Genomic DNA, 288358 nt, shown 5'->3' with positions numbered 1-288358 from the left:
CTCACGGACTGGTGGCACTCATTTTTTTTTTAATCAAAAAAACACATAAAAGCTTTCTCTCCACATATTTTCCCCACACACGCTGCATCTTGCAATGGTAAATTAAAGCCATGTAGACAAAAAAAAAGAGAGAGAGAGATCCTTACTTACTATGTAGAAGCAGGGATGACGAGAACAGATCTTTTTCCAGATAAGTATCCATTATCATTATTATTTTGGATATTTCTCTAAAGACAATTTTATAAACCAAACATATGAAAAATAATTGTATTAGGTGCAAGGTTTATTTAATGTTTACAGCCAGAGCTCATAGCAAAAACAATTTTCTCACTCCATATTCTTTGTATAAGAAGGCCAGCCAGTAAATCTGATTTTCATAATAGCTTGGATTCACATACATTGTTGGTGAAAGTCTATGAAAATATGCTTCGTATTAGCTCTGTTAACTTTATATTCAGTTTTTCTTTAAAAAAGTTAATTGCATTTCCCATTGTTTCTATCGCACTCTTATACAATTTGTGTTCCCTTTGGTAGCTAAAATTACACCTGTAACTGTCCAAAACTATTAGTAGAGTCAGCTTAGCCTGTGGGATAAAATATCTGTCTTGTATTTCAGACAGATTGTGTTCCAATACCATTGTGGTCAGATTTTTATTAAAAATTCTTCATATTTCTTTTCTCTCTGTGCCAAACAGATCGCTACATTTTCAACACTTAATCATCTTCCTCATCTAAAAATATTTCCACATTAAATGAAAATATTTAAACTTCTTTTTGATGCAGCAAAACTTAGAACAGTGTACAAAGTCTGGTTTTCATAAAGTTTTATAAAAGGGTAGTGTGCGTATAGAAGCGAGTCCACTGCAAATAACTGTCCAGGTCAGCTCTGGGAGAAATGCAATGGTGAGCAGTGGAATGGTTCTTTTACTAAGATTTCGGAAAGCTAGCCCTGCCGATGTAAACTTGTGGCTTCCCTCAATGGAACTTCCTTCAGTGTCACAGAACCTTTCAAGCTTATTCATTAGATGGAGGAGGTACACCAAGATTTGACCCTTTTCCCAATGGCCCCAGGCAAAATCCTAATGACTTGCTGTTATAACAGCTAGATTCCAGTCAGTAAAAGAGAAACCTCTCTGAGCATTTAGAACAAAGATTTTAATACAGAGTGTTGGTTACACTGGAGCTACAAGGGGGCTTTAAGCCAACAAGAGACAGCTAGGAAATCCAGAGATTAACAAAAAGCAGGAGCCAGGGCTCTCCTGGGTCGGAGGGGCAGGAGAGGAGGTGACACCAGCTAGAGCCAGGCAGGAGACAGTCACCGGCTGAGGCAGAAAGGGAGGGGACAGGGCGTCCCCTAGACCAGAGCTAGAAGGGACCGCAGCTGGGTCTGCACTTGAGAGCTTTAGAGCCCACGGTGGCCTCCTCCAGTTGTGAGCTCTCCACCCTGGCCCTGGAGGCAGGAGTGCTTAGGGCTACAGGGAGGTACCTATGGCCTCAAAACCTGCGCACCTGCTTCTAGGCTACACTGGGACCCTTTGTCCCAATGACCTGAGCCTAAACCCAGGGACCGTGCAGGCCTCTGGCCCCCACCTGCAGTGGGCCACACCTCCAGTGTGCTCTATTTGGGATAAAGAGGATGGAGCTTGGACGTTTGGACAGTGATATAATAATAAAATATAAATAATCAATGACGATATCAGCTCTGGGGAGCAAATGGTACAGTAGTTAAGATTAAAACCAAGCTGGACTTCAGTCTGGGTTCTGACATGCCTGTGTGACTGAGCAAATGTATTTAACATCTCTGTGCCTCAGCGTCCTCATCTGTAAAATAGGGATGTTAATAAAACAACCTTGTAGGGTTGGAGGGAAGTTAAGTGAAGTAAGTATGTGTGCTTGAAACGTCACAAGAAGCAACTGGCAGGCCAGAGGCCAGGCCAAAGTGGCACGAGGGTGAGGGTGGGGATAGGGATAAGGGCCACTTTTCCTGCATCACCACGTCCAGGCGTGGAATCCCTAGAGTCCAGCTAGCCTTCAGAGTTGATGCGTAGGCAGAGCTGATGAGGTAGGAGGACAGAGTGTGCTTTATTTAGCAATCGGTCGGCTTGCTTTGTAACTCTTAAATGTTTATGCATATAGACGTGTGGTATGGGCGCCTCCCCTTGACCTTTTACCTTGGACTCTGTAAGTGTTTGGGGTGGACCCGGGGAGGGGAGAGGTACCTTTGGCTTCTCCTTTCCTCTCACCTTGCAGCCTCCCACCAGTACCTGTCACTGCCGAACCTGAGGATACGGGTTCCCTGTGACCCGGAGCAGAGCAGGGGAGGGTGAGAAGGGAACCCTTCTCAGCAACAGGATACTCATGCAGGTGATTATCCAAGGTAGTCTGGACATAGATGCATAAAGGACTTAGAAATGTGCCTGAGAAAAGGGGAAACTCAGTTTATTTTATTTTAAACCTCTAAATCCGGGAACAAACAAAGGCTGGCTGAGAGAGAGAAACATATGCAGTATACGACCTAATTTCACAGGGAATTTCCCTGTATTCAGGTGTTCAAGAAAAACTTGGATATTCTCTGATAACAAAACTCAATTGCAAGCATTTTAGGATAAAGTCCAGCTTTCTTTTCTCAGTGGATACTTTTCGGCACGAATGTCTCCTACCTCCCCGTGGGTCCTCTCTATGGAAGGACAAAGGCGCAGTGGGGAGCAGAAGCCTGGCAGCCTGGGGGACAGAGACCTCAGAGGGCTGCTCCCCCAGGCTGGCTGACATAATGTTTCACATATTTTGTGGTAGGAGGTCAACAAGTTTTTATAGATTAGCTATTTCCCCTTATTTTATTCTTGTTTGTAATTTAAAGCTTCTTACGTTTAATTTAATATCTATCCAGCAATCTCTTATCAAACACCCACTCTGAGCCCTGTGCTGGGCAAAGTACATGGAGACAGAGGTGAATGACAAAGGAAACAGTGTGAGGAGAAAGCTTGTGGTCCAGGGGAAGAGCAGATGAATAATAGGTAATCACGATAAAATGTGACATAAACTGGAATCTACAAATGAACAGAGGGCTCACCTAGCTAATTCAATAAGTCAAGCAATAATTCTAAGTGGGAGTGCTTTATCCAGGGTTTGAAGGGAGAATGGAAATTTACTAAGTAGAAAATGCTGGGGAGAAATCATGTGCAAAGTAACAAAGTCTCAAAGGGCATGATGGGTTCAGGGACCATTTAGAATTAGAGGTAAGTTGGGGAGAAAGGGAAGATAAAAAGGGAAAGCTAGTAAGAGTCAGATTATGAAAGGTCTTATATGCCGTACCATGGAGGGTAGATAGTGAAGTGGAAATAGAAGAGGTTGAAGAGTGGATGGATTTATGTTTGACTCTTGAATCTGCTTTTACCACTTATTTGCTGTGTAATATTGGGCAAAGTATTTAACTTCAGTTTCCTCATTAATAAAAGATAGATGGCCAATAAACATATGGAGAGATGTTCCTTCATGAAAACGCAATTTAAACAATGAGATTTCTCTTCCCTGCCCCCTCACCGACCCATTGGGTTGGGAAAAATTGAAATGATTGAAAACATTATATGCTGGCATAAATGACAGAAAACGGTTACTCTTCGACATTATTGGGAGGACTGTAAATCATTGTAACTTATTGGGGAAATATTTGGAAATATCTAGATTTTTAAAACATTCCCCTAGGTTTCCCACCCTCTCCCCCAGTTACTGCACTATCTCTTGTGGTTTCCTTTCCTATACCCACACCTCTGAAGTAGCTCCTTTGTAGATAAGCTCTCCTTCCTTTACCTAATTTGAGCATGCCATCTCTTTCCTGTTAGTACGCAGAATCAGCCCATAAAGCACGTGGCCACATGATGGGTTCTCAGTACACATAGATCCCTTCCCTCCTTCCCTACTGACCCTGAGGTTCTCGGGCTACATTTTGAATGTTATTGAGAACTCTTGAGCTTCTTCACACAAGAGAGTGGCTTGATCTGCTTTGCTCTCTAGAAAGATGAGCCTGGTGTCATGTAAAAAGGACTTTCAGATGGGAGAAGGAGAGGAGAGAATGACTGAACCATGGGGCCCTGCTCTGAAGATCTTCCTGCGGGAGACTCCTAGGACACGATGGGTGGTTGGTTATAGTGTGGAACAGTCAGGGGTTTCTCCTGGTTCTGTGGCCTGAAAGAATGATAGATAACTTACTCTTAGCTGAAAATGGGAACCAGGAAGAGGAAGCAGAATGAAGAAGTATGGGGCAGGAAATCTGAAGAAGCGGATAAGGGTTCACTTCCCTTCTCTCACCTTCTATTACTTTGTGAGAGAGGAAAATGAGGGCGAGGATGCGGGAACACAACAAGTAGACAACAGCAGACTCAGAGAATTGCTGTGCAGGAATGTAGACAGAAAGACAGACGAGCGGTCCAGCCTCCTCTCACTGCGTGTGAATGACTCCTCCTATTTCTATGTGCTGAAGATGATTTAACTCCCTGCCAGTCCAGTCTTTCTCTCCTGAGATTCAGCTACATACCAAACATTTCCACTCAGATGTCTCAAAGGAGCCTCAAACTCGAAATGTCCCATCCTGGGACTTCCCTGGTGGTCCAGTGGGTAAGACTCCGCGTTCCCAATGCAGGGGGCCCGGGTTCGATCCCTGGTCAGGGAACCAGATCTCGCATGCGTGCTAAAACTAAGAAGTCCGCACGCTGCAACTAAAAAGACCCCACATGTCGCAACTAAAAAAAAAAAAATGATCACGCATGCCGCAATGAAGATCCTGAGTGCCGTGACGAAGACCCAGCCCAACCTAAATAAATAAATAAATATTTTTTTTAAAGTCCCATATCCTGAGCTCATCACGTACCCCAAATCTGGTCCCCACCATCTCTATTCCCAGCCTGAGCGACAGCACCAGCATCTATCCAGGTCAGAAACACAGGAGCTCTTTTTTTTGTTTGTTTGTTTTTGTTTTTGTTTTGCGGTACGCGGGCCCTCACTGTTGTGGCCTTTCCCGTTGCGGAGTACGGGCTCCGGATGCGCAGGCTCAGCGGCCATGGCTCATGGGCCCAGCCGCTCTGCGGCACGTGGGATCTTCCCGGACCGGGGCACGAACTCGTGTCCCCTGCATCGGCAGGCAGACTCTCAACCACTGCGCCACCAGGGAAGCCCCAGGAGCTCTTTTTGACACCTTACCCATCCTGTGCCCCCTAGTCAGTTAATAAATCATCTTGGTTCTATCCCCTAAACATCTTTTAAAACTCTCATTTCTCTCCATTCCTCCTTTCATATCCTAGTCTGGCCTCTAGAATCTCTCTGTTGGACCACTGCAATAGCCTCAAACCAATATCTTCACTTTGTTCCTTTTGAGTCCGTTCTCCACATTGCTGTCAGAATGATCCATGTACAAGGCAAATGGGAGCATCTCATTCCCTAGTTGAGTGCTTCAGTGGTTTCCCTTCATCCTAGTCTAAAGACAAAACTTCTTGGTGCCGATAATTGTCCCTCTCTGACCTTCTCAAGCAATTAAAAGTGGAGACTCTACTGCCAGAGCGCTGGTTTCAAGTCCTGGCTCTGTACTTCCTAGATGTGCGATCTTGCGGCCTCGATTTCCTTATCTCTAAAGTGGGGATAATAATTGCAGCTACCTCACAGCGTTGTACTGAGATGCTGGCCCAGACTGTAAATTCAGCGTTAGCTGTTAGGTCTCCAGCTTCATTGCTCACCGCGCTGTTTCTGTCTGTGCGAGTCACACCGAACTCTTGTCTGCTTTCTCAGCTGAAAGCATAGTTTCCTCTACCTACATATGCACTGCTTCCTCCTAAGCTTTCATTCTTCCTTAAGGGCTTGTGTGGCTTTCACTAAGACCTCTACCAGAAGGTCCCCCCTTTCCTTCCAAGTACACTCTAGGCACTTATTAATTAATTCATGGTGGAATAAATGAATACTATTTCCCACATTTTACGGAAATTGCTTTTTTCATACTTTCCCCCACTGTAGGACACAATGTGTATGAAAGTTATCTTGTTCACCGCTGAATCCCAGTATTCAGTAGGGAGAATGGCACATAGTAGGTGTTAAATAAATGTGTTGAAGAAACGAATACATTTGCCATCCTAGATGAGTACTGACTTTTGAAATCTACTTATACACTCAAATGCATCTATCATGAATCATAAAATTCTGCAAATTTTGCCAATTTACATTACAGTTCTTTTTTTTTTTTTAATTTCATGTTCTCTCCAAGTTTCTTACTCTTCCAATACTCATCCTTTAATTATCATATGTGTCGGATGATTTTGAACTTCATGTGGCAAAATGTTTTTTGATGAACTTTAAACCTTCTCTCTGATCTTGCTAATGCAGTAGACTGTATCAGGTTTTTATAGGTAGGCAAAAAGTTACAAGCTAAAAGCAAGCCATTAGTCCAACCTCTAATATATAATTTCGAGGAAACAAAAATATTTCAATTATTCCCCTTTGTCTTTCAATAACTTACTTTTATTAATATTAGTGAAACTGCTTTCCAAGTAAAGACCATCTTCACCTTACAGATAGCGTGATATCTTTTATTGCAGTATATTAGAACACTGATTAACCATAATCTAAACTCTCCATCATCGAGCGTTTATCTTTTGCTCTATACTTGAGGAAAAGAGTCCAAAGACAATGAAACAGGTCAGTTTTAGCTAAAACAACAAAAAACGATTTGCAGCGTACATTCTATGGCAAGTGTCTATTAATGCATTAAAACGAACATTTTTTTCTTAAGAATGATGATTTATTAGTATGCCAAGTCACCAAAGATTCAGTTTTTTCCTCCATTCTATCGAAAAGGGAGAAAAATGGAACCATCTATTTAGATTTTTCAATAAACACTGAAGCAAAAAAGGGTTGCAGGTTTCATCCTCAGTTAAACAGAAAACTTGATTTTACCTTAACTCCATGTACCTTGGCAAACTGTGCTCTTATAATATTTTTTCTATTGCTCTGAATGACCTCTTCATGAAGAAATGCCTCTGATTTGCTCTAAGATACCTCTCACCGAAGAAGCACTCATTATGCACTGAATAAATAAATGAATGAACAAATAATATACATGAAGTCGGATCTGGCCCCTTTAGGAAGACATCTGTTTGACTCAAACCAGTTCTGTAAATATCATAAATGATAGTCAAATAGGTGACACTACATCAAGATGTTCGGAAGACTGAAGGAGGGGGAAACAACTCAAAACCTTGAAACCGAAGCTGTTAAATGTTACAAGCACAGGCATGCTTTGCTAAACTCATTTTTCAGGACAGAAAAGCAGATTGTGGAATTATTCACGCCAAAGTAATCCTTGCTTAATTTAATCATCGAACTAGGTTTCCTAATATGGATATTTTCTTAGACTTCAGTTTGTTACGTAGCTAACTTATCTTCTAATAGACTATGTTGGTAATAAGAAAGTGAAGTACATGCTCTTGGCAGAGAGGTGACAGTTAGATCTGAAATATCCCACACAAACTTGGTACCCCCTTTAAATTCAGGAAGCTTGGGATACCTCTATAATGGATCAGAACTGAATGCCAATTATAAACAGATGGTGAGCCTCCGAACCCAGCACGCTGCAGTGAGCACAGGCCGCACCGTGCGTTATGGGGAACTGTCCACGGGCGTCATCCGGAACGAAACATGGGCCAGCGAGTTTTGAACAAAGACCACTTAGCTTCCTATTTTAGGACCTTCTAAATGCATAAATCCAGTTGGCTTAGCACAAGCAGAACTTAACACCCCAGGAGACTGAACACTCCATCCAGGAGAGGACAGCGCCCTTCACAAGGAGTCCACATGCTACCCTGATGCTCTGAAAGATGAAAGAGGAAAACAATGAAATGAGGTGTCTGATACTTGAAAGATCATTGGCCTTTCATTAGCCACTGTCTCCAAACATGAACCGGGGGAAATTTCAAGGCAAGGAGAGCAACAGTTACTAGTTCATCAACTCTCCCTTCACAGCAGCGAGTTATTCAAAAATAACAATGCCTTTCTAGGATAGGAAACCAAATTATTAAGAGCATTAAACACTAAAAGATTGCCACCCTTCACACTTTGCAGATCGTTTGTCTCACTTGTCAAACATAAGTTCATTTTTGACACTGATTTCTTAAATTTCCGCTGACTTGGCAATCCACAGCCACTTCTCACAAGCTCTGTAACATCTTAAAGATTTCACAGCTAAGCAGTTAGAAAGGATTTGGGGTTTAATTCAGCTCACCAACCTGTTTAAGAGAATAACGGAAATAAAACAATTTTCAGCTAAGGCCTGAGAAGGCCTCTCTCCTTCTGAAAGACTCTTTGTATCAATGCCATGAATCAAATGGTTTGTCTAAGTGGTTATTCTGTACCACCAGTGAAGGCCCAGCAATGTGGCAGTGAATCACATTTAATAACTTGTGGTTAGCTGTCATGAACACTTAATTTGATGTTGAACACAAACCCTGCAGGGGCAGAAAGGGGCTGGGGAGGGGAGAGGTGGGTTAGGAGTTGGGGTGGCGGAGGGGAGAGAAAGCTAATATCCACTGAGATACCCGGGCTCCTTTCTCCCCTGAATCAGTGAAGGACGGAGGCGGGTCCTGTCTGCCACGGGTGTCCGCCACTACTGTGCAGGGAGGCAGGAGAGAGGATTTGCTGTCCTGGCGTTTACTGTCCCCTTCAAGTTTTCCTGGGGTCCTATTCACCCCCCATAAGGAAGGCTCTCCCGGCCCTACAGGAACATTGCAGTCCTTTCCAGAATGCTATTGGAGGGCTGTCAGGCTGGCCAGAAGAATTCAAAGCGTTCCGGGAACCCACAAAAGATTTCTTGCAGTTTTTGAGCTATCTGGCAGGCAGTAGAAACCCCTCTTGTGTCAACTGCTAAACAGTGCTGTCCCTGTGTCCTAGATGGAATGCATCAAAACCCGGGAATATCACAGCTTCACATGTTGGCCATGTGTGCTGGCGGCAGCGGGCTCCAGCCGCTTCGGACGTTCTTATTTGTCACCCAAGGAAAGCAGCTGTGTCAGGGAGTTGGAGGACTTGGGAGGTGACCACAGGACCAGGACCTGTGATGAGCCTCTCGCTTCCGGCCGAGAGAGCAGGGGGTGCAGCGCGGGGACAGCAGGAGGACGCCTCTCACCGCGGTCACCGCAAGGTCTGCGACAGGCTGCCTATGGTGCCCACCGCGACAGCACCCTGCTCGTGCGCTCTGTGTCGCAATCTGTATCTCAAAAGCACTTTACGCACATTATCTCATTAATCCTCCGTCCAATCACAATAGTTCTTTGAGCTACACAACGATTTCCTGTAGATTTCCCTATGTTGGGGTGAGAATCTTTTTAATGTACTTCAACTGCTACTTTGCAGTGACATGAGCCCAACAGTACATCCTGATAACTCCAAATGGGTCTCTGCTCAGGACATCTGCTTCTGAGGAAAACGGAATTTGACATTAAAAAATCAGTAGTCCCTGGTGGTGCAGTGGTTGAGAATCTGCCTGCCAATGCGGGGGACACGGGTTCGAGCCCTGGTCTGGGAGGATCCCACATGCCGCGGAGCAACTAAGCCCGTGCACCACAACTACTGAGTCTGCGCGTCTGGAGCCTGTGCTCCGCAACAAGACAGGCCGTGATAGTGAGAGGCCCGTGCACCGCGATGAAGGGTGGCCCCCCGCTTGGCGCAGCTAGAGAAAGCCCTCGCACAGAAATGAAGACCCAACACAGCCCAAAATAAATAAGTTAGTTAATTAAAAAAAAATCAGTAGTCCTATTTTCGAAGTGCAAAGCAATAAGTGTGTTTTCAGGGAGTGTCGGTTTATTTTAAAGCAAAGCAAACTTTAATACATTTAAACAGACACTAAGTAAGTTGTAACACCTCTGAAAGCATTAAGCCCACTCTTGGGGTGCCGAGATGGTCGTGTAATTAGAGACTTTATCGTTTTCCCACAGCGCCTCACCACCATCCACCCAGGGCGGATACCACTTGCGTTGCCTGGCCTGGTGTAACTGCTGGATAATGTGCCGCACCAAATCGAGAAGCATGTGAAAAATATAGATCGTTATTTTACGTATTTTTAATTTATTTGTAGCTGTAACAGGAAAAATTTTTCCTGTCACAAAATAGCCCAAACCCATGGAATAATAGTAGCAAGCCTATCACTACCCCATGGAACACAACCAAAAAAGGAGACATTATCCATGACATAAACACACAGGAAACTTCCGTATTCCAATCACTACCCCATGGAACACAACCGAAAAAGGAGACATTATCCGTGAAATAAACACACAGGAAACTTCCGTATTCCAATCACTACCCCATGGAACACAACCGAAAAAGGAGACATTATCCATGACATAAACACACAGGAAACTTCCGTATTCCAATCACTACCCCATGGAACACAACCGAAAAAGGAGACATTATCCCTGAAATAAACACACAGGAAACTTCCGTATTCCAATCACTACCCCATGGAACACAACTGAAAAAGGAGACATTATCCATGACATAAACACACAGGAAACTTCCGTATTCCGATCACTACCCCACGGAACACAACCGAAAAAGGAGACATTATCCGTGACATAAACACACAGGAAACTTCCATATTCCAAAATTGCAGCAGGTACATTCAGACCAAGAATTATGGCACCAAGTTCCTTGTAGCAAACTAGTCCCCACAGTAAAATTAGGAAGAAAAAAAAAAGAAAAGAAAAGCCACCACCACCACCACATCAACAAGAAAAATCATTAGAAGGTGTAGTTGTATGTGTTCACTTAGAAAAGACACTGAAGTCATAAAAAAAATTAAAAGATTTTAAAACTGGAAAAGTCCTTAACGGGCACTTCTGGCATCTAAAAAAAAAGAATGGTTCTGATGAACTGAGGGGCAGGATAGGAGGACACATATACACTACCAAACGTAAGGCAGATACCTAGTGGGAAGCAGTCGCATAGCACAGGGAGATCAGCTCGGTGCTTTGTGACCACCTGGAGGGGTGGGATAGGGAGGGTGGGAGGGAGGGAGATGCAAGAGGGAGGGATATGGGGATATATGCATACGTATAGCTGATTCACTTTGTTATACATCAGAAACTAACACCATTGTAAAGCAATTATACTCCAATAAAGATGTTTAAAAAAATGTGGCTATTAGAAAATTAAAAAAAATATATTTAGATGTTTCCTTTAAATGAAAGTGCATTTCATTTCATTTCGATCACTCGATAATTATTAAATTATGGAGAAACAGGCTGGAGGAGTTTAGCAACTGCACGAAGGCCTCTAGCTGGCGAGTTAATGACAGGCCAACGATCAGACGCTAACTGAACATCTGTGAATTCTGCCTTTGCTGCCTTTCTCCAGCAACATCGATGAGAACGGTAATCAGTTATGACAATTTTACAGGGCAGAAATTGAGGCAAGTACAGGTGAAAATCACCGAGCAAATTGATAACAGAAAGAGTCACAGGAGTCTGAATGGCTAACTGTTCCACCAAAAAACAGTATTCCTTATTTTAAGAAGTGATTTTCTTAAACCATTTAAATTCTCAGAACATTATGCGTAGACCGAAAATATGCAGATAAACACATTAAAATATTTTAAAACTATTTCCTTCTTTACTTACTTTCCAAGACCTGAACTCGGATTTATGCTTCTCTTGAAAGAATTCCCAAGCTTTCTTTTCCAAGCTGCAGAACTAGGCCTCGCTCAGGGCTCTGGGCTTGCCAGCTGAGGACAAGAGGCAGAACAAGGACCCAGGCTCTGAAGGAACTCAGAGGATCTTCTCAACACTCGACTCCAAGTCTTCACCATTTGGCTTCAGCAAGAAAGGAGCAAGCCCTGATTCCTTCAGGACCGTAATTTCTCCATGAACACACCAAGTTTTTTAGTTTTGGAGCTGTTAATTTGACACTTGCCTTCTTAGAGTTTGCCTAAAAATAGAGTGTGGGGGAAGGGCAGGAAGGCAAAACCGAAAACGAAAATGTCAAGGATTCTGACTAGGATGGCAAAAATCATGTCATTTATAACATTTCAGTCAACAGGCTTACTGCATGCCACATCTTCATAGAAATCCTATTATCAAAGCCACCAGACACTATATTTGCTTCCTAATTATAGACCCTGAGCTAACAGTTACTTTTCCTTCCCTATAATAACAACAACACTTTGTATTTATCTAGCGCCTTTCTTCCAACAAGCTCAAAATGCTTTGCAGACATTAACTCCTGAATCCCAGGCCTCCGGCAAGTGGCACCCGGGTGTTTCTTGGGATTGTGTACGTCTGGTGGATTGGTCATGGGGTAGTCGAACAGCTGGATTTCCATGAGCGCATTTTTCTTGACTTTATCAACTGTAAGAATACAGCCAATGTGCAGAAATGAACCTTTACTGGGCTGGTATGTGCTAGTCTCTACAATTTGTTTTTGGGGAAAACAAGGCACAGAGCATCCAAGGACTTAGAGAGTGACCCTGAAGGAGCTGAACTCTTGCGCCTACAAGCCAACAACAAAAATGCTGTCTCCATTGTTTGCTTTTACTTGGTCAAGTCCTACTCTGGACTTGCAACAAACCCGGAGAATTCTTGGGTCTGATGAAGCTTCCATTTTGGACATTCTTCTTTCTACCTTTGCTTCCTTATTATCACTTGTAAACATCTTTAGACAGTTGTTTATTAATTCCAATCTTGAGTTTAGCTGTAAGCATCTTGATCACATCGATGATCTTATCCTATCACAAGCAACCCCAGGGGTGCTTAGGGCCCCCAGAACCAAGAAACAAAACATAGGTTAGGGGTTGCCTTTTAAACAATTTAGTTGTAGACTGCAGATTTTTACCTTACACTGTTACTGAAAGTTTCCAAATGGATTTCCTCAGTGGGTTCCTTTAAAACTTAACTGAAAACATAGTATAGGATTGCAGAATCTTGGAGTTAGTTAGAAAAAACTTGGAGGCCTTCTAGAATTCCGTCTCCAATATTGCTGACATACCATCATTCAACTGTTCCTTGAACATTTCCAGTTTTCAAGAAACTCAGACAACAGCCCATTTATTTTTTTAATAATTCCCATTGATAGAAATGTCTTCATTATACAGGGCTGAAGTCATCTACCCTATAACTTCATCCCATTCAAGCTAGCTTTGCCCTTGAAAGAACCCAGCTTACATCAATCAGTCTTCCACACAACTCTGCAAAACTTTAAGAAAACAATAATGTTCCCTTTAAGCTTTTTCTCTGCTAGGTTAAACACTCCGTGTTTTTAGTAGTTCCTCACGTGAAATGTTTTCCAGATCCTTCGCCTCCCTAGGTGCCATCCTCTGAGCTTCACCCATCAGTAGTATCCTTGAAACCCAGTTGTGTTCTGACCAGTACAGATCACTACGGAACTCTGTCTTCTGTTATATGGTCCTCTGTGCCTCTAGTAATGCAGCTTAGGGTTTCATCATATTTGCTAGTCATAACATTCCCCTGGCCACTATTCATTTGGAATTCAACTAAACTCCTAGGTCTTTTTCATCTTAACTAAAAGTAATGCAGGCCTCTCTCATTCTGTTCTTGCAAAGTTGGATTTTGAACCATTGGTCCCCACTAAAACTAATTTGGTTAGTTTCATGTCTAGCATATTGAAATCTTTCTGGTTTTTATGTTGTCATGCTGGAACTGCTCTCTCCATGTTTGAATCCTGACTCATATGATAAATCTTTTTTTGGTGCTTTCAGTTGTTCACTAATACACAAAGATCCACTATGTAGCTGGTATTATTCTAGATGAGAGGAATACAAAAATAAATAAGATTGCTTGTCCTCAAAGCATTCACTGTCTAGAGAGATAAGAGATGGGGAGAATGAGATGTCAAGTTGAGAGGTAGGTTGGAGTCAGCGAGATGGCCATCACTTACCTCACTAAGGAGATTGAACTTGGCCCTCTGGGCCCTAGGAAATTTTCAAGCAGGGGAATAACCTGATCAGATGTATGTGTTGGGAGAACACAGCAGCTAGGATGATGGGTTGAAGGAAAAACTACTGGAGCCAGAGAGGCCAGTTAGGATGTTATTGCAAATTTTCAGGTAAGAGTTAATAAGAGTTGAAATACTGCAGGGGCAATGGGAGAGAACAGGAGGGGACAGAAATGAGACTTTTCAGGAGGTGGAATCAGTAAGATTATGAGACTGGTAAATAAAAAGAATAAGGAAGAGGAAGAGGTCAAGGGTACTCTCAGGAGTTCAGTTTCAGTACATGGTGTTATTTGCAGAGGTTAGAAAGCTTAAGACAAGCAGAAACTACTCGAAGGAGAAATGGCTGTAATTGGAAGCTATAGGTTTGCAATTTTCTCCAATATTTTTCCGTACCCTGGGATCATAAGGGAAGAAAAGAGAGGGCTGAATTATTCCAAAGGTGGGATATTGGTAGGTTGGAAGTAACAGGAGAGCAAAGGACTGAGCTGCAGTGCATGTAAATGCCACCCAATCACTGGGTCCAGTGGAGGAAGAAGCTGATATATTGTAGTGACAGGGAAGGGCTGGGCCACTGGAAGTGGGAAAGCAGTTGTGGTGGAAATTCAGGAATGGGAAAGGCCAGGGTTAGGAGATTGTGCTAGCCGTCTAGGTCACTGAAGAAAATGAAGTTCTCAGTAGTAAATTCCCCAAAACCTCCTCTTGGGGTTGACCTCAGTCCATTAATCGATGCCAGCTCTAACTGTACTTTACAATCAACAAAGGGACATTTCCTTGTCTTCTCCACAAGGCAATCATGTGTGGCTTTATCAGACACCTTACTGATGATGTTCACTACATTGAGAACATTTCACCCAATAACCCAATAAAAAAATGAAAAGTTCTGGGCTTCCCTGGTGGCGCAGTGGTTGAGAGTCCGCCTGCCGATGCAGGGGACGCGGGTTCGTTCCCCGGTCCGGGAAGATCCCACATGCCACGGAGCGGTTGGGCCCGAGAGCCATGGCCGCTGAGCCTGCGCGTCCGGAGCCTGTGCTCCGCAACGGGAGAGGCCACAACAGTGAGAGGCCCGCACACCGCAAAAAAAAAAAAAAAAAAAAAAAAGTTCTTTATCATGAAGGTTCTTAGTTATACTATGTTAGCACCGAGCAATCACTCCATTCTTTTCTAAGTATTTGTCTCTTTGATTACCCACTCTTAAAACTTGGAAGCAATTAACAATCAAATTTACCATTCTACATTTTTCCCATTTCTGAAAATCAAGGACACGTTTTGCCAGCTACATTCTTTAAGCAATCTCTGCCCCTCTTTCTTCGTGATTTCTTAAAAATCCACAGGTGTTTATGAGATCACACCACAAAATGTTACTTAAAGTTCTGGGCTGTGCCTTGCCTGGGCCTTGTGTTGAAGACACACCAAAAATGATAAATTCTGTGCCAGGACACACCACCTCCTCTATTTTCTTAAGCAAGCTTGCTCTACTCTTTCTAGTTTGAGGAGATTATTTTCCTTAATAGACCAGATGATGTCAATACAGGAGTTGAGGAGTTCTGCTTCTTATACATCACTTTTTTACATTATAAACTTTCCTAGATTTTCCTTGTTTCTTTTCCTTTTGCAAACATAGCTTGAATGGCTTTTGTTTGGTTTTTTTTGTTGTTGTTATTGTTGTTGTTTTTGCAAGTCTCAGTTCCAGAAGGATTTTAGCTTTCCTGGATCTATTATTCTAATTCCTGCTACTCTATTGTGTATATATGTCATTGGGAAGTGTCTTAAGACAGGCTTTCTCAGAATCAGACCCTGAGACAAGAATGTATATGCAAGGGATTTCTTAATGAAGTAAACCCAGGCAAATCCAGTGAGGGAGGGAAGGAAGAAAGACAACAAAGGGAAAGAAACCAAGCAAGGATATAATTCAAGCAGAGGCCCAGCTTCAGCCTGACCTTGCAGTGTTTGTCCCCAGCTGAAGCAAGGGAACTGGGCTTTCATAATCCTGTGCCAGTCAGACACTTGTTAGGGGGCTACAGGGCAGGGAGAGGGGTAGAAGGTGAGTGTGTGGGGGGTATAAACTGCTAGGTCCCTCTGGCTCTCTGCTTGGGAATATGTGTGTGTGTGTGTGTGTGTGTGTGTGTGTGTGTGTGTGTGTGTGTGTGTGTGTATGCATGCCCAGTAGTTCAAGGGCAATCTTCTGAAGATAGTTGCAGGTACCACCTGGTAGAAGCAAAGGCACACAGAAACTGAACAGGGAATCTGAGGGAATTTGTGTTCAATATTGACAGTGTTCGTATATTGTCAATGTATGCCAAGACTCATATTACCATGTTCAAGAGGTCAAATATTCTATTTTTATCTTTTTGATCCTTCTCTTTGAAATCTGAGGCCATCAAAGGCTTCTTTGTTCAATCAAATTGGTTTCCAAGGTGTCTCCCTTTCCTGTGACAGGATCATCTGTGTCTGTATTGTCACAATTCCACTTTTGGAACCCACTGGTTTCCTGAGTTGTCTTCTCCTGTACAGCCTGGAGTACCCCGCCCCCCTGAGCTGCTCACACCAGGTGTCATTCCTGAGTCCTCTCCTCTCTATCAGGACCCTAACCTTACACATTCACAGTTACTCAAAAGTTACCCACCCCTGTCCTGCCTCTCTCCAAACTATGTCTCATATCCATCTACCTCCTTCCATTCTTACTGCCTGTGTGAGTTATGATCACCTTCTGCTTATATTCTCCCCCAATCTTTCTAATTGTTCTCTAGACTTTCACATCTGTGCCCTGTAATCTATTTTCTGCATGGTACCTGGAATGATCTTCTTAAAACACCAGGCAGCCTATGTCACCCTATGCTTAAAGATTCCAAGGCACTTACCATGAAAGTCCACTCCCCCCTGTGGTTTCCACGCTGCTGCCTGAACCTCCAGCCTCATCCTGAGCCTCTTGGCCCCTTGCTCACGGCACTTCTGCCACAGATTACCATACTTCTGTCCCTCCTCCTGACCTCAGTGATTTTCTCCATGGCGTTTCTCAGTCTGCAGTGTTCTCCCTTCCACTCATCACTTGGCTACTTCCTGTGGATCCTTCAGATCTCAGTGCCTTTTCCTGACCTAGGTAAAGTCGGTCCCCCATGCTGTTACTCTCTCTCACAATACGCCCAGCACAACGGGAAGAGAAGCTATGGCAAGGCTGCTATTTTCCTAGATGGTATTTATCACAGTTTATAATTATTCATTTATGTCTTACTTCCTTAGTATCTGTCTCTCCTGTTAGACTATAAGATTCATTCCTGTGATAAGCCATAATGTCCTGTGATAAACCATAATGGAAAAGAGTATTAAAAGAAAGAATGTCTGTATGTATAGAACTGAGTCACTTTGCTGCACAGCAGAGATTGGCACAGCATTGTAAATCAACTATACTTCAATAAAAGAATAAAATATAAAACAATTTCATAAGGGAAGGAATGCATCTATTTTATTCCTTGATGTATAGTCAATAACAGTTGTTGAATAATGAGTAAACTCTTATTTGTAAAAATAGTTTTGAAATCTATCATCCTATACCGAGGATACAGACTTGAGTTGCAAAAAGCAGCTTCTGTTTACAAAACAGCCATCAGAATGTGAAGAAAAGCTATGATAAGGTGACAATTAGACCCTCATGGTGAGCTGGACCCAGATCTTTTCATTTGTGAACTTCTCAAAGAAGTTCTTGGGACTTGAAAGCCCCCCAAAAGAGCAATAGCATAGAATAGGTGCATTATGGGCTGAACTGTTGAATTTATGTGTTGAAGTCCTAACCTCCAGCACCTCAGAATATGACTGCATTTGGAGACAGGGTCTTCACAGAGGTAATTAAGTAAAAATGAGAGCATTAGGGTGGGTCCTAATCCAATATGATGTCCTTATAAGAAAAGGAGATTAGGACACAGACACATGTGAAGGGAAGACCATGTGAACACACAGGGAGAAGACGGCCATCTGCAAGCCAAGGAGAGAGACCTCAAAAGACATCAAGCCTGCTGATACATTGATCTCAAACTTCTAGCCTCCAAAACTGTGAGAAAATATGTTTCTGTTGTTTAAGTCACCCAATCTCTGGTACTTTGTTAGAGCATCCCTAACTAACTAAGGCACTTGAGGAAGTCATATCTAAGATGAAAAAAGCATTTTTCCTGACGTAGCTGAGGGCCCAATAAGTATGGGTTCATGCTACACCAGAGCTAACTGTAAGTTCCAGGATTTGCTCCATTCTTGGAGGGTGAGGTGGAGCCATAGCCCAAAGGACTCCCTCCTACCTACACCACAGGAAACGAGCAGGTGGATCTGAGGCCTCACTGCAGGTCCACTGAAGAGCAGCTCTTACCACCCCACAGGGTCACTTCAATAATTAAGACAATGTGACAATCATAGAGTTCTAATTTGGGAGGTAAAAAGTGTGTTTCGCCTCCCCACTCACACTTCAGCCTCTTCTCACTATGCCCACTAAAATAAGTTAATTTCCAAGCACTAATCACTATAGGGAATCACTACTTACAGTGAATTGGAGATTCACTATAGGAATCTCCAATTATTCCACTTATAGGTAATCTCCAGTTTTCACTCATCTGAGTATGTCTGCAACCAACAAGAGAGTGGATATGTCCACCACACTGACCCCAAAGACTTTCCAGATCTGGGATCCTCAGAGACTTTTAGTTTAAAATCTGACTTGTTTGTCTTATTACTTTGCAGTATTGCCCTTAAAGATGCATTGCATTAACACATTTTCTGCCTTTTAAGTGCTAGAACTCCTAGGAGGTGGTGTGTGTTTGTGTGTGTGTGTGTGTGTATCTATATCTGGTCAAACTCTTAGTTTGTCATTTTAAATAAAAATTCTCTTCTAATCTTTTCAACATACTTATATGATTAAGTGAGCTTAATATTTCATAGATTTTTGACTCAAGTTCAAGAAAATCTTTGTAAGTATTTCTTTAGCTCAGACCTTTACACGAGCATATTCTAATCATTCACTAAAATGGTAGCAAAGTTTTGTGGGAAAGCCAATTGGGTATGAAAAAGAGAAGTGGGATGAAATTGAGCAAAGAAAAATATAGAATGTATAGTGGGTGAAAATCGCCTTAAAAAGAGAAAGCTGGATCATAGTGAACATTGATCTTGGTAGAATATTAGAGAACCCCTTTTATTCAAGAACTTGGGGGGAGGAGCTTCAAGATGGCAGAAGAGTAAGACACGGAGATCACCTTCCTCCCCACAAATACATCAGAAATACATCTACATGTGGAACAACTCCTACAGAACACCTACTGAACGCTGGCAGAAGACCTCAGACTTCCCAAAAGGCAAGAATCACCCCACGTACCTGGGTAGGGAAAAGAAAAAACAGAGACAAAAGAATAGGGACAGGACCTGCACCAGTGGGAGGGAGCTGTGAAGGAGGAAAGGTTTCCACACACTAGTAAGTCCCTTAGCGGGAGGAGACTGCGGGTGGTGGAGTGGGGGAGCTTCAGAGCCACAGAGAAGAGCGCAGCAACAGGGGTGCGGAGGGCAAAGCGGAGAGATTCCCAGAGGATCAGGTCGAACAGCACTCACCAGCTAGAGAGGCTTGTCTGCTCACCCGCCGGGGCGGGCGGGGCTGGGAGCTGAGGCTCGGGCTTCGGTCGGATCCCAGGGAGAGGACTGGGGTTGGCGGTGTGAACACAGCCTGAAGAGGGCTAGTGCGCCACGGCTAGCCGGGAAGGAGTCCGGGGAAAAGTCTGGAGCTGCCGAAGAGGCAAGAGACTTTTTCTTCCCTCTTTGTTTCCTGGTGCGCGAGGAGAGGGGATTAAGAGCTCTGCTTAAAGGAGCTCCAGAGATGGGCGCAAGCCGCGGCTAAAAGCACAGACCCCGCCGCCACCAAGAAGCCTGTGTGCGAGCACAGGTCACTATCCACAACCCCCCTTCCGGGGAGCCTGTGCAGCCCGCCACTGCCAGGGTCCCAGGATCCAAGGACAACTTCCCCGCGAGAACGCACGGCGCGCCTCAGGCTGGTGCAACGTCATGCCGGCCTCTGCCACCGCAGGCTCGCCCTGCACTCCGTGCCCCTCCCTCCCCCCCGGCCTGAGTGAGCCAGAGCCCACGAATCAGCTGCTCCTTTAACCCTGTCCTGTCTGAGCGAAGAACAGACGCTCTCAGGCGACCTACACGCAAAGGCGGGGCCAAATCCAAAGCTGAGCCCCGGGAGCTGTGAAAGAAGAGAAAGGGAAATCTCTCACAGCAGCCTCAGGAGCAGCGGATTAAATCTCCACAACCAACTTGATGTACCCTGCATCTCTGGAATACCTGAAGAGACAACGAATCATCCCAAATTGAGGAGGTGGACATTGGGAGCAATGATATTTTTTTTTTTTCCCTTTTTCTCTTTTTGTGAGTGTGTATGTGTATGCTTCTGTGTGTGATTTTGATTTTGTCTGTATAGCTTTGCTTTTACCATTTGTCCTAAGATTCTGTCTGTCCATGTTTTTCTCTTTTTTAGTATAGTTTTTAGCACTTGTTATCATCGGTGGATTTGTTTTTTGGTTTGGTTGCTCTCTTCTTTCTTTCTTTTTTTTAATTACTTAAAATATTTTTAATAATTATTTTTTATTTTAATAACTTTTTATTTGATTTGATTTTATCTTCTTCTTTCTTTTTTTTCTCCCTTTTATTCTGAGCCATGTGGATGACAGGCTCTTGGTGCTCCAGCCAGGCATCAGGGATGTGCCTCTAAGGTGGGAGAGCCAAGTTCAGGACATTGGTCCACAAGCGATCTCCCAGCTCCAATGTAATATCAAACAGCAAAAATCTCCCAGAGATCTCCATCTCAACATCAAGACCCAGCTCCACTCAATGACCAGTAAGCTACAGTGCTGGACACCCTATGCCAAACAACTAGCAAGACAGGAACACAACCCCATCCATTAGCACAGAGACTGCCTAAAGTCATAAGGCCACAGACACTCCAAAACACATCACCACACGTGGACCTGCCCACCAGAAAGACAAGATCCAGCCTCATCCACCAGAACACAGGCACTAGTCCCCTCCACCAGGAAGCCTACACAATCCACCAAACCAACCTTAGCCACTGGGGGCAGACACCAAAACAACAGGAACTACGAAACTACAGCCTGCGAAAGGAGACCCCAAACACAGTAAATTAAGCAAAATGAGAAGACAGAGAAACACACAGCACATGAAGGAGCAAGGTAAAAACCCACCAGACCAGCGTTTCCCTGGTGGCGCAGTGATTGAGAGTCCGCCTGCCGATGCAGGGGACACGGGTTCGTGCTCCGGTCTGGGAAGATCCCACATGCCGCAGACCGGCTAGGCCTGTGAGCCATGGCCGCTGAGCCTGCACGTCTGGAGCCTCTGCTCTGCAATGGGAGAGGCCGCAACAGTGAGAGACCCGTATACTGCAAAAAAAAAAAAAAAACCACACAAAAACAAAAAACCACCAGACCTAACAAATGAAGAGGAAATAGGCAGTCTACCTGAAAAAGAATTCAGAATAATGATAGTAAAGATGATCCAAAATCTTGGAAATAGAATGGATAAAATACAAAAAACATTTACCAAGGACCTAGAAGAACTAAAGAGAAAACAAACAGTGATGAACAACACAATAAGTGAAATTTAAAATTCTCTAGATGGGATCAATAGCAAAATAAATGAGGCAGAAGAACAGATAAGTGACCTGGAAGATAAAGTACTGGAAATAAGTACTGCAGAGCAGAATAAAGAAAAAAAAATGAAAAGAACTGAGGAAATCTCAGAGACACCTGGGACAACATTAAACACACCAACATTCAAATTATAGGGGTCCCAGAAGAAGAAAAGAAAAAGAAAGGGACTGAGAAAATATTTGAAGAGATAAGAGTTGAAAACTTCCCTAATATGGGTAAGGAAATAGTCAATTAAGTCCAGGAAGTGCAGAGAGTCCCATACAGGATAAATCCAATGAGAAACATGCCAAGACATATATTAATCAAACTATCAAAAAATTAATACAAGGAAAAAAAATTAAAAGCAGCAAGGGAAAAACAACAAATAATATACAAGGGAATAACAATAAGGTTAACAGCTGATCTTTCAGCAGAAACTCTGCAAGCCAGAAGGGAGTGGTAGGACATATTTAAAGTGATGAAGGGGAAAAACCTACAACCAAGATTACTCTGCCCAGCAAGGATCTCATTCAGATTCGAAGGAGAAATTAAAACCTTTACAGACAAGCAAAAGCTATGAGAGTTCAGGGCAAAACGGAGAGATTCCCAGAGGATCAGGCTGAACAGCACTCACCAGCTCAAGAGGCTTGTCTGCTCACCCGCCGGGGAGGGCGGGGCAGCTCTACCACCAAACCAGCTCTACAACAAATGCTAAAGGAATTTATCTAGGCAGGAAACACAAGAGAAGGAAAAGACCTACAATAACAAACCCAAAACAATTAAGAAAACGGTAATGGGAACATACATATCGATAATTACCTTAAATGTAAATGGATTAAATGCTCCAACCAAAAGACATAGACTGGCTGAATGGATACAAAAACAAGACCCGTATATATGCTGTCTACAAGAGACCCACTTCAGACCTAGGGACACATACAGACTGAAAGTGAGGGGATAGAAAAAGATATTCCATACAAATGGACATCAAAAGAAATCTGGACTAGCAGTTCTCCTATCAGACAAAACAGACTTTAAAACAAAGACTATACGAGAGACAAAGAAGGTCACTACATAATGATCAAGGGATCAAACCAAGAAGAAGATATAACAATTGTAAATGTTTATGCACCCAACATAGGAGCACCTCAATACATAAGGCAAATATTAACAGCCATAAAAGGTGAAATCGACAGTAACACAACCATAGGAGGGGACTTTAACACCCCACTTTCACCAATGGATAGATCATACAAAATGAAAATAAATAAGGAAACAGAAGCTTTAAATGATACATTAAACAAGATGGACTTAATTGATATTTATAGGACATTCCATCCAAAAACAACAGAATACACTTTCTTCTCAAGTGCTCATGGAACATTCTCCAGGATACATCATGTCTTGGGTCACAAACCATGCCTTCGTAAATTTAAGAAAATTGAAATCATATGAAGTATCTTTTCTGACCACAACGTTATGAGACTAGATATCAATTACAGGAAAAAATCTGTAAAAAACACAAACACATGGAGGCTAAACAATACACTACTTAATAACCAAAATCACTGAAGAAATCAAAGAGGAAATAAAAAAGTACCTAGAAACAAATGAAAATGAAAACATGATGACCCAAAACCTATGAGATGCAGCAAAAGCAGTTCTAAGAGGGAAGTTTATAGCAATACAATCCTACCTCAAGAAACAAGAAACATCTCAAATAAACAACCGAACCTTACACCTAAAGCAATTAGAGAAAGAAGAACAAAAAAAACCCCAAAGTTAAAAGAAAGAAAGAAATCAGAAAATTCAGATCAGAAATAAATGAAGGAAACAAGAGCAAATATCAATAAAACTAAAAGCTGGTTCTTTGAGAAGATAAACAAAATTGATAAACCATTAGTCAGACTCATCAAGAAAAAAAGGGAGAAGACTCAAATCAACAGAATTAGAAATGAAAAAGGAGAAGTAACAACTGGCACTGCAGAAATACAAAGGATCATGAGAGATTACTACAAGCAACAATATGCCAATAAAATGGACAACCTGGAAGAAATGGACAAATACTTAGAAATGCACAGCCTACCGTGTTAGAACCAGGAAGAAATAGAAAATATGAACAGACCAATCACAAGCACTGAAATTGAAACTGTGATGAAAAATCTTCCAACAAACAAAAGCCCAGGAACAGATGGCTTCACAGGCGAATTCTATCAAACATTTAGAGAAGAGCTAACATGTATCCTTCCCAAAGTCTTCCAAAATATAGCAGAGGGAGGAACACTCCCAAACTCATTCTATGAGGCCACCATCACTCTGATACCAAAACCAGACAAAGATGTCACAAAGAAAGAAAACTAAAGGCCAATATCACTGATGAACATAGATGCAAAAATCCTCAACAAAATACTAGCAAACAGAATCCAACAGCACATTAAAAGGATCATACACCATGATCAAGTGGGGTTTATTCCAGGAATGCAAGGATTCTTCAATATACGCAAATCAATCAACGTGATACACCATATTAACAAATTGAAGGACAAAAACAATATGATCATCTCAATAGATGCAGAGAAAGCTTTTGACAAAATTCAACACCCATTTATGATAACCCTGCAGAAAGTAGGCATAGAGGGAACTTTCCTCAACATTATAAAGGCCATATATGACAAACGCACAGCCAACACCGTCCTCAATGGTGAAAAATTGAAACCATTTCCACTAAGATCAGGAAGAAGACAAGGTTGCCCACTCTCACCACTCTTATTCAACATAGTTTTGGAAGTTTTAGCTACAGCAATCAGAGAAGAAAAAGATATAAAAGGAATCCAAATCAGAAAAGAAGTAAAGCTGTCACTGTTTGCAGATGACATGATACTATACATAGAGGATCCAAAAGATGCTACCAGAAAACTACTAGAGCTAATCAGTGAATTTTGTAAAGTAGCGGGATACAAAATTAATGCACAGAAATCTCTGGCATTCTTATACACTAATGATGAAAAATCTGAAAGTGAAATTAAGAAAACACTCCCATTTACCATTGCAACAAAAAGAATAAAATATCTAAGAATAAACCAGTCTAAGGAGACAAAAGACCTGTATGCAGAAAACTATAAGACACTGATGAAAGAAATTAAAGATGATATAAACAGATGGAGAGATATACCATGTTCTTGGATTAGAAGAATCAACATTGTGAAAATGACTATACTACCCAAAGCAATCTACAGATTCAATGCAATCCCTATCAAACTACCACTGACATTTTTCACAGAACTAGAACAAAATATTTCACAATTTGTATGGAAACACAAAAGACCCCGAATAGCCAAAGCAATCTTGAGAAAGAAAAATGGAGCTGGAGGAATCAGGCTCCTTGACTTCAGACTATACTACAAAGCTACAGTAATCAAGACAATATAGTACTGGCATGAAAACAGAAATATAGATCAATAGAACAGGATAGAAAGCCCAGAGATAAACCCATGCACATATGGTCACCTTATCTTTGATAAAGGAGGCAAGAATATACAGTGGAGAAAAGACAGCCTCTTCAATAAGTAGTGCTGGGAAAACTGGACAGATACATGTAAAAGTATGAAATTAGAACACTCCCTAACACCAGACACAAAAATAAACTCAAAATTGATTAAAGACCTAAATGTAAGGCCAGAAACTATCAAACTCTTAGAGGAAAACATAGGCAGAACACTCTATGACATAAATCACAGCAAGATCCTTTTTGACCCACCTCCTAGAGAAATGGAAATAAAAACAAAAATAAACAAATGGGACCTAAGGAAACTTAACAGCTTTTGCACAGCAAAGGAAACCATAAATAAGACCAAAAGACAACCCTCAGAATGCGAGAAAATATTTGCAAATGAAGCAATTGACAGAGGATTCATCTCCAAAATTTACAAGCAGCTCATGCAGCTCAATAACAAAAAAACAAACAACCCAATCCAAAAATGGGCAGAAGACCTAAATAGACATTTCTCCAAAGAATATATACAGATTGTCAACAAACACATGAAGGAATGCTCAAAATCAGTAGCCATTAGAGAAATGCAAATCAAATCTACAATGAGATATCATCTCACACTGGTCAGAATGGCCATCATCATCACAAAATCTAGAAACAATAAATGCTGGAGAGGGTGTGGAGAAAAGAGAACCCTCTTGCACTGTTGGTGGGAATGTAAACTGATACAGCCACTATGGAGAACAGTATGGAGGTTCCTTAAAAAACTAAAAATAGAACTACCATACGACCCAGCAATCCCACTACTGGGCATATACCCTGAGAAAACCATAATTCAAAAAGAGTCATGTACCAAAATGTTCACTGCAGTTCTATTTACAATAGCCAGGACATGGAAGCAACCTAAGTGTCCATCAACAGATGAATGGATAAAGAAGATGTGGCACATATATACAATGGAATATTACTCAGCCATGTAAAGAAACAAAATTGAGTTATTTGTAGTGAGGTGGATGGACCTAGAGTCTGTCATACAGAGTGAAGTAAGTCAGAAAGAGAAAAACAAATACCGTATGCTAACACATATATATGGAATCTAAAAAAAAAAAATTATCATGAAGAACCTAGGGGCAAGACACGAATAAAGACACAGACCTACTAGAGAGTGGACTTTAGGACACGGGGAGGGGGAAGGGTAAGTTGGGACAAAGTGAGAGAGTGGCATGGACATAGAAACACTACCAAATGTAAAATAGATACCTAGTGGGAAGCAGTCGCATAGCACAGGGAGATCAGCTTGGTGCTTTGTGACCAGCTAGAAGGATGGGATAGGGAGGGTGGGAGGGAGGGAGATGCAAGACGGAAGAGATATGGGGATATATATACATATGTATAATTCATTCACTTTGTTGTAAAGCAGTAAGTAACACACCATTGTAAAGCAATTATACTCCAATAAAAATGTAAAAAGAAATGTTAAAAAAAAACGGGTATTAAAATGAGTTGTTACACTCACTACCCTTTTTGCGTGTTTTAGAAACATGTATATTCTCAAATGCTTAGAGAATTTGGAACAACAGTGAAAACACATTTTTATACCTCATCCTATTATTTAAAATCTAGGTTTCTGTAATAAAACCTGTTTTGCACTTATAACATATTAGAAGTTGTGTCTTGAACCCTGGTCCCTGTGCACGCACAGCAGCCGTTATGAGTGACGTGGTGCAGCCAGCTGCATTGGTAGATAGAATAGAAAGACTCCTATTTTGCCTGCTTCCAAGCTTTCCAGGTCTTCACAAACGTCAATTTTCCCGTGTCCTGTGCTGAAACCAAAAATGCTGCTGGTAGAGATGAATCCCCAAGGAGACGGACTCTGAGATTTATGTTCCGTGGGGACAGCCCTCAGGAACAAGAGCAGGAAGGAGGCAGGACCGGGCAGTGGGAGAAGGTAAAGTGTGATGAAGTTTCAACAGCAGACTCAGGTGACCCTGCAGGGATCTCCTGATGAGCAGAGCTCTTCAAAACTGTCCTGCACTGAGACTAAGGGGCAGATGTCTATACCCTGACACTAACCAGTCACTGGATACAGACCGGTCCCCTCCCATGGAGGGGCACAGCCCTGGAAGAGGCCGCAGCTCCCTTCATGTGAGAGCAAGCCTGGGAGGACTCAGCTGAAGCCATCCCCAGCACTAATGTAAGCAGCTGGGAGAATAAGAGGCCTCCTGAAGGGGAGGGGTTCGGCAGTGCACAGCACCCACTACATGCACCCCCAAGCCACTCGGATGCACTTACTTCACACTTACTTCGTATGTAAGTACACACCACCTGGAAACAGCTCCTCCGTGATTCTGGTTTGTCTCTCTTCCTGGGAAAATTGACAGTGGGAGGGTTACTGGATGAAATACAACCACCTCGCCACTGCAACTGGTCCTGAGGCTGCAACTGACAATTGTCTCATCTCCCTATCCTACTACGTGTTCTAGATTCTCTTCACCCCTAGCATCTCTGCCGGTCTAAGTGGCTTACATGATAAAGTGACCCAGACACTCCTTCCTGAGTGGATCTGAGCTCCTGGACCCGATGCCCTTCTCTGGCTATGGCTGTTGCATGTGACCATTTATAGTCAAAATTGGGGAACTGAGTATCAAGAGATGAGATGACTCAATGGATCACCTGGGTCCCATATGAATTCTTCCCTATTGTGTAGCAGCTTCTCCATTTCTACTGATGATTAAATTATACCTGTCAGACAGTGACTTCCTTCTTTGCCTTTGACATATGTAGCCTAAAGTGGCCAGGTAGCAGCTGTAACTTAGAGGTTAAAGGAACTCTTGCTGTAAATCCCATTGGAGGAATTTCCCTTCTGGGAACCAGGGTCTCTGGATCCCCAAAGCCTGGAATTACAGAGATGAGAATGACCAATGTTGGTCCATGTTGCCTGTGTCCTACAGCCCCTTCAGTGCCTAGTCTCTTTCCACCCTTAGCAGGTCCAGCATGGCCTTGGTCAGGTTATGTTATGGTGTGCTCCTAATTATTGGTTAGCAGACAAGAGTGGAGTTGGGAGTAAAACCTAAGGGTTTTCTTACAAGGCAGAGGACTCTGCACCATGTTCAAACAAGAGGGAGTGCTTTAGTAGGAAAGAGTGGGCTTTTTTTTTTTTTTTTTTTTTTTTTGCATTGTGCCAAGGTTCCAGGGGATAAAGGTTCTTTAGTGCACACACCCAGCTATTCCCATCCCAGGTCACAGGGTCCATCCCTTCCCAGCCAGGGCTCTGACCGTGGCATAGCTGACTTGCTGTAGGGCTGACAATTCAAAGTTCTCTGGTGCTCAGCTACCCTTGTAATTAAAGTCTGGGGACTGATCCTCAGCATTTTCTGCTCTCTGGCTGCAGGAGATGATTGTTCTTCCATATGCTTCTGAGAAAGCCCTCTGAACTTACAGTTTGCCTTAAATTGGTGATTAATCACCCTAACCTTTTCATTATCTTTCTCCATTGTATTGAGTACACTCCGCAAGAGCAACCTAATTCCACTGTCTTTATAATTACTTCTTCTCCTGAATCTCTGAGATGTTGCACCTGCCAGTTGGCAGATGACCTAGTTGATAAATCCCATTTTAGAGATGACTTTCTGGGACTGGCACCAAGGTCTTAAGTTGAGTTCCCAAGGAAGCAGACTCTGTGATGGAGATTCGCATGCAGGGATTCCACTGGATGTATTTTTGGGAACAATATGTACGGGGGAGAGAGAGAATAGGATCGAGCAGAGGGAAAAATTGAACTGCAATGAAGTTGCAACAGAGGCCCCAGCTGATACCCTGGGCGATCTCTGGTCTGGAATGGCCTTTCAGAGTTCTTTGAACTGAGGTGAGGGAGAGGGGCCTTTGTTGCTCCTTTATTGACCATGTTGTTTTTGGATATGGGCAGTCCTTGGAGTGGAAACGTAGACTTGTGTGAGGCAGCTCCCTTCAACAAAGGGCAATTCCTGGGGCATGACTTACTGTGAGCCACTGGCAGGCAATAGTCCTAATAGCTGGCAGAATAAAAACCTCAGTCCTGCAGGTGAGGGTGGGGAGAGAAACCTGGGACGTAACTTGCCACTATATGTACCAGTGCAGTTCTGAAATTTTAATAAGATCATGAATGTAGAAGGGCTTTAAATTTGTCAACACTTTATAAATCCAGGTTATTTTCACTACTTCACAATTTTGACACGGGTTGGCCCAAGCACAGGATCAACTGCCATGGTCAGTAGGACAAGATCTCTTTAAGTCAGACTGTTCCATGTTTCAGTCAAGTCATTGGCCTTCCAACGGTCTGTCATCTTATTCCAAGACTACAAATTCTTGGTAGATTTTAGACAAATCTCTCCAGTATCCTGTAAAAATGAGGGGTTCACATTTGACTTCATTTTTTCCATTCAAGATTTTTTCTTTGGTGAGCAGTTTAGAATATGTGAAGGGTTAAATACTAGTATCATGGCAAAGTTGAAACAGAACCATAAGTTTAATATTATTTTAAAGTTAAAATGATTTAACATGACACCAAGCTTGAGTTAACATTCTACATGGTTGTGGAGATATTAGGGTTTAAACAGATGTCAGCAATTTTTTTACAAAACGGAAATTGAGTTCTACAGATGGTGGAGACTGAGGAGTTCAAAGTGTTGTATAAAAAATGTACACTCAAGTAAAAAGTAATCATCTTTATATTTCAAGTTTCAAGACGCCCTTTTGGTGATGAGGATAATTTTCAAGCCGATCAGACAGAAATCTATTTACCTTTCTCTTCCATATCATACTTTTTTTTTCTCTGCTACAATTTCTGATTATGGAAGGTATTTGTGCAGTAATATAGGACTTCTCTTTTTCCAATTCCCACCCCTATTCTACCTCATTTTTCTATTAGCATAATATTGTTCAGCTTGCCTTATCATATTTTCCATAGCAACAGGCCACGGTGTCATAAAAATCATCTTCCTCCAGATTTTTATTATTTTCCATATGTGGTTGGACTTCTTTTAGAAAGTTGTAATTTTCATGCATTTATTTGATGAAGATGCTCTTACCAGTTGAGGAAAGGTTTTAAGGTTATAAGAAAATATTCAGGTATGTGAGTTTTGTCCATCATCACCAGTTCTTTTAGTTGTATAATTTGCGCTCAAAAGTGCAAAGTTTTCCGTAAATGATGAAACAAAATTCATATTTTTAAATGAGAGAATGTAAAAATACATTATCTACAAAATTATCACTTCCTGTTTTCACCCAAACAGCCAGATTTTTTTCAAATGTACAATCAATTTTTTGTACTTGAAACCCTGACTGCCAGAGTAGTTAGAGAAAATGCATTGCAAAATTTCATTCAAACAGGGAGGAGAATCGTGGACTGGAAAGAGGATGAGGGATCTTCTGCAATGCATTTTGGACAATAGGTGGGATACAGGAGCCCTCCATTCAGATGTAGGTTGGTTTCTAGCCTTGATGCCTAAGACCTCAGGGAAAAGGGTGTTCCAATGACAAACTGCAGACCCTGGAGAATATCTGCCCTAGTTCCAACAAGACGAATACTGAAGAATATCTACTCTACTTCTAAGAAGAGGAATTTGGGATCTGAAAGATCCATACATAAAGACTGCCACTGACTTCCGAATCTTCTTACCCTCAGATACTACAGTTCTCATTTACAGTTGCCCACTGCTATGCCCAGTATCCTCTTTTGAGTAGATTCCAGAAGGACTTTCAGAGTCTTGGAGGAGTTGAGGTCATCTTTGGTGAATCCCAGGGGGAACCCATCTCACTCTACCAGTGTCTATCTGGAGAGTTCTATCACCTTGAGTCTTCTCTCTCCGGCTTGGTGCTGTCTCACTGCCTCTAGAGAATACTGTTGGCTGCTTCCTATCAGTGATCTTCCCTCAACCATGGAAAACAAGTAGCCTTGCTTCCCTCCTCCCATCTTCTTTTGAAAATCACCAGACGTGAATCCTATTCTTCAAAAAGTGAGGACTAGACTCTTTATCGCTAACTGTTCTCCTTTACCGTTGTCATCCCAACAATGACACCAGCCACCTTTTATTTACCTCACTCTAGTATCTCTATACCTTATGGTGACCCTACAAAGTTGAGTTTCATCTCAACTTTCTGATGAGAAAAATGAGACTCAGAAAGATTAAATAACTTGCTCAATGCCACAGAGCTAATAAATGGCAGCACTTAGACTAGATTTTACACGTCTCCCAGCACTACACTGTTCCCCTCATAGCATACTGTCTTCCGAAATAAAGAGGTGATTCTTATCCGTTACAGAGATGGCTGTCATGAAAGGCTGTGAACAAGGTGGCAGGCATTCATCCCAACCACGTTTCTAACATAACCGTAATGTGGCCACATCAGGCCAGGTAGAAAAAGAGGACAGAGTGACTGCAGACCAGTGAAATCAGAGATTTCCAAGGAGCTGTGGGGAGAGTAGAATTTCTCAAATAATATCACTGCTACTAATGTCCCCCAAACCTAGGGCTGTGATTTACCAGACCAATAAGTAAGTTTACCCAAGAACAGACCAGAGTTCTCCTGTCTGTCCTGGATGAGTCTCTGGATGGTGGTCAGTCACTTTGGCCTGAAAGATGAAGTGAGATTCCAGAACCTATCAATGTTGCAGCACTATTAATCCTCTTAACAATAGGATTAAAAGATAATAGATCACTAAAATGTCTGGACTTCCCATTTAGATGCCGTTAGGACAGAATTAGCTATTAGGATCTATTATTTTTTTCAATCCTATTGTTACTAGGATCAGCAGTGCCTGAACATTGAGAGGTTCTGAAACCTTATTCCACTCAGGTCACTAAGTGGCAGATATCTGTTCTATATATGAATATCTTACTGCTGCTTTAGCCTTTATATTAAACCTATTTTGAAAGCATAGCCCAAAGCCATTCGTGCCATTGGCTTCTTTCTCTTTGCTCTTTCTTTGAGTTATGAACTGAGCACATCAATAGCTGCTCTGAAAGCTTTGATGCTTCTTTGGCAATGACTTCAGTCCTGCTGCATTTACCACAGAACTGCAGTGACTGTCTTATGTGGAGAAGCATATTTGTGGTTGATAAAATGCTAGTTCAATGGGGGAAAAAGTGAATTGATTATATTGAGCATTTTTATAACTGTCACTTTTCTACAAGACAAAGAGAATAATTTTGGTTTCTTCATCTATTCCACATATACACTGATTTTTAATTACAATCAAACATTATTAAAGGAAATCCAAGTGAAACCAGGGGGAAAATTATAACTATGGTTTAGTACATAGGATTCCATTTGGTCTGGGGTGGAGGGAGTCGGCGGGCACTTCCAAGCTTTTCGATTTGTACAATATTTGATTATATATACAATTAGTAAAAAGGTATTCTAGGGCTTCCCTGGTGGCGCAGTGGTTGAGAGTTTGCCTGCTGATGCAGGGAACACGGGTTCGTGCCCCGGTCTGGGAAGATCCCACATGCCGCGGAGCGGCTGGGCACGTGAGCCATGGCCGCTGGGCCTGCGCGTCCGGAGCCTGTGCTCCGCAACGGGAGAGGCCACAACAGTGAGAGGCCCGCGCAACGCAAAAAAAAAAAAAAAGTATTCTACTCAGTATAATTACCTGGAGAATAATACATGGTATGTAAGGTACTGCAACCCCCTTCTATAGTTGGAATTCTGAGAAGTGAGAATCCCACTGCCCTCTATCTGAAAGCATGGTTTAAGTCTATCATAGCCTATTTTCTTACCCCAAAGATTTTTCTAGGGGAATAAGTTTGCATTTGTAACTCACCATCCTTCTTCCAAGAGAGGCAGCACGATAGTGGTTATGTTCAGGGACTCAGAGACAAACAAAACTTGTTTCAAATCGAGGCTTAATCACTTAGGAGCCTTATTAGCCTATGTGGCTAGTTGTTTAATCTAGCTCAATTTCCACACCTGTGAAATGGGCACCATGTAAAACGAGGATCCTCATTACGTAAAATGAAGATCAAATGCCATACTGAGTACCAAGTTATTGGCACACAGTAAACAGCAAAAGTTAGTTGACATTATTACCAGGGTCATGAAAGTCCTTAGTGGAACTGTGGGGACAGGTCACACATGTTTGAGGAGGCTCATCTGCCACGTGAGAAGCAGTGTAATGGATGTTAGAAAAATCCTTAAAGATGTGGAGTCTGCTTCTGGAAACGGTTTCTGCTTCTTCTGAATGACCAAGATGGTTCCAGACCCTCCAAGTCCTGGCAGGACAAATTGAGGCCATGTTCCTTTGACTGACTGTATAAATGATCACTTTCACTTTTACATTATCATTCTTTCTTTCGGGATGATATATCCTTCTGGGGACTCCTCTAGTGATAATAGCAGCTGCTTTCAAGAAATACCTTTGAAAAATGGAATAATCTTATGAGGTCGGAGGTGGTTGGGGAAGAAGGGGAGACCTGCTTGAGAATGGGATTTGCAGTTGGTCCAGAGCTCTGATATTGCTTCTCTATTAATGAGCTTGTAATTTGATTACTTCATCTAGACCACTGTTTCTAGATGGTTGGTCCTCTGAATCACCTGTGGCAGGGTGCTTGTCAAACATGCTGTTGCCTGAGCCCCACCCCAGACTTTCAGGGTCGAAATCTCTGGGGCTGGAGATAGGCAGTCTGCACACGCAAGTGTGAGGACTTCCAATACAGGCGACAGCAGAAAATATTAATGTCACTACTGACATTATTTCAGCTCCAAGCACTTCTCACTTGGTTTTTAGCAGGGAGAAAGAGATGATTAATACTTACGATTATGTATTCATTCCTGGGCTCCAAGACTTCCACTTTCACTTTTCTGTAAAATGGGAGTTAACAAGAGCTACCAAACTCTTTTTAATGTAAGAATGAATAAATGTTTAGTAAGTGTTTGGGGCTGTCTGCGAAAAGGTAGTATAAATATGCCAAGCATTATTATAGGAGAAATATGTAGATGGGTTTGACTTATATATGCCCCAAATTCCCATTTGCCATAATTTAAGAAAATAGGTACCGAAATGGTGCCAGTGGATCTTATAGCTAAGTTACTGTTTTGGCTCTGTAAAGGGAGGGCATGCTTAACCCAAGGGAGCTATAAAGCATCAGCTGAGTATTGATGGAGTTTGGAGTCAAATAGAAGCCTGTTCTGCTGTGAAAACATGCACATGTGTGGAATTGCATTGCTATAATCAGGACACAACCAAATTCACAGATGTGCCCAATTTTCTGTTTCCTCTATATTTTACCAGTTTCACGGCACAGTGACAAATGAGGAAAGCACTAAACTGATTTTGTATAGCATCTCATGGAAGCCGCTCACAAATCTCACTGCGGGGAATGAACCTCACAAATGTTAATAGTTAAGCACTACATCTGTCTAATCCATCTCGGGGATACACTAAGATCTCTGTTACTTTGCATATAGCAAATTGAAGAAACCCCATTTATTCTAAGTCAAGTTTCAAAAAAAAAAAAAAAAATTTCCTTAAAAAGAAATCCCTTCTCTCCCCAAAGATTTTTCTTCTATTTTTCCCATTTTCAAGTGCACACGGTGGATAGTTAGAAAATGGAATCAGAAAAGAATATCTGACTGAGGCAATCTGAAATGAGGAAAGAGCAGCCCGTTACACTTATCTTTCCCACTATATATGTTTCTCACCATTTTTAGCTCCTAAAATACCAGGAGGCTCTTAAAACTTTAAAACTCCTCTACCAACATCCAAAAAAAGGAAGGTAGGATTTTCATAGTTTGGAAAAGAGAGAAAACACATTGTAGTGGACAATCGTCTTCTCCGATCATTAGCATTCACCCCTCTTTTTTTCCTTTGCGGGAAGTCACCTGGCTGCATTAAGTGCCATCTTAATGTTTTGGCAATTAAGACGTCCCCTCTCCCCAAGCCAACGAGTAAGTGCCTGACTCAAAGTGGACCAATCAGACACGCTCTCCCGAGTTTTGACTCCTCAGCCCAGCATAGCAAGGACAGGGGAGTGCTCACTGCTAGTGGCAGTGCCTTGCCAAGACTGTCCGTTAGTTCCTGCTGCCCAGAACCCCAGGGCTGCCCTGAGTCCTGAACTGTTCTCCATATGAATGTTCAGTCTTACCTTTGCTTCTTTAGCTCCTCCATATCTTTCCCACAAATTCCTCTTTTTCTTAACCTAGGCAAGGTTCTTTACTGTTGCTTACAATCAGAGCTGTCAATTAAAATCTTTATCAGCTGGCTTACCTGTGGGAGAAGGCAAAAAAGGAATGCATGCTGGTCAAGGTGCCCACCAGCGGGCTCCTAACAAAAAGCTTTTACTGAAGATATTAGATCTCACTGTTCTGCTCATTTTAGGAATAGTGGCATTTTCACCTGAGCTAAGCTTTACCTATAGTCATGCGATAGATATAAAAGATGACAATGTTAGTAAGAGAGGGGGAAAGAGAGCCTAGTCAAGCAAGGATGGACTGAGGGACTGGGACAGAGATAATACTGACCAGCGTGAGTGGAAAAAGCTGTATGGTGACGAGATTTGCATTAAGAATGGCTGTCAGATCTGTAGGATCCTGGAGATTCTTTTGGGGATTCCCACCAGACACAAGATCCGTGGCTTGAGAAAGATTGTCCTAAGGTGGGAAAAAGCACTAAGGATACATAACTGGAAAAAGGTTTCCTTTACTGAGTTAAATGGTATTGATAAATCTCTCACTGACTTCTACATATGCCTCAAGAAATTAGAATAAAGTCATAACCTCCCTGCTTAAAATAATAGGTAAGTTAAACTGTGAAGGACCAGTATATGGTTTACATGCAGGAGAAGGCAAAGCTGTGTTACATTAAAGTATGATGCTGAAAGTTAGCAACAGGCCTAGGTAGAAGGATAGGTGTAGAGAATGTGATCAAGCTGGTGCTTACTTCTTCAGGCTCCTTCCCACCACTTCAGCCAGGCTCCCTCCCATTCAATCTTACAGAACTAGCGACAATCCCTCCAGTGAGCCATGCTGGTCCCTGCCTTACATGATCGGTCCTTCTGCCTGGAATGCCCTTCACCACCTTGGCTTCTCGGGAATGTCTACTGCTTCACAGCCCCTACTTCCTATGGCATCTCTGTGCAGACTAGAAGCATCCTTGCTCAAGATACTTCATTTCCCTCTGTCAGAAAATTGTTGAACTATACGGATTTTGCTCAACATTTTATTAATATTTTTAGAAAATTTTTATTTCAAATATACTCACCTGCAATATCTGTGATATGAATTATGCCCCTTATGGTTGAACAGCACACAACCTGCATATTCATCTTGGTGGTTCTGGATGACAAAATGTCCAGAGATGCTCACAAAGAAAGTCTGTCATACAGAGTGAAGTCAGTCAGAAAGAGAGAGACAAATACCGTATGCTAACACATATATATGGAATCTAAAAAAAAAAAAAAAAAGGGTCATGAAGAACCTAGGGGCAAGATGGGAATAAAGATGCAGATCTACTAGAGAATGGACTTGAGGACACGCGGAGGGGGAAGGGTAAACTGTGGCAAAGTGAGAGAGTGGCATGGACACATATACACTACCAAATGTAAAATAGATAGCTAGTGGGAAGCAGCCGCATAGCACAGGGAGATCAGATTGGTGCTTTGTGACCGCCTGGATGGGTGGGATAGGGAGGGTGGGAGGGAGGGAGATGCAAGAGGGAAGAGATATGGGGACATACGTATATATATAACTGATTCGTTTTGTTGTAAAGCAGAAACTAACACACCATTGTAAAGCAATTATACTCCAATAAAGATGTAAAAAAAAAAAAAAGAAAGGAAAAGAAAAGGCTCAACGGTTACAAAGCACATCTGAGAAGATTTCTCCGTGTGTGTTCCCCCTCTGTCTTGAATGCCGGCTCCATCGGGGCACCTGACACACAGTTCTGTATGTGTGTCACCCCCGCAATAAACGGGAAACACTTTGAGAGGAGAAACTGCTTCTTATTCACTCCTGTAACTTCAGTGACCGGCAAAGTATTGGTAAATGGTAGAGGCCCAGGACATTTCTGTTGAAGAAACGAAAGAAGAAATGTTCATACATGGTACCCAATGTAAGGTTTTGCACATAAATAGCATTTATTGAATTTAAACTCCTGGAAACAAACATTGGTGGTACTGGCAGTTTTACACCACCCACTTTGGATATTGTCTGTTTGTATGTGTTTTGAGATATTAATGATAAAATATTAATTCTAAGTGAGGATATTTTCCTCCTTTAATACTGGCTCTTGCTAGTACGTAACACAGTATAGATGTTCAATAAACATTTGCTAAATGAATAAATGAGTGATCATGAATGAGTCAGTGAGTGAATCATGACAAAGAAAGTGTCACCATCATTCTTCTTTATAGGACAGAAATACTGAGACTTGTTTTCTTAATGAAGTGTGGCACTCAGAGTCGTTGAAAAGTCTCTCGGCACCATGATAAATGTTTGAGAAAATCTTTTCCCCTAATAGAAAAGAAAACTATCTCTGCTATTAAGATGTTAGAAGTAGTGATACAGAGAAGGGTAAAAGCCCATAATATTAGGTGCAGAATAAAATGTTGCCCATGAAGTTAAAGAATTTTCCCCTGATTTTTTGAGTGAGATAATGTTCCTGAAAAGAGCACTTGTAAACTAGTACATTGATTAAATGTTTCATTTGGCTTCTATATTGAGACATCAGCAAAAACACTGATTGGCAGACGTAACTTTCACCAGAAGACATCCAAGCCTGTAAAAATAGTTGAAAGCAGAAATTTTTGTTTTTAAAAAAGAAAATCAATATCCAGAAACTATTGCTGGATCATCACACCTTCAGAGCCCATTCAATTAAAATAGATGTGAGCCGTGGAGAATCCTCACCATGAACAATCTCATTTTGTTCCATATATGCTACTCACTAGGGCTGCAGATGAAGCTCAGACAAGAAGGACTGAAAGAAACGTGCTTTCTGGTTACCCTGAGATACCTCAAAATGTCTTTAATCATGAGACTCAAACGTTCCAGGTTTTACTGGCTTTGAATTGGTGTAGCATCAGCAGACCCTACGATAGCATATTTGTGAGTATGATCAGGGAGGATTTTTAGTGACAAGGACTTTTTAAAACATTGGCTTTAGGTTTGATGGGGAAGAGCATATCTTCCTCCACTTAGGGTGCACACGAAATGGGTAATGAATGGACATCCGCTCTCTCTGGGGCCAGCGGTTATTGCCAGGCTGTTTCATACATTGAATATTAAAGGCATAATACCTGGCTTATGAGATTTCCAAGGACTTAAAAAACAGTTTAAAAGCTGAAATTTCAAAAAAGGAAAAAAAAACATTCAAAAACGCAAAAGGGGCAAACTGAAGTCAATAAACACTAAATTAAATGACTCCAAAATGTAATACTGTGTCAAATTCATTTAGTGTTAAATTGAAAATTCGTGAAATTTCTATTACACTTGAAAGCAATCTGTGGGCTAGATTTTGTCATTTTGCAAGTGATCAAGAAATCATAGTCAACTGTGGGACTTCCCTGGCAGTCCAGTGGTTAAGACTCTGAGCTTCCCCAACTGCAGGGGGTGCAGGTTTGATCCTGGTCTGGGAACTAAGATCCTTCATGCAGCGAAGTGCGGACAAAAAAAAAAAGAAAGAAAAGAAATCGTAGTCAATTATAAATTAAGTATGTTATCCACAGTCAAATAGATTTAAACACAAGAATATGAGCATCAATTTTGTAAAATGTATAAAAATTATGTAATATGGGATGTGGGTGCATTTCCATATATTTGATATCATGTAGAAGACAGATTTCCAGGACCTATGGAGGTTGCTCAAACCCACAGTTTATCACTAGTGGTGAAAAAGAACCCGAACCTGCAGCACCTTCTTTCCTTCTCGCACTTCTCTTCCAAGGTCAGCCCACGGAGCAGGAGGCAGGGTGTAAGAGCGCTGGATTTGCAGTCAGACAGCCAGGTTCAAGTTCTAGGTGGGGACACCTCCTTTGTTATGTGACCTCGGGGCTGAGGCTCATCACAACACATGGGCTCCGTCCCCAGAAAAGCAATAAAATGGGACAATATATTAGGTTGTATTGGATGAAACACCCATTTGTAGGGCAAAACAGTTTCCTGTGTTTAGGCCTAATATATGAAAGCATTTTGCAAAGTGTAAATGATCACGAGGGAAGTAGAAAGTACAGAAAACGGAGGGAGAGAGATCTTGGCGAACGCCTGAATCTACCTGGAATAGCAGGGCAAGGGTTAAAGAACCACAGCACTGTGGCTTCTAAGTTTCTTACACCCAGAGGCAATTCTCTGATCCTTGGTCGGCACCCTCTGTGTCAACAGTGTGTCCCCTGCCCCTGCCCCTCCCCCCAGTTATTACTCAGAGGTCTGTGTAGGACCTTCACGTATCCCCAAAGAAAAGAGATAATGCTTTAACCTCTTGTTCCCCCTGCCCCCAACCTCCCCACCACCCTCCCTCCTTCAAAGCAAAGGGAAAGAACGGGGTGTGTTTGGCGGGGTCAGCAATATATTCTCCCAGGAATTTCCAGTCCTATAAGCTTGCATTTACTTTGTGGGGCTAACAGATTCAGATTTTCCAATAACCTATAAAATTATTTTCACATCCATCTCTGGTAAAACTCCATAACCACCGGCTAGATGATGACTATATGTATGCAGTATACATACTGCCTTGAACAGACTTTCTTCTTTTAGGGCTGCAGCTTGTAGAAACACTGTCTTCTCAGCTTGATTTTATTTGTGAAAGAGAAGAGACATAGCTGGGAGCTACCAGGCAGAATCCTGAATGAGGAAGAGGCTCCTTCATTCATGGTGAGGACGGTGAGTCCCTTATCTTGTTAGATGCACTTCGTAATTAATTTAAAATAACGATGAAAAGTAAAGAATTGGTAATTTTTAGATAAAAGGCCAGAAGAAGTTTTTCAGTCAGCTGTTTTGCCAGAAGAGGAAGTCTTGAGGGTAAAGCTCCCCCTGCTACACTTTCCTTCCCCACTCCCAAGCCTCTTTCCACTTACAGCTTTTTTTGGGGGGGGGTTAGAGAACTTTCTGGAAGGTTCTAGACATTCTTAGAATCGCCTGACTCCACACTTGGGTTATGGGAGAGGGAAAAGAGAACTGAAAAGGAAAAAAGGGGGGTGGGGAGGAGAAAGGGGAACGAGCTCTCCAGTCTCCTAACACCCACTTGGTTGTGGCTCCTGGCGGCTAAGGGTCCCCGGTGAGTAGTTCCTGAGGCAAGACTGTGACCACCCTGCTACAGATTAATTCTTTCCTTTTAGAAAGTTGGGCTTCGGTACACTTAATGAGGGAGAAATAGGATGTGATTTTTTTTTTTTTTTTTCCTGCAGAATCACTCCAGTGTGATCTGCAGAGTGATTAGCGTAGCTCAGCCTCAGTTGGGATATTATGGCTTAAATTATTCCTATTAGTTTCCAGCTGACCTTGGAACACAAACATTACATCTGATTTCAATGAAATTTTAGACTTTGTTGTTCTCAGTCAACTAATGAAACAGTTGAACCTTCCCATGACTTGTGGTAATTAGAATAAAGGGTAAGTATTATTACGAATAATGCAAACCGATTTACAAGATGGCAAAGTGATATTCTGGAAGTTGTAGACGAAGACACTAAAAATGTGGACTGAACTCAGACTAAAAATGCAGTGCCATGCAGAAGGTTGATGCGTTCCTGCCAAAATACAACCCCACCTGGCAGCATTACTTTTGTACAGTGAGTTTTGGCCCAGCTGACTGGTTACAAGAAACATTATGTTAACAGGAAAAGCCACTTTAAAAGTCTGTTTGATGCTTAAAGCTCTCCAGTACACTCTAAACGTTTAAACCGATACTCCAAACTGATTAAAGCATTTATGGAAAATAAAAGTGTTTTGCCACCGGGGGAAAAGATGAGGGATCTTGGTTGTTGTTGCTTGTTTGGTTGGTTTTACTGAGGTGTAGAACAGAAACCCCAAATTTGACAGATTTCCCAGTTCTAATTTACTTTTAAAAGTTTAAGAGTTTATGCCATCCCAAACAATTTACCCAAAACTCAATGGATTTTCAAATCAAGTATAATGACCCTCCTGTGCTAGGAGAGGGATGGTGTCCTCTTCCTGGTTATATTCTTGGTGTTGAATATAGTGCTTGGCACACAGCAGATGCTTAATAAAGGAATAAAGAAAAGTAATCACCTAAAGTGTGGGGACTCAGCCTCATCACTCACTTAGGAGCACGCCGGCGTCATGTAAGTAGACTTTTCACAGATGTTTCAGACATGCTGTTTCTGATGAGAGTGTCACGTTTCAACTTCCTGCCCCCTACACCCCATATGCCCAGTGAAGTCCTCTTCACCCTTCAAATCCCTTTCTCTGAAGAATCCCAGACCGGTGATGCCCAAGACTTGAAGCCAGCCAGTCTGGGTTTGATTTCTGGCTCTGCCACTCACAAAAGACCTTGAAAGTGACTTGACTATTTTTTGCCTCAGTTTCTCCATATGTAAAGTGGGGTTTTGTGAGGATTAACGTGCATCATATCATGATTATTCAGCAAATGTCAGCTCTTAGTGCCTTGGGTTACTTGCCACACTGTATTGCAATTATCTGTTTACTTATGTATTGCCTTCACTCGATTACAGCTCATCCAGTGTAGGATTTCTGTCTTTCTATCTTTGTGCTCACCGAGTTTACAAAGCACAGGCTCTAAACTTGGTAAGTAAGCAATAAATGTTTGCAGATTTGAATAAACTAAACTCAACCCATTCCCTGGGAGGGCCAAATTCTCTCTTATTCTTTAGGGAAATCCTTTCAGATGGAGAAGATCATTTGGATTAGAAACCTGTAAATTCCACTTCCTGTGACTCACCTTGCTGGGAATGAAGTAGAGACACCTAATCGTCACCAAGAATCTTGAATAACAACAACATTTCACTTTGGCCAAGTTTCCCTTCAGGGACATACAAATTAACTTCTGTGATTTTGCCTTTAAGAAATGTGTTCCTTTCCTTGTTATTATTTTGAGCAAATTCACATCATTCTTACTGCATTTCAATTTCTGAATGAAAGTCACCTCCTTCCCAGCTTGCACAGCTAGGGTTGGGGGAGAGGAGAGGTTTCGGGTATACCACTTTCTTCCAAAACTATCATTGATTAGAAGAATCTGTTTTTTCCCCAACTTTTAACCACATTAAAAAATTTTGTACAAAGCTTTTCCCCAGTTTCTGTTCAGAGTGATGTCATTCCCCAAGAACCTAAGTATTCAAAGGAATATCATAATAAAAAAATGCACTTTCAGGCCACAAAATACAGCACAAAACTGAAGCTATTTTGTTGTTTCCAGAAAAATAATTGCTTATATACTGAACACTTGGTGTTAAGCTCTAGTATTAGGTTAAAAAATGCAGATGTATTTATAGAAAAATATCAAAGAAATACAAATAAAGCTGTTACTTGCACAGGACAAAAATTGTGACAGTGTAAGTAAATGACTAAGGGTTCAACAAACCCTGGGTTGGAGAATGTTCCTGACATTTCTCAACTCTTCTGTGAGAAACAGAGGCATGTCACACCCTGGAGCAAGGATTTCCACACCAGTCTCTCCTCTGTACTCCTTCCAGCATCATCCTAGGGAAACACAGTGGTCACACCACAAATTGTCCATCACCATGGCTGTCTTTATGCAATAAGAAATCGAGAGATGGGTCCCTAGCACAGGATTAGATTAGCCTTTCTCTCTCTGCTGTAGCAGGGGACCTTCAGTCTCTTAACAGCCTCATGCAATAGTGTCTTCTCTCGGCTGAGAGGATCCAAGGTCCTAGTTGATGGTTGGTTGCTGTTGTTGTTGTTGTTTTTCCTATTATGGAAATGAACCATTGAGTTGCCCTCATTAAAAGCAGTTTGTCATTTAACCATCAGGGAATTACAGACGAAAGGTGTCTCTTAGGTCCTTGGGTCCAGTGCCTGGTAACGCGGGATCCTCCCACTTCCTGCACTGTTGTTTCCAGCTCTCTGTCCCCTCCAGTTTCCGTATCCTGAAGACTTCCCTCTAAAGCACTGCTATACCAATGGACAGCATCACTTGTAAAAAAGGTGCTCTTGACCATCTAAATAATCATTCTCATAGGTAGTTACGAATCTTGATGCCCTGTGGTGAAATATGCCTTTTGCGGCCCCCCACGCTAACTCAGCACAAACAATCATGAGTGTGTACTTCACACCAGCCCCTGAGGCCAGGCTAGGGGATAGGACACTGACGAGGACCCAGCTCCTGAGTGGCTAGGCCTCTACACAATGAGCTTTTTTTTTTTTTTTTAATTTATTTATTTTATTTATTTTTGGCTGCGTTGGGTCTTTTTTGCTGCGCGGGCTTTCTCTAGTTGCGGCGAGCAGGGGCTACTCTTCATTGCGGTGCGCGGGCTTCTCATTGTCGTGGCTTCTCTTTTTTTTTTTTTTTTTTTTTTGCGGTACGCGGGCCTCTCGCTGCTGTGGCCTCTCCCATTGTGGAGCACAGGCTCCGGAAGCCCAGGCTCAGCGGCCATGGCTCACGGGTCCAGCCGCTCAGCGGCATGTGGGATCCTCCCGGACCAGGGCACGAACCCGTGTCCCCTGCATCGGCAGGCGGACTCTCAACCACTGTGCCACCAGGGAAGCCCTGTCGTGGCTTCTCTTGTTGCAGAGCACGGGCTTTAGGCGTGCAGGCTTCAGTAGCTGTGGCACGTGGGCTCAGTAGTTGTGGCTCGTGGGCTCTAGAGCACAGGCTCAGCAGTTGTGGCACACGGGCTTAGTTGCTCTGAGGCATGTGGGATCTTCCCGAACCAGGGATCGAACCCGTGTCCCCTGCGTTGGCAGGCGGATTCTTAACCACTGTGCCACCAGGGAAGCCCCAATGAGCTATTTTTACGTGGTCTTCTCTTGCCAACTTCCTACTGTTCTTGAATTCTTCTCAGGTCCAGCCCTAGACCTCGTTGGGAAATAGGGGCCAACTGTGTGCAGGGAATCTGTTTCCTCTCCCAGCTCCTCCTCGGGCATCCAGTGCCCCACACAAGCTCCCTGCAGACCACCACACAGGGTAGTCTCCAGCCTACCCCCAGCCCTGCCCTTGAGTGACTGAGAGCAATTATTTCCAGGTGACAATACATTTAATTTGCATTTGAGCTTTCCCTCTGCTTGTGAATAGAAACATTTTATGTTCTATTAGAGAAAAGAGGCTTTTCCAAAAGTGCAAAATCATAGTCCACATTTTATCCACACAAAAGTCTAACCTGAGGGGGCAGAATGGAAAAATTATGTGATTAGGGTCAGACCCAATTCTGACGCTAACTCCTTGGATGACCCTGGGCAAGAAACTTAATCTTTGCAAGGCTTCCCTGGCTCATCTTATGAAGCAGGGCTGCTATTCCTTGGCCATCCCACTTGGGTTGACATAACATTTAAACTCCCATTGAGGGGTTCCAATGAGATGACATTCCTGAAAGTGCTTCGTGACTGCCACGTGCTATGCAAAGTCAGCAACTCCATTGCATAGTGGCGTCTGGATCAGAGGGCACCTTATCCTTGCAGAACCCCACTCTGCTATGTACCTATCAGGTGGCCCTTTGTCCTTTGCATTCCCTCCTTCACTCACATGGCGAGGCCCTGGAGAACCCCTATAAACTTTAGGAGCAAAAGCAGAGTCCACATGGACTGAAGCATGGACTGCCATCCACGTGCCCATTCTGGTGCTCAGGCTGCAAGTGTCAGCTTCACCAGGTCCTAAAACAGTGGAAGTAAGACCACTCTTCTGCTGGGGTTCTGACACTGGGTCTGTGGTTCCAGAGCTCCAGGACAGGTTTTAGGGGCTTGATAAACCTCTTGAAGTGGCTCGCAAAATTATATACATGTTTTTTGGAGAAAATATCCATAACTCTCATCAGATTTTCAGAAGGGTCCTTGGCCCAAAAATGTCCCAAAATTCACTGCCCTAAGATAGCGTTTTAAAATTATTGCAGTGACATGGATCAGGTTGCCTCATAGCTAGGTAGGAGAAGCATGGATAGAATTAAAGTCTTATGTATTATTTTTAGTTGATAGGTTGCCACTTTATGAAAAAGATTCTCGGATCCTTCATTTGGGGGGAACCCCATGAAGGGGTTCCAATGAGACGTTAATGAAAATGCTCCGCGAATTGCCAAGCACTACACAAAGTTTTATCATACTTACCCTGCCTTCGACTTTTCTCACCCTTATCTCTACATCCTCCATTGTTCCACCATTCATATTCTTTTCTATAATCAGAATAACATATTTTGTGCTTGTGCATAGAATGACTAGAAAAATTGAAAATCAATATATAACATATGTTATGGTGATGCACATAATCATATATAATTTTTAATATATACATACACATATAAGCATAATATATACATAAACATATAAATAGAATATATGCATAACATAAATATATATATGTACATATATAAACATATATACCCTTTTATAATTTTTGTAGCTTTCTTAACTTTTTTCTCTGTTTCTTGATTTCCATTTTTTTCTACTGTCCATATTAATATTAATGTTTTGTACTACTAGAATGTATTCTCTAGTGTCATCTGATCCTGAATAAGGCAAGGCTTTTATTTGTGCGATACTGTGATTTATAAGAAATATATATATTTGGTCATTCAGATGACCAAAACACTTCTCATATATATTTGGTCTTCACCCACAGTTCCTGACTCACAGCTCCCAAAACCCTTGGAATTTTATCCCACCCCAGGGTGGGGGCTGGTTGCCAGGAGAACCAACCAAGTGATTAGAAGGTTGGAACTTTCCGTTCCACCCCCTGATTTCCTGGGAGGGGAGAGGACTTGAGGTTGAATCAATTGCCATTGGTCATGATTTAGTCAATCATGACTATGTACTAAAGCCTTCATAAAAACCCAAAGGACAGCTCTTTGGCACTTTGTCACAGAGCTTCCATGTGCTACCATCCAGGCCCTGCACCCCACAAAGACAGAAGCTCCTTTCTTTAGGACCTTACCCTATGCATCTCTTCATCTGGCTGTTGATTCATATCCTTTAATATCCTTTTATAATAAGTTGGTAATCTACTGAGTAAACGGGTTTCCCTGAGTTCTGTGAGCCATTCTAGCAAATTAATCAGACCTGAGGAGGGGGTCATGGGAACTCTGATTTACAGTCAGTCAGCCAGACGTACCGGTAACCTGGACTTGCGGTTGGTATCCTGAGTTGGAGGGGGTCATTGGCACCTCCAGTCTGTAGTTCGTTGGTGAACCTGAGCTTGTGACTGGCACCTGAAGCAGAGGGAAGTCTTGTGGGACTGAACCCTTTACCTGTGGAATCTGATTCTGTCTCCAGGTAGATAGTATTAGAATTGAGCTGAATTCTTGGACACCCGCTGCTGGCCTCAGAGAATTGTTTGCTGCTGTGGGGAAGCCTCCACACACACAGGTTAGAATTGGGTCCAAGAACCCTTCGCAATTTATTTGTTTTTGTCCAAAACAATGCCTCAGGAGAGAGGGAGAGAGTTGTCCAATATTTGAGCCCTGACAGTTCTTCCATATCACAGAACGCTTTCTCAAATATTTTGCTGAACGCTATAGTTTAAGCAACTGATCTACTTTTATGTACATGGTACACGTAGTTTCAAGAGTACAAAGAAGGTTTTCAGCAAGAGTGAATGAGTAATATATTTTCTAAGTTCCTACATGTCCTCACATTGCATTAAGAGTTTGGTTGTGGGAATAGAATGCTAGACAATTATTCCTTTTTTTCTTATAATTTAGAAGGCATTGCTTCATTGTCATCTAGCACACAGTGCTGATGGTGGAAATCCGGTTGTTTGTCTCTCACTCCTTTGTAGGTCACAGAGTAGTCACGGGTCCCACCCACCGAGTATTTCCGGTGTTTGTCCTGTGGTAAGGTTGCCCTTCTTGGCCTCCTTGAATTTGAATGGGATCATGTGACTAATTCTGGCCACTGAGTTGTGAGTGGAGAGATGTGTGTCAGTCCCAAGCCAGAGCATTTATTTTGAGAAGCTCTGGAACTCGCCCTCCCCCTGACCCCTGGCCATGGCAAATGACAGTGTTCACGTAGAGGAACCATCAGCCTAGGTCCCAGAGTGAAGATGGTGATGACCCAGGAGCACAGCCTCTTCATATCTGTTGTATATTCCGGAGATGCTCAACGTCTCTTGTGCTTCTTTCCCAGCTCCCCAAACCCTCACTACAAAGCTCTGGGCACAAATCACATGCTTATTCGGGAGTACAATATTCTGGCTTTAGCTTAAGGACAAAGGTTTTCATTGCCAGCCACTTGACGGTGGGAGTGGGATAGGGATGCTCTTTAAAGGAATAACCTGGCAACTGGCCCACGCTGCCCTTTGAATTTAGTGATTTTGAACTTGGTGATTTCTGGGATTCCTGAGGATGTCCCTTGCTTACTTCTGGTATCCCGGGCTGTGGTTTCCTCTGCTCTTTCTCTGTCTATTCTGATCACATATGTTTTCAGTATTCTAGGAATTCTTCAACATTTTTGACTGACAGATGGTTCCCAGCATTGTTCTGCTTTTATTAAAAAACAAAACAAAACAAAACAAAAACCTTGTACTGTCATTTCAAAGGGATCTTTGGAGGAAAGGGGAAGTAGATGTCTGTGCTCAGTCTGCCATTTATAATTGGAAGGTAAATGTCCACTTTTTTAAACAAGGCTTTTTCTTAAGAAAAAAGTCACACTGACTCTGAGTTGCATAAGTAAAAGGGCAATATATGAGAGTCTTAAGAATATAAGCCATCTCCTTCTGGGACCTTAATAAACAATTGTACTTAAATTTTAGAAGCACAACTTAGAAGGACATGGAAAGGTTAAAGAGGCCTGAAAGGATGTAATAAAGATAATTCAAGGCTTGGGTAATAGGGTATTAGAGGAGAAGTAAATGGAATTAGGACGACTTATTTTACCCAAATAAAATTTCAGTGTCCTAATATAGCAATGCATAAAGTGCTAATGCACAGATCAAATTTTCTGTACCTCTACTAAGGCCAAAGTATGTAGAAACTGACTTTAACAACACAAAAAGAGCTTTAGGTGAAAAATACAAAAAGAGCTTTCTCCATGTAGCAGGAGCAGTGGAAGACCTAAGGAAGGTACAAGAACCAGTTCTCCAATCCTTAGAAAACATTTGTGAGCTTTGGTTCATTTTGCAGATCTGTCTGAAGATAGGAGCCTGCGTTAGACTCTGTCCCTATGGCACCATGGTTGTCTGTGAGACAAAATTGTGGTGAGTCTTTGGCATATGGAAATAGATCATGGGACTGTCGATAAAAGCTGTAAGCAAGCATGTCTTTCATCATCCTTGTGACATGACGTAATTCATGAGAAGCTCGAAATAGTATTGTGTTGTGTTGGAGTATTTTTGCCAACTGTTAAAAAGCTCATATTTAACTTTTCCATTATGAACTTGAGCCTTCTTTGGAAGTTGTCTTTTTCCCATAAAGTCTTCCCAGATAATATTTTCCCAGCAACATTTGACCGGACAGCCTGACACATACCCTTGCTAGTTATAAACCCAAAGCTGCTTATTGTCCTTTATTTAATTATCTCTAGTGGTACAGTTTTTTTTCCCCTTATTCATTATTTTGATAGACTTGCCAACACAGAAAAGCAGAAGAAAAAAATGGTTTTTAGTAAGGACTATTTACTTTGGCCAGATAAGATTTCAGATTGTCCTAATATAGTAAGGTTTCAAGTGCATGAAGTGCTAATGTGCAGATTAGATTGTCTGTATCTCCACTATGGCCAAAATAAGTAGAAACTGACTTTGCAGGAAAAGAAAAAAAGATGGAGGTAAAAAAATCAAAAAGACTTTCTGAATGTTAGGGTTTTTAACTTTGGCAATGAAATATCCAAGAAAGAGACAGAAACTAGTTCTTCAATTCTTAAAAAAGTTGTGAGGGATGGTCTAGTCATAAAACCTGTCAGTATTTCAATGATAGAGATTGTTTTCAAATTTCTATGTGTTAGGGAGTCCTGGTTCTGTCTTTGTAACCCTGGGAATGTCATGAGGGTCTTGCAAATTAGAAGTAAGTCCCAGAGTTAACTCGCTGATTTAGAGGGGTTCAAAGTTTGCTTGGGAGGTTGCAGATTTGCCTTCTTTGGCTAGGTATAGGAGAGCACTTCAGATTTATCTAAGTGCCCACAACTTGGGTTTATCCAGAGGCATAGAAACCAAAAGGTCACAAGACTTCATTCATTCACTCATTCGTTTATTCTCCTATTCAGTTAAGCATTAATCAAATGGATAACACTGAGTTGGAGTTGAGAGCAAAAGAATGCAAGATATAGATATTCACAGTTGTCACAAGGGCACAGTAGTGACACCAAGATACCAGAAGACAAAAAGAACAAAGGTCATTTAATGCCAGGAAAAGACATGAGAGTTTCACTATCTTAAGACAGCCACTGACTGACAGTGAAACCAGTTGATGAAGTAAGGATCCTTTGGGGTCCTTCAAAAAGCTCTCTTTGCCATTTTCAAGAAGATTTAACTGCTAGCCCCATGCCACTGTTCTGGAGTCTGGCTCTAGGACTGTCAGACCACTAGGTGCAAGTAACTGAGAAGCAATTTAGCACCTTGCCAAACAGGGTCTGCTGTGTGGGTCACCAGTATCAACCTGCTTTAGGGGCTTGTTGGAAATGCAGAATCTTGGGCCTTTTCCCAAACCTACTGAGTCAGGTAGTTTAATAAGATCCTCAGGAGATTCACTTGCACAAGGCAGTTTGAGAGGCATTGCACCAATACATTTCTAAATACCTACAGGGAAAATGAGTGAACTTAAGATAAATTACCTGGGGTCAGTTCCCTAGCTGACCTCCACTCCCTCCCCAGCAGGACTAGCCTCTCAAGTCTGCTGGATGTTCCTTGTACTTGAGGAGTGTACGATCTTTTTTTTTTTCTTTTTTTCTTAAATAGCCCTTTCTTCTCCAGGATGAACTGTTCTCATCCCTTGATCATTCAGAAAATATTCACCAAGTTCCTACTAAGTGTCAGGCCCTGTGATGGGTCCTGGGTGAACAAGAGTGGGCACGAAAAGCACAGTCTTTGCTCTCAGAGATGAGCTTCTATTTTAGTCGCAAAGACAGACATTAAAGAAGTAGATGGCTAGGCAGTGAGATTTAGCAATTACTATAATCTCTATTTTTCAGATGAAGAAACTGAGACTTGGCCTAAGTAAATTGTTCCAGGTCATACATATCTCTGTGGGGTAGATGGACAGATATTTTATTGTACAATCTTGTGAAGGAGAAAAGACCTGCCAAAAATAACCCAGTGACGAGGTTACTGATTAAGAAACAAACATATGATTAAGTGTTAACATGAGAAACATAGAAAATAGCACACTGGAAGTTCAAAGGAAAGTATAAGCTTATAGGTATAAGCTGACACAGGTGAGAAAGTTCTTTCTGAATAATTGGAATCAGTTCAGGCTCTAAAGCAGTGGTTCTAACTTGAGCATGCGCCAGAATCATCTGGAGGGATGGTTGATCCCTCCTCTGGAGTTTTTATTCAGTAAATCTAGGGTGGGTCCTGATAATTTGCATTTATGACAAGTTCTTCCTCCCATTTCTACCTGCTGTACTGCTGCTGCCAGTCCCGGGACCATTCTGAGAACCTCTGTTTTAAAGCGGTAGTTTTCAAATAGGGGTAGGGGAAGTTAACACTGTCCCCCAGGGGGACATTTGGCAGTGTCTGCAAACAGTTTTAGTTGTTAAACTGGGTGCTGCCTCTGGTATCCAGTCAGCAGAGGCCAGGGATGTTGCTAAACATCCCCCAATGCAAAGGACTGCCTCCACAACAAAGAATTATCTGGCCCCAAATGTCAGTGGTGCTGAGATTGAGAAATCTTGCTCTACAGCTCCCCCCTGGCTGTCCATTAGAAACACCTGGGAAGACTTTAAATACCCTGATGCCCAGGCTGTACCCCAGATCCATGAAATCAAAATCTCTGGGATGGGGACGTAGGTGACAGGATTTTTAAAGCTCTTCGGCTGATGTTAATGTACAGCCAAGGAGGAAGAGAACTCTTCCAAAGGATGGGAAATATGTCAACAGTCGAAAAGTGTGTTGGTTAATATGTTTGCTCCCAGATTTATTTTCCATTTTTCTTTATCTTATGCAGGTTCCCAGGAAGCTGTCCAGGAACGATGTTACCCAGGCCCCCTCGCCCTCTGGCTCCTGGGTGTTCAGCCAACAAGGGGTACCACCTGGACATTGGAGGTGGGAAGAGAGAGCTAGTGGGTTGTTTTCCCCCTTCCCTCCGTGTGTTGTCACAGTTCTGACAGTAGTTCTGTTCTGCTATGGTCTCACTCTTTTGGGGTGGCTGCCTTTCCATGGTGTTAGCTCTCAACCTGGTTCTGGCCACCCCTCATCCTCCCTTGTCCCTTCAGGCCTGGGGTAGCCAAGCTTGCTGACATTGCCAGTTAATGCCGGGGTGCTTCAATATTCATCATCGGTTCCCTCAACTCTGCACACATCTCTGTAGATAATCCCTTCATTAAAAATTCCCTTCAAAATTCCAGGTGAGTATGCTGTTTCCTGCCAGACAGGGCCGGCTTCACAAGCATACAGCCCAGGCAGTCACGTCTGACCCCGCGCTCAGGAAGCCCCCATACATGGCTTCATGCACTGCTGCATTCTGTCTTGGAATTCCTAATACTTTTTTTTTTTTTTTTTGGCGGTACGCAGGCCTCTCACTGTTGTGGCCTCTCCCGTTGCGGAGCACAGGCTCCGGACGCGCAGGCTCAGCGGCCATGGCTCACGGGCCCAGCCGCTCCGCGGCAATGTGGGACCTTCCCGGACCGGGGCACGAACCCGTGTCCCTTGCATCGGCAGGCGTACTCTCAACCACTGCGCCACCGGGGAAGCCCCCTAATACTTTTGAAGAAGAGGCTCTGCATTTTCTTTTTTCTACGGGCCTGATGAATTATATATTGATCCTGCTGCCAAGACTCTGGCTGATGTACAGTTATTCTTGAGAGGAAGGAAATGACATGAGCAAGATCTGGAGTTAAAAGGGCACTTGCTGTATTTGGGGAACAATAAGATGTGGCCATTTCCAACTTGGCAGGAAAGGATAATCCGTCATCACATCTAGAGCAGTCTCCTGGTGATCTGGAAAAAGTTGATGGACTGAGTCTACCGCAAGATAGCATCTCCTGCTGTAGTGTGTGCCCAGTGGGTCTGAGCTTAGGTTGTGGTGAGACCCGTTTAAGAGTAACTGATCTGATGGTGGACACTTAGGTTGCTTCCATGTCCTGGTTATTGTAAATAGAGCTGCAATGAACATTCTGGTACATGACTCCTTTTGAATTATGGTTTTCTCAGGGTATATGCCCAGTAGTGGGATTGCTGGGTCGTATGGTAGTTCTATTTTTAGTTTTTTAAGGAACCTCCGTACTGTTCTCCATAGTGGCTGTATCAATTTACATTCCCACAAACAGTGCAAGAGGGTTCCCTTTTCTCCACACACACCCTCTCCAGCATTTATTGTTTGCAGATTTTCTGATGATGGCCATTCTGACCGGTGTGAGATGTCCATCATCGGCTGAATGGATAAAGAAGATGTGGCACATATATACAATGGAATATTACTCAGCCATAAAAAGAAACGAAATTGAGTTATTTGTGGTGAGGTGGATGGACCTAGAGTCTGTCATACAGAGTGAAGTAAGTCAGAAAGAGAAAAACAAATACCGTATGCTAACACATATATATGGAATCTAAGAAAAAAAAAGGTCATGAAGAACCTAGGCGTAAGACGGGAATAAAGACACAGACCTACTAGAGAATGGACTTGAGGATACAGGGAGGGGGAAGGGTAAGCTGTGACAAAGTGAGAGAGTGGCATGGACATATATACACTACCAAACGTAAGGTAGATAGCTAGTGGGAAGCAGCCGCATAGCACAGGGAGATCAGCTCGGTGCTTTGTGACCACCTAGAGGGGTGGGAGAGGGAGGGTGGGAGGGAGGGAGACGCAAGAGGGAAGAGATATGGGAACATATGTATATGTATAACTGATTCACTTTGTTATAAAGCAGAAACTAACCCACCATTGTAAAGCAATTATACTCCAATAAAGATGTTTTAAAAAAAAAAAGAGTAACTGATCTTCCACACTCCAGTTCTTGATATGCCTAGAACCTCTTCTCACAGTCACACTCTAGATATGAATGTGTGCACTTTCCAAGAAAAAATATGTCACATGCATTTAGCTCATTTTATTTTCACAATATGCCATTTAGCACAGTAGTTCTGGAGTAACATAAATTTTAACAGACATTTTTAATTGAAATATACATAGAGAAAAGTACTTAAATCATAAAGCTGTGGCTCAATTAATTTTCACAAAGTGAACACATCTGGTTCTCTGATAAAGAAAGAGCATTATCAGCTGTCTTGAAAGCCCCCTGTGTCAATCTCCTCTCCAAAGGTAACAACTGACACTACAGGGAAGGAACTGTTGCCTACTTTATGGAAAAAGAATCATACAGTATGAGTTACTTTGGGTTTTGCTTCTGTTATTCAATATTGTTATGTTGACTTACATTGTATGCATCAGTGGTTTCTTCATTCTCTTTGCTGCACAGTAATCCACCGTAAAAATATTTCAGTGTATTCACCCATTCTAGTATTTATGGACATTTGGGTTCTCAGGTTTTTGTATTATGAATAATGTTGCCATGAACCTTCTTGTCATGTCTTTTGGTGCACATGCATGCATTTCTTCGGAGTATGTATTTAGGAGTGCAATTGCTATATTGATATGAGACCTTTCAGCTTTGGTAGACATTGCCAAACAACTTTCCAAAGTGGTTGTATTAGTTTATGTTGCTACCACCACCAGATGAAACTTCTAGTTGTTTCACATCTTCAGCAAAACTCAATGTCATCTTTTTTCATTTTAATCATTCTGATGGGTTCATAGTGATTTCTCATTGTGACTTTAATCTTATCGTGAATTTGCATTCATTCCCCTGATAACTAATGTGGTCAAGCACCTTTTCATATATTAATTGTCCATTTGAGTATCTTCTTTTGTGCAATGCCTGTTGAAGTTCACACCTATTTTATTAGGTTGATAACTTTTTCCACTTGATTCGTTTTTATATTCTGCATGCAAGTTTTTTGTTGTTTTTATGTATGCAAAAAATATCTTGCCCCCATCTGTGGCCTTTCTCACTCTTTTCATGGTATCTCTTGACAAAAGGAATTCTTAATTTTAGTGTAGTTCAATTTAGGATCTTTTCCTTTATGGTTAGTGCTTTTTTGTGTCCTATTTCAGAAACCTTTGTCCCAAATCCATGAAGATGTCTTCTAGTCTCCTACATTGCCTTCTAGAAGATTTATTGTTTTACCTTTCACATTTAGATGAATAACCAAAACATTTAATTTTGTGAATGGTGAAAGGTCGATATCTAGGTTTATTTCTTTCCACATGAATAAACAAATGAGCTATGATCTTTTATTTAAAAAACCATCCTTTTCCTATTGTTCTCTAGTGCCACTTTTATAAATCCAGTGTCCAAACATGACTGGTTTTAGTATTATGGTAATTTGGGGCTCATAGATTAGTTGTATAGAATTACTATTAGTTATTTCTTAAATGTTTGGTAGAATTCACTAATATTCTGGACCTGAAGTTTGGAGATACCCCCCGCCTGCCTTTAGGAAGTTTTCTAACTACACTTTTGATTTATTTAATAGATATAGTATTCTTCAGGTATCTCTGTCTTCTTGAGTGAGCTCTGATAATTTGTGCCTTTCAGGAATTTGTCTATTTCATGTAATTTGTACTTATTGGCAACTCTTAGTTTTGTTAATCTTTTCTATTGTTTTCCTATTGTCTATTTTATTTATTTGTATTCTAATCTTTATTATTTCCTTCCTTCTACTAAGTTTGGGCTTAGTTCTTTTTTTCTAGTTCCTTGAGGTGTGATGTTAGGTTGTCTGTTTGAGATCTCTCTTTTTTCTTGAGGTATGCATTTATTGCTAAAAACTTCCCCCCTAGAGGGAAGTTTGTTGCATCCTATAATTTTGGAATGTTGTTTCCATTTTCGTTTGTCTCAAGATATTTTTTTAATTTCCTTTATGATCTCTTCTTTGATCCATTGGTTGTTAAGGAGAGCGTTGTTTAATTTCCATGTTTTTGTGAATTTTCCAGCTTTCCTCTTGTTATAGTTTCTAGTTTCATATCATTGTGGTTGGAAAAAAATACTCAATATAATTTCTATCTTTTGAGTTTGTTGAGACTTGTTTTGTGATCTAACATACAATCTATCCTACAAAATATTTCATGTGCCCTTGAGAAGAACATGTACTCAGCTGTTGTTGGATGGTCAACAGTGTTGTTCAAATGTGCTATTTCCTTATTGAGTCTCTGTCTGGATGGTCTCTCCATTGTTGAGAGTGGAGAATTAAAGTCCTCAATGATTATTATATTGCCATTTATTTCCCCTTTTAGTTCTGTTAGTATTTGCTTTACGTATTTAGGTGCTCCAATGTCAGATGCATAAATGTTTGCAATTGTTGTATCTTCTTAATGAATATACCTCTTTAACATTGTTTAATAACCATCTTTTTCTCTTTGATCATTTTTAACTTAAAGACTATTTTGTCTGATACAAGTACTATAGTTACCCTGCTCTCTTTTGGCTAATATTTGCTTAAAATAGTTTTTTTCATCCCTTCACTCTCAGTCTACCTGTGTCCTTAAAGCTAAAGTGAGTCTCTTGTAAGCAGCATAGAGATGGGTTTTGTTTTTTTCTCCATTCAGCCATTTTATGTCTTTTGATTGGAGAATTTAATCCATTTAATCCAAGTAATTATTGACAAGTAAGGACTTACTATTGCCATTTTGTTAATTGTTTTCTGATTGTTTTGTAGACTCTCTGTTTCTTGCTTCCTCTCTTATTCCCTTCCTTTGTGATTTGATGACTTTTTGTGGTGGCATGCTTTGACTCCTTTACTTTGTGTTTTTTTTTTTTTTTTTTTTTTTTTTTTTTTTGCGGTACGCGGGCCTCTCACTGTTGTGGCCTCTCCCGCCGCGGAGCACAGGCTCCGGACGCGCAGGGCCAGCGGCCATGGCCCACAGGCCCAGCTGCTCCGCGGCATGCAGGATCCTCCCGGACTGGGGCACGAACCTGCGTCCCCTGCATCGGCAGGCAGACTCCCAACCACTGCACTACCAGGGAAGCCCTACTTTTGTGTATTTACTACAGTTATTTCCTTTGTGGTTACAATAAGGTTTACATAAAATATCGTATATTTATAACATCTTATTTTAAGCTGATAACAACTGGCCCTGGTAACTACTATTCTACTTTCTGTCTCAATAAATTTGACTACTCTGGGTATCTCAAATAAGTGGAATCATATAGTATTTGTCCTTTTGTGTCTGGTTTATCTCACCAGCATGTCTTCAAGGTTTATCTATGTTGTTGCATGTGTCAGAATTTAATTCCTTTTAAAGGCTGAATAATATTCTAGTGCACGTGTATATCGTATTTTGTTTATCCTTTCATCTGTCCATGAAAGACATTTGGGTTGTTTCTACCTTTTAGCTATTGTGAATGATGCTACTACACACATTGGTGTAAAAATATCTGTTCACGTCCCCGCTTTCGATTATTTTGTGTATATACCTAGAAGTGGAATTGCTGGATCATATGGTAATTCTATATTTTTTTCTGAAAAATCAAACATACTATTTTCCACAGAAGATGCACCATTTTACATTCCCACAAGCAATGCACAAAGTTTCCAATTTCTCCACATTCTAGCTAACACTTGTTGGTTTGGGGTTGTTCGTTTGTTTGTTTATTATAATAGCCATCCTAATCGGTGTGAAGTGGTGTCTCACTTTGGTTTTGATTTGCATTTCCCTAATGATTAGTGATGTTGAGCATGTTTTCACATGCTAATTGGTCATTTATATTTCTTCTTTGGAGAAATGTCTATTCAAGTCCTTTGCCTATTTTTGAATTGAGTTGTTTACTTTTTTTGTTGTCGAGAGGAAATTTATTTTTTACAAGATATACAGATAAATATTGATGGGATATAATATTTCCTGATACAATATTGCCCCAAAAGTTTTTGAAATAATTAGCAGTATATATGTATCACAAAGAACTTTTATCTAGAATATATAAAGAACTCCTACGACTCAAAAAGAAGACAAACAGCCCAATTTGAAAAGGGTAACACATTTAAACAGAGACTTCACAAAAGACTATATACAAATGGTCTATATGCACATGAAAAGATGCTCAACATCACTAGTCATCAGGGAAATGCAAATTAAAATCACAAGATATGATTACACACCACTAGAATGGCTAATATTAAAAAATCATAATAATACTAAAAGTTAGTGAGGATGTGAAGCAACTAGAACTCATATACACTTTTAACGGGAGTATAAAATGGTGCAACTAATTTGGAAAAACATTTTGGCAGTTCCTTAAAAAGTAGAACATATATTTATCATACATCCCATCAATTTCACACCTAGGTGGTTACCCAAGAGAAATGAAACATATGTCCATACACAGATCTGTGCATAAATGTTCATAGCAGCTTTAATCATAACAGCCAAAAGGTAGAAACAACCGAAATGCACATGGACAAATTATGGTATAGTCACAAAGTGGAACATATTCAGCAGTAAAGGCAGCAAACTACATGTTGCTAATACAGGCAACATGAATGAATCTCAAAGATATGATGCTGTGTGAAAGAAGTCAGACACAGAAGAGTACATATTATATAATTGAATTTATATCAAATTCTAGAACAGGCAAAACTAATCTATTATGGTATAAAGTCAATCTGCGGTTGCCAAGGACCTTTAAGGGAGGGAATGGACTGCAAAGAGAAACAAAGGAAATTTGGGGGGGTGATATGAATATTCTACATCTTGACTAGAGATGGTGGTTCCACAGATGTATATATTTGTCAAAACTCATCTAAATGTATATTTAAATTGGTACATTTCATGATACGTAAATGATACCTCAGTAAAGTTTTTTACAATGTAATTTCTCTTAGTAACTGAGAAACTCTGACAATAATCTAAGCTTTCAAACCACCATGATATACTGAGGTCTGACCTAAGTATGACAAATTAACACCTTACAGTGAGGAAGGCGTTTTAATACCTAGCTTCCTTTATTCATAAACTGAAATAATTTCCCACAATACCATTAGCAAAATAATTACATTTGCTCTTTCTCTTTCAGATTTTCTGAATATGCCACTACATTTCAAACAAAAAGACTGAAGAATAGAATAATATAAATTTTACATGTTTGGGTTACCAGACATCAAAATTTATCTTATAACATTACTTATAATATTCCCTAAGTAAATGGAATAAAGAATTTCAAAATTACTTCCTTTATATTTCAAATATACTCTGTTATGTTGAATGGGCCTTTAAACATAAAACCAAGCAAATGGGAAGTTCCAAGGATGTCATTCTGTATCTGCTACTGAGTTGATATACAAAATTGCCTACAACATTTTTCATTTCAAAGCTAATGAAATTGTATACATTCTATTTGCAGTTTTGCATGGGTAAAATATATAAGCCCAATGAGGACTTTTTCTAATTATAAAGAATTCATGGAAAAATAATTATTAAAAATAACATTCAGTACTATAGAAGAAAAAGGACAACCCAACAATAAAAATGTATTCCTGTTTTCTAAAGATTAGCCTCAAAAGATAAGGAAGATATTGTTACCGTCTTATGAAAATAAATCTTATCATTGCCTTGGACATATCCTGAGTAGAATGCTGTATCTGATGGTATCAACTTCTAGGGTCTGAGATTTTAACACCAAGAAAATGTTCTTGTTTCCTTGTATTTTCATGACAAAATAATATTCTTGCTAAATGGATTAGATTAAAAGAAGGGGGTGGGGAGAAGTAAGGAGAGGGGAGAAAAACCTTACCCAGAATGTCAGGTTTCAGGAGCGTCCAAGTGACCTGAATCTGTACATGTATCTGCCAAGGTGTGACTTCCACAGTGTCTGCAGAGAGCTGTAAAGTAATTACACAAATTGCACTTAGTCATTTTACTGAGATAAATTCAACCCCTAAATCTAAGAAGGACTGCCAATTTGATCAGAAATCTGTGATTTTTAAGATTTTTTTATTTTTCTCTTCTTCAAGTTATACTATGTGATCTGTTGACAAACCAACTCTTCTATCCATCCGGAGGAATGTTATCTCTAAGTCTTTTGAATTATCTGGTTTTGAATTATATATAATCAGGAAACTCTGGGCTTGTCTTCCCTCAAAGCTCTTCCACTGCAATAGCATGATTTACTGGAAAGTTATTTACCATATTCCACATCTTCAAAGACCAGATCCCCTTTATTTCTCTACCACAAAGTGCTCCTTAGAAATTTTCATTACAGCAATATGAATTAATGCCAGTTGTTACCCCAGGAGAGATCAAACTGAAACCTCTACAGAAGTCCAATTAACAGGAATCTCACAGGAAGCAATAGATACTGTGATGTGCTCTTCAGTGACTAATGGACTATGCTCTCTGTTAAAAAAGGGAAAAAAAGGTAGCAAAGTTGAGCAAGCCCCCAGGGCATAAAACAAACTGCAAAAATAAATACAAGGAGAGTAAATAACAAACTTTAAAATATATAATCAATAAGGGTAGGTGAATATGGCAGCATTTTGAGATAAAACTGCATTTTCAACTATTTTTAAAATGTTTCCCATTTGGTAGAACCCCAAATGGGCTTTGCCAAGCACTTTTTCTTCTTCATTTTTAAGTACGTATGTATTTCAAGGAAAATTTAATCCATATGTTCCTCTCTCATTTACACAATTTATCAGAATGTTGCTTTGAATGAGCCATTTAATGTCTAAGAAAACTGAAGAACACTGCTTTTTTTCCCCTAACAAGTTTCTAGGGTTTTTTTCTTCCTGAATTAGATATGTGTTTGGGGCTACATAGAAAGCTAATTGAAAAATATTCAATTCTGTTTTAAAATTCAGAATCAAACAAAGTCTGATAAAATTCAAAATAGAAAAGCAACATTCCCCTACAGTACTAGATTTTCAAGTTTCTAAAGCCTTTTATTCACATGATTCCTATCAATCAAAGAATGTCAGAATTAAAAGATACCTTAGAAATGTTGTTTTTTCTCTCACTTTAAAAACTAGGAAACTGAGTCCCAGAGAAGTTGAAGAATCTGCCAAAATCACAAAACTAATTAGTGGCAGAGCCAAGACATGTGTCTTCCCATTAGTGACTTCTTTGGTTTTTCTGGTTTTAATTAGGATTTTATTTATAACATATAGAAGTGTCGGCATAATACTAGATTATAAAAAACAGTGAAGTTTATTTCTGCATGAAATGTGCCTGCCTGCTTCCAACAGACCAACCCCTGGGCAACAGCTAGGCGAGGAATCAAAAGTTCAATTGCCAGTATTGCCATAGTAAATTGTATCTATCCTTTACCATCCCCACAAGGGTAAGTGATAGACCTGTTTAAAATAAAGTCCAGGTACACGCTCAACTCTTACCAGTAAGATGCTACAGGAACACAAGCTGATTATGCTTTAACTCATAAGGATATTGCTTTGTCTCCTTATTCTCCTATTCCTTCCTCCTCCTCCCCCAAGGGGATCAATCATTCTGGACTACACAGAAATCTGGTGATGGGCATACCATGAAGTCTGGAGGGTCTCAGTGGAGACATCAGTCCATGAGATAGGATTAGGGTACTTTTTTTTTTTTTTTTTTACTCATAGAAGTCTCTTTATTGATAGCTCTCTTGGATGTAAACCCACTTCCCATATCATATTACATCCAGGTCAGTTCTACAAGCTTTTTTTTTTTTTTTTTTTTTTTTTTAACCCCAGTTTCTTTAGACAAGGAAAAAGCACAGATGAATAAAAAACTGCGATCCCCAGGGAAATGAGAGAAGAGAACAGAAGATCATTGGGTCTTCCAGCTGTCATATCAGGAGGCAGTCATAAGCTACAGATCACAAATCACAATCAAAGAACTTTGTAAGATTCTGTAACCTTGTAACTTACCAGTGTTCATGTTGTGTTACTCTCTGTTTGTTTTGTAGCAGTCATTCCCAGCAAAACTCTATTTGTTTTAATGTGATGAGAGGGGGCATATAATATCTGTGTGTATTTTGGGAGTAACAAAGAAAAACTGGGAGACCTTTTTTTTTAATTAATTTAATTAATTAGGTTTTGGCTGCGTTGGTTCTTTGTTGACGCGCGCGGGCTTTCTCTAGTTGCAGCGAACGGGGACTACTCTTCATTGAGGTGCTCGGGCTTCTCATTGTGGTGGCTTCTCTTGTTGCGGAGCACAGGCTCTAGGCGCACGGGCTTCAGTAGTTGTGGCTCACAGGCTCTAGAGCGCAGGCTCAGTGGTTGTGGCACACGGGCTTAGTTGCTCTGTGGCATGTGGGATCTTCCCAGACCAGGGCTCAAACCCGTGTCCCCTGCATTGGCAGGCAGATTCTTAACCACTGTGCCACCAGGTTAGTCCCTGAGAGAGCTTTTATGGAGGGAGAAAGTAAAATAATATAGTACAGAACAGCTCAACCACTTACTAATTGTTTAACCTTGGGAACATTACTTAACCTCTCTCTTTTTTTTTTTTTTTTTTTGGCAGTACGCGGGCCTCTCACTGTTGTGGCCTCTCCCGTAGCGGAGCACAGGCTCCGGACGCGCAGGCTCAGCGGCCATGGCTCACGGGCCCAGCCGCTCCGCGGCATGTGGGATCTTCCCGGACTGGGGCACGAACCCATGTCCCCTGCATCAGCAGGCGGACTCTCAACCACTGCGCCACCAGGGAAGCCCTACTTAACCTCTCTTTGTCTCAGTTTCCTGATCTATAAAATGGAAATAATAACAGGACCTACTTCATAAGGATTAGTGAAATAATACATGTAAAGCACTTAGGACAGTGTCTGCATATAACAGGACCTCAATAAAAATAATTGTGGTTGCACTATCATTTTTTTACACTGAAGTAGGAAAACAGGCTGAATTCCTAGGACTTGGGACAAACAGAAAAAGAAAACACAGGAAGATTATTTAGGGCTGATAAGGAGCTCAGAGTCTAAGCAATCCAAAAGCTGTTCTAGATGACTGAACGGGGATGCTAAACCCAACTATATACTGAAAATGCAAAACAAGGACTCAACTGGTATCACTATAACAAGCGCTCATATCATTGGTACAGGGGACATTTGAAAGATTGTAACCCTACCTTCTTATATATTGACCTTCCAGCTGTCAAAAACAACAGTGTATTCAAAGATTGGACAGCCATTGGAACCCAATGCAAAATATTTACTAGTCTCCCAGATCTATTGGTTTGAGAAATGGTTACTTTGGCAATGACCTTAGGCATAATAGCTTTGGGGCTTAATTGAGTTAGATTTCTGAGTTGCTTTTTCTTGGTGAAGTTTTTCTTTTTGATTGAATGTAATTTGATTGGTTATATCAGATGGCAAACAGATTGGAAAGCACACTGGCTTGAGAAGTGGGGTGATGTGATTGTAGTCTTGGTTTTGCCTTAAGTGTCATTCTGAAGACAACATTCTTTTAATAGGGGGTTGTTGTCTAGGTAAAAACGGGGTTGGATTTGGTGATCATAAATGTCCCTACCACCCTAATATTTTGTGAACCCATAGTGGTATAATTATAAAATAGTGAGATTGATTTTCCTGGCCAAGATTACCCTATCATCAGAACTGATTTATATAGCACCTTTCTTTGAAAGTTCTAGGAATTCTATTCAGAACAACTGAGAAAATAGAGAGGGATGTGGTGAATACAATATGCTTTTGAGTCAGATCTGGGTTCAAATTTGGACTCTTTCACTCTATCAGTGGCTCAATATTGAGCAAATTAATTTCTGAGTCTCACTTTGCTCAGTCATGAAATATGGCTCACGTTACCTATTTCATAGGGTTGTCAAAAGATTAAATGAGAAAACATAAGTCACATGACTGCCTCCTAATAGGTGTTCAATAGAAGGGAAATATTATTATAGTAGCAGGAAAGGAAATAATGGATACAAGCATCTGAAAGAAGGTCTTGCAGCTAAGGGAGTGTCAGATGGTGTAATAATGCTCCCCAAACCCAAAAGATTGTTGTCATGTTTTATCATGTGCTACAATATTATCAGTGGAGACCCCAGAGGAAGCAATGTGAGAAGGTTTGTTGAATGAATTAATGAAGTCGTTCCCCTCAGCCAGGATTCTTGGCCTTTGCTGAATACTTTCACAGTTTGTAAGAGAATTATATCACCACTTGCCCATTGAATTCATAGTACCAGACATTTTGGGCCTAACTGACATAAATATATACTATATAGACGAGTAAGTGAAATGTTTCATATTTAAATGACAACAAATATTATTTGATAAAAAAATATTATTATTTAAGTTAGCTCCTGATTGATAGGTCTGAAATGGCTAAAAAAAATTAATTTTTCATAAATGGGAGGGGGTACATGAGAATACGACCGAAGAGGCTAATTCTAGGCTATGCAGAACAATAGTGAACAAATGTCCTCTAATCAAAAGGGCTTTAGAGGGCTTCCCTGGTGGTGCAGTGGTTAAGAATCCACCTGGCAATGCAGGGGACACGAGTTTGAGCCCTGGTCCGGGAAGATCCCACATGCCGTGGAGCAACTAAGCCCATGCGCCACAACTACTGAGCCTGCGCTCTAGAGCCCGTGAGCCACAACTGAAGCACTCGCGCCTAGAGCCGGTGCTCGGCAACAAGAGAAGCCACCACCATGAGAAGCCTGCATACCGTAACGAAGAGTAGCCCCCGCTCTCCACAACTAGAGAAAGCCCACGCGCGGCAACGAAGATCCAATGCAGCCAAAAATAAGTAAATTAATTTAAAAAAACACGAAAACTATTTTTTTAAAAGGGGGGGCTTTAGAGATGGAACTTCCCCCCTTTGATAGAAGGAAATATTAACGATGCAACCTGGGTAGTATCTTCAGGCTTGGCCAAGGGCTATGGTGAAAGCAAGGATACACTTGGCCTGAAGAAATGGCGTTTGGCTGCTGAGATCTACCTTCAGAGTTAAGAGGCAAGGCAGGACCACTGCAGTCAAACTTTCGGTTGACAAAGTCAGGAACCAAGAGACCAGGTATTACTCTGTCAGCTCTGAGACTTCCCCATGGTTAATACTTTTGTTGCCCTAGTCAGTTTGTCATGATGATTACCAATAAAATCTCTAAAATAATCTTTAAAAATAATGTGCATTCTGGAGTAGTGATGGGAAATCGCTTTGCATTCTGCAGCCAGACTTGAATGTAGGGAAAAAATATCACAAAGGATGGAGGGAAGCAACTGCGGAAGAGTATGGGAAGCTGGCTGAGTCCCAGAGGCCTCTGCAAGGAAGAAAGGAGAAGATCTGGGCCAGAGCAGGGATTCTGGGAATCCCAGATACAGTGTAGGATCAAGCAAAGAGACCGCTGTCTCTCAGTTTCGAACAATTCAATTTTTTTGGTTTTTTTCTCCAAGCTTATGATCTACTTCAAAATTTGTATTATAGTAGGTAATAATTATTTCTTATAACTTTTTTACAGTGCTTTCTGAAAGAATTTATTTTCTGGGTTTGGGAAATGCTGAAAAGTCCAGCTCCCTTAGAAATAAATTCAACCTGATTATGTAACCAAACTTCCTGAATGGCCAATATAGAAATTTATCTCCAAGTCAAGAATGAACAGAGCATTGTCTTACCAAATGTCATCATTTCCTGCCCTTGAGAAGGAACTAGAAAGACTTGTGTCGAACCAATTCAGAGTGTTTTAGGTAGGTCTTCAGCTGAAACCTGGGAATCAAAGCAGAAGAGAAGAAAAAGTGGTGTGAGGGGGAAGCTAATTTTCAAAGGTCTCCCTGTGCCCCATGGCCACTCCCTTCTCTTCTAGGACCTTTCCGCCTCTCTTCATTCAGTTTTGAGTTAGGAATACTGGAACTGATCACTTTTCAGCCTCAATAAGTCCTTGCTAATTATTTTAACATTTCAGGTTCAGGAAACCCAAACCCAGTGTTTGTTAAGTGCTCCTTGCCTTGATTTGTATGCCCTCTTAGATTTCAAGGGAAGTTGGGTCCATGTGTTTCTGATTCGTTTTTACTTAACTCATCAAGACATTGTTTCATGAAGGCCATTTGATGTCCAAAGATTCTGCTGAACCTTTTGTTCGTTAAACCATAAAGCCAGTGAAGTCATATGTGGCATATGACAAAAGAACAGAATTAGGAGACCCAGGAACTAAAGAGTCTACCTTTGTCCCTGCTGTGGTTTCATACAATGATGAATCGCTTTTCTAGATATCTGTGTAATCTGGGTAGAGATAACAGTGTTTTATGCAAGGTTTAGAGAATTTTATAATAAAATAGAATTCTGGAGAGACTTTGTTAAGAGAAAGATATGTTACAAACCAATATCAAAATAGCTCTAGAGTTGAAAGAATAAGGTTTTGCCTGGTTCTGAGGCTGTTATACTAGTTTTTCTGGCCAAGTACCACAACTCAGAATTAAAATTTCAAATGGTGACTAGAAAACACATAATATTTCCACCGGAAAGCATAACCCTTACATGGATTTATACACTGGGAGAGTACTATATTTCCTACTGGTTTCCTTTTGAGCTAACAATCACACTCCAAATCTGATTAACAGTTTGCATAAAGATAAGGGGTAGATGTTTGTCGTGGAGAGAACTTTCTGTTTTTGACCCCAAGGCAGAGATTCTCCTAATATTTTATTTTGGAGCACAGAATACTGAAGTCCAAATTCCTCTAAATGAAGTGGCAACAAATTTAGCAGGTACCAACAATGTAAAACAATGTTTTTATTTATTAGTTCTAGCTTTCCACTAAGTTCATTATCCTGCAGTCACTTGCTGTTCTCTGGGTTATCACCCTGATAGATTGTCACACCTCCAGAGGGCATAATAGGATACAAAAATCAGTTCTGACTGGGGTCAACAGCAGAAATCAAGGGAGTTCTAATCAAAATGACGAGGAAGGTGAGAAAACATGTTCAGGCAAGCTAACAGCATCTGCCTCTCTGGCTTTTTGCATCAGTAAGGCATCTAGAAGAGAAGAGAATGGCCATGGGCTGATGGAGACCTTTGAAAATTAGCTTTTTTACACAAACCATTTGTTTCCCAAGCTCACACACTTTGTATTTATTTATTTATTTACTTATTTATTTTTACTTGATCACTTGATCTCCAAGGTATGACCTGGTATCAGGCAAAGGGCCCAGTCAAATACGCATAATCACCACCCAGAACAGACTGAGACACACAGGCAGAGAGTCAGTAGACATGTAGCCCCTTTTCTCAGCATCCCATGAAGAGGGGTGGTTGGACTGCGTACAGCCAGATACACCATGGATGTGCTGCAGGAGTGAGACCCAGCCCCTTTTCTGTTCTTTTCCTGCGGTTCTCGTGAAAGCAGCTTGTGATAAAGAGGGGTGGGGCAGGAGGGCAAAACAACCTACATTTTGTTACCAGGGGCTCAGGGGAAGTACATACCAGTCCTGGGTATACCAGCTTCCTGGCACCAATATCCCTTGGAAACTTTATAGCAAGTTGAGACCAGTCACTGACTCTCCTGCTGGGGCGATAGATGGTAACCGATCCCAGCTGACTCCTGCCAGCCAATCTAGAGAGATTCAAAGGACAAGCCTTTTGTCTCTCCACAATTGGCAAGTTGTTGAGATCCATTTAGGAAAGTACCTACTACTTGCCCAGGGAGTGTGATAAGGAAATCAGGAAAGACACAGCGTCTGTATTTAATCCACGGCAAAAACAAAAACAAACAAAAAACAAACTTAAGGGCCAGCCTTCTAAGAGTTCACGGCCTAGCGAATGATGTCTGAAAACAAATAATGACCACACAGTATAGAAAATGATCTTGTAGAGGTATAAGCACCAGTAGCAATGTCACAAATGAGGTAGTGATCAACTCTGGTGGCAGGAGGAAGGGTTCTTGGGAAACTTCCCAGGAATATATGCTCATGAAGGCAGCAGTCTATGGGTACAGGTTGAGGGAAGGGCATTCCAGGCAGAGGGAAACACAAGGTAATTATGCAGGAACCCTAATTATAACCAAGCCAAAGAAAGTTTGAAAGAAATAAATAGACACCCCCTTGCTGCCCCATTTTACGTATTCTGGAAGAGTCAAATCATAAGAAGCTAAAGTCTAACAAGTGTATAGCAGTTTCCCCAAATTCCACAAACAACTAAGCAATGCCAGGTCCATTTCAAAAGTGAAAATTCCGTTAGAACCCTCTGAAGTCAGAAGCTGCCCTTTAGATGTCTGCTGTCCCCATCTCCCAGCTGGTCAATGTCCTTTTCCAGTTGGTCACTGAGTTGGGGCAATATTAGCTAAACTGCCCTGGCTAGTTGGCTTTTCTGTCTCTTTCGGCCAGGAGTTATTTCTGTCCCACAAAGAGTACCCAGCAAACCAAGCACCTTACATATATTAAAAGGAATGTAGAACTCACTTCTGGTCAGGCCAAAGAACACAGCTCCTGTAACAAAATTAAAAGCTCTGAAAATAAGAGATTCCTTCTTTTTAAGATTTATTGTATTTGTTTATAATTGTTCCTGCTTCAGAATCTCAGGGGCTTAATACTGGTGGGTCACAGTGTCCTCTCCCAGATCCATACCCTCCAATATTCCAGTTCACAGAAAAGGGGACATACTATCTCCTTTAAAGGCTTACATGGCTTTGCCCTAAAAAATATACATTGTCTGTATCAGGGATGCCAGGGCATGTTAATCACCTGCTAATCGACTTCCATTGTCACTTGGTAGCCCCTTTCCCTCTCTCTCTTTCTCCCCAGGCAGGAAGTGAACAAAGTGACATTCTTGGTAGCTCTGAAGGGCTTCGAGTTCTTTTTTCTTGTCTGCGTTGGGTCTTCATTGCTGTGCGTGGGCTTTCTCTAGTTGCGGCGAGCAGGGGCTACTCTTCGTTGCGGTGCGCATGCTTCTCGTGGTGGCTTCTCTTGTTGTGGAGCACGGGCTCGAGGCACACGGGCTTCAGTAGTTGTGGCACACGGGCTTAGTTGCTCCATGGCATGTGGGTACTCCCCGGACCAGGAATCGAACCCATGTCCCCTGCATTGGCAGGCAGATTCTTAATCACTGCACCACCAGGGAAGTCCCGGCTTCAAGTTCTGAACTTCTATATTTGTAACTCTCAAGCTGGCGTGACAGGGCCCTTGCTTTAGCTATTCAGGGATAAATATGAGAAATGGGAATAAAATTTAGAAGCACATAAATTTATTACATGCAAATCTTAGCATGTTTTGAAAAGCATGAGGCACTTAAATGGGTGAATCTGGCTGAGATGATAATTTAGCTAGAGGGTATATTTGTTACCCACTGTGTAGAGCAAATCCCCCCAAAACTTACTGGTGTAAAATAATAATAACCACTTATTATCTTTCGTGCTTCTGTGACTCAGGAATTTGGGAGTGGCTCAGTTGGGCAGCTTTGGGTCTCATAAGGTTACAGGTAAATGGTGTCGGGGACTGGGGTGATTTTGAAGGCTTTTTCATTCATATGCCTGGTACCCCAGCTGGGAAAACTCAAACAGCTGGCGGCTACAGCAAATGGGGCTCCTCCAAGTGGTCTTTCTTCCTGTTCTCTGCATCATGGCAGCTTTAGGGTATCTGGACTTCTAACATGGCTGCTCAGGCCCCCAAAGGCGCATCTTCCAAGATACAGAGTCAGGCAGAAACTGTATCATTTCTCCCAACCTAGCCACAGAAGTATCATAGGATTGCTTCCTCCTCATCCTATTTGGTAGACTAGAGTCATTAATTAATGACTTGGCTGGCCCAAGTTTAAGAAAAAGGCAATTTAGTCTCCACCTTATTTATTTATTTATTTTTTGCAGTACGCGGGCCTCTCACCATTGTGGCCTCTCCCGTTGCGGAGCACAGGCTCCGGACGCGCAGGCTCAGCGGCCATGGCTCATGGGCCCAGCCGCTCCGCGGCATGTGGGATCTTCCCGGACCGGGACACGAACCCGTGTCCCCTGCATCGGCAGGCGGACTCTCAACCACTGGGTCATCAGGGAAGCCCAGTCTCCACCTTTTTACTGCAGAAGTGTCCAAGAATTTGCAAATCTGTTTTAAAACAATCACAAAGGAAGTCAGGGAGAGAGGAGTGTCAACTGAAAATAAAAGATAAATAGCAAGGTATAAAAGCAAATCATCATAATTTCCATGGACGTTTCTTTAAAATTTGTCATGAATCAAATTCAGACCTCTAAAAACTTCTCCATATTATTTTTACCTTTTATCTAGTTTCTAATTTTTTGTTCCATAATTCTGGTTTTCCTTAACGACATCATTTTTCTTTTTAATTTATTTGATCAAATTTTGTTTTGCATCTACTATATGCTAAGCATGTGTTAAACAATACAGAAGGAAATTGATATAGTCTATGCTTTCAAGGAGTTCACAGTCAAAATTACAGTTCCCTGCGATGACTGCACCATTAGAAGCATAAACAAGGCATAGAGATGAAATAGATACGGGAAAGAAAAATAACTTGATAAAATCATACTATGTATTTTCATTCTACTTCACAGACTTGCAAAATGAGACTTTCAATTGCACCTGTTTTTAATGTGCCATAAGCTATATTGTTAATACTAATTTGGAAAGTCTTCCCTAAAGTAGTTCTTTAGTGTTAAAGTCAGACAAAGATTTCCTGGGGTTAAAACACAAAGACCTAAGCATAGGATCCTCATCTAGGGATAAATTATTGAGATGTCATTTGGTCCACCCCCCATGCATCCAAGTAAATCTCAGCCCAACCCAAATCTATGGCAACCTATCCTACTGTTGTCAAGATAGTGCTAATAGGAAGAGCTCTTACGTTGCATATGGTGAAAGATATTACTACACTGCAGGAGGTCCTGATGCACCACCAGGTATGAAAACTCTAAGAGGAAGCATGTGCAGAAAGAGGAAAGGCAGAGGACAGCACTTTCGGAAGGCTGCATCCAGAGGCTGGAAGAAGGAAGAAAGTCCCTGAAGAGACAAAGAACTGGTGATGAAAGAGTCACAAAAGTAGAGAGGAAAACAGAATCAGCACAGTACAATGTCCTGACAGCCCCAAAGGGGAGAGTTTTCATATGCAGAGGGGAGACACCCCTATGAATGAACTACAAAGGTCAAAGGGCATGAAGGCTGGGATTGGTGCTGCCCAAGTCACAGGGCAGTACCAGGAGGTCACTGGTGATCTTCACATCCCAGATTCAGTCAAGTGGTGGACAAGCAGCTCACATCTCCCGGATTACCCAGCACACGGTCACTGGCCAAGCGGCCTTATGGCACTACCGGGATTGCATGCAAATCCTCAGCGCAGTTCAACAACTATGCATTTGAACAGCTACTGTGTCTCTGGCAACTTTAAATGGCTCCACACTCCCCACCAAAGAGATTTAACTCCTTAGCCCAGTATTCATTGCTTCAGATATTATTTAACCTGGTTCATCAACTACTAGGTTCTCATATGCACACTTTGATTATGCTAGAAAAATCTCATGCCTAAATTTTTATTTCTTTCTTGCCACCAGGCAAGAAGTCCAAAGAGGCTAATTCAAAGATTCACTCTTGGTAAGGATGTGTTTTACGAACAGAGACTGTTTAGATAAAAATTTTATGCAGAATTCAGGAAAAAAATCATCTGGTTAAAGAACATCAGATGAGAGGGCGAGGAGCTGATTGCCCAGAAGAGGTCTTAATTGCCTTAAAGTTTATCAGAAAATTGCTTAAGCACTTGTCAGGAATGCTCATTTCTTTCCAGAAGAAAGCTGGTTGTGAACTGTCTCACATACAAAAACCATTTTATTTCAGACCGAGTTTGGGACAATTTCCCCCCCCATCTATTTACCCTTCCTTATGAACATTTCACGCTTTCTCAGCATGTGCCTGTGTGATCACGTCTTGTTGCTTCAGGCCAAGATCAAATGTTCTCTCCTCCTAATAATGTTTTCCTTCCATCCTAAACTCCAGTTCTTTTATTGTACCTCTCTTACTTTTTATTGTTGCTTGTATTCATATCTCCTACTTTAATTATAAGAAATTGTATCTTTTCCTTTGCATATAGTCATTAATATTCAATGAAGGTGGAATAATAAGTGTATATAACTAAATTCATAGTGTATGCAATCTTCAATATACTGTACTTCAAGGAAATATTTCACGGTCTCAATTAACTGTTGCACTAGATTAGATTCAGTGGTGGATAATTGAAAACCCCAAACAACAGTGCTTTAAACAAGATACAAGTTAATTTCTCCCTCTATAATGGCAATCTGGAGGTCAGCAGTCCAGAGCTGGCATAGTGAGTCCATGATCCTTCTATCTTTTGCTCTATCCTCATCTGTGTGTGGCTTCTTCCTCATGGTTCAAGATGGATGCTTGACTTTAGCCACCACATCCTTATTGCTGCCAGCAGGAAGGGGAGAATGGCATGCCTCTTCTCTGTAAGGACACATCTCAGAAGTTGCACACAAAATTGTCAGAATGGTTAATGCACTGATAAGCCAAAGCACATCTGATTACATCCCATGAGTTATAACTTAGTTACATGTGGCACTGGTAGTAAGGGAAACAGGAACGTACACAATTTAAAAGCCATAGGTTCCACTACTAAGAAAGAAGAAAGAACAAATATTGAGGGAGATCTAGAAGTCTCTCCTTCCATAGCCTATTCTAATGTTTACCAAACCTCACTGGTCCGATTTTAATTTAAGTTATTTTTCCATACTCTAGCATATTTATTTCTCTTGTGTTCTCAGTAAATACTAAGGGACTCCATTTTTTAATAATAATAACCTTAAATTTGCCTTTGATTTATTTTATTTATTTATTTTTTTGGCTGCACCACGTAGTGTGCGTGATCTTAGTTCCCCCACCAGGCATCAAACCCGTGGCCCCTGCAGTGGAAGCACAAAGTCTTAACCACTGGAATGCCAGGGAATTCCTGAGACTCCATTTTTTAATGTAGAAAAATACAAGTTCCAAGCTCTGGGAGAACAGGTATTACATTATATAAATGTGTATTATATGTATGTATGTATATATATACATATAATAAAAAGTTGGGGACCACTTTTATGTAAAACACCATGTTTCCCAACTTTTTTGATCATGCACTGCAATCAAAAAATTTTAGGGACTTCCCTGGTGGTGCAGTGGTTAAGAATCCGCCTGCTAATGCAGCGGACACGGGTTCAAGCCCTGGTCCGGGAAGATCCCACATGCCGTGGAGCAACTAAGCCCGTGAGCCACAACTGCTGAGCCCACATGCCACAACTACTAAAGCCCTCGTGCCTAGAGCCCGTGCCCTGCAACAAGAGAAGCCACTGCAATGAGAAGCCTGCACACCACAGGAAGAGTAGCCCCTGCTCGCCACAACTAGAGAAAGCCTGTGCAAAGCAACAAAGACCCAACACAGCCAAAAATAAATAAACAAATAAATAAAAATTTAAGAAAAAAAATTTTTAACCCCTGTGATATATTTACATGTACCTATTAATATATTTTTATAAATGTATTACTATATTGTATATATTATAAAAATCCATAAAAATAAAAATTGAAGAGATTAAAACATGAATATAAATTAAAGTTCTAATATTTTCTTCCTTCACTGCAATGGACTTTCTGAGGCAAACACTCATCTAACAGATGTTAAATATCTTAACTTACGCTCTTTAGCTATCACACACATCATCATTTCAATTGAGAATTCAACCAAAACCTAACAGAGAAGGCTAGGACAAAATGCTAACAACATAAGTTGTTATATTGTTATGTCCCACATGGAAAAGAAATAACAATTGTTGAAACTCCCACATTTTGGGTCTGACAAACAAATTAAGCGTCTCGACAAAATGTCTGCATTGAAAAACCCATTCGGGCTTTTTCACAACATAGTTGAATTTGTTAAAGAGTTCAATGTCTTCTTGTTTATAAAGTTTTAATTTTACTACTATTGGGTTACTCAGATGGAATAAACAAGGAACACTGCTGTTCTGCTCATTGTGGTCATGAATTACAGGGCCCTGGAGAAGCATGGTGAGGTACTTTGGAGTCTTGATTTCAATGCGCTTTGTGTGTACTATGTATGCTCTTATACAGTCTGTATGTAGACCTTAAAGCTTTTCAAATGAAGCTATAGCTGAAGTTGCCGGACCAGTCATGTTGCATTACCCTAAGGGCAAAACCCAAAATTGACAGCTCTCACTTTGTGCTACAGAACAAAACTGAGCAATCAGGACCTAGCAAACCCCTGCTACAAAGCTACGCACCGATGTCAATTACTGAGCCTAATTATCTTGACAAAGTATACTATTCATTTAAATCTTTCATTTTCTGGAACCATAAAAGCAGTAGGGACTGCAGGAGAAAGTGATCATGCCATCTTGGAATTGCTAATATCTAAGATGTAGATTTTTGATCAGTTAGGCATGTACCCAATGCTTTAGGAATTTAAAAAAGTTTGTAAAGCAGCTTAGAGAAAGTTCAAATATGGTTTCATAAAGAGAGACTCAGAAGAGAACATGGCATAAGAGAGATGGGGGTTCTAAAATGAAATCCTGACCACATTATGATGAATAAATGTGGAGATAAAGACGTCAGTAAGGCTGCCCAGAAACCCTCTGATGAGTTTAGATTTTGAAAGAATACATATATAAATGCAAGGAAGGTCATATAACCAAGGACACAAATTGTGAAATGTATAAGAAAATTGTCAGAATCGTTAATGTGCTGATAAGCCAAAGCTTACAAAAGTGACAAAGGCAATAAAACCTATCATTTCAACTCTGTTCAGATCACAGATGTGAACAAGAAAGTAAAATGTACAATACTGGAAATGACGGTATAATGTTAGTAGATGAGAGAAGTATTTCAATGAAGGAAAATTATCTTCAAAACTTAGGAAGTCCAGCATGGATTAAAAGGGTACACAGATTTCCAAAAAGAATGGTCTGCTTAAATGAATCCTACATTCCATCTCCAGAGGACTTGCACCCCAGGATTCTAAGGGAATTGTAGGCATGATTGTGGGGTGACTTGGGGTCATCATTGAATCAAGGAGACCCTGAAGTATGTCAGGAGACTGAAACAACTAAGCCTTTGGGTTTTCAGAAGGTGGACAATATGGGGTTTGGGAGCAGATTCTAGAAACAGTAAATAAGTAGACATACTGTTGTTATCTTGCAAAATTCCAGAAAGGACTGTTAAATGGGTAGTCTGTTGTCCTTACAAAACAAAACGCTGATCTGATCAGTAGGATCTAGTGTTTACTCATAATGAGAATCCACTCCAAGTGGGTTTCATTCTCTTTTTAGTAAGGTAAATAGACAAGCAGGTAATAGGCACATACCATCAACATGGCAGAGAGGAACTCCTATAAGAGGGTCTCTTTAAATACCAACATGAGAAACAATCTTTAAAGGTATGCCACAGTGGACTTTTTTCTATTAAAAAAATTTCTTTTCTAAATATATAAGCAATTTTTTAAAGCATGTGGACACACAGTATATCTTCGACTTCAAGATGCAATTCATTGTGAGATAATGCATCAATTTAAAAACAACTTTGGGGCTGAGAAAGGGATTGTATTAAATGTATAATTCACCCTAATAAGAAGCACTAAAATATGAAAAATGTGCTTTAGAACCGAGGAAATACACACACACACAATTTACAGGATTGAAATCATACATTTTACTTACTTGGCATTTGATTATAATCTTTCACTCCGTGACATGAAAAACTCTACAAACATAGTGAAGTGGTCACACATTATAACTTATTTAATTATTACTCTATTATACTGAAATTTTAAATTATTTTTTAATAAAAAATTTTGCGATTTACTGTGAAGAAGTTTATCTGCGTTTTTATTTCCCTAGAGTACATTTCTAGAAGTGGAATTATTGAGTAAAAAGATGTTTTAAAGATTCTTGATACATAGCACTGAAGAAGGCACTCAGAAGGCTTGCACCAATCTGCATTACCACCAGCAGTGGTTTGAGAAAAAGCCCATCTTACCCTCATTCAAGATGATCTTTCCTTTTCAAATTCTTTGTTGATTTGGTAGGCAAAAACAAGCAAGAAAATAAACAAATCTCAAATTTTCTTTTTGTTTGGTTTGAATTTCACTGACTACAGTGACATTAAATGTTCTTCCATATAAATATTACTATTTGTGTTTCTTCGGTGAATTCTGTTCTTGCCTTTTATACATTTTTCTAATGGAAATTTATTACTTTCCTTGACAATTATTATGTGGTCTTTATATGTCAAAGATATAACCATTTTCTGCTCTGTTGTCATGTTTTATGATTTTTATTAAACTTTTGTGTCATTTTGTTTTAAATCTACCTATTCTTTTATTCATCTTTTTTTTAAAGTTCTTTTCTTTTTCTAAAGCTTATCCTAAGGAATGCATGCTTTTTCACTGGAACATTTAAAAAATTTATTTCAATTGTTGTATCTGATATTTGACCTTTCCTCTAGTGATTTGTTTATTCCTTTTGTTTTGGGGTAATGTTTTGCTGTTTATTTTGTGTGTGCCTGGTTTTGCTCTATAATTGTTGTTTTGATTCCTTTTATCTTCCATAGTGATTCAGAACATGGACATCCTATTTTTTTAATTTTATTTGTGGTTGCTGCTAAGTTTTTCAAACCATATGTGAACCTATATTTCACAAAATTTCAAATTCACGAATGAAACAAAACCTTTGATTCTCATTATGTGATATTAGGAATTTGGCATGTTTTTACTCTCCCTAGCCTTTCCCCCATACACTGCTGACCTTTACTGATAACAATCTTGGATTTATATCTCGAGCATTACTACTAAACTATTAGCATTTTGTTTTATAACTTTAAAATAATTTTTAATATTTCCTTTCAAAAGAATTATTTTATTTTTGCATTCAATTTTGTATGAATGTAACAGTAGTTATCTTTATTTAAATGTATGTTTATTTGGTTTCATTGCTTTCACTCACCAGCAGTTATTTTGTATTAGAACTTTAATATTTCTGGGTACTTGATATTTTATGTGATTCTCAGACAGCTAGATTTTGAAAGGCCAGAACTATAGGTGGGCCAGATGAAAGTTAACAATAAAGATGGAAAAGTAAGGATGGAGAAGTCCTTGTTTGGCAATAATTGTAAAGAAAAAGACCATGAGATTTGAGTTGCTATGATCTCAATATGGGCAAATCATGCAACGTGATGGTTTAAAAAGCTAATGAAAATATGACTGTCAGGCTGATAATGTGAGTCATAGGACAAAATGGGAGTAATTCCACTTTACTAGGTACTAGGCAGACAGTCTGGCAGGAATACTCAGTTCAGTTCTGAGCCATCTGAACATTGAAAATCTAGGAAGTCACCAGAGGGGCAGCTAAGAGAGAGAAGAGTCTGAAAAATCATGTCATGTAAAGATTGATTGAGGGAACTGGAGCTTTAACCAGGAAAAATGAGGTTTAGGAGCTATGTGGTATTCATGTACTTCTATGAGGGATAATAAAGACCCAGTGCTCCTGGAGGCAGATGCAGGTGAAGTTTCCAAGGAGAAGATGTTGACCCAATAGGAAGAAAATCCTAAAAGTCAGAGCTGTCCAAAACTGCCATGTGCTGCCTCAGACATGACCGTGCTTCCCATCCCCTCAGAGAGTGGATGACATCTGTTGAAGATGGTACAGGACCTAAATGATATTGGCAAAGAAATGGTTAATTAGAAACGTACTTGGGTTGAATACATTCCCGTGTGATTTCCCAGTTTTCTCCTCCTTGCTACACAACTGCCCCCTCTACTCCCAATACCTCTGCCAAAGAGAACTTTGCTTTCACCTACTCATTCTCTCCCCTCCTTCATCTTTAAGGAGAGTTCTGCTTTTGTGTGGCAAGTCCCTGGGCTTATACAGAGATATGAGGTCTGGAGAAGTGGAAGGAAAGTGAGAAACACTCTTGCTTGCTAGCTCAGTTTCTAGAATCACTTGGTTGATGAGAATATAGGAAAAGTGTGATTAATATTTTTAAAAGGATTGTTTCATACTCTAGAAAATTAGAGACGTGGAATGCTGTGGGAAAAGAGAAAAAAGTCAAGCTTTCTCTCTGAATGTTTGCAGGCTCTGGAGTATGAGAAGCTCTGAATATCTGCATGCTGTGGGGAAGCAGGAGAGAAGAGAAACGGGGATATGAACAAGTTTAGAAGTTGACACAGCTACTGTCCTGAAATAAAGAAGTCTGTTCTCTAGCTTGGACAAGAGTCTCATGGAACAAACAGAAGTTGAGGAGAAGCTAGAAGTTTCTGGATCCCATTTACATGGGAAAAGTCACAAGACTCCTAGTGATGAAGAACCGGAATTTTAAGTCAGATCCCTTTTCCCACTTTAAAAATTATACAAATGTTTATATATACTGGCACTAGATTTACTCATGTGGTAAAATGTGTAGGGTTGTCAGTCCACAGTGTAGATTCACTCATTCTCTAGTAATCTTTCTTTGCGTTAAGTCTAACCATGAACTCCTCGTGTGCGTGTGTGTGTGTGTGTGTGTGTGTAATTCTTCCCTATTACAAGCAAAATTTTGTTGCTCAAAGAGGGCAAAAAGGGGAAAGCAACAACCCTCTCAAATGCTGTTGTTGGGCATTGTGATGGTTAATTTTATATGTCAACTTGGCTGGGACATTGTGCCCAGATATATGGTCAAACATTATTCTGAACGTTTCTGTGAGGGCGTTTTTGATGATATTAAAATTTAAATTGGTGGACTCTTGAGTAAAGCAGATTGCCGTCCATAATGTGGGCAGACTTCTTCCAATCAGTTGAAGGCCTGACTAGAACAATAGACAGCTCTCCCAAGAAAGAGGGAATTCTGTCAGTTGACAGCCTTCAGACTTCCTTGGTCTCCAGCTGGGCCACGCTGCCAATTTTAGATTTGTCAGCCTCCATAATCACATGAGCCAATTTAAAATAAATCTCTTTTCATATAGATACACATTCTATTGGTTCTGTTTGTCTGGAGAACCTTTACTAGTGCAGGTGCGCTACACAGTGTGAGTATAAAAAGACACTCTGAATTTGAAAGGAGATCAGAGTACATGAACCTAAGACTCTGGTCCCATTCTAAGACTTTACATGCTTCTACCAGGCTTTAGAGTCCATATAGAAGTATACTGTATTTTCAACATACACAGTGTTCGTATGGACAGGGTCATAACTCACCAAAACCTTCAAAATATTTTAATCAATTTACAAATTTTTCAATTAGACAAAAATATGCACGAAGGGGTTATTCAATTGAGCAATGATAATCAGGACATATATATTATGAGTATTAGCAAAAAATGTGAATAAGTTCTTCAGTGAAAAGAAAAAACCTGGTGCATATAATAGATTTCTCATAGTTCTGTGCAGAACTTTCACTAAGAGGACACCCACCTAAAATGGATTATTCCTCATGAAATGTTACAGTGAGAATTCTTCTGTAGGAAGCATTTTGTGGATTCTTTCCAGAACATAGAGAAGATAATCTGTCTTCCAGGAATTCATTTTCAAGATGGATTATTCAATGAATGGCATCATTTGGGTACCCCATTCTGCAGTTGTCAGGAGGGGACACAATCTTTCAAAGACTGAAGTCCCTTTCATCTCTCCTCACACTGTACAACTCCACTTAAGTCTGAAGTTTTGCATCCAAAACTAAATGAGATTTTAAGACTGAGATCTGATTCATCATAATCTTTACCATGAAGAAAGATCTTTCAATTTCCTCCAAGTTAAAACAGCAATAGAGTGCCATTCCATGCAAAGCACAATGACATCATATAGATTAGGAATAATACATTTAAATAGAATTTGTATTTGGATGATATTGCCAAAATAAAGAGCAGAGGAGAACAAATGACTGTGATGAGCCATAATACACCATAAATGGGCTTTGGCTTACTGCTTACACATGAAAGACAGTCTATAAACATTAGAGTCCTTTCTAGCTATTCAAATAGCGAGAAAGTTATTCCAATCCAGTATATCACTCAGAGGTATATTAAAATTTAAATTTCTTACAGCCTTAATAGGCTTGTTTTTCGACACTGCCAGTGATCATCTCAGCTGATGAAGACTTCCATATAACTGGCAAGTTGGTTAAGTGGCCTGAAAGATCCTAGCCAAATCTAGTCTTGAGCTTTCTTCCAGGAGTCTGTGATTGGCGGGTGGGAGCCTGGGGCAACCCATTCACATTCTTGACAGTATTTCCTTTTGATCCTAAATCTATTTTTGCATTCACAGACACATAGGATAATACCTGGCTGAGGCATTAAGACCTTTAGCCCCTGTGGAAATCATAATCCTCCATCTTTTGTGCTAGAGGTCAAATTGTCTACAACAGTTTGCTCAACCAGCCAAGTCATGATGTTTGAAAACCAGGAGGACTGAGAAATGTTCAGTTTGTGCATCTGACGATCTGCTATCTGTTCTCTCGCGTAAGTGCCCAAAGGGCAAGGTCTCTGCCCACTTCAATTGATGGTACAATCCATAATATAGAGCTAGTGGCCTATGGGTGCTTAATAAACCCTATCAGGTAATTAGAGTGATGATGGGTAATTGTCTCTGATGTCGTTACCACTTGCTGAAGAATTAAACTACATTTATACTTTCAGTAATTATCTCCCATGACAAATTGTTCCCATATGGACCCAAAATTGCAATTTTAGGCTGGATTCACACGATAGCAGTGATTACTTAATTATTCTACTGTGAGCAGGGCCCAGTTCTCAAAAGAAACAACTTTCATAACTCATTAGACAAATCTTCTTTCTGCTGTAGGTATTATTACCCAATGCTTGAGGATGGAGGTGGGAGTGGGATGCAGATATTTTTACTGAAGACAGACAGCAGCGTTATAACTACCCCCACTTTCCGTAGCTATGGCACTTAAAGGTCCACATCCTTTTAATAAAGCAGTTATGGGCTTCCATGGTGGTGCAGTGGTTAAGAATCCGCCTGCCAATGCAGGGGATACGGGTTCGAACCCTGGTCTGGGAAGATCCCACATGCCGCAGAGCAACTAAGCCCATGCACCACAACGACTGAGCCTGCGCTCTAGAGCCCGCGAGCCACAACTACTGAAGCCCGCGTGCCACAACTACTGAAGCCCACGTGCCTAGAGCCCATGCTCTGCAACAAGAGAAACCACCGCAATGAGAAGCCCGCGCACCGCAACAAAAATTAGCCCCCGCTAGCTGCAACTAGAGAAAGCACGCGCGCAGCGACGAAGACCCAACGCAGCCAAAATTAAATTAATTAAATAAATAAATTAAAAAAAAAATAAAGCAGTTATATCGCTACCTCACCTCAAGTATGTAACCTCAAATAAGGGATACACACACCCATGCATTACATCAATAGCAGTTTTGAATGAACTCTGTGCAACTTTTCCCGTTGCGGAGCACAGGCTCTGGACGCGCAGGCTCAGAGGCCATGGCTCACGGGCCCAGCCGCTCCGCGGCACGTGGGATCTTCCCGGACCGGGACACGAACCCGTGCCCCCTGCATCGGCAGGCGGACTCTCAACCACTGCGCCACCAGGGAAGCCCTGTGCAACTTTAAAGAAAGAATCTGAAGGTATTGATTGGGATAAGGCACATATTGCCACCAACTCAGGCATGCTCAGCAGACCACAGCCCTACTTTCCTCTCTTCAGTTAATACCAGCAATTTCCAAATCCTCTGGATCAACTACTTACAATGTTAAGTAGGAACATTTCTATTGAGTTTCAGATTGGATGTCAATTTAGTTGGCAGGGGGAGGGAGGAGTTGCAGGGAGGGCAGTTTTTATACATACTATGGTATAAGTCGCTTAGAATCTTTAAGGAATGTTTCACTTTTAAGCATGAGGATGCATAACAATTTTTTGGTAAAAATTATTAATTCAGTAAAGAACAACTTTTGAGAAAAGGTATATACTTTTTGAAAGTGTCAAGAAGACAGGTGGCATACCTAGGAATAGATTTAAGCTGCAAACAACGGCTATACTTAAGCTTCTTTGCGTACAAAGTTTCCTGTGGTTTTCTTTTTTTCCATTGAGTCTGTAATCTTTTATGATGATCATTTTGTTAAAATGTACTGCATGCTGATTTGTATTTCTTCTGTGGAGTTGGTGCTTCCTCCATGCTAATGTTACTTTCCCTTTCTCTAGACTGATCTTGATTTGATTGAAATGATGTGCAGTCAAATGGTAGCCTAAAGATGTAAAACCTTTTCTTCCAGAATATGATGTAATCAGCTTCAGTAAGCTCCAGTGGAAATGCTAACACAAGGAGAAACACCAACCTAGAGGTCTGTAAGCAGAGGAAATATTCACCCAACATTGACCACCATTTTTGTGTCTTTGGCAAGAATATGACTCAGGTGACAGGAGTTTGGAAATGGAGCCTCAGATGGGGAAAATGCCTTTATCCAGATACTGTACTCCCTCAAGAGTCCTATATGACCCCCCCCACACACACACACATGCATGATCTTTTCATCTTTACTTCAGATAAAAGTATTCTATCCATTCTACTCTAGTTCATTTAACTGTACATGTTTTTCTGAGCCAGGAGTCTCCCAGAATTTACAGGTAGCTCCATTCTTACTGTGTGGTTGACTGGGGTTAGAGGCTTGGTATAAATACAATGTGCTTATGCATACATACGTAAGGGGGGAAATTAAAGCAGATCTCTAAGTAATCCAGACAGGTTGCAATCAATTCACATGATTCACTTAATAAATGTTTTTAAAATACTATGTTTCTAATCCAATGTTGCAGGAATACAGGACCCAATTTCTGTACCCAAGAGCTTTCAATAAACTGGGTGCAGAATAAAACCACACAAACGCAAACGTGACAACAAAACAACTTATATTAAAATACAGTGTAGAAGAAGTTCAGAGAAAGGAAAGCTAGCACATGAACAGTCAAACCAATCGAAGTAATCACAGGCTCTCTTTGACCTGATGTGTTCATGGAAAGCTCTAGGCTCCTATTCTCTTTATATATGAGAGAGATCTGACTGAAGTCTTAGTTTTGGAGCATGAATAGTTATGGAGAATAAATTCCACATTTTACTTAGTGGACCACTGGGAAAATTTCAGTTAATAACTGAAACCTAGTGTGGAGTAGGCCAGAATAGCTGGGGAGGTATCCCAAACTTCCTGCAAATCCCAAAGGCAGGCGGTGGGCTATCTCCACTGCTCATCAGGAGTGTGAACAGATATATGATCATGCTGGTAAAAACCAATTGGTTTTCTAAAAGGAAACTCCTGGTAGTCAAATTTATTTTTCTTTGTCATGTGCCATGAATAAAATGATACTCACACCACTGCATAGTTTAAATTATTTCCTGGAGTGCAGTGGGCTTTGGAACTCAGTGATCCCAATTTTAAACTAACTCTTGGGGGGCAAAAGGAGTTGGCACTGCACAGTGAAGTATTTCATCACCTACACTCCCTTACCCCCTGCCCCCCCCCCAAATTCTTTATATTTTAGGTACAAAAATTCCATTACTTTAGCTTGAGATCGAGTTTCCTCATGCCATAGGTTCAGTCAACACACTCCAAATGAAAGAATCCAAACAGACACTTGATAAGCTATCTATCATGTATCAAGTTCATGCCAGTTGATTAGAAGAATATATTCTGAAATGATTGACATTTCTTTGACAATACCAATTTATTACCAGTCAAGCTGCAAGGTATGCTTTTGATATACAGAAGTGAAATAATATGGAAATAAAGCTAACTCTAAGTTAAAACAGGAGTTATGCTACTCCAAATGGATCCCAGATGACTATGAAAACCATATTTGTCTGGATAATAACAATTATATAAGTGATACATGGTTATTACATTGATGACAAACTTCAATGCAGTATACTATGTAAGTGCTCCTACACTATTAAAATAACAATACTGAACGCAATAACTTGAATGGAACTGGAATTTGGAATTATCAATTTAGACAGCAATATATGGCAAAAGTTTGGTCATTAGTATTAAGGACATGACTTATTTCCTATAAGTCAGTGGGCTTACCTCTGGGCTTCAGACCCATACATTAGAGGAAATGTGTTATAATTGGTTCACTTTGGGTTAAATGATTGATATTTTTAACATATGAAACCTGTTATTTTGTAGCTGAAGTTTACCCTGTTTTCCCATAGCTTCACAAACTTTCCATTTTAAATTATAGAACTTCCATGCTAATTATAAACTTTTATCTTTAAAAGTGGTTCTGCCTTTTAATCATTTTCTGTAGTTGAATTTTTTTTTTTCTAAAACCTTATAGAAGATGGCACTGTTCTTAATTTTGACCAAGGAAGATTTTACTTATCTAGCAGAAGCTCAAGGTTTTATTAGTACTCCAAGAAGTTTTGGTCAAAGGCACAACTTAACGCAAGGCCAAATGTTTAAACAAGAATTTATACTTAAAACATACAAATGTTTATCTACGTTAGCAAAGGAAATAAAAGTTCTTATTTTTTCCTTACCTGTGGAATATATTGAGTGCTATTTCTCCCTTTTCAAAATTAGCCACAGCCAGGTTGGCTCAGGTGGTAAAGCTAGAGTCCGCTCCTGGGCAAGCTGGTTAGCACGATTCTCTTCTCTATCGTCATTGTCTGTGCTGTAACCTTGGAACTCTGTGCCCTGGAGGTGGAAGGTGGAGCGGTAAGTGCAAATGCATCTCAAGAGGTCCCTAAACTGCTAAATATATGTGGCCCAGGGATGGTCATTCAGTAGCCTTAACCTCAAGTGATAAAGAAACCCAGGAATGGGAGGGGCCGTGGGAGGTGCCTTAACTCTGGTCATTAAAGTACCAGTAAGTGTAAATAATAATAACAATAAGAACTATGATTTATTTAGTGTTCCTTCAGACCAGGCATGGTGCTATGTACTTCTTTCTCTGCATGATGTAAGTGTTTTCATCTACATTTTACAGAGGCTCAAAGAGTTTATATAGCTTACGCAATAATTAGTGATGGAGCTATGATTCGAAACAGGCATAGCTCATCCCAAAGCCCACGCTTATAATCCAGATGTTTTCAAACCTTGATCTCTACAACATGAGAGTCACCTGAGAAGTTTCTTAAGAGCCTATTTCCTGGCTCCAGGAGTCAAAGAATTTGATTCTGTGAACCCGGGAGCAGCCTGAGAATCTGGTGCCTTTTTTTTTTTTAACATTTCCCCCAAGTGATGCTGACCCTGACCCAGATTTAGAAACCATCGCTCCAACCAGTGCTTCCTAGTCCTGTTCACATCGAGTTGCATAGATAACGATACTATGTGCATGGTTCACAGGGAAGTAGACAAAGCTGCTCCCGGGCAGAAGTGATGGGTCTGGAGCCTCCAGCCAGCCCTGGTCTTACTCAAGCCTGAGGGGTCAACACCCCAGCATACAGGTAAGCCAGTCCCAGAACATTAGTGGGATTGGTATTGCCTCAGTTAGAACTCCCCGATCTGATATCCTAAGCTGGACTGTGAGAGCCCTACATGCTCAGTGTTTTGATACTGTTACATAGAGAAACACTCGTATGAGACACTGAAAGGACCGAACTTCTGAAATGGCTTCACACAGTTTCTGAATCCCCAGCGGGCTCCTGTACTAAGAGGTATCTTACTCATTGGTCACAATACTGGCCAAAAAGCAAATTACCTTTTGGGCAGAACATAAGGCGCTCAGGCTTAGAAGTGGAAGGTTGGAGAGGAGAAGAAGGGAGAGAACTTTTCTTCCTTTGGTCCATGAAGGTGATTTTTCTAATCTTGATAATAGAATTAGCCCATAAGCTAGCAAATACTCAACAGATGTTTGGGTTTCTTTGTTGTGGGGATGACAGAAAAATCAACTTATAACTATAGTGGGAGGGGCATGCAGCATGGAGCCACTTGAAGGCAGCCAAAAGGGCATCACCTCAGAGGACTGGGGCAGGGGAGGCAGGGAAAGCTCCTCCTCCCAGAAGGTGAACTCTGAAGGGTCAGTTGGAGTTTGCCAGTCACCGAAAGGCAGGGGGGATCCCAGCGAGAGGGCCCAGCATGAGCAAAGACACAATACGGTGTCTGCAAAAGCAGGGACCAGATCTTGGTCTCCCCTGAATCAAGCACTGAAGCAGGAACATTATAGAGAGTCCAAAAATATGTGTCGGAATGAAACAAATGACAGAAATTGAAAAGAGGAATTTCAGCTTCCCATGCATTTTAGGTAGTTATGCTTCAAGCTCTCAGCCTACTTTATCTACTTTACTCTAGGTTCTGAAATCTTGGACCCAATGAAACTTGCATGCCCAAACTGTACAAGCTTAAGCACCTTTCAAAGTAGCTAATTTCCATCAGATGAACTTCTTAAAACAGTAAAATGATCCACATATACAATGTCAAGAAATAAAAAAGAATAGTTTCATTGCTATGAATAAAATGGTTTTGAGGTTTATATAAAGAAAAAAGTGTGGTATTTGTTATGGTGCATTGGTTTTGGTTAAATGTTTTGGTAAAAAATAAATATGGCCAATTTTATCAATGCTAAATAATTACAGTTGACATAATAGCCACACTTTTTAGGATGATATTTTTCTATGTAAATACTTTCCTCCTAAACTAAAAATTACTTTAGTCATGCCAATATTACAGATGGTAAAGTAAGTCCAAGAATATCGTGAAACTGTAAATTTGGTTTTAGTTTGATCCCTTTATGAGAATTTCTCAAATTTGGGTTTGAAATATCATTTGCATTTACAAAACTGTTTTATGCTGTTCTTTTGTCACATTATTATAATGTAGATGGTTCTGCCTTGAATGCAAATTATATTTAGGGTCACTCATTATCATTTTAACATATAGCTCTGTGTTTTCAAGTTTCTCTCTCTTTTTATAAAAAAAAATTTATTTATTTATTTTGGCTGTGCCAGCTCTTAGCTGTGGCACACGGGATCTTCGATGCAGCATGAGGGATCTTTTAGTTGCAGCATGCAGGCTTCTTAGTTGTGGCATGCAAACTCCTAGTTGCAGCACACATACGGGATATAGTTCCCAGACCAGAGATCGAACCCGGGCCCCCTACATTGGGAGCGTGGAGTCTTACCCACTGGACAACCAGGGAAGTCCCAAGTCTCTCTTCTTCTATACCACATGCGTACATAACTTTATGAGATTGGTATTTAATGGATAACTATCTCATAATTTTATAAGAGCAAATTATTAACCAATCAACAGCAGAGCAAGAGACAAAAAATGTTTTTATTAATGACATACTGGGCTGACTCAAAAATTTCTCCAGTCATGCATCTGTATTCTTGAAACAGCTTCTATTAAAATATAACAACACTCAAAAGGTACATTCTATGCTATTGCCTTAAAATTTAGGGCAAGCTAGTGAAGGCAACAGAAGAAAATGTGTGAGACCAAGAATGGCAAAAGATGACATTATCTAGATTTTTTTTGATGTAACAAAAATCAGACTAACTTCATTCTTCTAAGGCCTCAATGATACTCTACCAGGCATTAATTTGAAAGCCTCAAGCCACCTTGAGTCACTCAATAGAAACAAAAATCTAAGCAGGGGGCAGAGAAGACTAGTAATTTTTTATAAAAGAAATGCAACTGGAGAAAATAAGATGTGTTTTGTTCCACTAGAAATATGACTCTTCACTTTCCCAATCTAACCAGGGCTTGTTCTTATACTATGAATAATATAGCTGTAACTCATCAGAATTGTCTACATTTTAATTTGAAAAATTGTTCCTATGTTAATCTTTAATAGCCTGTCTTCTGGACCAACAGAAAGAGTTACAAAAGAACTCATTTACGGTGGCGTAATTAAGGCCTATGCGAAGCATATTTAGTAATGTGGTGCCGTTCCCCTTTTCATCCAATGGCCTCGCTGGTATATAGATCCACCATTTGATCAGTGTATCTGGCCCCAGGGGCTTCATGGTCTGCAAGCCACAACCTACTAATAAGCACCCTCCAGCTTGTTTGCTAAACAGATCAGTCCTGGCAGGCACCCAAAAACTCCAGCCCTTGAAACTTGGAGCTTTTTAACTCGCACGGCCTATTGTGTGGCAAGCGAGAGAATAAACTATGTACCTCATAAATGCAGAGCAATTATGGATCAGTTAGTAATACAGCTGGCTCAAAAGATTGCTTACCTAAACCAAATCGAGGCCTAATTTATTTTTGTATTGTCTTTGTTAAAAACCAAACAAACAGCTCTGCAGAACTTGTATACACAGTAAAGAAAATGGCTGTATTTTCACTGTAAACAAGATGGCAACCATTGGCTAAATGAAATCATCCTCAGTAGCTGAAGGTTTTCCTTTAGAACCAAGCCATGGCTTGTTGTAGATTCCTTACGTTGTTAAAGGAAACATGGTAGGTAGAATGCTTTCACTGATAGAAGTTCAATGTGCTCGGGGTAAAGGGGGTTGCACAGTGCCGTTCCTCGTTGTAGATACCAGATAAGATACCATCAACTTCAAGCATAGAGAAGTAAAAATGAAGTAGCCTTCATTTACAAAGAAATGGTAAAGTAGCATGAGTTCGTGTGCATTAATGAGTCAACAATTATGATGTATGCAGATAAACCTCTTTGGAAAAGCCCTGCTATAATCAAATTAATACTTGCCAACTTATAAATCCATATGATACAAAAAAACAAAACAAACAAACTAAAACACATTAGGTTCGTAGAGCTATTAATATTAAAGTACCTGGAAATGGCTAGTGGAGCATCAGCACAGACTTTTTATTCCATAACTAATGTTTTTCCTACTGTTTGAGCATCTACAGTATGCTAAGTACATCAACTAACAAACCTTAGACCCTTGGGAAGGTGTTGTGAGAAGACAGTGATCTTCATTTTAGGAAATCTATAATTTTTAAAATGTCTACACAGATAATAATAGATAATAAAAACACAGTAAGGCTGGTTTGAAAGAGATAGGATCTAGACTTGGTTTCACTATTTATTAACCATGTGACCTTAAGCAAGCAACATACCTTACTGAACCTCAGTCTTCTCATCTGTAAAATGGGGCATAACCTATTCTGCCTATCTTGGAGGGATGTTGAACAGAAGTAAGTTAATGGAGTGGAAGTACTTAATAATGTGCAGACATCTAAAAATGTAAACTCGTTATTGTTGCTAAATAGAAACAAACTTAGAGAACTATCAGGTACATATTTGTGAACCACTGGACAGATTTCTTTGGGACCAACTTTTAATGACACTAATTACCTTGATTTAGAATATTGGAATATTGGTTTGGGATGTGTAGAGAATGTTATATGATCTCATCTTACCTTTTGATTTGCTATTTTTAAAAAAATTCCTGATTTTTGCTACAAGTGTGGATATTTGAGATAAATTGATGACTAGATGCTCCAGTTATTAGCCCCAACTCTTGGGATACCCAATCTGATATGCATAAGTTGGCATTTAGTGGACATTTTAGGACTTTTCCCTGACAGATGGTCAGTATTTGCTCTCCTGCTTCTATTTTAGGTAATGTATTAGTCAGCTACTGCTTCAATAATGCTATGTAACAAACCACTGCAAAAATCCAATGGCTTGAAACAGCAAGCAGTTATTTCCCACTCACAGATCTGTAGGTTGACTGCAACTTGGCCTGGCTAGGGTGGACTTCAGGCTCTGGGATCTGGTCCTTGGATTCCAGGATCTAGGCTGCAGGCTGGGTGTAGGTCTGTTCCACATGACTTTTATCTTCCTTGGATCAGTGACTACCCAGGAAATGTTCTTTTCATATCAAGGGAAGAGGCTTAAAGTATATTTCATTTCAATGGGATGAACTTCAAAATTACAGGGCAAGGGACTTCCCTGGTGGTGCAGTGGTTAAGGAGCCACCTGCCAATGCAGGGGACAACAGTTTGAGCCCTGGTCTGGGAAGATCCCACATGCCATGGAGCAACTAAGCCCGTGCACCACAACTACTGAGCCCATGAGCCACAGCTACTGAGCCCTTGTGCCACAGCTACTGAAGCCCTTGGGCCTAGAGTTCATGCTCCAAAACAAGAGAAGCGACCACAATGAGAAGCCCGTGCACTGCAACAAAGAGCAGCCACCACTCGCCACAACTAGAGAAGGCCTGCGCACAGCAACGAAGACCCAATGCAGCCAAAAATAAATTTATTTAGAAAAAAAATGACAGGGCAAGAGCCCTTGGTGAGTAGTTCTAATACAAGGGAAGCATGACAAATTGGAACAGTCCAATCTACTACACGTGTTTCTATAAGTGAGCTTATATTTTAGTTTTATATATTTTAAACATTACTAACTTTTGATTACACTCTTAAATCACCCATAACTTAACCCATGCGGCTATTAAGCACTTGGAATATGCCTATAGCCCAAACTAAGAGGTGCTAAAGTTGTAAAATACACATCAGATGTTGATGATTTTGCAAAAAAAAGTGTAAAATATCTCATAATAATCTTTGTACACAAAGGTATTTCCAGTGAACTCTTAAACCAGAATCAGAGCCATGACACGGCAACATAAATAAGCAAGAGGAAACACTGGCAAACCCTCTCCTCCCTGAAGAGCTCTTGCTGCCTTTATTGGGACATGGGAATTCTATTCTAAACCAGCCCCCCAAAATAAAAAATATCAGAATGGAAATCCTCAACATACTCAATAGATACTTTCCCAAATGTTTATCTCAATTTTTGGTAAATGGATATTAGCAGATCACCAATAGTATGGATTCTGAAATGATCCTGAATCAGTCCTGATTTCATAGGACTCTTTTTCTCGTGGCCCCTCAGAGGTCAATTGAATCCTACCTCTAGCAGAATACAATTCTTCCTGGAAAGAACTTTTTATTCACAATGTTGCCCAAATTTTGAAAGGTGAGGAACTAAGAAATTCTATAACCGAGGTAATTGTTGCTATGTCAGTTCATATCTCCCAACACGTGCCTCCAAAAAATAATAGTAATAACAGAGAAAACTACATAAAAGCATGCCCTTGGCATGAATAAAAGACAGTGTCTAAACTTCAAATTATCGGAGGTAAAAAGGTAAACCCACATCCCAGCAAGCTACCCTCACGCTCCTGCTGCCCAAGTCTCCATGGGGAGAAGGGCAGTCTGGGGAAGACTGCAGGGAAGAGAGAAGCAGGAAAAGGCCATAGACTGATCTAAAATCACAGGAAGGGAAAGTCCACTCTACATGGAAAATGCCAGGAAAGAGTCTTTGTGGATCAGAGCAAGATGATGGAAGAGACTTAAAGTGTGTACAGGGGCTTCCCTGGTGGCGCAGTGGTTGAGAGTCCGCCTGCCGATGCAGGGGACACAGGTTCGTGCCCCGGTCCGGGAAGATCCCACATGCCGCGGAGCGGCTAGGCCCGTGAGCCATGGCCGCTGAGCCTGCGCGTCCAGAGCCTGTGCTGCACAACGGGAAGGGCCACAACAGTGAGAGGCCTGCGAACCCAAAGGAAAAAAAAAAAAAGTGTGTACAGGACTCTTGGTGGTGTCTTGAGAAGACAACTTTCCAGGCAAAGGAGAGGTGGCTTTAATGAGAATGGAAAAGTGCCTTTAGAAAACTGCACAGTGAGATTATGGATAAACACCCAGGCTGCTGGCTAAGGGCATCCAACTCTCTGCTTGGGATCTCAGCATCTCTCCCAACTCCAGGACATTGCTCCAGCACCTCTCCTCTCTCCTTCCTTTAGCATCAACTTCTTGGTCTCCCAGATCTTTCCTGCCTGCATGCAGACATACAGGTGATTCTCCCATGTAAAAACAACTTACTCCCTCATACCCATTAGAATGGCAAATATAAAAAGAAAGAAAGAAAGAAAGAGAGAGGGAAGGAGGGAGGGAGGGAAGAAAGGAAGGAGGGAGGGAAAGAAAGAAAGAAAGGAAGGAAGGAAGGAAGGAAGGAAGGAAGAAACAAAGAAAGAAAGAAAGAAAGGAAGGAAGGAAAAAGAGAAAAACAGGAAAAAGAGAAAGAAAGAAAAAAAAAGGAAGGAAGGAAGCGTTGGTGAAGACATAGAGAAACTGGAACCCTTTTGCATTGCTAGTGGGAAAGTAAAATGGTGCAGATGCTATGGAATACAGTATGGTGGTTTCTCAGAGAAATTAAATATGGAATTGCCATATTAAAAAAAAGAAAACTGCACAGTGAAACGTAAAGAATGGACTTGAGGACACGGGGAGGGGGAAGGGTAGGCTGGGACAAAGTGAGAGAGTGGCATGGACTTAAATGTACTATCAAATGTAAAATAGATAGCTAGTGGGAAGCAGCCACATAGCACAGGGAGATCAGCTCGGTGCTTTGTGACCACCTAGCGGGGTGGGATAGGGAGGGTGGGAGAAAGACGCAAGATGGAGGGGATATGGGGATATATGTACACGTATAGCTGATTCACTTTGTTATACAGCAGAAACTAACACACCATTGTAAAGCAATTATACTCCCATAAAGATGTTAAGAAAAAAACAAGAAAGAAAACTGCACAGTGAAGGGGGAAAAAGCAAGAGAGGAAAGTTAGGATTCTTTAACATAATATTAAAAAAAAAAATTAAAGAACAACTTCCTCCCCTCAATGCCCTGAACACACACGCAGACACACACACAAATACACAGTTAAAAAAAAAAAAAAAAAAACCCACACTATGCTACACTGACAACAGAGGGAGCTCTTGAACCAGGAATCTTGTAAACCACCCCAATCACCCCCTATCCACAGAAATGCAGAGACGCAGCAATCTTTATTTAAGCAAAAAATACCAAGACAAAGATTAAAACAATTCTGCTGATGAAAATTACTACCTCCTCTCCCACTATTCCCTACCATGTCCTGGCAAGTCAGAGAACTGAGGTTCCATGGAGGCCTTTACTCAGGAGTCAGGACTGTTCTGCTAGGACACCCTGCTCAGATAAATGTTTGCCTGTGAGGTCACAGCCACAGAAACAACAACAAATGCACAGAGGCCAATTAGAAGATCATGAAAGGGAGATAGTGATGGATTGCTCTAAGAAAGGTGGTTAAAGTAATAGGATTCTAGAAATATTTTAAGAGTATACCAGAATTGTTGATGGACTGAATATGTGGTGAGGAGGAGAAAAGTAAAGAATAGATCCTAGAGGGCTTCCCTGATGGTGCAGTGGTTGAGAGTCTGCCTGCCGATGCAGGGGACACAGGTTCATGCCCCGGTCCGGGAAGATCCCACATGCCACGGAGCGGCTGGGCCCGTGAGCCATGGCCGCTGAGCCTGCACGCCCGGAGCCTGTGCTCCACAACGGGAGAGGCCACAGCAGTGGGAGGGCCGCGTACCACAAAAAAAAAAAAAAAAAAGAATAGATCCTAGGACTTTGGTCTAGACAGCTAACAGAATGTAGGTACTATGGACTGAGATAGTACTGGGGGAAGTGAGTGAGAATTAAGAATTTGGTCATGTTAAGTTTCAAGTGACTTCTAAATACACATTTTTGAATTTCATGGGTTTTGATGCTATTATAAACTATACTGTTTTTTAATTGCAATTTCCCATTGTTTAGTTCTGTAATTTAGAATTCTACGTTAGCTTCATACATTGGCCTTGTATCCTACTACCTTGCTAAACTCACTAAATAGTTCTAGTAAGTTTTTTATAGATCCCTTAGGATTTTCTACATAGATAATCATGTATCTGTGAGTAAAAGCAGTTTTATTTTGTTCAGTCTAATAGGTATGCTTTCTATTTCTTTTTTCTTGCCTTATTGCTCTGCCTAGGACCTCCAAAATGATGTTGAATTGGAGTACTATGAGTGTACTTGCCTTGTTCCCTACCTTAAAGGGAGAGCATGCAGTGTAATATTGTAGCTACTGTGTAGATGCCTTCTGTCAGGTTTATCAAGTTCCCTTCTGTGTCAGTTTGGCTCCTCAAAGAAGTAGATGCCAAAGTGGGATTAGATGTGCAAGGGATTTACTGGAGGAAATTCCTGCAAAGGATAAAGGGGGAGGAAGTGAAGTATTCAGGAGAGACTTCATATCTGCTGCAGATCTGACACCTGTGAAAGGAGAGCAGAAAGTCTTGGTGGATAACCAGGTGGTATAAGCCTAACCTTTATACTTGAGGGGTCTGAGCTCATGGTAGTAAAACTCTCTTCAGGCTGGGATTGCTGCACATGTGCATTCACAGTTACAGCCGCGCAAATGAGTACTGGGGGATGGGGGTGCCCAAATGGATCACCTGGGTTCCACATGTTTTCTACCTGTCCCCATTGTATAACAGCTGCCCTAACTCCTCCTGTCGATTAGAGTCAATAGTCCCTGCTGAGAGAGTGATTCCTCTTCTTGTTTGTCATTCCCTGGACACAAAAGTGCCCTGAGGGTAACTGTAAGTCATAGTTCAATGTAATTTTGCTGTGTCCCCTGGTAAGAGTGCACCCTGTTTGAGTATCAGAACACTGCAGAACAAAGAGATGCAGGAATGGGAAACACAAAGTCCCAGTGGGTAAGTGAGGTTGGATGTTCAGAGGTGGGGGTAATTAGATTTGCCTTGGAAGTAGAAGTTCATGCTGGTGAGGTCATGGATAGCCTTCATCTCTGCCACTCTGGTACCCTGTTAATATTCCAAGCATGCCAGTTCAGTGGACACCAATATTGAAAACTGTTAATGTCAACTGGCCAACCCATTTTATCTGCTGATTGAGACTTTTTGTTAATGTATGATATAAAAACCTTCATACTTACTGTCAACTCTCATATGTTCATTCAGATGCCTTCATCCTAGATCTCTTATTTTCCAATTTTTCCCTTCCAGGTCCCTGACAAGATGGCAAGGCCATTGACTACTGTCCTAGGATATTGATATATTCTCACCTTGGGCCATGTCTCTTTCCACAAAATGGATGACCAGGGGCACCACTCACAGATCTGTCCATTGAGAAGGTTTTGTCTTTTTGTCGACCTTCAAGGCGACTCCTGAATGTGTCTAATGCAGTTTCTATCCATTTTTAACTTGTTCCCACATACTAAGCTGATCCATCTGAAAACCAAACTCAGGCTTTTCCCTCCTTCTTCACTTGATGTTATGGGACACCTCCATATGGCTACCGTTGCAAGCTTAAGGAAGGAGAGCTCTGAGCTAGGTGACATGGGGGTCTGGGCTACCTGCTCATGCCCAGCTTATTCATGCCCTCTGGTAATATTTGGGCTTTATCCTACATGAAACATTTCCATCTTAGTACAGGCTACCACTTCAAATAGTCAGAATTGATCACTTGGCACGTTCAATAAAACCCAGATGATAATGAACACATGGTCATCTGATGCCATGATCAAGTGTTTCTAGCACGTTACTAGATCCTAGTAGAGACAAAACACTCGACCATGGAGCAACAGGTTGGAATGTCCTCCTGCCTCCTCGATCTTCTGAAAGAATTTTTATGGTACTGGCAATTCCTTTTGAATGTTTGATAAAATTCGACAGTGAAGCCAACTGGGCCTGGCAATTTCATTCTTGTAAAGTTTTAAATTGTGAATTCAATTTCTTTCATAGAAATAGGACTATTTATATTTTCTACTTTTTCTTAAGTTTTTATAAATTTGTGTCTTTCAAAAAATTTGTCCATTTCATCTAAGTCATTGGATTTATTTGCACAAAGTTGGGCTTAATAGTCCCTTATCATTTTCCTAATGTTTGTCAGGTCTTTAGTGATGCTCGTTCTTTCATTCCCAACGTCAATAATTTGACTTTTTTATTTATGTTTTTTGCTCACTTTGTAAAGTTTTCCTCCCATTTTAAAATATCTTGTAGAGCAGTTCTTCTGGCAACAAATCATCTCAGCTTTTGTTTGACTGAAAGTTTTTATTTCTCCTTCATTTAAAAAAAATTTCCTAATTAAGGATAGAATTAGGTTGACAGTTTCTTTCAACACTTTACCGATACCCTCCCATTGTCTTTTGGCTTAGAGAGCATAAGAAAATAACTCTTAATACAGTAATTTTGATCTTTGTTTCTCTATATACGATGCATCTTTTTCCTCAATGCTTTAAAACTTTTATTTTTAGTTTTTAGAATTTTTGTTATGATGTATCTTGATGTGTTTTTCATTGTGTTTGTCCTGCTTGGGGTTTGTTGAGTATCTTGGATCTGTGGTTTTATAGTTTTTGTCAAATTTTGACAATGTTTGGACATTATTTCTTCAAATATTTTTTCTGTTTCTCTAGTTTCATGTATATTAGACTGTTTAATATTGTCCATAAATCACAGAGATTCTGGGGGATTTTTCAGTCTTTTTTTTGTCTGTTTCATTTTGGATAAGTCTATTGTTTTATCTTCAGGTTCACTACTCTTTTCTTTTCCAATGTCTAATCTGATGTTAATTGCATCCAGAGAATTTTTCATTTGGATATTGTGATTTTCAACACCAGAAGTTCCACATGGTTCTTTTTCAGATCAATTGATTTCTTTCCTCACTATGTGCATTTTTCGATTAGTCATTTTAATATGCATGTCTGCTAATACCATCACTGCTATCATTTCTGGGCCTATTTCTATTGACAGCTATTTATCCTAGTATGGGTCACATTTTCTTGCTTCTTGGAATGTGTAATAATCTTTTATTGGGTGCTGGACATTGTGGATTTTATAATGTTGAGTGTCTGGATTTTATTGTCTTTAAAGAAAAATTAGGTTTTGTTTTAGTAGGCAGTTATGTTACTTATGGGTGAGGTCAATCCTCTCAAGGCTGGTTTTCAGTCTTTGTTGGGTGGGTCTATGTAGCCTTTATTCTAGGACAAAGTTAGCCTCACTATGAAGGCATAATTTTCTGCTGTCTTAATTTCTGACTTCTTGATGTATTCAACCAGGATTCTCCACTCTGGCTGGCAAAAGCTTCAACAGTTCTCAGAAGACTTCTGTGAGTTTGGAAACCGTTCAGTTGCCTGGTTTCCTCTTTGCTCAACCTCATGAAGTTTACTATTATGCAGGAGTGCCTTAGTATTTAGTAAGAACTCAATGGGATCCCTAAGTATATTTCTGGAGCTCTATTTTTGTGTGTGTAGTCCCTCCTCTCTGGAGCTCTGCTTTATGACTTCTAGGTGCCTCCATACCGTGAGCAGTAATCTGTCTCCAAGACTCAGAGAAACCAAAGCTGCCACCCTCTCCTTGGGATCTCCTCCTTGTTCCTCCCACTGAAAGGTGTGGTAATTGTAGTTTGTTTTTTTTCAAACACAGAGACTTTTATTTATTTATTTTTTATACAGCAGGTTCTTATTAGTTGCCTATTTTATACATATTAGTGTATACATGTCAATCCCAATCTCCCAATTCATCCCACCACCACCACCACCCCCGCCACTTTCTCCCCTTGGTGTCCATACGTTTGTTCTCTACATCTGTATCTCTATTTCTGCCCTGCAAACCGGTTCATCTGTACGTAATTGTAGTTTTGACTACAATGGTTTCCCTTCTCTTGAGGATCACAGAATTGTACTTCCTATTGTTCCAAGTCTTAAAACATCTGCATCAAATCTTTTCTCCAGTATTCGTGTTGTTTAAAGTGGAAGGTAAATTCATGTTACTCCATTATGACTGGATACAGCATTTCCTAGGCAGTTGAACATCTGAATCTGACTCTGACACTCACAGAAGTCTAGTCTGAAGCTATAAATCTGGGAGTCATGTAGTACAAGTGTTTCTCCAGACTTGATTACGCTGTGTGGAGATAGTGCTCCTTTCAGCCCCTAAGGCAGCTGGGTGGTAATTGCAGGCTGGGCTCAGCCCCTGGCTGCCACCCCAGTATGAAAAAACATTTAAATATATATTATTTCTACTTGCTCTACTTGAAATTAATATGGAGAATAGAGCAAAGGGTTAAGCTCTGGGCATTCTGAAACTTAGAGATGGGGGTAGGGGTTGGGAGAGGAATATCCATCAAGGAGATTGAGAAGTAGTGCTCATGGAGTAGGAGAAAACCACGAGAACATGCTGCATTGGAAGCGAAGTGAGAAGACCTTTCAAGAGGGCTGGAGTGATCAGATGGTGTTAGAGGTGAAGTAAGATGAAGAATGAGATTTGAACACTGGATTAGGCAAGATTATGAGTGTTGGTAATCTAGCAGGAGCATTTTCAGTGCAATGGAGAGGGAAGCAGACAGCTGTCATGACAAGGAGCAGAGAAGGTACCTTGAGCAAAATAAGGAAAGTAGGACAGAACTTTTTTTTAAAGACAAGTATCCTTTACAGAGAAATTCTATTTATTTCTATAATAAAATGTTCCAGTGTTGTCACAATATCTCTTTTGTATTCTAATTTGTCCCATTCATAGATTTGTTGGGGGTTGTTTTCTTTTTCTTCTTTTTTTTTTTTTTCCGACTGTGCCACGTGGCTTGCAGGATCTACAAGAGACCCCGGGCCCCCTGCAGTGGCAGCGCAGAGTCCTAAGCACTGGGCAGCCAGGGAACTCCCCCATCCATAGATTTGTTAATCACCTTTTCCATATACAGTTGATCCTCATTATTGTGGATTTCATATTTTCAAATTCATCTAATCACTAAAATTTATTTGAAACCCCCAAATCAGTACTCGTGACCCTTTCGAGATCATTTGCAGACATCTGCGGGGTGATTTGACTTTGATTTGCTCCACATGCACATTCCTAGCTGAGGTGAAAAAGGCAGCACTCTGCCTCTGGTTTCAGCTCCGAAATTGTAAACAAGTATCTTTTTGTCATGGTCTATGTAGTGCCAATTTTTTCACATTTTTGTGCTTTTCTTTGGTGATTTCACTGTTTAAGATGTCCCTCAAGTGTAGTGCTGAAGTGCTGTCTAGTGTTCCCAAGAGAAAGAAGGTTGTGATGTACCTTATGGAGAAAGTATGTGTGGTAGATAAGCTTCATTCAGGCATGAGTTATAGTGCTGTTGGCCATGAGTTCAATGTTAATGAACCAACAATGTATATCACATAAAACTTCTTTAAACAGGAATACACATACAACAAGGTTGTGCATTGACCAGTGACAAAAATGTTGTGACCACAGGCTCACAGGACCCTAACCCTGTTTCACCCTAGGAGCAGTGGTTCAGTAGCTGCTATTCAGTCTTTGCAGTGACTTGATGGAACATAACTGTTGCAAATGAATGAGAATTGACTGTATAATGTTTTTCTTTAAAAAAAAAACAAAAACGTAAGGCGTGGTACAAAAAGCACTAGACCAAGAATTCTGGGAACTCGTTTCTAGTTCTCATTCTTCCAATAACCAGTTGTGCATCCTTCAGTGAGCACTCCGGCCTCATTTGGTTTCTTCATCTATAAATGGAGCTGTTTCAATTAGATTATTGCTAAGGCCCCCAGAGCTCTAGCATTCTCTGACCTTGTATCATCACTAAGGGAAATTCCCAGCGATAGTCTCTTCCCAAGAAAGTCTCTTCTGCTTTATTTCACACCACCTCATTTCATAAGGGGGGTGAGGGAGGAAAGGATGATCTTACAATAAGACAAGTAAGCACCATGTTCTAGAGAGTGCCATAGAGATGAAACAAAATGCACTGATTTTTTTAAATCTGGGAAGTTTTCCCAGGAAAAGAGTTGCTTATGACTTTGGAAGTCATATCAAAATAACCCCCACATGTTAACAGTACATGTCACATTAAGAAATAGATATTAATGAGGGATTGTAAAAGAAAACAGCTACAGTAGGTTTAAATAGGGTATAGCCTTCTGATGACAACTTTGAATATAGAGTGCTAAAATGCAGGCATACTGAGTAAGGTGTGGGCACGTTATCAAAAATACAAGCAATACAGAGAGTACGGTCAGGTGGCAACCTGAATTCACACTCAGGGTTTTTAATATCAGAAGGAAGAAAGCCATTTGCAACTCTTTGCTAAAGGATGAAGCTCTGCCGAGTGTTAAGAATACAGGCCCACATGTGTAATGACAGAAGGTGAATATCTTATGGGGGGTGTGAGGGGGCAAGGAGGGGATTGAAAAATGAAATAAATTCTCCATGTAATTTGGCTTTTTTTCCTTATTAGAAAAATATTAATAGTAACTTAAAAATGAGTCGAATTTTTTTTAATCCTTTTAATGTGTTGTTGGATTCTGTCTGCTACTATTTTGTTGAGGATTTTTGCATCTATATTCAACAGTGATATTGGTCTGTAATTTTCTTTTTTTGTAGTATCTTTGTCTGGTTTTGGTATTAGGGTGATGGTGGCCACATAGAATGAGTTTGGGAGTGTTCCTTCCTCTGCAATTTTTTGGAAGAGTTTGAGAAGGGTGGGTGTTAGCTCTTCTCTAAATGTTTGATAGAATTCACCTGTGAAGCCATCTGGTCCTGGACTTTTGTTTGCTGGAAGATTTTTAATCACAGTTTCAATTTCATTACTTGTGATTGGTCTGTTCACATTTTCTATTTCTTCCTGGTTCAGTCATGGAAGGTTATACCTTTCTAAGAATTTGTCCATTTCTTCCAGGTTGTCCACTTTATTGGCATAGAGTTGCTTGTAGTAGCCTCTTAGGATGCTTTGTATTTCTGCAGTGTCTGTTTTAACTTCTCCTTTTTCATTTCTAATTTTATTGATTTGAGTCCTCTCCCTCTTTTTTCTTGATGAGTCTGGTTAATGGTTTATCAATTTTGTTTATCTTCTCAAAGAACCAGCCATTAGTTTTATTCATCTTTGCTATTGTTTTCTTTGTTTCTATTTCATTTATTTCTGCTCTGATCTTTATGATTTCTTTCCTTCTACTAACTTGGGTTTTGTTTGTTCTTCTTTCTCTAGTTCCCTTAGGTGTAAGGTTAGATTGTTTACTTGAGATTTTTCTTGTTTCTTGAGGTAGGCTTGTATTGCTATAAACTTCCCTCTTAGAACTGCTTTTGCTGCATCTCATAGGTTTTGGATTGTTGTGTTTTCATTGTCATTTGTCTCTAGGTATTTTTTGATTTCTTCAGGGATCTCTTGGTTATTTAGTAACGTATGGTTTAGCCTCCATGTGTTTGTGTTTTTTATGTTTTTTTCCCTGTAATTGTTTCTAATCTCATAGCATTGTGGTCAGAAAAATGCTTGATATGATTTCAATTTTCTTAAATTTACTGAGGCTTGATTTGTGACCCAAGATGTGATCTATCCTGGAGAATGTTCCATGTGCGCTTGAGAAGAAAGTGTAATCTGCTGGTTTTGGATGGAATGTCCTATAAATATCAATTAAATCTATCTGGTCTATTGTGTCATTTAAAGCTTGTGTTTCCTTATTAATTTTCTGTTTGGATGATCTGTCCCTCGGTGAAAGTGGGGTGTTAAAGTCCCCCACTATTATTGTGTTACTGTTGATTTCCTCTTTTATAGCTGTTAGCAGTTGCCTTATGTATTGAGGAGCTCTTATGTTGGGTGCACATATATTTATAATTGTTATATCTTCTTCTTGGATTGATCCCTTGATCATTATGTAGTGTCCTTCCTTGTCTCTTGTAACATTCTTTATTTTAAAGTCTATTTTATCTGATATGAGTATTGTTACTCCAGCTTTCTTTTGATTTCCATTTGCATGGAATATCTTTTTCCATCCCCTCACTTTCAGTCTGTATGTGTCCCTAGGTCTGAAGTGGGTCTCTTGTAGACAGTATATATATGGGTCTTGTTTTTGTATCCATTCAGCGAGCCTGTGTCTTTTGGTTAGAGCATTTAATTCATTCACATTTAAGGTAATTATCGATATGTATGTTCCTACTAAAATTTTCTTTTCTTTTTTTTTTTTTTTTGCGGAATGCAGGCCTCTCACTGTTGTGGCCTCTCCCGTTGCGGAGCACAGGCTCCGGGCACACAGACTCAGCAGCCATGGCTCACGGGCCCAGCCACTCTGCAGCACGTGGGATCTTCCTGGACCGGGGCACGAACCCGTGTCCCCTGCATCAGCAGGTGGACTCAACCACTATGCCACCAGGGAAGCCCTACTATTTTCTTAATTGTTGTGGGTTTGTTTTTGTAGGACCTTTTCTTTTCCTGTGTTTCCCACTTAGAGAAGTTCCATTAGCGTTTGTTGTAGAGCTGGCTTGGTGGTGCTGAATTCTCTTAGCTTTTGCTTGTCTGTAAAACTTTTGATTTCTCCATTGAATCTGAATGAGATCCTTGCCGGGTAGAGTAATCTTGGTCATAGGTTCTTCCCTTTCATCACTTTAAATATATCATGTCACTCCCTTCTGCCTTGTAGAGTTTCTGCTGAGAAATCAGCTGTTAACCTTATGGGAGTTCCCTTGTATGTTATTTGTCGTTTTTCCCTTGTTGCTTTCAATAATTTTTCTTTGTCTTTAATTTTTGCCAATTTGATTACTATGTGTCTCAGTGTGTTTCTCCTTGGGTTTATCCTGCCTGGGACTCCCTGTGCTTCCTGGACCTGGGTGGCTATTTCCGTTCCTATGTTAGGGAAGTTTTCGACTATAATCTCTTCAAATCTTTTCTCAGTTCCTTTCTCTCTCTCTTCTCCTTCTGGGACCACTATAATGCGAACGTTGTTGTGTTTAATGTTGTCCCAGAGGTCTCTTAGGCTGTCTTCATTTCTTTTCATTCTTTTCTCTTTATTCTCTTCTGTGGCAGTGAATTCCACCATTCTGTCTTCCAGGTTACTTTACCGTTCTTCTGCCTCAGTTATTCTGCTATTGATTCCTTCTAGTGTATTTTTCATTTCAGTTATTGTTCATCTCTGTTTGTTTGTTCTTTAATTCTTCTAGGTGTTTGTTCTTTAATTCTTCTAGATCTTTGTTAAACACTTCTTGCATCTTCTTGATCTTTGCCTCCATTCTTTTTCCGAGGTCCTGGATCATCTTCACTATCATTCTGAATTCTTTTTCTGGAAGGTTTCCTATCTGCACTTCATTTATTATTTTTTTCTGGGGTTTTATCTTGTTCCTTCATCTGGTACATAGCCCTCTGCCTTTTCATCTTGTCTATCTTTCTGTGAATGTTGTTTTTGCTCCACAGGCTGCAGGATTGTAGTTCTTCTTGCTCTGCTGTCTGCCCTCTGGTCAGAAGCCGAATTTTTAAAATAGTTTTTCCCTGAGTAGTCTTTGGTGCTTCACATGGACTTTGATGCTGGGTGGTTGGAGAGCTACATCCCATCACAGGTCTTTGGTTGTACAGGATTATGTCATTTTGCAGCACTGGAAGGGAGGTTTACCAACTGGTCTGTGTCAATCAGAATCCTAGCAGGAAATCGGTGGCAAAAATCAAATTGGGACAATCCCAGGAGGGTTTTTAAAGGAACCTTTTAAACAATGGCATAGGGAAACCAAAAGGAACAGGGCAGTCCCCTAGGACTAGTAACGGTGGAGCTGTTACCATCCCTGTCTGGAAGGGATGAGAGAAGGGATAGGTTTCCAGATCCTAGGTTTCCAACCTTGGAATTAGAGAGTCGTGATGAGGAGTTCACCTGGAGAGGAGCGGTGACATTTTCAATCATCAGTCAGCCCAAGTCTACAGGAAGGGAACTAAACAAATAACGACCTCAGTCTTACCCACCTCCCATCTCCTGATGGCTTGTCTCTGTTCCTCACTGCACAACCAGAAGCCAATGAGTAAGAGGCCCTGATGGTGTTGCCCAGACAGGAGGATCCAAAAAGATTCCAAACAGAATTAGTAGATTACTTTCAAGGTAGAAGTACTCTGCATACACAATTGGTCCAAAATTTTTTAAATGACCAAGAATGAAAATCTGTATCCAACCAAAGCTAAAAATCATCACCATCGAGTGAAACTTAGGGATGCAAAAATAAAACTGAAATTTTATTCAAAATTACTTAATGTTCAAATTTTGTATTGATCAAATTTTAATAGGACAAGATAAACAATTTTTCAGAACTCTTAGCTACTAACTTGCTCCTGCTGTCACCACACCATTTGGGGTATTAAATCAATTCACTTCAACTGGCACTTTTACTAATATCACTAATCTTTTATATGCAAAAAAGATATAGTTTGGAAGAATATTTTGAGAAGCACGTTTTCTAGAAGAAACTTATGCCTAGAATGTACTGTTATCCTTCATCTTCAAAAACTTAACAAATGGTTAGCAAACTATAGCAATTATTTCAATAACTTTAAAAAAAATTCATAGTTCCTATATTAGATTTCCAGGGTTGCCATAGCAAAGTACCACAGACTAGGTGGCTTAAAACAGCACAAATTTATTCAAGACACTGAATACCAGGCAACAAAGAACAATGACCATTAAGAGATGGAAAACAAAACGGGTGAGCCCTACAATTTATCCAGCTTAGAGCCTAGAGAGAGTTTCCAAGACCTCACATTTCCTAGATCTAAATATACATGTTACCATGTAGATTGTGGAAAAGATTTTAAAAGCCCCCTGGATCTCATTTTCAGTGTCCCTTATTTTAACCTCAAAATTTCCAAATATTTGCTAAATCTCTAAAACAGATCATTTGTAAAAATGCACAGGTAAACATTACTAAGCAGTTTGACCATCATTGTAAGCAACCTTTATGTCAGGAAGATCATCTCTTTGCCAAACACACTCACTATCAATTCCCAAATCTCACTTTTAAAGCAACATTCTTGTGAACTGAGCAGTAAAAATACAAATCCAATAAGCCTATCAACCTTCCCTATCTAAGGGTAAATTGAATTCTCCTTCTTTCCAAATGGACAATTCAAAGTTGATAATGGGAAGAAAGTCCCCAGGTGAAAGAAAGTTTGGCTGAGGAGCACTGGGCCACCCAAGTGGCACAGAAATGCTGGAGGGCCAAGGAGGATGTGACCATCAGAGGACAGGAAGGGCCACAGATACAGAAAGAGCCAGGCTCTGCTTGTACAGGGACAGTAGAACAGAAACACAGATGCCATTGAAGCTATCGTGCCTGCTCTGGGTACCTTCCTTCAACATTTTTTTTTTTTTTTTACCTAAATGAGAAATATATTTTACCTTGTTTGAGTCACCATTATTTTGCGTTGTATCACATGGGAAGCCAAACCTGATCCTATATTATACATGAAAAATTATCTCATTTAATCATCCCAGCAACCCTTCGAGGTGTGTCGTATCATTACCTTTACTTTATAGAGGAGCAAACGGAGACACAAAGAGGTTAAGTTACTTGCCCAGGGTAACATAATTGGTAAGAGGGTTTGCCAACAGGGCAAGGATAAAGGAAAAGAGTAGAAGAGGGCTGGCAACATGGCAATCAGAGTAAGGTCACAGTAAAGGGTCCTTAAACCAGTGGATTAATCCTTGCCCAAAAAGTGTTGTCTCTATATTTCATCCATGGGAATATTAGTCTTTAGAATTACCTGAAGTCTTTAGAAATTTATACCACACATAAAATGGGATTCTTAACTGTAGAGACTCTACTAAAAAAAAAAAAGTAAGAAACACACATAAGAGAATTTAGAGCAGAGATGTAGCAGCCTTGAGACGTTCTGGATAATTGACAGCTCTCTTTTGATTCAAGATTGAGCAGAAAATGCTCTGTTTTCATTCTCCTTTCAAAAATTGATCAATTAATTCTTCTTCTTTACTAAATGTAATGAAGATAGTGGAACTTTCATTTGACAAGTGATGATCTAGAAACTGCTGTAAGCCGTTGTACCAAATCAAACAACCATTTTGGGTATTGAGGCTTGCGTTCTAGTCCATCTCGGCCCCTGATGAGCTCCTGGTTTGAAACATTGCGACTGACATCCTGGCTCCCTGTTTCCTCATTTATTCAAAAAAGATGGCCTTAGAAGAAGATCACATTTTCTAAGGCCTTTTGTAGTCATAATTCTCAATGATTCTGAATATGACTATATCACATACAAATGAAGAAAATACAGAAGGTGTGTTCTATATTTATTTCTATAAAATATAGAAAATATAGAAGGTGTGTCCTAGAAGGTTTTTTTCTCTTTGTAACTCCCTGTGATGAAGTTATTTAATTGACTCTGTTACCCGACCCCAGCTCCTCCAAAACAACAGAGTGCAGTAAGAACACTTCAGATTGACAGAGGCCCCTGATTATCTAGGAGCTGCTTTAGTAGGACTTGACTGTAATACTATTTACCATGAGGCCTGAGAAAATTGGTGGGATTCGAGTTACAGCCCTAATAATTTGCCTTTATAGATTTAACCTGAAATAACAGGCTGAAGGGACAAATAAAATTAGCAGTTTCCTAGATAATTCCTGGATAAATGTAAGTATAAAATCCTGTTTGAAGGAAAGCAACAAGTAGGTAGCTATGGTTCAAAAGAGGCAGAAAAGAGAAATGGCTAAGGTCACTCTGACCCTAATTAAGGGCTCTGCAAAGTTCTGGCTCCTGTAGTTTGCTGTGCCTTGGAACAGCTCTGCTCTTTCTCTGGCGTGAGGTGTCAGAGGGACGAGTGTCTTTTCTTGTGGGCAATCTTCCTTGTGTGGAAACTTGCCAGGAATCCAGAAATAAGCGAAAAGGAAAGGAAGGAAGGAAGGGAGGGAGGGAGGGAAGGAAGGAAGGAAGGATGGAAGGGAGGGAGGAAGGAAGGGAGGGAGGGAGGGAGGAAAGGAAGGGAGGGAGGGAAGGAAGGAAGGGAGGGAGGAAGGGAGGGAAAGACGGGAGGGAGGGAAAGAAAGAAGGGAGGGAGGGAGGGAGGGAAAGAAGGAAGGAAGAACAAACCTCTTAGCACAAAGAGCAACAGAGAATATAAATTTAGTTTGTGTCCTTAATATCAATACATTCTCATTCATTCATTCATCCACTCATTCGTTCAAGTGCCTCATTAGTCTAGGGGCTGTGGAACACAAAATGATTTAGAAGCTATAGAAGAAACTATCTCAGTTATCAAAGAAATGACAATCTGTATCACAAATATTTCAACTTCCCATTGACAGGAAGGTGTTTTTATAAAGTTGTTTTTGTATATCCTGTACCTTTGCTTCCCAAACTTCTATCCTTATGGGTTTGTTTTTTTTTTCTCATCTTTATCCAATATTTCTTTAGAATTGTTCAAAAGCCATAGACTCTCCGAAGAGCAAATGGTCACATTACAAGGAGAGATGTTTTTGCTTCCTTGGACATGCCAAAGCCTTTGCTGTTTTCATCGAAAAATATTACAACCAACAAAGACTACTTCCAAGTCTTCATAAAAGCACATTTCTACTAAGAGAAAATTTAAATTTCAGGGGGAATGCAGGCACAACTGATTAGCAGAGCTCCTTCCTATGAGATAATGAGGGCAAGGAGGACAAGACTTGATTTAGAGCTATTCAAAGAGGAACCTGTACTTCCACGGCCTGACGAATTACACCGTCTTTATTCCTTCCAGCACTTGTCATCATCAGCGCATAAATACCTCTGTCCAATCATTTTCAAAGAACAAGATCCCAGTTACAAATGCAGCCCAGAAGATCCACGACTTGCTTCTCCTATGTTCCTCTGCCAACTCTGCCATGGGAAATAGGCGGGCGACAAAGGCTGCGACAACACCATCATCCCTGCATTCATTGCTCAAAACATTCTCTTAGGGGCTTCCCTGGCTTTAGTGGTTAAGAATTCGCCTACCAATGCAGGGGACATGGGTTTGAGCCCTGATCCGGGAAGATCCCACATGCCGCAGAGCAACTAAGCCCGTGAGCCACAACTACTGAGCCTGCGCTCTAGAGCCCGCGAGCCACAACTACGGGGCCCGCATGCCACAACTACTGAAGCCCACGCGCCTAGAGCCCATGCTCACAACAAGAGAAGCCACCGCAATGAGAAGCCCGCGCACCGCAACAAAGAGTAGCCCCCGCTCGCCGCAACTAGAGAAAGCCTGCGTGCAGCAACGAAGACCCAGTGCAGTCAAAAATAAATAAATTAATTTAAAAAAATTTCTCTTAATTCTCCTGCAAAAATGGCCTAACGTTTCCAAGGAATTGTTGAGTTATGTGATGCCAGTGAAGCTGTCCTTGAGTACTTGATTCCTTTGCAGGAAAAATTAGGCAAGATTGATGAGGAGGAGAACTTTATAGGACAATACAAAATTGAATCTAGTTGGTGACTTACTATGGGTATTAGTTTCCTAGGGCTGCCATAACAAATTACCACAAACTGTGTGGCTTAATACAGCAGAAATTTATTCTCTTATTATCCTGGAGGGGAGCAATCCAAAAGAAAGGTGTTGGCAGAGCTGCAATCCCTCCAAAGACTCTAGGGGAGAATCCTCCTTTGCCTCTTCTACTTCTGGTGGCTCCAGGTGCTTCACAGCTTGTGGTGGCATCCCTCCAATCTCTGCTTCTGTCTTCACATGGCTTCTCCTCTGTATCTTTCCCCATCTCTCCTCATATGTCATTGGATTTAGGATCCAATGTAATTTAGGTTGATCTCATCTTGAGATTGCTAACTTAGTTACATCTGCAAAGACCCTTTTTCTAAACAAGGTTATATTTATGGCTTCAGGTAGATATATCTTTTGGGGGGTGGTGGTCACGACTCAACGGCATACACTATGTTATTCCTTTAATTGGATCTTATCTATTTCAGAAAGCTTTGTACTACGTAGTATAAACAATTGTAACCTGGATTGAAGTCTTCCTGTTCTTTAAGATAAAGATATAATTTGCTAGAATCCCAATTCCATGTCCTGGGGAATCCAATCCCTCCTCAGGGCTTCTGCAAATTCTTAGAATGGGGTGAGAGAGCTGGGTAAGCTGCACTGAATTAATTCAGTTCATGAATTCTCACTGCTTGTTCTTTCCCTTATACCTTGTGGATCCAGAAACAAAATTTGGCCTAGTTCTTCAATCAAAAACAATCACTCTCACAAAGTTCTAACATAAGTAACAGATTTTATTGGATTATCAATAATGGTGGGGGTGGCGTTGAACATAGGAGGGAAATTCCTTTAAATTGAATATGAGAAATTCTTTTTCTCTCTTTTTTTTTTTAAATTGGGATATAGCTGTTTTTCAGTGTTGTGTTAGTCTCTACTGCACAGCGAAGTGGAGTTCCCTGTGCTATACAGCAGGTTCTTATTAGTTATCTATTTTGTACATATTGGTGTATATATGTCAATCCCAATCTCCCAATTCATCCCACCAGCCCCCTTTTCCCCCCTTGGTGTCCATATGTTTGTTCTCTACATCTGTGTCTCCAGAGAAATTCCTTTTCTTAAATTCTTCAGCCACATTCTCATGTGGCTTGGCCATCATATCTCTCTTTTCCCTTTAATACCTTCTCATTCCTATTTTTTCTTAGTAGGACAGTTTCATTATCTACTTTCCTCCTTCAGCAAGCCCTGCCCTTAGGGGCTTACCTTTTACCCTGGAATCTTATTTAAACTAGTTTCCTTTTGGGGATAGTCTCAACCTGAGAAGAATTCTCACGTCAACTATCAAGATTCTAATCCCCTCTTCCCTGCTTACTATAAACCGTTTACAATCTATTAGAAAAGATCTTTAAGATAATTTTTTTTTAAGTTGCATAACAACCAAGAATCAAAACCTTTGTGGTAACATTGCTTCTAAGGGAAAAGTCATAAAGAACTTTACTACTTTTATCTATAAAATGTGTTCCAGGCTGCTATTTAAACAATAAAAACGGGAGAGGGAAAGCACACAAGAAGAGTAGGTATTAGAGACACGAGGAATTACTGCCATGATCATGATTGAATCTGATCTATAATTTGATCACGTTGAAGGTGTACTGAACCCCTCATTTAATAATATGGAGCCACAAGTCGCTTTCTACCTCAAAAGAAAATTTAAGCCTGAATCATAACTTATCAGTTTTAATACTCAGGGTGACAATAAATGAACAGCAGGACATGACTGATTAATGTGTTCTGATTTCCCAGTTTCTAACAGCCCTACACTAACAATTGCTAAAAGTACAAACCCTAGCATTCAGTTTGTCTCTTCAGATGATCAGGGAAGGACTAAAAAGAGAAAGGCGTTAAGAAGCAGCTATTGTTAAAAAGGAGGGTAGATTTTACAACACTGACGGCTAAGGCGACCAGTCAAGGCCACTGAGGAAACAAGCTTCACTTCTGCCTAGTCAGCTACTCTGGGTTGAAATGATGCAATACGTGGTGTTTGGAAAATGAAAATTTGAATATACAGGGAATAACTTAAATGATCCTATTAAAGGACACAGGTCTGACACATGAATATGTATTTCCAGAATTAGGTCTACATTCAAAGTCCATCCATGACTCAGTTCATGATCTACTGACGCTGATGGAATTGTAGCCTAAATGAAGATGAAAGACTTAAAAGGCAAACTTCAACCACCAACCTACCTGAAAGAATTTATTTCCAGAGAAAGACAATTAGAAGGTGAAGGAAAAAATGTTAGGAACAATGCAATTAAATAGATGACTTGGACCCTCATATTTTCCCCAGTCATTAACCCAAAAATAGTGCCCCCTAGGAATTTTGAATTTGCTAAACCAATTATAATAGCATAAGCTAAGGGCTTAAAGATAATTATTAACTTAGTTCTCCATCAGGAAATATCCTGACAAGTCATCTATTCCAGCCCCTTGCTATTAGACAAGACCACTGCCATACTCTTCCTAGAGAGGAGAAACAGATTTTTGCTCTCACAAGTCTCCAGGAGGGGGAATCTACTTATCCTGATCTAAGAATTCTCATGCTAAATCAGCTTAACGTGTTCACAGTCCTCTCCTGCTTCTGTCTTTGTAGCGAGAGAACAATGATCTTCACGTAGGAAGACTATTCTCAAGTTCACTGTCAGCCTCATTTTAGCCTTTCTTCCTCGCCCTTATTTTCTACTTCTCTAATCTTCATTAGCTTTATTGAAACCCTCCTTTATGTTTTTCACATTTCACCCTAATTGTGAAGTCCAAATATGAGTTGTCCTCAAGGAAATTCCTTTAGCCTGCCTCAAGTGGTTATTATTCCTAATCTCTTAAATGAAATGTTAACAGGTCAAAGGAATTTAGGAACTCCTCGGTTTGGTCAATTCCACAAATATTTATCAAGTACTCACATGTGCAAGGCACTGTGCTAGGTTCTAGAAAAGAGAGTCACAGGTATTTGTAATAACAGAAAAGTAAACATCCATTCCTATTATGCTGTGGGGCAGTTACCAAGTGAGATAGATCTCTGGGTACTGACATGACTGGGCCTCCAAGACAGATTACTGAATGAAAAGGACAAACCACAGAGCAAAAGTAATAACAGCTAACACTTAACATAGGTCTTGGCATGTACACAAAAAATAAAGCTACTGCAACTGTCATATAATATCTAAATACATAAAAAATTGAAAGGTCTTAAAAAAGGCACTCCAAATGACCAAACACATGATCATGGTTACCCAAGAAACTGAGTAGGTATTAAGGGAAAATTAACCGTCTTCATGATGGTTGACCTTTTATTTTTGTGGCAAAGGGAATTTATGTGTTACTCAGTAATTGATAACTTTTTAATTTAGAAGATTAAGAAGGCCTGGCCGTCACTTCAAATTGTCCATAATTGTGTTAGGGTTGGGGAGAGCAGAGGGAAGTTGTTCAATCTAATCCACAAAACTGTGCTGGGCAAAACAGTATCTGTGTCAGGTGAGGGGTATAGGCTGTCCACAGGGAAGGACAGAGCACACCCACCAGCAATGGCATCTCGGGGAAGATGGTGTTTGGTGTAAGCTTGGAAAGATGCGCAGGATGCAAGTGTCAGGATTTTGGAGCTGGGGGCTATTTTAAGCTAAGAGGGCAGCTTGAGAAGAGGCTAAAAGGCAGGAAAGAGTAAGACAGGCAGTGTTTAATTTGACAAACAACAGGGAGCCTTAGAAGGTTTGTGAGCAAGGGATTGATCTTATTAAGGATGTAGCTGAGGAATGAGTGTGAAGGGGACCTTAGACTGGACAGAGGCTGGTAATGGTCTGAGAAGGAGACCTGCCCAGGAGGGTAGCCATAGGAAGAGAGAAGAGAAAAGAGATGTCTCAGAAGTAAAAGTCATGGGAACTAGATAAGGGAAATGGCAGAATCAAAGAGGTTGCCAAAGCATGAAGCCAAAAGATCATCACTGAAAATTTTAATGTGAAATACTGCTCAGAAATATGTCTGGTAAATGGAGCAACTTTACCTAGGAAAGCAGGAAGAGAGGTTGTAATTCAAAACCACAACATGACATGAAGTTAGGAACCATCACTGTTGGGTGCTGAAAGAAGCACGCCCCTAGAACAATAATGACAGGCAGATTCTCCCTGCTCTGTTTGCCAAAGCACAGATACTCTAAGTGTGGTCCATGGACCAATGCTAGGCTATGAGCTGTTTGTTACCCCATGTGATGAGATAGGAATTGAAATCAAGAGAAAGAATTTAGAAAGTTTTATACCAATTTAACAAGAGTAATTTTCTGTTTATGGGGCAAATATTTCTTACGATTGTGCTTATATTTTTCTATGTCTTTTTTATTTCATTTACTTTTATACCAGTTTAATAGAGTAATTATATGTTTATTGGATCTAGTAGTTCTTACAATTGCACTTATATTTTTGCATGGTTTTTTTTTTTTTTTTTTTTTTTGCGGTACGCGGGCCTCTTACTCTTGTGACCTCTCCCGTTGCGGAGCACAGGCTCTGGAAGCGCAGGCTCAGCGGCCATGGCTCACGGGCCCAGCTGCTCTGCGGCATGTGGGATCTTCTCAGACCGGGGCACGAACCCATGCCCCCTGCCTCAGCAGGCGGACTCTCAACCACTGCGCCACCAGGGAAGCCCTTGCATGGTTTTTATTTCACTTTTCTAGCAATTCATTTTTATTGTATTTTATAAAAGTTTCAACCCACAATGGACTGAAGGAAAAAAACTGTCTTTCACCAAGAATAGTTTAAGTACCATTGTAGAGTATGCTTCATATTTAAAGATTTTAAAGTACTTCTTATTTATTATTTCATTTTATCCTGAAAAATATCTTCAAATAAGTAGTGCAAGCCTGGTTCCCAGGCTTGTGTAAATGTGCAATTTTACACAGGGAAACCCAATTCTAGAGGAGTTTTATATATTTAAAAAAAACTTTATGGAGGCATATTTGACATATAACATTATATTGGTTTCAGGAGTACAAAGTAATGATTCAATATTTGTATATATTGTGAAATGATCAGCACAATAAGTCTAGGTAACATCCATCACCCTACACCGTTTCCCTTCTAGAGGGGTTTTACAAATTATCCCCAAATCACACAAAGATGTTGGGGGTCGGGGGTGGAGAAGCATGTGTGGAAAGCCAGGTTTCTTATTCAAAGCCAAAGAGTCTCCAGTAGCTCTTACTGATGCATGCTGAAATTGCTTTTTAGGACTCAGATTAGCAATTTTGCTTCCTTAAAACATGCAACATTTACTGCAGAGGTTCTCAGAAGCAAATTTAAGGTACCCTTAGATAGAGGCAAAAAGCTTCCAAATTTTTAATTCCTTTAACTCTAGGATTCAAATGAATCACAAATGATTCCAGCTAGACTGGCATCAACCAATATTTTTAATCAATTACTAATGATTATATATTAGGTGGGATATTGGAGAGTATCACACTTCCACAAATATCCCTTTTCAGAAAATCTCCTTTTAGAGTTGATACTTGTCTTAAAAGTTACCTTATCCTAAAATCAAATTATTTTTCTTATTTTTACTCTGAGTCCAACAAAGTTAGATGATACACCATCATCAAAGGCTGTGAATACATTGGTATTTGAAACAGCACCCAGAATGATTGGTTCCTGAGAATACAGAATTGTAAAGTTCAAATTTTGCTTATTCTCAGAAATTGTGACAGAAAAAGAGATAGAGTTTGCTGGAGGATTCACCAACCTCCTAGATAATGAAAGATCTCCAGTAAAATAACATTCTGATGACCTAAGTGTAAATGAACCAGCGATATGTAGATTAAATTTCTTTTGAAATACACATGGTTTTTAAAAATTATGGGGAAAGTACTTGGCAAAATGTACTAAAAGAATTTGCCAAACCCCAAATGTTTGATAGACAGCTGGAGAAATGAGGCCAATACAAAATCTCTGCCTGGTCATTCATCCTCTCCAGGTACTAAGTACAAAGGTGTCTTAGACTTCCATCAAGGCTAACAAGCAACTGGAATGTTCTTAAACTTAGTTAAATAGTCAATTACACAAAACCACTAACTTTTGAAAAACGGATTACTTCTCAGGGAAATCAGTCCTACATATGAGATTATCCTAGTGGTTAGCAACACAGAAACTCTAAGAAAAGCTTGACTTTTAAAGGACAATTGGCTCAAGGGATGAAAAACGTAATCCCAACTTTGACCTGTCAATCCATCGAACGTTGGGAAAGGTGTGGAGGAAACCCACGTGCCGCATCAATTACGCTGTGCTTTGGTGCAAGCCCGCCAACATTCACGAAATAGACTAAGTGTTCAGCTTTATGAGATCCTTTGTACACAAACGTATTTTACAGAGTAAACGGTTGGTTTGACTTATCCAACAGTGAATGTGACTCTGCTTTTTTTTTTTAAACGTGTGTACAACAAATTAATGATTACAGCTTAATTATAGGAGCCTATTCCATGCTTCCTTGGTTTTTCCCTAAAAAACACATCTTCCCTAAAAGACACATCTTTAGTGATGCGCAGGAAGCATTTGCATCTGCCCCTCAGGTAAAAGCTTCTTTCATAGAAATGGGCTAAGAACATTGAAAATTTACAAGTGAAAGGGTTCTTGTTTGTTAGTGAAAATGTATGTATCCAGATACCATATTTGTGTGTTCTTCTCTTACCAAAATTGAAGCTTTGTGTAGGCACCATTCTTGTCTGCCACATTCACAGCTTCATTGTGGTTCCTAGCATAGCTCTAGACAGAAAGAAGGCACTCAATAAATATCTGTTTCATATTTATGAATGAATAAAGCAACCTCGGAATAACTGGCATCTATTTTTCTCTCAAACAGAGACTCACCTGTGACAGTGGACAAATCTATTATTTGACTATGCACACTACCTTCTAACAGCCTTTCCTTTCACAGCTTTGAATTCATTCAGAATGAATGGTCTAAGATTTCCTGCCCAGCAAAGTCATTGGAATAGCCAGCGCCAACCCGGAAGAGCTTTGAGACTATTGGGAAGCAAATGGGACAGATGGCATTTTCATCCTTCCACCAGCTCCAGTGTTAACTGCCTTTTAAAAAGTGATTTTTGATAAGTAAAGCTCTCCAAGCCCGCAGGCACTCAAACATTGATCTGTAAATATTTAACAGTGATAAAGAGATACATGCATGTAAGTGAAATCATCCTGCAGATCTTTACAGAGCAAGGAGACTATCCACCCGACACTTAAAAACATTCCTCAGGTTTTCAGTGTTCTGCTATGCTTCCATGAGCCTCCTTGGGTCATTTACCTGCCTTAGTCAACCTTAAACAAATACCAGCTTGCCCTCTGGCCTCCAACTTGTTCTTCCAGAACCGTGCGGGATACCTGATTTGCTCACTGGCTTTAGAATTTACAAATGTGGATACTAAGCTTGACTTTCTAAATAGAAGAAAATCTTTCCAGTATTATCAGCAGCATTCTTCCATAAAGGTATAAACAGCAGTATGCCTTTTGTTCTTTATTTTGTCTTTACCTCTGTTTTACTAATTCAGTCCATTATTTAATCCATCTAGCTGCCTTCACAGAGGAATAACAACATTTTTACTTGCTTAGATTTGATTAGGAAAGAAGCAAATGCCCTTTCCACAGAGTCAAGCCCGGTAATGTTGATTTTTACAGGAAGAACTTGACTAGTGTCACTCAGCATCACAGCAGTGGCATCGCTTCAATCAAAGGCTGTGTCTACACTGCCCCAAAAGACTCAGCTGCCCATTCACCCAATTCAGACAACCAATCAACCAAGTCAAATAAACAGTCAGTGAAATTGGTTATTTGACTAAGTTGAATCATTGTTTGATTAAATTGATTATTTCAGTTCAGTCGTCCTAGGGGCCCTGTGTTGTCTGCCTGTACAGCCCTACAGTGGAACGAATGCTCACCACCGTGGACACAGAGAAATAGGACTGCCTGGCAGAAGGTAATTGGCTGCAGGATTGCGGAAGCACAGTGCCTGAATTGTCATGGAACAAACTTCCAAAACAGTAACTTCACTCTCCATGTCCTCCACTCCACTCCACTCCAAGAGCTGTGATATAGTGGTTAAGGGTATGGACTTTGGAAACATGAAATCGCAGCTCTGTCACTTACCATCTTTGTGACCTAGAGTGAGCTACTTAACTGCTCTCTGTCACCAATCCAAAATTTGGACATAATACTACCCATCTTAAGGGGTGGCTTGTTTGGTGGAGTAATGGATGAATATATGTAAAGCACCTAGTAATCACTCAAAGAATATTTGTCATCATTATTTTGTTACTACGACTTAACAGAAAGACACTTCAGATAGGAGCCTTCATGGTACGACCAGAAGTTCCCAGTGCCCCAGATGCTTTTAAATTTGAAATAATATATCTCCCAGCAAAGACATTTTCATTTGTCAATGAATATTTTATTTTTCCAGAGCTCTCCAAATACTCACAGTTTATACTAGATATAACATCAAAAGGAAGGTTATCTGGAATTATCCTATCGAAAATTCCATATTGGTTCTACAATGACCAGACTTCTTGTACTGACTAAAACATATTACCTCCTAGGGAGATGGACAATGTAAGAGAAATAAATTCTGTGTGGAGGACAAGGGACTGTTGTCTGCCCGGTGCAGAGGCAGCTTCATGAAGGTCAACCTGGGCAGTTTCACGGGCCTCACACTTACATGGTTTTATGCTCTGTTGTCATCTTCTTGAAATTCTTAATAACTTTTGAACAAAGGGCCCCGAGTTTTCATTTTTCCATGGGCCCTGTAAAGCAAAGCCTGGGTGTGACCTATTACCAGTAGCTAAGATCCTAGGGTAAGGCACGTTCCACAGACTGGAGCCTTTCTGTTAGAAGATTTTAATAAAATGTTGATTAGCTCAGCTGGCATGATACTTGTAACTGAAACAGAAGTTTTCCTGTGCTTATGGTCCATGAAGGAGTTGCCTCAGAAGGCAGCAGCTGCCTCAGAATACAGACTCACAGGACGGGCCACAGGCCGGTTCCACTTAGCACCTCCCTCGATCTCATAGGTCAGGGGGATATGATGAGCAAGGGAGATTCGGAGCTGTTTCCCTCATCCGTGATTCCACTGATGTCGGCTCATTAGTCAAAAACATATTTTGAATAATCTTAAGAGCCTAAAAGTATCTTGATTCCAAACACTGAAATAAGGATTTGGAGTCTTCTGTTCTCCGTCCCAGCCTTCTTTAGTTCACGTCTCATTCTTAAGCCCTTGACATGGTCTCTATTGTTTTTCTACAGCAGGAGATAAAAACCACTGTTTTACTTGTTTGATTTTTACTGTGTGATTAGTCTAGGCATGATGGAGAGAAAAGCACGTGAAGCATTATTTTATTTGAAAGCCAGAAGCACATAATGTTTATTAATAAAGAGCCTGGTTTACATAGATTTTATTATTATTGAGCATAAAATGGTTTATATTATAGGCAAGGGTGAAATTACTAACTAATTAGCCTGTGAAGATCGTGTTTAATGGAATATATAAATCTAGGGTGTTGCTTTTTTTGTAAACCTTAAGGGTCTTATTCATTAAACATGTACATATGCAGCCTTTATGCTGAAACAGGGGATTGTCATATATAATTCAAGGTCAAATGATTCAATCTGTGTTTCTCAAAGTCCAAAAATCTCAGAGCTTTAAATTCCTTAACTCTTATGGAAATTGGTTTCAACACACAGCTGCCTTAGTGTACACATTGAGTTCAACTATAAATGATGGCAACTGAGAAAAGCAAAAGTGAAGAATTGAAGGGCTAAATTCTCTGTCTGTCTGTCTGTCTGTCTCTCTCTCTCTGGATACTGTAGCTTAAAACCCACTTAACTCTTCCAAAGGAACTTTGTTTCTATTAATTTAGAGGATTGCACAGTCTTTGTAAACACACCCTTCTCAACGGGTTTGCATGGCAGAAATAGAGACACAGATGTAGAGAACAAACGTATGGACACCAAGTGGGGAAAGCCGTGGGGGCGTGGTGGTGGTGGGATGAATTGGGAGACAGGGATTGACATGTATACACTGATGTGTATAGAATGGATAACTAATATAAAAAAATAAAATTCAAAATTTTATAAAAAATTTTGCTGTATAAAAAATAAAATTCAAGCAACAACAACAAAAACACACCATTCTCATATATTTCAGTTAAATTTTGTAATAGCACCATAAAATGTGTCAGGCATTGCAATAAACTATCAGTCACAGGAAGCACAAATTGTATGAGAAAATTACTAGAAGCCATGTCTTAGAAGGTAGAAAAAAGCAAAATTCTTCAAGACCTTGGAAAAATAATCCTTAATGTTTCCTTAAAATGTGTGTTTCTTCTTTAAATAAAAATAGAGACTATGTGTTTTAAGTAACGTATCAGTGTGGCTACTTTAACCCTTTGACTTCACCCACCTTCTTCAACGCTAGTTCCTCAAGGCCACTAGAGAGCAGATGAGCTTCCCTCTTTACCTACCCCCTACCACTTCGGAGTCGCAGAGTTATCAGGGGCTAAAGCAGGGAGAGGCAGACATATGCATGCTGCCAGTTTTTACTTTCAGAGGAGGTTTTATGGGCAAGACTTTTATTGGGTTTGTCATATATTATATAATTGGTTGAAAGTTGACTTGCAACTATCCTGATTCTAGTCCTTTCATTCAAAATCCAAGTTACCGCAGGTGATCGATTCACTTCTGCTCTGAGACACTAGAATATGCTTCTTTGCAAGAATAAAGAGGCCTCAGCTGAGGGCTTGGACTGGCTGAACGGTAGCAAGTTGTTTCGTTTGTCTCTTGCTTATTTGAACAGCCTCGGGGTGACTACAATAAACAAAATCAAGCCCAAACAGAAAACCCAGTTTAGCTACCACGGTAATACTAGAATGATTTTCAGTTACTCTGGGACCATCTCAACAACTCCAAATGATGAAAATATTATTCACAATGGATAAGGCTGCATGTTGTCATAAAGGCTCTGACGTTCCGTTTTATGGAAGTGCTTTTGTTTTAATCTCAGAACTCAGAATGAATCTAGACCTACCAAACCATAAGATTTGTATTTAGGAAATTTGTGTTTGGGAAGAACCTCGAATGTTTGCTCTGGAGGGCGTGGAATTCTTGGACACGGGGGTTTGAGGGCTCTGAGGGCTGGGCTGGCCATGAACACATCATTTAAAGATGAACACTGCCCCCTGCTGGGGAGAGACCACATTACCTCCCGAAGGTACGTCTGAGGGTGGAAAAACCACTGCTATATAAGAGGGAAATGCATTTTGATTCTTTCACTTTTTTTTTTCACTTCTTAGCTTGACAGCTAAGTTCAGAAATATTATAACTGCCAAGCATCACTATTGCATTTCAAGACAACTTGGTTTATTTTATTATTCTCAGCCCATTATTATGACCTACCGCCCCTGGCAGAAATCCATCTAAATGAAAAGATAAGAGAAACAAAGGCAGCCACTGTGGTGACTGGGGGGCTTTTGAGATGGAACAGGGCATGGAAAAGAGAAAACTCTGTAAAAGGTTTTGATAGTTTATAATTCGACCATAGCCAAACACAACATCAAACGTTAGAGAGAGAACTCGAGCTTACAGTGCTCGGGGAGCTTGTAAAAGCATCTGAATCATCTGATTTTCTGTCCATACCTTTTCCCCCTAAACTGATCACCACGACAGAGCTGCCCAGAGAAGGTCATGGAGACCAGGGCTGGGGACCCAGACCCCTTCTTCTAGCCTCAAGAAGGGGTTAGAGCACTACAAAGACACTCCAAGGTGTGCCCTCACCCCAACTTCCTTCCTGCCTCCTAGGGTGAACTGCAGTTAAGGTGAACTCCAAGAGCAAGGGCTCTTTTCATGAGGAGAATTTGTGGGCAGGTTGCTGAGGGAACCCCTGGAAGCACAGGTCAGATTGCGTTACTAGTGCCCACTGTGCACCATCTTCCTACAGTGTTTACTAATTATTCACATAGATTGTCCTTTTAACACTGTCCTATCAACACAACAACTTCCTGAGGAAGGAATTACCCCAGTCCTCTACAAGTTAGGAAATTTGGAATTAAAAAAGATAAAATAGCTCGTTCATGGCCATGCAGTTAGTAGGTGGAACAGACCCTGTGCTCATCCTGCCTTATACATCTTTAGAGTTGACATGAAGCTCTGCTTTCCAAAGTTGCTCTATCAACCTGTATAAATATGTATAGCAATGGGCTGCATGGGGTAATCAAAGAATTCTATTAAATATTCATCCACTTCATTGATGAATTTCCTACAGGAAGTAATTCTGGCCTCCAAAGCACCACCATGCTTTGTAAATAAGAATTAATTCAGTATTAAGTGACATATTGTTGTGCCCAACATCAGAATAATTATATACTTAAAGAACAAATTATATATTCCCTCAAAACACCTTCCCCCCTCATAGATACTAACCCTAGATGAAATATGATCACATGTCACTCCCCTCCTCAAAATTCTTCATTGTTCTCTGAAACTGGATATTAATAGTTGCTCAGTATGAAAAGTATTCTAAAATCAAATCAGTTTAGAGAAAGCTTCATTTTATGTCCTCCTATGGGTATACCAATAGCTCTAGAAAATCCTACTGTAAGAAAAACTGTTTAATGTTTTTGGACCAAACATTTCTCCAACTTATTGGGCCAAAGAATTGTATTAATGGAATATCTATTAACAGATCGAGGAATCTGGGGAATGGAGTTTAGGGAATATTGGCTTACATGGTAAAATCTAGACTCTTCAGCTTGGCAATAAGCCTTTCATAAACCAATTCTTGCCCAACACCTCCAGCTTCATTTCTAACAGTTCTCCTCCATGCAGCCTAAAATTGAACCAAATATTTGCTGTTTCCTGATTTTATCTTGTTATTTCATGCCTGCATGTCTTTAAACACACTGGTCCTTCTGCTGGAGCATCCTTGGACCTCCTTATCCACCTGGCCACCTCCTAACCATTCTTTCAAACCTCAAGTCAGCTCTTTCCCTGTGAAAACGCTTCCTTCCCTAACTTCCTCCAGGAAGGTTTAGCCACTGCTCCATCTATATCTGGGTATATCTTTCCACTTAACACATCATTGTGTATTTTCTTCCCTTCTCTTTCTGCATTAGCTCTTCCAGAAACCCAAAGTATCCCTATTCCCCAGGATTTATTGATGCCTGGAGTGTTCATGGATCAATGACTGGGGAATTTGTCCTGAGATTTCTTTCCTTAACTTCCTTCTTTATTCAAAGCAGTCCTATACAAAGTAATTTCATCTCCTCCTAAAAATCTTGATAATACTAATAATGATGATAATGGCTAATATTTGAGTGCATCCTATGTGCCAGGCTCCGCACTATTTTTCACAGACTAGCTTGTTCACTTATCATAACCAAATGATACAAATATATGATTGTTTCCATTTTACAGATAGGGAAATAAAGGCACATGGAAGTCAAGTAATTTGTTCAAGTTCACAGAACAGGTGAATGCAGACCTAGGATTTGTATCCAAGGATCCTCTATGTATTCTCTATATTGTCCCATAACATTGTAATATAGGAGCTCTATTATAATATTCAAACATGAAAAAAGTTCATTACAATAGAAATAGAAAAACAAGGTATAAGCTTTCTCCCAATACACCAAGGAAGGGGAAGAATTAGATATTTATGGTGCAGTGTAGGAGGATCACAGAAGAACCACAAACAGGTCTTGAAAAAAATCCACCTGTCAAGTTCTCGGGGAAAATAAGAGCATTATAAAGAAGGCTGGAAATGTTCGTTACTCCTCAGTAATGAACCGGCCTTCTGAGGTTACCTGGAGGGCCCGATGGAGGCTAACCTCTGAGTAAAGCTTCGGCTGTGCTGTCACTGGGGGCAGTGGGCTATCAGTGGCAGATGTGGTTCCAGCTGCAGTCACGTGGTCACCACAGCCACAGCGACTCCCACAGCTGAAATGCATCTGTCCCTCGCCCTGCAGCTTCCTCTTTACAGATGGGAAACTGAGGCTCTGTAAGACCAGTGACTGCTCCAGCTTACCCAGTTAGTAACAAAGTTGAGCTCAACTCCAGATCTCACCCCGGAGGCCCTCCAAAGACTCCCCGGAAAGGAAGCCGTCTTTAAACTACCATATGACCCAGCAATCCCACTACTGGGTATATACCCTGAGAAAACCATAATTCAAAAAGAGTCATGTACCGAAATGTTCACTGCAGCTCTATTTACAATAGCCAGGACATGGAAGCAACCTAAGTGTCCATCTTCAGATGAATGGATAAAGAAGATGTGGCACATATATACAATGGAATATTACTCAGCCATAAAAAGAAATGAAATTGAGTTATTTGTAGTGAGGTGGATGGACCTAGAGTCTGTAATACAGAGTGAAGTAAGTCAGAAAGAGAAAGACAAATACCATATGCTAACACATATATATGGAATCTAAGAAAAAAAAAATCATGAAGAACCTAGGGGTAAGATGGGAATAAAGACACGACCTACTAGAGAATGGACTTGAGGATATGGGGAGGGGGAAGGGTAAGCTGGGACAAAGTGAGAGAGTGGCATGGACATATATACACTACCAAACGTAAAATAGATAGCTAGTGGGAAGCAGCCGCACAGCACAGGGAGATCAGCTCGGTGCTTTGTGACCACCTAGAGGGGTGCGATAGGGAGGGTGGGAGAGAGGGAGATGCAAAAGGGAAGAGATATGGGAACATATGTATATGTATAACTGATTTACTTTGTTATAAAGCAGAAACTAACACACCATTATAAAGCAATTATACTCCAATAAAGATGTAAAGAAAAAGCCCATTAGCATTTTAGTTGCTTCTGTGAAATTTGTATTTGCTCTTGTATTTTCTTCTTGAATCTTAGTCTGGTCATCCAAAACCAGATTGGATATCTCTTGAGACAGACTGTTATGCTTTTGTCTGTTGCAGTGGAGTGCAAAGTACATCTTCATTGAACACTTGTCCACCGATTAATTAAATGAGGCCCAAGACCAAATGTGCAGGTCAAATGGGTGGACATTTTCCATGACTCTCAGGCAGCTGCCAAAGTCAGCCCATCAGAAGGCTGCAGACGTTTTTACATCACTACATGCGGAACCCAGCCGCTCTGCCTCTCACTAGCTGCAAACCATTCATTAAGTCTCTTGATTTCTCTGTGTCTGCAGTGCCTCATTAATAAAAATGAGGATATAGATTTCTCTGAGGGTCCTTCTAGCTCTAAATTTCTAGGGTGAGATTTTCAACATTGAAGAGAGTGGAAATTCCCCCAAGAATGCTGACATTACTGGTAAATAATTTGCATTTGCGTGGTTTGCAGAAAAATTTGAAAGCCTAAGTACTATGTTTCCAGTATATAGCTTGCCTTTAAAAATAAATGAATAGGGCTTCCCTGGTGGCACGGTGGTTGAGAGTCCACCTGTCAATGCAGGGGACACGGGTTCGTGCCCTGGTCCGGGAAGATCCCACATGCCGCGGAGCGGCTGGGCCCGTGAGCCATGGCCGCTGAGCCTGCGTGTCCGGAGCCTGTGCTCTGCAACGGAGAGGCCACAACTGTGAGAGGCCCGCGTACCGCAAAAATAAAAAATAAAAAAATAAATGAATAAAGAAATAGACGGGCTCTTTTCCTAGTTCACATCCTCTTGCCTAGGCTTTCCAACCATAAAGCAAGACGTAGGCTTTACATATATTTTGTGGTATGGCCGATGCCACAATTCAGTAGTAGTAACGGTGCTTCAAATAGGAGCCAGAGATCATAGCACATGCCTTGCATTGCCACCGCATTAACGCATGGGAAAATCCTTACTTTTCATGACTCTGGCTGCTTTACGAAAATGGTTGGGAGGACCTCAGAGGTGCCCCTGGCTGCTGGCACCTCCACTTTAACCTGAGAATGGACTCTGTTATGGAGTGAATTTTGTCCCCCCAAATTTAGACATTGAAACCCTAATTTCCAATGTGACTGTACTTGAGGCAGAGCCTTTGGCAGGGGGCGGGGGTTAATTAAGGTTAAATGAGGTCATAAGGGTGAGGCTCTCATTCAATAGAACTGATGTCCTCATGAGAAGAGGAAGAGACGCACCAGAGATCTCTCTCTCTCTCTCCACCAATACAGAGGAAAGGTCATGTGAGGACACAGTGAGAAGGTGACCATCTGAAAGCCAGGAAGAAAGGCCACAGAAGAAACCAAACTTGCCAACACCTTGATCTTGGACCTCCAGCCTCCAGAACTGTAAGAAAATAAATTTCTGTTGTTTAAGCCACATGGTCTGTGGTACTTTGTTATGACAGCCCTAGCAAAATAATACACCCCCTAAAACCAACGTTATGATAGCCCCTAAATTAACTTTTTTATTTAGTGACTAAATCGCAGCCTCTGAGACTTAGCCAAAGGCCACAGGCCAAGAGATGGGAAAATGCCACACAAGGGCCTCTCCATTTTGTCCTTAGAGAACTGGTGACTTCATGCCTGCCTCTCAGCTCGCAGCATGGAAGCATGACCACCCAGGGTAGCAAGTTCCAGGATTTTGTACTATTCTATCTGCCATGTTCGCCACCTGTCAGTCTACTGCCTTGCCTGAGGACAAAAAAAGAATGCAGGCCATCACTCCCCTGCTGTGCTAGTTTTACTAATATTCATCCATCCATTCTGTCATTCAACAAATATTTATTGAATGCCTACAATATGCCAGGCACTGTTTCAGGGACTTGGGATATTGCAGTGAGAAAAATAAGTAAAAATTCCCATCTTCATGGAACTTACATTCTAATGAAATAACTTCTAATGGAGCATGAATTCTTGTTTTTTTTTTTTTCTCTGATTTTAACACTGCTCTTTATTTTCCACAAGTTACCTTATCCTACACTACAACAGGTTTCCATCTTTAACCATTTTCTTGATCTGCTTTCCCATGTCCTTAAGAAAGTGAATAACATTACCTTTAGTCCATTTTACCAATAGGGACGTTGAAGGGCAAAAGGTAATTGAGACTACTTTTTCCTAAAGCACTGACACACCTCATATCAGTGCAAGGGTTGGAAACTGGCATTTCTCAAGTCTGGAGTACAGATTAACCATCAGAAAGCAAAGCACAAGTGCTTCATATTCTTAGTTTCCACTAAAGCCCTGTACTGGCAGTAAAAATACAAACAAAATTCCCCATAACTTCTCCATGGGGACCCTTCTTGGCTGATTTCTTGTAACTCCATTGCACTGGTTCAGACAAAATCAACCAAGGTCGTGACAGTGAAATTCATATTGCACGCTGATCCGAGAATTTGGATAGGAGTTACAAGCATGAACTCAAAGCCAGAATACAGAATTTACCCTGTAATTATTTTATTTTTGACTATAGCAAGTCTCAATCAAATGGCTATCCTGGGTTCAAAGCACTGTTTTTTGAAAACATCTAAAAGCCAACTTATACTTATGTGTAAAATGTACACATTAAATATAAATGATTCAGCAACGTGGGTCAGATTTTACACAGTATAAAAATCTCTTCTTTAAAGCCAGCCACTCCAGAAATTAGCTTTATCGTATTTATAAATCTGTTTGAAGATTAAATCTTTTTTCCCCTTTACCAAAATCAGTAAACAATTACCAGCGTCCCAAGGTTTTATGTTAAAGCACGAGAATTTCTCTAGGTTGTGGTTAACCACCCTTTGTATCTTGTGTTTTTTTTTTTCTTAATTCCTTTGACAGTTTTGTCACACTGGAAGCTCATCCTCTCCAAAATTAAGACAGTGACCACAGTACTACTGGCGAGTAGGGTATGGGGGAGGATGTGTTTGGGTCAAAAAAATAGAATGGGGTTTCATTCCAGGAAACTTATCTTAGGGAAGCTGCCTAGACTTGACCTTCTGCCATAGGGGAACAAGTTAGAAATCAGCTCTTGGAATGGTTGTATAGAGTCAAGGCAATCTGATCATCAAGGCAAAGCTTAATAACCATGCCACAGATCACCAGGGAAATCCAAGTCCTTGCCCTCGGACCGCTATGAGGAAGTCAGCATCTAATGTACAGATGAAGCCCAGCCTGCGAGACATTAAAAAAAATAGGCGTTGCTTAAAATCACTGGTATTTGGCCACCATACATCAAGCTGGTTTTGAAAATAAATTATAATCTTTCTACTCAGGGCACGGATCTTCTTAAGACCAGCAGAAGCCCTGAACCCTCATGACAGAGAAGGGAAAACAACCTCCATCGAGAATCACAAACAGATGATTACGACCTCCCCTGGACAAGGTGTTCTCTGCATTTATTTTTCTTTGGGAAATTAAATAAAAAGACCCCACTGCCTGGGCCTGGGTTCAATCCCTGGTCAGGGAACTGAGATCCCACAAGCCGCGGGCTTCTCGTTACGGTGGCTTCTCTTGTTGCGGAGCACGGGCTCTGGGTGTGCGGGCTTCAGTAGTTGTGGCTCATGGGCTCTAGAGCGCAGGCTCAGTAGTTGTGGCGCACGGGCTTAGTTGTTCCGCGGCATGTGGGATCTTCCCGGACCAGGGCTCAAACCCGTGTCCCCTGCATTGGCAGGCGGATTCTTAACCACTGCGCCACCAGGGAAGTCCCGAGAGTGTGTTCCTTGTGTTCTGCCAAACCGAGGTCTTTCTTAACTCCTCTTCCCTCCCTCACCTCCACTAACCTCCAACCTGTCAGGTCACGAGGTCAGCTTCAGACTGACGTTCTTCTGCATTTTGTCGTCAGTGTTGGCATAAGCAACATCCTGTTTCAAATAAGAAGGTTTAAAAAAAACCCTCATAAAGCTCCTTGGACATCAAATGACTCTTACACAACAACAATTTGATAAATTAAGTGTAAATGAATCAGAAACATGTGGATCAAGTTTCCCTCAGAATACGCATGGGCTTAAGTATTCAGAGGGAAAGCGCTCGGGAAAATGCATTCTGAACGCAGAATGTTTGAACAATAAGCTCAGACTTACTTGACAGTTTCCCCACCCCGGGTCAACCCGAGTGATAAATATGCGTGTGTAGGTACGGCGCAGGGTCACGGGGTGCTTGCAGCCCTGCCGCCCCACTAATAACTATGGTATATGGAGTGAGCCGTGAAGAGGGGCTGCGAGGCTGAGGCCTCAGGCTCATCTGTGCTCCCACTTACCCAGGGTTTGTTTTTGTTTGGTTTTTCATATGAGAGCAGAACGTTGTAATGATTTCCACTGCCACTCACCCACCCCCTCCCCATCATTTTATTCCCATCGCAGAAACCCTCGGGGAGAATCTACTGTGTGTGACAAAGAAATATGTCTTTTCTCTGTGTTACAGACCTTGGATCGCATCCAGGGCCCCCCTTTTCCCCGGAGGCCAGCTCTGCTCGTTTATGATTTGCATTTCATTGCTGTACACTGAACCCAGCGAGAAGTTGTCTGAACCAGCAGAATGGTGAGAGCTAAAAGTAGCAAGCAAGAAGCCTCCATTCTCCCGCTCATTCTGCACAGAGTCTGCGCTGCCAGAAATCCAAAGCCAAATTTGATCTAAAATTTATACAAGCAAAGAACGTCAACATGAGTACACTCAGTCTCTCTTCTCTTCCCCTTTCCCAAGACCCTTCTTGGCCTGGGAACCTCTATTTTATGTTTAATTTAATTTTGGATTGCTAATTATTATCTTTGTCTCTTCCCCCACTTTTTCTGATCTTGTCATTCACTTTCACAAGGTCCTTATTTTATTTTCTTAAACTATTTTACCCATGAATCTTTAATTTGCAGAACTGAACAAAGTCAACTTTTGGAATACGAACAATATGAACTTGAAAGAGGAAGGAGTAGCCTCAAGAAGAGGAGTCTAATATTTGGAGGGGAAAATTCAATTAAGAAGGCATTAAAATATACAGAATATACTCTATATAGGGAAAGAAGATCCATTCATCCTGTCCTGTACATTAGCATTTTATAAATGCTAATGAAAGAGTTATAGGAAAGTTTTTTTTTTTTTAATGAAGTCATCTCTGATATTCAGATTAGTTTGCTGGGACTACAAAACAAAAGTACTGATTTTAAGACAGAGCTCTGTCCTAAACTACACACCCAATTTTTGGAAGTGATATTGAAATGTATTCATGAGGAAGTCTTACCAGCACCTCAAAATAACAAGTAAACTGCTTCCCCTTCTGTATCCCTACTTTTGTTAAGGATAAAGGATGAAGCTACCTCTTCTCACACTCCATGTCCAAGAGGCCATAAAGAGTGATTATTTTCTAAATGCTTCCAATTTCATTCACACCTGAGCCCCTGTGTCAGTCCATCACCCACACTGCAATCCTAGTGATTTTCTAGTATGCACCCCTGAGTGTGACCCTTCCCTGCTGAAATCCTTCTATGTCTTCCATTCCTGGGGAAGGTGGTTCTCAAGGGTCAAGGGATGGAGGGAAGAGAACTGACTCAAATCTCCCCAAGGAGCTTTTATACTCTGCACCATTTCTACAATAACTGCCCTTCCTCGCTCTTGACTGGGACATGTGCAAGGGTTTGAAGGGGAACTGGAAAGGAGTCTGGTTCATTGTGAGATAGTCTCTCTTCCCCTCCCTGCTCACCTCCCCTTCTCCTCCACCCCTCAAAACCTTCTGGTCTTGAAGATGAAGTCTAAACTCCCCAGGGCATAGGAGGCCTTGCAGAAGCAGGGACCAGGAACCCTTCCCTGCCCCCTGCCCTGCATATATGCTACTTGACCATCCAGACTCTCCCTTTCCATATTGGTAGTGCCTGTTTTTTTCTCAGTCTGAAATGCCCTTTCTTTCCTGGCTAACTCCACTTCTCCATCAAGCCTCAACTCAAACATTTCTTCCTAATCACCTGGGGCACACTGGGCCCTTCACACAAGGACCTGGTATGTGTTACCTGTCTGTCTCTTTCCCAGCGCAGGACTTCCTGAGGGATGAAGCCAGATTTTATGAGTCTTTGTTCCCCCTAGAAGATGCTTAATGGTTTTTGAATGACTAGATGCAGTCATGTGTAAATAAATAAATGGGTGAAAGAAATCACAGTGGTCAGGTCTATATGAGCTGACTCGTATATGTTTTGCAAACAGTTTGTAGTAATATCTTATTATTACACAATTTATCCAATCTGGCCACTAAGCTACGAGCAATAACCAGACTATGGTACAGGTGAACTAGTTATTTTGGTCATCTTAACATGCAAATGAGACTTAGCCATTTGCTGATCGACTCACATATGAAATAAACTTTCCCCCTAAAAAAGAGTATATAGCAACTCTTACGAATTTTAAAATGCTAACATTTATTTCTTGAGTACTTACTATGTACCAGGCAGTGACTTACATGTTTTATGTGCATCGATTCATTTAGTCCTCACAGAAACTCTAGAAAGAACATGCCTTTATGGTGCCCACTTTACAGATGAGAAAGATACCCACAGGCACCAGCAGAACACGCACAGCCCATGTTCTCACCCAGTAGGTTATCCTGTCTCTCAGGAAACAAATGGGCAATGTATGGTTTCTACTAGAAACAGCAAACAATATTTTCCAAAGGAGAACCATAATTAAACTATATACAGCTTCCAACTTATATTCAGATCAAAAAGGCACCACAAATCCCAGTTGTTCTTGTAGTTAGATCCTGTCACTTCTGTTGGTCAATTCATTCATGATACGTAACACACCAAAAGTCGGGAGGTAAAGTTTTTTCTGACTTTACTGAACTGATTTTTGCCCCCTTCCCCATAAAACTGGTTCTGAGATGACTTTAACTTAACCATTCCCTGGAGAGCAAAAAATATGGGTGCCCTGCAGTTTCTAGGACACTGGATTCCAGAAAGGGCCAAAGAAGTGTAAACCAGGGGAGGGGACACAGAAGCCAGAGTGACCATGAGAGGCAGGGAGGGGCTCAAGGTCTCTGAAGTGGATGCCGTTCCACATGGCTGACTGTCCACATGGCCTGCTCTCCTCTCAAGATTCTGAACTTTTAAATAAAAGCAACCACAGTACTTGCCTGTCAATACTCTGTTTATCCAAGACAGGAAACGAGGCTTAATTAAAGAAGGTGAAAAACATACTTGTAGCCATGTCATCTTTCACTATATCCTTTTGTAATCCTGTGCTATAATTACTATAAAATAACAATAAAAATTAAATCAATAATGGTTCCTCTTTCATAAAAGGTAGGCAGGAGGCTCTGACTCCCCATCCTCACCTCCACAGCCCCTTCCCACTTCCCAGAGAACCACAGCTGAGACTTCTGGTCTACCAGGAGTCCCCGTAACCTTGTGTACCTGACACTGAATTCTGTGCCCAGCTCCTCAGTGGAAAGCAGACCATTTAACCTCCCTTCGCCTCTATCTCTCCATCTGTAAAAGGTCTGAAAAAATGCAGGCCACCTGCTTTCTTCACAGGAGAGTGACGAGAATTAATGATATTAGGTTAATGCTGTCAGCTTCCTGAAGGGCTCAGGGAATTTGGAATGAGAGACCCTGTATGGATATCAGATATGATTCCCTAATCAAAGGACTTTGGGCTGTCCATATATCTTTAGAACCAGGGGCACTGGAACGCCAGCTTTTCTATTTGTTATTTGAAATGGTACCCAAAAGAGAAGAGGACAAGACATGACTGAAGGATATGACTGAGACAACTCTTCTGGTGACCGTCCATTCAACATCTGTCCGAGGGGAGGTGATTACGGGCCTCAGATTGCCAAGTCCATTATCATTAGCACATTATTTGGTGCTGAACGCATTGAAAGGACAGGTCGGGCCACAAATGTCTTTGTTAAATGCAGAGCAACCACCCTCCTCCTGCCCACTCCAGGCCTGTGTAAAGTGAGCCGTGGGGTGCCTTTCTCCCCTCCCCACTACCCTGCCTGCACTACCACCCCACCCCTGGACCCCACCCCTCATTTAAGAGTTCACAAACTGCTCCTGCCAGTTTAAGCAAAAAATGTTCCAAGAGGTAACAGGGCCACGGTAATTAATTTTGCTCCTTGACTGGAAGGTGAAAAGCTTTTTATTATGTAAATTATAAATGTCCTGAAGGGAAATTTTATCTCCCTCTCACCAATGAGCCCATCAGGCTGCCTGAATCAGGATTTTTTTTTATGTTTATTAGTCTAGGGGGGCCAGTTAGGACGTTTCATATCTTCTAAGTGCTGACATTTATCTATTGCTTCCAAATAAGCTTAGTGGCAGGGAGCCACAGGCAGACCACTAAGTAGGGAGGGGTGGGGGGAGTCTGTCTACAAACAGGCAGAGCACAAAGGGAGCAACCCCTGGGCGTGAAAGATGGGTGGAAGCCCACTGTTCCCCATGTTGATGGCTTTTGTCTCTCCCTCGTGTTCCCCCTTCAGCCCATCTTCCTCCCCTGTGATTCCTTCTCACCTGTCTCATCTCTGCCTTGGCTAATGATACCTTGGGGCTCTGGGCACAGCAAACCCTCCCTGGGGCTGAGGATGCTCTGCTCCTCCCTCCACAGCCATCAGCATTCCCAGCCATACTCTTTGGGCTCTTCGTCGGGGGAACTCCTTGCTCTCAAAAGAACATTAGTGTTTTTTCTTCCCTCAGAGGAGCAAGCTTATACGCTATGATGTTTGCATTTTATATATCACCTTGACTGGGCCCCAGTGCCCAGATATGTGGGCAAATGTTTTTCTGAATGTTTCTGTGTTTTTGGATGAGATTAAAATTTAAATTGGTGGACTTTGAGTAAAGCAGATTGTTCTTCATAATGTCGGTGGGCCTCATCTAATCAGTAGAAGGCCGGAATAGAGCAAAAGACTGACCTCCCCTAAGCAAGAGGGGATTCTGCAGCAGACAACTTTGGACTTGAATTGCAACATCCACGCTTCCCTGGGTCTCCAGCCTGATGACTCACCCTACAGGTTCAGGGCTTGCAGCCTACATAATTGCAGAAGCCAATTCCTTAAAATCTTTCTCTATAGATATAGATATTGATATATCCTATTGGTTCTGTTTCTCTGGAGAACGTTAATACATACGCCACTGAGAATATAGACTACAAACACCACTCTACTCCAAAAGGTTAGGATATATGATAGTGACTGGGACCTAACAAACCTTGAGAAAGGGTAAGCTTTGGCGTTCTTATTTTACACAATAACATCTCTTTTTCTTTTTTTTTTCAACATCTTTATTGGAGTATAATTGCTTTACAATGGTGTGTTAGTTTCTGCTTTATAAGAAAGTGAATCAGCTATACATATACATATGTTCCCATATCTCTTCCCTTTTGCGTCTCCCTCCCTCCCACCCTCCCTATCCCACCCCTCTAGGTGGTCACAAAGCACCGAGCTGATCTCCCTGTGCTATGCGGCTGCTTCCCACTAGCTATCTATTTTACGTTTGGTAGTGTATATATGTCCATGCCACTCTCTCACTTCGTCCCAGCTTACCCTTCCCCCTCCCCGTGTCCTCAAATAGGGGAGGGGGAAGGGTAATCCTACCAGAGGATTCTCTAGCAGGTCTGTGTCTTTATTCCCATCCTGCCCCTAGGTTCTTCATAACCATTTTTTTTTTAGATTCCATACATATGTGTTAGCATATGGTATTTGTTTTTCTCTTTCTGACTTACTTCACTCTGTATGACAGACTCTAGGTCCATCCACCTCACTACAAATAACTCAATTTCATTTCTTTTTATGGCTGAGTAATATTCCATTGTATATATGTGCCACATCTTCTTTATCCATTCATCTGTTAATGGACACTTAGGTTGCTTCCATGTCCTGGCTATTGTAAATAGAGCTGCAAGGAACACTGTGGTAGATGACTCTTTTTGAATTATGGTTTTCTCAGGGTATATGCCCAGTAGTGGGATTGCTGGGTCGTATGGTAGTTCTATTTTTAGTTTTTTAAGGAACCTCCATACTGTTCTCCATAGTGGCTGTATCAATTTACATTCCCACCAACGGTGCAAGAGGGTTCCCTTTTCTCCACACCCTCTCCAGCATTTATTGTTTGTAGATTTTTTGATGATAGCCATTCTGACTGGTGTGAGATGGTATCTCATTGTAGTTTTGATCTGCATTTCTCTAATGATTAATGATGTTGAGCATTCTTTCGTGTTACACAATAACATCTCTTGATCTGTAGCTGGGCTGTTGGGTAACACGTCCTAGGCTTCAGAATAGAGCAGAAAGCTGATGGAAAAGAAGCAGGGAGAGGTGAGATGAGTGTTCCTAACCAGCCCAGATTTGAGGGCAGCCTCTGCATCCTCTGTTTAAAAAGTAATAAATCATAGCCAGGACATGGAAGCAACCTAAATGTCCATCAACAGAGGAAAGGATAAAGAAGATGTGGTACATATATATACAATGGAATATTACTCAGCCATAGAAAGGAACAAAATTGTGCCATTTGCAGAGACATGGATGGGCCTAGAGACTGTCATACAGAGTGAAGTAAGCCAGAAAGAGAAAAATAGATATTGTATAATATCGTTTATATGTGGAATCTAGAAAATTGATACAAATGAACTTATTTGCAAAGCAGAAATAGAGACTCTGACGCAGAGAACAAACATATGGATACCAAGGGGCGAAGGAGGATGGGATGAATTGGGAGATTGGGATTGACTTGTATACACTACTATGTATAAGATAGACAACTAATGAGAACCTACTGTATAGCACAGGGACCTCTACTCAGTGCTCTGTGGTGACCTAAATGGGAAGGAAATCCAAAAAAGAGGGGATATATGTATATGTATAGCTGATTCACTTTGCTGTACAGCAGAAACTAACACAACATTGTAAAGCAACTATACTCCAATAAAAATTAGTTTAAAAAAAAGTAATAGGGCTTCCTTGGTGGCACAGTGGTTGAGAGTCCGCCTGCCGATGCAGGGGACACGGGTTCGTGGCCCGGTCCGGGAAGATCCCACATGCCGCGGAGCAGCTAGGCCCATGCGCCATGGCCGCTGAGCCTGCGCGTCCGGAGCCTGTGTCCCGCAACGGGAGAGGCCACAACAGTGAGAGGCCCGCATACAGCAAAAAAAAAAAAAAAAAAAAAAGTAATAAATCTATCTCATTGATGGATAGATGGCACAATTTCATAAGAAGCTTATAGGGAGAATTTCATCCTCCAATACTACAAAGCCCTGGGTACATGGTGGGGGTGAAACAGTGCCTTGTTTTCCTGGAACTTATAATCTAGTGAAGGATTCAGGTATTAAACAGATAAAGTCACATATAAATGCATGTCATGATACCTGCTGAATCCCATTAGAGGAAATAAACCTGTTCTGTTATAGACTGAAAGGTTAGGAAAGGCATCTCTGAAGAGACAACAGTTTAGAGAAACTGAAAAACAAATAGGAGTTGCCCAAGTTGGGGGAGAGCATTTCAAGTGAGGCAGTAGCAGGTGTGGAGCTTTTAGGCAGCAAAGATCTCGATGAAAAGCAAAGGGGAGGGGGCCTGGAGTGAGGAAGGGTAGGCACAGCCATGCACACAGGAGCCTGTCTGCCCTGCAGAGGAAGCTGTGTCTTTTCCAAGTATAGTGAGAAGCTAGTGAAGTATTTTAAGCAGAGGAGTGACATTATCCTAATTTATATTTGTAAAAATTATTTTGGCTACCTCTGTGTGGAAAATGGATTGGAGAATACATATTGCAAGACCAACATGATGGGCATTCTCTTTTTACTCTCCTCTCCAACTGGACAAGGAAAAACCTGTATTGACTATTCCTCCCTTGGCTTGTTACCTTTCAAGTGGAGAGATTCTTGTTTACATGGGGATTGAAATATATAATTGAAAAATGGAGCAATGAGAGAGAGAGAAAGAGAAAACCCATCTGGGGTTAAATATCCAGAGGGGTTTTTATTTTTGACGTGGGTGAGGGAGGGGTTGGAGGGAAGGAGTTGTAGTAAATAAGAAGCTTATTTGAGGTGTCCTTCTTTTTCTGGCAGAAACTTTCAAGTATAGAAAACCAGGGGGAAGGGAAAGGGAAATTTAATCTGTTACTGTGGATTATGATGAGATCTTTCTATATCTATCAAGAAAAGTAAGTTAAGGATAGGAGTCCTTTATTAATTGCTATTGGTTGTTAGATGGTGCTTCCTTGGATCTTCCACTGCTCCACGACTGGAGTATGTAGGTATTGTTTGTTTGTTTTTCTGGTACGCGGGCCTCTCACTGTTGTGGCCTCTCCCGTTGCGGAGCACAGGCTCCGGACGTGCAGGCCCAGCGGCCATGGCTCACGGGCCCAGCCGCTCCGTGGCATGTGGGATCTTCCCGGACCGGGGCACGAACCCGTATCCCCTGCATCAGCAGGCGGACTCTCAACCACTGCGCCACCAGGGAAGCCCAATATGTAGGTTTTTACAAAAGGGTTTCACTTTACAGAAGGGATGCTCAAGCACCCAAAAGACAAGAGCAATGGACTTGGCTGTGATAGAGCAGGGCCTCGGGACCTTCCTGAGGTGGTGGAGGCATAAACAGAAGAGCAAGCAGAGCTGATACTGTCCCCCAATATCTCTCTCCTCTTCTTCCCTTCTTCCACAGTAAAAACATTTAATCTCAGCATTTAGACACCCAGAGTACAGACTCTAATTCCCAGCCTCTTTTGGAGTTGAATATGAATGACCTTGTGGTCACATTATGGCTAATGGGATGAGTGCAATTTCCAGAACATGCCCCCAGAAGAAAGTGTTGTCCCCTCTCCCAGCCCTTTTTCTCCATTTCCAGGGGCTGGACTGTGGTGTGTGGTAAGGCATCTTGGATGACAGGGCAGAGGCAGCATACCGGGGGCGGTGGAGCTCAAGATGGAAGGCTCCTGGGGCTTTGACACCTTACAGTCCCCACACCCCACCAGGTCAGGATGGCTAACGCCTGGACTCATATGTAAGGAAGAAATAACCTCTAGCTTATTTAAGCCATTATTTTAACCATATCCTAACTAATACAAGTTATTTCCTAGAGGGCCTCCAGTGCTCTCCAAAATTTCCCTCTCTTTCCCACTAGAGATATGGAGGTAAAAAACAAGGGTAGAATCTTCCCACTACCCTGTTCATAGACTCGGGGACTCAGGAATCTCATGACTGTACCCTGAAGTTTAGATAAGCAGAGATTTACAAACTGAATCAATGCTGTTCTGTAACCACTTCCTTAGCTGTGGTTAATTAAAAATTTAAACACACAACTGAAAAAAATTTTTTCCCAGTATTTCTTTTAAAAAAAACAGTTTCAACACTTAGAGTGGTAGAAAGTTCCAGTCAGGCTTTGGAAATCTCTGCAAAAGACATTCCCACATAGTCGAAACTGTGAAATCCATCATATAGAACATGAAATCTGAGTAAAAGACTCTAGTTTTACTATCAGCCCCACAAGTGACATCACAGGCAGGCTGCCTGAGCACTTTAATGCTCTGTACCTCTATTTTACATTTCAGAAAGAGCAGCTCTCCTGAAGAAATATTGTGAGGATTAGCATCATAGAGACTCAGGGTGAAAGAGGACATCCCTGGGCACCTGGTTGAAATACCCATCCAATGCCTGTTTCCCTGTCATTACTTCCTTGATAAGAAGACTGCCATCCATTCTGCTCACGGTCTATGTTTCCAGGTGATAAAGACCTCACTAGTATTCAACTTTGTATAGTTGAATCATAAAGCAGTGAACATTTGCTAAAAACACCACTTACAGGAGTTCCCTGGTGGTCCAGTGGTTAGGACTTGGTGCTTTCACTGCCAGGGCCTAGGTTCAATCCCTGGTCAGGGAACTAAGATCTCGCAAGCCGCGCAGCATGGCCAAAAATAAAAATAAAAAATAAAACACCACTTTTACTTTGTTATACTGCTTTTTTGTAGAGACGACAGAAAAAGGAAAGAGCAGGGAGGACAGGCTCTGAAGTCAGACGGATCTGGCCTTAAACTCAGTTCACCATTTATGTGACCTGGGGCAAATCACTTAATGTCTTTAAGCTTCAGCTTCCTAAGTTATTGTAATACATATTTTAGGGACCACAAATGGTGAAATATAAAGTGATACATAATTCCTGTACATAGCAATTACTTAATAATTACGTGGTTGTTGTTTTGCTGTTATTATTTTTATAATTATCAGTCTTATAGTCATTCTAGGAATGGTCCCAGCTTTGCCACTCACCAACTGTGTGACCTTGGGTAAGGTTCTTAATTTTTCTGTGCCTCCATTTCCCCATCTGTAAATGAGGAGTGATAGTAATACATCACAAGTTTGCTGTGAGGGTTAAGTGTGTAAAAGAATACAAAGCGCTTTGAACAGAGCTATAGTAATTGTAAGCATTATAGAATATAAATGTCAGCTTCTGTAATTATTAAGGAGTAAAACTCTTAACTGTATGGTAAAATGAAAAGATCATGAATGGGATATTTTGGAACAGTGCCTAAAAGAAAAACCTCTTAGGGGACTTCCCTGGTGGCGCAGTGGATAAGACTCCGAGCTCCCAATGCAGGGGGCCCGGGTTCGATCCCTGATCAGGGAACTAGATCCCACGTGCATGCCGCAACTGAGGAGCCCACCTGCCGCAACTAAGGAGCCCACATGCTGCAACTAAGGAGCCAGTGAGCCACAACTAAGATGTGGTGCAACCAAATAAATAAATAAATAAATATTTTTTTTAAAAGAAGAAAAACCTCTTATATTTGTCCTTTATAGTAAATTTGCTTCTCTAAATATGCTTTTCATTTTGATAATATTAAGTGTTCTCAACGTGAAGCAGTAAGTAGTACAGGGAATAGGAAACAATCTGGGGTTTAAAGCAGGCAGATGGAAGTCTAATACGTTTAAAGTTTTCAGAAATATTTTAAAAATGACAGAAAATTTGCATTTGAGACCCTTCTCTTATCTTATTCCCAGCACTAGCTGAGCTGAAAAACTCAGGAGAAAGCACGGTTGACAGAGCATGGGAGTAGCCTGGCTTCTTCCGGGCTGGGCCAGGTCTTTCCACCAACCAGCTGGCTGACATACAGTGTTGTCACTTAACATCTCTGAGCCTCAATTTCCTTATGCAAAATGAGAGGCCTAATTAGAAGAGCTCTAAGATGCTTGCAATTTCTCACAGTCTAAGATCCCATGTGAACCTGGTCAGATACACATTAGCAGGCAAGCAACCCTGCCTGGTTTTAGGGATAACTTTCCTAGATGTCTTATTCCGTGTTCTACTAAGTAATCTCAACATGTTAGAGTGGTTTTTTTTGCTTTGTTTTTTTGTTTTTTGTAGAGACCTACAAATGAAATGGTATTGTTATCAGTCACAGTAGGTTAGGTTAGGTTATGCTGCATGGCTTTCAATAACTCAGTTTTGTTTTTACTAATGCTACATGTCCGCCAAGGGTCAGCTGTTGCACTGCTCTACGTCTTCATTCCAGGACCTAGGCTGAAGGAGCAGTCTCTATCTGGGTGTTGCTGTTCTTCTGGCAAAGGGGAAAGAGACATTTCAAACAACGAGTTGGCTCTTAAAACTGCTGCATGTAAGTTATACACATCACTTTTGCCTATATTTTATTGGCCAAAGCAAATCACATGGTTTCTCCTGACCTCAGCAAAGAGGGGATGAAAAATCAATCCACTCATGGGAAAAAACACAATGGGGGAAGAAAATAGAATATTTGGTGAACACTAGTACAATCTACTACAGATGTCAATGGAGAAGGAAGAAGGAAGGAAGGAAGGAAGAAGAACTCTCTCTTTGTTGAGGGGAAACATCCGTACAGGAGTGTTTGCAACCCAAGATCATAAATGTAAGAACACTTCTAGGAAAACTACTAGCAGAGGAAACAGTTTCTTTTTGCTACTTTGTGAGAAAATAAATGCCAAACAAATAAGGGGGGGAAACAAGGAAAGGGGTGCTGTTAGGGATGGGGAGAGAGAAGAGGAGCTGGGGAAACCCAGCCTTGGAGAGATGACACCATTTTCTGCAGCTCCAGGCAGCTCCAGCTAATGACTGTGTGCAAGCAGAATGTGAATGCTAAGGGTGCCAGCAAGTACATAAAAGGCAGAGGAAGAAGGATCAACATGTTTTGCTGCCATTTCCAGGAAAGGGATGGTGTCCCCAGCAGCCTCCCACAGTAGATGACCAGAAAAAAAAGCAAACACAAATAACAACTCATTGAAAATCCGAGTCGTGACTACTGTGTTTCACAGCACATCCTCCCTCAAATCCTGGCTGCAAACCAGCCCAGCCACTTAAAGCAGCGCTGGCAGCTTGCTCTCTCTTGGCACCGGGTATGCATGGCAGCTGGATGGCTTGTAGTCAGTGCAGTTTTGCAGCTGGTGGTGGTAGCAGTTGGCAAAAACTAACTGTCCAGATGGGCATTAAATTTTCTTTAATGTTTATAATATGTCAAAAGAGAATAATCCTATGTCAAAGTGGCTTAGAAGAACTTTTACTCAGGAGCTTACAGAAATTCCTTTTTGACAAGATGGAGGTTGCTTTATTTCAACTACATATGTGAGTCTTACTCCCTTAAATTAGGTCGAGGCGCTCCTCCGCAATGGAATCTCCTTTAGTTAAAAGGGCTTGGAGAGTCTCCAACCTATTCTCTTTCTCAGGTTCTCCACAATTTGTTGATCATTAGCCAGCATTTAGCAGTATGGTCACAGGATTTGAACTGAGGACCCAAAAGGAAAATAATGTTTGATTCTGGAATTGTTATGTTCCTCAGAGGGACCAGTACCATTCAGGTAATGTTATAAAATTAGGAGTAAAGTAATAACCATGTTGTATAGAAAAAAGAGCACTGCGCAAAACATCTTCAGACACATAAAACAGGCAAGGAATTAATATCTGAAATATATATTTTAAAATCACTATAAATCTATGAGAAAAACAAACCAACAACAACCTATTTTAAAAATGTGCTTACGGTACAGTATGCAACTCGTAGAAGAGGAGATTATGATGGCTTGTATTGAACGCATTATGAAATGGTGATCAGCCTCATTAGTTTAGTGATCAGGGACAAGCAAGACGCCATTCTCACCAAACGTACTGAGGACGAACTAAAGATTGTTTACAGGAAACGTCGTGAGTTTGTGAGGAAACAAGTGCCCTCGTACTTCATGCACTGCTGGGGGGTACAGCCAAGTAGACAAAGCAGCGTGACCACTTTGGAGGATAACTTCTCAGTATCTATAGAATGTAAATGCAAATGTCCTATGTCCCAGCAAACCCTTCCTCACATCTATCTCCTTCTCCCACCCTCATGCAACAACATTCACAAGTGTGCACAGGAAGTCTATGCATTGATATTCATTACAGCAGTGTAACTCAAAGGATGGTCCTTGGACCACCAGCATCAGAATTCCCTGAGAATGTTTACGTTAGCATTTCTAATCGTTTTTAGAAATGGGACCATTATTCCATCCCAGAACTACTGAATCAGAGTATGTGTGGGTAAGGCCAGGAGTGTATTTTAACAAGCCCCTCTGGTGATTCTGACGCTAACTAAACTTTCAGCAGCACTGTGTCGTAACATTGTTTGTAATGGAGGAAAAATGGAAACAATCTAAGTGCCCATCATACACTTATTAATATTTTAGAAAAGTAGCCAGCAGTTTAAAAGAAGAGGTAGATATGTGCTGATCTAGGAAAATATCCGAGACAGACAATATTGTAGAACCGAATGTAAAGTATAATAGTAGCTATGGTTTTTAAAAGTTACAGAACAATATCATATATCTCTATACACACATTTGTACATATATGTGTACGTTGTATGTATACGTGTAAACATTCAGCAAAACGTCTGGAGGATACATATCAATTGATAACAGTGGTTATTCCGGAAAGGGTTTGGGATTACAACAGCAGTCAAGAGAGACTGTAGCTTTTGGGGAACTACACTCAATATCTTGTAATAACCTAAAATGGAAAATAATCTAAAAAAGAATATATATATATACACATACATGTATGTATGTATCACTGAATCACTCTGCTGTATACCTGAAACTAACACATTACAACACTGTAAATCAACTATATTTCAATAAAAATCTTTTTAAAAAAAGAAAGACTGTAGCTCTTTGTTTGTCATTTCATATTTTGGCAAGAGCTTATATGTGTACTATTTGTAAAACTGTATTTTTACCTGGAGATCTGGGTTCTAGACCCAACCTGGGCTCCATCCAGCTGCGTCACCTTGAGCACAGGCCAGCTTCCCTAGACTTCAGCTTCCTAACCTGCAAACCAGGAATTAGACCAGTCAAGCCCAGAGTCATTTTACCCAGCTTTATCTTGCTACAATTTTTGCCAGAATTGTTTATGAAAATTAGGTTGTGTAATAAATCTGACCAAAGAAATAAAGAGAAACATGCATATCTATCTATGCCCCTTGAGGAACTCGTTAATAATTACTTCCACATGTCATCTTAAGACAAATGACTTACATGAGACTTCCTGTGTTTAAATATCACTGTGGCTATATGAAGCTTTTTATATTTAAAGTTTAGAGACCTGATAAAACAAATTGCTCCTCAAACTTTTTCCAAGGGCTTGAATATAAGTGAATCTTTAGGACCCTGGTTCCAATAGCATCACGTGTGAAAATAAATAATGACTGGCCTGTCCTAGCAGAACACATTTGCTCAGAGAATAATCACTCATGTGGTGAGCATATAATTACTTTAGAACACATAGATGGTGTTAGATTGAAGAGCTGCAGTGATAGTACCATGTTTTCATTCTAACAGAAAAACTAGAGATTTGTTTTCTATTTCTTCAATTTTATATAGCATCTTTTAAAAATTAAGAAAGAGAAGCAGCTTGTATCATGTATGAATCTAGATCGGTTTTGACTAAGTTATAAAGAAATCTGAATAAACCAGAATTCCCTTGGGGACAGATATAAGAACCTTGATTAAATAAGAATTAAAAGGAAAATAATATTTATACTAGAAAGCAAAGAGTAAGGCAAAAAAGCTAAGTACAAAGTTCAACTCTGCCCCATAAGAGGAAGTCCTGCTTTCCTGATCAAATGCAGTATTTAAACACAGCAGTGAGCCAGAAGGAGCCTTACAGACCATTAACCACCACCCCATTATTTTATAACCAATTAATGATAAATTTGAGACTAGAATCCAGCCTTCCTGTCTTTTAGACCAGGGCTTCTTTCTGAGTGTTAATAGGACAAACGCAAATGCCTTTAGCACCTTGAATACGAGTGGATGAGTCAGCCCAATTTTATAAAGAAATTATTTTTGAAAATAGAGTTAAACGCTTTTCATCATATATATATATATATATTTTTTTTTTGGCGGTACGCGGGCCTCTCACTGCTGTGGCCTCTCCCGTTGCGGAGCACAGGCTCTGGACGCGCAGGCTCAGTGGCCATGGCTCACAGGCCCAGTCGCTTCGCGGCATGTGGGATCTTCCCGGACCAGGTCACGAACCCGCGTCCCCTGCATCGGCAGGCGGACTCTCAACCACTGCGCCACCAGAGAAGCCCCATCATATATCTTTAAAGTGAATTTAAAGAATATTTATGGGGGAAGCCTTTTATAAATGTAAATACAGTATACCTTTTATTAGAGTTTAGTAATTCTGGATATGGAGTCATTTCTACTAATCTTTTTAAAAAAAGAATGAAATTTTAACAGTGAGTCGGTTATTTTCTATGTGCCACCCCAGATCCATTCTCCAACTTTCCCAGCCCTGCTCTGGCTCCTGGAAGCTGACTTCCACGTTGGGCTCCTTGCCTCCAGCCTTCTGCTGAGTTTGTCCAGTGGGAAATAAGGCAGAGATTAGTATTTGGAGGAGAAAGTGAGGTTAGGGCATTATCCCTCTGCACCCCAGTGCCCATTCCTGTGCTGTCTCCTCACTGCCTTGCTGGCAGTGGCTAGCTGGCAATCCCCCTCCCAAGCCTCTGAGCTCTCTCTGGTCACAGTGGTCCCTGAGTCCCTCATCACCTTTTACTGGTGTCCTTGACCTAGCTCCACACCTCTGAAACTAGTCCCTTCACGAAACCCTTTTCTGGTTAGTCCCATAAGTGTACCATCAATTTCCTGCCAGGACCCTAACTGCTTACTACACAGAGTAATCAAAAGCCTATAGGTATCTGTGAATACTGGTGTAAAGCCAGCAACCGGTAAATGAAGTCTCAAGCCATCCCTGAATAAATCCCGGCCAGGACCAGATCCAGTCCTGTACAACTGGAGTCTGCACGCTCCACCCTCCTGTTAGGAGAGGCCACCTGCCGTAGACCTGAGCATCGTGTGAGTTCTCACTCAGTGTGCTGAGAGTGCAAGGCCCAGGCTGCTCTCCACCCAGGTAGTTGGATGAGATGATGTCTCTTTCCAGGACAAAGAGCAGTCTTGCTTACCACTTGCTGTAAATAAAGCAGTAGGTTCCCAAGCTCAGTGCTCCTTGGCTGGACACAAACCCACTGAGCATGCAGCAGCCACCCGGCCCATCTATAACGCCCTCGTGGGTCTCCAGGAACAAAGGGAACTGACACAAACATGATGTTCCTACTGCTGGTTGTGCTGAGTCTGACCTGGAACCCACATGTCTTCTTCATCCATGACATAGGAACAGGCTAATTTATGAGCTTGTAAGTGGGGTAAAATCTCAGACTCCAGCATCTTCAGCCTCTGACTCTAGCCACTCTGGCCTCTTCCTTCGCCAGGCACACAGCTGAGTCCAGTCTTTAGGATCCTGCACTTTCTCTTCCCTTCAGGTGGAATGCTCAGTCCCAAGGTCTTCACACAGCCAATTGCAACCGTTCTCAAGCCTCAGATCCCTGTGTGTCATCTCCTCAGAGAGGCCTTCTGTCACCATCCCAATCAACAGTCACTCTCTCCCATCACGCATTTTATTTTCTTCTTAACATTTTTTACTCTCATATTATCTCAGTTGTTTGTTTAATGCTTCTTTCCCCCACTAAAATGTAAGCTCCAGGAGAAGTGGAGTCTTTGGGGTCTTGGTCTCTGTCTCCCCAGAACTTAGAATAGTTCCTGCCCAGTGAAGTAGCACAATGGATATTTGATGAATAAATGAATAACCAAATGAATGAATGAGTTTTTACAACGCTACCCTTTACTGTGTGATATTATATACTCATTGAATTTCAGGTACCTCGTCTGTATAATAAAAGTAAGAAAATAATCTGCCTTGTGGCAGATATGTATTATATTGTATTATATTATATTATAATTGTATTTGCATATAGTTATAAATGTCATCTTATATGTTATATATAACAATAAAATAACACGATATTCTGAAAACTGTAAAGTACAATATCATTCCTGTAAAATGCAAGGCTCAGTTTTAATATAAAAGTACAAACTTGAGGTCAATCTTAATATTTTCTGCTTTGTCATAATATCATTTAGAGAGGTCACATAATAGTCACTAGATGCATGTTCAATGCATGCTTAATTCATTCCACTCAAAAAGGGGCTGTTAGAAAGTGCAGGAGTGAGAGGCATTTTTCAACACATCTAGTCCTAAGTAATAACACGTCAGCGTCTTCCAACCAAAAAGCACTGCTAAGAGCCTATCCAGTTCTATGTCAGCACAGTTATGGAGACCTCATGCAGAGATGACAACACTCCAGTGATTTCCAGGGCTTCACCCTCACTCATTAGGTGGATTCTACCAACCCTACAGGAAAACCAGGCTCATTGCTGGGTGCTCCAGCTGGGGTTTGGAATGTTCACACTCTCCTCTCCCCCAGCATGACTTACAGTTTGTAGTGAGTTTAGCAGTGCCTCCTGCAAGGTCGTTGATTTGCAACCTTATGCTACAAAATAAGTCTGATACAATATTACAAGGCAGTGGGGGGACAGGAGGCTCCTTGCTTTACCTATTTTTAGGTAGCATCCTCCAACTGAAGATTCACTGGAGATCTTTATAGAAGAAATAATGATGCCTTCCTCAGCCTCATTCCAGCTCCCTCCTTGCCTTTCCCCAGCCCTCCACTTGTCCACTTCTGTTCCCTGTCTGCTGTCATTGATCTTATTCAGGGATGGGGCAACCTGTGGATTTGAACAGAGAGACCACTCCATAGGAAAGAACCTCATGCAATGCTGAGAAGTAATTAGAAAAATCTCAAAATTTCTGACACCAGTGACTTCATGAATACAAGGTATTATGGTCAGACTGGAGAAATCTCTTCGAAAATTTGAAGTAAATTATGTCTAAGAGAATTTCCTCATGTGTGAAATGACAAGGTTGGAGTATTTATTTAACATACACTGCCAGAGTACACACTATATACCACGCAATGTCCAATAGGATCGTCACTACTAAAACACTGCTAAATTACTAAAACATTACTTTGTTTAACCCTCACAAAAACCCTTTGAGGCAAGCACTCTTATTATCCCCATTCTACAGATGAAAAAGTTGAGGCACGCAGAAGTTAAGTAAACTGCCCAAAGTCACGCAGACGACAAAGCAGCAGAGCCGGGTTCTGATCCCGGGCAGCCTGGCCTTAGAGGCCATCTCTCAGCCATGGTTGCCACGATGGCACTTAGATTCTCACCAAAGTCTTGTACTGTGCTAATGCTCGTGATTCTATTCTCTCAGGGCCTAGTTTCCAACACATTCTAACATGTCTAATATTCATATGATAGATGGATTATTTGGCCAGAATTTCTATCTTATAAGCCATCTTATAAGATGGTGAGGGATTTCTACTGCCATTCGGTATTCAGAGGTATTGAAAGCTACTTCTTTCTAGGGCCCAGAGAAGCCAGCCTGCCCTTTATTTTACTGGAGTAGAACTTATACTATGGATGCCGTAAAGAAAGTGTCCTCAGTGGACCCAGGCATGTGAAACCTGGAATCTAGATGTGCCTTCTGTCGTAACAGCTCTGACCTGGATACACTGACCCTGTGACGCTCTCTCATGTCATCTAAGTATCTTGAGTCATCTCAGACCATCTAAGTGGGTGGTCTGAGGCCCAACAATATGCCTCTGTGTTCTTCATGGTTAAACAGCCCACACCGAGAACCTGAATACGTCTAGGTCTTCTTTCTCCTGTCTCGACACCCAGATCAGCAAGATTCAGTCCCGCAATACTCAACAGCAAAAGCAGTGAGTAGTAACATGAGTGATGAATAGGCAGAGCACAGAGGATGTTTAGGGCCGTGAAATGACTCTGAATAATATGTATAATACCATAAGGCTGGATACCTGACATCACATACTTGTCCAAACCCATAGGATATATAGGACCAAGAGTAAACCCTAATGTAGAGTATGGACGCTGGGGGACAGGGTCGTGTCCGTGGGGGTTAACTGACTGTCACAAAGGTACCCCTCTGGTGGGGGATGTTCAGAGTCAGGGAGGCTGTGGGTCTGCTGGGGCAGGGGGTATATGGGAACTCTGTGCTTTCCACTCAATTTGGCCGTGAACCTAAAACTTTTCTTAAAAAATAAAATCTATAATAACATGAGTTTTTACCTCAGTCTCTTGAAACGGAGACAAAAAGGAAATCCCACCCTGGAACCGCACCCATATGGCATCTCTCTTCTGTCTTCCCTGAGACTTCAGCTGCTGCGGTTATCCCGCCTCGCCCTTGGGTCTCTTCCTCATTCTCTATCCCTCCCCATTTACTTCTCTTTCTACTTACAGGTCCACACAACGTAAGCACACATACACCACTCACATGCACACACACACACGCACACACACACAGCAGCCGAACTTTTCTCATGTAAGTTAAGTTAGCTTCCCTCGGCTGCCATTCTCCTCCTGCCCTTAGCCCCATCACTCACCTGCCAGGGCCTACATGGAAACCCCCATACATTGTCCAGTACGTGGAAATGCTGTTAACGCAATAAGGTAGTATTGTAAGTACAAACTTAAAACTGCATGCAATACAAAATTATGTGATTTTGAAACAGCACAATTTTAACAATATTAAGAGCTTTATGCACGAATTTTGAAATGTGTATCTCCCACAAATAAACATTTGTACAGATGACGCAACTTAAAGCTGACAAGCTGAATAAACTGTAAACGGAATTTAGCCGTTACCACGGCCTTACCACATTAGCCTGTGAACAGAAACCCTCACCATAGTTCGCTTGTCACAAACTATGGCCTTGAACTCAGGCAGATTAGAACTCCATAAGGACTTCAGGGTGTATCTTTTGATTAAATGAGAAGGAGTGTCATTATACTTTAATAATTTTGTTTCTGCTATATAATTTAGGTAAATATGTAGATAATGACAACGTACTAAACTGTAGGTTTAATAGGAATTTTCTGCATAAAGCGTTAAGCATTTTCCAAAGAAAGATAATGTATTCATATATAAAACAGTGCTTTTTCAGCATATGTGGCCCTGAACTGGAGCACTGACTTGATGGTTAATGATGCATCTGCTAAGTGTGCAGATTGTAAAGAAAGTACTTTCTATTGTTCAATAATATGCCCTATTTAATTGCTCTATTATTGAATAAAAATCCCTAAAGAATTTTCACTTCCAGCAATGGTTTCTGACTTTCTTTTGGTGTCTAGACAATAATGATTTACTGAAATGTGTGGGGAGCAACATAAGAAAAGGCCTTAAAATATTTAATATTTGTAGTTATTGGAGTAGGGGGAGGGGAGAAAAGACAAAGCAATATTACAGGTTACTACTAAGTTTCCAGATCAAAACAGTTTTGATATAACTATTGAAAAATTTTAATGATCCAAAACTTCAATGTAAAATAGAAGGGGTGAGTGATGTAAGAGCTTGTCCCTCCAAAAAGAGAAGGTCGGAATGGCTGGGCATGGTGAGCACTCTCACGGCGGCCAGGAGATGCTCAGAAGTGTTCTCCCAGCTCTTTCACACCCCCCCAAACTCTTCGAGCAAGTCTACAGTGGTCCTGCACTCAAGGGACGGACACTGCTCAGTGGCCATATGTGTGCAATTCCCTTCCTGCCTTCCAAGACTTTTGATGGATGGAGAGTTCTCCACCATGCCTTTTGCTTTCTACTTGTGCATCTGGGAGTGTTCATGGTCTCCTGCTCTGCTGATATCTTCTATTTGCTTCTATAGATCGACTTTTCATCCTTTCCCACCTGTGCCCCAGGAGGCTGAACTTCATCAATCTTCCAGTTGAATTTAGCCAGGCACAGCCTCCAGAAGGAAACTGAAGGCAGGAGGAGAATGAGATTTGGGTATCTTCCCCCACCCCCAGCTCCTGCTGGCAGAGTTGCAATGGGTTGGCTTCCATCAGCCCCTCTACTGAAGGCTTTCCTTCCTCTCAGACACGCATGTCCTGTTATGACGACCACTCCAAACTCTTGCTCCTTCAGGTCTAGAGTGGTAACGGCTCCTTTCTTTTGCCAGCCCGGGACATTGCATCATCTCCAGTCGTTTACCTAAGCCTTGGCTACACCTGTGTAAATGTCCTCTTTATTAAACTCTTCTCAATTACCCAATTTGATTGAGTCATCTATTTCCTGCCAGGAGCATGACTTCACCCTCAAACCAGGAATGACCTATTAGCCCTTCTCCACCTACCCCAATCCTTCCCATCCTTTAGAGCCCAGCTCCCATTTTAGTTCAAATCTCACCTCCTTACTTGTGCATTCTACATTGATATCTTTCATCTGAGGTGCCTTAGACTTATCATACACAGCACGCAATGTGTCCCCTGTTTCAGTCTCTTTTTTATCTCCTCAGCATCGCCAGTACAGCTGATAACGTTCTTGGCTTATATCCTTACAACTCAGTACTGTGTTGGCTGAGTATTAAGTACTCAGTAAAAGCTTTCTTGGGCTGTAGAGGTCATTCCCTCCTTTAAAGGACTGCATGTTCATCCAAAATCTTCAGAGCATGTCACAGGATCATAGATGGAGTAAGAAGGAACTAGGGAGATAATTTGGCCCAATCTCCCCATTGTGGTGATGAGAAAACTGAGTCTCGGAGAGGTGACCTAACAGTCCAACATCTCAGAATCGGGAGGTGGCAAGCTGGAGGGGAGCCCAAAGCAGAATTTTTCTATCATTCTTTGCCACTCAGATACTAGTTTTAGTGTCTCTGTCTTATTACCAAAAAAGTCACCTCTTCATACCTGGATCCTTAGTATATTCCTTCCCTTTCAAAGACAGCATACATTTGTTTCTCCTAGTGAAATACCATTTCCTGAGTCCCCCAGAGCTGTTATCTATTCATGCATTATCCCTGCACCTACCACTTTAAAAATTCACCACCCAGACAAAGGCTGGATTCTATTCTTCCCTGCATATCTGGGAAGGGGAGAATAGAGAGCCCTTTGGCAGTTTACTTCAATATTCTCAGATAAATTCAGGCTAGCACAAAGAGGATTCTGGCCATTGTCTGCAGCTTCACTCACAGCTACATGCTGAATAGGAAAGGGATCAACTACCCACATTTAAAATATTCATAATTACACACTCTGTCCTCCAAGGGGCATCTGCCTGCCGGCGGACGCACACACACGGAGACCTGCACAGGGCTGGGAGCTCTCACTCTGCCGCGGAATCCAGCCCCTTTAGAGGCGGAACGCTGCAGTTCTGAATATTCAGACCAAGTGCAAGCTGGCAGCGCTTCCTCTCAATCCTCTCATTGCCATGTGCTGGGGATCCTGGACATGCGGGGGGCGACTTTACTCCCCGCTCTGATGGAGAATGGGAGGCATGTGCATCAGCCACCTGACATTTAACTGGACTCGAATGCCAAGACTAGCACTTTATTACACCATTCCGTTTAGTCACCCAAGTCAACTTCAGCAGAGAAGATGAGAACAATGGGCGGTGGCCCACGGCGTGACCCGGAACATCCCAGCGTGGGTCTCAGACAATGGGTGTCCCACTTTTCCCGTGTTAGACGTATCATTTAGTGCAACACTTTTATCATGTTAAAGGAGGTTCCACATAAAAATGTCAGCAGCGTCCAGTTGACTCATGGAATTGAGAACTGTGCGTTAGCTGCCGATTTAAATTGATTTTGCTTCTTGAACCACGGAAAATCATTCTTTGAACAAGAATTCATGATAAATACACATGTGTAAAAGGCCTTTAATCATAATTATTTTAAATACATAAAACATGATTTAAGCTTCTCAGCCTCATTAATTTCTTATGGTATAAAAGAACAAAAACAACCGGTAAATGAGAAAAGTATAAGTCATAATTTAAATGTGTTATGCATGGTCATTTAGCTCATTAAATGAAAAGATTCTTTGTAAACTCTGGGCCATAGAACATTTCTGTGTTACCCAATGATGGAAGCAATGTTACAAATTTTTTTTGCAGAGAACAAATTTTTTTTATCATTTAGGTCTTAAAAGAATATCACCAACAATTAAAACAGCAGAATTAGGATAATGAAATCATCTTGTAACACCGTGGAAACCCTCTTTTAGAGCACTTAACTCTGTTTTCCCTGCAGAGGACTAAAGAGCAGGTGTCACATTCTTAAGGTGTGGCACATAGTAAGGGCTTAGTAAACATCAACTGGACTGACTCTGTGCTGGGCAGTATGCTCTATATTTATACAAGTGTACCCAAATCTTCCCCACGACCCCATGATCCGAATCATGGTAGGGTTTAATCTTCCATTCTCTGCAGCACATGTGTCTTCCCAAGGCTTCCAATACACCTGCCACTTCTGGTCATCCAATCTGATTAGCGTGTCTTCATTAATATGGTGGGCCAAAAAGATGTTCTTCAGGACATCCAGATGACCCAGGTCCCTTCAGACTATATTGTGACAGAGGGTGGGACTGTGACAGAGGGTGGGACAGTTAACATAGCCCTGAGGTAAGACCTTAAATGTACACTGTTGTCTGTTCCACCTGAGTGTAAACTGCTTCTGCTCCCGCTTCCTGACAAAGATGGGACAGAACACATGTGCCAGATCTGTGGCTGCACACCACGTAGTAATAATCGCCGTGTCAATCTGCTAGGTAAAAGACTAACCTGGCTCAGTAACTGCAATCGGGGCTACGACCTGGCTGAGTTTGGAGAAGTCCACTGTCATCCTCTAAGATCTGTTTGGTTTTTGAAGGGGACAGAAACAGATTCATTTAATGGGGATGTGATTCACTACCCCTGAGTCCTTTAGGTCTTAAGGATGGCACTAATTCCCGCCATTTTCCTTAGATACAATGTTGTTTTTTATTTATTATTTGGTTGTGATGGGGGTGGGGGGAGTTTCAAACGCTTCCACTTGAAAGCGTTTGAAACTTCCCCACTACGATAGCTCTTAACACTCAAGCCCACTACTCAACGTAGGGGTTTCGCTAACTACCAAGTATGAATATTCCAATTATGAATTTGAGCACCAGAAAATGACCATTGGGTGGTGAGTTCACGGACCCAGTAGAACCATCATGAACTGGGCCTAAGCCAAGATACCATTTTATTACCAGTCCTCAAGGGCCCCCAGTCTAACCAGGGGCCCGGATAACAATTTCACTCCCCAAGAATCAGTGCTCCTGTGGGCCCTGCATCCAGCAGCACTCACAAATGTCTGAGTACTACCCAGTCCCCAGTGTATAGTTACCTGAGTAAATGGTCATAGGTCCCTTTGGGAAAAATACGGATAAGCCATTGTATTGTATATACTGCCATGTATACCTGTCACAGTGATGTGGGCCGTTCCCCCTAGAGACCTGGCCTTTCCTTCTAGATCTGAGAACTGGCTAAAGTCCAGACACCGGTTTGGGATTGTGACTTTTTTTTTTTTGCAGGGGAGGAGAGGCCTGCTTTTAGCCTACTTGATCTCTTTCCCATTGTACAGACTGAGAGATTCCCTTGCTGAGATTTCCTTGCTGTGTTTTATTAACCATCTCCGTGGCCCTATGTGTGTCACATCACTCTGACTATTACCATGACCTTGCTGCTATGATAAATGCATCACACCTTGCTTCTGATGTTTAAAACCACCACCTGGCCTCTACTATTTTGGGATCCCATCATCCTCGTGGCAGTGAGGGAGCCCAGTTCTCTAATAGCATGTCCCTGGCTTACAGAGGACACCATTGCTCTTCTTAGTGTTGCTGGTCCCTCTCTGACCAGTGAATTCCTTATCACTTTTGTTGGTGGAATGGCCTCTGGGTTGTCCTTGGAATGTAGTCAGCTGGTGGCTTTTCTAGTCTTATACAATATATCCATTCTTGCATGTCCTCATGTCTGAGCCTTTTGGTCCTTCCACCATCTGTCCCACCAGTTCGGGCTTTTCTACATCACTTAGTGTGGGTCATAACCTTTTCCAGTCATCCAGGAGCCAGCTTATCATTGTGTTATCTTGTGTAAATATAACCAGTGCCCATTTCAGAGTGTTACATTCTATAGACTAGGACAGTGCTTCATTATCAATATACTCTCCCTTACCCAACTTCACGTTCTGCCCTTATAAATCCAGCATCTTCAGGATCCAGTCCCATATATTTTCTCCCAGATTGTGTAGCCAACTCTTCCAGCTTTTTTGTTGTTTTGTCCCTTTCCTCCCTCTGCAGGCCCAGCGATTCCCTGGATAGGTTACTTGGACTCGACTCTCTGTTTGCCTAGAGGCCAGAGGACTGGTGGGGGTAGATCCTGAAGGGTACATATTGTCTTGCAAAGCACAGGCCTCTGCAGTTTTCCATCCAGGAAGGGGCAATGCTAGCCTTTAATAGGGAGAAGTAGACCACATTTGCCAACTAAGAGATTTCAAGGGAATGGGGGCAGGGTGTTAAGGTTTTTTTAGGGCATCAATTCATATATCCCCTTTTTTAGACTCAGGGCTCAATTCTTTCCCAACCAGGGCCCTAGTCTTGATATAACACACTTTCTGGAGTTGAAAATCCAACCTTCTCTGGGGCTCTGCTGGCCTTAGAATTATGGCTTAGAAATGACCCTCAGGTTCTTCTGTCCTTGATCATAGGAGATAAGAGTTTCTTTATATGTTCCCAAAGAGTTCCTCTGACATGCACAATACCTCTTACATTGGTGATTAATCACTCAAACCCTTCCACTGTCTTTATCCAATGCATGCGATAGCTCTCAACAACAGCCGTTCCATTCCATCATCCTTACTACCTCCCTCAGAATCTCACAAACTCTTGAGATATTTGAGTGCCTTCCCTCCTACCATTATTCTATCCCTGTTCACAATGGATAAAACTGAAACAATTGCAATTGCTCAACTTTGCACCAGCACTAGTTTCTCACTGCCAGCTGGCCAGAGAGTAAGGCAGCTCCAAAATCACATTTCATCGTCTGCTTTCTTAAACCACTCCTGACACCAACTGCCTTAGGTCCAATTCTCCAAGAAATAGATTCTAAGGTTACGTTTCCTGTTGTGGACAAAGTGTTTTGGAGCATGCTCTCAGGAATGACACACAGAAGAGAGTAAAGAAAGTAAAATTAAGCAGAAGGAAGGGTTGAAGGCAATGGTGCTGCAACAAAGAACTGAGCTGATCCCCCAGGGAGTTCTTGAGACGAAATGCCCCTTCAGAGTTGGCCCAGAACTGGTCTTTGTTTCCTTGCATTGACCAGTCATTTCCCTGGTAATGGATGTAAACTTGAGTGAGGTAATTCCATTAAGGCCAAGAGCAATTCCAGTAGGGACTTCATTGCAAGCTCTCAGTAACCAACACTTCTTGGCACCATGGGAACTGAATGACTTGATTTTGAACCAACCACAGAGTCCTTTATTTCCCCATTTTGAAGATCAGAAAACGGAGACAGAGAGTAAAATTAATTTTCCCATAGACACACAGCCCTAGGGCAAGTTTAAGTCCAAATATTTGAATGCAGGTGTATATAGGTCTAAATCCTAAACCATAACTAAACCATAACTTCCACTAAACCAAAAACAGTACAGCTATGTCTCTGATTGTTCTCCCACCAATTCTGGGGTAACTTCAGCTTTGCTCACATTCTTCCCAAAGAGTTATCAAAGTTCCTGGTTGGGGGAAAGAGTGGAGGTGGTATCCAAACAGCAGACGCTAGTGGACACGTCTTGCTTTTCTGCTCCAGACAGCTGCACTCATGTGTCTGGTTGCTGCCAATAATGATAGCACTGAGTAAAATCTCTCCATCCTCCATTTCTCCCCCTCTTCCCACAATCTACTTTAGAAAATAAAGAAAGGAACTGAAGAAGGAAAGGTGGGCAGGAAAGAAGGAAGAGAAAGCAAATGAAACTAATATGCCTTGAGAACCTAATATGTACCAGGCTCGGTACTAATTTCTTTAGTTTGTTTCCCGATTTGCCCCTCACAACAATCCAATGAAACAAGGATAGCTTCCAGTTTATAACGAAACCAAGGCTCAGAGTAGATTATTACAGTAGCAGTGTCCCTTTTTAAGTGGCCATGACTCCTTGGAATCATGATATAATGTAGGAAATCCAGAAACTGATCTTGCCCAAAGAATCTTAGATTTTTAGGGCTATATCTGTCATGTAATGAGAGCGGTCTGTCACCCAGCTCTAATGAGCATCTACTAACCAAAGCTTACATTTGTCACAAAACATCTCACAACATCCTTCTCAGTTTTAACCATGCTCCTCTACCTTACTCGCATTGCCAGCCCCATCATCCTAACAGCCTAAGTCCTGTGACAGATGGCAGGGACACTACCTGTTAGCCAATGACATATAATCCTGAGCACTGGAAGTTTCCCATGCAAGTATGGGATTTAATTAAACATCTTGGCCTCATGAGCGTCACTTTGGTCTCTCTCTGTGTCCCTCTCTGTGTCTCACGTTACCAAAACTGCACACAACCCAAGAGTCAACTGGGCAAGGTGAGGTTGGGAAATAAAAACAAAATATTCTACCATTAAAGATGTTGTGGACACTGTTGTAGATACAGGGTGAACCCCACCCACTATTTGGTTCAGATATTAAGATATTATAATGCCACACACACACCAAAAGTAAATGAAAAAGATTATTCACTGTATTAGGGTTCTCCAGAGAAATAGAACCAATAGGATGTGTGTGTGTGTGTGGGGGGAGGGTGTTTAGAGAGAGAGACAGACAGAGAGAGAGAGATTTATTTTAAGGATCAGACAATTATGGAGACTGGAAAGTCCAAAATCTGCAAGGTAGGCTGGCAGCTTGGAAACCCAGGGAAGAGCTGATGCTACAGTTCAAGTCTGAAGGTGGGTCCTGGCAGAATTCCCTCTTCTTCAAGAGAAGTCAGTCTTTTTCTGTTAAGACCTTCACCTGATTGGATGAGGCCCACCCACATTACAGAGGGTAATCTGATGAGGCCCACCCACATTACAGAGGGTAATCTGCTTTATTCAAAGTCTACTGATTTAAATATTAATCTCATTTTTAAAATACCTTCACAGAAACATCTGTAATAATGTTTGCCAAAATATCTGGATACTGTGGCCTAGCTATGTTGATGCAAAAAACAAAATAAAATGGCCATCGTACTCACAGTCTGTCTGGGGAGAGCAGGGCAACTCCAAAGCAGATCTGAAAATGGCTCAAGAGAATTTGGAAATGGGACTGGCTTGGGGTTTTTATGGTGGTGAGAGGCCAGGGTGAGGGTTCCCACAAAGGCAGGGGTTTGCATGTTTTGAACCTCCCTCCAGCAGCGAAGCATCTGGATGTGTAGATGTGGGGTGCAAGTGGGTGAAGGAGGATTGAGGCTTAAAAGTTGTCAGCAACCAAAGATCAAAAATTGGAGTCAGACTCTGTTGCAAAAGGGTATGCAGACTTTAGTCAGTTTAGTGGATATAAAAAAATATAATGATAGAACCAGTGAAGCAAGAAGAAGAAATATTAACCGAAGTAGGTATAAATCCTATTGGATTAAAATTGCTGACACCTGCACTTAAACAGGAAGTCCATTTGAAGTCATCACCATTCACAGTGGACACTGACCCAGGACAGCACAGCCAGCAACTGGAATGTGGCCAGCGGGTGCATTTCTAGGTCTAGAGAGGAGCTAGGCCTTATCTCCTAACACATGAATAATTCTTTTTCTCTCCATATTGAGAGCACATTTGAAGAAATTACCACCTGGAAGCCAGTATGTTTCTAGGTGGGGAGGAATAGAAAATTGGGAACACAGTAGAAATGCATAAAAATAGAGACACTCTCCATCAAGTGGGATGACCCAGAAAGTTCCCATAGAGTCTAACTTTGCAGAGAACCTTTCTGCACTGCACATTACTAACAGGAAAATACCAGTGTCAAAATTCAGTGCCCTCCATTCTGAGTGTCTAAGGGCATCTGAGAGCACTTTAGGCCCCTTTAAGCCATCATGAGACTTTAATTCCTCCTTCCAGGGAGCCAGGAGGGTGGTGAACTCAACAAGCTTATAAATTAAGTCCTGAGTCTTATTTTCCCAGCAAAGCAAGTTCAGAATGTACCATATAATTCTACAGGCTTGACATATCTCCATTAAAGGGGATGCCCACTGAGTGTGGGAGTACAAAAAAGAAATTACAGATTTTCTAATAAATGCCTCAAACTGCCAAGAAAATCTGGTTCTCAGGATATTTTTTTTCCTTTGTGGCTGAAAGTAAACATGTTCATTGCTTTATAGTTTCCTGAAATGATGACATTCTAGTGTAATTGCAAATTCCTGTGAGAGGCAAACAATTTCTACCAACTCCAGTGATCTATGAGTGCATTTCTAATGGCTAAGGAAGCCTCTATCACTGGACACACGTATCAAGTGATCAGCACGAGGCCTTTTTTTTTTTACCAAGAAGGAGCACTTGCTCAAGTACTTTTCCATCAGATTACAACTGAAACCTTCACTCATTCTTAAAAGGCACCTCTCCAAGTTCATGAGTACAAAGATTGACTGCAAAACAAAGATTTCACACAGCACTGCTTTCCTTAATTTAAGTAAAGAGAAAGCCAACTGAAATATCTCCTGCTATTTTCAAATCATAGTTACACAGAGAGTCAATTTTTTTGTAAGTTGGCTACATCATCTGAGCAAAAGACTTTATTAATGTCCGTTCAAGTAAAATTTCAAGACTAGAACTAGAAAGCTGAAGTGAAACATATTCTAGAAGGGTTATTTGGTATGCCAAGGAATCTAAACTTCTCAAATTTACTGGAAAATATTAGTGTTCTTGCCAATTATCTAGGCCTGGTGTAATCATTTCATAGAGAAAATCCATCCATTGCCCACATGCACACTCATAATTCCAATCTGTGTGTCTCTGTTGGACCAAACAGAGGCTGGAGCCCTCGGGCTCTGCTACATATTAGTGGAACAACTGCCCAAACACATGAACTGGGTCCTGCAGCACCTTCTGGATACAATTCCTCTCCTTCCTTAGCAGGTCTAGCCATTCTCTAGCCAAGTTATACTGTAAATCACCGAGTTATTGGTCTGGTAGCCTGCAGGCAGGTTGGGTATATTCTGATTGAGGTGCATATTGTGCTGAAAAAAAGAAGACTTTGCAAACAAGGAAGGGAATGCCAGCCTTTGACAGGGAGGAGTGGGCCACTTCTGCAGACCTAAAGAGTTCAGATAAATCTGCAGATTCAAGATTTTCAAGGGTATCATCCCACGTGTCCCCATTGCAAGTCTCAGGGTCCCACTCCATCCCAACTGCGGCCTTAAATTCAATGTAGCCAAACTCTCAGGGTTGAGAATTAAATCGGTGTTGATGCTCCATTGCCCTTGTTTAGCCTTTTCTGCCTTCCAATGACTGGAAATGAGAATGTCATTATATGCTACCAAGTAGGCCCACTCGGTGAGTAACTACCCTCCAACTTGCCTTGCCCTGATCTATCAATGGTTGTCAGCAACAGCAGTCTGATTCCAAAATTCTTATAATTCCTACCCTCAAATGCCTGCAGTATTCCTCCATCAGGGCATTCCAGTCTACACATATCAATTCCCTGCTCACCACTAGGTAAAGTTTATGATTTGCACCCAAACTGTATGCCAGGGGCTACTGGCACTCCATCTAACACCAGGGATGGGAGTCCTCGCTGCCAGTCACTGGCATGTGATTCAGCTCCAAAATCCCCATTGTAGATTGTGTTGCTTGGGAAACAGACTCAGACCTGGGATTTGCATGCTAGAAGTTGATTGAGGGTACCTGTCAGGGGTAAAGGGAGCAGCATTAGGCCAAGGAAGTTTAAAGGCAATGCAGTTGCAATAGAGGCCTCAGCCAATCCACTGGGGGCCACTGGACCTGGGAAACTCCCTCAGAGTTGCTGAGATTGAGGCAAGGAGGCTGGGGCTCTGTACCACACATCAACCAGTTATGATGTAGGCTCTTTCCAGGGAGGAAGCGTGACTTGGGCAAGCCATCTCCCTTTGTCTGGGGGCAATTCCTGGGAGAAACTCATCTGTGAGCTGTCAGCAACCAACTGTCTCAGAAGCTGGGAACTGAGGGTTTTTGGAAAGAGGGATCTGAGTTGTTCAAAACAGCAACTACACCACCACTGAAGAGTGATTTGTAGCCAAAGAATAGTTAGAACACATGCCCAGCTAATTAGAAATGCTGGGCAAGTTTGATATTCATGTGAACAAAAATAAGAAGAGGGAGAATACTTGATGCTACTCATCTGAAGCTAAAAATTAGGATTTCCCAACCATATGATGAAGTGGAAATATTTGCTCTCACCACTATTTGTTCTTTCATCTTCCCTAACTTGACTTATCTATCCTGCTTCACTCACTGTTTGGTTAGAGCATATTCTTAAGTATTTTCACAGATCTCAAATGTGAGTGACCTGAATTATTATATAACATCAGATACTTTTCTTTCTATAAGGGTCTCTGAAACCTTACAGATTCTTAAACTGTAGTGCTTTTTACTCATAACCTGTAGATATTATTTCAAATTACATCTTTATAAAGTTTTAGCTATGACTGGCAGTAATTCACGATTGGATTTCACGCTGCTTAGTCACCAACAGAACAATAATGTTGTCCTAAACAATTTTGTGTCACACCCTTGATTGTGAGGTTGTTGCAATGACCACAGGCGTGAACATTGTCCCAATTCTTGTCTGGGACAATAGGTTGCCTCCAGAATTGTTTACAGTGTATAATGGGGGGGGGGGCTCCAGAACTTTAATTTAGAGGGTTACACTCAGCCCGTATCCCAGTTACCACATCACTTGATTAATTTACTCTTATTTTCTTGGCTCTTATAGTATCTACATATAACCCCACCTAGCCCTAAAGACCTTTAACTTGATGGAGTGCCACTTCTTTCCATATTTTTCTGATTTGGCAGCGACACAATTACCTCAGATATTAAAATGATGTCTAACTGGATTCTGAGTATCACAAGACCATCTTAAGTCCACAGTCACAATTGCTAAGATGACCCTTCCTATGACACCTGTTTAATATACATTTACCATATTTCATCAATTTCAAGGTACATATTTTTCACATTTTAATGTCTCAGGGTATATTTTCAAATTGCCGTCAGCCAGGGGTCAGTGCTGAAATATTTTCATTGCTTGCACACTGTTTTAGTCTTCTATTGCTGCTCAACAAATCCACAAAAATAGTGCCTTAGAACAATACAAATTTATTATCTTACCATTCTGGGGTCCAGAAGTTTGAAATGGGTCTCACTGGGCTACAATCAAGGTGTCGGCAGGGCTGCGTTCCTTTAGGGAAGCTCTGGGGGAGTTCCGTGCCGTTCCCAGTCCTGAGACGCCGCCCTCTTTCCTTGGCTCACACACGGCCTTCTTCCTCCACCTTCAAGGCCAGTGATGGTGGGCCAAGTTCTTCTCACACTGCACCACTCTCACCTCCTATTCTGCCTCCCTCTTCCGCATTTAAGGATCTTTGTGATTAGGTCGGACGCACACAGATAATCAAGGATAATCTCAATATTTTTAAGGTTGGCAGATTGGCAACCTAATTCCAACTGCAACCTTAATTCCCTTTTGCCATGTAATCTAGTCGCAGCTTCCAGGGATTAGGATACAGATATCTTTGGGGGCCATTATTCTGCCTACCACATGCATTTTTTAAAAATTGATATATAGTTGATATAACAAATTGGCTTCAGGTGTACAACATGATGATTCATTATTTACCACATGCATGTTTACCAAAACTTGTAGAACTGGTGTCAGAGGTTTGGGAGGAAATCTCAGAGATAATAGTGAAGCATTCTTTTAAAATATTTTGCATCTTAATGTCATAGAGGATATTTTGTGATAAAAACATATATGACTATCAATGACTATGATTTCAAAGTGACTCAGAAAAGCCAGACTCTGAATGTGAAAGAAGTTTGGGGAATACTTCACCTAATTTATTCCACTTATACATTCAATTTTATCTATGCAAGAGTAATACATGATTAAAAATCAGTCTGTCATACTAAGTGAAATAAGTCAGAGAAAGACAAATATCATATGATATCACTTATATGTGGAATCTAAAAAATGATACAAATGAACTTATTTACAAAACAGAAACAGATTCACAGACAGACAAGAAACTAGTGGTTACCAAAGGGGATAGTAGGGGGGTGAGGGGGAGAGATAAATCAGGAGTTTTGGATTAACAGATACACACCACTATATATAACACAGATAAACAACAAGGACCTAGTGTATATACAGAACAGGGAACTATATTCAATATCTTGTAATAACCTATAATGGAAAAGAATCTGGAAAAGAATATATATATATGTGTAACTGAATCACTTTGCTGTACACCTGAAACTAACACAACATTGTAGACCAACTATACTTCAATTAAAGAATTCTATGTCTAAAGAAGTCTAAAAGCAATCTTTAAGTACAAGATTTTAAGTGCTAAGAAGCATGAGTCATTGAGTTATCCAAGCAGCAGAAATTCTTCTTTCTCAATGGTAAAAAAAAAAAAAAAATGATATGACCTAGAGTCAATGGATCTTAGATTTAATAAAACACAGTACATATTCACAGATAGCCAATTTTAATATTTTCATATTTAAATAAAAGTATAAATTATACAAATATGTATGAATACATATGTTTTCCAAGGACATAACTTTGTTCTGTATTCCTGTGGTGACGGTGCCATTACCACTAAATGCAAAATTGGAGTTGTAAGCATTGCATGTTTTTATTCCATGCAAGGAATGTGACTTCTGCATTAGAGAATAACAGCCAAAACGTTATGAATAGGTAATGAGAACAGGAGTGCTGAAGGGAAGGGAAAGAAAGGAATTCTATGGAAAAGGACTGTTTTTAAGTAGAAATTTTAACAGGGCATACTCTATGATCACAATCTAATAATATTAAAAATAAATAATAAAAGGATGACCAAACTCATCACAGCAACTTGGAAATCTAAAAACACTCTTTTAAATAAACCCTGAAGACGAAGTAAAAAGAGAAATTATTAGATTACAGAAATGTTTAGATTTTAAAACTTAAAAAAGAAACAGCAAGATCTTTGCAGAGGAAAATTTATGGCCTTAAATTATTTGTTTTTATAGAAAAAAGGCTAAAAATTAAAGAATTAAGTGCTGTCTCTCAAAAAACTGGGGAAATAACCACAAAATAAACCTAAAGAAACTAGGAAGCAAGAATTAATAATAACAAGAGATAAAAGTAATAAAATAGAACACACAAAAAATGGAAAGGATAAATATATCATAAACAGTTAATCCTTTGAAAAGACCTATAAAGTTATTTTTAAAAAATACTCAAAAGCCTGATAGTGATAAAAGTGAAACAGGACGCATTTTAACCACAGATATAAAAGAGATTTAAAATTATGAAAATACTATATGTAACTTCATAGCAAACAATTTGAAAATCTAGAGGAAATGGATGATTTCCTAAGTGAATACAAATCACCAAAATCGACCTAAAAAGTAAAAAGTTAAATATGATAATTACCACAGAGAGAGCTATCTTTTTGAAAAAGTCAACAGGGCAATATGGTTTTATCCCATCTTTCAACAATTAGAGTTGCAAACACACTTAAATTATTCCAGACTATAGCAAAAGATGGAAAGCTCTTGAATTTATTTCAAGCATAACTTTAATGTCAAAATCTACTAAAGATGGTAACACAAAAAAGAAAAAAAAATAGATCAATTTCACTATAAATATAGGTAAAATTCTAAACATAATATTAGCAAAAATAGAACCAATGTGCCAAAGGAGTAGTTAATACAACTAAGGGCAGTTTATTTAAGGAATGTAAAGTGGTTTAATGTCAGAAAATCTATCACATAATTACTTACAACCACACATGTAAGAAAAAAAATCACTGAAAATATTAATAAATGCCAAAATGATATTTGATATGATTCAGCAGGCATCTCCAATTATAAAAACTCTAAGAATAATAGCAACAGAAGAAAACAACCTACAATAGAATATTTACTAAAAATCAAGAGTATATATTATCCTAAATGGAAAAACATGGCAAGTATCTTAATTATAATTAGGAACTTAGCAGATATGCTCAGTATCTTCATTATTATTTAATCCTGTCTTGAGGATTTTTGAAGAAAATAAAACATCTAGTATAAAAATTAGAAAAGAAGATATAAAACTACGTATTTTCTGTCGGTAATATGAATGCATGACCAGGAAGCCTATGAGAAATGCAAGTTTAAAAAAAAACAAAACCGGGCTTCCCTGGTGGCACAGTGGTTGAGAGTCCGCCTGCCAATGCAGGGGACACAGGTCCGTGCTCCGGTCCGGGAAGATCCCACATGCCGCGGAGCGGCTGGGCCCGTGAGCCATGGCCGCTGAGCCTGCGCATCCGGAGCCTGTGCTCCGCAACGGGAGAGGCCACAACAGTGAGAGGCCTGCGTACCACAAAAAAAAAAAAAAAAAAAAAAAAAAAAAAAAACTTTAGAATTAAAAATTGTTAAGATAGCTGGATATAAGATAAACATCTAAATATCAACATCTTTTCTCCATTTAGGTACCTATAAATGATAAATATATTTATAGTAGCAACAATAAAATACTTAGAATAAATTTTCCAAGAAAGATACAGGACCTTTTTGAAAAGGACCATAACACTATTGAAAAATGTCAAATAACATCTGGCTAGTGGAAGGACATACCAGGTTCTTGACTGAGAAGATGTAATTTCATAAAAATGTCAATTATTAAATGTAATGCCATTCCAATTAGAATTTCAACAGGATTTTGTTTTGGGGAGGTAGGAAAAGAATTAGATAATTTTATCTTAAAATACTTTTTGAAGGGCTATGTAAAAAACAAATTTTAGGGACTTCCCTGGCAGTCCAGTGGTTAAGACTGTGCTTCTACTGCAGGAGGCATGGGTTCGATCCGTGGTTGGGGAACTAAAATCCTGCATGCAGCGTGGTATGGGCAAAAGAAAAAAAAATTTTTTTAACTTATGTATTGCATAAAACATCTGCAAGGCAAGAAAGAAACAATAGATATAGAAAAAACATATTTGTATCAGAGATGATATACAAAGGGGTATGTTTGTAATATACAAAGAGATCTCACAATTTGATTTTTTTTAAAAGGTAGAATCTAATAAATGGGTGAGGATATGAATAGGCAATTCTTATATAGATACAATTTCTCAATAAACATATTCTTTAAACTCATCCAAATTGTCTGCCAACAAATTCACTAACACTCAGGAAGAGGCAAATTAAAGCAACAATAAAATTTTACTTTACACCTATCAGAGTAGCAAAAACTAAAGAGAATTATAACACTTATTGCGGTAGGGACAAAGAGAAAACATGCTCCCAGGTATTGCTAGGTATGAATATAACGTATTACTGTCCTTTGGGAAAGTAACATGGTAACATCTATGAAAATTTAAAATACATAATAAATTCCTTGACCCTGCAATCCCAACTTCTTGGACTCTAGCCCATAGAAATAAAAACACCACCAGTGAGGACAAATTACAATGATGTTTATTGAAGCATTATTTATAGTAGAAAAAATAGAAATGAAGTGGTTAAATAAATTATGGCCTATTTACCACATGGAATATTAAGTAGCCATTAAAAGGAATAAATAGGAACTATTGTATATCAATTAATTTGGAAGGATTTCCATGAAATACTGCTTTATTTTTGTAAATGCATATATAGGTCTGTATACAGTTGTATGGAAACAGACGGGAAAAATGAAAGGATACTTATCATTTGTTAACACTGCCTACTGGGGGAAGGAAGAAGAGAAGTGAGATGTGGGGACCCAGCAAAAAGAGGAAGAGAAAAAGGAGATTTTACTTTAAGTGTGTGAACATGATCAAATTATACATTTATGTAAAGTTATAAACCTATATGTGAGTATACAAAAAATATTTTTTTTGAATAGGAAAATCTAAATGTCACCTATTGGATTGTGATTGAAAAAACATGAAACTAAAGTAAGACCCAGGGGAAGGACAACACCATAAAGCACTACAATTTAGTCACTATGGTAACCTGCAAAGTATTTTTGCAGAGCTGCTCTCATAGTTCCCACACGTACAATCAAAACAAATATGCTAAACATTAAAATTTAAAGAGAATTGGTCATTTTATGTGTTGTATTAACACATTTAATAGTGTCATTGTACATAATGTGAAATTTATGTTAAATCCGTATAATATTATACAGTAAAGGCCATCTACTTTGTTTACTCTGATGACTGTGGTTTCCAAAGGACTAAGAGTATAAAGAAAAAATTTTGATGCTACAGTACAGGTGATGAGAGAGGCTACATGCAAATATAAGGTGTCCTTTTCAAACATATATATGCACGCAGGTATACCTATAAACCTATTCATATATACTATATGCTACACTGTATTTGTATATGCTATCAGATTTGAAAATTCACATCACTTATGTGAGTTCATTTTCATAGTGGTACTAGAAGAATTAACTATATTACCCCCTTTAGAAGATAAAAACACATAGATAAATAATGTGGAGGGTTTTCCATTATGAATTTTGTCTTTTCTCTCCTTACAAGTTTATATATAAAAAACAATTCACTGTGAATTTTGTTAAAAAGAAAAAAACCTAAAAACCTAAAAAATGATGGAAGATGCAATTTGGGGAAAATTATAATTTTTCCATTATACCTGATGAATTAACAATTTTCACAAATATGAAGTCCCAAAGCAATTGTGCAAGAAGGTCTCACAAAGTAGTAGGTCTTTCGTTAAATTTAGAAATAATTGATACTAGATTTTAAAGTGCATGGAAGATTGTTTCTCACTAGAGATCTCACTTCTATCCAACCAAATCTGGTATTCCTTTGTTGAAAGTGCCTGTCCCGTTCTTCAAACTTTACTTCCTTCTTCAAGAAGCCTGCCCAGACTCCCTCCAGCAGCACAGGATTTTTTACTCTTACCATCTATTCTCACTTACTGTTGCTATATTAGGTGGCTTGCATACTCTTCTCCCTGCTGACTATGAGCTAGCTCCTTGAGGGCAAAAACCAAGGCCTGGGACTTTCTCGACCTTCAATGTTGACCGCATACATGCCTACCACCAGCCCATTTAGGTACCGTTTATTTCCTATTTCTGTGCTCTTGCTTATGTTATCTCATTCTTCAATATTCTCACCCTTCTCAATAATTTGTGTTTCCTGAAAAACTGATTGAATTTCCTCTGATGATTTCTTATTTCTACAGGCCATTTATGCCCAGCATAGAGATTTATCTCCTTCTTGTGTCCATGCACTGCTTCAAATTGCTCTCTAATTACTCCATATGTGCATACTTTGTATCCAAAGCTAGATCCTAGACAAAAACCATGGGGACTGTTTTTTAAATTTTCAAATATCCTAGTACCAAGCACAAGTAATTTAATCATCAATTCTGGTTCAATTAAGGAAGACATCTTTTTTTCTCTCTCTAGATTCTCATTGTACTCTCAAATATGTTATTAAATTTAGAATTCTTTGATTTGTATTTAATGGATGGATTCAGGGGCACACACACAAACAGAGTGACCTCAAAATGCTTCTGGAATCACACAATGGCCAGAGGAGACCCTGGGAAAACGATGAAATGAGGCTTTCTTCATGTCCCTGAAAGAGGACTCAAGTTCCTTTCTCTTATTGGAGACAGGCCTTGATCCTAATCGCCACACTTGTACATGTGAAATTAACATCTCAAACTGCCTGCAAGTATCTCTCTGTCCAAAGTTCCCTCAGAAACATAATAAGACTGTTGGAAATGTAAATAACACATGAGGTTGAAAAATAATAATAAATTAGGTGAGATAGGAATAAAGGACATATAACCCAAGGCATCGTTCTTGTCTGGTTTTCCATATAAACCCTCTGGAGGTTAATGCAAGTTGCCTGGGAATAGATTGAGGAGGGGGATATTTACTTGAGAAGCAACTGACAGAAACATAAAACATATATGAACTTTCATCGTCCATTTAAAAAGTAATAAAATTACCAAAAACAAACTAGAGAACAAAGGAAGGGATAAAAGTATTTTTGAAGTTTGGTGAAGTACATTTATACAGTCATTTTGCCCTTGTGAATCTTTACCACAAAATCTTATCCATTCTTCAAAGCTAACCATGATTTGATTACAAAGACAGTTAAAACTCTAAGCCAATTTTTGATCTAGACCTTTTCGTTTAAAAAAAGCAGAATCCAGTATTAAAATAAATGCATAGCATACATGAATGAAGAGAGGGTCTAAATGGCTATTGGAGTGATATTTCCCCCTAAACATATGGCATTGACATCAAGAACACACAACCACTTGGGCCAAGACCTAAAACCAGCTGTAATGTGAATCTGCTAAAGAAGAAGAGAAAATTCCTGTGTTGCATTAAACTTCAGTTGCTTTCCAGAGCTATTATTTTAACAGATACTCATTATATGTGCAGTTCACTTTGCTATCATTGTTTTTTCTCTGCAAGGTTAGTTCAAAGAGTAGGACCAAAACCTTACAGAAAGGAGAGGCATGAAGAGGAAAATCTGCATCGCTAATCATCCCAGTTGAAGATCACTTTTCCATACACTGATGTTCAAATGAATCAGTACCCCACCTGACATGTCTTAGATGGACAGAAATCCCTAAACTTCATCACTGAAAATACAGATGCCCTAAAAAGTGTATAATTCCAGATGAATAGTAATGGATATTAATCTCATTAATATTATCTGTTTGAGTACAGACTGGTAGAAAAGGTGGGAGCTGGCAAATTTTTATTTTCTCATAGATTTTTTATATTTTCAAGTGTGCCTAAAGAAAAATTTCGACTTGGACTGTTGCAAAATGCCCAACCCAACACCTGCCACACAGGCATTCAATAAACAGTAGAGGGCAAAATTATTTTTCTAGAATGGTATTTACTGGAGAATCAGGGACCCTTTGACCTGAATACTCTTGTAAGTTGTCTCTTTCCCACTTGTGATGCCGTGTCAAACATGATCATTCAATACAAGGTAACTAGAGAGGAGGGTTTTGTCTGGTTTATTCCAGCTGTCCTACTGCCTTGCCTTTCCTCCATACAAGTACACTGTGTTCTTTCTGTCCTATCTCAGCGCAAAAGGCACCTATCAAATAGGCCTTCTCTGACCATCTTACAAAAATGCAAACGCACCCTAGACTCTCACATCCTCCTTATTCTGCTTTTTACTTCTATGTAGTAATTAGCATCATATGACAGCTTTTCTATTTACTTGCTTATTTGTAGACTATCACTAGAAAGCAAGTTCCCTGAGGGCAGGGGCCTTGTCTCATTCACAGCTCCATGTCCTAGAACAAACACTGCCTGATGCACAGAAGATCCTCAATAAGTAGTTATTGAATAAATTCTTTTCTGAGAAGAATAAGCTGCCACCTGCCAGGTAATGGCCTGAAAGCACCAATAGACTGGCACCTCTTCCAAACCCACTGCAGGATTTCCTTCAAGGAGGGGATCTCTGTGCTCACTTTCAGGTTGAAAACGACAATGCAGAGTTTGGGGAATGCTTGCCCCTCTGATTTGTCTATAGCATACGCGGGCCTCTCACTGTTGTGGCCTCTCGCGTTGCGAAGCACAGGCTCCGGATGCGCAGGCTCAGCGGCCATGGCTCACGGGCCCAGCCGCTCCGCGGTGTGTGGGATCTTCCCGGACGGGGGCACGAACCCCTGTCCCCTGCATCGGCAGGCGGACTCTCAACCACTGCGCCACCAGGGAAGCCCTCTGTCTCTCTTAATTTCAAGCTTTTAGGAAAAAGCACCGTGTCTATATTATTTTCTACCACCAATAACTTTTAGGTGCTTAGTAAATGCTGAGAGGTGATTTTTGCTTTGTGGAAAACACGCAGCCCTCTGAATTGTAGCTTATTAAAGACAATCTTTACATTCTAGAAATGGTACACTACATGTTGGGTGATATCGTCTATGTCTTCCAGAGATTTATGCTATAAAAAAGACACAATAGAACACATGACGTGACTGTGATTTTTAACATTTTAAACAGGATTAAAAATAATTTTTTACCTTTTTGTTACTGTCATTTAAAATTTGGTTTAAGTTCATCATGGTGACAATAAAAACAATGAATATACCAAATAATTCAGAAAAAGCATAATTTTACCTGAATTATTTAGAATGGCTGCTCCAAAGTGCTTCTTTCCTAGGTATCATATTAAATAATGACTAAAAAAAATCAATAGTAAACAAAATATTCTCATTCAGTGGACTTATCCCTAACTGAAGTATCTTTCCCCAGCAAATAATATCATCATCAGAGTAAAAATATGTGAACTGTATTTATAAAAGTCACAAATTGTATGCTACCTAAAACTGACTTCATTGGATTACAATTAAGAGACTACTGACCTTCTGGATGTTGAGTGCACTTGGTTTTAACTTTAAACAAATCAACTCTAGGTCAGTCACTTCTTCAAGTCGATGTCCAGATTTTAATGGGTAACTGAAGATTTCAGATCACATACTCATAAGCTGATTAACTGTGATTGACACAGTCCCTGCTGCTAAAGTCTGGATCGATGGCAAATTTACTCATATTACAAAATTTGTTCATGTAGCGCTTTTCTTTTTTTAAGTGCTATTCTTTAAAAAAACAAAAGAAAACCAAACCGTTTACCCCAAAATGCCCCTTCTGGCTCAGAAAACAAGCAGTAAATATTTAATAGCCTTTTAAATGTCTAATCTTTTAAGAAGTAAACTGTATTAAATTGTAGGACTCAATGCTTTAAGCCACCTGGATCAACTCTACACTGGTGAGATCTAAATGTGAGCAGTAACACTCTCTCCTTTGCAGCTTCTCATGAAACTGACACTAAATATTCCAGAAAAAAAAGTAAAATATAAACGAATCCTACATTTTACTTTATTAAATATTAGAATCACAACTACAATTATAGCAATAGAGCATTATTGATAGGTAGTATGTTTGCTCATAAGCTATAGTAATCATTTCTAATGAGAAATATGATATTGAATAGTTATAAAAGATATACTTTCAATTTCATTTTCAATCTATGTTCATTAGCAACAGTGGAGGCTAAATCTTATTTAAGTAGAAATGAATTTCAATATGCAGGATGAATGAATCAATTTATACTGCAGTTGAAATTCCACAAGATAAACATATATTTAGTCTAAGTAAGTAAAAAGCTACATCTTCCACTGTCTGGGTAGGAATACCTGAAATTTCATGCTTTTGAGGGCTTTACTTCTTTTTTATTTACAAAAAAGTCACAAACTCAAAATGCTATTTTAAAATCAAAGAAATCTGTTCTGTATCTCATTTTACTATTTAATAGAACAGCTGAAAAATGACTTAAAGATGTGGCCATATGGTGTGAAAATCCAGAATCAAGGAAAGAATGAGATACTGCAAACATGTAAAAAGCAATAAGAGAAGGCAGCTCTGAGCTCAGTTGAGAATGAAGCGCTGATGACGGAGACTGTCTTTTATTGATGACATTTGAGGACACTGACTCCCTGGTGTTTTCCAAAACATGAATTCTGCACTTCAAGTGTTTGAGAGATTTAGCTAAGTCTCCTTCCCTCAGCCTGCGGTTGTTTGCACAGAAAGACTCCATCGAATAAATTACTGAACCTTCCAGCACAGCTCAATTAACTGAATGAAGCAGGGAGAGAAAAGCTCCAATCTGGTAATCACAGAACAGAACCTGGCATCATTTTTGCTTAAAGAGTGTACAAGTGGATCACAGGGCATTTGAGAGACGGTCTGAATCTAAGAATAATGACAATACGAAGAGATGAGAGGCACTCAGACTAACACTTTGCCCTCTGCTGATCTTTCCGTGGGAAGTTAGAGTCAGGTGTTTGCATTCTGGAGTCACTTTATTGCCTGTCTTCATGAAGAATTCTGGTGTCTCCAACCCTGTTTCCCCAGCCTCACACATAAGCTGAGCCAAACTTTGTTCCCCGGAAGTTCCAAACGGTTCCTTCCCTTAAATGCAACGTCTCAATGTAACTCAACTTCATGCAACAAAATCTCGAGTCTGATGATGAACAATTAAGCCATCTATGCCTAAAGAGTTGACTAGTTCTGACCCACCCCAGTGTTCTGAATTCAGTTATTTGTCCATTAATTCATTCAACAAAGTTTTTCTCACGCCAGGCACGGTATTACCAACGTGAATAAAACAGTCTCAAAGAGCTCACAGTCTAGGGAGGAAAACACCCTTGCAAACAAAATTTATAACAGATGAGTTAAATATGCCAGCCAAGGTACACACAGTTTCCAGAGGGGACTTCTGAATTGGGGAAATGCTACAGGTTCTGCTGAGTTATGGTTTACCCAAATCCACAGAGCAATTTTAGATTTAATTTCTTAGGAACATGTGGATGCTTTGAAGTCATCTGAGACATTTCCCTTGCCGCCTTGAGAGTAAAGTGTGGTCCTTCCTACCCAGCCCTTCCCCTTAATTCCAGCATGTGGGCAGGTGGCAGAGGAAGTTCCAAAGGGGACTACTCTGGGGTTGACTTGCAGACAAAGAACTTAGACTCTGCTCCTTGGCTCTCCCAAACCACTTGGTAACAAGACAACAATAAAGAAGGAATAATGCTAACAATCGCAGGGTTTGCTTACACATTAAAAACTGACTACTGCCCTCAACCATACATGACCCCACAGTCAAATAAGTCAGTAGCTGTGGAAGTTGCGAAAACCACAGCTTAAAGGCTGAAAGACCCACATTGTACCAGTGGTGTTTCCTTAAAAACAGACAATATCCTCGTCAGTAGAAAGCGCTGAAAACACAAAGAATGACTGAAAGATAGGAGGGGTGGGCACGTGAGAAAGCAAAGAGATGTTTGCGAGAGCTGAGAGGAAATCCTGACACACCAACCTTACCCCCTCCCCACAAAATAACTAGGTCTCCTTTCAGCCCAAGGCTCCCTACTGCCTGGGGAATCTGGCCTCATTCCAACAGCAGTGCCCTCATGTGCTGAACTGAAAATAAAACAAAGGATGCCATTCATCATATTTTTCAACAACTGGTTTCTTTTCTTAGTTTGGAAGAAAAACTTGGCAATCATAAAGCTCAGTTTTTTATTTTTATATATTTTTTTCTTAGTGACAAAATAAACTGAAAAAGAAAAAAAAATGCCCAATGGTAAGAAAAGAAAAATATACAAGACCCTTCAGAGCTCAGTTGGCCACACACTGCCATTCGGCTGACACCAAAGCGTGGAATGCAACACTCTTAAGTTCTCCTAACCCAAAGGGCCAGCTGCCTTCTGCTTCTGTAAGATGTGGCTACTTAGGGAAATTCACATAGGCTCCCAGTGTTAACTATGCTGCATATTTACTTTAATCAAAGTGACATTTCCCAGATGGTGTCATCAGAAAACCTCATCTGAAATGAGGAGTATAAGAGAACTCAGTTGTATATTCTGGGGAAAATTGGATACAGGTGTTCCCCCATTTTAAGATGCCTCAGTTTACGAAAATATAAAACGATGAAACAGATACATTTATGACATGTGACCAGAACCCCCGCCCCCTTAGAAATGGGTACCTGGTACCTAGAATGGGCATCAGGCAGTCACATGAAGGTGAGAATGAATAAATGATAACACCTCTCCATTACCAACTGCACCATCTCAACACTCTCCAGTGTTAACTCTGAGTCTAATGTTTTGTGGTTCCCAGGACCCCCTCAAACACCTCCACCCGGGGTGGGGAGAGGAGGAAAGGCGAGAAAGAAAGCGTTTGAAGCAAGAAGCCACTCAAAGGTACCTCTGAAAATTAGTAGACCTAAAGAATCTAATTCACTGACTATACATGCTGAGACCCTAAGCTGTAAACGAAACAGATGGCTTCCTCCATGGAGGGTGAAGCATAATGATGACATTTACTTTAGTAATTAAATTGTTGTGATGTGGGCTTTGAAAGAAAGGACAGGCATTATGAAGTCTATAACCTAACCTAGTGGTCTTAGAAGATGTTTCTGAGGAAATGACTCATTGCTCCAGAAATTAGACAGCAATGGGTAAAAAGCACAAACTTTAGAAAGGACAGACTAAATGGAAACCTGGTCTTGCAACTTAGCAGCTGTATGACCTTAAGGAAGTTACTTAACCTCTCTGAGCCTCAGTTTTTTGTTTTTCCTCCACAACTTACGCATTTCTGGTGCTGGGTACCAGAAGACATATTCATTTGTGACAACCTTTTGGTCCTGCTTTGTGTGTCACAACACTGGGTAAGCCATCGCAGTGGGAGAGAGGAGTATTCCTGGAAGCCATTCCCCCACTGGGAGAGTTGGCAGTAACTTAACTACGCGTGGAAGTGACTATGAACCACATAAATATATCACACTAAATCCTAATTATCCCCAACTCAACCTCCCTTTATCTGGGTCCAAAAATGCCCATGGCCACTCCCAGAACCAGCTACATAATTTGTGGGGCTCAGTGCAAATGGAAAATTATTCAGAATTTCAGTGACAGCAGAGCACTGAACAAGCACAGGACCCCGGGCTACTGCACAGGCTGTAAGTCCACGAGGCCGACCCTGGCCACTCCAATACCACCTGTCATGAGGAGAAGTTTAATAAAGTATAATTGGGAATATACATCAGTTTCAACAAGTTGTGGCTAAAATATCTTATGTTTGCAAGTTTTACAAAATCGTACAACACTACGAGCTTCTTACCAGGGCCTGTCCCGGGCTTCACACAAGTGAGGGCACTCGCAGCTTAAGCTTCCTCAGCATTGTGGTAAATCTGCCCTGCTAAAATACAGTAGGTGCTCAATAAACACTAGTGAATGAAGCCTTATCCTCAGAGGCTTTACAGTCTAGCCAGCAAGCCAAACAAGAGATCAATTAAAGCCCTGCCACAACTCAACAAATCAAGTCCAAAAAATATAACTGCATGAAATGTGGGGATGTGAATTCAGAGTAGAACAAATAACCCAAGTGACTCTAGGCGGTCTGCCAGCCAGGAGTTTCTGGGGTATTGACTGCACAATCCAGATGTGCCCTGGTGCTAGCTGCAGTTTTGGCACCATCTGGTGGCAACATCCTTCCCTTACTTAAACAGTGACGGGGACCATTCTGGGTCCTACAGACATTGTGGCTCTTTCAGGACTGTGAGAGTGATTCCAGGAATCTCCCAATTAATTGTAGCAAGTTTTGTGACTCAATCTGCAGAAATTCATCTGGGAGAAATCTGGGGATGTGGGGGTTCATCCTCCACTTCCTCACTTGGTGAGGCATGGCTGTGCTTAGCAGCACTGAATCAGTCCTGCAGAGGAGACACTGACAGTCCAGGGGAGGAAGCTATGAAACTGGACGCTGATGGATCTTCCAGGTACAGGAAGGAATAAATGGGCAAGAACTCAGTATATGATAATTGTGTAAAAGACAGATCTCGAAGAGATTTTAAATGAGAAAAGAGTACAGAAGTACGGTCTGGAAGAAGTTTCAGGATTCTGAGGTGGGCCATCCTATGGAACTGCCATGGAAGGGGATGTTCAACCAACTGGATGTACAATTTCTCACTAGATCACAAGAAACTAGAGGCAAATGCTGACCAGGCCTAGGAGGAGAGGCCTGAAGTCCTGAGGATGTGGGTTCAAGGGCACTGTTTAGGGTTAGAGCAGTATAAATCTACAGAAGATGGGATATGGTGGGAGGGAACTCCTGACTGACCCAGTGGGCTAAAAAGAACTTGGGGAATTTTATTTCTTTACAGTCATCTACTCCAAAGGGTTGTTGTGAAAATCACATAACAGTACTTGACACTTAGTTGGAATTCAATGAAAGGTAGCCACGATTAATGATGCTAAAAGGGTTCACTGAAGACATCCTTCTGTATCTCGCTCTTTCATCTTGCTTTTATCCTTGTGAAATAGTGGAGTGGATATCATAAAGGAAGGTGAACTACTAAACACAATTGTAGGGTAGACAGAATAATACTTATCAATTACCAAAAATTCTTTATACTTACTAGAAACAATATAATTTTATAACACTTGGTCATTGCTAGACTACATCAATCATAATGATTACTTTTCCCAAAGCAGTTGGTCTTCATGAAGACAGAGGTACCTAAGAAGTTAGGAAACAGTAACTGGTTGCAGATGGGGTTTCCTAAGAAAAAGTTAATAGGATGGTACATAAAAGGCTTGGGAAAGATGTTTAGCTAGGAGCCTACCACCAGCTAAAAAGCATCATCTACCTGGCAGGTGAAGATGGCATGAAAGGAAAGACATACAACTATTAAAAGATTGAAAAGACTGGGCTTCCCTGATGGTGCAGTGGTTGAGAGTCCGCCTGCCGATGCAGGGGACACAGGTTCGTGCCCTGGTTCGGGAAGATCCCACATGCCGCGGAGCGACTGGGCCTGTGAGCCATGGCCACTGAGCCTGCGCGTCCAGAGCCTGTGCTCCGCAACGGGAGAGGCCACAACAGTGAGAAGCCCGCGTACTGCAAAAAAAAAAAAAAAAAAAGATTGAAAAGACTTTAATTTTCTTTTCTTTGTTTTTAAATGAATTAATTTATTTGTTTATCTTTGGCTGCGCTGGGTCTCTGTCGCTGCGTGCAGGCTTTTTCTAGCTGCAGCAAGTGGGGGCTACTCTTCATTGCTGTGTGCAGGCTTCTCATTGTGGTGGCTTCTCTGTTGCAGAGCACCAGCTCTAGGCGCGTGGGCTTCAGTAGTTGTGGCACTCAGGCTCAGTAGTTGTGGCTCATGGGCTCTAGAGTGCAGGCTCAGAAGTTGTGGTGCACAGGCTTAGTTGCTCCGTGGCATGTTGGATCTCCCCAGACCAGGGCTCGAACCCATGTCCCCTTCATTGGCAGGTGGATTCTTAACCACTGACCATGAGGGAAATCCCAACTTTAATTTTTAAAATTATATTAGTCTATATTTTTAATGGTGGACTAAGCTACTACATGAAAGACATTCACTCTAGAGTCTTTTGGAAAACTCTATCCAATGATTTACCATGATATTTCCAATCCTTACCCCAATTCAACACTCAGACTCCCTATTAGATGAAAGAATAGCAAGACTGTCAAAGGGAACACAGAACGTGATGATAAGAAAACAATGAAGTTCAGAGAATACAATGCGAATGAGAAGAAAAGGCAAGTAATCATCAACAAGCTGTTTTCATTAGGTTCTATAGATCCACACTGAATATTTTCTGCCTTTTTCTCCTTTCCTTCCATTTGGTCTGTTGATAGGTTTATTTCTGACAGGATCTAGTCAGAATTTATTTCTGACAGGATCTAAGTATTTCAAAAGAAATAACGTTGAAAATTTGGTCAACAGTTGTTGGAGAACCAAAAGACCTAGGAGAGAACGTGGTGCCCAGAGATAAAAATAACTGCAGGAAGCACTATGCCCCAAGGCTGGAGGATCAAAGGGAGGGGGCAAGGTTCTCAGAGTCTAGAAGCCTAGAGAGGCCTCACAGAGCTGGGGTTCAGCCACTGCCGGTGCTTCTGAGCGCACATTGAGGCAGGTTCTCAAAGTGACAGGAGAAAAAAGCTGGAACCTGGAACCAAGAGCCACTGTCAGGTCAAGAGCCACTGCTGTGGTGGGGCTGCCCGAAACGGGAAGGAACTTGAAACAGCAAGCCCCTCTCCTCCTTCAGCCCTGCAGCCTCCCTGTCCAGCTCCCCAGAGAGGCAGAGCCTAACGGCAGAGTCCTGGTGGCATAAAACAGCATAGGTGAGGGTTGGTGTGGGGCTGAGAGACAAAAGCTGGACCATGCACACATTACACATTTAGAAAGAGCAATGCATCCCATGTTTAGGTCTCTGTCGCTCATCTTAACTCACAACAAACTAATTAGCCGCAAAATACTGCAAATTGGGCAAAAGAAGTGACAGAGTAATCCAACGTCAGGCTGAGTTCAACCAGAGCCATGCTTCACCAGCACCTTTCCTTGTACCTTAGAGGAGCACTCTAAGGGATTGCCGTTAGCGGCCTAACTGTTCTTACCTATGAAAAATGGGCTCCTTCGAAGCCATGTGCGGGCCTGCTTAAAACAATAAGCTTTTCGAACCCCCAAGTGCGACATACTCCGGGAGCGTGGTCTGGATGCTTATCAAACAAGTTCCTGGGCCATTCTCTGAAGTTTCTGGGCAAGTACAAACAAAAGAGTCAAATAAAATGCCTTTTAAAAACAAGGCAGTGGAGCACGTACCCTGTCAGTGAGATCCTCATATCCCCACAGAGTAAACAGTAACATGAGAATATTTATACTAAACAAAACTGTATATCAAGCCTGCTTTGGCTCAGCCAGAGGGAATGATAAATTCCTTGCAGATCTCTCATAGAGTGGTCCTTTGTGGTCCATGGACGCCACTTCCAAGACGGTACAAACCAATTACAGAGCAAGGCTTTTCATTATGTTGAGGAATGAAAATATCACCCCCCATTTTGTTTTATTTTACAGTTATATTTTACTTAGCCCTCCCCCCTTATGTTAAAGATGTTTTAACTTGTGGAGTCAAGCCCAAGTTCAGGTTGGAAGCAAATGACAGCCCCTCCCCACCAACAACAAAAGCCCTATCACCTCACAGCCTAGCTTTTTGCTTTCCTTGTCCCACTTCTAAGAAACTAAAACTTGAATTTAAAGTGGGGTGGAGTAAAAAACACTAAAGAGTTAATAAAATGTAAACTCTATTTGTCCACATCGATTTTGTCCCATTTACAATTGGCACAAGTCATGGGCAAAGTCATCTGGCAGGAGATGGAGGTTAAACAAGCTATGAAGCCACATTCCATACAATGTCCACTTTGAGGTCCAATGGAAAAAATACTGCAGAAACATTTGCACAAAGTGTTGGTCTGTTTCTAAGAGAGTAATATGAGAAAAGGTTAATATGAATCAGGGTATTTGTTAGTTTGGTCAGATTTTTCTCAACCCAATTTGATAATCCTTCTTATTGTTATAGATCCATCCTGGCTACTTCTGCCAGCTCATACATAGAGCTGATGATGCCACATCCGTCCAAAGGATAAACCTTCAGCAACTTACAGCTGTTTCAGATTTTCTAAAGAATCATGGTGGAGCAAGGGAGAAGGGGAAGAGAGAAAGACAATAGAAAAAAACAGCGAAATTAGAATATGCACAAGTGGTAAGAAGTGAGGTTGCGCTGGTTTTGAAAGTTGTTTATAACAAAAATAGTAAATTATTGTCTTAAATAGACAGCTGGGCTTCCCTGGTGGCGCAGTGGTTGAGAGTCCACCTGTCGATGCAGGGGACACGGGTTTGTGCCCCGGTCTGGGAATATCCCACATGCCGCGGAGCGGCTGGGCCCGTGGAGCCATGGCCGCTGAGCCTGCGCGTCCGGAGCCTGTGCTCCGCAACAGGAGAGGCGACAACAGTGAGAGGCCCGCGTACCGCAAAACAAAGCAAAGCAAAACAAAAGACAGCTGGATCAAATGCCAAATTTAATCAACTCCATTTTAAACCATTAACTAAGCCTCACATGTAGTGCCCAAGTCCATCATAATAGATTAAAAAGGGAAAAACAGATCTTATATGTTTGTACACTTTAATGGATATTAGAAATTTGACAAAATTTTATTTAGAAAGTGTGGGCTTAGTGAAATTGTCTTATTCACATGTTTGTTTTTTGTGTTTTTTTAAATTTTTATGAAATTAATATATAATTTTTAATAATTGTGGTAAAATATACATAAAATTTACCATTTTAACCATTTTTAAGTGTGTAGTTCAGTGGCATTAAGTATTCATATTATTGTACAACCATCACCACTATCCATCTCCAGAATTATTTTTTCATCTTCAAAAACTGAAACTCCGTACACCCATTAAATAGATGTTTGGTTATAAACAGGCCTTGCTCAAAACTGGCAGTCTAGAATGCAGTGATACGAATCTGGATAGGTTAATCCAGGCAAGTGGCAAATGAATCAACTCCTACTACAACCCCTAATGACTCAGTGACAAGCTGTGCTTTTACCCTCTCATGTGTTTAATACTGATGACCAAAACTGAAGCAAAGCTCTAGAAGAGATCTGGAAAAAGTGTTAATATATTTCATTTTTACATTACAGCTTACAAAGTACTTCCATTTATCCCCTAGAACACAATCTGAGTGGGAACTCTTTTCCCTGTTTTATAGGCAATGAAACTATGCCTACGGGGAAGGTAAGGGCAAGGACCAGAACCCAGGCCAGAATCCACTGTCCATCACTTATCCTACTAGGCCACATGGCCTCTGACAAAGCAAGAGAAAAAAGAGGCATGACAACTTCTCAGCTCTCCCGGACTCACTGGGTCTAACTGGAGAGCATTTGCTCTCTTCATCACAGCAACTAAACTTCCTTACGCCTGAAAACCACACCTGGTTCATCATTTCTCCATCTTTGCTGTATTTATATTAAACAGCAAAAAGAAAACACACCCAAAAAAGCACAATTCTGAAACACAATTAATGCAATCACAGTCAAGAGTCAAATGTAAGTCAAAAAAATATACTAGGATAGATTACTGGATCCTATAAAAAGACTGAGTTCAACCTCTTTTTTATTTTTAATTACTTAAAATAAACTCACATTATGTGCTCTTATTAGACAAGACCATAATCTTTCTTGCTAAACAAAACCTATGGAAAAATTCATTTCTTTGTGCTTTATGAACAGAAAGCATCTTGTACCAAAGAATTATAAGCACTAAGGATTTACATAAAATTGCCAGAATCAGCAAGTGGTGGCTTCTTTCAGTTCACAGAGAGGCAACCTATTTTGATTTCTTTCAAATAACATTTTTCCACCAAAACCCTTCTCTTTGCTCAAGAGCAATAAATTCCCTAAACCTTCAGACTTCCCATTTAAATTCCAAAAAGAATAAATACAATCCCTTGAAGTCATGCCCAACACCATCATTGCACTTCTCCACATAAACATAAAAAAATTAGACAAATCTGGCTCCAGAATGAACAGTGGGTCATCCCAAACAAGGCAGGAAAGAACAATCATGCTTCGAAAGAGTAATTTTATTTTATAATTCTCCCCATTTTTTAGTTACTTAGTACTTGATTTTTAAAAGTGCACATTAAAAAAATGATTACTTAAAAAATGAGAGTTGAATACAGGACTCTGGAATAAAGAGGTCAGGAAAACCAAATAAATTGAGTCCGTTTTTAGTTTTGTTCATGATAATTAAAGACGATTTGGCAACGATGGCCATTTTACCCAGCTGATTCAGGAGGGCTTCTAGTACATGCAAGTGCATGAACTTGATACAGAGGAGGATTTCACGAAGTTTTAATGACGACTAGAAATATCATAAGGCGATTATGGACAATCTTTCAACACCTGTTGTTGTCACTGGACAGAGAATGCTTCCAGTTTTCCAATTCACAGCTGGAACCAAGCTCTTGGATCTTCCACTCGTCTTCACTGGCCAAAAGAAAACTTTGTAAGGGCTGATATTTTTTCCTTACAATTTCAATGAAGCCTTAGATTGGATCACATGAAAATGCCTCTGCGTATCTTCCAGAACTCCCCAATACCTTCCTTAATAGCATATTCAGCACAGTTCTTGCACTCTTGGGGTGTAAATCCAATTAATGCTCTTCCTTTAATGCCAATTCCCTGATCACTTGCCAATTTTTTAACTTGAGCTTCTATGTAATGAGGAGATACATAATAAAAATGGTCCCCAAGGACACTGTAAGCCATGTATTGAGAGCCTTCTGAGGTTTCTGTAACTTCTTGATCTTCAAAACTCTCTACATTGCAAGCTATCTCAATTTTCCCTTCATGAGGAAAAGCCATCGTTTGGACGCCCCTCAATCCATTCACATTTGAGCCCCGAATGGCACTAGCGATCTCTTTTCCCAGAGCCAAGTCTTGAGAATCTATGGTAACATTGCAGTTCATCACATATGGGCTAGCGCCGATGCCTAAATCATTAGAAAAGCATGTTAATCAAGCAAAGTGAAAGCCTCATTTTGAAGATTCTATTCTTTACCCAATTTTAATCCAAGGAGTTTCCTTTACTTGGTTTTACTTTTAAAATAATACACAAATATTCCTCATTATCAACTCCAGAATTGTCTAAAGGTCATACATATTTTTAATAACAGAGTTATTTGAGCTATAAGCAGATACTTTTATCTACTCTAAATGTATCTGGATGTTTTTTCTAGAATGGTTAAGAAAAGCCCAGACTTTCTAAAGTATCAACAGATATTTCAAAAGGCACATTTGAAAATTAAATATCAACAGCAGCAAAATGTCTTGGCCTTCCATTCATTTCGAAGGCCATCTCCACAGGGGCTGGAATTCAGTGCCAGGACTACGGGTCTGGGAGACAGGAATAAATCACACTCTGTACCCATCCCTTCCACCCCAAACACAGACCCATCATCACTGAGCTAGGTTAAGATCGGATTCAAATGAACCTCAGCAACAGTCTTGGCTAGGAAAGGAGGTCACTAAAAAGTGACAAACAGTCTTGGAATTGGGAAGGACAAAGGGACTCTTGTGTCTCATGACCATGTGGGTTTGGCAGGGCAGGGTTTGGGGCACTATGTATACCTTCTTGGTATAACCAGTTGGAGGCATCTCTTTCTTCCATCCCCAGCTTCCCAAGGGACTGGGACTGCCATTGCTACTCCAGAGCCTGGTTACTCTAGAGCCCAGGGGCAACTGTCCTGCTTTTCCCTGCCTTGGGGAAGATGCAGCTCATGTTACATAAATAGCCCTGCTCTAATTATAGTTTACATTATAAGATGGACAACTTGGTTAAATTAGTATTGGTATAAAAAGCTTAGGTTTGCAGTTTCTTCATTTTGGGGGAACTTTACATTTCTAAATGCAAAGTGACTAGGGATTGATGAGGGATAAAAGGCTGACCTCACCTTCAGCATAAGACAATTCTTTAGTTACTATTCCAACATTATTTTACTGTCAATGCTTTTTCTTGCTACTTTCAAACTTATTGCTCATGGTGTCAGTATCCAGTGAGAGATCCTGCTGAATTCACTTTCCCCTAGACAGTCGTGGTTTGGGGGCTTTGCTGCCTAGCCTGGGTACTCTCATACTAATAGACGCTTTACAGAAAATCAGCACACGGAAACCACATTTCATCTTTTTCCCACACATGTACATAATGAAACATTTCAACTCCCGAGGCTGGGCCTCTTCCTACTGGGAATTCTGCAGGAATGAATCAGATTACAGTATTTCTCCATAATGCTTATTTCATAAAAATTAAATTTCCTAACAGTCAATACATATCTCTCTCAACCTCATATACCAATCACTTACTCTAAATATCTTTGAGAATTGTATCAGTTTTAACAGTTCACAGAGTACAACTGGAAATTTTTCTTGTCAATGCTAATGTCATTCATTAATGGAAAGCATCCAAGCATGGTTTCTCTCTCCTCTACCCCTCAACAGGTAATGTTACAAACAGCCCCATTTTTCTCATATCTGATATACATACCCTATTCTGACTCAAGAAGTGGCCTCATCTTTATCATTATTCAAACAAATAGCTAGATCACACTCAGATTTTGCTGAAAAGTATGTATACATATATTGGGTTATACTAAGTATTGATACTATTCAAAATACTTATTGGGCCTATTGTGCTTTGCTATACCAGAACTTTGATATGCCCAGTCAACATTCAGATATTCATATGTAAGTTATCAGCTTGGGGGAGCTAGTCACTTCCAAGGCAAGTTCGTTCATATGGACCCAGGGCTCGTCCTCCCCACAGTATGGTGGCATGGACCATTCCATCCCTAAAGACATGGGACTTTTTCTGAATCCCCCATCCAGCAGATTCCAAGGCACCTGTTACCACCATGTGCCCAATAACTGTACCTTCTGTCACAGAATTTCTAAAATTGATCATTCTTGCTAATAAATGAACTCATTACCTAAGATAAGTTATTAGATGTAGAATAAGCTTAGATGTTAAGTCCAGAGCACAAGAGTGCCATAAAGAATTCACTTGTCCCAACACTGATTCACTTAATTAAAATAAATCTCTACTTAAAAAATTCCTTCAAAAGCTAATTATTTCTTAGAAAAATAAAATTGAACATTAGAAGTAACTTTTATATTCTCTTCTAAATAAAATAAGAGTAATCACAAACAACACAGTATAATCATTACTTTTGTGTATGCTCTTGTTATGTGTGTTTTAAATCCTTTTTTAAAATTTATTTATTTATTTTTGGCTGCATTGGGTCTTTGTTGCTGTGCATGGGCTGTCTCTAGTTGTGTTGAGCAGGGGCTACTCTTCGTTGAGGTGCGCGGGCTTCAGTAGTTGTGGCACGCGGGCTCAATAGTTGTGGCTCGCGGGCTCTAGAGCACAGGCTCAGTAGTTGTGGCGCACGGTCTTAGTTGCTCCATGTCATGTGGGATCTTCCTGGACCAGGGATCGAACCCGTGTCCCCTGCATTGGCAGGCGGATTCTTAACCACTGCACCTCCAGGGAAGTCCCTTAAATACTTCTATTAAACTTTAATTATATAATAATTAATTTTGTTTTATCATTATATCTTATTCAAGCAGTGAATAAACAGAGACAGTCAATGAAGCTGAGAAGTTTCTGGCCTAATCAGGTAGTAGTACCCTTCCTGAGGGGTTGTGAGGTCATGACCCATTTCTTAGAAGGAAAGAAAGGAAGAAAGGAAGAAAGGGAGAAAGAAAGGGAAAAAGAAAAGAAAAGAAGAAGAGGGCTTCCCTGGTGGCGCAGTGGTTGAGAGTCCACCTGCCGATGCAGGGGACATGGGTTCGTGCCCCAGTCCTGGAAGATCCCACATGCCGCGAAGCAGCTAGGCCCGTGAGCCATAGCTGCTGAGCCTGCGTGTCCGGAGCCTGTGCTCCGCAACGGGAGAGGCCACAACAGTGAGAGGCCCGCGTACCGCAAAAAAAAAAGAAAAGAAGAAGAGAAACTGCTTTCTGCCCAAATGCACGCATTTCTAATTCCTCCATTTAATCCTTCCCATGTCCAACACCAATATGGTGACCCAATTCTAATGAATCAAATTCTGCATTTAAATCCAGCAGTCCCAGTGACCTTATATGAAATGCTGAATTTGATTTTTTTATGCTAGTTTAAACTTAGTAAAGATTCTTTAAATAAGGGAGGTAATTAATCCCAGAAAATCGTAATTCTAGTTAAATGTCATATAATTAAAGAAATTCCATTTTTTGCTCTAAAATTAGAAACCTGATGTGAAAGTTTGTTTCTCAGTTTGCGGTCTCGCCCCGCTCCTGCCTCCCGCAGATTGGCACTCGGCTGCTCTGGCGGCAGCATGAATCTCCTCACTGCAAAGCTGAAATTCCAATTTTATTCCAACGCAACTGTCACAACGCCCTGAAGCAAGCTAAAAACAAGGAAAAAAATCTTTGGTATGATTTCACTTTCCATGTGTTCTTTAATGAAAAATTTATCATTCTAAATATTGGTGTTTACTCCTAGTTATATACTTTTTTTATCAAAAAGAAAAAGAAACTGAGATTCAGTTGCTATTATTTCACAGGGAAATATAACAGGCCTGATGTTTTCCTGACAATTCTGTTATTTTCTTGTGTGGAAACACTGTATTTATCATATACTGTACGGCTGGTGATTCAGATATTGTAGAGACCTTATGGTGAACTGATATAGATGTAAACTCTTTATGCCAGATTGTTTAAGCATAAAAAAAACAAATGCACTTAATTAACATCTGATGTGTAGCTTTTGCAAACACAAATGCAATATTTGTGTTTGAGCACTGGCAGTAATGACTGTGAACTATGCTATTAATGTCTGGTTTAAAGATGCTTGCGGTAGGACCATGTCTGGAATAACACAAATAAAAAACTGCATTCAGACAAAACAATAGTGAAGAGGCCATTAGAAAAATGAAAAAGCAGCACTCAAAAGAAACACATGTATTTTTTTCCCCCTTTAGATCAAAATTATTCTCAAAAATAGTTCCAGGTGCCATCATCTTCAATCAATTAATGGTGAAAAGATTCTATATATTTTCCTCCACAGAAAGGATTTCATTTTAGGGAGTCAGAAGTTGCTAAGGGATGTATTTAGAAGTTCTATTTATCATATTAAGTTCCTCTTTGGCGGCTTAGTTTTAAAAGATGCATGAGGAGAGAGCCGAGGTGGTGCTTTGGGATATTTGGCATTTTTATATCTGAAGAGAGAACTGCAAATTTGTGGATTACATTACAGTTTGAATAAATAAAGAGATTCTCATGAACTAATGTGCGACTCCCTCATTAAATATGTTTTTACTGAAAACCTGCTGAGTTCCAGGAACCATGCAGGTTACTGGGTGTAAAAATATGAAAGTTAAAATAACATAAAACCTAGCCTAAATGTGGTCCTTGCTTCAGACTAACAAACAGAGCAAGAAAACAGACTTGGAACTCAGGTTCAAAAATATAAACAGCTGTTATTACACCAAAAGCAATTAGTCATCATTACGTATTGGTATTTTAAATTTTTTAGAACATGTACTAAAGAGAAACCACAGCTGAAACAGGACATTTGATGACTAAAGCCATAAAACTCAAACATAATTGCTAAGTCCGATACTCCCATGGCGGGAAGAATGCAGGACTCTTATGCATGTGGCCAAATCCACAGAAAAGAAAGCTGAGTGACACTGTGTGGCATAGGGCCGGCAGTGGCTCCCCGTGAGTCTGAATTCAAGTTCTACCTCTTCAGGGACACTGCCTCTGCTCAGCTGTCTTTCAGCAAAATGGCTATGACGTTTTCCCACTCTGCAAGGAATTGTGAGCCTCAATTTCTCAACTCTGAATCTTTCAGAGTAACAGTACTTCAGAGAGGAAATCACAGAGGTAGATACATGTTAATATCATAATGGAATGAAGCCAGTCCAGTTGAAAGGAACCTCAGGTGACCTGCCTGCTCCCAGGTTTTCTATAGAACAGTGCCTTTCACCAGCTCATGCAGAGACAAAAGCAAAGTCCTTCATGCTTCTATTACAGGTTACACACTTAATTACACATTGAGCCTTTCATTCCAACTAGATTTACAAGCAAATGTAGAAAATTATGAAAATAGGTTCCTCAAAACAGGACTCATTCTAAAACTAGAAATTATTTTTCAAAGACTAGGTAAAGTTTTGGGTGTGAAGTAAACGGCATTATTCAATGTCAAGAAAAGTGCCTGATGCTGCAACTTCTCATTTACTGAGACAGAACTAAGCAGGGACAGCTCTCACTAACCCATTGAAATAACTAAACAGAAGTCCTTGATTCCAAGATGTGCCAATTACCTCCATCTATGATTCCTAAGGCATCATATGAAACTACAGTTCAAAGAACTGTCCCTCTATTTTTAAACAATGATGCATATATGCAGGCCAGTCATATATCAGCCAGCGGTGTTTAAATTATCCTATAAATGTTTAGGGTTTTAAAATATATATGTATAAAGTATTTATTTATAGATCTAAAAGTATCAACTATTACTGCTTTGTCCTTATTTATGTTCCTCATGAGCTGGCCAACTACAAACTTTTAAAAGGAATTTGGTTTAAAAGATTTTGTGTGTTTGGCACTGACTATGGGTGTTAATCATTTCTGAGCTCACTTTTTTCTCTTCTGTTTATAATATTCTCAGGGAACTTCAAAACAGAAACCTGTTCCCTTATAGATTCTGCTTCCTCTTGGGTACTGTGTAGATTACTTTGTCACTGGAAAGTTAACTGTAAGTGTTCAGTTGATAGCACCAATCATTTCTATTTAATTTTTTTAGGAAAAGAAATAAATACGCAATGTGTTGAAGCTTTTCTGTTTTGATGGGAGGAGTGGAAAACTATGTTGAGAAACATTGATGTAAATAAAAAATGTTAGAAAAATATATAAAGCCATTAAATTTAAAAATAAGGAGGGAAATCGCCATAGTTAGGAACTAAATTCACTGAAAAATTAGATGAATAACATTTCTACCCTAATGACAGAGGTGCTAGAAATTCTCCTTCAGTAGATATTACTTTTAAAAATGAAAACATTTTACTCCTTCTTACGTGTTTCTTAAGAGATAATTCGTGCAAGTAAGGTAACCTAAGATTTCTGTTGATTATGTGTCTTAAACTCGAATTATAATCTTGTTCATGAAATATTAGAAACTGTTTATCCATATCCTTTATTCGCTGTTCCTCTCTGAAACATTTTACTTTTCTATTAGAATCTGCTTTGAGCCTATTAAATGAGGTGTCTCTCGATGAATAACAGTCTACCTAGCCTTGGCAACTTATAATTTTCATGTTTTTTGCACAAACTGAGGATTCTGCCACTTAGGAGATATTAGCAAAAAAGACATACGGAGGGGAAAGTTGTGCTACTTTTCCCTTCTTTTCTTAAATCTTTCATCAGCAATCTGAATAAATGCAATGACACCCAGCTTTTATAAAACTGATCATTGATAAACCTCAATAATTAGCCTTTATGAAAGATGATGGAAAGTAATCACAAGATCAAATCAATTTAGAGAAATAATGAAAATAAGTTGAAAGCTTTAAGAATTTAAAAACACTTTTCTTACAAATATATAACATAAATAAAATAAATAGATGCATACATATATTTTACAATATTGAGATCATACTGTTTATACTACTTTATATCCTTTGGCCTTGACACTGGCTTTCTCTCTGCCTGAGACTACTGTCCACATCTCCACGTGGCTAACTGCCTCTCTCCCAGTCTTTGCTCCGACACTGCCTTCACTATGAGGCCTACTTTGGTTTATCCCATTTAAAAACTGTAGTTCAGGACCTCCCTGGTGGCGCAGTGGTTGAGAGTCCGCCTGCCGATGCAGGGGACACGGGTTCGTGCCCCGGTCCGGGAAGATCCCACGTGCCGCGTAGCGGCTGGGCCCATGAGCCATGGCCGCTGAGCCTGCGCGTCCGGAGCCTGTGCTCCGCAACAGGAGAGGCCACAGCGGTGAGAGGCACGCGTACGGCAAAAAAAAAAAAAAAAAAAAAAAACTGAACAGGACAATGGGAATCATGTGTCTGGGATGGGAGTGAACTACAGTTTTGTTTGTTTTTTTGGCTGTAGCACTTATTTTCTAACATACTATATAATTCTTTATTTATTAAGCTTGTTATTTACTGTCGCTCTCTTCACCCCTTCCCCACTGGAATGTAAACTCTTTTTTTTTTGGCTGCGTTGAGTCTTCGTTGCTGCTCGCAGGTTTTCTCTAGTTGCGGCGAGCGGGGGCTACTCTTCGTTGCGGTGCGCGGGCTTCTCACTGCGGTGGCTCCTCTTGTTGCGGAGCACGGGCTCTAGGTGCACGGGCTTCAGTAGTTGTGGTACGTGGGCTCAGTAGTTGTGGCTCACGGGCTCTAGAGCGCAGGCTCAATAGTTGTGGCACACGGGCTTAGCTGCTCCGCAGCATGTGAGATCTTCCTGGACCAGGGCTTGAACCTGTGTCCCCTGCATTGGCAGGCAGATTCTTAACCACTGCGCCACCAGGAAAATCCCTGGAATGTAAATTCTTTGAGGGCAAATAAATTCTATTTTCCCCACTGACGATAGTGCCTAGCACATACTAGATACTTGATAAATATTTGTTGCAGGGACTTCCCTAGTGGTCTAGTGGCTAAGACTCCACGCTCCCAATGCAGGGGGCTCTGGGTTCGATCCCTGGTCAGGGAACTAGCTCCCATATGCTGCAACTAAGAGTTCGCATGCCACAGCTAAGACCCGGCGCAGCCAAATAAATAAAAATATTAAAAAAAAATATTTGTTGCATTAATTAATAAACTGCAAATTCTCTCTACATTGTATTGTATTTTTCAAGTCTCTAAAAATTCTTCCAAACCTTCACACTTAATTGCTTGCATAATAGTCTTTCACCTAGGTATAGCTTATTTAATAATCACTCTCAAATACTGAACATTTACATTGTTTCCCGTATTTACTATTATAAATAGTTCTTTGATAAACATACTTGTGCATAAGTACATGTACTTTTTATTATTTCCTCAGGAATAAATCTATTTCCTTAAGATAAATCTATCACTAGAACTAGAATTTCTGCAAAGCAGTTACATATATTCTTGGAGCTCTTAATACACATCACCAACTCACTTCCAAAAAGTTTATACCAATTGATGCTACTGTTAGCAGCATGAGTGCCTCTAACTAAATCTTTATCAGTATCAAATTTTACCTTTAAAATACCATCTTTAAACATTTTTGTGCCAATCTTGGCATTTTAAAGTAAACTTAGGATTTTCAGATGTTGATGAAATTCTCCATGTAAATCACAGATCTCCACATGGAGTAAAAATAGAGAAGAAATTAGAAATCCCAGTGGCTTGTCCATTCCAATCAAACAATGTAAAATGGGTGAGATTATCCCAACACCAGACAACCATTAGGTGAGATGGGGGAGCAGTGTTCACTTTGGTTTAGACAATTACAAACCAAGTTTGTACTTAGAAGATTGAATATGATTAGTGATAACATGAACATTTAGTCTTTAACTCAGATATGCTTTTTAGAGTCCTCTAAAGTTCTCCCTAAATACCGACCCATTCAGTCTCATAGCAATGCAGAAAGAGAATGAAGTTTTTCCAGGGACTGCCTAATCCAATACTAAAGCCAGTTCTGTTCTCTAGTACTAGGATCCCTGCTTCTAATTCCTGTTCACTGACTGTAATCCCAGTCACTGGGCACTGCGCTGACAAGGTTTGTGAAATAATCCTTTCAGTCTTTAGTAAGGCCCAAATTAGAAGCCAGGAAATAGCTGTCTGAAAATTTAGTCACAAACTTACACTTCTACATTTGTGAGACAAATCGTGGGAAAATATGTGAGGTTCAAATTGGCAGGGAGCAATCAGCTTCTTCCTTTTTCCATAAGTAAAGACTAACACACAATTTTTTATAAATCTTTTCTCTAAATGGAAGGAAAAAATGGCCCCTTAGTACTGTGTTCGGCACTTAATAGACATTATTTCAACTTCACAGTCTCATGAGGGAGATGTAATTATTATGTCCATTTTATAGATATGGGAACTGAGGCTTAATGAGTTAAGGAACACTCTGAAGTCACACGGCCAATGAACAGCAAGGCCAGGATTCGAGCAGAGCCTCAAAGCCTGCACTGTTTTCATTGTACTGCTCTGCTTGATTATAGATATCATTGGTTTGAGAGCAGAATTCTGCACCAGGGATTAGTAACCAAAAGCCTATGGGTAACTGCACCATGGGGAAATGTGTTTCTTATGGTTGCCCACCTCTTGCTCCTTGGGGACCTAGTATCTTAGTAACGGCTAAAATATTAACTGACTATGAAAATGTTACCTAGCATGGTTTAATTTGTGATCCCTACAGAAGATACTTGAGGGTGAAAGAATTAAGACTCAAATAAATGGCACTAGGATGGTGAAGTGCAGTGAATGGGGATGGCATTTTGGATGGGGTGCTACTGCCTTTTCCGAAGGTAAGCTCTAAGCAAGGAGTGGGTCTGGAGTAGCAGAGAGAGGTAAGAGTTGGTGAGATCCAGGGGAAGGAAGAATACCATTCCCCATGTTTGTTCTCTCTGGCCTAGAGCCTGCTGTGTAGAAAAGCTTGTCTCCAGGGTGCCTCTAGAACTGACTTCCAGCTGTAAGCATCAACTTGGACACACTGGATGTTTAAGTGCTGAAAGACTTTCCTACCAGCTAAAAGTAAGCTCTACCCAAGTCCTGAGCCACCAAGTGTCCCCAGGATACACGCTCATGCCCAGCACAGCAGCGAGCCTCCAGGACCTGTCCTGGTGTCAACCATTCTCACCATCAGTGGCCACGCTGCAGGGCTCGTTATTTATCTTGAACATCACTCTTGGGGGCTCTCATGGAATATATGATGAGGGCTTCCAGCCTCTCTGGTCAGCTCATGAAGGCATGGGTAAGAAAGAGGCATGAGGAGACCTTCAACCAAGCCAAGAAGGAGCCCCAGCTAAAGCCCTCCTGTATTATGTGGGAGGGATCAAATGAAGGTGACCTCAGAATACTCAAGTTTAAAAACAAAAGCAGAGGGGCTTCCCTGGTGGCGCATGGTTAAGAATCTGCCTGCCAATGCAGGGGACATGGGTTCAAGCCCTGGTCCAGGAAGATCCCACATGCCGTGCAGCAACTAAGCCCGTGCGCCACAGCTACTGAGCCTGCACTCTAGAGCCCACAAGCCACAACTACTGAGCCCACAAGCCACAACTACTGAAGCCCGCGCGTCTAGAGCCCGTGCTCCACAACAAGAGAAGCCACTGCAATGAGAAGCCCGCACACCACAACAAAGAGTAGCCCCTGCTCGTTGCAACTAGAGAAAGCCTGTGTGTAGCAACGAAGACCCAATGCAGCCAAAAATAAATAAATTAAATAAATAAATTAAAAAACAACAACAACAACAAGAAAAGCAGAACAAAACCATACTGTGAACCTGTTAAACCACATCTTCGGGCAGGTGCAACTCCCAGGTCAGGTTTAAGAGCACTGAAATCCCTCCTTGTGAACCAGCCCAGTTGTTTCCTTCTCTGGACAAGAGTGCGCTTCTCAGGCAGGTCGGCCTCACCAAAGAAAAACACACTGCAGCCAGGAACATGCTGGACCAGATTCTCAGCAAGGTCTATGGACAGTGGGAAATTTTAACAAAATTAAATTAAAATCAGGCCTAATGAAAGAAAATAAAGCACATAATTTTCTTTATTTTATTGTGGTAAAATATATTTAACACAAAATTTACCATTTTAACCATTTCTAAGTGTACAGTTCAGTAGCATTAAGTGCGTTCCTATCGCTGTTATAACCATCACCACTAAAGCATATAATTCAAACAAATTTTAAAAATCAAAGTTTGAGCATAATTAATTTTCCCTTGAAGTTAGTCTCATAATAAAAAGTTTGTCTATGTACAAGGAGGCTAGAATTTCTAAGCCATTATGAATCTAATTCCGTAAGGAAAATTCATCACTAAGATTAATAAAATTGGTACCTTCAATTTTTTAACTATTTTATAACAGCCCCAAATTATGTATACTGTTAGGAGAAAGAAAAAGTTAAGAATACGGGGGCCAGATCTGCATTGTCCAATATGGTAACCCTTAGCTACACATTCCATTAAATTTTAATTTTAATTAATTAAATGAAATGCAATAAAAGTTAGTTTTTTCAGTTGCATGAGCCACATTTCAAGTGCTCAATAACCACATGTGGCCAGTGGTCTTCCTATTGGACAGTGCAGATACAGAACATTTCCATCATCACAGAAAGTTCTACTGGATAGTATTGGGTCAGATATTCTGTAAGGAAGCCTAGTATTTAAATATAATTTTATGGAGGCTACTCTCTGAATGACGTTTATTCATTCTCTTCTGCCATTTTTATATCTAGATTCTGTCTCTGACCTTATCTTTTCAAGGCAGATTACAGAATTACCTTCCTGTTTTTTCTAGAGAACTGCTTTAGGGGACTGCTGTTTGCAGCTGACAGCATGTTTTCATGGCACTAATCACAGTCCCCTGTAAGCAAGGATAGAGATAGCATAAATTTTTTTCTGATGTATAGATGCAGGTATTTGGGAATTTGGGTACTGGCCTGGGACAGCAGGACTGTGGGCCTCCCCTATTTGGAGGCCCATCATGGAACATCAGAGGCTGAGATGGGGCCTTTAGCCCCATAAGCACAGGAAACCTCTCCAACTACAATTCTGAAGGTTGGTTATTTGTTTGTTTCTAATGTAGACTGCTATGCTGATGGGAGGGGTGAAATGTGGAGGGCATTAAAAAAATTTTGTACCTCTGGGTTGTATGAAGTCTAGGGAAATGTTCTTTTTTAAAAATATTTATTTATTTATTATTAATTTAGTTTGGCTGCACCAGGTCTTAGTTGCGGCCCACGGGATCTTCGTTGAGGCATGTGGGATCTTTAGTTGCAGCATGTGCACTCTTAGTTGCGGCACGCATGCGGGATCTAGTTCCCTGACCAGGGATCGAACCAGGCCCCCTGCATTGGGAGTGCAGTCTTACGCACTGGACCACCAGGGAAGTCCCAGAGAAACATTCTTTCTCTGAGTCAGGTAGAGACTCTAGCACTAGAAGCCCGTGATATGTAGACACCACAAAGCCAAGATAATCTCCCAAATTTACTGAGTGAACTCTACTTCTTTAACACTACTTTAAGATACTAAAGGACCATGGGCTTCAGGGCGGGGGAGCAGGCAGATGCCAGTGACACAGTTAACAGAGGTTTAGGCATTGTAAAATAATGTTTAGGCAGTTACCTAAGTACTCCCCTCAAATCTGGAATGGCAGAGAGCAGGGGTGGCAGAAGAAAGGGAAAATGGTTTAGGAGACTTAGTTAAGACATCTTAACATCTGACAACTCTCCAAATTGTTTGGATCACCGTTATCTGCTCCAGCCATAACTTAGAGTGACTCACACTTTGGTTGTCACAGGAGCCTAAGACACAAACTGTGATGCTAAAGCCCCTCCCTCTAAATAGCAATAGTGTGACCTATTTCCTGGCTCTGCTCAGTTCTTGGCCTAGCCAGGCCAGCACCTCTATTTGGAACTACAGTTCTGGAGTATTGCATAAGTTTATAAAGCCCAGAATGCTGTAAAGGAGGATTCTTGGAGCCTGGTTCTTAAAGGGCAAAGCAGGGGGAGATATTTGCAGTAGCAACTCCCAGCTGTCAGCAGCTGGGGGGTTGAGGGCAGGGGTCCATTTTGGTTTAGTAGAATTAGCATATGCTTTTGAGGCCAGAAGATATTGGTTTGAACACCATTTCTGCTCCTTAATACCTGTTTGGGATCTTGAGCAATTTTTTTTGACATCTCTGAGCCTCAAGTTCTTTGTCTGTAAAGTGAAAATGAAAAAAAAAAAAAAAGCTTCCTCTAAAGCACCAACTCCTTATCTAGAAATCTGGCAATTAAAAGGAATAAAAATAAGCATTTATCCTGCCTTGCCTGTATAAACTGTATTTCAGGGTAGCCAGATAGCCTGAACTGATGAGGGAAAGATTTTTTAATAGAAAAAAATCTAACTAATAACTGTGGAAGAAATGATATGATTAGAAAATCACCATTTTGGAGACCCTAAGAAAATAACTGTTTCAGGCAAAGATCATCAATGGATAAAACCCTCATGAAAAGTCAATTAGGAACAAGGGCAATTCATCTTTGCATCACCAGATGTGAGATAATCAGACATTGTGGCTTCCTGATAGGACATGTATGAAGCTCACAGCCCACCTTTGAAGAAGTTTTGCCAAAAAAAAAAAAAAAAAAAAGAACTTTAACCCGATCAAGGGGCTAACTTAAAGTCTGTATGAAATGAGAGGGATAAAGAAACAAATTAAATGACACCACAAGGGAGCAAACAGATGATCCAGAATGTGGAAATTCCATAGGACAACTGACCTAGTTTCTGCAACCAGTGAATTGGAGGAAAAAAGGGGGGCGGGGAACTGGGCTAGATCAAAAGAGAAAGAGATACAACAATCACCTCAATATGTGAACCATGTGTAGATCCAGATTCAGACAAGCCCATCATAGAAAGACGTTTGCTTGGGTTATACACTGGATATTAGATGGTACCAAAAAACGATCATTTTGTTGGGTGTGATAATGGCATTGTGGCGATATAAGAAAATGTCCACATTGCTTACAGATATTTTAAATATGCAGGGGTGAAATAATATGATTTTTGGAACTTGCTTTAAAAAACCTTTAATAAAACTAAAGGAAAAAAGAGGGAGATAAAAAGAGAGGAAAGGAGAAAAAATAAAGGAAGTAAAGAAAAAAGAGGAGAGGGGGGAAGATGGTGGAAGAGTAAGACGCGGAGATCACCTTCCTCCCCACAGATACATCAGAAATACATCTACACGTGGAACAACTCCTACAGAACACCTACTGAACGCTGGCAGAAGACTTCAGACCTCCCAAAAGGCAAGAAACTCCCCACGTACCTGGGTAGGGCAAAAGAAAAAAGAATAAACAGAGACAAAAGAATAGGAACTGGACCTGCACCAGTGGGAGGGAGCTGTGAAGGAGGAAAGGTTTCCACACACTAGGAAGCCCCTCCGCGGGAGGAGACTGCGGGTGTTGGAGGGGGGAAGCTTCGGAGCCACGGAGGAGAGCACAGCACAGCAACAGGGGTGCAGAGGGCAAAGCGGAGAGATTCCCACACAGAGGATCGGTGCCGACCCGCACTCACCCACCACTCACCAGCCCGAGAGGCTTGTCTGCTACACCGCCGGGGCGGGCGGGGCTGGGAGTTCAGGCTCGGGCTTTGGTCGGAGTGCCGGGAGAGGACTGGGGTTGCCGGCGTGAACACAGCCTGCAGGGGGTTAGTGTGCCACGGCTGGCCGGGAGGGAGTCCGGGGAAAAGTCGGGACCTGCCGAAGAGGCAAGAGACTTTTTCTTCCCTCTGTTTCCTAGTGCGCGATGAGAGGGGATTAAGAGCGCTGCTTAAAGGAGCTCCAGAGACGGGTGCGAGCCGCGGCTAACAGCGCAGACCCCAGAGCTGGGCCATGAGATGCTAAGGCTGCTGCTGCCGCCACCAAGAAGCCTGTGTGCGAGCACAGGTCACTATCCACACCCCACTTCCGGGGAGCCTGTGCAGCCCGCCACCGCCAGGGTCCCAGGATCCAGGGACAACTTCCCCGGGAGAACGCACAGCGTGCCTCAGGTTGGTGCAACATCACGCCGGCCTCTGTGCTGCAGGCTCGCCCCGCACTCTGTGCCCCTCCCTCCCCCCGGCCTGAGTGAGCCAGAGCCCCCGAATCAGCTGCTCCTTTAACCCCGTCCTGTCTGAGCGAAGAACAGACTCCCTTAGGCGACCTACACGCAGAGGCTGGGCCAAATCCAAAGCTGAGCCCCGGGAGCTGTGAGAACAAAGAAGAGAAAGGGAAATCTCTCCCAGCAGCCTCAGAAGCAGCGGATTAAATCTCCACAATCAACTTGATGTACCCTGCATTTGTGGAATACATGAAAAGACAACGAATCATCCCAAATTGAGGAGGTGGACTTAGCAAGATTTATGATTTTTTCCCCTTTTCCTCTTTTTGTGAGCGTGTATGTGTATGCTTCTGTGTGAGATTTTGTCTGTATAGCTTTGCTTTCACCATTTGTCCTACGGTTCTATCCGTCCATTTTTTTGTTGTTGTTGTTTTTTTGGGTTTTTTTACTTAAAAAAATTTTTTTTCTTAAAAATTATTTTTTATTTTAATAAGTTTATTTTATTTTATCTTACTTTATTTTATTTTCTTTTATCCTCCTTCTTACTTTCTACTTTTGCTCTCTTTTATTCTGAGCCGCGTGGATGAAAGGCTCTTGGTGCTGCAGCCAGGAGTCAGTGCTGTGCCTCTGAGGTGGGAGAGCCAACTTCAGGACACTGGTCCACAAGAGACCTCCCAGCTCCACATAATATCAAACAGCAAAAATCTCCCAGAGATCTCCATCTCAACACCAGCACCCAGCTTCACTCAAAGACCAGCAAGCTACAGTGCTGGACACCCTATGCCAAACAACTAGCAAGACAGGAACACAACCCCACCCATTAGCAGAGAGGCTGCCTAAAATCATAATAAGTCCACAGACACCCCAAAACACACCACCAGACGTGGACTTGCCTACCAGAAAGACAAGATCCAGCCTCATCCACCAGAACACAGGCACTAGTCCCCTCCACCAGGAAGCATACACAAACCACTGAACCAACCTTAGCCACTGGAGACAGACACCAAAAACAATGGGAACTACGAACCTGCAGCCTGCAAAAAGGAGACCCCAAACACAGTAAGTTAAGCAAAATGAGAAGACAGAAAAACACACAGCAGATGAAGGAGCAAGATAAAAACCCACCAGACCTAACAAATGAAGAGGAAATAGGCAGTCTACCTGAAAAAGAATTCAGAATAATGATAGTAAAGATGATCCAAAATCCTGGATATAGAATAGAGAAAATGCATGAAACATTTAACAAGGACCTAGAAGAACTAAAGATGAAACAAGCAATGATGAACAACACAATAAATGAAATTAAAAACACTCTAGATGGGATCCATAGCAGAATAACTGAGGCAGAAGAACGGATAAGTGACCCGGAAGATAAAATAGTGGAAATAACTACTGCAGAGCAGAATAAAGAAAAAAGAACGAAAAGAACTGAGGACAGTCTCAGAGACCTCTGGGATAACATTAAATGCACCAATATTCGAATCATAGGGGTTCCAGAAGAAGAAGAGAAAAAGAAAGGGACTGAGAAAATATTTGAAGAGATTATAGTTGAAAACTTCCCTAATATGGGAAAGGAAATAGTTAATCAAGTCCAGGAAGCACAGAGAGTCCCATACAGGATAAATCCAAGGAGAAACACGCCAAGACACATATTAATCAAACTGTCAAAAATTAAATACAAAGAAAACATATTAAAAGCAGCAAGGGAAAAACAACAAATAGCACACAAGGGAATCCCCATAAGGTTAACAGCTGATCTTTCAGCAGAAACTCTGCTAGCCAGAAGGGGCTGGCAGGACATATTTAAAGTGATGAAGGAGAAAAACCTACAACCAAGATTACTCTACCCAGCAAGGATCTCACTCAGATTTAATGGAGAAATTAAAACCTTTACAGACAAGCAAAAGCTGAGAGAGTTCAGCACCACCAAACCAGCTTTACAACAAATGCTAAAGGATCTTCTCTAGGCAAGAAAGACAAGAGAAGGAAAAGACCTACAATAACAAACCCCAAACAATTGACAAAATGGGAATAGAAACATACATATCGATAATTACCTCTAATGTAAATGGATTAAATGCTCCCACCAAAAGCCACAGACTGGCTGAATGAATACAAAAACAAGACCCATATATATGCTGTCTTCAAGAGACCCACTTCAGACCTAGAGACACATACACACTGAAAGTGAGGGGATGGAAAAAGATATTCCATACAAATGGAAACCAAAAGAAAGCTGGAGTAGCAATTATCATATCAGACAAAATAGAGTTTAAATAAAGACTATTAGAAGAGACAAAGGCAGACACTACATAATGATCAAGGGATCCATCCAAGAAGAAGATATAACAATTGTAAATATTTATGCATCCAACATAAGAGCACCTCAATACATAAGGCAAATACTAACAGCCATAAAAGGGGAAATCGACAGTAACACATTCATAGTAGGGGACTTTAACACCCCACTTTAACCAATGGACAGATCGTCCAAAATGAAAATAAATAAGGAAACACAAGCTTTCAATGATACATTAAACAAGATGGACTTAATTGATATAGGACATTTCATCCAACAACAACAGAATACACATTTTTCTCAAGTGCTCATGGAACATTCTCCAGGATAAATCATATCTTGGGTCACAAATCAAGCCTTGGTAAATTTAGAGGAAACGGAAATCGTATCAATATCTTTACTGATGACATTGCTATGAGACTAGATATCAATTATAGGAAAAGATCTATAAAAAATACAAACACATGGAGGCTAAACAATACACTACTTAATAACGAACTGATCACTGAAGAAATCAAAGAGGAAATCAAAAAATACCTAGAAACAAATGACAATGGAGACACGATGACCCAAAACCTATGGGATGCAGCAAAAGCAGTTCTAAGAGGAAAGTTTATAGCAATGCAATCCTACCTTAAGAAACAGGAAACATCTCGAATAAACAACCTAACCTTGCACCTAAAGCTATTAGAGAAAGAAGAATAAAAAAACCCCAAAGTTAAAACAAGGAAAGAAATCATAAAGATCAGATCAGAAATAAATGAAAAAGAAATGAAGGAAACGATAGCAAAGATCAATAAAACTAAAGCTGGTTCTTTGAGAAGATAAACAAAATTGATAAACCATTAGCCAGACTCATCGAGAAAAAAAGGGAGAAGACTCAAATCGATAGAATTAGAAATGAAAAAGGAGAAGTAACAACTGACACTTCAGAAATACAAAAGATCATGAGAGATTACTACAAGCAACTCTATGTCAATAAAATGGACAAACTGGAAGAAATGCACAGATTCTTAGAAATGCACAACCTGCCAAGAGTGAATCAGGAAGAATTAGAAAATATGAATAGACCAATCACAAGCACTGAAATTGAAACTGTGATTAAAAATCTTCCAACAAACAAAAGCCCAGGAACAGATGGCTTCACAGGCGAATTCTACTAAACATTTAGATGAGGGCTAACACCTATCCTTCTCAAACTCTTCCAAAATATAGCAGAGGGAGGAACACTCCCAAACTCATTCTACGAGGCCACCATCACCCTGATACCAAAACCAGACAAGGATGTAACAAAGAAAGAAAACTACAGGCCAATATCACTGATGAACATAGATGCAAAAATCCTCAACAAAATACTAGCAAACAGAATCCAACAGACATTAAAAGCATCATACACCATGATCAAGTGGGGTTTATTCCAGGAATGCAAGGATTCTTCAATATACGCAAATCAATCAATGTGCTACACCATATTAACAAACTGAAGGAGAAAAACCATATGGTCATCTCAATAGATGCAGAGAAAGCTTTCCACAAAATTCAACACCCACTTATGATAAAAACTCTTCAGAAAGTAGGCATAGAGGGAACTTTCCTCAACATAATAAAGGCCATATATGACAAACCCACAGCCAACATGTCCTCAATGGTGAAAAACTGAAAGCATTTCCAGAAAGATCAGGAACAAGACAAGGTTGCCCACTCTCACCACTCTTATTCAAGATAGTTTTGGAACTTTTAGCCACAGCAATCAGAGAAGAAAAGAAAATAAAAGGAATCCAAATCAGAAAAGAACTAAAGCTGTCACTGTTTGCAGATGACATGATACTATACACAGAGAATCCTAAAGAGGCTACCAGAAAACTACAAGGGCTAATCAATGAATTTGGTAAAGTAGCAGAATACAAAATTAATGCACAGAAATCTCTGGCGTTCCTATACACTAGTGATGAAAAATCTGAAAGTGAAATCAAGAAAACACTCCCATTTACCACTGCAAAAAAAAGAATAAAATATCTAGGAATAAACCTACCTAAGGAGACAAAAGACCTGTATGCAGAAAATTATACGACACTGATGAAAGAAATTAAAGATGATACAAATAGATGGAGAGATATACCATGTTCTTGGATAGGAAGAATCAACATTGTGAAAATGACTCTACTACCCAGAGCAATCTATAGATTCACTGCAATCCCTATCAAACTACCAATGGCATTTTTCACAGAACTAGAACCAAAAATTTCACAATTTGTATGGAAACACAAAAGAACCCGAATAGCCAGAGCAATCTTGAGAACGAAAAATGGAGCTGGAGGAATCAGGCTCCCTGACTTCAGACTATACTACAAAGCTACAGTAATCAAGACAGTATGGTACTGGCACAAAAACAGAAATATAGACCAATGGAACAGGATAGAAAGCCCAGAGATAAACCCACGCACATATGGTCACCTTATCTTTGATAAAAGAGGCAGGAATGTATAGTGGAGAAAGGACAGCCTCTTCAATAAGTGGTGCTGGGAAAACTAGACAGGTACATGTAAAAGTATGAGATTAGATCACTCCCTAACACCATACACAAAAATAAGCTCAAAATGGATTAAAGACCTAAATGTAAGGCCAGAAACTATCAGACTCTTACAGGAAAACATAGGCAGAACACTCTATGACATAAATCACAGCAAGATTCTTTTTGACCCACCTCCTAGAGAAATGGAAATAAAAACAAAAATAAACAAATGGGACCTAAGGAAACTTCAAAGCTTTTGCACAGCAAAGGAAACCATAAACAAGACCAAAAGACAACCCTCAGAATGGGAGAAAATATTTGCAAATGAAGCAACTGACAAAGGATTCATCTCCAAAATTTATAAGCAGCTCATGCAGCTCAATAACAAAAAAACAAACAACGCAATCCAAAAATGGGCAGAAGACCTAAATAGACATTTCTCCAAAGAAGATATAGAGACTGCCAACAAACACATGAAAGAATGCTCAACATCATTAATCATTAGAGAAATGCAAATCAAAACTACAATGAGATATCATCTCACACTGGTCAGAATGGCCATCATCAAAAAATCTAGAAACAATAAATGCTGGAGAGGGTGTGGAGAAAAGGGAACACTCTTGCACTGCTGGTAGGAATGTGAATTGGTACAGCCACTATGGAGAACAGTATGGAGGTTCCTTAAAAAACTACAAATAGAACTACCATATGATCCAGCAATCCCACTATTGGGCATATACCCTGAGAAAACCATAATTCAAAAAGAGTCATCTACCACAGTGTTCCTTGCAGCTCTATTTACAATAGCCAGGACATGGAAGCAACCTAAGTGTCCATCAACAGATGAATGGATAAAGAAGATGTGGCACATATATACAATGGAATATTACTCAGCCATAAAAAGAAACGAAACTGAGTTATTTGTAGTGAGGTGGATGGACCTAGAGTCTGTCATACAGAGTGAAGTAAGTCAGAAAGAGAAAGACAAATACCATATGCTAACACATATATATGGAATCTAAGAAAAGAAAATGTCATGAAGAACCTAGGGATAGGACAGGAATAAAGGCACAGACCTACTAGAGCATGGACTTGAGGATATGGCGGGGGGAGGGTAAGCTGTGACAAAGTGAGAGAGTGGCATGGACATATATACACTACCAAACGTAAAACAGATAGCTAGTGGGAAGCAACCGCATAGCACAGGGAGATCAGCCCGGTGCTTTGTGACCACCTAGATGGGTGGGATAGGGAGGGTGGGAGGGAGGGAGATGCAAGAGGGAAGAGATATGGGAACATGTGTATATGTATAACTGATTCACTTTGTTATAAGCAGAAACTAACACACCATTATAAAGCAATTATACTCCAGTGAAGATGTAAAATAAAATAAAATAATAAATAAATAAATAATAAAAGAAAAAAGAAAGAAAAGAAACCACCTCATAGAATGGATACAGAGATTAAGATTAGATAAACTAAGAAAAGCATCTAGCACAATGCCTGGTGCACAGTAGCCAGGGTATGTTGCTTCCTTTCCCTTCTGTGAGCCTACACCACTGTTCTAAATTCTGAAAATTCTGAATACCTTCCTGGACTGGTGTGTCCCTACTTACTAGAAATCCCCATATATTTTAACAACACTTCTCTTCCATTATCTCTTCTATACCAATTCATGTCAGAAGGAATCAAATTTAATTTTTACTCTCCAATGAAGAAAAAAAGATATTTCATTATTCTCATACAATGAAAAGACCACCAAAGCCAAAATGATATTTAGCAATAGAGACAGCACATTATACTCTTCATACTCAAGGAAATATCTTTTATGTTTCTAATGATTGCAAGCCAAGGGCCCAAGGTAGGTATTTGTAATGTAGCTGAAGAGTAAAATTCAGATTGCCTGCATTTCAAAGAAATGTCTCAAATTTAGTCAGAAGAATAGTTACTAGCAAGCTATTTTATTTGTTATATAAATTGCATTCAAAAAACTGGTTTTAATTGTATCATTTTATTTTCACAATTAATCTATGTAAAAATTATCCCCTGTACTGTAATTTCAAATGCTCACATCATGCAAACAAACAGGCCTGTTAAAGGAGATAAAAATTTTGAATCTTCAAGGTCAAGTCTCACAGTTTTCTAATAAGTGACATTATTATTTAAAGCAACAGTTCTGTGTGCATTTCCCATAAAGCGACTGTTCCCCGCGACAGTGAAGTCAAGCATTTCCAGAGCAGGAACTTTTCACATTTTCAATGAGTCCCAAGAAACCAGAATTTCTGAGCTTATCCCTGCTTTGTTATTGTGCTCCCCCTCCACTGAAATTCATTTCTCCCTCTCATGTTCATGTAGTATTTTATAGCTTTTATGGATAGAATATCAAATCTAATCTACTTGTATTATATAGTTAATCATGGACTTTTGTTTCTCCACCTAGGTTTCAAACTCCTAAAACTATCAACATTTGTTAAGGTGAATGAATTGAATTTGGTTCCTAAGCACTTTGCAGATGCTGGACGCTGCAAACCTGAAATAGCAGCATCCATTCCAAACCTACACAGGAGAGTAAGGGGTCACTATGCTAACAAAATGAGAACAGGGTTTAAGACCAGCAGGTGTACGACGTACCCCTAGTGAGAAACCGTGCAATCAATTTCCCACCACCGGCATCATGTTTTATGAGCTCTTCTCCAGCCCCCAGCTGTCAGAGTCACCTGCAGCTGTGGTCTACCTGAGACAGTAAGTAATGTCAGACAGGAAAAATATGTGAATCACCTTGTGCTGACAGAGTATGATGTCATCATGCCGGCTTGAAACAGGTAAAGCAGCTTCCTAAATTGCTATTAAAGGACAAATATTTTCCAGTTTTTCTTCCATTCTTGACAAGTTTTCCCCACCACTATTATTAGCACTTCTGATCTTTCCATTTTCACAAGTCATATTCTAAAAAGGCTAATTTAATATTTTTTAATATAATTTAACCTTTATGGTTGGCTGATTACATGTACTCGAAAATGATTTTTAGTCATTTCTATGCATGTATATCTATCACTTTCAGCCTTAACTTTAGAGACTTCTATGAGTTTGCTTATTCCTCTTTGCAAAAGGAGGATCAGCACAATGAGACAGGAAAGTTCAAGCTTCATATCCTCAACACAAATGTTTGTTTCTGAGCCTGTAACAGACCCAACTATGGCCGAAATGTAGTATTATATTGAGAATGTACAATATTTAAGACAGTATTTAAGAATCTCCTTCATTAAATGTATTTGTCTGCCTTACGCTAACACGCACCTCATGTCTACAGAGGTATTGATATCATTCTTTCCCCTTCTGCTTTTGTTTCTTTCAGAAGCATTTTAGGACTACTGGTATAAATGGAGTTGAGATTTAACTGTTAAACAGAATTGCATTTCAGCAGCTCAAGGAACATAACTGATATGCTTGGTTTTGTTACACTTTTGATAGCAGTCAAAATGCACAGCTAGGAAAAGCCTCAAGCCTGTCATTCCCTTTCCTCTAGGAATAAATTCTATTTCCCCTGGCCCGTGTAGCTTATTATTATTTTTTTTCAACCAGAACTCTAATGATACTCAAAAAAGTCTACTGACACATTCTCATAAGTACATACATACCAATCAAAAAGGGTATTTTTCAACTGACACATTCTCATAAGTACATACATACCAATCAAAAAGGGTATTTTTCAACCCCATCACCTCATACTCAACAAAAAGCAAAGGGAAAAAAGCACAGAATCTAAAAATTAAACTGGGTGCTAGACTTGAAATCTTAGAAGCATCCTCTAGTTTTAGTATAGCTCTCTTAATATAGCCAAGTTTTTTGTTTAGTTGATTTTTTTATTTATGTATTTTTTAATGAAAAGGAAAAATAAGATCCTCTACCAGAAGCCATAAAAATCTCTCAGATGGTAACACAGATAGCCCTAAAAGTTTTTGCCTAAATTCATACACATACCTAAAATAAAACTGGCTGATTAATCTTGCTACAGTACTCTGAAAAGGAAGACATTTGAAAATACAGTGTAGTTGTGATGCTGCACTGCCTCTAATTAAGTGCAGACTAGGAAAAATTATTCTTAGTTTAGTCTATGGAAGGGAGGTGGTGGAAATTTCTCTTTGCAATTCAAAATTATTTTAAAGATGGAGTGTTTCTTTTCCAATGTCTTCATTAAACAGAGCTGTTAAGAATTGTCTCCCAACCATCCCCAAAGAGCACAAAGCTACCCAGTATTCACCCCATATGCTCGGCTTTGAAGTGTGAAGCTGTGACCATCCTACCAGACTCTTACGCCACCATCAAAGCCATCTCATTACGCCCAGCGCTGAGAGTTAAAGCACGGGGCCTTAACCACTCCAACACACACACTGCATTAACAAAGTAACCGCAATATTCCTCCCCCACATGGCTAGAACTTGAAGAAATTTTTACCATATGTACACATGCACGAGATACGAAAATTTATTGTGCTAGAACATCATTGAGAAGTACATTAAACATGCTGACTAGAACTGGATGTTATTCTAAGGCACTGGAAAAAAATAAAATGCAGCTGATCTTTATGATGAAAGAACAGAAACATTAGACTGAAAAACAAGATCAAGTGCAATTCCTAAATTGCATTTCTACTGACACATTCTGTTGCCTGTTCTTTCTTGAGGGAGCAGAAAACAATTTAGGGGGTAAAACAAAACTCTACTGCGTATCACTGGATGCTACTGTTTACTCTATCACGTTTCATTTCTAAAGGACAAATAAACTTACAAATAATGCAATGCTGATAACAGCGTCTATAATTCGAAACAAACAGTACTTGCTAAGAGAAAGTAATTTTACTGTGTTTCTGAGCTGTCAATTTACCATTGGCATGGCAGTAAAAAATAAAATGCAAAGAAGAAACTTGTTATGTATTAATGGAAATGAGGTCAGGATAGGCATTTGATTAATTTTCATATAAAAATTAATCTGTAAAAATATTTTGAAATGTTTGTACCTAATGATCCATTCCTTTTTATTTGCTCTAGAGAAATCCTTACATTTGTATACAAGAAAGTATATTCAAGAGTGTTCACTGCTACACTATTTGTATTAGAAAAAATGAGAAACAATCTAAGTGTCTATAAATAGGGGAATAGAAAAAATGTAATATATGCATACTATGATAACTATACAGCAGTTAAAAGGAATGAGCTACATGTAACACCATGGATAAATTTCCAAGCTATCTTGCCGAATAAAAGTTATAGTATAAGAATCTGAAAAGAGAATGTGTATATATATATATATATATATATATATATATATATATATATATAAATATAAAACTGAAGCACTTTGCTGTACACCTGAAACTAACACAACACTGTAAATCAGCTATACTTCAATAAAAAAATTAAATTAAATTAAAAAATTTTAAAAGTATAGTACAATAGCATTTATACTACAAACACGTACAAGAAATACTATATTGGATTTATGAGTACATACATAGGTATAAATAAAAGCATGGGGAAAATTCTGGATTGAGTGTGAGCATATGATAACCATAACTCAGAGGGGTGGTTCAGGGAACCAGGAATATAGTTGATGGCCAGAGGTGAACTTTAACCTTACCTGTAATGTTTGAAATTCTGAAAAAGAGAATTAAAAGTTCCAGGCAAGGTCTGGCAAATAAACAGTTGTGAGGATCCTTTGTTCTGCTGCTGTCTAGATGGAAAACTATGAGTAAGTTTCTTAATATTTCTACGTCTGTTTTCTAGCTATAGAATGAAAAAATTGGACCTATCCTCTATCCTTATCAAAAACATAAGAATTATGTGCCCCCAAACCCTTAGTAAACCACACAATTTCATGGAGATATAGGTATCCATAAAAATATGGTATATTAGTAGTCTGGGACATATTTTACACATATGTCTTCCTTCCTTCCTTCCTCTCTCCCTCCCTCCCTCCCTTCCTTTCTTTCTATTTTTTTTTTTGGCTGCACTGCATGGCTTGTGGGATCTCAGTTCCCCGACCAGGGACTGAACCCGGGCCACGGCAGTGAAAGCCCAGAATCCCAACCATCAGGCCACCAGGGAACTGCCCCACACTTATGTCTTTATATCCAAGAATCCAAGAATCTTACTATTTCTTTGAATATAACGTATACCTTCATGGAGATGTGTATACAAAGAGCTTGTTATTCCTTTGCAGGGAATATGCTGATATAATTACCACTCTGTGAGGACACGATACTGTTTGTTTAAAGAATTACACTTTCTTGAGTGACCTCACATATGTAACTTACACTGTATCCAGTCACTTATTTTATTCTGTCCTATGGTGCTCTCAACTGTTTCAGGTACAGATTTCATGGTCCAGCTTTCTTGGGGGAAGGAACTCTATTATACTTCTCCTATAGTCACCATAGCATTTACTATGGTAAACGGAAACATAACAGGCACTCCAACACTGTTTGGATGTTCACAAATACCTCTCCATTTATCTTCATAACAGTTCTCTGAAATATGTGCTGAATACCATTTTGCAAATGAAGAACTGATATGCAAGAAGCTGTCTGCTCTAGGACTTAGAATTTTAGAGCTGAAAGCACTTCAGAGATCTCCTGCCCAGTGGTTTTCAAACATCTTGTCGCGCAATCCCTTTCCTCAAAAGGTGACTTTATTTGGGATCTTGATAACATAAAACAGAGAAGAGACATCCACTCTCTTTATGGGGAGGGGGATAGCCTGGGTCCCCACTGCTCAGCAACCCTCTCCATAAGGCCACAGTGAATCACTAAAAATAGTGACAGCTCTTTACTGGTGGGAGGTAGGGGACCAGGGGCTTTACATGTGGGCATTATTTTCTATAACCATCCTGACAGAATGATATTATTCCCCATTGTATAGATACAAAACCAAAAAGACTAAAAGAGACTAAACAACTGTCCTAAAGTCAGCTAGCAAATAAGTAGGAGACCTGGGGTTTGAACTCAGGTTTATTCAGCTGCAAAATTCTTGTTCTGTCCACTTACCATCTGGCTTCCCTGTCTAGCCATTCAATGTGATGTAACTGTTTAGATCACACTGATCAAAAACTTATGGGCAGGGCTTCCCTGGTGACGCAGTGGTTGAGAGTCCGCCTGCCGATGCAGGGGACGCGGGTTCGTGCCCTGGTCCGGGAAGATCCCACATGCCGCGGAGCTGGGCCCATGAGCCATGTCCACTGAGCCTGCGCGTCCGGAGCCTTGCTCCGCGACGGGAGAGGCCACAACAGTGAGAGGCCCTCATACCGCAAAAAAACAAACAAACAAACAAAAAACTATGGGCATGTGCATATATATATATGTATATATATATATATACACACACACACACACACATACATACACATGTGTAAAGGGTGGGGGGCATTGGAATTGGCCTGTCGCTTCCATATAGTACACCCTCTTTGTAAGGACTTCTCATTCCCTTTCAGGCGGGATATTAAGAAGCTGGGACTGCCCCAAAGAGTAGTTCAGATGGGACATGACTAAGCTTTGGGGATGGTCAGGAATCCTTCTGCTGGCCAATGTATCAGCAATGTGTAAACAGCCTTCAGTATAAAGCCCACTCCCCACAGCAAGGAAGAGTTAAGGTGGCTCTTCCATCCAACTACAGCTCTCCAAATGCCAAACAAATAGTTCACATGAGGTAGCCTGGTCTCCTTGTATGTGTTTGGCTCCCCTACATCCTCCATCTTCCTGGCCACTGGCCACTGACACCACTCAACCACCTCTTAGTAGTCTCAAGCCTAGCCCTAATTCTTGCCGCTTGCCCCCAAAACAGGTCAAGTGCTCTGATCCCCATGCCCCCAAAACAGATCAAATCCTCCCACCCCCCTGCCCACAATCCCTCTCCTTTTTACCACCTCTCAGGGGATGCTCATTTCCACGTACCCATGCCCACCACATTAAATCTCCTTTTGAAGGAAAATGCTTCCTGCCCACTACTGATGTTTACTTCCACATGGAGAGAGTCCTGCTGGTCTTGCTGGCTGTTATGAGTTAAACTGTGCCCCCTGAAAAAATTCATCTGCTGAATTTACAGCCGCCAGGACGTGAGAATGTGACCTTATTTGGGAATAGGGTCATTGCAGATATAATTAGTTAACATGAGGTCATATACTGGAATGGAGTGGGGCCCTAATCCAATATGACTAGTGTCCTCATAAAAAGGGGAAATTTGGACACAGACAATATACATGGAGAATGCTATGTGAACATAAAGAGGGCCGTCCACAAGCCAAAATGGAACAGATCCTTCCCTCACAGGACTCAGAAAAAACCAACCCTGCCGACACCCTGATCTCGGACTTCTAGCCTCCAGAACTGTGAGACAATAAATTTCTGTTGTTTAAACCACCCAGTCTGTGGCACTTCTGTTACTGCAGCCTTAGAAAATTAAAACATTGGCCTTGCTTCCTTCCAACATCCATTCCCTGATGGGGAGTTTGGGAGAGAAGCTGGGTTTGCATAGGCCTACTCCCCTCTCCCCTCTTCCTTCTTAGGCGCTAGCTGTCAGCAGGAAACATACATTCCGCTCCACCCCCTCCTTGTCATTAGCTTGCCAGGGTCGGGCCTGTGCTGTCTAGTGCTGCCTGTTACTGGCTGCATGAGTCTGTCTAATTCTCCAGGTGGGGAAGCCTAGCTGTCATTTTAGTTTTAACAGTAGTAAAGTTAGTATTTCCACTTCTCATCTGCCTTTCTCTACTGTCGAATTGGTTCAAGATTTGGGAAAGGAAGAAGTGTACTATTTGTAATGCTCTCCTCCCAAATCCCACCCTGAGTCCTCATCTTCCTGGGAGCAGGGAGTGAGGTGGCCTTCCTTCTTTCTTTATTCTATTGTGATGGAATAAACTTTGTAACCTGCTTTTCCAAGCCCTCTCCTTTTGGTTGTCAAAAATTCAAACATGAACACTGTTACTTCTTCATTCTCACTATAACAATTCTATACCCCTCAAGGTAGCAAATAACTCAAGACTGTCCAGGAAACAGTCACGCATAAGCTATGGGGGAAAGAGAGGCACAACAATTATCATCTTGAGATATTATCCTACTATGTATTTCTTGGTTAATTAAAATTGGAGAGTGAGTTATTTAATATATGCAATTTTGAGTCACACAATAAATGAGAACCTAATTAAAAATAATGCTATAATCATTATAATAGCACATCATGATAACCATGTGTTGTCGTTATTACTATTATCACATGCTCTGGGTCTCCTGAGAAGCACACCCTTACTTGCCCACTGGAGACCAGGTGGTGGGCGCATGAGGGTGTGCAGAGACTTGGGTTGATGCACTTGATCTTATAGGTCCATCAAAGCCACTAGCATGACTATGTTATTTCCTTAGAATTTTCTGATCCTAGTGGTCTTGACACTGGAAGTCACTGTATATGCTAGGAAGGAGAGACGGAAAGGAAAAGGAATTCAGGAAAAGCGTAGCCAAGGTTAGGAGTCTGGGCTGAAAAAGTTAGCATCATATCCATCATATGCTATAAATCCCCTATTAGGTCCCAATTCTCTAAAACACCGTCAGCAATAACATAAATTTAATCTCTGGGTGCTATATATATATATATATATACTGAAAATCAGAAAACTTAGAACCCCTAAACTTTTAACATCTCCCACAGTGACCCACAGCTTGATCCTGAGTATTCTAGGAGACCCCTTCCCTAGGTGAAGTGGTGGTGGGGGCAGTCTCCCAGTTTTAAACTATAGACCTATAGACTGGGGAAGAATTACAAGAAGTGTACAGTCAGACAGCAAAGGTTTCATGCACTCCACCTACTCATCCCAATTAGAAGATTCTTATGGTACATTTATTCCTGTCAAAATGTTCAATAAAGTCTATTCAGTATATACCAAGAGTAAAACAGGGAAGAAGGGAAAGCCAACACGAGGGTGTGTTATCAAGCTAGTCATCGCTACGAGCAACTGGGGCTTGGTCTTGCTGGAATGGGCCTTAGAATTGTCCGTCTACCAGCTCAGGTCTCCCACTGGCCAAGGGGTGCCTGTGGGGTATTAATTTACTTGGACTTCAGGTTGCTGCAGAGCCAAAGTGAGAGAAAGAGAGCAGCTTTTTCAAGTATGGATGTGTGCATCAGTAATTGCTGGTCATGGAAGAATAGGTTAGTTTATCCTAGTTCTCTCATTTGGTCTTTTCCTTTCTCATTAGTAGCTCTGTTTTACAGTGGTTGATATAATCCTGTTGCATTTATTAAGCTTGTAGCAATATGCATTTATGAACACCTGGTAACTCTCCTTCATAGTTAGAATGTACTCAAGTTGCTGGAAATCAATTTTGATATTTTATGTACTTTCCCAATGCGCAATCCCTTTTTTTTTTCAGCTTTTTATATGGTGGCAGTATCCTATAATTGTCAAAGTAAATGCTATGTCCTAAACTATGTTAACATATGCTTGTAAAATCAACCATTGCTTTTATGCTATGGCAATGAAGGTAGTACTAATGGTGGAGAGAACTATATCAGAACCCAACATCTAAACTGACTAATCTCAACAAAATTCAAGGCTGTTTTATGAGACAATCTCCATAGCAACTGGAGAATCAGAGTAGAAAATTCTTGAAGTGAAAAGTTGTTCCTGATTTGCCAGATCAGCCCATGTTTTGACAATCTGTAATAAGGTAATCGAAGGGTCTTAAGACTATCACACAAGTGTTGATGTTGTGTGAATCTGTCATGGCACATGTCCTCCAAGCCATGAAAATACTCAAAAAATCATCTAACAAGGCTGATAATTCTAATCAAATTCATTAATGTTGTATCTATTTTAAGATAAATCCAAAAAAACTCAATCATGTAAGAGCTAAATCTTTACTTATGTAACTTACTTAACTAGCATTTTATCTTTCCAATATTCTAAATAATGTCAATTTATAAAGCATTATATAAACCTTATTTCATTTGATTAATGACATAAAACAAAAAGCAAGTTTCCTTATGATTTACAAATTTTATAGCTATGGTCCAGACTTTTAAAGCTGAATATTATGGGGCTTCCCTGGTGGCGCAGTGGTTGAGAGTCCGTCTGCCAACGCAGGGGACACGGGTTCGTGCCCCGGTCCGGGAAGATCCCACATGCCGCGGAGCGGCTGGGTCTGTGAGCCATGGCCGCTGAGCCTGCGTGTCTGGAGCCTATGCTCCGCAACGGGAGAGGCCACAAGAGTGAGAGGCCCGCGTACCGCAAAAAAAAAAAAAAAAAAAAAAAAAAAAGCTGAATATTATGAACCTACATGTTAGTTAAGCCCGTTTTCACCGGCAAATCATTGGGGGGATTTGCCTGAGCACCTTCTGCCCTGACCCCTCCCCTCCACCTTCACTCTGTCCTTCTCAGGAAGGTTTGTGTGTACATGAGAAACAAGCTCATGTTTCAGAGACGCTGGCTCCTGCAGGTGAACCATCGAGTAAGGAAGATGTGGAAAACATACAGGCAGCACGATAGCCCACAGTAATCCTTTGGAGAAACTGTCTATACAAAATTTATTGAAGCCCAGAAATTGAGACTAAATACCTTCAATATTGAGTTAGAAGTCAGAAAAAAGAATAATGTTACTGTAAATTTACCTTTGGTTCCAAATTAGGTGAATTCCCTGCTCTTGAAGGATCTAAGATAATCAAAATCACCAAGAGGAATTAGAGAAGTAGGGACTTCCAAGTAGAGATGGGAGCGTAGATTCCTATGTTTACTTTCACTTCTTCCAAATATCCCAGGAAACAGATGGTAAAGAGGTCTATTTTTTAAAGCATTGATTCACTCAAACAAATAGAAATGGAAGAAGAAGCAATGGCGTTGGAACTTGGAGAGCAGATATGAGAAGAGCAGGAGATTCAGCAGACCCCAGACAGCAGAGAAGCAGCCTGACTTAGAGCACTGGTACCTGGAAATGGTCAGAACTGGTGACCTCACTCTGGGAGAGAAGGTAAAGGCATAGCTCAAAACAGGGAAAATGGTGGAAAGTCTGTTAAGCAGTGGTTAGATCCCAACCCCTCCACACAGACAGGCAACTGGCAGAAGACACAAGAGGTAAAAACACAAGGTGTCTGGGCTGCGGGATACAGCTGAGGGTAGGGGATTCATGAAAAGAGGGGAATTAAGGGAACATTTACACACTAAATGCGGTGACTCTTCTAGCCCTCTTCTGCAACTCAACTCCTAAATCATGGACAGCTGTGTGTATACTCCAGGCTGAAGACTGGAGAATCCTTCTCTAAGAAACTTGAACAGCCCAAGAGGAAAGACCCCAAAGATACTGAAATGGATGCTCCCTATAGAAACTACGCAGCCAGATCGGCCTACAGTTGACAAACCCCACCTAAATACTCAAATTATCCATTCAGTCCTTTAGTGTCCACTCTTAGAGTAAGCAGCCAACCAATGATGACCTGACATCTGAGGAAAGCCTTTAAAACAAACAGGAGAAAGCAACCTTGGTGGTGTGGATGCGGGGGGTGGGGCATGTTGGGGAACAGACATCATGCAGAAAGAAGAAACTGTCAAAAATTATTCACTGACACTGTATTCATGAGACATGACCAGGACATTATTTAGAATAAAAAAATAAAATGAACATTCAGAGAGTAAAAGCACTTGGAAACTATATAGAGGAAATGAAAAACTTATTGAAGGCTTGGGATATAAAGTAGAGGAAATTTGTAAGAAATTATTATAAAAATATAAAGTGATTTTAAAAAAGAGAAAGTAAGTGTAGAGAACCAATACAAGACTTCCAATATCCAAATATGGAGCTTCCAGAAAGAATTGAGAAAATGGAAGAAATATCAATGGCAACCTAACTTTGCACCTAAAGCAATTAGAGAAAGAAGAACAAAAAAACCCCAAAGTTAGCAGAAGGAAAGAAATCATAAAGATCAGATCAGAAATAAATGAAAAAGAAATGAAGGAAACAACAGCAAAGATCAGTAAAATTAAAAGCTGGTTCTTTGAGAAGATATACAAGACTGATAAACCATTAGCCAGACTCATCAAGAAAAAGGAAGAAGACTCAAATCAATAAAATTAGAAATGAAAAAAGAGAAGTAACAACTGACACTGCAGAAATACAAAGAATCATGAGAGATTACTACAAGCAACTATATGTCAATAAAATGGATAACCTGGAAGAAATGGACAAATTCTTAGAAACCTTCTGAGACTGAACCAGGAAGAAATAGAAAATATAAACAGACCAATCACAAGCACTGAAATTGAGACTGTAATTAAAAATCTTCCAACAAACAAAAGTCCAGGACCAGATGGCTTCACAGGCGAATTCTATCAAACATTTAGAGAAGAGCTAGCACCTATCCTTCTCAAACTCTTCCAAAATATAGCAGAGGGAGGAGCACTCCCAAACTCATCCTACGAGGCCACCATCACCCTGATACCAAAACCAGAACAGATATTGCAAAGAAAGAAAACTACAGGCCAATATCACTGATGAACATAGATGCAAAAATCCTCAACAAAATACTAGCAAACAGAATCCAACGGCACATTAAAAGGATCATACACCACGATCAAGTGGGGTTTATCCCAGGAATGCAAGGATTCTTCAATATATGCAAATCAATCAATGTGATACACCATATTAACAAATTGAAGGAGAAAAATGATATGTTCATATCAACAGATGCAGAAAAAACTTTTGACAAAATTCAACACCAACTTATGATAAAAACCCTCCAGAAAGTAGGCATAGAGGGAACTTACCTCAACATAATAAAGGCCATATATGACAAATCCCACAGCCAACATCGTTCTCAATGGTGAAAAACTGAAACCATTTCCTCTAAGATGAGGAGCAAGACAACGCTGTCCACTCTTACCACTATTATTCAACATAGTTTTGGAAGTTTTAGCCATGGCAATCAGAGAAGTAAAAGAAAGAAAAGGAATCCAAATTGGAAAAGAAGTAAAACTGTCACTGTTTGCAGATGACATGATACTACACATAGAGAATCCTAAAGATGCTACCAGAAAACTACTAGAGCTAAACAATGAATTTCATAAAGTAGCAGGATACAAAATTAATGTGCAGAAATCTCTTGCATTCCTATACACTAATGATGAAAAATCTGAAAGAGAAATTAAGGAAACACTCCCATTTACCACTGCAACAAAAAGAATAAAATACCTAGGATAAACCTACCTAAGGAGACAAAAGACCTGTATGCAGAAAACTATAAGACACTGATGAAAGAAATTAAAGATGATGTAAACAGATGGAGAGTTATACCATGTTTTTGGATTGGAAGAATCAACATTGTGAAAATGACTAAACTACCCAAAGCAATCTACAGATTCAATGCAATCCCTACCAAACTACCAATGGCATTTTTCACAGAACTAGAACAAAAATTTCACAGTTTGTATGGAAACACAAAAGACCGTGAATAGCCAAAGCAATCTTGAGAAAGAAAAACAGAGCTGGAGGAATCAGGTTCCCAGACTTCATACTATACTGCAAAGCTACAGTAATCAAAATAGGATGGTACTGGCACAAAAACAGAAATATACATCAATGGAACAGGATAGAAAGCCCAGAGATAAACCCACACACATATGATCACCTTATTTTTGATAAAGGAGGCAAGAATATACAGTGGAGAAAAGACAGCCTCTTCAATAAGTTGTGCCAGGAAAACTGGACACCTACATGTAAAAGAATGAAATTAGAACACTCCCTAACACCATACACAAATAGAAACTCAAAATGGATTAAAGACCTAAATGTAAGGCCAGACACTATCAAATTCTTAGAGGAAAACGTAGGCAGAACACTCTCTGACATAAATCACAGCAAGATCCTTTTGGACCCACCTCCTAGAGAAATGGAAACAAAAATAAACAAATGGGACCTAATGAAACTTCTAAGCTTTTGCACAGCAAAAGAAACCATAAACAAGATGAAAAGACAACCCTCAGAATGGGAGAAAATTTTTGCAAATGAAGCAACTGACAAAGGATTCATCTCCAAAATTTATGAGCAGCTCATGCAGCTCAATATCCTAAAAACAAACAACCCAATCCAAAAATGGGCAGAAGACCTAAATAGACATTTCTCCAAGGAAGATATACAGATTGACAACAAACACATGAAAGGATGCTCAACATCACTAATCATTAGAGAAATGCAAACCAAAATTACAATGAGGTATCACCTCACACCAGTTAGAATGGGCATCATCAGAAAATCTACAAACAACAAATGCTGGAGAGGGTGTGGAGAAAAGGGAACCCTCTTGCACTGTTGGTGGGAATGTAAACTGATAGAGCCACTATGGAGAACAGTATGGAGGTTCCTCAAAAAACTAAAAATAGGACTACCATACGACCCAGCAATCCCACTACTGGGCATATACCCTGAGAAAACCATAATTCAAAAAGAGCCATGTACCACAATGTTCATTGCAGCTCTATTTACAACAGCCAGGACATGGAAGCAACCTAAGTGTCCATCATCAGATGAATGGATAAAGAAGATGTGGCACATATATACAATGGAATATTACTCAGCCATAAAAAGAAACAAAATTGAGTTATTTGTAGTGAAGTGGATGGACCTAGAGACTGTCATGCAGAGTGAAGTAAGTCAGAAAGAGAAAAATAAATACCGTATGCTAACACATATATATGGAATCTAAAAAAAAAAAAAAAAATGGTTCTGAAGAACCTAGGGGCAGGACAGGAATAAAGAGGCAGATGTAGAGAATGGACTTGAGGACACAAGGAGGGGGAAGGGTAAGCTGGGACAAAGTGAGAAAGTGGCATGGACTTATATATACACTACCAAATGTAAAATAGATAGCTAGTGGGAAGCAGCCGCATAGCACAGGGAGATCAGCTTGGTGCTTTGTGACCACCTAGAGGGGTGGGATAGGGAGGGTGGGAGGGAGATGCAAGAGGGAGGAGAAATGGGGATATATGTATATGTATAGCTGCTTCACTTTGTTATAAAGCAGAAACTAACACACCATTTTAAAGCAATTATACTCCAATAAAGATGTTAAAAAAATATATCAATGGAATAACTCAAGAGAACTTCCAGCACTGGGGAACAAGTTTCAAGAATTCAAAGGGTCTACCAGTTATCCAGCATAATGAATGAAAACAGACGTATACAAAGGCACATCACAGAAATTCCAGAACACTAGGAACAAAGTGAAGATCTTACAAGCTTCCAGTGAGAACTGACAGGTCACATACAAAGATCAGGAATCATAATGCTTCAAAAGTCTCAATAGCAACATGGAAATGAGAATTGATACAACATCATCAAAATAAAGGAAAATTATTTGTAACCTATTATTCTATACCTAGCTAAACTAAAAATTAAGTGTGAAGGTAGAATAATGGCATTTTCAGACATGTAAGTTCTCAAAAATGTACTCTCCCTGCCCCCACCCCACTGTTTTTTGGAAAGGTAGTAGAGGATATGTTCCACCAAAACAAGGACATAAAAGAAGGGGGAAAAAAAGAGAAGATATGGGATTCAGGAACCAGGGGATCCAAAATAGAGAAAGATGAAGGGAACACCCAGGATAAAAGTAATGGGAGATGCCATGATGACAGTCATCCTCAACAAATTGAGAGTAAATCGTCCTAACTGAACCAGATCAGAGAGTTCTAGAAGAAAGTTGGGGGTTTTTTTGGCCACACTGTGCGGCTTGTGGGATCTTAGTTCCCCAATTAGGGATCGAACCCAGGCCCTCAGCAGTGAGATCGCAGAGTCCTAACCACTGGACCACCAGGGAATTCCCCTAAAAGATAGTTTTTGTTTTTTTTTAAGAAGATGAAATTTATAGAACAGTCAATACATGGTGTGTTCTATCTGAATGCATGGAGAGATGTCATTAGTGACAGAGTGTGGGGTTAAACCAGTGGTAAGTATATAAAAAAGTAAGCAAACAATCAAAAAGATAATGATCAATTGCAGCAAAAAGAAAAGGTTGTACAGAAAGGGTAAAATAATAACGTTGTAAATACTTCATTGTAAATAATGTTTACACAGTTATAATAATGTGACCACTAAATACTGTTCCAAGATATAACTATATGGTGAGGAAGGAGAATTCGGAAGTAAGTGGGAAACGTGTGTGTGTGTGTGTGTGTGTGTGTGTGTGTGTGCGCGCGCGCGTGCTGGGGGTGAGAGGTGGGTGAAAGGAAGCTAAATTCTCATCTTCTGAAGTGAGAAGTCGACAGATAATGCCTAAAACTTAAAAAAACAAGAAGTACCAATACAGATATGATATTCAGATATCTGGATTTGAATCCTAAATAATAAAAGAGTTGAAAGTACTTGGCTCAGGGGAGAAGGAAACTGAAGTGTGTACAGAGTGAGGAGGAAAGGGAAGTTATGTAGGTCTAGAGTTTGGGGAACAAACCCTGTAGATTTGACTTTTAACCATGTTCATGTATCATTTTGATAACAACAAAAAGAAGCAAAGAGAGGAACGGAAGGAGGAAAGAAGGGAGAGAGAGAAGGATGGAATGGAGAAGGGAAAAAGGGAGGAGGAGAAAAATTTTAGAGACATAATACAGATAAAAATGAAATGGAGCCTAATAGATCAAATGTGGTTTTATAGAAAATGAAAACCAAAGTCCAAAACATTTTTTTAAATTATAAGCTTTAAATAAATATAGACTAGATCTATGTGTCACCTTTTTTTACATGGCAGCATCTGTAAGTGAAGACACTTTCATACCACTGCTCATATCCCAACCTCCTATGGAGTCTCCCCATTCTCTCCATTCTCTATTATCTTAGGCCACCATCACCTTTCCAGACTGATCTACCTGCTCATTGTCCATTCTCTATCATACACACAAAGTTATCTTTCTAATGTTCAAAGCCAATCATAGACTTTCTTTCTTAAAACTCTTCCAACAGTTTCCACTGCGTTTAGGATAAAGTGTGAACTCCTTAACCTGGCATATAAGACTTCATGACCTTGCCTCTGATTACCTCTGGAGCTTCATTTCTTAACCTTCCCACCCCACCCCATCTCTAAGTTTCAGCCAGCAACACTGCAGTCCTTTCAGGTCCTTAAGCTCAGGCTGCTTCCACCTCTAGGACTCTGCATTGCTGTGCCCTTTATTCTAGAAGTTCTTAAACTAAAATTATATGCAAAATTATGAGTGTGTGTATCTATGTATGTATATACAAATGCACATCATAAAAACTTACAAGTGATTTTGACATTATTTATAAGTCCCCTGAACATGAACTTTGGACCTCACTTTAAGAATCCCTTCCTTAAGGAATAAGCAAGCTTCCAGCTGCTATCAAAAAGCTCTAAAATAGAGTTTCCCTGGTGGCGCAGTAGTTAAGAATCTGCCTGCCAATGCAGGGGACACAGGTTCTAGCCCTGGTCTGGGAAGATCCCACATGATGCAGATCAACTGGGCCCGTGAGCCACAACTACTGAGCCTGCGCGTCTGGAGCTTGCGCTCCGCAACAAGAGAGGCTGCGACAGTGAGAAGCCCGCGCACCGCGATGAGGAGTGGCCCCCGCTCGCCACGACTAGAGAAAGCCCTCACACAGAAACGAAGACCCAACACAGCCAAAAATAAATAAATAAATTTTTTTTAAAAAAAGCTCTAAAATATATATTATCCAGAATTTTTGCATATAAAACATACATGAATTACACATGTCAATATCAACTATCTTCTATGTCACTGGAATGTTCTCCATTGCCCTTCCTCCCAAAGAAAGTTAGTTAAATTATTATTTTAACATGGTTTCCCTGACAAGGGGTTACTCTAGTGAAAAACATCCTGTCACTGTTCTGAAAACAGTGAGATCCTAGAACACGAATACTTCTGCCTCATACGAATGCCTGAGCATGCTGTTACCAAAAAAACAAAAAAAACACAAACCAAAAAAAATTGGATGATATTAGACAAACAGCTGTGTAGAAAGGAGAATGTAAAAATAAAAACTGCATGTTGGAGCATCAAAATAGTAACCATGTACAGTATATGACTGGTTTTAATCAGATGAAGATTGAAGCTATTACATTTCAAATCGAATGTTATAAATTAGTTCAAGAATGCAGCTGAGCTCTCATTTAATTAGAAATGTCCATCTTTAAATCATGAGGTACAGTAGCTGCCAATGAAGCAAAAGGGCAAAGGAAGGGAGAAATACTGTGTCCAGACCCTCCTGTTGTCAACTGTCTCCTACTCTGGCCAAACATCTGGGGTGGACTAGTCCTGATGTAATGAAGAACTTCATGTACTAGCTAATTTGAGATTTAATGTAATTGAACATAATTTTTTTGAAGACATTAAAATCATTATTCTGGTCTGGACAATTCTGAACTCTTCATTTTTGTGTGAAATGCATTTTCCCCCATGCTGAATTTTAACTCTTTCTTAGATGAAAAGTAAAGCAAATTTTGGGCCATGATTTCTCTGGGAAATAATCCATCGATTGTTAGGTCATGTTAAAATGCAACACATGGAATGAGATACACCTTTGGAAACAAGTCTCATTTCATATTTCTAGCGCTTGATGGAGCTCAGCTAGAGTCCAAATCTACAACCCAAATGTTAGACATTTCCCTATTACCTAAAAGTGAGGCACCACCACAGAGGATTTCTGAGGTCATACAGAGAAGTTTGCAATCATCCTAAGGTGGACTTTTCCCCAAAGGTTAAAGTCTCTGCATCTCATAATTAACTAGCTAGACAGTCCAGGCAAAAGGTCTTTCTTTTCTCCCAATTTGCTTAATTCAAAAACACCTCAAGTGACATAGCTCAAATTTTCCAAATTAAACTTGCCCATGGGGCTGAAATCAAGCATGTGACAGTTCAGTTCTAAAGAAAACCTTAAAGAGCGTTGTGCACAAGGAAAAAAGAAAAAAAAATCAGAGGAAAAAGGGGTAGGAGTTAACATTTAAGTGGGTTTTCAACCTCATCATTACTCCTGCTCAAGAAAATAGGACACAGATGGGTGAAACACACCATCGTCCTGCCCTGAAGAGTCTAAAGAACTCATTAGAGACTACTGCTGTCTCCTCATGGTCTATCGTGAATTTGTAAGGGTCACAATGGTTGATTTGCTGCATCCTACAGCATTTAGTGTTCCACAGCGTCATGGGGTAGAAAGTGGAAGGATGAGTCACAGCGACACAGTGTGCCACTGCAACCCATGGAAGCTTACTGTTGATACAATTCTTCAAGGTTGACTTTTCCCAGGGAACTGAGGAGTGATTATATTGTCACAACCTGTTCTGACTTGTAAAAATGGTTTCCATTAAGGAATAACACACTACCCCAAACTTTCTCTTACTTCTGGCCACAGCTCCACACTCTTCCACTCCAACACCAGAGAGAGGGTAAATGGGAATCAGGTCCACTGCTCCCAGGCAAGGATGGATCCCCTCTTGAACCTCCATATCAATTGACTGGAAGGCCTCCAGGCAGGCAGCTAGAACGGAATTGCCTTAAAAAAAAAAAAAAATCATTAAACTTTCAATCGCATCTAAAGAAGTAGCTATATTTATTACTGTCCCACCAGTTGTTTTTCTGTAATACGTAGAGAAGATTGTTTATCCATCCAAAATAAAGAAAAATGAAAGACCCAACATTTCCCCTCTCCCCACCTCCCAAGTGTAACAAAGTTTCACATTTCTTCTAACTCCTTACTCCCCAAAGTGGAGGAAGTATACAAAGTTTATCAGTCTTAAGAAACTTTGTATTGTATTTTTTTTACAATTGGTTACTTTAAATTTTTTCAATTTTATCAGATTAATCTGATAAAATTCCTTGTTATTTTCAGAATATTTTATGAATTTATAATAAAATATACACACAAACATAAATTTTTAAAAGCGTATTTTAGTTCTGCTCTTATAATTAGATTTTTCATTAAATTATTCTATCTAAATACATATTATAGACACATCAGAGTGTTATGTTATTACCATGAGTTTTTATTTGCAGTGCAGTATGACCATTTGGCAAGAGAGCTAAACAATAAGGAAGGTAATCGGTCCTACATCTGCTGGGAACTATCTATCAGCTCTTTGTTTTCCAAACAAATATACCTTTTGAAAAATCTGCTAAGTTGAAGTCAAGTTTATTTGAAAATATTTTAGGACTTCCCTGGTGGCGCAGTGGTAAAGAATCCGCCTGCCAATGCAGCGGACACAGGTTTGAGGCCTGGTCCGGGAAGATCCTACATGCCGTGGAGCAACTAAGCCCGTGAGCCACAGCTACTGAGCCTGTGCTCTAGAGCCCACGAGCCACAACTACTGAAGCCCGCACACCTAGAGCCGGTGCTCCCCAACAAGAGAAGCCACCACAATGAGAAGCCCACACACCACAACAAAGAGTAGCCACCGCTCGCAGCAACTAGAGAAAACGCACGCACAGCAACCAGGACCCAATGCAACCAAAAATTAATTAATTAATTAATTTTTTTTAAAAAAGAAAATATTTTAAACCCTTTACCAAGCAATACTAAAATAATACAGGTTTTTGTTTAAACAATTATGAACCTTCAAATTCAAGTTGTCCCACTAAACCTTACAACAGAAGACTTGAAACCCATTTCATTTCACCCAGTGGACCAACTCAAGATGTCAGGCTCCCAACCTAAAACACAACTGCTTAGCATGTTTCATTCCATGTCAACTTATCAGTGAAATCAAGGCTGACTTCAACACTATTACTTCACAGGTTAAAACATGAAGATATTTTTCTTAACCACAAAGGATATGTGATCATCTTCAAGGAAAGAATGTTATTAAATATTGGACCCCCCAAGGTTCATTTTAATGAAGAGGAAATGGGAAATGTTTGAGCGGTACATGTTCACAAAAATGATGAAATGCAGTTTTGAGGTAGACTCCCTATGTAATGGAGGGGAGTATCCAGATTAACACAGGCAATCAGTGATTAAAGGGCATTCAGGTGTACCTGAAGCTGACCCTTCACCAAAAGACATATGTAAAAAAATAGAAACTGAAATCTTACCTAACTCAGCAACAGAAGCTGCTATTGTAATGACTGATCTGTTGTACCCTTGATCAGAAAATACGTTGAGCACTGATACCTCAGGATGTTTCTGTCCTATAAAGAAAGCAACACATAAATGCAAGAATTTTCTTCTGTGATGAAATCTTAATACTTTATTTCTTCTGATATAATTAAATAGAAAGTGTTTAAGAGAAAAATTCTAGGGGGTGACCTCTGAAGTGACACTGACTAATCATGAAATTTGTGGACAGTAACATCCACTTCTTACAGTGCTTCCTATACAAGCAGATGGCTCAGCTCAGATACGAGGCTTTGGTGTCTACGAGAGAACTTTTCTGGCACTTGCTTCTGAACTTGCCAAAGTTCTCTTAACTCAGTCTAAGACAGTAGCTCTTCTTTCAATCGTCAAATCATATCACTCTAAATTCTGTTCCTTATCAATCTCATCTTCTAGGCCTTGTCAATTTTTCCTTCAAACCCAGAAATCAAAATCTAACATCTGGAAAAACTAGGATAGGCCAATTAGTGCCTGGAGCAGAGGTTTCTGGGATACAGGCACCTGCCTATTAGAAACTGTTCTGACTCCACCATCTCCTTTTCAAAGGACACCAACAGCCTTCAGATGTTAATGACTTCCAGCCTTCAGCAGCTTGTGACTCACTTGAATGTGTAACCTGAAGGAGAAAGCTGCCATACCCTTGTATGGCAACCACACATAACCCTCTAGTTATTTTTGAAGTTTACAAGCCTGGTTCAGGCTCCTTAAAAGTTCCTCGTATGCCTACAAAAGCAAATTCAGAGTGAAGGACAAAAGTTTTCAGACGGTAATTAAAGCTTTCACTATGCCATTATATCTTTGTCGCCCTGTCCCCTGGCAGTTTAACAATTAATCTTTTCAGAGGAGAGGAAAAATAAGTTACCCGCAGCAACTACAGAGCTTACAGCAGCCCCGCACTATTAATTTTAATAACATGAAAAGATAAACTTATGTCACTCACTCATAGCCAAATGAGCATCTACAGAGACCTGCCCTAGTATAGGTCTAAAATTTATAATTCAGCTTTCTTTCCATAAGACCTTTTAGGTCATTTAAATGTTTTCACATTGCTTAATTGGAAAAAATATAGGTGATATAGTTTTATTCCACTCACTTAAAAATAAATGCCTTTAAAGTATCTGTAAAACAGCAGGTCATTTTCTTAACTAGTGCTACCTTCCCTGCATTTTCAAAACTATGAAAGATGGGTAGCAACACGATCATACAACCTCTTTTTATGTATTTTTTTCAACATACTTAAGCTTTTAGAAGAAATGATTTGATTTGATTTTTTCTTTCTAAATCTTCTTCTGAAAAGCTTTTATTCTCAGTTTCATATGATTCAATTGAATCAAATGCTGAAAGAATGAAACACTCTCTCCTGAAATTTCTTAAGCATGCATATAGAAAAAAAATTACTGTTGGCAGGAGGAGCTGTCAGTATGAACCTCAGCAGAAGTAAATTGTTTGGTATTTGTAATGTAGTGTAATAGCTATAATTCCGTTTGAGCTGCTGTCACTAATAAGCTGATAAAAACTGTGAGTTGAGACCCAGGCGTCCATCAGTGTGTGGCTTCCACAAATGTCTCTGCCCAGTCACTGAATCATGGAATATGTCTCTGCACATTCACCCAATCCCACTAGATGTACTATCTGACAATGAGGGGCCCAAGCTGGCTCTTACTGCAAAGAGAATGCAAAAGCACAGCTGCACACTGACTCCAGAGGAGCTTTCTTATTAGAAATTATCAGGAATTTTCACAGACATTTCCAGCTCCCTCAAAGTTGCAAGACAGTAACTTAAATGTGCTCAGCGTTAGCAACGGGCTGGGGGAAAACACTTCTCTCTCATGAAAAGCAATAACCAAATAAAAAATGACAATCAGAAATGAAAATCAACTGTCTCAAATGCTTTAGGGCTGTGACCCTAGCGTTCACCTGTTGCTGAAAAGCTGTTGATTTCAAATAACAAAGTTAAGTGATTGTAAGTCTGTAAATACACTATGTCCTGTGTATGTGTGAAAGTAAAAACAAATGTCTAGAACTGTATGTCATCACATGAACATTTTAACAAGGGTTAAAAAAAAAGAAAGAGTAGTATGTCTTATAGTAAATACTGGCCCAGGGAGTAAGGAGGCTTGAGTTTCAGTCTTCTGAATTGAATCGCAGAGTAATCATACACACATCACTTAAATGCAACTGCCTAAGAGTCTTTATGCGTAGAAAATGGAGTAGAAATATTAATGCTGCAATGACAGCATGGGCTTTGATGGCAGGAGTGCTTTTGAAGAGGACTTGGTAAGTTTATTTTTTATTTAACCTGCTGAATAAAAAGCATAATATACAATTATGCTCATTCTATTAATGATCACATAAATGGCCCATAAGGGAAACATTAAACCTTTATGTAAATATATCCTCCTCAGGAGCCTGCCAATATCCTGAATAATGTGCATTTCAGACACTCTCACCAATGTGAAGAAATATGCTGGGGATTGTATGCAGGCGTTTGGAGAAGAGCATATGTGCACATCTGAGAAAGTCGTCTATCTCAGTATCCTGGAGTCCTGCAGAAGCTGTAACAGCCCAAGAACAAGGGGGGAAATTCAGGAAGAAAGAAGAAGAGCGTTCTATAGACATTGTTAGCAGAGTACAAAAATTACTGTATTATCAAAACACTACATATTCACTTCAATTGCCTGTTGTTCCTACCATTTTTTTCCAGAAGAGCCGCTTTCGCTACATTCTCAACAATGTATTTTCTTCTGGCTTCTGAAATGTTTAATAAACAGACAGCCAAACGGAGCCCCAGTCTGGAAGAAGACATGGTAATTTTCTTCTAGAATAGGAGAAAAATAAGCCTTCATTTTGGTTTCTACAGTTCATTCATATTTTCATGTTCATTAAACTTTTTTAAAAAATCATAGCTTTTTGGAAACCAGGCAGTCATAATATGAATACTTCACTATTTCATTCCTCAGTAACACCTAAAGGATAAAATCCTCAGATTGACTCAACCAGGAAACCATGTATATGTGGTCATGCACATATGAACATATGAAGATAGCAACAACACTATAAAGTATCCATCAAGTTACTCAGTCTGAATTCTGTCCTGTGAAACTTCTTCATTAAAGTATGTTACTCCTTTTAAGAACTGTCTTCCACAGTTTAATCCTATTTTCAAAGAGGCATGATACTTTCGTTAAATGAGATTACTGGGGAAATGCAGAAAAGAGAAATGAGGCAGATTACTTAATATGCTGATTCTTACAAAAACTACTCTGACAGAGAGAAAGGGTGTCTCTACAGGCCATGCCATGGGCAGTATATGAACTAACAAAAGGGGCTCATTTGGGGGCTTTAAATGACAACTATATGACTAAATTTCTCTTGTACTTTGATCTCCATAGTCCCTATAACAGCTTAAAATCTTGTTTCACAGGACTCTGTACCTTGAACTGAAAGCTGACATGGACTACTCTGATATGTTACTCAATAATCAGCCAAAAATGTGACTGATTTTGTTGAAAATGGAATGATTCCACACAAGCTTTGGTGGTTGCTTTGATTCTCCTTAGTACTCTAGAATGGCATTTTCAACTAGTTATCTTTCTATACCCCGAATGATACTATGAACTAAAGAAATTTCAATATCTCAAAACAAAAAGAAAATAATTCCCCTTTTTAAGATCAGGCCATCCTATTTCCGCCTCTTTTAAATATAGCTAAAAGTGAATGTGGCCCTCATGAACTCGATCAGCAAATGTTTGATGAGGGTCATTTTGTGCCACATAATGTTCTCCGTGTGGGGATACTGCCGGGAATGATGTCCAACTCTGAGACACACGTTAAGCTCGTAAGTTTAAGCTAACATGCTGTGGTGCCATTAACAGTGCTCTCCATGCATAAATCCACTGGCTTCTGTTCACTAGGATTGTTCGTTGGCCTGATCACTTTAACCTAAGAGGGGATACAGGGCTTCATGGTTAGTTCAAGTTTTCATATCGTGACCATCATCTCATGATTGAAAATTCATAAAAAATACGGTCATTAGGATTTTGTAGACATTAATAACACTGTTGTAATAAAGCAGCTCAGACATCTCTCGTTTTTATGTAAACAAAAAATTGCTTTACACAAGGGGTGTGGGCGTCTTCTGGCTTTCATTTGTTTTCAGTGTGTTTATGTAGCTTAATTGTCTCATCAGGCACTTTCCCAACATAATTATGCTTTTTAACAAATGGTGTTTATGGCAACCCCTAACAGTGCAAAAGAAAGGATTAGTTTCATCCTCTCATTCCACATTTTTATTCCCTGTGGACAGCTAAATCACACAAAGATGGTGTTAGAAAAATCCACCTTCACTGCAAAAGCTGAAACTAGGGGCGATATCAAGCTTTTGGCAAGCAGTCAGTCTTGCTAGTAAAAAGGGGAAGTCTTTCTCTACCTCCGCCTCTAAGAATGTGACCCCGAGCAAGACCCCAAACACTTTGTGGTTTGAGGGAGTGTGATCCTAGGCCTCCCACCACTTCGATCACCTTTGGGATTACTTCCGGCGAGAGACCTAAAACCTGCCTCCCCCGGAGGAACCGGCTGGGCCCCTGAGGAGCTGAGCAGTTCGCAACGGCTCTGCCACATCACCTGTGTCCTGCGCACGCACCACCGCCGGCACTTTTAGGGCGGCAGAGGCTCGCCGAGGAGGCCGTAGTGCGAGGTCTGGGGCAGACACCGTCGCTGGGACCCCCTGCGCGGTCCCGCCCAGGTTCTGGTGTGGGGTGGCCCAGAGCCACGTGGGCCGAAGGGTAACCCGAGGGACTCGCTGAGGGCCCCGGGAGACTCTAGCAGAGGTATCAGCGTCCGCGGGCGGCGGGCCCCGGAGCGAAGGGCGGCCGGCGGCAGCGCTGCCCCAGGCCCGCCTCGAACCTGCGACGACGCTGGCTGCTCCGCGGTTTGGGGGACCCACCTGCTGGCGCGGAGGGCGGCGGGGTAGGACGGCGCCAAACCAGAGTCGCCGCGCGTGACCGGCGCACAGCTTCCGTCGCTGGCCCCGCCTCCCGGGCGCCCGGGCGCGCTCCAGCCCCGCCGCCCGCCGGCTCGGCTCGGCAGCTCCTTCCCTGACCCCACCTGACCCCACCCGACCCCACAGGCCCCGACCGCGTGCCGGCGGCCCGGAGGGCTTAACGTTCTCTCTAGAAGTGCTTTCCCGCCCCACCTGCTTTAACCTGTAACTCTCCACAATTCTCTCGTAAATGAGTGACTTTTTAAAAGGGCATTAGAATCTAATGATGAGGTCATTCCCCACTGATCCTACACCAGCAGGGGGCTCTTTTCTCCGGTTTACGCACAAACGCATCTTTAATAAATTCCCTTCTGAGAAATACTGCCCGCGAGCGATTTCGAATATGATCTGGACCCACCCCAAGACAAAAGCATATACCCATTTACTCTAAGTTACAGCGAGTAGGAACCAGGCATTAAATATTTCCCTTTTTTTTAGGCCAGTGAACCTTGAGAATACATTTCTCTTCCAAAAAATCAGGACCTGCTTTTTTTTTTTTAATGTAACAAGGATTAAATGTCACCATTTTGATCCAATTTCGTTCCTGAAGTGAAATAATCACTAAATAACTACTTTGGCAGAATAAATTAATTTTTAAATCTATTTTTTATTTTCTAATTATACTTTTTAAACACAGATTTGAGGAAATTAACATTTATGTGGACATTTGGTTTCTAGCCTAATGTGGCATAAAAATAAGTAACATAATGAGTGTTAAAAAAAATCAGGTTCATGATGCTTCTCACATCATCATCATTGTACTTAGATGTCACAACAGTATTATGTGCGATTGTGTCAGATCCAGCCTTCTCCATCTCGGAGTGTTGGCAGGTAGGAGGGTTGTTGGCAAGAGGAGGGGTGTTAACCTCAGGATCCTGGATCCATTCCAAGGCTGGTAATTACATTCTGCCAGCCAGAATTCATCCCATAATTTTAATTGGATAAATCCTTTCTGGCCTAAGCTACTGCTATGCCTGTCAAACTGTTGCCACATTTCACCCCAGAGGTGTCTGTGTTTTAGTTGCAAGAATCAGTCCCTTTGAGGTTGGTTTATCAGTTTAAATCCTCAAAATGCTTTGGGACCCTAAGGAATTAAATATATATTTAGGGTTTTTTTCTATTGACTTTGCATAGAAATGCATAAAATAGATTTATACTCATGTTAATGCCTAAAAACCAATACCCATCTAATGTCAGCAGATAATTTTGAGAGCTGTTTAACCAGATCAACATCCCCAACTTTCTCTTCTTTCAAGAAATTTTATTGCCTATAGCTTTAACTTTCAATTTCCAAAAAGTTCTGCAGTATTCAAAGTTTCTTTCCATGGAAGACAATAGAACTGAAGCCCCTGTATTTCACCCTTCCAACAATCCTATGATGAGATGACTTGCTAAAACGAAAGACAGAGTAGTAACATTACACCTAGTCTTATCATATCCCTCCAGAGAAAACAGTATGACACCTAGGGGCTTCATGGTTCTAGCTGTAGCACCTGCCAGGACTAAATCTTCCTCCCTGCATCTCCTAATCCTCTTTGTGAGAACCACTCTCTCTTCCAGGGCTGCCAGGGCATCAAGTAAGATAATGCTTCCAAAAGCATCAACACAGAGGAGTTACTCAGTAAACTTTAGTCCCTTTCTCCACTCTACTCATGTCAAACACAAATGGAGAGGAAACAGGGCCCCAGTGTTCTTTTGGCAGGGGGGCAGCATCTGCCCCTGCCTGAAGGCTGTAAGCATATCTTTTTTTAAAAGACAAGGAGACAGATACCAGCAAGGCTGATGAGAAGTTTAGCAATGAGATTGGAAGTATTATTTTGATCTCTTCAAGAATGGAAAAGTACCCTTGGTGTTAGTTTAGCTCTATCACATGTAATCTTGCCCATTTCATGCTTTAAAAGAGATTATGTCACATTTACAATGTATGTATATCAAGCCTCTCATTTTTATTTAACTTAGCATGCTTTGGAGGGATTTTTTTCATACTTTTTGGGTGAATGTGTTATTCTGACTCCTCATTTCTCCTGCTAATAAATCCACATTCAGGGCATTAGTTCTTTTACTCATCATGGATCCTGTCCAGAAACAAATAAGTACTAGAAGAGAGAACAGCTAAAAGTCCCAGTGTCAGTTCCATCAATGACGACTGCTTCCTAACACTCCCATAGCTTCCCTATGAGACAAAGAAGACACTTTCCTGTGCTCTTCATTTTCAGTTTTGCAAGCAGGGAGAACGTAGCTCTTGTAAAAGCCTTCCCTGGCCCGTCAGAGTCGAGGCGGGTAAAAGGGAGAGACTGTGCTGTAGTGTGGCTCCATAGTGTGGCTCTACTTGAATGCAGAGCCCAGTACTGCTTGAAGAAGCCAGGACTAGGGTGAGCGAGGGAGGCATTCAGCTTGGGCACAAAATGTAAGTGGGTGCCAAAAAATTCGGTAATGCAATATTGTAAGAAGTCAAAATTGAGACAAAATAAGAAATCAGTGCTAAACAAAACATCAGAATTTTAAGTGAAGCAGGATCCTACCCTGCACTTGCTGACTCACTCACACTCACCTCACCCTGATCCCTGCCCTGGGGTTGTGTTCCCCTTCATGCCAGCCTGTTTCTGATTTGTAGGGTTGAGCGGAAACTGCACCACTCTGCCTCGCCTGCATCCTCTCTTCTGGCCCCCCAAATGGGCAACAAAAACAAATATATCAAGGGTAGAAATTTCCAGGCCAGCGGATACATATAATTTACAGTTTGTTCAAGAGTTTCATATATAGGAGACTCGGCCAACTTATCACAAAAGAAGGCAAGCCCTTATTAGAACAGGCAAAAGAATCAACTTTACTAACTTAATCCATTTCACTACCTACTTACCTGATGCATTTCAGAATACGGTAATTAGAAAGCTGCCTACTGTGCTGTGGAATTTTGAAATACTGTTTTAAAGAACATTTTAATTAATACAATGAATCTTTTTTCTCTTTTCATATTCTAGCATTTATCTGTGTTCAGGGAAATATGAGTAGAGAATTTCCCTTAGAAAGACAGAAGTGTAGGGAATTCCATGGTGGTCCAGTGGTTAGGACACCAAGCTTCCACTGCAGGGGGCACAGGTTCTATTCCTGTTGGGGGTGGGGGGAAGGGGTTAAGACCCCAAGCTGGGCAGCACAGCCAAAAAAAAAAAAAAAAAGAAAAAAAAAGACAGAAGTCTAATTCCTTGTGCAATTTTTCTAAGATTACACTTTCACCATATTTTTACACTATGTCAGATTTCATTCTGCCTTCTTCCCTCCTCATGGAACCCGAGAAGATTTTGTTTCTTCTTCCATATAAATGTGGTCTGATAAATGAAGAATTAAAAAAGAGGGACTTTAGTTGTCATTCTAGGACAAGTTAAGTGCAGAAGTGGTTTTAATTGCTTCTGAGTAATAAATTATTTGAATCATGTGACATTATGAAATATGTGTTCTATTAGTCATTTTCTAAAATAGAAAATTGCTGCCTTATTTAGTTTGGAGTGGAGGAAGCTATGCTAGTCATTTATTTTAAATGAAGAAAAGGAGTTTGATATCCAAAGAAGTTACAGCAACTAACAGAAATAACACCATTGCCCTTACATCTTTAATTATGGGAAATGGATCTCTAGCCACTTTTGTCTTAATGAAGGCGCAAAAAACAGCAAAATTCCCAGAATTAAGAAGTTTTCTTCTTAATATTTGGGAAATGTCTTTCCCTTTACACAATATGGGTTGGATTCTTCCTCTCTAGTTAGCTGATCTCTTTATTTTTCTTTACCATGAAAAACCAGTAGAGTACAATGTAAGCATAGTTATTAGCTTAAAATTGGAATCACTGGTTATGCATTCATTCTATTCCTTCACAGCCGGAATATCTCATGTAACTGGGCAAAAAAGTAAGTCTATGATCCATTCACCCCTTAATTCATTCCTTTCCTTTACCGCCTTCCCTGTGGTCATTCCATTGTGCATTCCTTTATTATGGAGGCTAGGTGTTGAATGGAATGAAGTGTCTCCCAGAGCCTCTCTCCAAAGCTGTTTTTTGTTTTTTTTATACCTATTAGTTTTATTGCAGATGAAGAGCAATCCCTAAAATAAACTGAGTTTTTGCTGAAAATGTGTCTTAATTTATGGGACTACATTAAGATTATTTCTAAAACTATTATAATTCACAAAATGTATTTATTATTTCCAGAAAAATGCTGAGAATGTTTAGAAACGCTGTCCCCTAAGTAACATGAATTTTTGTTACATTATGAGGTTTAATCAATAAATATTTACTTAAGAATTCCAACCAGGGCTTCCCTGGTGGCACAGTGGTTAAGAATCTGCCTACTATGCAGGGGACACAGGTTTGAGCCCTGGGCCAGGAAGATCCCACATGCCACGGAGCAACTAAGCCCGTGAGCCACAACTACTGAGCCTGCGCTCTAGAGCCTGCGAGCCACAACTACTGAGCCCACGTGCCACAACTACTGAAGCCTGCGTGCCTAGAGCCCGTGCTCCGCAACAAGAGAAGCCACCACGAGAAGCCCGCGCACCGCAACGAAGAGTAGCCCCCGCTCGCTGCAGCTAGAGAAAAGCCCGTGCACAACAACGAAGACCCAATGCAGCAAAAAAAAAAAAAAAAAAAAATCCAACCGGGGGTGATGACTGCCAACTTTTATTAAGAAAAATGACACATCTTGTGACAGTCCAGTAGTGTCCAGTCACACTCTGTGCATTTGTAGGCACTTCTGTGCTACTGTTGTTCAATGTCCTATGTATGTATATCTAAGTGAATATCAACTCTTACTGACACCAAGAGGGTAATCTCCCGTATGCACTGGAATCAGAGACCCTGAACAGAAGCATCCTGTGATGTCTGCATGCCCTAATTCCCACGTGTCATCCCTTGCTTTGAAAAGGACCCCTTCTGGAGAGAACCAGTTCTCCTGCTCTTGGGCAGATCTACAAGGTCTGTCTCTGTAGGACATTCAAACTGAAGGTTCGAATTAAGGTTTTCCTGCTGATCTGTTTGTCTTTTACTGTATATCTCAGTGTTTGAAGGGATTTAACTTTTAAAAATTGTGTCTTTTCACTACATTTAAGTAGAAAATGTCTAATTTCATAGGAAGAAGTAGAAAAGTTAAATTTTTTGGTTCTGTTGTTTTTAATGTTTTCTTTATCCTACCTTGTGCCTCTCAGTTATTACTGACAGTTTTTACTTGAAGTTCTATGTTTTTGAAAAAGATTTGAAAATAAAAATTCATAGAACCTCAGGTCAGAAGGGACCTTAGAAATCATCTGGCACCTCCTTGTAATGTTTGTTCAAACAATATTGGATCTGGAACAAATAGGCAGTAGAGGTGGAAGCAGAGTTTATGATGAAGTGGGGTTAGGGGTGGGCACTGGGGGTGTCCCTGCAGTCCTACACTTTGCCCCCATTACTGCTTCTTCCAAGGCTCCTCTCTGAATGCTAAGGTGCCTTTGAAAACCACTGACTATTTCAACCCCTTTTGTGGGGCTTGAAACCCTTTTTGTAACATTATACAAAGTTCTCATCTTTTGAAGATTAACCTCCTATCTTGAATCGAGTCCATGACACTCTCAAAACACAAGCACTGTGGAAAATCCACACTGCCTTTTTTAAATTTATGTATTTTATTTATTTATTTTAGGCAGCGTTGGGTCTTCATTGCTGTGCGCAGGCTTTCTCTAGTTGAGGCGAGCGGCCGCTACTCTTCGTTGCGGTGCGCGGGCTTCTCACTGCGGTGGCTTCTCTTGTTGCAGAGCACGGGCTCTAGGCACGTGGGCTCACTAGTTGTGGCTCCCGGGCTCTAGAGCGCAGGCTCAGTAGTTGTGGTGCACGGGCTTAATTGCTCCGCGGCATGTGGAATCTTCCCGGACCAGGGCTCGAACCTGTGTCCCCTGCATTGGCAGGCGGATTCTTAACCACTGCACCACCAGGGAAGTCCCACACTGCTTTTTAAATTATTGGATTGGTTTTAATAGTAATTTCTGTGGAGGAAAATAAATATGAATGGATATTCAAATCTGAAATGATCCATCAAGGGTTTTAATTAATACTTGTGGAAATGTGGTACAGAAACCAGATGGATAAAGATTTGGGGGAAGGAGAAAAAAGGATTCAAGAAGATGCAATCAAATAGAGTAGACAATTATAGTCAGACAACAGGCAAGTATAAAAGCGGCTTGGTTACTGTATCATTAACCAGTTCAGAAGACTGTAATAGAGCCCTGCCCTTCTCAGTGCCTCTGTCACTTTTGACATCAGTGTTTTCATTTCTGTATTTGGGGCAAAAGGATGGCAGTGTTCCTCATAGGAGATTTTTGTATTTTATTTAGATATGGGGCCCATTTTTCTTTGTTGCACTCCCCATCCAATTTTTTTTCTTTTATTTCATGTTATGCCATTTGATCAATGGGCTTAAATTCTGAATGACAACAGAACTGGTCTGTAGCAGCAGTCTCAGCTACCCATATTTTAAAGCTGAATTTATATTACAAGTGTTAAAATATTAAATGAAAAATATGTAATGAAAATACATTTTGTAAATCAAATATCCACTTGATTGCTACTAATTTACTCAAGTAAAATTCAAACAATTCTTAATCTTTGAGTTTTCTTCATTTATCAATGTAAGACATAAAAGACCCCATGTTTTTTACGGCAACATGGATGGACCTAGAGATTATCATACTAATTGAAGTAAGTCAGACAGAGAAAGACAAATATCATATGATATCATTATATGTGGAATCTAAAAAAAATGGTACAAATAAACTTATTTACAGAACAGAAACAGACTCACAGACATAGAAAACAAATTTATGGCTACCAAAGGGAAAAGGTGGGGGGAGGGATAAATTAGGAATTTGGGAGGAACATATACACACTACTATATATAAAATAGATAAACAACAAGGATCTACTGTATAGCACAGGGAACTATACTCAATAGTTTGTAATAACCTATATGGGAAAAGAATCTGAAAAAGAATATACATATATATTCTTTTGTATATATTTTAAACATGTATAAAAAAACTGAATCACTTTGCTGTACACCTGAAACTAACAAAACATTGTAAATCAACTATGCTTCAATGAAAAAAATAAATTTAGGGGGCTTCCCTGGTGGTGCAGTGGTTGAGAGTCCGCCTGCCGATGCAGGGGACGCGGGTTCGTGCCCCGGTCCGGGAAGATCCCACGTGCCGCAGAGTGGCTGGGCCCGTGAGCCATGGCCGCTGAGCCTGCGCGTCCGGAGCCTGTGCTCCGCAACGGGAGAGGCCACAACAGTGAGAGGCCCGCGTACCACAAAATAAATAAATAAATAAATAAATTTTTAAAAAGACCGCAATACATTTTTGAAGTAATTATTCAAATTATAAAACATATGTTAAACTACTCCAATCTAATTAGATTATCTAAAACTTATTGATAAAAGCACAAATAATAGAGAAGGTTGTGTGTGGAAAAGATATTTTAAAAATTTATCCTGGGTCAACCTAAAGTAGTTACTGATATAGGAATAAACGAATCAGAAGACTGTATATTCTGTAAGACAGCTTGATCTTCTCAAGTATGTCCAGCCTTAAAATAAACACCAAATATATTAATAGGAATATATTATATTTTGTTCATTATAATGAAAGTAAATATCTGTGATAATACAAATTTTGTGTATGAAAAAAGATATTTTCTTCATAGATATTGTGATTTTTATTGATGGTTATAATATAAATTAAAGAATATACAGTATTTAATATTTCTAATGGATTGGCTTTATAATTATAAAACATAGTTTTAAAGCTAAAAGGAAACCTGAAATATATCTCATCAAACACTCTAAGGGTGTGAAACTAAAAAGTTTAAGTGATTGCCACATGTCTAATATCACTCTTCTGTTTTAAAAAATCAATGCCTGGAGGTGGAATCCAAGGCCCTTCTCAGTGGGGCCCCATCTGCTTTTTCTCCTTTCCTTTTCCTAACCCTCCTCCTCAGTCTAATCTCATACTGCAACAGTATACTGCTCACCCAACACAATTTAAACTACTATATGTCTCTGGCTTTGCTTGTGCTTTGCTCAAAATTTTATTCTATGACCACCCTCCACCCACCTAATAAACAATCTCCACCTGTATGACGCCTTCCTGAATTCTGTCCTCTTCTCCAAAATTCATCATACTCTTCTGTGTTCTCAGAACATCTTACCACTGAAACACTGATCACATATTATTGTTATTTCATAAGTGTCTCTTTTCCCTGTTAGGCTGAACAGGAATAAAGTAGTTCTTGTCTTTTTAATCCCTAGAGTTTAGTCCAGTCTTGAATCATAGACACTTTATAAAAATTTGTAGAAGAGATGAACTAATGGACTGATGGATAGATAAGTATACACATAAGTGAATAAATGCATGAACTAATTAATGAATGAACAGACAAACCAACAAAGGAGTGAACAGATAGGTCAAGTTTTTTGATCTTAGCACTATTGATATTTAGGGGAGGATAATTCTTTGTTGTGGAGGCTGTCATGTGCACTGTAGGATATTTAGCAGCATATCTGGCCTCTCACCACTAGATGCCAGTAGCAGCAACCTCCCCCCGCCCAAATTGTGACCATCAAAAATGCCTCCAGCCATTGCCAAATGTCCCCAGGGGTAAAACTGCCCTTGGTTAGGAACAGCAGGAATAGACGGAATGATGGCTGGAGGCAGCAATTCAGGTGGAGGGCAGAGATTAGAACTCTGGTCTCTGTTTCAGTGCGGTACTTTTCATATTAACACTTAGTGAGATCCAAGTTCAATTCTCAGTCTTCTCACAATATATTCTTAAAACTTGAGATCAATAACAGAGTTAATAGAAGTATAATTTATGGGATAAATTATTAGAAAGCAACATTAGGAGTAAAGGTATGCCTTCCTTATATCAACGAATCTGGTTTACACTGCTTTTTTAAAAATAGCATTTATCTATACTGTATGCTATTAAATGCTACTTATTTGGTCCTGCCTAAAAATTGCACCTAGAAGGCATATGGTTTTTAAAATTTTTCTAAATGCCACTTTATAGCACCATCTTGTGGATTTTAGAGGAATTCACTGATTTCAGTTTAAAATGTCTAGCTATTTCTCCAAAAAGGACGAAAAGAGAATAGAGAAACTTAAAAAATTAGGACATTCTTTGCTTATTGAAATGTTCTACCAAACTCTGAATTAGAGACTTAGTGTAAGTTTGACTTTGACTTTGGTATTTGGCCAACATTTCTATTTGGCTTCAACTACAGCCTGCCCTTTGGCTTTTGGAAAGTCAAATAGCTACATACCTACATCGTCATCATCATATCTGCATCTGTACAGTCAGCAAAGGAGGGCATAATGCCAACAATGAAGGATATTCTAATGCACTGGTTAATATTTGAATATTCACTTTGAATGCACAGCTATAACTTGGAATTAAAAGCTCCTTGTGTGCTGGAAGTATTGGAAGAGCAAAGTGTTGCAAAATTAAGGAAGATTGTGAAAGCTGATGATCTTATATAGAAGAAAAATAACTTCTAAGTTTTTAAATTGAGAAATAGGGAAATAGATTGATAATAATACAGATATTTGTTTCTGTACCATGATATCAAACTTTTAAATTTGTTTACCAAGATTTTTTTATTGTAAAAGGGTAATTGCAATTACATTTCACATTTCTTCTTATATCAAAGAAGTTTATTCTATGATGATATCTAGCTTCAGCCTCTGAAAATTGTTGAGATAATACTAAGCTATTTGGCCTAAATATGTATTTATATGTCTCTATTCTAAATCTAAAAGGAGAGTAAAATTGAAAGATGATGATGCAAAACACAATAGACTTGAAGTTTCTTCCTCTTTTTCAAACATCTGAATTTTTCCTTTCTGACTTGAAAGAAAATATTCAAGCATAAACTGTCAGGATCATCAAATTCTCAGGGCAGTGCTGGGAACCTACATGGGATTACTGATATGGAAAAGGCACTTCTACTAGCAGATGTAATTAAAATCTAATTTTATAGACAAAATGTTTAACTGGTTATAATTCTTATTTGTTTTTCCCATCCCAATATACAATCTTCTTCTCTTCTCCATGAGATAAACTTAGCATAGCCATACACTAAAAGATTTTGTTCCTTGATCATATCCTTTGTTCATCTCTTCAAATGGAAGAATTGACAGTGGGGTTCAGTCCAGGGCAATTGGATATCCAAGCTCCTTTCTTCCTAAGATAAGTTACTATTACATTGGGAAATGGGAGAAGGCAAGGGTGTTAAAAAGAGAAGAAATCTTCCTGCAGGAAACTTCACATAATTGTTTTGACCCCAAAATAATTATTTATGGTACAGGACAGTGGACTACTTTGCCTGCCTGTGTGGCTTAAAATAGAGCCCCAGCAGGTGGATCAGGAAGTGAAATCTAACAACCACAATGACAATAATTGCAATGGCATTTAGCTCTCTTTAACCCACATTATCTCTGTAAGAAGTCAGTTAATGCTATGAATAACACATTTCTGGCTTTGAGTAGATACCAAGATTAGTCAATATTGCGTAGTGGAACAAACTGCAGACCATAGATCAAGAAGCCGTATTTTTTTTTTGTGTGTGGTACGCGGGCCTCTCACTGTTGTGGCCTCTCCCATTGCGGAGCACAGGCTCCGGGCGCGCAGGCTCAGCGGCCATGGCTCACGGGCCCAGCTGCTCCGCGGCATATGGGATCTTCCCGGACCGGGGCACGAACCCGTGTCCCCTGCATTGGCAGGCAGACTCTCAACCACTGCGCCACCAGGGAAGCCCCAAGAAGCCGTATTTTTATTCCAGCCTGTCACCAAGTGTGTAACATTGGAAAAATGACTCAGGCTCTCTGCACCTCAGTTTCCATATCTGTAAAATGAGGGAGCTGGACGAGGTATTCTGTAATGTCATTTCCAGCTTAATAGGTTAAGATTCTATGAATTGTCCTATTGGGTAGGAGCATAGCCCCACCTCCATATTCTCTTTTTGGGAGTGGTACCAAGGGATGATTTGAATAGTGTTGCCCTGCATAGTTTAGGGATCTAATAAGACCATCTCTAACTTCTCTTCCTAGTTATCAAAGGTAGAAGATGTTGTTTTTAAACTTAATACCATTTATTTTCCATATATAACACATCTCTGCAGAAAGAGTTCATTTTACTTGTAAATATTTTCTTCAAATTTCAGAGGATAGCGCCTACTTCTAACTATTCAAAAATCTAGGTTTCAATTTTCTGAACCTTTCTATAAATCATATATCTTTAAACAATCTTTTCCTGAAGAGGGCCTGCAGAATATATATTCCTTGAGATGCTAAGTTTTCCACAAACAAAATAAGTTTGGATCTCACCACATGGTATATTGTTTTCTTGGATATTAACAATGGCCATTATAATCTTAATGATTATGAAATCCACTTTTATCTTTATTTTTTGACTGTTTTTGTTTTGGTTTAGTTTATTTTGGTTTGGTTAATCTGGCAGAACTTTTCGGGGGTGGTGGGGGGAGCTATCGTTTTGGGAAATGGCTTTATCTTTCTAAACCTATTTCAGCCTGATCTGACACAGAAGCCATTCCTGGAGATGTGATGCTTCTGGATAGGTTTTCCAGCTCCCTTGTTTTTATGGTATTTAATTATTTCTTCCTAGAAACAAATAAGAACCTCTGAACTTTCTCTTTAACATGAGGATGACCATTTAGCGGATACATGTACTACCTTATTCCAATATTTAGGTACTCTCAAAGATTCAGGTATCTCCTGTTTTCATACTGAAACTATCATTGTAGGTAATTCAAAGGTAAACTAAGAACACGAGACAAATTGGGTGGGTTCCTTTGTGATACCTTGTTCAAACATGGCTTTGGTAATGGAAGTCCATGTTCAATATTCACCGGAATAAAAAGTACTTGAGTGTGAGAATTTTTAAAAAATATACACACACACACAGAGAAAAGAGTTATATACTTACAAGAAATGAGAAGATCAGTTAAGGATTTGGAACCTGCTGCAATAAGATAAGAAAGGGATAACATTTCTACTTAATGCTAATCTCTTACTTTACACTAAAGCCTCACCTACTGAAATATATACTAACTTCATAAAACCAGAATTCTGACCTGTCTTATGTTGAATGTTAGGCAACAGTTGTAGCAAAGGTGATGAGTCAGTTAATCTCAAACTTAGGCATGGTTTTAAATTTAACCTATAGATACATGAGGCAGTATTGTGTAGTGTTGAGGCAACCAACATTATTTATTGGCATTGTACATGATATATTATCAAATATTCTAATTAAAATAATCAGTCAAAATATTTTTGGTAAATGAATTTCATACCATTTCTATATCTTTATTAATGCCATAATACGGACCCATATATTTTAGTATTTTATGGCATTTACTGATGACAACGTTGTTTCTATTTAATATTTAAAGAAAAGATTTTCATGTTTTTCTCTTACAGTTATCTTATACACATTCATGTTATTTTTATCTTATTTAAAAATTAAGCACATTTAAATTACTAATCTACTTATAATTTTAAATGAGAAATGTTTTTTAAAAAAGCAACAGGAATTAGAGTGCCCAAAATATTGAAAACATAATCCCTTTAAAAATATCCACCATCCCTCTCCTCTTTCTCTAATTCGAACTAGTTAGTTTCCTTTGAAGATGTCTTTTGCCAACGTTTCTGCAAACTATTTTTGTTTGAAAATTTCAGGGTGGAATAGTTTTTCAGATGAAGAAAACTGTATTTGCAATTACAGCTTATAAAGTAAAGAAAACCATAAACTCCCTTTGGCATCAATTTGACTCAAGGTCAAAATTAGATTTCCTCTTCCTATAATATTTGAATTATAAACCTATCTTCTTGTAAGTAGATTTGAGGGATCAGCTGGAAAATGAATACTAGAGTTAAGGTACTGTTTGAAGGGAACAGCTCACTTAATTTCGACCTTGTTCTGTTACAGTAATGATTTTTCAGTTTTAGTACTGATGCCATTGTATATTTTCTTAATTCAATAACAAGACTGGCTTTTAAAATTTCAGGTTAATACTATTAAAGATTGGAGTCATTTCTTTTCATGTCATACTGGATGGTGATAGCGTTGGTAACAGTTGCAAAGAAAGGTGTTGGGGCCTACTGTGTAACAGAATTATTTATTAAGTGCTATGAGAAAATGAAAAGGTACTTGTGGAGAGATAATTCCTGCCCCAAGGACTCTGTAACATATAGCTGGGTTTTTCTTTTAACTTTTATGTCAAACATTTTCAAATCAATCTTAGTGAAAATATCCTTTGAATAGGAAAAAAATCACCTCATTTTCCTCTCATCATCTCTTATCTGAATGCATCACATCACTTATGATGGTGCCTAAAGATAAATTGAGAATTCAAACTCATTCAACTTAATTACTTAATATATATTAGACTGTTTATTTATGAAGTCACAAATCACTGACCTGAAAAGACCTGAAAAACCCCCCTGAAGAGGCAGGGATATACATGTGTCACTTGTTAAGGAATTAGATTTTAAGATAAATGGAAAACCACTAAAGGGTTTGCTATTGTCTGAATGTTTGTGTCCCCTCAAAATTCATATGTTGAAAACATAATGCCCAAGCTAATGGTATTAGGAGGTGGGGCCTTTCAGATGTGACCAGGTCATGAGGGTGGAGGCCTCACACATAGGATTCGTGCCTTTATAAAAGGATACAGAGAGAAATCTTCAGTCTGCAACCTGGAAGAGGAACCTTCGCTAGAACCCAAACACAAAGGCACTCTGATGTCAGACTTCCAGCTTCCAGAACTGTGAGAAATAAATTTCTGTTCTTTATAAGCTACCCACTCTGTGGTATTTTGTTATAGCAGCCTCAGTGGCCTAAGTCTGAGTCCAGCACCTGATGATAGGCCCCACCTAAGTCTTTTCTGCAGATGGCCAACAGCAGGTGGGTTATCAAGGTTACCTTGGTTATTTGGTTACCTTTCCAATAATCTCCTTGACTTCCTCAGCCCTTGTCCAAGTAAGTGCAAAGATGTGCTGAGGATGACTTGGGCTTTGTGTAAAATAAGTCTACGCATAGCTCCTTAGCTTTTCCCCAAGATTATTAAAAACCTGATATTAGTGATATGGTAACAATTTCCATCATAATTGTTGCATCTAGTGCTAAAAGTAATTTTTTGTCATGAAGACAAAACTTTAAAAAATTTTTCTTAATCTACATATTATAAGAAGGGTTTCTAAGATGAGACTATATCTACCTATCAGGCAGTATAAATGTTTATTATGTCAAACTCTTAAGTGGAAGGATGTGTGGTTGTTTATTTTTATAGAAAAATTCAAACACTAAAGTAGAGAAGAGTATAATGGATCCCATGCACCTAGCTTCAACAATTATCAACATGTAGCCAATTTTCTTTCATCTATAACACATCTATTTTTCCTGTTCCCTCCACCCTACCCCTCAAAGTATGATTTTAAAGGAAAGCCCAGCTATCATATTTCATCCATAATTTTTTACTTAATCAGCTGTGCCGTGAGGCTTGCAGAATCTTAGCTCCCTGACCAGGGATGAAACCTGTGCCCCCTGTAATGGAAGCGTGGAGTCTTAACCACTAGACTGCCAGGGAATTCCCTCATCCATAATTTTAAGAGGAGGTTTTTGATGTCAATAGATCACTGGTCTTCCCATGACTTACATCTGCTTTGGAAAAGTCAGTTTACCCAAGTGGCCATTTTCCCTCAAGACTCCCTGATCCCAGTCATGGTTCTGTTCTCTCAAATATCTTCAGTATGTCTACTTCCTATACCACTCACCTCACTGATCAGTGGGATTATCTTCAGTTTACCCATGACTATTAACGTTAATTTGGCAACTTGATTTAAAAGGTGTGCAAAGGAATCACTACTTATTCATCCATTCGTATACTCCTTTGTTCATTCAACAAATATTTGTTGTTCTAGACACCAGAGGTACAGTGTTGAGCAAATTAGACAAAGAACCCACTCTCCGAAATTATTTTCTAGAGTTTTGACAAAGAGGCAAACACTAGTCAGAAAGTTACCTCTTTGGGCATTGATGCTCCTGGTTCCACTTCATTTTCCCTCTGAGAAACTCTTTACACCCTCACAAAGGATCCACGCTTCTTACATAATGGTTAACAAGTTTTACATGTGTCAAATGCCACCCCCCGCCCCAATTCCCACTCGTTGCCCTGCAGATTGCTCCAGGAAGTTCTGGAAAAAAATGTGAATGGCCATATTTTCCTCTCAAAATAAAGTATTAATAGAAAAAAAGTAACCTGTGTCCAAAACTCATGGTTTTGAGAATAAAATTTCTAAATAATTACATGACAGCATTCAGAAAATATGTATGTCTCTACATAAAAGTAGTGTATAATTTAGTAACTATAATGTATTATTTTAAAATGAGTGACTATGCAAAATTAGTTCCCTTATATATCAATCTCTAATTTAAAACTGGTGTTTAAAGCTATAAAAGTTATCATTGCTTTTTGCAACATTGAATACTATCTAATTTGAATCCCTTTAGAAAGCCGTCTGCAGTATTTTGAGTTTTGGCTGTTCCAAAATTGACTTTCTCTCTTGACAGGTACTTGATAGAGAAAAACTCAATATTTAAGCACACAATATGTCTGTCATGAAAAAAAATAAAATAATAAACAGTCACATAAAAGTTTTCTCCCTTTTTTAATTTAAATTAAGCTGGTTTTAGCTTTTTATTTTTATTTCCTCAATCAAAAAAATTAAATTGTAATATGCTATAGTATAAGGTACTTTCTGATGTTGCTTCTTTGGAGATTGAGAATAGAAATGGTTTCTAATTTTAAAGATTGAAAAGATTTAATAACTGGATGGATTATATTTTTAAATTCCCATTAATTTATTTTCAAATGAGGAAAACCCACAACTTTGAGAAACTGATTATTATGGGGTAAAAAGCCTTGATTTGTAATTGTACCCAAATATGAAAGCCTACATTTTGTAAGCATAAAGATTACATTCTCTTCAAAAGATTTGCAGATTCTCATAGGCACATAACTTAGAGAATGAGAGGATTGTAATTTGAAAAATTACAGATTTCATTGTTTTTTTGATGTGTGAAACCTATAAACAAATATCAAGAGATTGTATTGCAAGATTGAAAATCCCTTGTTTAATTTTATAAGGGACAGTGCCCTGTGTGGCTTACAACCCTGACTTAAAAGAAAAATGCAGAGTAATGCAAAAGACACTCTAATCACTGCATCTAATTACAAAGAAGAATAACTCAGTAAAAAATGTAAGTATCCTTGGGCAGGCATGTGGTCTGGTGGTCAGAGCATGGGATTTCAAGTCAGTAGTCTAAATTTCTATTTTAAACACCACTTCTAAATTTCTCCATGACTTTGGGCATGACATTAACTTTATTTTTAAATACGAATTTGAGATTTGTGCTTGATAATTACAAAGTAGACTTTTAATCCTCTGTTAGAGGTATAAATCTAATACTACAGAAAAATTAACAGACAGGTGTTTTCTTGACTTCAAGAAATACATACCCATCTGCTATTTCAAAGTTAGTTCAGGGCATTATTTAACAATCAACTCACTGATAATGGGGACTAATTTTGATAGCTTTCCTCCAAATTGCTCCTTTGCTTTTGAGGAAATGGTAGACCTCAGTAGAGCCAACACTGCTCTTTTTATACTAATTATTGTCACTCTAAGAACTTGTACTCCATAGTGATGAGCCTGCTTTGTATTTTGTTTATGTGCAGTGTTTTATAAGTGTTCCTCCAAGTGTAATAAGTACAGACAAATTACTGTGTAAGTTTTCTTTAAACTACTGCTAGATTTCTAGGGATAAATGTGGGTAAGTGATGCAAATTCTAACACACCTCTATAAACCAATTACCACAGTAATTTTCATTGGGAATAATTATTAACATTTGAATTCAAGGAATGTGACCTGACTTACAGGACCGTTCTATTTCTTTCTTTTTTTAAACAGAGTTTGAGTACTCTGTGGGTTTTTTTTTTTTTGAGTATAATAATATTCTTGTATGCTTTTTAGTCCTTAGTTTAGTTAAAGATTATGCTTAATCGTTGGGAAAATCCACCCAGTCTAATTTGCTAATAGCCAGTATACAAATTAGAAACAAAGAGCCAAATCAGGAATATTGTGGAATGTTAATACAGCAGGAAGGGAGTTTACAAAACATGGCCAAAATCTCAACCCCAACAAGAATCTTCAGTGCCTGATCTATTGCACAATTTCCAGGCAAAGTGATCTTTAAAAACAGCAATTTATCAAGATAATGCCTCGTGAAAGGAAATGGAGACCATTATAAGGCAAAGTAAAACAGCTTAAGGACAGATCTATGTTTCTCTGATTAGAAATGCAGTGTAAGAATGCCTTACTAAAGTACTTAAAGCACAATTAAATGGTCCGAATTTCAAGTGAGAAATCATGGAGTTAAAGGATCAAATCCCAACAGGGTCAGTTTGGTCTCCTAGTATTATATGCGAGGAAACTTAGAATTGAGCTTTCCTTAAATTTGTCCTCTAGGGGAGATCTCAGAATGGAATCGTTGTGTGGTGGTTTGCAGTAGCTCTAATATCTTCAGGGAGTGCCTGTAGTTTCCCAATTGAATTTATATTAAATAAAAAAGGGAGAAATCCAACTTCTTAAGTTCATGAAATTAAAGTTATATATTTTTTTAAAAAAAAACCTGAACATTTAGGAAAATATTATATTAGTAGTATCTACTCAAAATACAGACATTTAGTCCTGTATTAAGTCCACTATTCTCAATTTCCTGCTTTGGTTGTTCAATGCATCTTACATTCAGAAACAATAGCAAGAAAGAGAAGAATTCCTTGAAATTTGTTACCTTAGTTATAAAACACTAAATTTTCCCTTTTTAAATCAAACTCAGAGTCTTCATGTTCTCTATGGGTTCCCAAATCAACCCACTTTATCTCTCCATCCCCTAAAGATACAGTGGAAATAAATTAAAAACAACAACATTTCCTACACATGTGATGCTGTCCCTCTGAGAAGGGAAAAAAGAAAAAAACAAAATTTAAACCATGGGGTAAAATTCTACTATAACAGAATTAGATATAATGGGTCAATTTCTAGTATAGTGAATGCATGACTTTGACCTTCATTCTTCAGAAGACATTTTTCTAAGTATCAATTATAATTATAAACTGTAATTCCTTGACTAATTTAGTTGACACTTGAACTTTCTCCAAGAGTTCATATTTCCTCTCATTAGCCCATTTTATCCAGTATTACAACGCAATTTTTGCATTCCAATCCTAAATCTGCTAGAGTATTTTATACGGATATAGAACATTTAGCTTGGTGCAATAGAGCCAGAAACCTGGTTGGAAACTTTGGAAAAAGAGAGAGTCCCTCTGCTGTCCCAATGTATAACTCATCCTATAAAACTCAAGTTTTATTTTTGACATAGCAAAGCTGTCTCTAAAAGGTTACCATGGAATCAGAAATAATTGTTTTAACAATAGATTTATGTCATTTTCATCTTGAATTTATTTTAAATTGAAGTGTGCTACAAACAATTCTTATGCTGGATTGCTAATTACAAAACACTTTTAATAATTGTAACTGAGAACCTATAAAAATGGCAACATGTATTAATTGCCCTTAAAATACTACATTCTGGGCCTCCCTCGTGGCGCAGTGGTTGAGAGTCCGCCTGCCGATGCAGGGGACGCGGGTTCGTGACCTGGTCTGGGAAGATCCCACATGCCGTGGAGCGGCTGGGCCCGTGAGCCATGGCCGCTGAGCCTGTGCGTCCGGAGCCTGTGCTCCGCAACGGAAGAGGCCACAACAGTGAGAGGCCCGCGTACCACCAAAAAAAAAAAAAAAAAAATACTATATTCTTATTGTTGGCTTAGGCTTTTGAAATGATACCAAATACAGCTTTATTAACTTTCACAATCATTATTATTTATCATGATAAAATCATTAACATTTTTTATGATAGAATTTTATAACACAAGTAATTACCATTTAGGATTAGGTTCAACTGTGAGAGACAGAAACCCAAAATTACCAGGTTTAAATAAGAGAAAATTCTCTGTCTCATATAAAATCCAGAAAGCAGTTTCAGGGCTGGTATTATGGATGCACATTCAGACTCAGGCTCTTCTTACCATCCTCAATATTCACTTTCCAAATGATTCAAGGTGATTGCTCTACCTCCAGTTATTGCATTTAGAGTCCAGGTAGCAGGAAACCAAAAGGGGGCATGCTCCACCCAGAACATTTCATTGTAATTTTTATGACTAGTATGTGATCATGATTCTATAATGTGGTTAGCCTATTCATAATTTTCAATTCTTTCATCATTATGTTTGATTATACATTTTCTTTGTTAATAGATAATTTTCAGGAGAAGGTAAAATAATGACTCTCACACCAAAGCACTCTCGAGAAAGAAGAACAAAGCTGGAGGCATCACGTGTCCTGATTTCAAACTATATTGCAAAGCTATAGTAATCAAAACAGTATGTTATTGTCATAAAAACAGACACCTTGATCAATGGAATAGAATAACAAGCCCACAAGTAAACCCATGCATATATGGTCAATTAATTTATGATGAAGGAGCCAAGAATATATAAAAGGGGAAATAATGGTCTCTTCAATAAACAGTGTTGGGAAAACTGGACAGTCACATGCAAAATAATGAAACTGGACCACTATCTTACACCATACACAAAACCAACTCAAAACGGATTAAAGACTCAAACATAAGACCTGAACCATAAAGCTCCTAGAAGAAAACATAGGCAGTAAGTTCCTTGACATCAATCTTGATGATTTTTTTTTGAATTTGACACCAAAAACAAAGGCAGCAAAAGCAAAAATAAATAAGTGGGAGTACATCAAACTAAAAAGCTTCTGCACAGCAAAGGAAACCATCAACAAAATGAAAAGGCAACCTACTGAGTAGGAGAAAATATTTACAAACCATATATCTGATAAGGGGTCAATATCCAAAATATATCAAGAACTCACACAACTTAATAGCAAATAAACAAACCCATTTAAAAAGTGTATCTGAATAGATATTTTTCCAAAGAAGATATACAGATGGCCAACTGGAACATGAAAAGGTGCTTAACATTACTAATCATCAGGGAAATGTAAATGAAAACCACAATGAGATATCACCATATACTTGTTTAAATGACTATTATCAAAAAGACAAGAAATAGCAAGTGTTGGCAAGGATGAGGAGAAAAGGGAACCCTTGTGCCCTGTTGGTGGGAATGTTAATTAGTGCAACCATTATGGAAAACAGTATAGAGGTGCCTCAAAAAACTAAAATTAGAACTATCATATGATCCAGTAATTTCACTTCTGGGTATTTATCTGAAGCAAATGAAAATACTAACTCAAAAAGATATATGCATCTCATATTCATTGCAGCATTATTTACAACAGCCAAGATATATGCAAGCAACCTAAGTGCTCATCGATATATAAATGCATAAAAAATGTGATATATGTAATATTCTATTCTATATATATATATATGAATATTATTCAACCATAAAAAAGAAAGTCTGCCATTTGCAACAACATGGATGAACCTTGAGGGCATTATGCTAAGTGAAATAAGTCAGACAGAGAAAGACAAATATTTCACTTATATGTGGAATGTAAAACAAAAAGTCAAACTCATAGATACAGAGAACAGATTGGTGGTTGCCAGAGGTGGGGGGTTGCAGATGAAATGGGTGAAAGTGGTCAAAAGATACAAACTTCCAGTTATAAAATAAATAAGTCCTGGGGATGTAATATATAGCATGGTGACTATAGTTAAGAAGTATATTTGAAAGCTGCTAAAAGAGTAGATCTTATAAGTTTTCATCACAAGAAAAAACATTTGTAACTGTGTGGTGATGGATGTTAACTAACCCTATTGTGGTGACCATTTTGCAATATATACAAATATCAAATCATTACGTTGAATACCTGAAAGTAATGTTATATGTCAATTATGTCTCAATAAAAAAGACACATTTGAATGAGTTTAATCAATTTGTGTATTTTATAGTTTGCAGTATACTGTGAGATTAATATAATCCCATATACATAGTAACATTTATTATATCTAATAGCTATTTATGCTAAATTTAAAACATGTGTCATGTCATAGTTCCTAAAATCCAGGGTAATGAAGTCAGATGTGGACTCTTCTAGACTGCCTCTTCCAGTTACCAGCTAAGTAGCCTTGGGAAGTTTCCAAACTCAAATCTCAGTTTCTCTGCTATAAAGTGGATATAAGAAAACCTATCTTAAAGGGTTTTTATAGGAGTAAATCAACTAATAGTATGTAAAATTATAGCACAATACCAGACACACAGTATGTGCACAAAAAGGTTTAGTTCCCTCACTATCTTAGGGAGCAGAGCTAGAGTAGTGTTTTTTGTTTTTGTTTTTGTTGTTTAACTTTACCTTGCCTAAGAAGGAACTTGGGAATTGTCAAATGGAGATTCCTGGGCCCCATCCTCATGAATCTGTGAATCCTCAGTTTGGAGCAGAAAATCACCAAAGATGCAGAGGGTCCTTGGATCCTCTTTTGAAAAAAAAAAAAGTTCAGGTAATAAGGGCACCAGGTGGTGGTAGATGTGGGGAGAGCTGTTCTCTGATCCAGTTTGCCTTTCTAACAGATTTTTTTTTTAATTTATTTTTAAAATTTTTGGCTGTGTTGGGTCTTCGTTGCTGTGTGGGCTTTCCTCTAGTCGCAGAGAGCGGGGGCTACTCTTGGTTGCGGTGCGCAGGCTTCTCATTGTGGTGACTTCTCTTGTTGCAGAGCACGGGCTCTAGGCACGTGGGCTTCAGTAGTTGTGGCTCGCAGGCTCTAGAGCGCAGGCCCAGTAGTTGTGGTGCACGGACTTCGTTGCTCCGCGACATGTGGTATCTTCCTGGACCAGAGCCCGAACCCGTGTCCCGTGCATTGGCAGGTGGATTCTTAACCAGTGAGCCACCAGGGAAGCCCCTCTAACAGCTTTAACATATGGTTTAAGGCAAGATATTTTCCTTTTTCTCCTTCCTTTAGCCATCTGTAAAATGTGGATAATAACTACTTCCTTATAAAATGCTAAATGAGAATTTAGAGATCAAATCTAATGGTTTTGTCCCAGGTGAAACTTTTGTAAATAGTGACCAAGAAAAAGGAGAATTAAAGTTTAAAAAGGAATAAAACCAAGAGAAAATGTGTTTGGTAAAAGGCATAAAATTATGTTTGGAATGAGGCAGGAGATGAACAAATAAACTGAAAAGGGACTGGAGACAAGCAACAGAAATAAGGGGCAGATCAGCAACTAAATACTAAGTCTCATATGTTTATTTTGGGGATTGGGGAATGAATAGTTACACTCTCAGAAAATGGAATGAGTTAAAAGGAAAAGTGGCAAAAGGTATAGGAAGAAAAGGAATGAATACACAGGAGAGGAAAACTGAAGGTCAAATGCAAGAAGAGGAAGGCAGAGTGGTTCTGGAATTTGTACCTTGCCTAATTGTTCCCTTAAGATCCATGAGAAAAGAGAATTCTGCTGAAGGAAAAGAACTAAGCAGAATTTCTGAAGGGAAGAGCACAGAACCCAAAACCTAAAGGCCAATTTGTAGTTGAGAGATTTTTCTTTTAAGCCAGCAAATACCCACACAAGGATTTCATTGAAGGAAATTCGATTATGAAGTCACTAGGGATGATTTAAGGATTTTTCATTGACTCAGATGCCAGGATGAAAGACTGACTTTCAGGAATAGACCAATTTAAAACAAACTTTAAAACGTATTTGCAAGGGAAGGAAATCTTCTGGCTATTAATGCTGTTAAACTAGGATATGGAGTTTTTAAATGAACATTACTTATAGTAAACTGATAGGAAGGGATCACATAAGTGGTAAAAAAAATTCTGAAAAAATTGAATATGGAAAAAAAATTATAAAAGCATAATAAAACATCTAGAGCAAGGTAATTTGAGTTGTTAGTTTGTGCTTGTCCTCTATATATTTCTCTCTATTTTTCTTTCCCTCCATTTCAAGCAGACAGCTACGCTTTAGATTCCCTTTGTCAGGGGACTTTTGTAGCTGGTTTAGTTTAAAAGCAAAAGTTGCATATACTCAAACTCTTTCCATCTTTTGTAAAAGCCAAGATTCATCAAATATATTATGTCAGGAACCCCACTGGAGAGGGGAGAAAGGGCAGCCAGAAAGAGAGGTTATCAACTGTGACAGTTGAGTTTTGAAATGTTCTAAAGGACTTTTATGGTTGAAAAGGAGTACAGCACTTAACAATTGTTGTGCTTTTAATAGCATCCAATTTATTGTAAGTATAACACTAGTTTTTCTTAAGCCTTGAAACACAACTTAGAAATCTAATAAATTCACTTTATTTTATTGTGGACTTTTAAAATTATAAAATGTCATACTTATAAAAGAATGTATACACACATAAAATGATACATATAAAATAATATACATGGTTCAAAGAATAATAAACATCCATGTAGCCAACACTCAGCTTAAGAAAAATAACATCACCTTTGAAGTCCTTTGAACCTCTTCCTGATCACATCCTCTTTCCCTACCACCTCTTCCAGAAACAACTACCTATTTTATTTTTATGTTTATAATCCCTTCACTTTCCATAGTAGTTTTATCTACAAATGAGTGTATATACTCCAAAATCATATTGTTTAGTTTTACATGTTTTTGAACTTAGATGATAGCACATACTTTGTGATTTGCTTTTTTACTCAACACTGTATTTCTGAGATTTACCTAAGTTACTCCCACTCATTTTTCACTGCTGTATAATATCCCATAATTTGAATAAACAATTTACATATCCATTTTCTGTCAATGGACATTGGGTTGTTTTCAGTTTTTGTTTTCTTTTGTTTTGCTATTATGAATAAGGCTGCTATGAACATTCTCAAAACATCTCTCTTAGTGTATACATGTAAGAATCTTCCTAAGATAAATACCTAGGAATAGAATCACTGAGTTGTGAGGTCTGGCAAACTGTGTTCCAAAGGATTCCATCACTTTGTATTCCCTCAAGCAAAGTGGTCTTCATCTTCCCCAACACTTGTTATGGTCAGACTTTTTCATCATTATCAATGCTCTGGGATATAAAAATCCTTTATAAATCACTTTCATTCACTCTTTGATGAATTTCAATTAATTCATAAGTTCAACAGATTAAAATTCCTTAAAAAGTTAACTCCTCATTTACAAAAAAATTAAGTCTTTTAAACTATACTGACATATTTAAGATATCTGATTATCTGAGCCACTTTACCCAGCTGACCAGGCAGACTAACAATTCAATAAGCAAAATCTAAGATTTATAACTGTTAAAAATCTAATGAATTAACAAGGACTTACTGTATAGCATAGGGAACTATACTTAATATTTTGTGATAACCTATATGGGAAAAGAATCTGTAAAAGAATATATATATCTGAATCAATTTGCTGTATACCTGAAACTAATACAATATTGTAAATCAACTATACTTTAATAAAAATAAATAAAATAATTTACTATAAAAAATCTAATGAATTAAACTCATACATGTGTTAAATAAGGGCTCTCAAACATTCAAGCACTATTCTTGTTCTTTTATACATTTCAAATTAAAACCTAGTTGTAACATCAAATTTTCTTAACTTTTCTGATTTAAATCACAAGCTAATATTTTAAATACTCTTTACTTTTTCAAATACTTAAAATACAACAGCAATAATTACAAAGTTGACTCCTAACTTATTATTACTATGAGTTTGATTTACTTTATCATTACAATTGACTCACCTAACTATATAGTGTATATTTACAAACACAGGCAGGCTAGATTAGAGATTCCATACTCTATATGAATCCAGAGTTAGAAATTTGAGACCACAGTCAAGATCAGAGTCACTTCCAGGATCATTCTACCAAAGTTTTAAGTTAATTCATGGAGTCCTTATTTGGGCTTCTGCTCGCCCTATTGATGTTCAAGTTATCTATTGCGGCATAAAAATTCCCCCCAAATTTAGTGGCTTAAATCAACTTATAATTTTACTATATCTGATGAGTTTTATAAGTCGTAAGTTCAAGGACTGCCTAGGAGATTCTTCTGCTCCATACGGCTTTGACTAGGCAGCCATTTGGTATTATTCAGCTGATAGCTGTCCTGGGCTAGAGGGTCAAAGACAGTGTAACCCACTCATCTGTGTCTTAACGTGGAGGTATAGAATCCTGGGCTTAGGTGGGCCCCTCTCCACATATACTCTCCTGCAGAGTAATCAAACTTCTTAAACGGCTGCTCAGGGCTCCAAAAGGGAGTGTTCCAAGAGACCCAGACAGAAGCCTCTAGGCTTTTTATGACTTAGCCTCAGAAGTTCCAGAATGTCACTTCCACCATATTCCATTGATCAAGCAAGTCACTAAGTCCAGTCTAGATTCAAGAAGTGAGGATTAAGCCCCCATCTCGCAATAAGAGGAGTGTCAAAGAATTTGCTGCCATCTTTAATCCATCACAACGGAATTCTGCTTGCTAACAGTCCTATCTGTACTCATGCTGACACTCCAGAATTTAGTTTCCAAAAAAACCATATGTTCTAGGCATCTTTCAAAATTCACATTTTCCAAACTTTTACTGTAAATATTTTCAAAATTTAATCGCCTCATTTTGGAAAATAGGATTCTGAACTTCCCACCCAGGTTGCAGCTAATCTCTTAGTAAATGATGAGTTAATTTAATTTTATACTCTACCACTACCCCAATCTGGCTTGTAACACTTTACCTCAATTTTCCTTTTTATCTGCCTCTCCAGTCACAGTTTTATAAACATTATATTACATCTTTTATTAAGAAAGTTCAGAGGTTGCCAGATCCCAGAGTATCAGCACTGGGTACAAGATAAGACATCAGAGGGCATGCAGGGAGACTGAACTGGAGACACAGAAGCTACTAAGTAGCAAAAAATTCCTATTCCCTAAGCAGGCAGCAGAGTTACTGAATACAAAGGACTGGTCATGGGCTGAGGAGTAGTGATTATTTCACTAGTAAACAGAATGAGCTAATAACTTAAATCCACTTGTCTGGAGGGGCCTCTGCAGTAGTGGGTTTTGTACAATTCTGGGAGGAGGTTAGGGCACCCCAATAGTTATTGAGAATGAATTACTCTCTAGCTTTATTAACTTGAGGCTTAAATTTAAATTGGCTTAAAAAATAGTGTGGTATTTTCTGCAGATCTGAGTTTGTGGACAAATGTTCACACTGGTCTTAGTTGGGACTTAAATACTATCTGCCAATCTTAGTATTCTTTGGTAAAAACTCCTTCTCTCACCCCATCTACCAACCTGAGTAGCTATAATAAATTTCTACCATTCTCCTCAAGGCCTCTACTCTCACATTCTCAACTGATGGCCCTGTTGATTCTTCACAGAAAACTCTCAATTTCCTGTCCATCTGTCTCCAATTTATGTATGTCTGTCCATACGCATTCTTCCCTCCAGTGTCAGAGGAAGAAGTGTTCATATGCTAGGAGAGTTAGCCACCCCTTTTCAAGGCTAATTACTCTTCTGCCTCCTGCCTTCTCTAGCAACTGGACTCTCTTACCTGTACCATCAATTTCTATTTGACACTTTAGCTCCACCTGTAAATGAAATGTTTTCAGTCTTTTAAAAAATGTCTTTGGTCCTAAGTTCCCCTCTAGCCACTGCTTCACCTCTCTTTCTATCTATTTATTTATTTTTGGCTGCATTGGGTCTTCATTGCTGTGTGTGGGCTTTCTCTAGTTGAGGCGAGCGGGGTCTACTTTTTGTTGCAGTGCGTGGGCTTCTCATGGCGGTGGCTTCTCTTGTTGAGGAGCACGGGCTCTAGACATATGGACTTCAGTAGTTGTGGCTCGTGGGCTCTAGAGCACAGGCTCAGTAATGTGGCGCACGGGCTTAGTTGCTCCACAGCATGTGGGATCTTCCCAGACCAGGGCTTGAATCCGTGTCCCCTACACTGGCAGGCGGATTCTTAACCACTGTGCCACCAGGGAAGTCCCACCTCTCTTTCATAGGCAAGTTTCCAAAAAACTTATTCTAAACTATTCTCCAGCTCTAATTCACTCTTCAACCTACTGTAACCTGGCTTTGACCCCCACTACTTACACTAAAATTTCTCTCGCGAAGGTAACAAAGGCCCAGGCCCCAACTTTGATTCCTTTTGACAGTTTTCAGCACTGGTCTCAATTTATTGCTCAGCAACTTTCTACACTATAAACTAAACCCTCCTGAAGGATACCCCCTTCCTCCCGTGTCTTAAGGTACTCCTATCTATCTGATCATTCATCCTCAAGTTCCATCACTGAATTCTCTTCCTGTGAACAATTCGTATAGATTCTTCAGAGTTCTGATCTTGGCTCCCTACTTATTCAACACTCTTTCCTTGGGCCATCTTATATGCTTCTGCATGTTTAAATCCTAATTAGGATCCTAATTTGTTTCTCTTTTGAGTTCCAGATCAATACATTCAACTCAAGTTAAACTCCACAAGAGGCTGGGATAAGAATAATGGGAGGATAACAATCTACCCTAATAGAAAAGTCGGGGAAGACTTGTTTGGAGAGGCGTAAATTGAGATCTGAAAAAATTAAAAACTAGCCCCCAGAAAAGGAAAAAGAGCAGAAGAAAGAATGAATCAGCAGAAAATGGCAAAAGTCCTGAAGGTGCGAAGAGTTGGGTTAATCTAGGAAATCAAAGACCAGTATGGCTGGAATACCATGGGCAAAAGGGACATAGAAGTGAGTTTCCTAACACTGAACCTCAGGGTTAGCCTGTTCACCCAGCACAGTGCAGCACCAGGCCAGGGCAGACCTCTTCCCATCTTTGTACAGGGCAGAATACAGGGGGATGTGTACTCTTCATAGGCAGGCTTATTAAGAAAAATAACAAGAAAGGGAAAAAGGGAGTTGTTGAGCTGAGCATGCCCAATATATTCTTCCCCAATTTCCAATCAGACAAGTTTCTCTACCTCTCCAGGCAGAATGAACAAAAAGGCAAAAACAGGTATTACCAAAGGAGTCATCATAATAACCACCCATAGACTTAGACAAAAAGGAAGGTAGAGGGGAAAGGGGGTTGATTGATGATGAAAGTGGATGTCAGAGAACTGGGTGTCTCAATTAAATCAACAAATTGTGCCTGTGGATGTTCTACAGAAAAAGAACTGAAAGAATAAAAGGATAATTGTCAAAAAGTCAGATATCTGCAGCCAAGATTTCAGAGGACTTTGAAACTTTGGTTCTGACAAACCCAGGAAATGGGTATGGGAGTGTGGCTATGATGGAATGGAGGAAAAGGGGTTGGAGGTGAGAAGATCAAGGGTCTGAGAAAGTGGATGTAGAATTACATGCAGAGTTACCCACATGAAAAAGTTCTAAAGATGACATAGGAGAATAAGGGGAAGAGAAAATCTGTGAACCAAAAGCTAAAGTCTTCAATAGATGAGATGGGGGGGGCTTCCCTGGTGGCACAGTGGTTGAGAGTCCGCCTGCCGATGCAGGGGACACGGGTTCGTGCCCCGGTCCAGGAAGATCCCACATGCCGCGGAGTGGCTGGGACCGTGAGCCATGGCCGCTGAGCCTGCGCGCCCGGAGCCTGTGCTCCGCAACGGGAGAGGCCACAACAGTGAGAGGCCCGCGTACCACAAAAAAAAAAAAAAAAAAAATAGATGAGATGGGAAGAACGTTAAATATTGGTGATGATAGAGATAGAAGGGGAATGAGTTCTGAAGAAAGAGAAGAAGGGAGTGAAATGGTTTGAAAGAAGTTATGGGATGCAAAGCCATCTATTCTACCTCCTATCCCTGAGGTACTTTGGGTGTAAGAGAAAACAGCTTCCACGAGGGAGGACTGCAAGAGTGGCAAGGACATCAGAGCTGAGGCAGCTTTCAGTTAATTTAAGGAACCATTCAGATGAGGCTGTAGGGCAGTTTGCTGATCACAGAGTAAGACATTCTGGGGGCATTTTTGGAGATCACAGCGAAAGGATTTAGGAGTTAAGGAAGGGGTAAGCAGGACATCATTCACCTCATACACTGTGTACTATTTGCATACAATGCAATGTGAAGAGTACTCTGAGTTTTACAACATGAGGGCCCTGGAGGTAGTAATTAGAGCACTACGAGGATGGACATTTGGGAGAAAGTTGGCCCAAATAGAGGTAAAAAGATAAGCAGAGATGTGAGACATACTAGAACTATTTCTTATAGTTCCTTAAAGGAAGGTGGGACTTTGATTCTAACTTTAAGTAAGGTATCAATATCTTAGTTTGATAATGCAGCTTTGGGGCAAATGTTCACAATGGCTTTCCCGAGGAATACTATTGGGTTGGCCAAAAGGTACGTTTGGTTTTGCACTTAGTTGTCTTTAATTTCATTCAAAACAATTTTGTTAGTATTGTGACAGCTGTCATATCAGCGTGCATTTTAAAAAAAGACTCATCAAAACTGGTGAATTTTTGTGTAGCCATTTCAATATTAAGGATGGAAGAAAAAAAGCAACATTTTCAGCATATTATGCTTTATTATTTCAAGAAAGGTAAAAACGCAACTGAAACGCAAAAGAAGATTTGTACAGTGTATGGAGAAGGTGCTGTGACTGATAGAACATGTCAAAAGTGGTTTGCGAAGTTTCATGCTGGAGATTTCTCACTGGACAATACGCCATGGTCGGGTAGACCAGTTGACGTTGATAGCGATGAAATAGAGACATTAATTTAGAACAATCAACGTTATACCACCCGGGAGATAGCCGACATACCCAAAACATCCGAATCAAGCATTGAAAATCATTTGTACCAGCTTGGTTATGTTCATAACTTTGATGTTTGGGTTCCACATAAGCAAAAAAACCTTCTTGATCATATTTCTGCATGCGATTCTCTACTGAAACGTAATGAAAACGTTCCGTTTTCTAAACAAATTGTGATAGGCAATGAAAAGTGGATACGGTACAATAATGTGGAATGGAAGAGATCACTGGGCAAGAGAAATGAACCACCACCAACCACACCAAAGGCCGATCTTCATCCAAAGGTGATGTTGTGTATATGGTGGGATTGGAAGGGAGTCCTCTATTATGAGCTCCTTCCGGAAAGCCAAATGATTAATTTCAACAAGTACTGCTCCCAATTAGACCAAGTGAAAGCAGCACTCGACCAAAAGCATCAAGAATTAGTCAACAGAAAATGCATAATCTTCCATCAGGATAATGAAAGACCACATGTTTTTTGATGACCAGGCAAAAACTGTTATAGCTTGGCTGGGAAGTTCTGATTCACCTGCCATATTCACCAGATATTGCACCTTCGGATATCCATTTATTTCAGGATTTACAAAATTCTCTTAATGCAAAAAATTTCAATTCCCTGGAAGACTGTAAAAAGCAGCTGGGACAGCTCTTTGCTCAAAAAGATAAAAAGTTTTGGGAAGATAGAATTATGAAGTTGCCTGCAAAATGGCAGAAGGTAGTGGGACAAAAGGGTGAATACGTTGTTCAATAAAGTCCTCGGTGAAAATGAAAAATGTGTCTTTTATTTTTACTTAAAAACCAAAGGCACCTTTTGGCCAACCCAATAAATCCTGAGACTCTTACTTTCGAAATATTTCTCTAGTTAATTCTCTCTTTCCTCTCCCCATTGTCACTGTCTCAGTTAAGGATCTCTTTTTCTTTTCCCTGGACTTTTGTAGAAACCAATATCATTACTAGCCTTGCTCACAACTTCTGAGTCCTTTGTTTTCCCACTATGTCAGTTTACAGGGCACTTTCTATCCAGGCCATGCTTTCTCACCCCTATGTGCCTTTGTACTTGCTTTCTTCTTCTGCATTGTCCTTTCTCTCCTCATTTATTAGCTAACAACAAATCTTATTCATATTTCAAGACCCATTTTGAGTACCATTCTTTAATGCCTTTCCTGACCATCCCCCCTTTGATCTCTCAAACTTACTATTTCTCATTTGTGACTCTGCTTCTTTGTAGAACTGATTTATATTTGTCCCCTGAGTTATGCTATAAATTCCTTGGACCAAGACTTATAAATGTTTCTATTCATAGTGCTTCATATGTAGTAAGTTCTCACTAAGAGTTAGTTGAATGGAGGATGAAATGCATCAAATAGTCCATCCATCTGATGTATTTTTCACCAAAGGGTATCTCAATATTTTTCCTTTTCCCTGTCTCATAAACCTCAAAGGAAAATGGTCCCCCCAATTCCCTCTCATGTTCAGTCACAAAGCCCTTACTCCCAGCTCTTTTATGCATCTAAGGGACTTTATCAGTTCCTTCATTTACTTATTTATCTCCTTACTCTCTCCTTTTCAACCAGATTTTTCTCTCTGCCATCAAGTATATTCAGATTTTAATTATTCATCTACAATACTACCACCTTGACTCTGCTACTCCTTTGTAGATACTTTGTTGTTTCTGCCAGACCTTCCCACCAACGTGAGTCGCAAAAGTCTCTCTTAATTTTTCTACTTGTCCACCAGGTAAATTGTCAGATTGCACATATACAGGCATGCACAAAAACAAAAATAAGAAATAAAACCCTAGCTCATACAACTCAATAACAAAAAAACAAACAACCCAATAAAAAAAATGGGCAGAAGACCTTAACAGACATTTCTCAAAGAAAACATACAGATGGCCAATAGGCATATGAAAAGATGTTCAACATTGCAAATTATTAGAGAAATATAAATCAAAACTGCACTGAGGTATCACCTCACACCAGTCAGAATGACCATAATCAAAAAGTATACAACTAATAAATGCTGGAGAGGCTGTGGAGAAAAGGGAACCCTTCTACACTAGTGGTAGGACTGTAAATTGGTGCAGCCACTAAGAAAAACAGTATGGAGGTTCCTTAAAAAACTAAAAATAGACTTGCCATATGATTCAGCAATTCCACTCCTGGGCATCTATTCAGAGAAAACTATAATTTGAAAAGATACATGCATCCCAATGTTCATAGCAGCACTATTTACAATAGCCAAGACATGGAAGCAATCTAAATGTCCACCGACAGATCAATGGATAAAGAAGATGTGGTGTATATATATATATATATATATATATATATATATACACACACACAATGGAATATTATTCAGCCATAAAAAATGAAATTATGCCATTTGCAGCAACATGGATAGACCTAGAGATTATCATACTAAGTGAAGTAAGTCGGAGAGAGAAAGACAAATATCATATGATATCTATTACATGTGTAATCTAAAACAATGATACAAATGAACTTATTTACAAAACAGAAATAGACTCACAGACATAGAAAACAAACTTATTGTTACCAAAGGGGATGGGGGGGGAGATAAATTAGGAGTTTGGGATTAACATATACACACTACTATATATAAAATAGATAAACAACAAGGACCTACTGTACAGCACAGGGAACTATATTCAATATCTTGTAATAAACTATAATGGAAGAGAATCTGAAAAAGAATATACACACACACACACATATATATATATATATATATATATATATAAAGCTGAATCACTTTGCTGTACACCAGAAGCTAACACAACATTGTAAATCAGCTTATACATCAATAAATAAATAAATAAAATGCTTAAGGAAAAAAGGAAGTCTTTTCCTAATATTCTATAATTTGCTGCACAAAGGCCAAGCCAAATTTTAGAAATTACTACTTGTTTTGGCCCACATAACATTTTAGATAAAGGCCACCTTTGTTCTCAGCCTGTGACTTGTAGGCAGTGTCTTTGTTCCTCTAGTCATATAAATAAAATCCAGAAGGATAGAGATAATTCATAATTTTTGAATGACAGACAATTGAGAACTTGATGAAGGTATATGTACCCTCGCCCCAGAAAAATGCACATGGTCTTTTTTTTTGCTTAGTTTCCGAGGTTCACAGGTCCTCTGAACCCCAACCATGGACCCAGTTTTTAAATCCCAGTTTGAAACAGCAGTTATTAGAGATGGTTTAAAGGTTTCCTTCTCATTCACCTTTATTTTATAATTTTCATAAAATGACAATGGATTGTGTAAAATATATGTTTTCTATAAAATTAGCGCATGCTATATGATACTTAAAAGGTCTTGCAAAATAAATTCATTTTGTGATAAACTTGTCGAAGACTGATAGACTTTGAATTAAAAATGGTTGTCATATAAGGCACTCAGTTTCCTCATCTGTAAAATGGAGTAATTAATATTAATTAGTCATCATGTTGCATAGATTAATACATGCAAAATTCTATCTTGATTGAAGCAGATATATAATGCCACAGCTGTTTCTTCAGCTATTCTATTTTCCGTGAAGGAACACCTGCTTAGAATGTACCTAAGGAGTTATTTCTTTCTTTTTTGATAATTAAAGCACTGCTATGGTATGGCTGACATCTGGATTCACTTTTAAAGGCTTCACTGTGTTTTTCTGGCCCCTGGGAGATTCATGAACTATAATGCATTAGATGGAAATGTGTTGATGGGCTTCATTTTGCAACAGCAATTTTACTCTTGCTTTGTTATTTCCCCACTGCAATGAGTGAGAGCTGCCACTCTGTTACTGCTGCTAAGAGATTAAGGGAACTGAGTTGAGCTCCAGAAATTTAATATGCCATATAATGCCTGATTTATTTTGATTCTGGCTTTGACTTGAATTGATAAACTCACTTGGGACTGTTTTGCAGAATCAATATCCAGGGATTAAATTTTCTTTATAAACTGGTTCTGAAATAATTTCTTTGGGGGGACATGAAAGTCTAAGTTCTCTTAACTATTTCCAAGAGCTATAGAGAAAAAACTTTCACAAAAGTATTCTAATATTATACATAATTTCCTTAAAAGCTATATTGTTCAATCTCCACTCAGTTATAGCTCACTAAACTTTTCTAGGATTCACTTTATAGAATTATGTACTTTTGTTTAAGGTGATTATAAATTATATACATTACTGCCTCTACCTTGACATTTTTCTTGGCCTGCTACTCAAAGCTAACAATACCAATGATGAAAAGTGTATCAGTCATGGCTCACAGTTGCACGTAACATAAGCTAATTCTGACTGAATGAGCAGAAAGAAGTTTAAAAGGAAGTGGGAGATCTCAGAAAATTGTTGGGAGGCTGGAGGAACAGGGATGGAACTAAACTTCCAGGAATAATGCTTACAATTACCCGTAGAACTGCCCCAATGAGGAAGTCAGAGTCTTACTTACTTCTGCCCCAACAGACACTAAAAGCAAGTGCTGCCCCTCCCACTCCCACCAAGGCCACTTCTGCCCTAGGAATTTAACGTTGCAAGCACTGCACCCCCAAATGTCAGATGCCTTTATCAGCAAATTGATTTCCGATCAGAATCTTTGCTTCCTCAAAGCTACTAACTTCCAGATCAAAGTCTATGCAGGTATGCTGACTGTTGAAGCTTAGGTCACATGTCTGTGCCCTCGCTATGACAGTCTGGAAATTTCGTTTTCAGAGCTTACCTTGGGGAAACAGCACTTACATTAAGATCGGAAATTCCCTAAACATAGCAAATATATTCAAAACGTCCTGGGCAGCCAGAAAATATGAAAATGTTTACTACAGGAGAGAATTAATATTTGTTGAGAATATATGCTAAGTGCCAGGTACTTTAAATACATTATTTAATCCACAAAAAATAGATATTTTAATCCTAGTTTTTTAATTGAAGTATAGTTGATTTACAATGCTGTGCCAATCTCTGCTGCGCAGCAAAGTGACTCAGTTATACACATACAGACATTCTTTTTTTTTTTTTTGCGGTACGCGGGCCTCTCACTGTTGTGGCCTCTCCCGTTGCAGAGCACAGGCTCCGGACGTGCAGGCTCAGCGGCCATGGCTCACGGGCCCAGCCGCTCCGCAGCATGTGGGATCCTCCCGGACCGGGGCACGAACCTGCGTCCTCTGCATCGGCAGGCGGACTCTCAACCACTGAGCCACCAGGGAAGCCCCAGACATCCTTTTTTATATTCCCTTCCATTATGGTTTATCCCAGGATATCCAATATAGTTCCCTGTGCTATACCTGAGGACCTTGTTATTTATCCATTCTAAATGTAAATAGTTTGCATATACCAACCCCAAACTCCCAGTCCTTCCTTTCACCACCCCTCCCCCTTGACAACCACAAGTCTGTTCTCTATGTCTATGAGTCTGTTTCTGTTTTATAGACAGGTTCATTTATGCCATATTTTAGATTCCACATATAAGTGATATCATATGATATTTATCCTTCTGTCTCTGACTTCACTTAATATGATATAACCCTATTTTAACGATGGGAAAACTGAGGCTCAGAGAAGTTGTTACTAGCCCAGATCATTTTGTTGGTAAAATGGACAATATAGATGCATGTCCAGGCTTCTTTCCTTCAGAATTCTTCCCTGTCTCACAATGTATCTCTGATTTTCACTTCCCAACTTCTAATTCATACATAAGCAGCAGTGTACTACGTGGGGCAGAGGGGAAAGAGAAAACATCAGCTCCAGGAGTAGGCAATACGGGATGCATTAGCGTCAAGAAAATTTAAAGACAATAACAAAACAGACTAAAAATAGGTCTATTTTTTATTATCTTTATCATTATGTGACAGCAATTTTAAAGAATGTCAGCAATAAAATATTCCTTCTTGCTGAGGTGGACTGTTCCCCACTCCTTGGTACATCAGTATATATAAGAAGTCCTGGGCTTCCCTGGTGGCGCAGTGGTTGAGAGTCCGCCTGCCGATTCAGGGGACACGAGTTCGTGCCCCGGTCCAGGAAGATCCCACATGCCGCGGAGCGGCTGGGCCCGTGAGCCATGGCCGCTGAGCCTGCGCGTCCGGAGCCTGTGCTCCGCAGCGGGAGAAGCCACAGCGGTGAGAGGCCAGCGTACCGCAAAAAAAAAAAAAAAAAAGTCCTCAACTGAATTTTCAAGTTTTTTAAAGAGAAGGATGTTTAGAACTTGTCATTGAAGTGCCATAAACACTTTTACGTTCCTAGAATAGACCATAAAAGGGATATTTAACACATGACATGTCTAAGTACCTATCTTTTAACATTATTTCTAAGAAAGTAAGTTCTAATTTTCCATTTAGGAGTATATCTCTCCCAAGTTTGGCAGTGTGAGTGGGGCTCTTTTATCTTCTAGTAGCATCAGAGGCTCTGATAATAAGGCTTGGAGAGTTCCTTTGGCAGTAGAGGTTCTCTTGGCGATGAGGAGGGAGATGGATCCTAGTAGTTTATACAGTAGACTAGGAAGGAGTATCTCTTTATTTTTATTTTTATTTTTATTTTTTCGGTACGCGGGCCTCTCACTGTTGTGGCCTCTCCCATTGCGGAGCACAGGCTCCGGACGCACAGGCTCAGAGGCCATGGCTCACGGGCCCAGCCGCTCCACGGCATGTGGGATCTTCCCGGACCGGGGCACGAACCCGTGTCCCCTGCATTGGCAGGCGGACTCTCTACCACTGCGCCACCAGGGAAGCCCAGAAGTATCTCTTTAAATTGGCAGGACAAAGATACTGTCTAGGTGAATCCCCAGGTGTAGAGAACTTGAGATCTGAAAGAATTACTGTACCCCATCACCAAGTCTTATAAATTCTATCTCCTAAACGTCTCTCAAATAAGTTCTCTTTTCTCCTTGGCCTACTCACATCCTAATACTATACAACCTGGACTACTGTAACATTCTGCTAGCTGGTCTTCCTTCTGGTCATTAGTCTCAGCCAATTCCAATTTATTATCCACATAACTGTCAGCATGATCCATCTAAGCATGAGTGAGATCATGACATCACCTTCCTTGAAACCTTATAATGACTTTCATGTCCTCAGGAGAAGAATGCTAACTCTTTTGCAAGACTCAGAAATTTCTTTAAGACACAGCCCTTCTCAGCTTCTTTGGCTTCATCCTTTGCCATTCTTTAACCCTATGGTATAGCTAATCTGAACTACCTGCACTCCAATGTGTTCTGATCTCTTAGGTCTTTCTGCTATCGCATATGTTGTTAATTCAGGAGCCTAACTCTTATTTGTTGTCCTCTGATAAGTATTCTCTCCTTCCCAAACTCAAACTGTATTAAGTACTCCACACTCTACTCTGTCCCACAGTATCAGAGGTTTGCTTTCATATTAAGACTTAAATTACAGAAAAGTAACTGCATTCTGGTCTGGCTTCTACCATTCTATAACTTTTTTTTAAGGCAGTGGCTATGTGTTTGATCTTTGCCACTCCAGCATTTAGTGCAGATTTTGGTAGATATTATACAGTCAGTAAATTTTTTTTAATGAATGCCAGGTTCTACATAGTATACAAGCTGTTGAGGAGGTGACAGTCTAGTAGTTAAATTCACATAACTAAAACACAAGGCATAAGATGTGTCACAAGTGAGGTTTAAATGAAATGCTTTGGTTATTTTAAGGAGAAAGCTCTCAATTCCAGTTTTAGGGTGAAGTTGGGGTACAAAATGGGGAAGGGTCAAGGGAGAAGAGGCATTTGAGATGAACTTTGACAGAAGGAATTTTAATACTTGGAGATGCAGCAAGTATAGGAATAGGTTAGGTGATATACTTATATAGTAAAGCGAGGGTGTAATACAAAATCATATAGTCGTCCCACTGAGCAAGTAAGAGAGTACAGGAAAAAAAGCTGGAGAAGTAGTTTAGGATTTCAATGCTGGCTAAGTACTCAGTATTTAATTTAGAAAGCAACTATACTATAATTAAAGGCAGTAAACAGCAGAAGAGAGACTATTAGAGCAACTTTAATAGTCCCAGTAAGGAGTAACAAGGTCATCTTTGACAGGTAATACAGTATAGACAGGCAGACAGACCTGGATCACTTATAAGTGGTATGATTTTCAACATGTTACTTAAACTCGCAAATCCCAAGTTTCTTCGTTTATTTCAAAAGACTGCTGTGGTTAAATTTATGTAAAGAGATTAGCACAGTGCTTGGCATGTACCAAGTGCTTGAATTAATCAGTGATATTTCAGCAGCAACTGATAAAAATTCAACTCAAATCAGCATGAGCAAATAAGGGAAATTATTAAAGGGCTATTGACAAGCTCAGTGGAACAGAATAAAGAGCCCAAAAATAGAACCACACATACATAGTCAAATAATCTTTGACAAAGGATCAAAGGCAATACAATGGAGCAAAGATAGTCTTTTCAACAAATGGTGCTGGAACAACCGTACATCATGTGCAAAAAAATAAATTTACACACAGATCTTACACCGTACACAAAAATTAACTCAAAATGTATCATAGTCATAAGTGTAAAATGCAAAACAATAAAATTCCTAGAAGATAGCATATGAGAAAGGCTAGGTGACCTTGGGTTTGGCGATGACTTTTTAGATACAATACCCAAAGCACAATCCATGAAAGAAAAAAATTGATAAGTTGGACTTCATTAAAATTTAAAACTTCTGCTTTGTGAAAGACACTGTTAAGAGAATGAAAGACAATCAGTAGGTTGGGAGAAAAATCTTTGCAAAATACATATTTGGTAAAGGACTTGTATCAAAATGTATATAGAACTCTTAAAACTCAGCAATAAGAAAAAATAAATTTTTTTTAATGGGCCAGGGACTTCCCTGGTGGTCCAATGGTAAAGAATCCGCCTTACAATGCAGGGGATGCAGGTTCAATCCTTAGTGGGGGACCTAAGATCTCACACGCCGTGGGGCAACTAAGCCCATGCGCCACAACTACTGAGCTCGTGCCCCTCAACTAGAGAGAAGCCCGCGCACCACAACGAAAGATCTGCATGCCGCAACTAAGACCCAACAAAGCTCCCCAAAATAAACTAACTAAATAAAAATGGGCCAAATATCTAAGCAGACACCTCACCAAAAAAGATATACAGATGGCAAGTAAGCATATGGAGAGACACTCAACATCATATGTCATCAGAGAATTACAAAATGAAACAATGAGATACCACTACACATCTATTAGAATGGCTGAAAGCCAAAACACTGACAATAGCAAATGCTCGTGAGAATGTAGAGCAGAAGGAATTCTCACTCACTGCTAGTGGGAATGCAAAAATTGTACAGTCACTTTGGAAGACAGCGGGCAGTTTCTTGAAAAACTAAACATACTCTTAACATATGATCCATCAACACTACACTCCTTGGTATTTACCCAAATGACTTGAAAACTTATGTCCATAAAAAACCTCCACACAAGTATTTATAGTAGCTTTATTCATAATTGCCAAAACTTGGAAGCAACCAAGATGTCCTTCAGTAGGTGAATGGATAAAGAAACTGTGGTATAACAACACAATGGATTATTCAGCAATAAAAAGAAATGAGCTATTATGCCTCAAAAAGACATGGAGGAAGCTTAAATGCTTATTGCTAAGTGAAAGAAGTCAATCTGAAAAGCCTACATGCTATATGATTTCAACTACATGACATTCTTGAAAGAGCAAAACTGTGGAGACAATAAAAAGATTGGAGATTTCCAAGGATTCTAGGGGAGGGAGGAAAGGAGGGATAAAATAGCTGGAGCACAGGAGATATTTAGAGTAGTGAAACTATTCAGTTTGGTACCTTAATGGTGGATACATGGCATTATGTATTTGACAAAAATCCATAAAATGTAAAAGACAAAAATTGAACCCTAATATAAACTATAGATGTAAGTAATCAACATTATTGGCTCATCAATTGTAACAAATGTACCACAGTAATGGAAGATGTTAATAATAGGGAAACTAGGGTTGGGGGGAGGGGGAATATGGGAACTCTCTTCCCCTCAGTTTTTTTGTAAATGTAAAACTTCTCTAAAAATAAGTTATAAATTTAAAAATTTGCTAAGCAGTACATATAAAACTCATGTACTTTAATAAAATATGAAAAAGTTGTTCTTATAAAAAAAAAAAAAAAAAAGGCTAGTGAGGTAACTCCCAGAAACAAAGGCAGCCCAGGGCCTCAGGGACTAAAACTAGGATTTGATTCTCTTTGTTTTCTTTTGTTTTCATTCTCTGGTAAGTAAGAAGTCTTTCTTCACATATCAGGAATAATGACATTCCCTTTCCATTGCAAAAAAAAAGGTCTAGATTGATATCTGAGCCTGGTGGCAGTGTGGGGAATCTGGGATACTAAGTCAATTAGGAAATTATATTGAAGCCTTGAAAAATAGTGACCTATGTTATGTGATAGCAAACAACTGGCAAAACTGTTGCCTGCAGTAAGATGAAAAATGAGCCTAATGAAATTTTTAAAAATTGAACTTATATCCAAATGACTATAGATTCATGTGCAGTTATAGAAATAATACAGAGAGATCCCATGTACCAATTGCTCAGGTTTGCCTAAAGGTAACATCTTGCACATCTATAGTAATTTACTTTGTTCTGAAGTCAATTTTACCTGATACCCTTTACTGTTTTATTTTGTTTAATGTTTGCATATTATATTTTTTTCTGCCCTTTTAGTTTTTATTTGATGTATCATTATATTTGAAGTTAGTTGCTTATAGACAACATAGAGTTGGGAGGTGCTTTTTAATCACTTCTGCCAATCTCTGCCTTTTAATTAGTGTACTCAGACCAATTACATTTAATATAATTATTTATATGTTTAGGTTTTAGTCTGCCATTTTAAATTTTGGTTTGTTTGTTCTGTTCCCCAGCACCACCTCTCCCCCAAGCTGTCTCCTTTTTCCTGCCTTCCTATAGGTTATTTGAGCATTTTGAGAATTCCATTTTGATTTATCTATAGTGTTTTGTAAGTATACCTTTTTGTATAGATTCTTAATCAGTTGGATCTAAGTATTATTTTATATATCCATCACTTATCAGTTTACTGGTGTCATCATTTTACCAGTTTGAGTATAGATACCATACCTCTCTTTGCCCTTCCCCATTTATAGTATAACTGTCTTAAATATTTCCTCTATACATTTATATATGTATGTAGAAGAAAAATTATATAGCATCAGACAGTGTTGTAATTTTTTGCTTCAACTGTCAAACATAATTTAAAAAAACTCAAGAGGAAAAGGAAGGCCTGCTGTATTTACCCATATTTGTGCTCACCATGTTCTTTCTTTCTTCCTGATATTCCAAGGTTCTATCTTTTATTGTTTCCTTCCTGTTTAGAGAATTTCGTTCAGTTATCCTTTTAGGATAAGTCTGCTGGTTAAAAATACTCTTAGTTTTCTTTCATCTGAAAATGTCTTCATTTCCCCTTCACTTCTGAAAAGGATATTTTCACTAGGTATAGGATTCTGGATTGACAGTTCCTTTTTTGTCAGCACTTGAAAAATATTGTGTTACTTCCTCCTGCGCTCCATGGTTCCTGATGAGAAATTTGCTGTCATTTGGGTTATTTTCCCCCTATAGGAAAGGTGTCAGTTTTCTTCGGATGCTTCCAAGGTTTTTTCTTTGTCTTTAGTTTAACTATGATGGGTATTGGCATAGATTACTTTAGCTTTGTCCTGTTTGGGATTCACTCAGAATCTTAAATCCATAGGTCATGTCTCTTGCTAAATCTGGGTACTTTTCAGCCATTATTTAATACTTTTTCAATCTTACTCTTTTTCTCCTCTTCTTCAAAAGTCTAATGACATGAATGTTAGGTGTTTTGTGATGGTCTCACAAGCCCCTAGCATTCTGAGTTTTTTTTTTTTTCCAGTCTGTTTTATCTCTGTTGTTCAGACTGGGTAACTTCTATTACTCTATCTTCAGATTCACTTATTCCTTCCTCTCTTCCCTACATTCTCCTTTTGAGTCCATCCATTATGTCTTTTTTTTTATATCTTCCATTTCATTGTTGAAACTTTCAATTTCTTTCTTGAGGCTATTTGTTTCAAGTGTGTTTGTAATTGCTTGTTGCAACATGTTTTTTATTGCTGCTTTAAAATATTTGTCAGATTATTCTAACATCTCTGACATCTAACTTTTGGTATATGTTGGTTGTCATTTTTCAATCAGTTTGAGACTTACCTCATTCTTGTTATAACAAGTGGTTTTCAAATGAAAACTGGAATTTTTTATATTATGTTTTATGATTCTATATCTTATTTAAAACTTTAGTTCTAACTCACTTTCTCTGATACCACTCCAGCTGAGAAGAGTTGCTACCTTATTACTACTAGGTGGAGGTAGAAGTCTAGATTCCCCACTTGGCCTGTTTTGACACTGGATGGGAGGGAACAGTTCCTCATTACTACTGGATGTAGATGTTCTGGCTCCCCACATGGTCTATAATGACACTGTGGTAGAGGAGATCTCATTATTGCTGGGCGATGGTAAAAGTCCTGACTCTCCAGTCCAGTGTAGTATCCACTGCACTGTGGGGGTGTGTGGGGGAGGAATGGAAATGAAAGTCCAGGCTCTCTACTTGGCCTTCTCTGACACTACCCTGGCAGGGGTGTTGGGGTACCTCATTATAAGAAGTTGAGGCTCCTCACTCAGCCTTTGCTTGTTGGGTGTAGCCAAAGTCTTTTTCTGTGATATTTGGCTGGGATAGAGAATTTGTTTTCTGAAAGTTTTCTATATTTCAAGGCTTCCCTTTTCCTGGTGCTGTGTCTAGGAGAGGCTTTTTTGAGACTTCAAGACACATATTTGTCTGTGTCCACTGGTGTTTCTGAATTCTTTAGCATCACTTCTGCAGTATGTAAGGCAAAAATAAAACCTAGGGTATTCACCACCTTGATATTCCTTGAGTCCCAAGGTCTCTAGCCTGTCTGATTTCTTTTTTCCACCATTCAGAGTCATCTTATGTGTTTTATAAATAATAACTTAGCCAAATCTCCTTGATATCTTATTTTATTCCCCTTGTGCTTGATCTCTGAATTCTAATGATCTGGAGTGGAGCCTGGGTGTGGTTGCTTTAAAATATGTCCACAAGAGTTTTGGCAGTCCTCCCTTCAAGGAGCCTAATCTCTGTTTCATTAGTTGTTTTTTCCAGTTTGTTTCCTTGTTGTTTTGTTTGGAACAAATTCCTCCGTCTTCTCATTTTGCTTAACTTTCTCTGTCTCTGTGAAATTAGGTGAAACAGTTACCTATCCCAGTTTTGAAGGGGTGTCCTTGTTTGGAAACATCTCTATTCAGTCTATGTGTGCCCAGTGGCTTTGGTGGGACAGCTGGATCTGAAGTGAGCACTGGTCAAGTCTTCCACTAGGGTGTGCTGGTAGCTGTCACCTTTTTTCAGGGGCTGGAGATAGAGGGGCTAGAACCAGAGCCACATGTAAGTTGGGCTTCTCCTGTGCTCAGTGGGTGTCACCACCCTCTCAGGGGCAGGATCAGGTCCCAAGGTGTGGGGGCAGAAGCCCTGAGGGCCAGGTCCGAGCTGATTCTGCTCCTTCTAAGCATGAGATCTCCCCCCCTCCCAAAAAGGACACCTTCGCCTCAGAGGGGTTCAGTGCTGGAGCAACAGGGGCCAGAGTGAACACCCAGTGCTATTTAGGTCTTTAAATTCTTTCAACAATGTTTTGTAGCTTTCAGTATAGAAGTCTCTTCCTTCATTAAATTTATTCCTAAGTATTTTATTCCTTTTGATGCTATTGTAAATGGAATTGTATTAATTTCATTTTAGATTATTCATTGCTAGTGTATAGCAACACAATTAAGTGTTGTATATTGATCTTGTGTCCTGCAACCTTGCTGAACTTTATTATTTCTAATGGTTTTTAGTGGAGATCTCTATCTGTTAGAAAGGAGTAAACTCAAACAACTGGTTACAGTAACTTTGTATGTGTAAGATCTCTAGAGAGAAAGGAAAGCCCAGCTCTTAAGGAGAATAAAGAGAGGAAGTGCTGAGCTGTCTGTGCCCATGGTTGATAGAAAAGTAGTGATTTACAAAACTGGTCTTCCTGGGAAAAGGAAAAGGGGACACAGAAAGAAAACAGATACTTCAATAATATCACTGGGACCTATCAGAAGGAATTACAATGTTAATGACTTACCATAAATGACATAATACCTCAACCAATGAATTGAGAGCTATTACTTTTTCTAGAAGTGTCTCCTGTAGGGTTGTGTAAATCCTTGACTGTGGGGAAAAAACCTTGTGCTCACTTCAGTCTGTTGCTTTACTCTGCCCTTTAAATCTTTATTTGTATTTCTCAAAGACTTCAATTACCTTAGAGCTATTGAAATAACTTTTTGTATATTTAATGTTACTACAATTAATTTTCTTTCCAAAACATGAGAACTCCCCATCCCCATCAATAGTGACAGATTCAGTTAAAATGTCAACCTAAAAACAAGACCACAAAAATCAAAAGCTGCATTTGGAGTACATGAACATGTTTGGGTTTTTGGATTACATTTCAGTAATCCTCTACTTAACAAGAGACAGTAACAACGTGCATGTGATTCACAAAATAGAATGAAGGCTGGTTGCCAAAATATGGTTAATATATATTCATTATTATATAATTAGCCTCTGCTTCTTTTTAACCATTTATTTTTAGAAAGCAGTAGATAGATATACTTAGAATAATAAACAATTTTGATTGGTTACACTATTATGATGTCAGATGGAACTCAATAATTTAGAGTAGGCTAGCATTACATCTTCATGAAGTCACTAAGTATATATATATACTTTATATATATATATCTATATATATAAATATATATATTTTATCATTTTATCATTTGCTAATTTGTGCTCTTACTTCAAGGCTATTTATTAATATTTGATACGTGGAGTAAGAAAACAGTATGTGTGCTTAAGCACACACATATATAAACTCAGATCAGTTAATATATGAAGTGCCTAGTTCAATTCCTGGCCTATAGTATGCCTCAATAAATGCTAGCTGTAATATTTTAAATTCTCACTAATATTCTCTCTCTCCCACAAGGTTCTTTACAGTGCCTTGCCTCACAAGCACTTAAATTTAGAATACTGGACTCTCCCCTCCCTTCCCTGTCTTTAGCATACATTTGTCCAAATCTTATTCATACACAACTGGTCACAGATTGTTGTTGGAAACCTATGACTTTCCTACTGTTCACGCTGGTTTTTGAAAACCTTAAAATAGCAAATCCCATTGACTGCAAACACCGACAGCAAATGTGTATGTAACAACTAACGCCTTTCCCCCATGTGCCCTGCTCCCTGCTACCAATCAGAGATGCATTAAACTTCTTATCTAAATATATTCCCAAGAACTTAGAAATCTTTGTGTACCTACAAAGAAACTCGAGAGTATGAGAAGAGGGAGATTCCCTTCATCCAGGGCATGCAGAAAACTTCCCACAGATTTCTGTAACAGGACAGAATTACTCTAATCTTTGGGGTTGTATCTCTTTTAAGGCTCGAAGGACTAGAAAAACCTCACCTGAAAGTTGAGCTTACCGAAAGGGGAGCATGGTATACTCAAAACGCTCTACCCCGTACTAGAAGCGACCTTCGGGCAGCACCTGCTGCGCCTGTATCACAACTGCCGCCCGTCTTGCTCGGGGTTCTCAGTTCATTCCCGCTTCCTTTGCTCTCTTCAGACTCTTTCCCAGACTTCCGTTCGAACTTCCCGGCCGCGGCAGAACCCACCAATCACAAACGTCCTGCCTCAGGCCACGCCCCCTTCTCATCGCCCCCTCCGGGAACCGGAGTCGGATTTCGCGCACACCCCTCCTTCCCTTACGCACGCTGCGCGCGGACGTCGGCCTCTGACGCCGTCGTTGCCCTCGGGGTCGGCTCTCGCCCGGGTCGCTCCCGCAGACCGTTGGGCACCCGGCCCAACGTCCTCCCAGGCCCTCCCACACCCTAGGACCCGCTCTGGCGGCGGCGACCCATGTGGGGGTTCGGGCTCCTGCGGTCGCCGCCGCTGCTTCTCCTGCTACCGCAGCTCGGAATCGGAGTCGCAGCGTTCAGCTCTCAGGCCGGAACCATGAACCTGGGCGGCAGCAGCAGCCGCAGCGGCGCTCTCGGCTCCCCGTCAGCCGAGCGGTGCAGGCAGCAGTGCGTGCAGCTGTCCGCGGTGCCGGGAGCCGACCCGCAGCGAGGCAACGAGTTGGTCCTGCTGGCGGCGGCGGCGGTGGCGGCCGCTGGGGAGGGACTGGAACGGCGGGACCTCCCTGGGGACCTGGCGAAGGAGGAGCCGCAACCACCGCCCCAGCATCACGTACTCTATTTCCCCGGGGATGTGCAGGTAACCTGCGGCCTGCCTGGGCACCTGCTCTTTCTTCTTGTACATATGCGAATTCTCTAGATTCCTCCCTCGTAGCTGGGGCCCGGTTCCTTGCCTCGCCTGAACACACTCACACATGGCGCTTAAACGGGGTGGCTCCACGAAATCCAGAACCGCCCCTTCCACGCCCTGACCCCCTCCTCATAGAGCCCTAGACAGGAGGTGTCCTTGGAGGGCTACGACATCGAAAGAGCCAGCCGTCAGTCCAGGTTTCGAGGGGGTGGAATTGAAGACCTAGAAACGAGAAAATGTGTATTTATTCTATAACTTGGTTTCTCAGAGGATCTGTGGGGGAGGGGGCAGGAGGCGGAGAGAGGGCTTTTAAATTAGCGTGCTGGCAGTTATTAAAAAGTAAACAGACAAAATACTGGTACTAGGGTGTGAAGCTCTCAGTAACCCTAAGAAGGGGAGAATGGGTGGAAGAAAAGGGACAGGAATCGCTAAGCATGTCAATATTTTGATGCTCACCTAAATTCTGTACTTTTTTGTGTGTGATTTTATCTTTATTATTAATCTTGCGGCTGCAGGCAAATATACATGGCTATGTTGTCCTGGAAAGCTGGGCCTTAATCTAGATCTTAATCTAGAACTGCTTTGTCTGATAGGGTAGCCATTAGTTATATGGGGCTATTTAATTAAAACTAAATAGTATTAAAAATCCAGTTTCTCCGTCGCACTACCTGCATTTCAAATGCTCAGCGGCCCCTAAGGTTTGTGTGTGCTGTACTGGACAGTGCAGTTACAGAGCATTTCCACGGAACATTCCCTTCATCACAGAGTTCTCTTGGGTAGTGCTGGTATAGACAGGTGAAGCTAAAATATGGCTGAATGTGTTTCTTAAACCGTGAAATAATTAGTTTATTAAACAATTATTGTTTTTGAAATTAATGCTTTAAAAAAATATGTTTACAAACGTTGTGCCCTGAGTCAGATGATGATGAAGGTAAATGTAGTTTTTTCTCTTGCCCTCCAAATAATTGACTGGTCTAGTTGACTGCTAATCAAAACTAGTATTTCGATTTAAGAGGAGGAATTTACTGTACTCAGTTGATGCCCTTTTGCTCGGTTTGGGAAATCAGCATGGCATTGCTGACAGTGACTTCCAGGGTTTTGTGGACCAGCTACTGTGTGCATCCATAACAATGATGATAATGATAACTAACTGTCATTGAACACCTACTAAATATTTTTAAAGTGTGCAAGTCAGAATATAGCACAGATCTTCAGGTGAAATCTATAAAGTGCTAAATATAGTTAGACTGATACCTCCTTTCATTTTGACATCATCCATTTCTTTAAGTAGCCTGAGATTCCATTAGCTTTTTGGACAGTGACATACTGTTGATTTATGCAGAGTATGAAGTCCTCTAAAAACCCAGGGCTTTCAGAGAAGAAATAGAGAATAATAATGCATCAAAGGCTCTGAGGCCAGATCGCCTAGTTTTAAACCCTGATTCTGCACTTTTTAGCTATGAAATATCTGGCCAATTGTTAAATCTCTCTGTGTTGCAGCCAGCTCAGCTACAAAATGGGAATGATGATGTATAGGATATCAATGAGGATTAAATATGTGAATACCCAATGAGTTACCCTCCCTTCTTATCTTTCTGATGAACTTTTTAATTATTGGGGAGTTCTGTAGCGCTCAGTTCTTGGACTTTTCCTCTGACTACCTTTACTCCCTTTGTGATCTCTTTCAGTCTTGTGGCTTTACATGCTACCTATACTCTGACGACCTTCAACATTTGTGTTCTAGCCTATTCCTGGAACTTTAAACTTGCCGTTACATGCACGTATTTCCTTTTGGACATTTAATAGATATCTCAAACCTAAAGTCTCTGGATCTTTGTCCCTAAACTTGCTCTTCCTGTAGTCATCATCTTGTCTCTCAGTTAATGGAAACACTTCCTATTTAGTTGCTCAAGTTAGAAATCTTGAAATTATCCTTTTGTCCTCTCTTAATACATCAGCAAATAAAGTGGCTTTACCTCCTAAATGTATCTAGAAGTGATCAGAATAATCATTTAAAAACCTAAGTCAAATCATACCACACCTCTGCTCGAAACACCAGCAGCTTCCCGTGCCACTCATAGTAAAAGCCAGAGTCCTCTTGATGGCATGCAAGGCCCTTCACTCTATTTACCTTTCCCACCCTGTAGCTTTTCTTTTCTTTTTTTCTCTTTTTTGGCCACACTGCTTGGCACGCAGGATCTTTGTTCCCTGACCAGGGACTGAGCCTGTGCCCCCTGCAGTGGAAGCCCGGAGTCCTCACCATTGGACTGCCAGGGAATTCCCACCCTGCTGCTTTTTTGAGTGTTTCCTTTATCTGTTTTACTCTCCACAGAAGGTTCCAGCCACACCAGCCTTCTTCATATTGCTCATGGTAGACACACTTGACCTCAAGTTTGCACGTACTGCCTGGAACAATTTTCCTGCAGATGTCTGTAAGGATTCATTAGTTCACCTATTTCAAGTCTCTGCTCAAAAGTTGCCTTCACAGTGAGGCCTTTGATGACCATCCTATTTAATAATCATACATGTGCACAGGATCCCTGTCAACTTTTCTCCTAATAAATAATTAGGATAATTCATTTTTATCCATTTCATTTACTATATTAGTTATTCATTTTGGATTTTGTCTGTCTTCCACTAGTATGATGCACGCTTCACGTCTGTTTTCTTCACTGTTGTATCTGCGATGCTTAGTGAGTGGCATGAAGTAGGTGTTCAGTAGATAGCTTATTGAATGAATAAACGTAAGTTCTTTTGAACAATGTATTAAGTGCTACTTGGCTATTATTATATGAAGGGCTTTTAGGCTCAGATTTCCTTCTCTTTGCACTTGATTCTTTTGAGCCTAATGTCTATTCTTATGAAATTTACCCTGTGAGATACAGCTCATCTTTTAGTGTATTGATCCTTTTAGAACCTTTATTTTCATTTATATCATATATAGATTAAATAAGCATTCTTTCTATATCTTTATTTTTAATTTGGATAAATATTGAACAGAATAGGGCCAAACAGAACTTTGTAGGATACCATTAGAAGTTTTGCCTCATGTTAACACAGATTCATTATTTGATGTTAATTGGATCTGGTTGACAGTATAATTTTAAATGCTAATTACCATTACTTTTTTGATTTCCTTCTTGCAGTCATCTTTTATTGTATGTCCTTTTTTATTCTATGCTTGCCCTTTTATCCTTTGAATTATAGGAAAGCTGAGGCCGTAGTAATTCACTTTTCTTTAGGTACCTCCTGATGTTTTTCTTATCAGTAGTGATTTTGGAGGAGGATCAGAATTTTTTTAAGTAGGTACTGTCCAATTTTCTTGAGTTCCTTGCTTTTTAGATCCTCAGGATACAGGATTGTAGGTATTTCTTTTTTTTCTTTTTTTTTATTTTATTTTTTTTTTTTTGCGGTACGCGGGACTCTCACTGTTCCGGCTTCTCCCGTTGCGGAGCACAGGCTCTGGACGCGCAGGCCCAGCAGCCATGGCTCCCGGGCCTAGCCGCTCCGTGGCTTGTGGGATCTTCCCGGACTGGGGCACGAACCCGTGTCCCCTGCATCAGCAGGCGGACTCTCAACCACTGCACCACCAGGGAAGCCCTATTTCTAAGTGTAAGTTTACAATTTGATGAATTTCAACGAATACAATTATGTAACCATCACAATAATCATGTAATACAACATCTTGATCACCCTAAAAAGTACCCCTGTGCCCTACTTTTAGTCAATCTCTTTTCTCAGCCACAGGCAACCACTAATCTGCTTTCTTTTCAGTATAGTTTTGCCTTTTCTAGATTTTCATTAGTTAGGAGTCATGTAGTATGTAGTCTTGTGTCTGGCTTCTTTCACTTAGCCTAATGCTTTTGAAATGCATTCTTCCTGTTTTTTCTGTCATGAAGTTTATTTCTTTTTAATGCCAAGTAGTTTTCTGTGTATGGACATACAATTTGCTTACCCATTCAGCAGTTCATGAACATTTGGGTCATTTCCAAGTTTAGCTTTTAAAAACTTTTGCTTTCCTAAACACTAGGATATATAGATGACCATGCCCTAAGTGTATGTCCTGGTGAGTAGGAAAAGACTCACTTCTCCTATGTGATTCTCCTTTGCTATTCACACTATTACCACACTCAGAATATTTCTGACAACAGATGTGTGGGTATTTCCCCCCACACCAAGCAATTCTCTGCAACACCAGCTGGGTGTCCTATAATTCAATTCAATTCTGATGCTATCTACCTGGAGTTAGTGTCAGATTCCACACGTTAAGGGCTCAGTCCCACAAGTCTTTTCCCCTCCCCACTTCAGACGCCAGTCGCCAAGTCCCAGTTTATCACCTGTACTGCTGACTGAACAGCTATAGATTGGGGTTTGCACGATCCCTCTCCTTGGGTTCAGTTAGTATGCTAGAATGGCTCACAGAACTTTGGAAAACAGTTTACATAGTGTTTACCCATTTGTTATGAAAGGATATGATAAAGGATACAGGTGAACATCCAGATGGAAGAGATGCACAGGGCAAGGTATGTGGGAAGAGGTGCAGAGCTTCCATGCTCTCTCTGAGTGCACCTCTTTCCTAGCACCTCCTGTGTTCACCAACCTGGAAGCTATCCAAGCTTGTACTTTGGGGATTTTTATGGAGGCTTCATTGCATAGGTATGATCAGTCTTTAACTTTATTTCCAGTCCCTCTCTGGAGAATGGGGAGTGGGGTTGAAAGTTCCAAACTTCTCATCATGTCTTGGTCTTTCTGGTGACCAACCCCTGTCACCCATGAAATTCCAAGGGTTTTAGGAGCTCTGTGCCAAGAACCATGGGCGCGCGCACACACACACACACACACACTCACTCTACTATTTCACATCTGACCATATACCCTGGGGCTTCGTGTGCTATGACGAGCAGCCTTCTTAGGCTGTTCCTGTTACGGTCCTTTTAGCTTGCTTACGTGAGATGTCCACTTTATGCTCAGCGAAGATGCCCCCTTGACGCATTTTTTATGGAAGTACAGCTCGTACCCTATATAGCTCTCCTCACTCTGCTATAACAATAGTCCACCTAACTTAAGTCTTTATCATGGAGACACATGTCAAGTTTTCCTAAAAATCCTTTGTACCAGTACTTCAGTAGCAGTGTGGGATGGGCCTTTATGTTTTTGCAGGTCAGCAAGCATCTACCTGTGGAGTAACTACCCCTTAATCTCTCCAGGAGATTCTCTTGCCGCCTGCCTCACTGGGGATGAGGAAGCATGCCTCCTACCCTTTAACCCTTACAGGGAGAGTAAGTGCATTGCATTCCCAACTGGGATGAAAACTCTCTCAAAAGAAAACTCTTTCTTCCCACGTTCTTCCACCTCTTCTGTAGATTGGCCTTGTATAGTAGCCTGGGTTGCAGAACTGGTTTTGACTACCTGTTAGCAAGTCCTATGGGGATGTCTGGTGTCTCTTTCTAGAATATGGGAGTACTTATCCATTGTTCTTAGATTTGGACTTATTAGACACAAGAGTAACAGTCTTACTTTTACATTTTAATACATACACACAGTTACTTAGTATGAGCATTTTCCTACTCTGATCATGTAACCTCTGGTTAATCAAAGAAAACACCAAGTTTTTAGGTTTACCACCTCGTATGTGGTAGAGACTAAATGGAGTCATAAAATCTTATTCATTTTAGCTCATTAAATAACTATATAATATAAATAACTGTATAGTTTGTAGGAGCTCAGTTTCCTTAGCTATAAAAACGATTTAGATGTTTGTGCTTTCTTGTGTATTTGGCACTTATAACTAGCTATTTAGGAATCCATAGAATAATTCAGTGTTGGCGCTGTTCTTCCCAACTAATATTTGGGTGTCTTTATGAAGACCTGACTAATATTCCTACTTCAGACATAATAGAAATTCTACTGCATAATTCTGGAATTTCTACTAATACTACAAAACTGAGCTCATGTATTTGTGGAGCCTTCCCTGATGTCCCAAAACATAGCTCGAGTCTCCCTTTCTCTATGTCCCCTCACAGTTCTTCACATATCCCTGCTTTACAGCAGTAATCATATTGCCTTGTAATTATTTATCTCTGTCTCTCCCACTGGACTGTGTTCTTGAGGGACTGTGAACTGTGCTTAGTGACCCACAAATGCCCACTGATGAATATATGAAGAAATGGAAGTCAAAGTTCAATAGGCAAGAATATTTCCACCTTTCAATTTGTGTTGGAAATTTGTTCCTTCCCTTTCTGATGATGCTCATGTGTGTGCACGCATGCCCACCTCTGCATGTGGGGGTAGTTCCTTTCATGTTCATCCCTCTATTCTTTACATTGGTGCCTGAATTGCAAATTCTTTCATTTTTTGGACGAAAGGGTTCTGTGCAGAAAGAGTGTAGATTTCTTATAGGTAGGGACAAGGGAAAGGGCCCAAATTTGTTTTCTCACTGAAATAAAAAAAAGAGATATTTATCAAAAAAAAAAAAAAGGATTTAGATGAGCCCTTTCAGATCCAAGCTCCTATGATAATTTTATATCTCATAAATCTGGATGTGCAGAAGGCAGTAGCAGAATCCATAAAAAAATTAAATGATGGCCTTCTGGGAATAGGTTTTTTTTAACATATATGACAAACTTAATATTAATGAGGTAAAAACTGTTAAGAAGGACTTGAGCATCCTTTTGGGAAAGTTATCAAAGGATATGAATAGAGAATTAACAAATGAAAATTGCCAATAAACATAGAAAAATGTTCAACCTGATTAGGAATAAAAATATGCAAATTAAAAGTAAGATATCATTTGATCTTAGTAGCAAAGATATTTTAAAAATTAATGCTAATAGCCAGTGTGGGTAAGGATGTGAGAAAATAAGCACTCATGTATACTTCCAGTGGAAGTATCAATTGGTATCAATCTTTTTGATGGGAAGTCTAAAAATTATACAAATCTATACTTATTGATAAGGAATCATGCCTGTAACATTTTTAAGTGAAAACTGTGTGTATAATCTTGCTGAGGGAAGAAATAAAGAATGCTCTCTTACATACATACTTGTATATGTGTATGTATACTACAGAACACTGGAATACTAGACACCAAAATTTTAATAGTGATTATTTCTAATGGTGGTTTTATGGATTGGTGGTTTTTATATCTTCCTTATACCTTTGCATGTAGACTAAATTTTTGTAGTATTACTTTTATTAGTCTTAATTTTTTAATAGAAAAATGTGTATATTGCTAAAAATTCATTTTATTTAAGGTTGTACATTGAAAAATAAGTCTCCTTTTCATCCCTTTGGATGACTGGAGGCAGTCTCCGATTTCCCTTCCCTAAGGCTAACCATTGTTACTGATTTATATGTCCTTCCAGAGACATTCTATGCTGAGGCAAACTTTTTTTTTTAAACACAAATGATAGCTCAGCATTCAGGGGGTTTTTTAGCCCTTATTTTACAACCCGTATTTTACAACCCGTGTGAGTGCTCATAGAACTGAAGCAGGAATAAATGTCCTTAGACAGATTTATTTATGCATGTGTGCAAGTATATCCCTGAGATAAACTCCTAGAAGTAGAATTACTAGGTCAAAAGAGAGGTGCATTTAAAAATGTTTGCTATATGATTGTTAGAAATAAGGAAAAAGTACAGTTCTATTTCCTTTCTCTCACACCCTATACCCAGTCCATTAGCAAATGCTGTTGACTCTACCTTCAAAATATATACAGAATCTGACCAGTTCTTACCACCTTTGCTTCTACTGCCACTGTGGTTCGAGCCACCTTCTCTCATTGGGGTTATACTTAAGTAGCCTCCTACTGGTCTCCCTGCTTCAAACTGTTGCCCCTTTGCACACAGGAGTCAGAGTAATCCTTCCAAACAGATTATATCAGCCATCTACTCCACACCCTATCAGAGCAAAGGCCAGAGTCCTCAGGGTATCTTACGAGGCATGATCAGCACCTCCCCTCTTCACCAGCAATCTCTGTGACCCTCTTAGTGGTCACTTTTGCTCCTTCTTCACTTCACTGGAGGTACACTGGTCTCACTGGTGTATCTTGGTTACACCAACGATGGCTCCACTTCAGGTCATTTTGCAGTTCCTTATGACTGAAATAATCATGACTCAATCCCTCAGCTCCTTCAGGCCCTTCTCAGCTATTGTCTTATTGGAGACTACCCTGTGTTTAAATAATAATCTTCCACCCACTCCAAAACTTTACGCTCCTTATCACCCTTATCACGTATAATGTCTTGTGCTGTCCAGCCACTAGCTACTTGTAGCTATTGACCGCTTGAAATTTAGTGTGATCAAAGAGCTAAATTTTAAATTGTATTTAACTTTAAATCTAAAAACTGATAGTTCAGTTCCTGGAAAACTTTTAAGTGTGTTTGAGCAACTTGGGTATGTGAATCTACTTTTGCAACTGTAAATCTTATGAAATCTAAATTCAGATCAAGTATTTCCGATGAAAATTTAGCACCCAAATTGAGATGTGTTGTAAGTGTAAAATATACACTAGATTTCAAAAACTTAGAAAGAAAAAGAAATGTAATAATCTCAGTATTTTTTATGTTGGTTACATGTTGAAATGATAATATATTGGATGTATTGGGCTTAATAAAATGTATTATTAAAAATAATTTTGGGACTTCCCTGGCGGTCCAGTGGTTAAGACTCCATGCTTCCACTACAGGGGGCATGGGTTCAATCCCTGGTCAGAGAACTAATAAGATCCTGCATGCTGCAGGGCGTGGCCAAAAAAAAAAAATTTTTTTTTCACCTGTTAACTTTCTACTTTTTTTTTAACGTAGCTGCTAGAAAATTGTACATGTGGCTCATGTTATATTTCTGTTGGAGGGTGCTGCTCTATCAACTCATGGAGTTATTATGTATCTCTGTACTAGAATGTGCACTCTTTGTGGGCAGGGGTTTCATCTCTTCTGATCCATGACTGTTCAGTACGTATCCAATAAATTTTATAGAATAAATGAAATAAATTTGAATGAATTTCCCTTTTTTAAGGATATTATGAATAAAAATTGAAAGGAAAACAAAACTTACATGTATGTCTTAGAACATAAACAAAAAGTTATTAATATATATAGAATACTTATAAATAAACCAAATAAAAAAAGGCAAAAGATATGAACAGGCACAAGTAGAAATCCAGATGGCTAATAAATATATGAACAAAATTTCAACTTCATTTAAATTTTTAATAAATTCAAATTAGAATAAGTTATCCTGTGCCAGTGAAATTTAACAAAGATAAAAGAAAAATTATACATACTTCTCTGGAAGACAGTATTGTAGTCTATATAGTCAACCTTAAATTATGAATATTCTTTGACCTAGTTTTTCCACATCTGGGAATTTATTTTTAAGGATGTAATCACAGATGTACATGAAGATTTTTCTATAATGTTCATTGCAGCTTTGTAATACTAAAATTGAAATTAAACATAGCATTCAGGTTGCTAGAGTAATCCAAAGAGGGAGGAGTTCAGAATAGCAGCTTTAATAGGAAAATATTTTAGAATTCTGTGTTGGTCAAAAAATCTGTCTAAGAAACCAAATTTTTATTTTCAGTTAATGTCTTAGGAATAATAGATCATATGTATACTAAATAAAATCCATTTAAAAATCTATAATCATTCTAAAGTGTTTTCTTATTAAAATTTCTAGTGTGCTATTTAGCTTTATCTTATAACCCTGTGTTTGATGGATTTGAGGCTTAAACTGAAGAAGTGATTTGTTTAAAATCTTAAAGCCAGAAGGTAATAGATTTATAGTTTTCATTTCTAGTACATTAACCATAGGTCATTATAACATCCCTACTTCCTCCCCAATAAAAATGGGAAACTAATTTTGTGGAAATAATTTTACATAACTGTGTATTTAATATTTGTTTTATCTTTCTTACCTTTCAGAATTACCATGAAATTATGACTCGTCATCCTGAGAATTATCAGTGGGAAAACTGGAGTCTAGAAAATGTTGCCACCATTTTAGCCCACCGGTTCCCCAATAGTTATATTTGGGTGATAAAGTGTTCCCGAATGCATTTGCACAAATTCAGCTGCTATGACAATTTTGTGAAAAGCAATATGTTTGGTGCTCCAGAACACAATACTGACTTTGGAGCTTTTAAGCATCTTTATACGTTATTAGTTAATGCTTTTAACTTAAGTCAGAAGAGTTTGCTACCAAAGAAGAATGTGAAAGATTTGAATAAGGACGCCAAAGCATCTAATTGTAGATCCAGTTCTTCTCATACTACTAATGGTTGCCGGGGAGACAAAGAGAGGACCTGTGAAAAATTTGATGAGTCTGCCATGAGTTTTTATCCACCATCACTAAATGGTGCTTCTTTTACTTTGATTGGATTCAGTAAAGGTTGTGTTGTTTTGAATCAGTTGCTTTTTGAATTGAAAGAAGCCAAGAAAGACAAGAACATTGATGCTTTTATCAAAAGCATAAAAACAATGTACTGGCTGGATGGCGGTCATTCTGGGGGAAGCAATACTTGGATTACTTATCCAGAAGTCTTGAAAGAATTTGCACAAACAGGGATTACTGTTCACACCCATGTAACACCTTACCAAGTACATGATCCAATGAGATCTTGGATTGGAAAGGAGCACAAGAAATTTGTTCAGATACTTGGAGATTTTGGTATGCAGGTGACTAGCCAAATTCATTTTGCAAACGAAGCTCCTTCCATAGAGAATCACTTCAGGGTTCATGAAGTATTTTGAGACTGCAGTATTATTAATGCAGAAGAGCAGAAGCACTTTGTGCTATAAATTCAGATAATGAGATGTAATTCATAGATGCATTGTCAGGTTTTTTTTTGGTGGGGGGTGGGGGGAAGGAAGCACACATTCCTAAACTATGAGTGTAACGTGCAGTAGTGTTCCTTGCTTGTGAACGTGGATAGTTTTTAATTGGGACTGGGTTAGAATTAGTTTATTTGAAATCCAGAAGGTGGTTTGTGATAATCCTACAGGGAGATATAAGACCCTTAAGAATGAAAGTTATAATATAGTCCTTATAAAAGGCAATTAAGATGGTGATTGTTGGAAATAGTTTATTTTCTGAGTAATGTTTAAAACCAATTTTGGTGATACTTTAAGGGTAATTAGGTATTTTGGCACTGAAAACTTTTGAGTGGAAACACTGTTTCTCTTCAAACAAAGTGAAGGCACACTGATGTTTTCCATCAATTTGCAATAACTAGACCCTGCCCCTTATGTTTATAAACTTATGGTGTCATTCTTCAGTGTGCCATCAAGTGTTTTTTCTTAAGAGTCAAAATGTATTTGTTTCCACATATCTAAGAATGTGCAGTAGTGTAAAGTTAGTTTTTAAAAATCCTACACTTAAGCACTGTGGCTTAATTTTTAATTGGCAACTTTTGGATAAGACATTTTGGAGTTTCTTGCATTTTGGCAAAAAACCAGTTCTTTTGGAAAATTGTTTGAAATTGAACATAATTATGTATACTGGGTAAAAATACAGTACAGATTTTAAATTGTTTCATCCTATCATCTTTTGAAAGAGAGCAACTTAGGTAAAATATAATACTCTATTTGGTAGTGCCCTATTGAAAAGGAGATAGATTCTATAGAACTAAGTCACTATTTCTCCTGAAGCATGATTTTGTCTGCCCAAAGAAAGCATCTCTCCTTGGCCAAAATGTAAAACTATATTGCTATATGAAAAGTTGAAAGAGAAAGTTTGAAGACACAAATGATTTAATTTTGGCTCAGAGACTGAATTTGCTTAACACTGCTACATAATTTGGGTGAGGTTTCCTTCTGCCCATTTTTCTTGACCTAGATAAATACATTTTGAGAAACCAAGATCTAATGAATATCAACTAACATTGAAAGATTACAATAAAAGGCTAGTGGTCTTTTTAAAAATTGCTTATTAATAATTAGCTTTTGCAGGTCATGAAATAATTAAGCAGGGAAGTAACATGCTGCTTTCAGACTGAAAAAGAAAAAAAGACTGAAGCTCAATATCAATAACCCAGAGGGTCTAAATATATAAAAAATAGTTTAAAATGTTAATTTCTTGGTTTCGTCTCAGAATTATATTTTAATGACTCTATGAATATATTCCAAATATTCAGAAACTTATAAGAAAGGATTTTTACTTACCAGATGCTTAAATTGTATGAACTTCAGAATACTATCTTTCAGTGTTTTTTTCCTTAAGGATGAAGTACAGTAGTTTTATATTGCTTTGGTTTCTTTTAAATACCTGCTGTTTCTTTTGAGACCCAAAATTCCCAACAAGGAAACAAGTCAGCCTAATTCTAACGTTTGACTTATTACCTTGTCTTAAAGCACCATTATTGATTGGATGGCTTCTTTCAATACGTTTAATAATCCTTGGTTAAATTTATGTGTATCTAATGTAACATAGCTAAGTTACTGAGTACTTTAATGAGGGGGGGAAGGAAAGGCATTTATTTCTACAGGATTAACTAAAATGGAAAACGTATGACTTTTAGCAGAAAGATTCATTTAAAAATCTGAGCTATTTAAAATATGGTCCTTGTAGCTATCCAGTCATGTAAATGCTTAATTGTAATTGTTATATGTTGAATGGATATTAAGAATAACTGTCTGGGACACCTGGAATTGCCATTGCATCAAAATGAGACAGTGTTGAGAACTGAAAATATTTTCTTTAATGAAAATATATTCAAGTTGATCCATATTCAAATATTTGTTTAATACTTAAAATTTGTTCTTTCTCCACATTTGTTTAAAACTATTATAAATGTTAGTGTATCCTTTGGATTGTGCCTTTGTGTTTGTGTCATGAAAGAGTCAACTGAGAAAAGTCGTCAAACAAACAAATAATGTGAAAGTTGTTACCGCCACAGCATGAATGTACAGTTGTATTAAATTTAATCCACAGAAGTCTGTTTGGATGTGCTGTTTGTTACTAGATTTGTTAAAACTTTAGATCGTTATTTGGAAGGAAGCGATTTCTCTCCACTTTGCCAGTTTGGGTTTGTGTGTGTTTTCATTAACCTCCATGTTTTTTTATACAGGCAACTTTGAACCTTTCCTATAAAAATACATCTCTTCTTTTTCTTTAAATTGCTCCACAGAAAATAGCATCATTTCCTTCTGTTGGATTTCCTAGACAACAAAATCTCTCGAAAATAAGTAAGTTCTTCCTTTTCTACGCTAATCATCTGTATTCCTTTAGCTGTCATCAAGAGACTTGGTTAGAATATGGTGTGGTCTGTTTTTCATTTCATTCATGCAATATCTAAGCCCCACCAAGGGCAAAGAAGGTCTAGGCACTGAGGATACAGTACAGACAAAACAGTTCCAGCATGTGAGGATGGAAATGTGTAATAGCCTAAGGCTTAAGAGGAAAAATATGAAACAAAAAGGTATTATTCTTAAAAGAGCTATTCTGTTACACTTCATTTAAGGGCTTTTAAGAGAAACATGCTTTAGAGGGTAAGATATTCATGTAGATAGACATCTGTGAATTCAGGTTGCTCTTTACAAAGGCAGAGAGGCCAAGCAGCTCTTAGTGGTAGAGACAGGCAGTCACTTAGGATGGTCATTTTAGTATCCTATTTAATGGAACTTGAAAAAATACAATATAACTTAGGTGTATTTAAGACATCCAAACACCCATGGCCTGTATGCTTGAAAAAAGACTGTAAGGTAACACCAGAGATATGTGGGTGACTACCAATCATCTATGTTAGTTCCTCCTGACTATATCTGTTTTTTAGCACTGGGGGAAGGAGTCACAGCAGCACAGTTCCAACTCCATCCAGACGTGCATTCCTGCTTCCTGCATTTTTTGGTGGGGGTCAACTTCTTAGATTAAGCTTTGATGTCTGTTGGCAACATCAGATGGGTAAGAAAAGCCTCATTGGGCTTCCCTGGTGGCGTAGTGGTTGAGAGTCCGCCTGCCGATGCAGGGGACACGGGTTCATGCCCCGGTCCGGGAAGATCCCACATGCCGCGGAGTGGCTGGGCCCGTGAGCCGTGGCTGCTGGGCCTGCGCGTCTGGAGCCTGTGCTCCACAATGGGAGAGGCCACAACAGTGAGAGGCCCACGTACCGCAAAAAAAAAAAAAAAAAAGAAAAGAAAAGCAAAGCCTCATTACTAAGGTTCTTTCCAAATGTTCACATAGCTGCTGTTCAAAAGGATAGAAAATAAGCCATGTTGACCTTGTTTCCCTTGTTTTGATATTTCATCGAAGTGACAAGTTTGAAATTACTGAATAAATAGAATTCAGATGTAATTATGTACCAAGAAAAATACTGTTAATGTTTGTGAGGAGAAAATAATTACAATCTTCGCATGTATTTTTAAAATTTATTTTGAAAGAATAATATATACCAGGGCAAAAAAAAAAAATCAGATAATAACTGCAAATTCCAGTCTTCCCATCTACTTGTCTAACCTCAGAGGCAGTCACTATCACTGGTTTCTCATGTATCCTTGCAGAGATAATTCTATGCATATACAAATAAATGTTTATTTACAGCATACCTTTTACACAAATGGCATCGTACTGTACTCATAGTTTCAAACCTTTTTCTCATTTAATTACCTTGGGAAAATACCTTGCCAGTACATACATATACCTGTCTCATTCTTTGACTGCATGCTATTCCATTTTTATATTACACTCTGCTGTCTACCTGTTCATTAGTCTTACTTTGTATCTCTTGTCTGTGTAGCAAGCAGCACATTGAGTTGTTTTGCTGGCAGAGGAAAAAAATTCCTTTGTGGCCCTGAACTGTAACCAGAGAATAACTATATAATGTATCCCTAAGTATCTGAGATGAGCTGCACCTAAGGGTAAGAATGGAGAGTTACTAATCTGGGCACCACAACTATAATTTCAAGTTTCTATCACCCAGCTGTGTCAGCCTCGACAGTCATTTAAGCAATCTGGATTGACTAGATGATTTCTAAGATCCCTTTCAGCAACAAAATTCTGAGATTTGGAATTCCTGACAAGTTGCAGCTAACATGCTGTGTACTATTTTATATATGAAAAACATCTCATTTGGTCTCAGCCAGGTAGGCAAAAAGATTAAAATATTTTGCATTTAAAATAAAAGACCCTAGGGGACTTCCCTGGCAGTCCAGTGGTTAAGACTGCGATTCCAATGCAGGGGGCAGGCATGGGTTCCGGCCCTGGTCAAGGAACCAGGATTCCACATGCCGCGCAGCGTGGCCAAAAAAATAAAAGACCCTAACATTAAAAATTATGACCAGGAATTTTAACTCCCCCCCAAAAATAAATAAAACCTCCCAAAGGATTCATCAGTATTGCAGATATTATAATGTTGCAACAGGAACTACCTCAAATCTCTCAGCAAAGGAATATTAAATGGAAGCTAGCACCAGCCATCAACCATGTTCCTGCCCTTCAGCTATCTCCTTTATTTCTGTAGCAATCCTATAAAGTTCAAGTTTTATTTTAAAGATGAGGAAAGTAAGCTTCTTAGGAGATTAACTTGCCTAAAGTCCAGTTTACTTTCCAAATAAACTGAATTAAAATGAATATTCGTTAGGCAAATTGTAATCTCAGCTTCCTAGTTTTCCACATGACCCTGGACATACATATTTTGCACTGATTCTCTTACTGGTTAAAAAAAAAGGGGTTTATTAAAGAGCT

At 39.9% G+C, this 288358-nt stretch overlaps 2 protein-coding genes and 2 long non-coding RNA genes across 12 annotated transcripts; 1 reads left to right on the top strand and 3 right to left on the bottom strand.

Moving 5' to 3' along the window:
- Nucleotides 1-28351: 28351 nt before the first annotated feature.
- Nucleotides 28352-39629, bottom strand: LOC141279153 (uncharacterized). The gene is made up of 5 exons (XR_012333020.1): nt 39014-39629; nt 36371-37174; nt 35632-35760; nt 35256-35377; nt 28352-33972 (listed from the first exon to the last, which is right to left on the bottom strand). It is a non-coding gene; the product is annotated as an uncharacterized lncRNA (long non-coding RNA).
- A 28224-nt stretch (nt 39630-67853) lies between these two features.
- Nucleotides 67854-114347, bottom strand: LOC109550566 (uncharacterized). The gene is made up of 4 exons (XR_002177108.2): nt 114002-114347; nt 83840-83996; nt 69175-69390; nt 67854-68487 (listed from the first exon to the last, which is right to left on the bottom strand). It is a non-coding gene; the product is annotated as an uncharacterized lncRNA (long non-coding RNA).
- Nucleotides 114348-163101: 48754 nt separating this feature from the next.
- FTCDNL1 (formiminotransferase cyclodeaminase N-terminal like) lies at nt 163102-272118 on the bottom strand. 9 transcript variants are annotated; one of them, XR_004527397.2, is made up of 8 exons: nt 271819-272118; nt 224012-224138; nt 223771-223875; nt 221260-221355; nt 219572-219724; nt 190083-190268; nt 182851-183007; nt 179426-179557 (listed from the first exon to the last, which is right to left on the bottom strand). XR_004527397.2 is itself a non-coding variant. In XM_073807433.1 (7 exons), exons 2-7 carry the CDS (start codon nt 224124-224126, stop codon nt 173833-173835), a joined length of 921 nt encoding a protein of 306 aa, XP_073663534.1. In that variant the 5' UTR covers nt 224127-224138; nt 271819-272098; the 3' UTR covers nt 163102-173832. The 9 variants fall into 9 exon arrangements, 7 of the variants coding, with proteins under 7 accessions (XP_073663534.1, XP_033715804.1, XP_033715805.1 ...); XM_073807433.1 differs by lacking the exons at nt 179426-179557; nt 182851-183007 and adding an exon at nt 163102-174098 and having other exon boundaries at nt 271819-272098; XM_033859913.2 differs by lacking the exon at nt 182851-183007 and having other exon boundaries at nt 178146-179557; nt 271819-272075.
- A 153-nt stretch (nt 272119-272271) lies between these two features.
- Nucleotides 272272-285612, top strand: C7H2orf69 (chromosome 7 C2orf69 homolog). The gene is made up of 2 exons (XM_019939202.3): nt 272272-272628; nt 282604-285612. The coding sequence occupies exons 1-2, from the start codon at nt 272272-272274 to the stop codon at nt 283429-283431; spliced, it is 1185 nt and encodes a 394-aa protein (XP_019794761.1). The 3' UTR covers nt 283432-285612.
- The last annotated feature ends 2746 nt before the right edge of the window (nt 285613-288358 follow it).

Source organism: Tursiops truncatus, chromosome 7 (assembly GCF_011762595.2).
Source record: "Tursiops truncatus isolate mTurTru1 chromosome 7, mTurTru1.mat.Y, whole genome shotgun sequence".
Taxonomy (NCBI): Eukaryota; Metazoa; Chordata; class Mammalia; order Artiodactyla; family Delphinidae; genus Tursiops; species Tursiops truncatus.
Note: the sequence above shows the minus strand (reverse complement) of the source record. Positions and strands in the feature narration are given on the sequence as shown.

Excerpts from the sequence above, each read along its gene's own strand:
- FTCDNL1 (XM_033859913.2), bottom strand. The coding sequence starts at position 224,126 with ATGTCTTCTTCCAGACTGGGGCTCCGTTTGGCTGTCTGTTTATTAAAC. Across the intron at positions 221,356-223,770 it reads CAGCATATTTCTTCACATTG|GACAGAAACATCCTGAGGTA; the intron begins GTGAGAGTGTCT and ends CTTTCTTTATAG. Across the intron at positions 190,269-219,571 it reads GTGTGGAGCTGTGGCCAGAA|ACCTTGCTGAGAATCTGGTC; the intron begins GTAAGAGAAAGT and ends CACTGTCCATAG.
- C7H2orf69 (XM_019939202.3), top strand. The coding sequence starts at position 272,272 with ATGTGGGGGTTCGGGCTCCTGCGGTCGCCGCCGCTGCTTCTCCTGCTA. Across the intron at positions 272,629-282,603 it reads ATTTCCCCGGGGATGTGCAG|AATTACCATGAAATTATGAC; the intron begins GTAACCTGCGGC and ends CTTACCTTTCAG.